The sequence below is a fragment of the Muntiacus reevesi genome, chromosome 8, assembly GCF_963930625.1.
Source record: "Muntiacus reevesi chromosome 8, mMunRee1.1, whole genome shotgun sequence".
NCBI classification, from domain to species: domain Eukaryota; kingdom Metazoa; phylum Chordata; class Mammalia; order Artiodactyla; family Cervidae; genus Muntiacus; species Muntiacus reevesi.
This window is the reverse complement of record NC_089256.1, coordinates 2,781,173-3,069,530: the sequence shown is the minus strand read 5'-3', so window position 1 is coordinate 3,069,530 and position 288,358 is coordinate 2,781,173. Positions and strand designations below refer to the sequence as shown.

At 37.8% G+C, this 288,358-nt stretch overlaps 2 protein-coding genes across 7 annotated transcripts; both read right to left on the bottom strand.

Annotated features, from left to right (window-relative positions):
- Positions 1 to 54,114: 54,114 nt before the first annotated feature.
- On the bottom strand, positions 54,115 to 176,217 carry PLOD2 (procollagen-lysine,2-oxoglutarate 5-dioxygenase 2). 2 transcript variants are annotated; one of them, XM_065942303.1, is made up of 20 exons: positions 175,821 to 176,213; positions 123,864 to 123,955; positions 120,614 to 120,750; positions 107,890 to 108,053; positions 103,842 to 103,954; positions 92,825 to 92,888; positions 91,502 to 91,599; positions 78,311 to 78,412; positions 74,924 to 75,049; positions 72,700 to 72,821; positions 69,385 to 69,489; positions 66,926 to 67,051; positions 64,399 to 64,540; positions 63,192 to 63,254; positions 62,078 to 62,191; positions 58,404 to 58,469; positions 57,278 to 57,382; positions 55,959 to 56,105; positions 55,724 to 55,849; positions 54,115 to 55,551 (listed from the first exon to the last, which is right to left on the bottom strand). In XM_065942303.1, the coding sequence occupies exons 1-20, from the start codon at positions 175,933 to 175,935 to the stop codon at positions 55,396 to 55,398; spliced, it is 2,283 nt and encodes a 760-aa protein (XP_065798375.1). In that variant the 5' UTR covers positions 175,936 to 176,213; the 3' UTR covers positions 54,115 to 55,395. The 2 variants fall into 2 exon arrangements, with proteins under 2 accessions (XP_065798375.1, XP_065798376.1); XM_065942304.1 differs by lacking the exon at positions 63,192 to 63,254 and having other exon boundaries at positions 175,821 to 176,217.
- A 40,909-nt stretch (positions 176,218 to 217,126) lies between these two features.
- Positions 217,127 to 260,670, bottom strand: PLSCR4 (phospholipid scramblase 4). 5 transcript variants are annotated; one of them, XM_065942502.1, is made up of 10 exons: positions 260,426 to 260,670; positions 242,383 to 242,501; positions 239,746 to 239,773; positions 239,164 to 239,271; positions 233,053 to 233,288; positions 228,961 to 229,003; positions 227,840 to 228,066; positions 225,047 to 225,208; positions 221,736 to 221,894; positions 217,127 to 219,242 (listed from the first exon to the last, which is right to left on the bottom strand). In XM_065942502.1, exons 3-10 carry the CDS (start codon positions 239,750 to 239,752, stop codon positions 219,186 to 219,188), a joined length of 999 nt encoding a protein of 332 aa, XP_065798574.1. In that variant the 5' UTR covers positions 239,753 to 239,773; positions 242,383 to 242,501; positions 260,426 to 260,670; the 3' UTR covers positions 217,127 to 219,185. The 5 variants fall into 5 exon arrangements, with proteins under 5 accessions (XP_065798574.1, XP_065798573.1, XP_065798576.1 ...); XM_065942501.1 differs by lacking the exon at positions 242,383 to 242,501 and having other exon boundaries at positions 260,426 to 260,668; XM_065942504.1 differs by lacking the exons at positions 242,383 to 242,501; positions 260,426 to 260,670 and adding an exon at positions 260,044 to 260,399.
- Positions 260,671 to 288,358: the final 27,688 nt, after the last annotated feature.

The window sequence follows — 288,358 nt, the reverse complement described above, 5'->3', positions numbered from 1 at the left end:
TCAAATTGCCAACATTTGCTGGATCACCAAAAAAGCAAGAGTTTCAGAAAAACATCAATTTCTGCTTTATTGACTATGCCAAAGCCTTTGACTGTGTGCATCACAATAAACTGTGGAAAATTCTGAAGGAGATGGGAATACCAGACCACCTGACTTGCCTCTTGAGAAATCTGTATGCAGGTCAGGAAGTAACCGTTAGAACCGGACATGGAACAACAGATTGGTTCCAAACAGGAAAAGGAGTATGTCCAGGCTGTATATTGTCACCCTGCTTATTTAACTTATATGCAGAGTACATCATGAGAAATGCTGGGCTGGATGATGCACAAGCTGGAATCAAGATTGCCAGGAGAAATATAAATAACCTTATATATGCAGATGACACCACCCTTATGGCAGAAAGCAAAGAAGAACTAAAGGGCCTCTTGATGAAAGTGAAAGAGGAGAGTGAAAAAGTTGGCTTAAACCTCAACATTCAGAAAACTAAGGTCATGGCATGTGGTCCCATCACTTCATAGGAAATAGATGGGGAAACAGTGGAAACAGTGTCAGACTTTATTTTTCTGGGCTCCAAAATCACTGCAGATGGTGATTGCAGCCATGAAATTAAAAGACGCTTGCTCTTTGGAAGAAAAGCTATGACCAACCTAGACAGCATATTGAAAAGCAGAGACATCACTTTGTCAACAAAGGTCCGTCTAGTCAAGGCTATGGTTTTTCCAGTTGTCATGTATGGATGTGAGAGTTGGAGTATAAGAACCGCTGAGTGCCAAAGAATTGATGCTTTTGAACTGTGGTGTTGGAGAAGACTCTTGAGAGTCCCTTGGATGACAAAGAGATCCAACAAGTCCTTTCTAAAGGAAATCAGTCCTGAATATTCTTTGGAAGGATTGATGTTTAAACTGAAACTCAAATATTTTGGCCACCTTATGCAAAGAGCTGACTCATTTGAAAAGACCCTAATGCTGGGAAATATTGAAAGAGAAGGTGATGACAGAGGAGGAGATGGTTGGATGGCATCTCGGGCTCAATGGACATGAGTTTGAGTAAGCTCCAGTAGTTGATGCTGAACAGGGAGCCCTGGCGTGCTGCAGTCCGTGGGTTTGCAAAGAGTTGGACATGACTGAGCGACTGGACTGAAACATACTAATGAGATTAATGCCAGTACAGCACACCAATGTTATAAGAAATTAAAATTATGAATTTTAAAAATTACAATGTACTTTTACTTACTCTATTTTACTCAAGTACTGTCTACACAATATATTTATTTATATATGTGTGTTTGTGTGTATTATATATATATATTTGTCTGCCTCAGGTCTTAGTTACAGCACATAGGTTATTTCTTTGTGGTGCACGGGCTTCTCTCTAGTTATGTCCGCAGGCTCCAGAGTGTGTGGGCTCTGTAGTTTGAAGCATGCAGGCTCTCTGGTTGAGGTACCCAGTCTCATAGGTGTGGCACACATGCTTAGTTGCTGCTCGGCATATGGGATCATAGTTCCCTGACCAGGGATCTAACCCACATTCCCTGCATTGGAAGTCAGATTCTCAACCACTGAACCACTAGGGAAGTCCTGATACTTTCTATTTATCACTTTCCTTTGCCTAACCATTAGAAAATACAAGGGGATAAGCTGTATACTAGTCACAAAATTTGGCTTCTAAAAAGATGTTGTGTTAGGTGGTTTCTGATAAACTAAAACTTATTCATTTACTAATGACAGCCAAAAAAAAAAAAATTAACACTATTTAACTTGTAAAAGTGTTAGTCCTTCAGTCTGTCAGATTCTTTGTGACCCCACAGACTCCTCTGGGCTAACTCCTCTGTCCAAGGAATTCTCCAGGCAAGAATACTAGAGTGGGTTGCCATTCCCTTCTCCAGGGGATCTTCCTGACCCAGGGATCAAACCCCAGTCTCCTGAATTGCAGGAAGATTCTTTACTGTCTGAGCCGCCAGGGAAGCCCAACTTGTATTGATACAAATTTTAATTAAAAATTAACCTGGAATCTATAGAAGCTATTCTGAATGTCCACAGGGGATAATGACATACTCCCTAGCTCTTTTCAAGATGGAAAATGGAAATAAAGATCCTCAAGAATATCCACTGATTATAATTGAGTATCATGAAAAAAACATAAAGGAGGCACAGACACAGAAACTCAATATGCAGATGTCTTATGCTCCTTCACTTGGGGACAGAATCAAAAGCCATTTCTCCAACAAGTCCAACAGAAAATAATTGACCTCATACAAATAAAATGTAACAAAAAAACTGATTGTACACCCTGTGCCCATATCTTATTTCTAATACAATTTTCCAATTTCTTCTTGGAGACACAACAAAGTGAGTTCACAGAATCCTGAAGTCCCAGAAATAAGAAAGTACACAAAAGACAAAACAATGGTGGCAATATATCCAAAGAACACAGATACCAAATGGTCAAAATTGGAACAAATAGAACAACAATAACAAATAACATAATATTGCATTGTAGCTCAAAGTATAAAATATTAATAAATATCCAGGAGTCCATATGAGATAAATGATTGAATACATAAAATCTCCCCTACAGAAAAATTTCTAATTATGTAGATATTTAACCTCCAGGAGGTAAAGTTCCATTCCTCACCCTTTAATTTTCACAATGCTTAGGGATCTGTTTCTAAATAGCAGAGTTTGGAAAGCAGAGTGGGGCAACATGTTATTTCATAGTGGGGAAGCCTGCTTTTTTCTCAGATGATCAAGGTCAACATCACTGGCGACAGTTCATGTGGATAAAATGTACTCTTAATATATAATGTTGAGAGTGACACTTCACCTCCCCCAAAACCATAACCCACCTAACCTGAAAAAACTATCAGACAAACCCAAATATCAGACATTCTACAAAACACCTGACCAGTACCCCTCAAAACTGTCAAGGTCATAAAAAGCAAAGAAAGTCTGAGAAATCTGCCACAACCCAGAGGAACCTAAAGAAACATAAGGACAAATGTAATTTGCTCTTCTGGGAATGGACAAAGAACATTAGAGAAAACTAATAAAATCCAAATAAAATATGGAATTTAATTTTTAATAATATACCATTATTTATTCATCTGCAATAGTAATATATTAACAATAGGGAAAACTGTATATGGTGTATGTGGGAACTCTCTACATCATCTTTGAAACTTTCCAGGAAATTAAAAACTATTTTAAAATAAACATTAGTTTAGATATAAAAGTAGATTATAGCCATTTAAAAAATATCCTTATCTTTTAATTATGAGATAGCTGAGCCAATATTCAGTCTTTCATTTTCTAAATTTCCTCCTAGAAACTTTTCCTGGCTAGCTATCTCAGAGGACAACTGCATTAACCCAAAGATTTCCTCATGAAGAAGGTATATGAGCTTCACTCTGGTGAAATTTTCTGCTGTTCACAATGATATCAGTAGCTGTTTCAATTAGCCTTGAAAAGTCACTGAATTTCTGAGTTATTAGAAATTAGACTAAAATTAGTAAAATTACAACAGATAAAATTATGTTTTATTACTCTCGCTCCTTCCATAGGGCTGATCCATTCAGCTTTGAGTGGTTCTGGATTCAATCACATCTGAACAAGAAATGTATTGATTTCTTTCTAGAGGAAAGAGCTTCAGTCGATGTCTCTGGGAATAAATTACATGATGGAACTGATTCCACTCAAAGTCATTATTAACTGATTTGTATAAACATCTATGCAGTGTGGAGGCCAGAAGAGGAAATTATTTTATGTTATGTAGTGAAGATTTTACACATATCTCTTCATCTCTAGTTGTTCTCATGTAACCAAATTCAAATTTCAATCTAATAACCTTAAAATGAAGTTCTCATAATCTTTCATTTTTCTTCTGTCTTCTTTCTCTCTCTCTGCTTCTCCTAAATTTTGATCCATTTCCCCCATATTTCTCCATGCCTTACAAAGATACCTGAGGATGGGAGTTTTTTAAGGAAGTCTGTGTGCCCACTGCTGGGTGGGATGGGATGGTAGATGAAAATTAACCTTTCAGCCCAATGAGATGCAGGACAAGCTCAGTGACAGCACTACCTCCCCTATGTGTTCACACAGCTGCAGAGTCATTAAAATGACCTATAGGCTTTATGTGGCACATATTCAATTAAAATTCTTTATTAATGGGGTGAGGATGAACAGGAAATGGGGAAATTACTGAACAAATTGCTACAATCCATCCCATTCTCCTTCCCTTTTCCTTCACTGATTAGTTTCTTTCTTTTTTCTTTCTTTCTTTTCTCATTTTCTTCCTGTAAAATCTATATCCTTTACTTTTTGTTTTAATCTGCATTTATTTTTGTTTTCATTATCATGCATGCATGTGCACACACACGCATACACACATACACAAGGGTGCACCAATGTTGACCCTCCCTGAAGGGTTTCTTTGCCATGAGAAACTACTCTTTGCAATTTCTTGAAATTCAATACTAGTTTTTATAGAGAGTTCTAAATTTCATAGAATGGATAAAAGTATGCCCTATTTGGGGTAAACATTCAGTATTTGACTAGAATTTCACAAGAATTACTGTTATGTAAGTTATGGTGCTCCTTACTTCTAGATAAGAACTAGATAAGAACTTTTTTAAATTAAAAAAGTCAAATAGATCTCTCTGCATATATGCTGATGAAAATCATTTAGAAACTTGCATGGGGTTTAAATTTTTATATTATCTTAAATGGGAAGTCAGAGATCTTTCTTAAAGTAAATAACTAGAGAGAAAAATACACCTACTGATAAAGTTGAAGTGAATTATCCAGACAGTAGTTCAGACCCAAACTATTCTTCCTCAGTGTAAACAGACAGAATAAATCTCCCAAAGATATTACTCAGAGCTAAACTATGGACCAAAGATGTGTGCCAGTGGTTTCTGCATTTGACTGCATACATACCTGCCTTTTAACATTGAGTAATTATTTTTTTGGTCATCCATTATTTATTTTTACAAATGCATCACTTTCACATATCAGTGCTATTGGATCAGATGTAACAAAAGACACAGAAAATTATCAAGGCACAATTTCCACCCTCTGGGGAATTGTAATCCATTTATCATATTATTAAAATATATATATAAAAAAAAGCTTGTCATCATGAATGTTAAGACATGCAGGTAGATTGAAAAAGTCAGTCTTACAGTGGCGTTCCTCTTTGGCACTTACCTACCCACGTCCACCCACACCTACCCAGAGGCACCATAATAAACAAAGGATACTGAGGAAATATTTTAAATATTGCCTAACATTCATATATTCTCCCTTTACTCTGAAACACCACATGCATCACTACTTCTAATCTTTGATCCACTCTGAGGTTTTTTAAATTAGTTAATTTATTTTCGGCTGCATCAGGTCTTGGTCCTCTGGGCATGTGGTCTCCAGAGCATGTGGGCTCTGTAACTGTGGCACTCATGCACTCTACTTGTGATATGCAGGGTTGGCATGGGAGATCTTAGTTCCCCCTCCAGGGATCAAACCACATTCCCTGCATTGGAAGGCGGATTCTTTACCTCGGGGCCATCAGACCAGACCCCATCCATTCTGCTTTTTACCTTGAAGTAGTGATGAGGAGCTAGTCCCCTAAAGTGTACCTGGCTCTGTCTCTTGGGAAGCCCTGTGACCTTGAACACCTAAAATGTGCTCAATCTATAGCTCAGTTTCCTTATCCAGTAAGTGATGCTAATAATAGAACTTATAGCATTGTTGTGAGGGGTAAATAAATTAATAACAGTATTTGGATAACAGCCTTTGGCACACAGTAAGCTTTTCTAAAATGGTGGCTTTTATTGTTACTTATCCAGTAGTTTGCTACTTCCTTGGACTCAGGAACGAACCCACAGACAAGATGCACCATGCTTCTGCACGGAAATGGAGAGGTAGGTTATCAACAATCAGACTGCTATCACAATGCCCTGGTAAATGGGACATAGAGATACTTAGAGACGACAAGTTGCTTTTTCAATCTAGGAGAGTATGATAAGTTTTCAAAGCCACAAAATTTGTCATTTTCTCACACAAACAATTCCCTTGTGGCTCATCTGGTAAAGAATCTGCCTGCAAAGCAGGAAACCTCAGTTTAATCTCTGGGTTAGGAAGATCCCCTGGAGAAGGGAAAGGCTACCCACTCCAGTGTTCTGGCCTGGAGAATTCCATGAACTGTACAGCCCATGGGGTCTCAAAGAGTCTAACATGACTGAGTGACTTTCACTTTCACTTTTCACACAAACACATAATTACACTTAAATTCTACATACAATACTTGCTTTAAAAATTCAGAATAGACTTGCTTTTATACAGGTTGAAATGGTAGTGTGTGATATTGATTTATGGCTCTTTTTCGGAAAATAATTCTGATACATGACCAAATTTTATAGCTTAAAATTTGGCTGAAATTTAATTTCCTTTTCTTTGTAACTCACTTTAAACATTACATTTGGTTAATTGTTTGCTCCTAGAACTTTATGGTGGCATTTAAAGGGAACCTCAAATTCTGACCCAAAGAAAGATGTCAAAGCAGTTTAGAAATTTGATCTATAAGAATTCTTTTCTCTTCAAGCAGAGCTATCATCAAAAGACCATTAACAAAAATAGTTTTTTAAAAAAAATTCTGTTTGTAAATAATTTAAGCATTTCTAATAACTAAAATAAAGAAAAGCTACACAAGGAGAACACAATCTTCTCCAAAGAGACAGCCATGGTTTGGCTTTGAGTGACAAGAATAATTTACATCAATTTACAAATTAAATATCAGTATGACAAACATGAAACCAGCCAGTATTCAATGTGGGAATATTATTAAATAACTATCATCTTGTAGTATGTTTAAATCAGTTAATTTGTTTCAGTTCATTAATTTTTAAATTAATCCATTCTATATGTTCTTTTGCAAAAAAAAAAAAAAAAAAAAACTGCAAGGATTTTCCTGTAGCTCAACATTGCCCTCCTATGGACTAAAAACCATAAAATAGTATTTCAAATGTGTGTAAAATAAATAAGAAAGTTATACTCCAATGGGACAAGTTTTAAAATAAGCAGTGGACTCTCAGAATTCTGAATAGCAGCACACACAAGTCTCCCTAACATGACCTTATTCTGTTGGAACTTCTCACATGAATCAGTGCTGTGCTGAAGAGAGTTCCTAGATTTAGATCACTCTTTGGTCTTGTGGGTGGGCAACAAGTCCAGACAAATGAATAACGTGAAAAGTCAGTTACTTATTTTACTGAGCCTGGCCAATACTTATAAAAGGCTTTTGTAAAAAATTTTGGAAAATTTTGTAAAAATTTACATACTTTGTGGGTTTCTGGGAGGTATGGAGAGCTTAAAAATAAAGGAAACTTTCCATTAGTTAGGAGAAAGATAAAGTGCTTGTGTATTTTACATTTGAAGCTGCCAGATAGAAATAAGCCTGATTCTGCTAGGAATTCAGCTGGACTCTGGACTTAGCTTGCGTAAGTAAAAGTCAAACAGTTGGGCAGGATAGAAATAACTGTTGAGTCATAGGATGGGATCAAGCTGGATCAGGCAAAAAGAAAATGGGAGGAGGTTGGGAAGATTATTCTTTTTTTTTTTAAATAAAAACCTTTGGAGAATTTCACTCTTCTTTTTTGAAATGACAATATTAAAATTATCTGTGTGTATACACAGATGATGGTCAAAAAGAGTAAATGGCTCAGTAGCAGTCACTTTCATACAATGTGCATGCAAATAATATTATTTAATCATTGTGAAATAATTATGAGTAAGTTGAGGGTAGATTGTTTTAAACTCTATAAGCCTCAATTTCCTCATTTGTAAAATAGTGCTGTTGTTCCTATTTTGCAAGTTCAAGAATATAGATAAGAAATACAGTGATTAAAGTCCCTTACTTAACAAATATTTTGGTACAGAGAGGAAGCTTTATGAAAGGTGACTGATTTATAAATAATAACTATAATTATCACTTTAGATCTTTGAATCTGTCATATCCTTTCACACATATTGTTAAATTTCATCATATTAAATATAGTACCATTATTAGAGTTACTGCTCAGTGTCATGGCTTCCCTAGAGCTTTTTAGAGTAGAGAACAAAAAGACCAGTCTAGTTGGAGAAATTTTCAGAAACTCAATGAGAACAAGCAACAAATTCATCATTTCAAGACACACTCACAGGAGCATAAAATTTCACTGAGTCTTTATTGTAAAAACACCTAGCCATGATTGAACATTTCAATTGCCCTGGACTTGAGTCCCTTCTAATCAACATAAATAAAATCTTGCATTTCAAAAAAAAGTGGTGGGAGTCATTTGTAAGAAAAGCTGGAGAAATGAGCACAAGACCTTCATCTCTAGGTCAAAGTCTTCGTCCTTGAGAGTTTTTTCTAAAAATTTTATCTTTTTTCTGTGGGTTCTGGGTGTGCCTCAGAACCTGGGTGTGCCTCACTCTACATAGCCTTGTGCATGTGTGTGTGCTAAATCGCTTCAGTCACGTCCAACTCTATGCGGCACTATGGACTATATAGCCTGCCCAGTTCCTCTGTCCGTGGGATTCTCCAGGCAAGAATACTGGAGTGGGTTGCCATGCCCTCCTCTGGGGGATCCTCCCAACTCAGGGACCAAACCTGTTTCTCTTACATTTCCTGCACTGGCAGGATGGTTCTTTATCACTACCACCACCTGGGAAACCCTGTGCATAGCTTTCTTTGGGTTTAACTAGTGCCGATCAACTTGGCCTCAAAGATACCATGTATGCCAATTTTGTCCTCTTCAATATCCAACTTGTTTCAGTAAGCCAAACATGACCTGCAAGAAAAGATGGGGAAGGTAAAGATTCCAATATTTTAATTATGTTTCAGTCACAGAGAGGAGCCAAGCAAGTCTTCGGAGGTAACAGAGAATGTTACCTACAACACTCACTTAAGAAATGGAGCTGTAGGATTTCCCTGGTGGTCCAGTGGTTAGGAATATGCCTGCCACTGGAAACAAGATGGCAGAGGAATAGATACACATGGAGTATATCTCTTTTCATGGATACATTAGGAATACAACTTCAGACACAGAAGCGCTTGCAGAGCATCAGCTGAGAGTGGGCAGAAGGACCTGACCACCAGAAGAGAATATATAGAACCATGCAAAACTCAGTAGGATGAAGGAACTAGGGGGGGAAACAGGAGGATTAGTAGGTCTGGGCCTGCCCTTGTTGGGTGGGGGAACTGAAGCAGGGGTCTGATCCACACATTGGGGCAACTGTCTGGGTCCGAAGAGAAACATTTGAGGCTGAGTGAAGCAGCTGATCTGTGACAGCCTAAATGGAATGAGAATCAGACAGTCCTTGTCATATCCAGGGACAGGGGCGCAGGTCCCCTAAATGGCACAGCAGCTGGGAGCTGGAATGTAGGGACTGTGGAGCAATCCCAGGGCGAGGGATGCTGTTGACTGCTGGGAGACAGACCAAAGGTATGTGAGGGAGGAGAATGTGGAGGGAAATGCCTGTGGAGGAAAGCCAGGCAGTCACGGAAGCAAGGCAATACTGCTGAGTTATGCCTAGGGGGTGGAGCCATCACCATAGCTGTCTCTTCCCACATGTCAGCACAGGCAGCAGAGAGAGCCTGGCCCATGAAGCGCCTGATGAGTGGATCAACAGAGTCGTACCCTACCCAGGGTGCTCCTTTAGGTGCCTTACAAATGGAACAACAGAGTAGGACCCTAGCCAGGGGGGCCAATTTATGTGCCTGATGCACCAAACAACAGAGAAGGACCTAAGAAAGGAGCCCTCTAAGTGTCTGAACAGGTGGAGCAATGGAGAAAGACTAGCCAAAGAGGCCTTCTGATCACCACCTGCCAGAGGCTGGGACAAAAAGACTCTGATAGGGCCATAATTTCTGTAGCTGAGACAGTCCATGTCCCTGCACACTTGATGCCACCAGGGTCCCTGCAACTCAAGCAGCTGCACTACCTCCATCTTCAACCCTCACTGAGGCAGAGCTTCCACAGGCATAAAAAAAATCTTGAGTCTATACCAGGGGGTCGCTTCACTTGTGTCCAGCTCTTTGCAGTCCTGTGGACTGTGGCCTGCCAGGCTTCTCTGTTCGGGGGGTCCTCCAGGCATGAATGCTGGAGCAGGTTGCCATACCCTTTCAGAACACTATACTTCCTGCTTCCCTAATTTCCAACTCCCCTGAGTACCTGGTGCTGCTAGGGCCCCTGCGACCCAAGCAGCTGCACCACCTCCATACCTGTCCCTCACAGGGGCAAGCCCAAGTCCTCCAGAACAGTCTCAGGAGCAAACCCCAGTGGACCACTCACATGCAGAGGTAGAAATAAAGCCACATTTGAAACCCAGGGGCAGTGTGGCTAAGGAAGAGGACCCAAAACCTTCCCACTGGCTGTAAAAGCTGCAGATTAAATCCACACAATCAACTAGGCAGACTCTGTGTCTATGGATGGAGAGGGCAATGGCAGCCCACTCCAGTACTCTTGCCTTGTAAATCCCATGGACGGAGGAGCCTGGTAGGCTGTAGTCCATGCGGTCACACAGAGTTGGACATGACTGAAGCAACTTAGCAGCAACAGCAGCAATAGTGTCTACGGAATAGATAAAAGGACAGTGAGAGTTCCCACAAAAGAAAATACAATAGTTCTGACAGTTGCAAACATTGGAGGCAAGAAAACACAAGAGGAGGAACAGATTAGAGTCTCAGCTGTCCTCACAGCATGTCCAGAGACCAGCACAGTATTGGAAGTCATCCTCGGTAGGCAAGGTGGACTGTGCCTGCCTTTAAGGGCAAGGGTGCTGACAGCAGAGACTCAAGAAAAACATTTATTATTCTTAATATTTTTACTTGCTCTGAAATTTCTTTTGGAATTATTTTCCTTCCCCCCAACCCCCATTGTGGTTGTCAATTTTATTAGCATGATAAAATCTATTTCAACTTTTGAATTTTTTTTCAATCACATTTTTTATTTATGCTATAAACTTCTGTGTTTATGTTGGCCTTTTGTAGTTCTGTAGGGTTTTCCTTTTTTTCTCTTTCTTTAATTTAAATTTTTAAATTTTTTAAACTTACTATTTTTTTCTACATTTTTCCTTTGTTTTCCTTTTACTACTATTCTACTCCCCTTGCAATTAATCTTTAGTATATATAAATCTTCTTTATTTACCTCTATTTAACTTTGCATTTCTATTCTTTCTTTCTTTTCTTTAATTTTCTCACCATACTTGCTAGTTGTGTTTTCATTGCTTTATTTTTGTTTCAGTTTTGTTTTTTAATTTGTGCTTTGGTTAGTTTGGTTCTTAACAGGAGGATATCATTTTTGGTTTCCTTTGTTGGCCAGGTCAATCTATTGGACTTTATTTTTGTAGGACAGTTTTGATTTTGCTTATGGGTGTACATATGTGTGTGTATATTCCATAATTTTAATTATTATTTGCCTGATTTTGTAATTGCCATTTGTCTGGGGTTAGTCTTTGGTTTCTTGTTTTGGGTATGTGTTTTAATCCCATTTAATGCCATAACAAACCACCTGTGGAATCTCTGTTCCTGGCCAGAGATCAAGCCCTGAACCTTTGGAGTGGGAGCACTAACTCCAAGACCCTACACTACTAGAGAACTCCTAACCCTAGGCAGTATCAAATAGTGAGAACTCTCACAAAAGCAACCACTTGAATACAAGGCCCAGCATCACACAACTACCAGTAGCACCCTGTGTAGGACGCCTCGTCCAAACAATAAACAAGACAAAATTAGAAACCAAATCATCAGCAGACAGGATTACTGCCTCACTCAGCCCTATCCATCAAAGGAAAAATCAAAAAACAACTCACCTCCTCCCACTAGAATGCAAGCAAAAATTACATACTACACAAAGCTTATACAAACCACTGGACCAAACTTACAAAGGCAGAAATCAAAGAAAGAAAGAATTCAACCTTAAAGCCTTGGAAAAGGAGACCTCAAACACAGTAAGTTAAAAAAAAATAAAATGAAATGGCAGGGAAATACCACACAAATGAAGGAACAAACTAGAAACACACAAGTCTAAATAAATGAAGAGGAAATAGACACATTACCTGAAAAAGAATTCAGAATAATGAGATTAAGGATGATTGAAAATCTTGAAAATAAAATGGAGAAAATGTAATAATCAATTAACAAAGATCTAGAAGAATTAAAGAATAAACATACAGAGACAAACAGCATAAGTACTGAAATTGAAATACTCTAGAAGGAATCAATAGCAGAATATCTGAAGCAGAAGAATGGATAAGTGAACTGGAAGAAAAAATGGTGGAAATAACTGCTGAAGAGCAGAATAAAGTAAAAAGAATGAAAAGAACTGAGGATAGACTCTGAGACCTCTGAGACAATACTAAATGCAGCAATATTTGAATTATAGGGGTCCCAGAAGAAGAGGAGAAAAAGAAAGGATATGAGAAAAATTTTTAAGAGGTTACAGTTGAAAAGTTCCCCAACATGGGAGAGGAAATAGTCAACAAAGTCCAAGAAGTGCAAAGAGTCCTATACAAACCAAAGGAGAAACATGTCAAGACACATACTAATCAAACTAATAAAGACTAAACACAAAGAATATTAAAAGCAACAAGTAACATACAAGGGAAACCCCATACATTTAACAACTGATCTTTAAGTAGAAACTCTGCAGGCCAGAAGGGAATGGCGGGATATATTTAAAGAACTGAAGTGGAAATATCTACAACCAAGATTACTATATCTGGAAAAGATCTCATTCAAAATTGATGGAGAAATAAAAAGCTTTTCAGACAAGCAAAAGTTAAGAGAATTCAGGACCTCCAAACCAGCTTTACAACAAATGTTATAGAGACTTACATAGTCAAGAAATACAAGAAAAATATCTGCAAAAACAAACCTCAAGCAATTAAGAAAATAGCAATGGGAACATATGTATCAATAATTATCTTAAATGTAAACAGATTAAACACTCTAACCAAAAGACACAGATTGGCTGATGTTTTTGTCACAGATTGACAAGAACAAGATCCATATACATGCTGTCTACAAGAAACCCACTTCAGACCTAAAGAAATATATAGACTGAAAGTGAGAGGGTGGAAAAATATATTCCATGCATATGGAAAGCAAAAGAAAGTCTGAGTAACAATACTCATATCAGACAAAATAGACATTAAAATAAAGACTATTACAAGAGATAAGGAAGGACACTACATAATGATCAAGGGATCAACCCAAAAGAAAGACATAACAAGTATAAATATCTATGTGCCCAACATAGGAGCACCTCAATACATAAGACTAATACTAACAGACATAAAAGGAGAAATTGACAGTAACACATTGATAGTAGGAGACTTTAACATCCATTTACACCAGTGGTCAGATCATCAAAACAGAAAATTAATAAGGAAACAGAAGGCTTAAATGATACATTAGATGAAATAGATCTTATTGATATCTTCAGGGCATTCCATCCAAATGCAGAAGAGTACACCTTCTTCTCAAGTGCATGTGGATCATTCTCCAAGATAGACCACATCCTGGGTCACAAATCAAACATAGTAGATTTTTTAAAATTGAATCATATCAAGCATCTTTTCTGATCACAATTCTATGAGACTAGATATCAATTTTGGGGGGGGAGGGGCTCCAAAATCACTGCAGACGATGATTGCAACCATGAAATTAAAAGACGGTTACTCCTTGGAAGAAAAGTTATGACCAACTTGGATAGCATATTTAAAAGCAGAGACATTGCTTTGCCGACAAACGTCCATCTAGTCAAGGCTATGGTTTTTCCAGTGGTCATATATGGATGTGAGAGTTGGACGGTGAAGAAAGCTGAGCACCGAAGAATTGATGCTTTTGAACTGTGGTGTTGGAGAAGACTTTTGAGAGTCCCTTGGACTGCAAGGAGCTCTAACCAGCCCATCCTAAAGGAGATCAGTCCTAGGTGTTCATTGGAAGAACTGATGCTGAAGCTGAAACTCCAATACTTTGGCCACCTCATGCGAAGAGTTGACTCATTGGAAAAGACCCTAATGCTGGAAAGGATTGGGGGCAGGAGGAGAAGGGGATGACAGAGGATGAGATGACTTGATGGCATCACTGACTCGATGGACATGGGTCTGGGTTGACTCTAGGAGTTGGTGATGGACAGGGAAGCCTGGCGTGCTGTGTTCATGGGGTCGCAAAGAGTCGGACATGACTGAGCAACTGAACTGAACTGAACTGAGATATCAATTACAAGATAAAACTGTAAAAAACTGAAACACATGGGGATTAAACAATACTTTTCTAAATAATGAACAGATTAGTGAATAACTCAAAAGGGAAATTTAAAAATTCCCAGAAACAAATTACAATGAAAACATGACAACTGAAAACTGCAGGATGCAGCAAAAGCAGTACTGAGGAAGTTTATAACAATACAATCCTACCTCAAGAAACAAGAAAAGCATCAAATAGACAACCTAACTTTACACCTAAAACAACTGGGAAAAGAAGAAGAACAACAACAAAAAGCCCCAAAATTAGCAGAAGGAAAGAAATCACAAAGATCAGAGCAGAAATAAATGAAAAAGATGAAAAAAAAAATAGTAAAGATTAATAAAAGTCAAAGCTGGCTATTTGAGAAGAAAAAAAAATTGACAAAACTTTAGCCAGATTCATCAAGAAAAAAAGAAGAAGCATTTCAACAAAATTAGAATGAAAAATGGAGAGGTTACAACAGACAATGCAGAAATACAAAGGATTATAAGAAACTGTTATGAGCAACTATATGGCAATAAAATGGATAACCTGGAAGAAATGGACAGATTCTCAGAAAAGTTCAATCTTCCAAGACTGAACTAGGAAGAAATAGAAATTATGAACAATCCAATTACAAGCACTGAAATCGAAATTGAGATTAACCCCCCCCCCCCGCCTCCGCGGGGGGGGGGGGGGCGGGGCGGGGAACCCAGAACCAGATGGCTTCACAGGTGAATTCTATCAAACATTAGAGAAGAACTAATATCTATCCTTCTAAAACTCTTTCAAAAAATTTCAGAGGAAGAAACACTTCCAAACTCATTCAATGAGGCTACCATCACCGCGATACCAAAACCAGACAAAGACAACACGTAAAAAGAAAACTACAGCCCAATATCACTGATGAACATAGATGCAAAGATCCTCAACCAAATTCTAGCAAACAGAATTCAGCAACACATCAAAAAGCTCATACACCATGATCAAGTTGGGTTTATTCCAGAAATGCAAGTATTTTAAATATATGCAAATCAATTGGTGTGATACACCATATTAACAAATTGAAAGATAATCTCAGTAGATGCAGAAAATAGCCCTTGAGAAAAGTTAGCAGCCATTTATGATAAAAAAAACTCTTCAAAAATGGGCATAGAAGGAACCTATCTCAACACAGTAAAGGACATATATGATAAGCCCACAGCAAACATTATTCTCAATGATGTAAAACTGAAAGCATTTCCCCTAAGATCAGGAACAAGACATGGGTGTCCAATTTCACCACTATTATTCAACATAGTTTTGGAAGTCCTAGCTACAGCAACCAGAGAAAAAATGAAATAAAAGGAACCCAGATTGGAAAAGAAGTAAAGTTCTCTCTGTTTGCAAATGACAAGGTACTATTCATGGAAAACCCTAAAGACATTATCAGAAAATTCCTAGAGATAATGAGTGAATTTAGTAAAGTTACAGATACAAAATCAAAACACAGGAATCACTTACATTTCTATATACTAACAATGAAAAATCAGAAAGAGAAATAATAGAATCAATCCCATTCACAATTGCAACAAAAATAATAAAATATATGAGAATAAACTTACCTAAGGAGGCAAAAGAACTGTACACAGAAAATTGTAATACACTGATGAAAGAAATAAAAAAGATGACATAAACAGATGGAGAGATATTTCATGTTCCTGAGTAGAAAGGATCAATATTGTGAAAATGACAATACTATCAAATGCAATCTACAGATTCAATGCGATCCCTGTCAAATTAGCAACGGCATTTTTCACAGAACTAGAACAAAAAAATTCACAATTCATGTGGAAAAACAAAAGACCCCGAATAGCCAAAGCAGTCTTGAGAAAGAAGAATAGGGCTGGAGGAGTCAAACTTCCTGACTTCAGATTATACTACAAAGCTACAGTCATCAAGACAGTATGGTGCTGGCACAAAAACAGAAATACAGACCAATGGAACAAGATAGAAGCCCGGAAATCAACCCACACACTTATGGATTTCTTATTTTTTACAAAGTAGGCAAGAATATACAACGGGGCAAAGATAGTCTTCTCAATAAGTGGTGCTGGGAAAACGGTATGGTTACATGTAAAAGAATGAAATTAAAACTCTTCCTAACACCACACACAAAGATAAACTCAAAATGGATTAAAGACCTAAATATAAGACCAGAAACTATTAAACTCAGAGGAAAACACAGGCAGAACACTCGATGACATAAATCAAAGCAAGATCCTCTATGACCCACCTCCTAGAGTAATAAAATAAAAACAAAAGTAAACAAGTGGCACCTGATTTATCTTTCCACAGTAAAGGAAACTAGAAACAAGGTGAAAAGACAATGCTCAGAATGGGAGAAAATAATCACAAATGAAACAACTGACAAAGGATTAATTTCTAAAATATACAAGAAAAATAAATAAATAAAATAAAATATACAAGGAGCTCATACAACTCAATACCAGAAAAACAAACAACCCAATCAAAAAGTGGGGAAAAGATCTAAAGAGACACTTCTCCAAAGAAGACATACAGATGGCTAACAAGCACATAAAAAGATGCTCAACATTGCTCATTATCAGAGAAATGCAAAGCAAAACTACAATGAGCTATCACCTCACACTGGTCAGAATGGTTATCATCAAAAAGTCTACAAACAATAAATTCTGGAGAGGGTATGGAGAAAAGGGAACCCTCTTGCACTGTTGGTGAGAATAGAAGTTGGTACAGCCACTATGGAAGATGATATGGAGATTCCTTAAAAAAAAAACTAGGAATAAAAACATATATGACCCAGCAATCCCACTCTTAGGAATATACACTGAGGAAACCAAAATTGAAAAAGATACATGTACCCCAATGTTCATTGCAGCACTATTTACAATAGCTAGAATACAGAGTGAAAGTCACTCAGTTGTGTCTGTCTCTTTGTAAACCCATGGACTACATAGTCCATGGAATTTTCCAGGCCAGAATACTGAAGTGGATAGCCTTTCCCTTCTCCAGGGGATCTTCCCAACCCAGGGATCAAACCCAGGTCTCCTGCATTGCAGGCAGATTCTTTACCAGTTGAGCCACCAGGGAAGCCCATCTGTCCATCAACAGATGAATGGATAAAGAAATTGTGGTACATATGCACAATGGAATATTACTTAGCCATAAAAAGGAACACATTTGAGTCAGTGCTAATGAGGTGGATGAACCTAGAGCCTATTATATAGAGTGAAGTAAGTCAGAAAGAGAAAGATAAATAACATATACTAATGTGTATATATGGATTCTAGAAAGATGATACTGACAAGTTTATTTGCAACTGATGGACAAACAGACTTATGGACACGGGGAGAGTGGAGGAGAGGGTGAGCTGTATGGAGAGAGTAACATGGAAGCTTACATTACCATATGTAAAATAGCCAAAGAGAATTTGCTATATGTCTCAGAGAACTCAAACAGGGGCCCTGTATCAATCTAGAGGGTTAGAATGGGGAGGGAGATGGGAGGGAGTTTCAAGAGGGAGGGGACATATGTACACCTATGGCTGATTCATGTTGATGTTTGAGATAAAACAACAAAATTCTGTAAAGCAATTATCCTTCAATTAAAAAATAAATAAATTTAAAATAAAAAAGAATCTGCCTGCCATTGCAAGAGACACGGGTTCAATCTCTGGTCTGGCAAGATCCCACTTACCATGGGGCAACTAAGCCCATGGGCCACAGCTACTGAAACCAGCACACCCTATAACCTATGCCCTGCAACAAGAGAAGCCACAGCAATAAGAAGCCTGTGAACAACTAAAGAGTAGTCCCTGCTCACCGCAAGCAGAGAAAGCCTGTAACAAAGACCCAGCACACTCAAAAATAAATAAATAAATAAATATTAATAAACAATTTTTTTCAAAAAGAATGAGAGGGTCTTTTCAAAATGAAAGAACTAGAACTATGAAAAATAACTGTTATCTTGCCATTTTGACGTCATCTACTGTCTTCCGCCTCAAAGGACACCAATTTTAAGAGTCATAGATGAGAGTCCCTTTGTGGAAGCCCAGGAGTACAGCAGAGAAGTTTGAGCATACTACTGGGGCAAAAAATAGATGAAATTCATTGAAGAGGGTATGAGGAACTGTTTCACTATACCCACCATCCTCTCCCCCAAGGTAGCACAACTTAATGCTCAGTGTGGTATGGTGTCTCAGTCCTACCTGACTCTTGTGACCCCATGGACTGCAGCCAGTCAGGTTCCTCTGTCCATGAGATTTCCCAAGCAAGAATACTGGAGTGGGTTGCCATTTCCTCAGAATATGATGTATCCCATGGGGCAAAGTGAGAGTGTATGCCCAGCTCCCCTAGTTGTGTAGGAGGCTGCCTAAGAGAACCACTTCTTTCTCCTCCCACCCAGAATACTGAGGAGTGCTGAACAACTCGGGGGTCAGGCTGGGATAATAGCAGTCAGGGATCTCTGAGAATATCAAATCAGACCCTACTATACTACTGCTTTCCAGACTCCTTCAGAAAGGCTTCCAACTTATTCATGTTGTTGTACAGCAGAAATATACAACATTGTAAAGCAATTACCCTTCAATTACAATTTTTTTTTTTTTTTTTGCATTTAAAAAAACAAAATCTTTCCATCTATGAGCCACTGGGATTGCCCTGGAGGAAGAACCCCTCAACTAGCCTAGGGTTACCTTTAATATTCTGTGCACCTGTCATAACAACCCCATACCACAGATAAATTCAAAATATTAGTGGGTAGTATTAATATTAACCACCTAAAAGGACACTACCTAAGAAAACAGAAAGGGACCTAAGCCAAACCATGAAGAAATTTGAAATAATGACCTTGTTTTAAATTAATTCTAAGGCACCGTTCTAAGTCCTTTCATATGAACTGACACATTTAATCACTGTAGCAAGCCTATAAAATAGGAGTACATTGTTTACTCATATTTTACAAGCTTGGAACCTGAGACTCACAAAGGATAATTTCCTTATTCAAGATTACACATGTAGTAAGTGAATGTACTCACACTGAAACCAAAGATGAAGCCAATATTCAAATCAAAAGTGTCGAGTTCCAGAATTAAAGGTCTTACCACTACATGATATTGACTTTCTAAGGTATTATTACTTTTCGTGCATATTTTTTCTCTAAAATACATTGCAAATCAAAGATGTATTTGTACTAGATTTATTAAACATGTCTCCCTCTACAAGGTGGGCTTCCCCTGGAGAAGGGAATGGCTATCCATTCCAGTATTCTGACCTGGAGAACTCCATGGATAATATAGTCCACGGGGTCGCCAAGAGTTCACACGACTGAGCCACTTTCATTTTCATTTTCCCTCTACAAGGTAAAGCTATGAGCTTGCATAATTAGACTTGCACCTTATTAAGAAATGAGGCAGTGAAAAATTGTGTCTTCTTCTGCAAGGGGAGAGGAGCTGGTGAAAAGTTGCTTTTCTTGTGATGAGTAGAATTTTGATGAGAGCAACATGGAAGGACGGATCATGAGTGATCACACTAGGTTTGCTTTTGCTATGGATGGCATTACATAATCCCTGATTAGATACTGTTCAGAGACCCAAATCTACCCTGCTATCTCTTTGAGACATGAAAAGGTAACCCTGTGTCCCTAAGCCATGGTCAGGAAGGGGGAACCCCTAACAGCAGCTACAGAAATCAATACTTGTCCCAAGCAAAGAATGCTTGCACTCTAAAATTAACCTATGCTACAATAAATTTATGAAAATGAGAAAATCATAGTTAATGACACTTTCTCCTTTGTTTACAATGTCCAAGTAAGTAAAGGAAATCTTTTCCTTTAGTAAGTCCTTGATATAAAAGCAATTTACTTAGCTGGTCCATTTGTTCGAATCAGTTTACATAAGCTGCTGGAAAATTGGTCTGGAAAGAGTGCTGGAACAGCCCCTTAAAGAGAATCTCCCTAACGAATTACTAGAGATCTTAAGCAGAATGGGACGTGTCAGAAGTCTGACTAGTTGTGGGTTTCCCAAGTGGTGCTAGTGGTAAATGACCTGCCTACCAATGCAGGATACATAAGAGACACCAGTTAGATCCCTGGGTCTGCAAGAATCTCTGGAGGAGGAAATGGTAATGCACTCCACTATTCTTACCTGGAAAACCCCATGGATAGAAGAGTCTGGCAAGCTACAGTCCACAGGCTCACAAAGAGTCAGAAACAACTGAAGCAACTTAGTACACACGCAGAAGACTAGTTAATTTTAGAACTAAATTTTCACAAGGAAAAAAATGCAAGTCCAGTTATAGCATATAGAATTGAGAATAAAATGAGAATCAAGTTGATAACCCCCAGAATTAGTAAGCATTAGAAAACAGCAAAGCATTGGAAGATATGTAATTCCTTTTATGAAGGAACTCCAAACTCTATCAGAAAATTAATAAATTTTAATGTAAAGTTGTTATTTAAGACAATTATTGATGTCAGAACAATAATGAGGATTTATCAACAGTAATCAAGAATTTTATTCAGGAAGAATGCACATCGGCAGGGAGGGAAATAAGGCAGTAAATTAGAAATAAGAGCAAAATTCAGGTCCTGTTAGCTCTGAAGAAGACACATCTATTTCAAAGATCAGCAAAGGACTGAATGCTAAATGGGAGGAAGAATTGCTGGCAGCTGGATATCACAAGTTAAGAACTGCATATTATAAAAAGAAACACTGAAAGAAGTCACTTATTTCAGAAGGAGAAATGGACTTTTTTTTTTTTTTTTTTTTTTTTTTTACAGTGCTTCAAATTATCACTATTCAGGACTTCACTGGTAGTCCAGTTGTTGAGAATTGCCTACCAATGCAGGGGACCAATGCTTCAATTCCTGCTCTGGGAAGATTTCACATGTTGTGGGGCAACTAAGCCCGTGCTACATAACTGCTGAGTTCACACGTTCTAGAGCTCTGCTTCACAACAAGTTACCACACTACAACTAGAGAGTAGCCCCCACTTACTGCAATTAGACAAAGACTGTGTGTAGCAATGAAGACCAAAAATAAATAAATAAATACAGCCAAAATGAATAAATTAAATGCTAAATTATGATTCAGAAGCAAGCAAGAGAAAAATAAAAAAGTCAATTAGAAGATGTGAGCCTCAGGCACATTTACTGAACTAGACATTCCCACTATATTCATGGCCCTAAATGCTAATCTTGTGTCCATAGACAAAAACATCATGGCCATGCAGATTCCTTCTAAAAGGTGTATTTGCAAAACATTAACAAAAACTTCCCACCTTCAAAAATTGATGGGACATGGAGATAAGAATAAGGAAAAAAAAATACTGACTTTTTCATTTTAAATAATTTCCCTAAAGGATAAGATCATTTTTGGAGTTGAGCTGCAGTTGGTTAACCACTCAAGCCATGGCACTGCGAGTTTTAAAGCTGCACACTTTAGAGTTCAGAAATAAGAATCCATTGTAAAGGAGGGAAAGAGGCTGATTTTCTTTTAAGTACATCATCTGGTTTTGAGGATATGATGTTTAAATGGAAAGTCAGTGTCTTCAAAGGAAGATGTGGAAAGATGCATGGTACAGAGAGTATGCCACCCACGAGGAAAACCAGGAGAAGAAAGCATGTGTGGTTGTGTTAAATAAGTCTAGTCTTGTACTAAGGTTTTCCAGCTTATTTGCCAGGTTGCTGAAATGGCAATACAAAGACATAATTATTGGTTTGCCCAGTGAGAATTATAGACATCCTGAGATGAAAGGAAAGCATCACAGAGATCACAAGCCTAGACGCCTTAGGTCACAAACCAAAGTCCTTGCTGAGGTCAGGGACATGAGTGGATAAAGAGAGCCCAGTGGGGACTGTGGCCATCAGGTATGTGTGCACCTCTTGTGAAACAGCAGGACGCCACTTAGTTCTGGCTGCTTCTCCCACACGCAGACCTAGCCTCTGTATTGCCAGGTCTTCTAATTTCTGAGAAATGGGAAACACAGAGTTACATGTAAAAAAAAAAAAAAAAAAAAGCCTAGTTCTAACTTCTAAGAAACAGGAAAGACAGAGCCATAGGTAAAATAACCTAGTTTGGTTTGGTTTTGTCATTTTATTTATTTATTGCATTCATCTCATGCACTAGTAAAGTAATGCTCTAAATTCTCCAAGCCAGGCTTCAGCAATATGTGAACCGTGAACTTCCAGATGTACAAGCAGGTTTTAGAAAAGGCAGAGAAAACAGAGATCAAATTGCCAACATCTGCTGGATCATCATAAAAGCAAGGGAGTTCCAGAAAAACATCTATTTCTGTTTTATTGACTATGCCAAAGCTTTTTACTGTGTGGATCACAATAAACTGTGGAAAATTCTGAAGGAGATAGGAATACCAGACCACCTGACCTGCTTCTTGAGAAACCTGTATGCAGGTCAGGAAGCAACAGTTAGAACTGGACATGGAACAACAGACTGGTTCCAAATAGGTAAAGGAGTATGTCAAGGCTGTATATTGTTACCCTGCTTATTTAACTTATATGCAGAGTACATCACGAGAAATGCTAGGCTGGAGGATGCACAAGCTGGAATCAAGATTGCTGGGGAAAATATCAATAACCTCAGAAATGCAGATGATACTACCCTTATGGCAGAAAACAAAGAACTAAAGGGCCTCTTGATGAAAGTGAAAGAGGAGAGTGAAAAAGTTGGCTTAAAGCTCAATATTCAGAAAACTAAGGTCATGGCATCTGTTCCCATCACTTCATAGGAAATAGATGGGGGAACAGTGGAAGCAGTGGCTGACTTTATTTTTTTGGTCTCCAAAATCACTGCAGATGGTGACTGCAGGCATGAAATTAAAAGACACTTACTTCTTGGAAGAAAAGCTATGACCAACCTAGACAGCATATTAAAAAGCAAAGACATTACTTTGTCAACAAAGGTCCATCTAGTCAAGGCTATAGTTTTTCCAGTGGTCATGTATGGATGTGAATTACACTATAAAGAAAGCTGAGCACTGCAGAATTGATGCTTTTGAAATATGGTGTTGGAGAGGACTCTTGAGAGTCCCTTGGACTGCAAGGAGATCCAACCAGTCCATCCTAAAGAAGATCAGTCCTGGGTGTTAATTGGAAGGACTGATGCTGAAGCTGAAACTCCAATACTTTGGCCACCTGATGCGTAGAGTTGACTCATTGGAAAAGACCCTGATGCTGGGAGGGATTGGGGGCAGGAGGAGAAGGGGATGACAGAGGATGAGATGATTGGATGGCATCATCAACTCAATGGACATGAGTTTGGGTAAACTCCGGGAGTTGATGATGTACAGGGAGGCCTGGTGTGCTGCGGTCCATGGGGTCACAAAGAGTCGGACACAACTGAGTGACTGAACTGAACTGAATGGAATAGACAAATTTTAGCGCAATTTCAGGTTCATGGAACAACTGAACAGAAGGTGCTGAGATGTCCCATAAACCTTGCCCCTACACATATATAGACTCAAAGGTCTGATTCCTAAGGTCATCTTATAACTAGTGTGTCAAATGGCTTCTCAATTCCAAATGCCCCTCAACAATTTTTTTTAAATGCATAAACTTTAGATTTTTTAGAATAATTTTAGATTCACAGCAAAACTGAGCAGAGACTGAGGAAAATAGTCTCTGTTTTCATTCTGTCTCCACACACACACATAGCCGCCTCCTGATCAATATTGCCCACTGGAGTGGTGCACCTGTTATCACTGATAAACCTACATCAACCCATCATTATTCTAGAGTTTACATTGACGTTCACTCTTAGTATTGTACATTCTATGTGTTGGGACAGATGTATGACATACCATTTAAGCACAGAGTCTTTTCTTTCATTTTGACACGAGTATTTTCACTTACCTAAAAGTCCTCTGTGCTTCACCTATTCAGCCATCCCTCCCCACAACCCCAGGCAATCACCAATATTTTTACTATCTCCATACATAGTTTTACTTTTCCAGAATGTAATATAGTTAGAAGCATATAGTACATAGTCTTTGAAGATTGACTTCTTTCACTAGTAATATGCATTTAAGTTTCCTCTGTGTCTTTTCATAGTTTGACAGCTCATTTATTCTTTACCATTGAATAACATTCCTTTTTCTGGATGGATCACAGTTTATTTATCAATTCACCCACTAAAGGACATGTTGGTTGTTTCCAAGTTTTGACAATTATGAATAATGCTCCTATAAACATCTATGTGCAGGTTTTTGTGTAGACATAAGCTTTCAATTCATTTGAGTAAATACCAAAGAATATGATTGCTGGATTATATGGTAAGAGTGTGTTTAGTTTGTAAGAAACCGCCAAACTGTTTCCAAAGAGACTGTCCCATTTTGCATTCCCACCAGCAATGAATTAGTGTCCCTACTGTTCTGTCTCCTCTTGAGCATTTGGTGTTGTCAGTATTCCAGATTTTGGCCATTCTAGTGGCTGTGTAGAGGTATCTTGGTGTTATAAGGAGTTTTAAAATGTCCAAGGCTCTTTGGTTAAAAGATCAAAATGTTTATATTGCTTAAACCTCTGGAATAATTTAATTAAGACAAGAAAAGGAAAAAGAAAGGAAGGAGGGGAGAAAAGAAGGAAGGGAGGGAGAGAGGAAGGAAGGAAAAGAGGGAGGAGAGAAGGGAGGGAGGGAGGAGGGAGGGGAGGAAGGAAGGGGAGGGAAAGAGAAGAGGAGGGAGGGAGAGAGGGATAGATGAAAGGATAGAGAGAAGATAGGAAGGAGAAGAGGAAAAAGAAAGAAGGAGAGTGAGAGCTATCTGAATCAAATAAACCACATCTATGGGCTACCAGAGCTCTAATTCTTCTCAACATGTCAGAGATAAGACGCTTGGCCAGGAAAAGGGAAGAGCCTGGTGAAGATCAGGTAGTTAATTTATTGATAGAGCAGTGATCATGTTAGGATGCAGGCTTCCTTTTTCCCACCTCAGTGCTTGCCTGGCTTGTGCAGTCAGATATTTTCAGTAAGTCACATTGAAATTCTTACTTTGGCAGCACGCATGCTTTTGTGCTTTGCTCTCCTTAGCAGCTTGGTTGAAAAGTCTCCAGATAAACTCCAGTTCCACAGCCAACATTGCTCTGGTCCATCAAGTAAATCCTCTCAATCTGAGAGGCAAGTTGGAAAGAGGGTTAAACACTGATGCTTTATTGAGGTTCCAAGAGTCGGAGTCAATGCAGCTGAAATTTTCACTTCATGCTGGGTCTAATGTTTTGGAATCTATGTCTTTTCTTTCTGTTTAATATTTCCAAAGTGTTGGTGCTGAGCTGACTATAAAAGCTGCTCCAGGAATAAGATTTAACAAAGATCTTAGGTTTTTTCAAAGTGCTCTGACAAATACAGGAAACTTAGAGTCAAATATTCTCTGAAAGAAGCAAAATTCTAAGGAATCAGAGGCATAAAAATGCTTAATCAAATGAAAATTATATAAAAATTTAATCTGGATGGGGAACACATGTAAATCCATGGCTGATTCATGTCAATGTATGGCCAAAACCACTACAATACTGTAAAGTAATTAGCCTCCAACTAATAAAAATAAATGAAAAAAATTTAAAAATTTAAAAAAATAAAATTAAAAAAAAATTTAAGGGGCAGAAGGGTGATAAAATAAATGAGAGGGGAAAAAAGTCATATACCCAGTATAAATAAGAATTTAACACTATTAAAGAGAGATACTATGGCATTAAATTATAAACAGTTCAAATGTTGTTTTTATTTTTAAGGAAAGAGATCCCTCAATACAACTTCAATCATACACAGAAAAAATAATTTTTAAGGCAGTATTTGAAAAGTAATTACACAAAAATAAGTGGGAAAAAGTCTACAATTTGTAGTCTCTTCAAACTATAATCACCCAGTGCCACGTGTCTAATTTTTACTCTATAATTTGTTCCTACTTGGTTCGGTGGATTTCTAAAGATTTTCAAACAATCATGATTATTTTTAAAAATCATGAGTACCATGAATTATAAATACTTATATTATGTCTGCTTTTATTTTATAAAGCTATTAACTATTTTAATACATGAGAGAGTTGGGGAGGGCTCTGTTTTGTAGTACTGGAAGACACTTGGTTACCGATGGAAGTCCTGAGCAATATTTTCCACTTGGGAGCTGATGTGGTTTTTGTCATTAGCCATCTCGTTCAAAAACTGGAGATTCTGATAAGAGCAAATTCAGAGCTTTGCATAAACGAAAATTTCTTTCATGTGTTTTCAAACAACAGAATTTAATCAAACATGGTTCATATGCTTTGTACTTTTTTAAACCAAATCTTCAGCATTGTCTGTTGTAATTGACAGCTTTAGTCAAAAAGATCAATGCTTTGGGTTGGGGAAGACATATGTGTAGCATTTACTATCAAAATTGAGGGAGAGAGAAAGATAAAGATCAAAGTAATTTGAGTTTGAATTATTTTTCAGTTGTCTGTAATTATAAAAAAAATAAGTCTGTGCTTATATGTTTCAGTGTTTAAATACAGACACAGGTTTCCAATAATCAAATTCATTTTTGAAATGTCATTACTACAGAAGAGAAAATAAATGAATTTATTTCAGACTTCAGGATACCGGCTTCCCTGATAGCTCAGTTGGTAAAGAATCTGCCTGCAGTGCAGGAGACCCTGGTTCAATCACTGGGTTGGGAAGATCCCCTGGAGAAGGGAAAGGTTACCTACTCCAGTATTCTGGCCTGGAGAATTCCATGGACTATATAGGACATGGGGTCACAAAGAATCGGACACAATTGAACGACCTGTGCTTTCACATTTCTCTAGCAATGTCTTTTTCTTTTCTTTCTTTTCCTATCGAGGTGGCCCAAGGTCAACCTGTGTGGAACGGATGGAATTTCCTTTTTTTTTTTTTTCATTTATTTTTATTAGTTGGAGGCCAATTACTCTACAACATTGTAGTGGGTTTTGTCATACATTGACATGAATCAGCCATGGAATTACATGTATTCCCCATCCCGATCCCCCCTCCCACCTCCCTCTCCACCCGATTCCTCTGGGTCTTCCCAGCCCAACAGGCCCGAGCACTTGTCTCGTGCATCCAACCTGGGCTGGTGATCTGTTTCACCCTAGATAATATACATGTTTCAAAGCTGTTCTCTCGAAACATCCCACCCTCAGCTTCTCCCACAGAGTCCAAAAGTCTGTTCTATATATCTGTGTCTCTTTTTCTGTTTTGCATATAGGGTTATCATTACCATCTTTCTAAATTCCATATATATGCTTTAGTATGCTGTAATGTTCTTTATCTTTCTGGCTTATTTCACTCTGTATAATGGGCTCCAGTTTCATCCATCTCATTAGAACTGATTCAAATGAATTCTTTTTAACGGCTGAGTAATATTCCATGGTGTATATGTACCACAGCTTCCTTATCCATTCATCTGCTGATGGGCATCTAGGTTGCTTCCATGTCCTGGCTGCTATAAACAGTGCTGCGATGAACATTGGGGTGCACGTGTCTCTTTCAGACCTGGTTTCCTCGGTGTGTATGCCCAGGAGTGGGATTGCTAGGTCATATGGCAGTTCTATTTCCAGTTTTTAAAGAAATCTCCACACTGTTCTCCATAGTGGCTGTATTAGTTTGCACTCCCACCAACAGTGTAAGAGGGTTCCCTTTTCTCCACATCCTCTCCAGCATTTATTGCTGGTAGACTTTTGGATAGCAGCCATTCTGACTGGCGTGAAATAGTACCTCATTGTGGTTTTGATTTGCATTTCTCTGATAATGAGTGATGTTGGGCATCTTGTCATGTGTTTGTTAGCCATCTGTATGTCTTCTCTGGAGAAATGTCTGTTTAGTTCTTTGGCGCATCTTTTGATTGGGTCATTTATTTTTCTGGAATTGAGCTGTAGGAGTTGCTTGTATATTTTTGAGATTAATCCTTTGTCTGTTGCTTCATTTGCTATTATTTTCTCCCATTCTGAGAGCTGTATTTTCACCTTGCTTATAGTTTCCTTTGTTGTGCAAAAGCTTTTAAGTTTCATTAGGTCCCATTTGTTTATTAAGATAATTTCCAATGATGAAACTTTAATGGTCCATCATTAAAAAATTTGCCTCTTGACCATCCCACAATTTCTTAGCTTCTGTCATTAGCTCTGAACCCATGGAGACTGCTTTATTGTATGTTCTAATAATCTTTCCTGGTGATTGGGTGGTGGTGAGGCATGTCTCATCTAACCCCCAGGGTGGTTGTTGTTGTTTAGTCACTCAGTCACGTCTGACTCTTTGTGACCCCATAGACTGCAACACACCAGGATTCGGTGTTCTTCAGCATCTACCAGGGTGGTAACATCACCTTTATACTGAAGATTCCCACATTCACCTTTTTTAGAGAAAGCCCTTCTCTGAAACTTAGGCTTATACATCTAACTGCTTTAAAGACACCTCAAATTCAATATATCCAAATAAGCTCACTACCTCCCCCTGAATACAAACATGCTTTTGTTTTTTTGATAATACTACTGAGAACAATTATCCACTAAATTGCTCAAGACATAAATCTGGTTTCGAGGATGGGCTCCAATCTCTCTTCTTCTCCTTCTATCCTATCAATTATGCATTTATGTTTTATTCATCATCCCTAGGTGATATAGTTTCTCAAATTTTCTCCATTCTCACATTAAAAGACACCATGATATGCTTCTAGGATCACTGCCATATCCTCTTACTTGGATCTGCTACTCCATTTTTTTAAACTCCCCTACAAATAATTCATTTCTGCAAGCAGATTGACCTTTAAATCATGTAATACTGACCATGCTCGCTTGCTAAAACATGTCAGTAGTTCCCCATGTTCTTATGTAAACTCCAAAACCTACAGGGCTTACATGGCCAATGTGACTGTCCCTACCATCTATCTCAAGGATACAAGGCCATGGACAAATGTTTGAAGAAAACAATGCAGTAGTTTTTTCACTTAGAATCACTGTCTCAATTACAAATTTATTTCAACTAATAAACCTTGGTGAATTTTGATTAAACTATTATATTGCTTTAATGAGATTTTACTGTGTACATCTTAGCTATACTCTGACAGGTCCAGGGATTATTGCAACTGTACATGACTTCACAAAGACCATGGCACAATTCCTCTTTCAGGAACAGAGGTCCCCAAAGGAGAAAGTGATAGCACATGCTATTACTAAACATGAGAAGTTTAGTATTAAAGTATACTTTAATATACTGTTTCCATTAGTAGGCTGCTTTCATTAGTATTTTTCCATTAGATACTTCCATTAGTATCTTTTTAATTTATTTATGGTTGTGCTGGGTCTTTGCTGTTGCACAGGCTTTTCTCTAGTTGTGTAGAGCAGGGGCTACTCTGTAGATGCAGTGCACAAGCCTCTTTCTCATTGTGGTGGCTTCTATTGTTGCAGAGCACAGGTTCTAGGGTGCACAAACTTAAGCAGTTTTGACTCCCAGGCTCTAGAGCACAGGCTCAATAGTTGTGGTGTACAGACTTAGCTGCACACCGGCATGTGGGATCTTCCCGGATTAGGGATCAAACCCATGTCTTCTGCATTGGCAGGCAGATTCTTATCCACTGAGCCACTAGGGAGGCCCCCATTAGTATTTTTATTCTTTACTTTATCTCATACTCCTCTTCCTTTTTTCAGAAGCTGATAGAAGATAATTAGAACCACTCAATTGCCTTCTATGTAAAAACAAAAAACAAAAAAACCTCACACACACACACACAAAGTAACCTCCCCCTGTGTCTTAGTCCATTTGGCTGCTATAACAAAACATTATTGACTGAGTGACTTATAAACAACAAAAAATTTATTTCTCACAGTTCTGGAGGCTGCAAAGTCCAAGATCAGAGTACCAACAGATTTGGCTAGCTTTCTGATGCAAGCACTTTCTAAAACAGCTTGTGTCTCTGATCATAGATGATTAGCTTCTGAAAAATAGTTCCAAATTAAAACTGAGATTTGTTAAAATAGATATAAAGAGGTTTTGTAGGAAAAAATGCCATATTGATTATCCAAAGAAAATACTATCTTTTCTTGTGTACTTTAATCCTGAAAGTCTAAAACTCCATATATTTTGTCCCATAATGAATGGAGACATAACTTTATTGGAATCCAAGAATCTCCATAATCTTTAGAAATTCCTTTTTTTTTTCCAAAACAAAAATTATTTCTATCCAGTGGCCAGTAGTCTAGGGGTAATGTGGTGATACACCCAGGGAAGTTTGAGAAATTGAATATTTCCATTCTCTAGTGGAATGGAGATATAGTAGATGGAGGCGAGAAATTTTCATAGCTTTTGGGCAGCCAAAGTTGACTTCTGCCCATAAATTGACATTCTAAATGACTTGATGAAACAAATAAGGCACCCAGACTTACTATCTAAAAACGAAATTCTTCTGCACAAATATGGAGTGTGTTAGCCTTTTGTACTGCAGCTTTTCATGAGTTTTAACCCTTGCTTTTAAAAAAAAAAAAAGCAGATGAACTATGTAAATTGCTTAAATAAAAGTAAACCAGTGTTTACACTTGGAGTGCTTTAAGTTAGTGTCCATAAAATGTTTTTTCTTTAGAGAGTACAGTTGACCTCTCAACAACACAAGCCAGATGGTGGTCAGATGCCAGATATATCCAGACTTGACCCCAAATATAACTTTGCTGTTTCTGTGGCTAAACTCGAATTACTGCTTTCTATGCTTTATTTAACCTAGGCTTTAAGTTTGCAAGTAATGGTAATCTGTGCTCTCAAACTGCATGAATGGGAGTCCCCAGGACTGTCTGCGTGGCACAGACTATAAGCACATGGGGCTGATAAGTTCCCAGTGGACAAATAGTGGTGAACTACAGCCTTAATTGGAATTGTATTATAATGTGATAAAACATATAATGATTTATTTCAAAAATTGATTCTTGATCAAAGTTCAGGACACCTGTGAATGTAAATCCCTCTATTTATGATCTTTTAGGAAATGGCAATCCACTTGAGTATTCTTGTCTGGGGAATTCCATGGACAGAGGATCCTGGCAGGCTACAACCTATGGGGTCGCAAAGAGTTGGCTGCAACTGAGCTACTAACACTTTCACTTTAAAAGTCCATATGCAGGTAGATTGACAATTCAATTACCCACTCTAGAATTATTTTTCTTAGTAATGAATTTGAGATCCTAAACTGATTTATAAATCAACATCCAAAAAAAAAAAAAAAAAGGAAAGTTAACATCCATATGTTACCTTCAAGATATCAAATTCCTCATTGTCTATAGTGATATTGTCTTTCTTTTCTCTTTTAATGAATATGGCTTCTCCTTGGACTTTTTAAATATAAACTTATTTACAGAAAAATGTAAAACAGAAATAGAAAATTTTGCAAAATAATATAGAAAATATAAAAATGTAAAATTTTGAATTATGTCCATTTTGACCATTACAGATAGGAAACAATTAGTATTTGTCAAACAAAGACAATGAGGTTACATACATAAAGCTTGTTATTGTATTATATTCCTAAATTCTAAAAATTATTGTTAACTGAGAGAGGTGGGAGATGTAAAAACATCGTTATAATTCAGTAACACTCTTCTAAAGAACTGGGTTTTATCTCAGTACAAGTACACAAATACACAATTATAAGAAATAATACAAGTGCACAGCCTGGATTTTCATCCTAATACCAGATTCTAAGAGTATTTTCGAACTACTCTTACACTAATAGGCTACGGTTTGAAAAATGAAGCCATAGAACACTATTACTTGAATGAAATTTCAGAAAAATATCCAAACATATAATACTTGGCTTTACATCTGTGTGTTTCTTTAAAGCTTCATATTTTCCCCTCAAAATCTCTCTCAACCAGATGTCTATTTGTGAACAAGGCTCTCAGCTTAACAGGTGTCTTATTGTTGTTCAGTCATTAAGTGATTTATTGTTGTTCAGTCGCTAAGTCATATCGGACTTTTTGTGACCCCATGGGTTGCAGAATGCCAGGCTGCCCTGTCCTTCACTCTCTCCCAGAGTATGCTCAACTCATGCCCACTTAGTTAGTGATGCCATCAAACTATCTCATCCTCTTTTTCCCCCTTCTCCTGCCACACTAAATCTTTCCCAACATCAGAGTCTTTTCCAATAAGTCGGCTCTTCGCATCAGGTGGCTAAAGTATTGGAGCTTCAGTTTCAGCATCAGTCCTTCCAAAGAATATTCAGAGTTCATTTCCTTTAGAATTGACTGGTTTGATCTCCTTGCTGTCCAATGGACTCTCAAGAATCTCCTCCAGCACCACAATTCAAAAGCATCTCAGCCTTCTTTGTGATCCAACTCTTACATCAGTACATAACTACTGGAAAAACCATAGCTTTGACTAGACAGACCTTTTTCCAGAGAGTGATGTCTCTGCTTTTTATTATGCTATCTAGTTTTCTCACAGCTTTTCTTCCAAGGTGCAAGTGTCTTTTGATTTCATGGCTGCAGTCACAATCTGCAGTGATTGTGGAGCCCAAGAAAATAAAGTCTGTCACTGCTTCCACTTTTCCCCCATCTATTTGCCATGAAGTGATGGGACCAGATGCCATCATCTTAGTTTTTTGAATGCTGAGTTTTAAGCCAGCTTTTTCACTCTCCTCTTTCACTTCCATCAGGAGGTTCTTTAGTTCCTCCTAGCTTTCTGCCATTAGAGTGGTATCATCTGCATAGCTGAGGTTGCTGATATTCCTCCGAGTAATCTCAATTCCAGCTTGTGAGTCATCCAGCGTAGCATTTCACATGATGTACTCTACATATCAGTTAAACAAGCAGGGTGACAATATACAGTCTTGACATATTCCTTTCCTAATTTGGAATCAGTCTGTTGTTCCATGTCCAGTTATTATTGTTGCTTTTTGACCTACATACAGGTTTCTCAGGAGGTAGGTAAGGTGGTCTGGTATTCCCATCTCTTTAAGAATTTTCCACAGTTTGTTATGATCCATGTAGTCAATGAAGCAGAAGTTTTTCTCAAATTCCCTTGCTTTCTCTATGAGCCAACAGATGTTCATAATATGATCTCTGGTTCCTGTTTTTTGTAAATCCAGCTTGTACATCTGGAAGTTCTCACTTCACATACTGTTATATACAAGCTTGAAGGATTTGGGGCATTACCTTGCTAGCATGTGAAATGAATGCAATTGTATGGTAGTTTGAATATTCTTTGCCTTGCCCTTCTTTGGGACTGAAATGAAAAGTGACTATTTCCAATCCTGTGGCCACTGCTGAAGTTTTCAAATTTGCTGACATAGTGAGTGCAGCACTTCAACAGCATCATCTTTTAGGATTTTAGATAATCAGCTTGAGTTTCATTACCTTCACTAGCTTTGTTTGCAGTAATGCTTCGTTAAGGGCCACATGACTTCACACTCCAATATCTCTAGCTGTAGGTGAGTGATCACACCACCGTGGTTATCCAGGTCATTAAGACCTTTTTTGTAGAGTTCCTCTGTGTAATCTTGTCACCTCTTCTTGTTTTCCAGGCAATAACTCCCTAGGCAATAATACTGGAGTGGGTTGCCATTCCCTTCACCAAGGGATCTTTCTGACTCAGGGATTGAACCTGGGTCTCCCTCATTGCAGAAAATTTCTTTACAGCCTGAACCACCAGGGAAGCCCATAACAGATGATTAAAAGGGGTTATAAAGGTTTTGCTAAAGTTTACAACACTCCTATTCATTTTAAAGATTCCAGAGAAGAGTTTTCTAGAATGCGCTTACAATATATAGTTCTGCATTTATTTATATTTAAGAGACCCTTAGCAAAGAAAGGGCTTCCCTGGTGGCTCAGCTGGTAAAGAATCCAGCTACAATGTGGGAGACCTGGGTTTGATGCCTGGGTATTCTGTATTCTGGCCTAGAGAATTCCATGGACTGTATAGTCCATGGAGTCACAAAGAGTCAGACATGACTGAATGACTTTCACTTCACTTCACTTCACTTAGCAAAAAAAACAGCTCACAAAGGAGTACCTAAATCTATTCCTTTAGCTCTTGGGAGTTCAAAATGTACATTAACCTCTCAGAGGCTTCAAGAAGTCCTGCCATGGGGAAACTGGTTTGGCTTTAACATGGAAATCTCATATTTTCAAACATCAATACTTATTAATGTGGCACTGTATATTGGGGGAATTGCCAGGAACAATAAAGTTGAAGTGCTTTTAAACTTCAAAACTTTAAAAATTGTTTTTAAACTATGTAGCAATATTCAAAGCTCATTATATCACCATGATCACAATCATAAAGTACTTTCCAGTTTACAAAGCACTTTCATAAGCACCATCTCATTTTATTCCTATAAATATGTTAGGAACTAGAAAAAGCAATTATTATTAACACTCACTTTGAAGATGAAGCAACTAAAGTTTACAAAACTTAAGTGAGGGTTCAAGTTCCTGTGAAGATGAATAAGCAGTTCCACTCTGCCTCTCCAACTGAACACTACAAAAAGCCCTTGGCAGAATGTGTGGAGTGACCACACAAGAACTCTAAGTAAATTGTAGCAGGTGGCTTGGGAAGAAAAGCAGAACACAATGTACGAGCAATCAGTGGAAAGTTTCCTTGTTCTATTCTTTTTTTCTTGCATATTTCCTTGTATTTGAGTCAGTAGGAATTCCAGTGTACCAGGTATGGAGAAAGAGCATTTCAAGAGAAATTCATCTTCTTTTGTTCTTAGGGTTGGGAAGTGTAGACTCTAGAAGACAGAGAAAGTGGGGGAAATTCCCTAAAGTTTCCCTATTTCTCTCTCAGCTTTGCTGGAAGCTTCCAGCAAGCCCCACTCCTGAAGATTCAACCCTGTGGTAGTGATGGCAGTGGCAGCTAGGTGGGTACCTGAAGAGAGGAGAATCCTGCTCTCCAACCAGAGAAACCATGTGGTCCAAAGATCATGAAGGAAAATCTCCATTTATTGTCTCTGTTCTCCCACCACTTGCATCTAGAAGCAGAAGCAAGCTCAGGACCCACATGCAGGTCAAAAAGACCAATAGAGGACCAAAAAGGAGAGATTTTGGGAGGGAGATTGGCTGGGGAATCACTATAGAGAAGACAGAGCTCAATAAAAGGACCTCAAAACATTTTATTTGAATCCTTTGACTTATCCCTGAACCGAGCAATATATAGGACCCTAAACAGTAAACCAGTAGCTTTGAGAATGGAAATATGAGGTAGACTACCCTCAGACTTCAGATTGGCCCCCAGGAGGCACACATGCAGTAGAGAACTGAATAGCATTGCAAAGATTTTGAGAAGTATACTGACATTTGAATCGCGGTCCACATAAGTCATATTAGAAATTGCAGCCAGCACGTAACTAAGCTAACTGCTTGCTAAAACAAAACAGTGACAACAACAAAAAAGCATTCTCCATAGGATCTAATCAAGACCCAGAGGCTTATAGCCTAATATCAAAATATTCAGCATTCAGTCCCAAATTTTTCAATACATAAAAAAATCAGAAGTGTCTGACAAATTACCAAGGGAAAGGAAATCAACAGACATTAACCTAATATGAATAAGATGTTGAATTAGCTGGCAAAGACTTTAGAGAAGCTATTATGAAATGCTCAAAGAAGTAACAACAAACATTCCTAAAACAAATGCAAAGACAAATTTCATCAGAGAAATAGAAGCTATAAAAAATAGCCAAATGGAAATTTTCAAACTGAAAAATACAGTCACCAAATAAAAGAAAATTTACTAGATGAGCTCAAAAGTAGAATGAAGACAAGAGAAAGAGTTAATGAACTTGGATGTAGATCAGTAAAAATTATTTAATTTGATAGTTGGAAAATTGAAAGGAATTGAAAGAGAAAATGAACAGAGTATGAAGAACATGAAGAAAATATCAGAAAGCCTAACACTTGTGTTTTGGGGGTTTCAGAAAGAAAAGAGAAAAAATTATTGCACAGAAAACATATATATTTTAAGAAATAATGCCTGAAAACTTTTCAAATTTGCTAAAGGTATAAACTTGCAGATTCAAGAAGTTCAGCAAATCCCTAATGCATAAACTCAAAGAATTCTATGTTGACACATATCACAATCAAAGTGATGAAATCAGAGATAAGGAAAATAAAGCTTCACATATAGGAAAATAACTATTCAAATGACTAGATTTATCATCAAAAAGAAGGCAGGGGAACAAAAATTATAGTGCTTATAGTGCTATTGCACTATAAGAAAATAACTTTCAACCTGCAATTCAGCAAAAATTACTTAAATTCACAATTTAAAAGGAAATAAGTATATTCTCAAATGATTAAAAACTAAGAGAATTTATCACCAGAAAACTGACTATACAAGTATTGTAAGAGAGTATTACAAGTATTGTAAAACTTTTCAGGTGAAAGGGAAAAGATACTAGAGAGAAATATGGACTTTTGGGAATAAAAGAAGAGCAACACAAATAGTAAACATTGAATAAATAAACAGAGTATTTTTCCTTGAAGTTATTTAAAATTGTTCTTTAAGTTTTTAAATGGTTGAAAGTAATTATTCAGTGAACATAGACTTAATAAATATCACAACTAAATTATAAAGGAAGATGCAGTGGTAAGGTTTCTACAGTTGACTAGAAATGGTAAAATATTCATTCTAAGTAGACTATGAAAACTTAAGTATGCATATTTACTACTTAGAGTAACCATTAGAAAAATATACAAAAAGACATATTTAAATCAATTTATAAAATTAAAGGTAATAGTTACAATATTCAAATAACCCCAAAGAAGGCACAGGCAGTGGAATGAAAAATAGAGGAGACAAAAGAAAACAAAAAATAGAATGGTAGACCTCTCTAAACATATCAATATTTAATTTAAAGACAAATGATTTACACTCACTAGTTAAAAAACAGATCTGTTAGATTGGGAAGAGGGTAACAAATATATATGGTCTATAAGAATTCCACTTTAAATATAATGCTATTGGTAGATTAGAAAGGAAAAGGATGGTAGTAATATAATCACTAGGCAGAGGAAAACTAGAATATAGTATTATCAGACAAAATAAACCTCAGAGCCAAGAAACTTAGCAGAAATATAGAGGGGTATTGCTAATGATAAAAGAGTCAATATGTTAATAAGACATAACAATGCTAAATATATAACTAATAACAGAGTTTCAAAATACTTAAAGCAAAAATGGGTAGACATGACAAGAAAGACATACCAATTCTTATTAAATTTCAGCACTACTTTCTCAGGAATCCTAAGGATACAGAAGAACAGAACAACCCATCAGACAAATGGACAAATTGACATTTATGGAACAGGTCACTCAACAACAGCAGAATACTCATTCTTTTCATGTGCACATAGAACATTCACCTTGATAGACCACATCATGAATCATAGTAGAAACATTAACTAGTTTAAAGGAATGGTAGTTATACAATCATGTTCTCTGATCATAAATTTATCATATATTTATCATATGATTCAGAAATCACACTCAGCTATTTATTCTAAAAAGATATAAACTTATGGTTATACAAAATATGTACATGAATGCTTATAGACATTTTATTCATAATCACCTAACACTAAAACTAACTTAAATGTCCTTCAATAAGCCAATGGATTTAAAAGTAATCATTCTTCTATTAATGGGTTACTATTGCAAATATTATTAACTACTATTAGTATACTACTGCATACAATAAAAAGGAACATGCAACACTACTGATGAATCTCAGAGACATTATGCTGAGTGAAAGAAGTCAATGGCCAAAGGTTACGTGTTATATGAGTTCAGAAATATGAAAACCTAAAAAAAAGCAAATGTATTTGGAAGAAGAATAGATTAGTTGATGCCAGCAATCCAGAATAAGGGGAGGTTTTAACTATTATATACTGAAAATCAAGATCAAGTGAGCTTTTGTCCTCCTGCTCCACGGGAGGTTTCTGTCCTCCCTGAGCTCACCTTAGGACACCTGCGTTACCACTGACAGGTGTACCGCCCCAGCCAAATTCCCCACCTGGCACTGTCCCCACAGTGGGTTGCTCCATAAGCAAGACTCTCAGGGCTCAACACCCACCTCACAGGGTCAGTGAAAACATGATCTTAGAGAGATGGGAATATCAGACCATCTTACCTGCCTCCTGATAAACCTGTATGCAGGTCAAGAAGCAACAGTTAAAACTGGACAAGGAACAATGGGCTGGTTCCAAACTGGGAAAGGCGTACATCAAGACTGTATATTGTCACCATGCTTATTTAGCTTATATGCATGAGAAATGCCATCCTGGGTGAAGCACAAGCTAAAATCAAGATTGCTGGGAGAAATATTAATAATCTCAGAGATGGAGATGACACCACCCTTATGGCAGAAAGTGAAGAGAAACTAAATCACCACTTGATGGAAGTGAAAGAAGAGAATGAAAAAGCTGGCTTAAAACTCAATATTCAAAAAACTAAGATCATGGCATCCAGTCCCATCAATTCATGGCAAATAGATAGGGAAACAATGGAAACAGTGACAGTCTTTATTTTCTTGAGCTCCTAAATCACTGAAGATAGTGAATGCAGCCATGAAATTAAAAGGCACTTACTCCTTGGAAGAAAAGCTATGACCAACCTAGACAGCATATTAAAAAGCAGAGGCATTACTTTGCTGACAAAGTTTGTCTAATCAAAGCTATGGTTTTTCCAGTAGTCACGTATGAATGTGAGAGTTGGACCATAAAGAAAGCTGAGTGTCAAAGAATTGATGCTTTTGAATTGTGGTGTTGGAGAAGACTCTTGAGAGGCCCTTGGATTACAAGGAGATCCAACCAGTCAATCCTATAGGAAATCAGCCTTGAATATTCATTGGAAGGATTGATGCTAAAGCTGAAGCTCCAAAATTTTGGCCACCTGATGTGAAGAGCTGACTCACTGGAAAAGACCCTGATGCTGGGAAAGATTAAAGGCAGGAGGAGTAGGGGATAAAGAGAATGAGCAGGTTGGATGGCATTACCAACTCAATGGACATGAGTTTGAGCAAGCTGCAGAAGTTGGTGATGGACAGGGAAGCCTGGTATTCTGCAGTTCATGGGATCACAAAGAGTCGGACATGACTGAGTGACTGAACTGATCTGAACTGAACAATTACAAAGGTTTTAACTATTACAAAAGAGTTTAACTAATACAAACGAGTAAAAGAAAAACATTGATGTAATGCTCTATTCCATATCCTGATTATGGTGATTGTTACAAGAATTTATACCATTGTTAAATCTTACAGAACTGGACATCAAGAAAAAGGAAATTTTAAAAATAACCTTAAGTGACTTGCTGGAGATTATGTGGCAGTTATGTGATGAATCAGAAGAAAAGGCAGATTAGGTACGTTTGCCTTGGGCCTTCAAATATTTATTGAAAGAAATGAAATGTGAAATGAAATGAAAAGTGAAGCAACAACTACTTGCATAGGTCACAATAGTTATTTGGTAATACTGTTGACCCTTGAACAACACTGGTGTGAACTCCATGGGTTCACTTATTCATGGATATTTTTTCAATAGGTACTAGAGTAGAACTCAATCGGTGGTTGGTTGAACCCGTGGATGTAGAATAGATGATAAACAGTGAGGCCTAGTAGTCTCACCCAGCATATTTTCCCAATGACAAAGTTGGAAGGGAAAGTGGAAACATAAAAGGACTCTTGGAACTGGCACATCACCACTTCCATATTATTCTTTTGCTAAAGAAAGTCATATTGCTTTACCTAAACTGAAGGATAAAGAAATATACTTGGAACCTTTAGGAAGTGAAATATGGCAGAGAGTGTAGAAGCAGGAAGGATAGCTGAAAGGAATGAAGTGTTATCTAAAACACTAAAAATTATTATCACAATTTTAAAAATTAATGTATAGTTGACACCTTGAACAAAGCAGGAATTAGGGGCACCAACCTCATGAGGTCAAAAATGCTAGTAAGACTTTTTTTTCCCCTTCATTTATTTTTATTAGTTGGACTCTAATTACTTGACAATATTGTAGTGGTTTTTGCCATACATTGGCATGAATCAGCCATGGATTTATATGTGTTCCGCATCCCGATCCCCCCTTCCACCAAACTCCCCATCCCATCCCTCTGGGTCTTCCCAGTGCACCAGCCCTGAGCACTTGTCTCATGCCTCCAACCTGGGCTGGTGATCTGTTTCACCCTTGATAGTATACTTGTTTCAATGCTATTCTTTCAGAACATCCTACCCTCACCTTCTCCCACAGAGTCTAAAAGTCTGTTCTATACATCTGTGTCTCTTTTTCTGTTTTGCACATAGGGGTATCATTACTATCTTTTTAAATTCCATATATATATGTTAGTATACTGTATTGGTCTTTATCTTTCTGGCTTACTTCACTCTGTATAATAGGCTCCAGTTTCATCCATCTCATTAGAACTGACTCAAATGAATTCTTTTTAATGGCTGAGTAATAATCCATTATGTACATGCACCATAGCTTCCTTATCCATTCGTCTGCTGATGGGCATCTAGGTTGCTTCTATGTCCTGGCAATTATAAACAGTACTGCAATGAACACTGGGGTGGACGTGTCTCTTTCAGATCTGGTTTCCTCAGTGTGTATGCCCAGAAGTGGGATTGCTAGGTCATATGGCAGTTATATTTCCAGTTTTTTAAAGAAATCTCCACACTGTTCTCCATAATGGCTGTACTAGTTTGCATTCCCACCAACAGTGTAAGAGGGTTCCCTTGTCTCTACACCCTCTCCAGCATTTATTGCTTGTAGACTTTTGGATAGCAGCCATCCTGACAGGCATGTAATGGTACCTCATTGTGGTTTTGATTTGCATTTCTCTGATAATGAGTGATGTGGAGCATCTTTTCATGTATTTGTTAGCCATGTGTACGTCTTCTTTGGAGAAATGTCTGTTTAGTTCTTTGGCCCATTTTTTGATTGGGTCATTTATTTTTCTGGAATTGAGCTGCAGGAGTTGCTTGTATATTTTTGAGATTAATCCTTTGTCTGTTGCTTCTTTTGCTATTATTTTCTCCCACTCTGAGAACTGTCTTTTCACCTTGTTTATAGTTTCCTTTGTTGTGCAAAAGCTTTAAGTTTAATTAGGTCCCATTTGTTTATTCTTGCTTTTATTTCCAATATTCTGGGAGGTGGCTCATAAAGGATCCTACTGTGACTTATGTCAAAGAGTGTTTTGCCTATGTTCTCCTCTAGGAGTTTTATAGTTTCTGGTCTTACATTTAGATCTTTAATCCATTTTGAGTTTATTTTTGTGTATGGTGTTAGAAAGTGTTCTAGTTTTATTCTTTTACAAGTATTTGACCAGTTTTCCCAGCACCACTTGTTAAAGAGGTTGTCTTTTTTCCATTGTATATCCTTGCCTCCTTTGTCGAAGATAAGGTGTCCATAGGTACGTGGATTTATCTCTGGGTTTTCTATTCTGTTCCATTGATCTATATTTCTGTCTTTGTGCCAATACCATACTGTCTTGATGACTGTGGCTTTCTAGTAGAGCCTGAAGTCAGGCAGGTTGATTCCTCCAGTTCCATTCTTCTTTCTCAAGATTGCTTTGGCTATTCGAGGTTTTTTGTTTTTCCATACAAATTGTGAAATTATTTGTTCTAGTTCTGTGAAAAATACCGTTGGTAGCTTGATAGGGATTGCATTGAATCTATAGATTGCTTTGGGTAGTATAGTCATTTTGACAATATTGATTCTTCCAATCCATGAACACGGTATATTTCTCCATCTTTGATTTTTGTGTCCACTCTTTTGTGTGTGACATCTTTGTGTCCTCTTTGATTTCTTTCATCCGTGTTTTATAGTTTTCTATATATAGGTCTTTCATTTCTTTAGGTAGATATATTTCTAAGTATTTTATTCTTTTTGTTGCAATGGTGAATGGTATTGTTTCCTTAATTTCTCTTTCTGTTTTCTTATTGTTAGTGTATAGGAATACAATGGATTTCTGTGTTAATTTTATATCCTGCAGCCAACCTGAATCCTAACCTGCATGCCAGGTAGGAGAGGAAGATTTGATCCCTAGGTTGGGAAGATCCCCAGGTTGGGAAGATCCCCTTGAGAAGGAAATATCAACCCATTCCAGTATTTTTGCCTGGGAAAAATCCCATGTACAGAGGAGCCTGAAGGGTTACAGTCCATGGGGTCACAGAGAGTCAGACATGACTGAACAGAAGGCATAGCATGGAAAGCTAACCCGTGGCTGATTCATTTCAATGTATGGCAAAAATCACCACAATATTGTAAAGTAATTAGTCTCTGATTATAATAAATAAATTAATTAAAAGAAAAGACTGAATCTCTAGGTGAAGATCTAATACATACAGAAATAGAAAAGCATTTAAGTACCTGGGGAGTGAAAAATGCCTTTGTAGCAATATAAACAGAACTTGGTATCAATAATCTATTCTTTCTTCTTTTGTCTTGGCTATAAAAACTGCATAGTAAGTTTTATGAGCAATTGCAATAAACTTCTCAGCACGTCCTCTAAATGTTTTCTCACCTCTTATACCTTCATTTTATTGGTATTGACATTATTCCTCTGGACTATCCTCAATTCATTTTAAGTGGGTGTGAAAGAGATTATGAACATCAGTGCATGATACCTTAGCTTAAGAACTAGTGCCTTCAAAACTGTACATCATGATTACTATCAACAATATACTCAATATTCCAAGAATAATGGGGATTGCTCCTGACCTTTTAAATAAAGGGCCAATAACATGGATTTTGCAAAACTGTAATTCACTACATTGCAACACTTGGGCAATCTTAACAACTTTGATTAAAAAAAAAAATCTTTGCCAAATGACCCAGAGATGCAAATTTAAATAACTGCAGTTGTTCATCTTAACTCTTACTCAACACTGATTAATTTCAGATGTGTCAGACTCAAAGGTTTCTACTGCCAAACTTTCTAAATATTCCTTTTAACAGCTGAAAGATATCAAAAGTTAAAGGAATTAAAAAGTAGTTTAATTTGGACATGCCTTAAAACCGAGCTAACTAGCATAGGATTAATGCTTGAAAACATTCTTATATCTCTTGATTACTGGCCTATGTCATTTGCCAAGAATGATCATACAAGTTTATTCATAGTATGGTGGTAGGAAGTTTCTACATAATGTAATTGTACAGCACATACATGATGACGTTATGTATAAACCCAACAATATAAGAAGTATTAAACTGAAATTAATCTTTATACTTTTTAAAATTCTTTTTTAAACTTTTCTAAACGTTTTATGAACAGTTTAATAATTTCAATGTTCAAGCTTTGTGGAAGATTGTTGAAGATTGACCTCACAAAATTGTACTTGGAAATTCTAGGACTCCTATGTTAAAGATGATTAGACTGATACAGAGCCAAAGTTTTGCACCCAAATAAAAAATTACATTTACATACAGGTTGAGAGAACCTTCATTTAAGATTAAAACCCATTAGTATATTTTCAAAATCACTGAAGCACTTAAAAAAAATACCTCTACTTGGACCTTACCCCTAGAGATTCTAGTTTCTTTGGTCTGAGTTAAGATATTAGTATCAGCAGTTTTTAGATGCTGACCCAGGTGATTTTAATGTGCAGCCTAAGTTGAAAAACACTAATCTTGTGTTTTCTTTTAAATCATTGTGGTATGACCCCCATCAAAGATGATAAAATCTTAAGCTTTCTATCTAGAAATACAGGGACCAGACCAAAGGGATAATCAAAATCAGGTTTCCACTGATATACTGTCAAATGTAATGTTGACAAAGGAAAGAGAAGAGAGTCATAGATGACAGATGCTGAGATGATTGTGAAAAACCTGAAATGCTTATCTTGGAAAGCATTTAGGAAAAGTACAATCTACTTGCACTGCCAACACATAGAAAGAACATTCAACTTAGTCTGTGTTCCTTTAGCAAGCAGAACAAGAGTAAATAGGAAGAAGTTATGAGGACAGTTGACAGCACAATAGAAGGAAAAGCATTTTGCCAATAAGATCTTTAGGCTTCCCAGATGGCTCAGTGGTAAAGAATCTGCCTGCCAATGCAGGAGATGCAGGTGCTATCCCTCAGTTGGGAAGATCTCCTGGAGGAGGAAATAGCAACCCACTCTAGTATTCCCACCTGGGAAATCCCATGGACATAGGGGCCTGGCAGGGTACAGTTCATGGGGTCTCAAAGAGTCGGACACAACTTAGCGACTACACAAGATCTTTTCAACCACGGATGAGCAATCTGCAAACCCTCAAGCAGAGGTCTAGTGATCTATCCTGAACATGGGAAGAAGGCTAGACTATGTGACCTTTTATTTCCCATTGTACAAATAACCTGAGATAACATCTTGAAGCTTCTTGAAGTTTCTCAAACTGATACTGTGCTTTTGAAAATGAAGAAACAAAAGACTGAGGGAACTCAGACTACTGTCTGGAATCAAAGCTGTCTATACTCGTGAGATGTCTCTTCTTTATATGGTTGCACCAAATCTAACTTGACCATCTTAGCATTGGTTGACTCTCTGAACCTAGTATGCCCTCAGGAGAAATTGGTAATTTTTGTCTTCCAATACAAAGGATTAGGTAAAAATGCAACATGTTAAGTGTGGAAAAGATAACAGGGGGTTGAAATGTAAGAGAAAACAGTTGTGATTACTGCTATTAAATATTTGAAAGAGAAGCCCATATTAAAAGGCATTCATTTTTTTCCACATCATTTTCAATGTGAAAATATACACTTTAAGGAGAAGTTACAAGAGACAGTTCAGCATCATTAAGAAAATTCTTTGCTGTGTCTGTGTCAAGATTCAGTAACTTGGCCATCAGTGGATCCCAATGCAAGTGTGGTAAATCATATCTATAAGTCTAAATCAAATCTGTAATATCAGATACAATGATATTATATTGTATCAAGTACAGGCATATAAGAGACATCTAGTAAACATTCACTAAATGAAGCTTTCAAGTACATTCTGGATGATCATCAACCAGGGAACTTGAAAGGGATTTGCTTAGGGTGATAACAGGAAAGAGACTGGACTACCTAGCTTTTAAGACCACTCCAATCTGGAGATTCTATTGTTTGTTGTTAAGAGCCCATCATAGACACCAAGTCATGTCCAACTCTGCAATGCCAGGGACTGCAGCATACCAGGATTCCCTGTTCCTCACCATCTCTGAGTGGCCATGATCATATTCTATTGTTAGATGATACAAATTAAATCCCTAAACCCTGAAATAACTCTAGGTTTTAATTATTTTAAAATCAATACATAACTAAATCTATCTTCTTCAAATATGTATGTTTTCCTTAAACATATGTTTGGTATATTAGGTAAAAATAAGCCATCTTGCAAGCCTTGAAAACTAAGTGGGCTTTTTTTTTTTTTTTTTTTAATTGAAGTATAGTTGATTTACATTCCTGTTATACAGCAAAGTGATTTGGTTATACATAAATGTATTTACACACATTTTAAAAAAATATTCTTTTCTATTATGGTTTATTATAGGATTTTTTTTTTAATTGCTTTCCAGTGTGGTTTGACATGTAAACCTTATTTCTTTCTCATACCTCTCTGTTGTGGACCTGACTGACACTTCTTAATGGAGACTCACTTTCAAATAGTGACTTGGGATCCAGACACCTTAGTATATATGCTTCAAGGGTCGCTATGATGGGCTCTTAAAGATTTGGGCCTTGGAAGTGATCCACATCACTTCTGCTCGTAGGCCAGTAGCCAAAAACAGTCATAAGACCCCACCTAACCATGAGTGGGTGGAAAATCTGGGAAGCACATGGATATTCAGGGAAAAGTAGGAGTAACCATCACAAATGTAAACCATCACTGAGGATTTATATTCTGAGCTAAGCATCTGAGCTCTCCAATTAATCATTCACATAGACAAGCTCTCATTCTGCACATCTTGTTCTGTCCTCATTTTAGACCTTAAAAAAAATAATGAAACACTGGAATAAATATTTGCAAGCAAGTCTGCTAAAGGATGAAACTGTTTGAAAAACAGTACATACAATCTGCTTCCCCCCAAAATATAATCTGAAATTTAAGACCAAAACAAATGTCCCAAATTAGAAGTTATAACCTTTGTAGTCAACAAAGTTAGATGGGGCTTAATGTCCATTTTTCATATCTTCCTTTTGAACTATAGTCATTATAACTGCACGATCTCATTGTTCTCTCCCACAGCTTTATCAATTTACACACTTGATTTCACTGTTTGTTGCCCTTTAGACATCTCAGATCTGCCAGATCCTTTACCAGTTTTAAACAGTTCAAAATATATACTCCATATTTGTATAAAAATACGTTTCTGCAAGTTGGTTTTATTCAAACTATTACTGATATGCTGTCAAGAAGCTTCCAAATTCTGTTTTTTTTTTTCTTTCTGACATTATCCACATTACAGCTCTTCCAAACAATTCAGTTTTTGAATAAATATATACAGGTTCATACTTTTGAAATTATGAAGTTTTAATTAATTCCATTATTGCTCACATTTCTAGCACAATACTGAATAGATGTTAAAATGGTGTTAAAATCAACAAGCCACACCCAGTGAGCAGTGCCGTCTGTAACTATGATAACAACACTAGCTTCAGTGGAAATACACCTCAGGACACACTCTCCTTTGGAAATCCACTGTTTTCACATATTTCTACTTTAGAACAATTTCTTAAAGTGTAATGATAAAATAGAGAGTTTTTAGTCACTATATCCTGGAGTAGGAAATGGCAACCCACTCGAGCATTTTTGCCTGGAAAATTCCAAGGACAGAGGAGACTGGTGGGCTATAGTCCAGGAGGTTGCAAAAGAGTTGGAAACAAGTGACTGAACACAAGCATGAGTCAGTATATAGATATAATGCTTTTGCATTTTACTAAAAACGGTTTCAAGATATATAAAACCATATTCATTCAATTCAAAATACTTACTGAAAGGCTAATACAACATACGGCCACCAAGCAGGTTACTCATAAACTGACCACTCCCTGTCTCCATCCTTTCGCCGGGATGTTGAGGACAACAGTGGTATGGGTTTCTTTTTACAACTTCTTAGTACTTTGTATATTACTCTATCCAACTTGGGGCCACCTACATATTCTTTTATTCAGGAACAGATTGTACAGTCTTTCTCAAGTCTTTACCTCCTATATCATATCCAAAGAACACATAGATTTATTTTTAAATTTGGGTCTGTTAAATTGAAAACTCCTATTTCCTTCAGGGATCATTTTGATTCAAATACAAAATCTCAGACATAAAACCAACTCCCAATACTCATTCACACATACAGGTACCTACTGTAGACCAGGCTACAAGCTAAGTTCTAAAACTGAAAAGACTGGATAAGGACCAGTCCCTTCTGTTAGAAGTTTATGACTGGGCTTTCCTGGTGGCTCAGTAGCAAAGAATCTGCCTTTCAAGGTAGGAAACACAGGTTCGATTCCTGGTCCAGGAAGATCCCACATGCCATGGAGCAGCTAAGCCCGTGCACCACAATTGTTGAGCCTTGCTTTACAGCCCAGGAGCTGAAACTGCTAAAGCCTGCATGCCCTACAGTCAGTGCTTAACAAAAAGAAAAGCAACCAAAATGAGAAGCCCACTCATTGCAATTAGAGAGTAGCCCCTGCTTGCTGCAACTAGAGAAAAGCCCATGCAGCAAAGAAGACCTAGCACAGCCAAACATAAATAAAATTATATTAAAAAAACAAAAGCTTATGGCCTTATTTTTTTTGAGTAAAATGAAATAAGTAATTCAGTTATGTTAAGTACTCAGGAAAACAGTTCCAATTAGAGAGGAAGTATAAGCGATTATCCCTGTTCAGTATCAATTGCTGTGTAGTAAACTATGCAGAACCTAGTGACTCAAAACAATGTTATCTTTGTCTCTTGTATCTTTGTCTCTTGTGGCTCTGTAGGTTAACTGGGTTCAGCTGGGTGGTTCTTGCTTGGGGACTCACATGTGGTTGCAGACACAAGTCAACTATGAGGGCAACAGTCATCTGAAGGTTCAATTGAGCTTGAGGTCCAAATAATTCACTCAGTGCCAAATGATGTAGGAATTGGGTTTTCAGTGTTGGAGTGCTTGTTGTGGCAAGGACTTTCCACAGAATGGCACCTGGATTTCCAATGGAGAGCCTAGGAATGAATGTTTCAAGAAATCAAAGCCATGGGGGCCTGCATGACTCAGCTTGGAAGTTATGCAGAGTAAGTTCTGCTGCACTCCATTGGTTGCAGACGGCCCACCCAGGATCAAGGTGAAAAGGAACCATGCAGAGGTTGAATCTTGGGATGAGTCACTGAGGACTGTCTTTGGAGACTCGATATCACAGACACCTAAATCATTTAGGTTTCAAAAATACACATACTTTTTTAAATTTCCTCTCCTCTTGGCTCACAGTAGACCAAAAGGAAGGCCCTCTCAGGACAATATGAGAGTCAATGAAGTCACTCTAGAGTTATATGAGCAGCACCTGACTTTAGTCAAGCATCCAGGGTGCAAGGCATATCAAAGGAGGGAAGGATGATCAAGAAAGGTGTGGGGGCAGCATCTGAATAAGTGAGAGCCTAAGCAAATTAGAACTACTGTAGTACACGTCCCTTCAACAACTTCAGCAGGAACAAATTTCCTTAATCCCCCAAAACCCAAAACAGAGATGATTTTCACAGTTTGTCTGAATCACCCAATCTTTGTGTCACAGAAAACCTGTCTTCAGTGCTGTATTTTACTAGCCCTGTGCTGGTCATGAGAGGGAGAAAATGTGATTTATCCTTTCCTGTCACAAAGGAACTTTTAAAATACATTTGGTTTTTATAATCAAACTCCTCCATTTTCTAATGTCATGGAAGTTATTTTGTCTACTCAAAACCAATTATTGTTTCAGTTGTAATTGAGTCTGATTATTTCTATACGGATGTTGTCAATGGCCCATATTACCCAGTGAACACAGATTAGCAGTTTCTAAGGTAGATAAAATATAGAAAACAATCCACTTCCTCAGTGCTAACTGGGAATATGCTAGCTATCTTTTATTTCAGAATAAGGTGTCTCAATTCCTCCTTTTAAAATATTGTATCTTCAAACTAAAAAAGGAATTCCTGAAAGAAATCATACAATTTATATCATTTTTATTTATATTAGCCTTCATGAAAAAATTTGAAAGCATGTTCAGTTCAGTTCAGTCGCTCAGTTGTGTCCGACTCTGCAACCCCATGAATCGCAGCACGCCAGGCTTCTCTGTCCATCACCAACTCCCGGAGTCCACACAAACCCATGTCCATTGTGTCGGTGATGCCATCCAACCATCTCATCCTCTGTCGTCCCCTTCTCCTCCTGCCCCCAATCCCTCCCAGTATCAGAGTCTTTTCCAATGAGTCAACTCTTTGCATGAGGTGGCCAAAGTATTGGAGTTTCAGCTTCAACATCAGTCCTTCCAATGAACACCCAGGACTGATCTCCTTTAGGATGGACTGGTTGGATCGCCTTGCAGTCCAAGGGACTCTCAAGAGCCTTCTCCAACATCACAGTTCAAAAGCATCAATTCTTCAGTGCTCAGCTTTCTTTACAGTCCAACTCTCACATCCATACATGACTACTGGAAAAACCACAGCCTTGATAGACGGAGCTTTGTTGACAAAATAATATCTTTGCTTTTTAATACGCTGTCTAGGTTGGTCATAACTTCCCATCCAAGGAGTAAACGTCTTTTAATTTCATGGCTGTAGTCACGATCTGCAGTGATTTTGGAGCCCAGAAAAATAAAGTCAGCCACTGTTTCCACTGTTTCCCCATCTATTTGCCATAAAGTGATGGGACCGGATGCCATGATCTTACTTTTATGAATACTGAGCTTTAAGCCAACGTTTTCACTCTCCTCTTTCACTTTCATCAAGAGGCTCTTTAGTTCTTCTTCACTTTCTGCCATAAGAGTGGTATCATCTGCATATCTGAGGTTATTGATATTTCTCCTGGCAATCTTGATTCCAGCTTGTGCTTCCTCCAGCCCAGCGTTTCTCATGATGTACTCCATATATAAGTTAATAATTATGAAAGAGATGGGAATACCAGACCACCTGACCTGCCTCTTGAGAAACCTGTATGCAGATCAGGAAGCAACAGTTAAAACTGGACATGGAACAACAGACTGGTTCCAAATAGGAAAAGGAGTACATCAAGACTGTACGTTGTCACCCTGCTTATTTAACTTATATGCCGAGTACATCATGAAAGCATGAACTTGAAAAAAATATGTAAAGCTTTTGCTTTTGGCTTATAGCTCAGACTCTATTAGTTTTCTATATTGGCCACAAGGTGGGGCTCTGATGTCATAATTTAGCATGATTTGTAAAATGTTTATCTATATAAATAGAACTGAAAATAATACAAAATTTAATAATCTCATTTTCAAAATATGCATTTTCAATTATCTAATCATTTATGCTCAGTAGAAGAAAGTTATGCTTTAATTTGTCCATTTCTCACCTGGAAGTTGTGCTGTGTGCTTAGCCACTCAGTCATGTCCAACTCTGCAACCCCATGGATTGTAGCTTGCCAAGCTCCTCTGTCCATGGTGATTCTCCAGGCAAGAATACTGGAGTGGGATGCCATGCTCTCCTCCAGGGGATCTCCCCAACCCAGGGATCGAACCCAGATCTCCAGCATTGAAGGTGGATTCTTTACTGTTTGAGCCTGCAGGGAAGCTCTGTCAAATATAAAATTCTCCTGAGTAGATGCAGAATTTTATATCATGATGTGATTTCCTTAAGGACTCTTTCTATCATCGCAGACTACGTTCCTAAAGGAAAAGTTACTCAACTTAAACCAGTGTTAAGAAAAATGTCTTTTAGAGCTATTTTTAAAAATTATTTTACGTTGTATTAGTTTCTGCTGAACAACAATGTGAATCAGCTATATGTATACATATATCCCTCCCTCTTTAGCCTCCCTCCCACCCCCTCAACACATCCCTAGAGGTTATCACAGAGCACCCAGCTGAGCTCCTTTCAATAAATAAATAAATTACTTTATAATTAAGCACAGAGAAGCTCACTACTTATTAAAATCTACATGATTTTTTTTTCTCCTCGACATCCCTTAATTCTCTTTTGCAATCTAATATTTACTTTGGGATGAAGATAATTTGAAAGGAACAACATTTTCCTTAAATTACTGATAGCATGCACCATGTTTTCCATTTATTTTGTTAAAACTGTTCTTTAAGTAACTTGTTAAATAGATAGAAATTCTTTTCTAATTTTCAAAATAGTTTAATTAATCAGATTTTTAAAACATTTTCAGTAAAGATAGAATAGCATGGTAAAAATAATCATTGTTGCTTGATTTACCAAAAAAATAAATACCACTTCCAAAACCAGCAAAAAACTTATTTTTCCAGATGAATATTTTCTAATTTATTTTATTCTATTAAGAATAAAACAAAAATATTAAAAACAATCTTTAAAATTAAAAAGAAAACTGCAGGACGAGTTAAAATTTATGAAGTCCACATATCTCTAGTATATATATCCATCTTTCCAAGTTTCTGATTCTCTGTACTAGAATAACTTAGCAATATAGTACTTTGCATTTTTAAAGCATGTTTGTGTGTACCGTTTTCTACTCTTTCATTACTTATTTCTTAGTGTATTTCTCTTTAAATGTAATCCAAAATTCATTGCTTTCATTGAAGAGCTTTATGTATTTCCCCCTGTTTCTCTCCAATGGCTTTTTATACAAAGACTCATACTAAAAGAAACCTGGAGCTTGCTATTCTGAAACATCACAGATAAACAATGTTGCTTAACAAAGTCTGCTTTCATGAAGTCTTAAAGACTTCAATTTTCCAAAACACCCAGTTTCTAGGTATTTACTGAAACTGACTCTTAACTGATAATTTTGTTTGACCTTCCTACAACTTGAAGGGATTTGTTGTATGGACACTTGATTCCAATGAATGGCAGGCCCCAAAACTGTCATACAAGATAGGCTTTAGGGCTTAGCAAGCAATGAAATTAAGAAAGATATTTGACAGACAGGAAAACAGGAATGAAGGAATATGCAAAGAGATTCTGTCATTAGCACGAATCATTCAATTTATATGTTAATTGTTTTCCATGTTTATTCTCTAGAAAGGTGCTTGATCTGTTAGGTAAGTTACCAATAAAGGTAAAGTGCTAGTATTTTTCAAAAATAAAGCAAAGGGAAGAAAATTAACATACTGGACTATTACTAAAGTATCCATACTCAGGGAAAATATTCACATTGAATCCTATGCACATTAAGAATTAGACAACATTAGCATTTAAAGCCCTTCAGTAATATATGTATACACACAAACACACACACACTCATATACATGTACCCACAGTCACCAATACTTACTATTGTCATTAATACACTTCCTTTACTCAAATTAAATTACAAATAGGATTGCTTCTTGCTACTGTTTTTATCTTTCTTTAAATTAAAAATTAGTACACAAATATATTTTCATAGTAAAAGATTTTAGTTCCTCAAAAAATTAAGAATTGCAATGATATGATCTTCCACTTCTGAGAATATATCCAAAGGAAACAAAATCATTACCCCTAAAAGTTGTTTGCACTCCCATGTTCACTGAAGCATTACTTACAGCAGCCAAGACATAGAAACAACCTAAAGTGTCTATTAATCGATGAATGGTTAAAGAAAATGGAAAATATGATGTGTATACACACACACACACACATTTGCAAGGGGAGGAATATAATTCAACCATGAAAAAGAAATATTGCCATTTGTGACCACATGGATGAGGCTCAAGAGCATTGTAGTAAGTGAAGTAAATCAGACAAAGACATATAAGTGTGTTCTCACTTGTATATGGAATTAAACAACAACAACAAAAAAACTGAACTCACAGAAAGAGAGAACAGATTATTGGTTGCAAAAGCTGAACATGTGTCAGCTTACAGCTTCCTCTATCCATCTAATCCTGCCTGTTTTCCATCTTCCAAATTTTTGATCTACTTATGGGGATTTGTCACACTTTCACTAATCATGACTTGTTCTTTTTAAGAGTACACTTCATATCATTTCAAGAAGTCTGGGATGAGGGGGAACATAGAAAATATGCTCAGTTGGTTGCCTTCATCCAATTTCTGGAAACATGGCATGAGATTAAAATAGTTACTATAAATCACCACCCACAACTGTAAAGAATTAGGATCTACTTATGTCTTTCATGTCAAGTGTACCACAAGGGCATTGGGCTGGCTTACACTAGTAGAACTATTTTTTATAACCAAAGTCTGTTCTGAATGGTTGGTATCCATGACATAGCAGTACATATTTAGAAGAGCATCCTTGAAGTACAATAGTATAATTCACAAATAATTAATAAAATGTCTTCTACCAAACTGATGGATAGTAGAAATTATTGGATATGAAGTGCCACTAAAGAGCAGAAACAAGGTAGAATTACAACTCTTTATCTCCTAAATCCATCTCTCAGTAATTATAACATCTTGTTCACCACATTTTTAGTGACTGGGTCAGTGCCTGGACCATAGTAGGGACTTGAGAAACACCACTGAATAAATACATACAGAATAAACAAATGTTTTGTCTATTTTCTCACTTGTGAAATAAATCAGATGAACTCCCTAGTCAGTCTGAAATGTAAGATACTACAATTCAATTGGAAATTCAATAAATAGTGTTCATTTAGTTTGGATATCAGTAAACATACCAAGCAAAATAAAATCACAGCTTATTCTATCTAGATATTCTTTCAGTTCACTCCACCATCATTCTCTTCTAAAAATAAATGACCAATAATAAAGAGAACAGAAACATTTTAAATTATTTTATTTTTCATAATTTTCTAACACACAGTGTTAGAAAAATGAAATTTGGCACCATGACTTAAAACTTTTTTTTCAAGTTTAACCTTTAAATTAAAAACAGTAGCTACAATGAGAATATTTAAACCTCACTCAGAATAATGGTGAAAAAATCAAGTCGCAAAATTGTTTGTGTTGGGAAATTTTTTGAAAGTGGGATAAAAGAAAAGTAATAAAAACAGTAAGAAGGATAAAATGGAGACTATGCTGTGAAGACAAAAAAGTGAATCACCCTCCTGAAAAAAAGAATTAGGAGGAAGACAGAAGGTAAAAGGGAAGAACAAAGGCTCATCAACTTTGTTTTCCTGATACAAAATTCAAGTACTTAGAGTTTTATTAAAAAAAAAAAAATCATGTGTTACGACTAAATCTCAATGAAATTTTCCTTTTCCTCATTTTCTAGAATTAAAAATGACCCTGTCTTGACTTAAGGGCACTTGATGATCTTAAGTTGATGCTTGATGTACTTTTGAAGAAATCAAAAGACTTGAAAGCTTTCCTAAATCTAACATCTACTTAATCTAATCCACCTTGGAAAATTTATCTGAAGGACCATAAAGCTTGATTTCTAAGGCAAATGTAAAAAACAATCTAACAATCTAAACAAAAATGTTTTCCACTGGATATGCACCTCAGTTGTATTTTCTGCTAAGTTTCTTGAGGAAAAACATTGCATTATATATTGTTCCTCATATTCCTTCAATAACCACCAAAAAACGTCCCAGTATAGGTGGTCAAAGAAAGTACTTATGCAATTAGTTGCATACAAATCCAGTTAGATCTCCAGTTTTCCTGCATTTCAAAACTTGAACTTTTCATTTATATCCATTTTGTCTACATGTTGATAAACAAAATTCTTCTCACTCTTTTAATAAGAAAATATTATTAGTCTCATTTGTCACTTGTACATCTGTACCTGAATCAACTAAAACACAAATTCGGAAAACTGTCATTATTCTCAGAGACAATAAGGCATAGAAATAAATAATTGCTTTTACATATTTTTTTCCTTTCTCTTCTTCAATCTGTGTTTTAAGGCTCAGAGCAGACATTTAGAAATATCAAACAATTTTTTTAGGAAAAGTTTTTCAAATGTTTGGCCTAAAGTGAAGTTGTTTTGTGGAAGTTATTTAAATATTCCTCTCATCTTCTCAAGGACAACTTCAAAGGCATGTTCATGCCAGTCATCCATTCCAAAAGAAAACTCAATTCAATGAAAAGAAAATAACTTAGGGATCTATAAATGACACAGCGATGTATCTTGTTCCGTTTTTAACAGGAAGTCCTTCATGCAGATGGGTGAGTCTCCCTGGATGCATGAAACTCCAGCCTTTCCTTGGTGACTCAATAGAGCAATTGTACCTTAGAAATTTGCATCCACCTCCCTAAAAGGATAGAGAAATAAATGTATCAACTTATTATATTTCAATTTTAATGAGTGATAAAATTCAAATGATGTTATCTAAACAGAATCTAAAAAAAAAAAAATAAGGCAAAGGCCATTTCATAATGACATATTTGTTTTGAAAAAATATAAAATAGAAAAACCATAATAACCTGAAAATCTTCTCCCACATTATTGAGTGCAATGTTGATGGTAAATGTAGAAGCATCATGATGAGGGCGAAGGGAGCGCTGTCTTTCAGGGGAGTATTTTACTACAAAATTCAAGAGTGCAAATCCCTAAAAAAAGCAAAGTAAACTAATGGATTCGCTTATCAATAAAAACATAAAATAGCACATTTGTGTAAAAACTGGTAGGAGTAGGTAGCAGTAGTGGGAGGATAACTACCTTAGTATAATAGCCTGCAAAGACTTTCAGTGTGACAGGCGCAATAAACTCCCGGATAAAATGAAGCCATACATTTTCCAGACCAATTTGCTTCATGTGGATATCATCGGTTGGGACATTTTCATAGCCACCAGATATACGGCTATCCTGGAAAGAGCATTCATGACATTATAAAGTGTGGTCCATGTGCAATTCACACTCACTTTGTCTTGGAATTTTTTTCAACCACAAGATCATAATAGACAATAAAAATAGCAGTTCAATTATGGTGTACCATCTGCTTTATTGCACAACTATCAAAATAACTTAGATAACATGGCTTTGCAAATGTATCAGTGATGAAGCAAAGTATTATAGAGTAAGTAGACTGCTTTCCTATTTATTTAACAGATATTTGAGGTCTAATGAGAAAATAAATACAATTGATCACCAAAGCCTTTTCATGTCCCCTTAAAAACGAGTTTTTTGACCCTTCAGGAAGTCTTAGCTGCTTGATGGGCATAGATTTTGTTTGTCTGCACCTTGGACTACTACCTGTCACTGAAAATAAACTTTTCCTGCCAATCTTCTCACTTCTATCTTGTGGCCCCCAAATTCCTTCCATGATTGCTTTTCATTTTCCTACAACCTGCCAACCTCAAGTTCTTCCTCATACTTCAAACTTCTGCCTTTCTGATCAGCTGACTAGGTGGGTATATATTTGAGCAGAGGCATTAATACTCCAGGGTATTCCACTAAAATTCCTTGGTACTATAAAGGACCTGGTATCTGTGGGTTCTCAGAGGAAAAGAAATACATTGAACCACCAACAGTAATGCCTCCTGTCAAGTCTTTGAATGTAAATGCAATACTGTATTACACCAAAGGCATTCAAACAGATTCCTCCTTCCTATGCTTACACACAAAAAAATAGCTTTGGCAGTCAACCAGATAAACTTTGTTTTGGTATTTTCACTATAGCCTACTGTGAAAACACAGAGAATTAAAAAAAAAAAAAAAATGGCCTTGGAGAAGAGCAATATCACACAATAAGCCTATATGACCTTACCATCCCCAGCCAGGGGACACAGACCCCGAAGGATCACCCAGTGTAATTGGAGATAAAATTGAGGCCCAGATAGATTAAGTGTTAAAAAATGATTGGCAGAATTAGATGAAAATCATAGTTCTCTTGACAGCCTTGGGTAGCCCCTTCATTGAGGTCTAGGACTCAGAGATGTAAGACAAAAAGTACAAACCTCCTTCACTTTCTCTAAATACCTATACTCCTCCTTGCCCTACATACACATTTTAGTTCTTAATGTAAAATGATAACTTACATGATGCTTCCCTCCAGACCACTGGCCATAATGCTCCATTTCTTCCACCAATTCATCACAGGCTTTTTCAGAAAATATAGGAAACCAAAAAACATCTGGACAAGGCTACGTATAAAACATGACACCACCATTAAGAGAGCAACATTTTGTGTCTTTTTACTAACAAATGGCATTTCAAAAGTAATATTCAGTATTTATCTCACTTAGATGCCTTTTTAAGAAGTTTGCCCAACAATAGTGACACTACTGTTACAAACAATAGATTTTTAAAAAACAATTTCTAAGACTTTTATCTTGCATTTTAACCTTTATGAAATCAAGACCTGTTCTTAGACTCATGGTTGGCTAGGCAGCCATTGTGATATAGTTGCTAATGACACAGGGAATGTACACCTGGTCAGATATTGATTTTGTTCTCAACATGTGTGCATGTATGCATCTGTATGTGTGCAAATGCATACATACATCTAGTTGGTGTTACATTTGTTGACCTGTTCTTTGATACACCTTTTTAAATGATACATTATGATTTGTCATTGAAATGAAATGTTATTATGCATACAGTGCCCTATGACATACAACACCTTTGCCTCAATAAGTCTAACATAGCTCTTTCAATGTGCGTCATAGTTTAATTGGCAGTAAGTTTTTTCCTTTCTCACAGTGAACAAAATAACAGCATCTCAGAATTAAACACCCTTTACATTCTCTGAAATAAGGTATTAGCAATAATTTGGAACATTAATCTAAAGCAGAGTTCATTTTGAAAGAAATCTCTTTGAGAAGTGATGTTTGGAGTCCAATTTCTTCAAAGATGAACTTTCACTGAAAGAGGCTTACACCAGAGATCTGTCAAAAATTTATTTCTGAAATGGTTATGACATTGGGAGTATGCTAAAAAAAACAGCATGACCTTAATATTACTGTTAATTTTCATTTTTCTACATGTTAAACTATCTGACCTTCAAGGCTGTAAAATTGGTAATTAAGTCACATGAACTTTACCTAAAGGACAGTTTCTCTACTTTCACAACACCTTCTGCTACAGAGTATTACGTTAATAATATTCCCTACTAGAAAGTATAACAAAAATGCTCTATATATCATAGTAATTTCTAATACAAACCTGTTCAACTATATTTTCAGTGAAAATCTTTGAGTAATCTCGGTTTATATACTTTTCCTTCCAGTCCTACGGGGGGGAAAAAAAAATCAATTGCTCAGATTAAAGCAAAAACCTTTCCATGAATACTTTAAAGGAAAATATAAAGTATATGCACTTTAGAAACTGCTCAAGCAATTTATAAATGACTATGTGTAGTAGCAAAATAGAAACTTTCAGAAACCAGAGTTTATGCTTTCTAAACTTTGCCTGATTTTTTTGTATGTTGAAAACATTCTGTGAAAATTTTTTATTTATGCAGTTTTATAACTCTATTTTAAATTCTGAGTAATCTTATAGTCTCTACATTTGTATGCTGTATTCTATGGATATACATGAGTTATGTGTGTTTAGTCCCTCAGTCATGTCCAACGGTAGCCCATCAGGCTCCTCTGTCCATGGGGATTCTCCAGGTGAGAATAATGGAGTGGGCTGCCATATCCTGCTCCAGGACAGTTATACATAGCTGTAGGCAAATATGTGTGCTTTAAAAGTGAAAGACAGGGAACATAACTCTAGCAACAAACGTTAGTAAAAATTAGCAAGTTAATCAACTTGGCCTTGCTTATATACTTTTATAGTGAATTACTCTAAAATAATTTTGATTTTTTAAAATATATTCATGTGTTTGTTAGCCAAAGAAGACATACAGATGGCTAACAAACACATGAAAAGATGCTCAACATCACTCATCATCAGAGAAATGCAAATCAAAACCACAATGAGGTACCATTACACGCCAGTCAGGATGGCTGCTATCCAAAAGTCTACAAGCAATAAATGCTGGAGAGGGTGTGGAGAAAAGGGAACCCTCTTACACTGTTGGTGGGAATGCAAACTAGTACAGCCACTATGGAAAACAGTGTGGAGATTTCTTAAAAAACTGGAAATAGAACTGCCATATGACCCAGCAATACCACTTCTGGGCATACACACTGAGGAATCCAGATCTGAAAGAGACACGTGCACCCCAATGTTCATCGCAGCACTGTTTATAATAGCCAGGACATGGAAGCAACCTAGATGCCCATCAGCAGATGAATGGATAAGGAAGCTGTGGTACATATACACCATGGAATATTACTCAGACGTTAAAAAGAATTCATTTGAATCAGTTCTAATGAGATGGATGAAACTGGAGCCCATTATACAGAGTGAAGTAAGTCAGAAAGATAAAGATCATTACAGTATACTAACACATATATACGGAATTTAGATAGATGGTGGCGATAACCCTATATGCAAAACAGAAAAAGAGACACAGAAATACAGAACAGACTTTTGAACTCTGGGGGAGAACGTGAGGGTGGGATGTTTTGAAAGAACAGCATGTATATTATCTATGGTGAAACGGACCACCAGCCCAGGTGGGATACATGAGTCAGGTGCTCGGGCCTGGTGCACTGGGAGGACCCTGAGGAGTCGGGTGGGGAGGGAGGTGGGAGGGGGGATCGGGATGGGGAATACATGTAACTATATGGCTGATTCATGTCAATGTATGACAAAACCCACTGAAATGTTGTAAAGTGATTGGCCTCCAACTAATAAAATAATATTAAAAAAAAAAAAAAAAATAAAATATATTCAAAATGTGTATTTTCACTTCAGCTTTAGATTAGTATCAAAGAATGTTCAATGGGGTTACTAACATTATCATAACTTTCAGTTAGCAGAAATTAAGGTTTAAGACCATGTATTGAAAAATAGATCTTCTTCATACTAACTCATGCACCTGAGTGTTCTCTTAACCTAATCACTGACACACCAACCTCACACTAAGATACAACAATTTTTGTCAATATCAACTAAGGAATCTTTTTCCTGGGTTAAGTGTTTTACTTAAAAACCCAATATTTAAAGGGTATATCTTAAAATAAGATTCAATATCCACAATGATCTTTTCTTAAATATATTTAGACTGTTTAACAAAATTCTTAGTGTTCTCTTTGTAAAGTACAAATAGTAAGCAAGTAGGGAAAAACTGAGGTAAGGACTCAAAATAATTTCAATCAAAATATGTTTCAAAAAATATTTGTCTGAAATATATCTTTTGAGGCCACATTTAAAAAGGGTCCTGATAATTTATTTGCCATTCTTAGTTTTACATTTCTCTGCTTATGTGCAACTCAGATATTTTTAGATCTGGAAGAACCAAAACTATCTTCAAATTCTTTAACAAAATTAATTTATATATAGTGTGTAAAGTATGTATAGTATGTATAAGGATCAAATTACTCATTATCCCCTTTAATATTTATTGGTTCTCTGATTCTAAAATATGGGGGAAATTAAAAGTAAATAATCATACATAACATTTCAGAATCTTTAAACGTTTTTAAGTATTCGTTTTGGGCATCATTATAGATTTTTTGAAGTTAAAGAAATAAGACCTTAAGATTTTACATTAAAGCATTATTATTAACTTTTTATTTTAGACTGTTTTCAAATATCATTGAACAAATTGACTTTATTAATTTCTTAGTAGTTCTGATAATGGGGTAATATTAAATACTTTGCTATGGGATATCCTTCATGAGACATATCAGTCAAGCTAATTTACCAAAACTAGAACAAAGCCATGGAAAGAAAACCATTTCCAATTTCTGATATATTCATTGCATACTCTCCAAAGATTTTAAATCGCACACAAATATCTACACTTCAGGATATAACTTGGGATTTTTTTTCAGGAAGCTAGTATTAGCCAAGAAATCAAATAGTTGTATCTCTCAAAATACCAAGCGTTCTAGTGCCAAAGTAAAATAGGTAATTCCATCCTCATCATTTTAAAAAAGAGCCCGTTTTCAATTCTACTCCTGTGAAAGATGGAGATACGCCACTAAAGTGAAACAGTACTTTTAAGACACACAAAAAAGTCAAAAGATATTCTTTTTCCAACAACAGAGTTTTAGAGACCATTAAGTCTACTATTCCCCAAAGTCAACACTTCTACAAAGTAAAAGACAATTCTCAACAGGTGGATTGAGTTTTCGTAATTTAAAACTTGACTAATAGCAAGGAAAAAAAACCCATAAATAGATTTTAGTGAGTATTTTCCCTTAAATAAATGTGCCATCTTGCCTAAAGAAAACCGATTAAGACAAAAATGAATTAATTCCTTCGTGATTCAAAAATTATAGAAAAGAAATAATTTTGGACATAGTCTCCTCAACTTAAGACTTTCTCTATATGCTGATTCCACTTTGCAGTTTTCTCTAGCTATCTTTAGAGTACATTCCCAGAATTTTTATTTAAAAACTATTTTAAAATGCATTTTCTCAAACTAACTCCTTGCATTTTATTTCTGAAAGTCAAAATGTAATATTGCCATACATGAGCTATTCATAAACACTTTCTTCTGAAATTCAGATTGAAAATTTATTGCTGTTTTGAAATACATATAACAGAAATATTAGGAGAAATCAAAGAAACTGATAATTCCATTATCCAAACTTAATATATCTTTAAAAAGAAAGTTCTTAGACAAGAAATACAATAAATTAGGCCTGTGATTACATAATTAAAAATACTTCTTTAAAGTCTCTTGCTGTATTTCTGTATTATTAACCTAACTGATTTATATCCATTTAGAGTTACAAAAAAAAAGTAATAAATGAAGCTGAGCATGAAATACATACCACAGGATTTTCAAAAATCTGCCAGAGGTCATTGTTAAAATGGGAAATATTGTAATTAGCAGTTGACAATAGTCTTCCAAATTCATGTCTATTAGAAATGTACATAAAAACACCCTATATACCAAAAAAATAATAGTATTAATAATATTGGAGGAAAATATAAGAAAATAAGTTTAACCACATGAAAAATTTTACAAAAGATATTAATTTCAACTTTTATCTCTTATTCAGGAACATGCATTTTTATTTTTCATATAAAACATGCATAATTTAAAATAAAAGTAGAATTTGATTAATTATGAATTCAGACACCACACAAAACTAATTGATAGCACTGACACTCAACTGAAGAAAAGAGGAGGAAGGACTGTTTTTGTCCCTTTCTCATTGGTCCTAGATGTAGACATCAGGGAAAAAGAATTCCTGTTTGAAAGCAGAAATATTTTTGAGACGCCAAAGTGCAATTAATTGTACCTCTTTTGGCTTCTTTTCCTTTCAAAGAAGATATCACATTTTTAAACAAAAATTCAAATGTCAATATTTTATCAGTCTATTTCATACTTTTATGTTCTGATGTTTAAAGATTGAACACAGAATTTACTCTTGTATTAAGAGGCAACTAAAGAAAATCAGTTTCTTGTCCTTGCCCCAAACCTAATAAATATGGCAAACACCATTAAGGTAAGGTTGTTTCTTTTTGTACCTGTTTTAATGATAAAAAGAGTTGGTTATTAATAAAAAGAAAATTAGTGAAGAGTAATCAAATTTCATTTTAATCAGGATGTACTTTATACATACTCCTACCTCTTCTCGCCTTAAAAAAAAACAAAAACAAAAACTAGAGAAACTAGTGAAAGTGATTTGTATTTAACTTTTCCATCTGTCACCCATAAAATGCAAATCAGTCTGAAGAACTAACAGCTGAATATCACACATGCCTATCCCCAACACACAAAACACACGCTCACATGTACAAATTCAGAACCAGTGAATACCAACAGTTCACACCAAGCTAAATGAAAAGAAGACTCTTAAAGAAACTTTACTTTTAGGCAATATACAGTATCTAGTATTTTAAATAAATAAACAAAAATAAAAGTAAATAAAATAACACCTTTGGGGGGCTGAGCATTTGGAATGTTTCCGGAGTAGGGGAGTCTTTTTCCCTTTGTAAAGTCTAAAATGAAGAGAAGGATTGGGTAAGTTGACCTGCACATCCACTCTCTCAGGTATTCTTAGGTAAATAAAAATAGCAGCCCCTGAGAAAAAGCTGACATTCTGAAATGTCCTTCACAGACAGCATGCAGGACAAGCAAAGCTTACAGTGCACATAAAGAAACAACTCCAGCCCTTTTTTTATTTTTCTGTTGGTCAAACATAAATCCAAGCTCATTCCTTAGTAAGAGTTTTCATTAGACACAAAATTAAGAAAAAGGAAAAAAAAAAAAAAGTGTAAGAGAGGCCATTCCAGGGTGCGCTGTTGAGTCAAATAGCCAAACATGAGCACAAATTACAATCACAAGTACTGAGTACATTCAATGTAACAATGGACAAAAGTTTGTAGGAAAAACAAACATATTTCAAGTAACACATGCCTTATTAAACTAGAAAAAAGTACTTGCCAACTTTCCTGATTTTTCCATAAACACATTTGCTTATACAAATTTGAATAAAATAACCCAATCACTTCTAAAACAGAAAACCATATAAGTATGTTTTAAGACACACTTATACACTTTGAAAACAGTTTTCTACAATCACTTCAAGTTTTATAATGAAAATATATTATAGACTAGCAATGTATGATTAATTTTTCACACAAACAGGCTACATATTTTAATTCTTCTCCCAGTTTAGTGGTAAGGGACCTATTTTTTGAAAGCATGGGATGAATAATGACAGAGAAATACTGGATACTGACTTTAGGACAAAAGTGTGTTTTTCTTAAATATGTAAATCATCATTTCACCCAGGCTTCATCTATTAAGTTTAATTAGGTCAGATTTTTCAGTATAGAATTTCAAATTAAAGACGAATTATTAAAAATGCAAAGTTGATTTGTAACCAGTCTATGCTTACAATTGAATATCTTATTGTTGCCTGTGAGTTAGCCTAAGCCAAACTTTTTTCCAGTTGTTTCTGCAGGTGTTGCACAGGCAAGTTATTCTCCATAATTGCTCCCAATATTTCAATACAGAACCAAAAAATTGGCTAGTACTTACAAATTAGAAAGAAAAGGTCATCAAAACAAATGACACATCAACCGGTAAAGCAAGCCATCTTATACAGACATTCAAGCAAGCCATCATCATATTCCCTACCATTTCTCTAGCATTTCGGCAAAGAGCCATATCAGGATCCAGTTTATCACGAACAAAATAGTTCCTTTCATTCATCTCTGATCGGAGGGTCTTTCCTTTAATTAAGTACACATTAGCCATGTATGGGACATTCCATATCCCTCTGAAAGTAAAGATAAGACATTCCAAAATACCACAAATACAAAATATTTAAAGTTTTATTTTTATGGTTTTAAAACAAATGCCTTGTATGTTTAAAATTTTGCATATATAAACTATGGAGTCAAGTTACACACAGATACAAACACATTTCATGATATCTGGCATATATACACACACATATACATGAGATTATTTGGTAAAAAATACATGAGTGAGTGAGTGAAAGTTGCTCAGTCGTGTCCAACTCTTTGTGACCCCATGGACAGTATAGTCCATTAAATTCTCCAGGCCAGAATACTGGAGTGGGTAGCCTTTCCCTTCTCCAGAGGATCTTCCCAACCCAGGGATCCTGCATTATAGGCAGATTCTTTACCAGCTGAGCCACAAGGGAAGTCCAAGAATACTGGAGTGGGTAGCCTATCCCTTCTCCAGAGGAATTTTCCCGATCCATATTATGAGCTAAATTAGTATCTCCCTACATAAACTTCATTTTAAAGTTGATGTGTTTGGCATTTTAGCTGTCATCCCTCACTTTGTTGACCAGTTAGAGTACAATATCCTGATGGGCATTTATGATTAAGCACTTCGATAGCAAAAACATCACATCCAGCTCACAGTGGCTTTGCAGAGCACTGAGCTTCCCTTCCCAAGTCTACACTCAGTGACTACATTGGAAGCTTGAAATCAGCCATAGTAGATGTATTCAGAAGACAAAGATGGGCAAAACTACAAACCAGGGCATCTTCTAGCCCCAAGAATCAGTTATTAGACATTTACCAGCGCACCACTGAACACAGCCTAAAATTCTCTTAAAATACAGTTTTTCGAAAGTCATTAAGCTATCTCAATTGTCTGTAGAAAAAAGAAGATATAAACATAGCTTGAAGTACACAAGTGATGGAAGACACTGTTTATTTCATCCCTCTTTCTTTCCCACACTTGTCTGCTTACTCTGAACATGACTCATTTCCTAAAAGCAATAAAACAGAAGTTTCACTTGAAGGGATATGTTTTGCTTTCACAGAACAGAAAGGGAAGATCCTGACCAAGAAAATGTAGTCAGAGACTGAAAGCAATATACATAGTATCATTTTGTCTTACTAGATGAGCTTCAAAGGAAATGTTCAATCAAAAATATATAGTGTGCCCACTGAATTCAGAAACTAATCACTGGTATGGTAAAGAGTACACTGTTTCACACACACACACACGTTGTAAGATGTCATTCTTTCATGCATCTCTTATACATAAGGTACATTCTTCTATTAACTAAATCAACAGCCTCTACTTTATTCTTTTCCTTTAGACAACAATGACAGGAAGTTGAACTAAAACAGCTTAAATGAAATATGAGTTCTCTATTTCCACTCTGTGAAGCCTTATTTCTGCCACACCCATGGACAACATCAGGCGTATAGTCTATACAAATCATCCCAGAAACTATTAAAGTATTTTGAAACAACAGAATATGATTGTAATAATATTTACTCAGTTATCATGCTTCTTAACTGCAGCTAACAAAAGACGTTATGACATTTATATCATTCAAATTAACTATTACAGGCCTATTGTAATTTTCACAAGAAAAATATCTCCACAACTCAACTGTTCAAAAACACTACGATTTTTTTTTTCTAAACATTAACCCTCTTTAATTGATCTGATGCATCTGAGAAATTAGGCAAAGCACTTAATGTCTCAGTCACTCTGGTTCAAGTCAGCTGTTTGAAAAAAAAGGATGACATTCTTCTATATTTTAACCTTAGCAAAAAGCTAATTCAACTGTGATCATCCTTTAGTTTAAAAAATATCAACTTCTGTGTCTGAAATAAGTATAAATAAAGCACATACTTTGTAGCAAGTATACTCTTTTCAAACTCTAGAAAATGGAAATTATATGGTGAAGAAACTTCTCTTTAAAGCAGAATACCAGCTATATCACACAGAAAATTCTTCAAAAGGAAATGATGGAAGGTTTAGTTGTTGGTGTTTTTGTTGACTCATTTATAAAGTTTATAAGCTATCAAACAACATTTATCCTGGCCACTAAATAAATTAGCTAAATAAAGTTCCCTTTCCAAACTTTAAAGAATATCCCTCTTCTAACAACCATAAGATATCTACCCATGGTAATCATACACTACCTTTTAGCATTTACCATAACTGAGAGTGTGTGCCTTTGAAGATTTATGGCAGTAAGAACAATTTTTAAAATATTAGTTTTATACTAGTATTGCAGGATCACAAGTGGTCTCCAAGGTCTTCAAATTTCCATTTAACATAAAGGAAAGAGATTAAAAAATGTTTGAAAACTCAACATAACATTACAAGACCATATCTTTACATAAAGATATTTCACATGAAAAGATCAAATCAAGTAACTTACACTCTATTCCCTTGAACAATATCCACATAATCTTCAGATCGAGCATAGTATCCATCAGGACTCAAGGCCCCCCAGAAGTTGGACCACAGTTTTCCATGACGAGTTACAAGAGGAGCAATGATCTTCCTAAGGAGAGAGAAACAAATTCAGATAATTATCCATTTTTTAACTGCCACAAAATTATGTGTTTGGGGCTTAACATGACACAGAAAACAATAAACCTTATTTAACACATATGCAGTTAGCCCAAAAAACTAAAATAAAATAGAAAGGAATTTCCTCCCTTCACTTATCCTTAAACAAGTACATTGCTGATTTTCAACCATGCTTGGTAAAAAGACTAATAAAAAAGAAAAAGTAATTGAAAATGTGAATGAAAGTATAAAAAAAAAACTTTTAAAAGGACCATACTTGCATCCAATAAAAGTGTAACTACCTTAATCATTTATTTTAAATATTTCAAAAATTATATTCAATGAAATCAAATACTTTCATTGTTATTAGGCAGACATAACAGTCCCTAGTGCATTAAGGTATCTCATAAATATTTGTTGAATAAAAAAATTTATGAATATGGGCTGAGATATCTGTAAATAGGCCAGTTTTCCTAAAGTTAAGTCCTGAATTACTTTAAAGTATGTTGCAATTTTTTTTTTTTTAACTTTTATAATGGGTTGTGCTAGCCCTGGCAACACTGAACATTTTTCTGGTTTTTGACTATTTTAGAAAACAAAATAGAATAGTGCTGTCTCACTATTTACCGGGAAAGGAGTCCCTTTGAGACAAGTACATGTTACAAATTCAAAACACGTCAGATTTCTTCTTAAGGAAATCTAATTTATAATGCATCAACATTTTTCAAATGAAGTAACAAATTCTGAAATTCCACTAGAATTAACTTAAAAATGATCTAAATTATAGTAGTGTGAGACAATTCTGAAGAAAATCTCACACAACTCCTTCAAGAGGGAGGTAATAGACCAACTATCTCCACAAAAAAACCATTTCACAACACTCCAATCTTGTGAAGACCACGTGTGCCCTTCTATTACCTATGGAAAAGTAATACATAGTCTACAAATACACTTCTTAAAACAATTTGTAGTTTATTTTTCCTGGTTCCTATTAGAATAAAATGTTAGCCAGATACATCTATAATCTGCTTTGTTAGAATACCCACAGCATTGGAAATAAAAACATAAATTAGAACTACATATTATGTTAATTTAAGGAATGATAATTCAAGACAACTAACAAGATCAAACACTTAATAGAAAGAAATCTTTTCATTATAATCTTAGTTGCCTGAAAGAGCTGGGCAAAGAGACAATGAAAGTGAAAATCCATCTGCTGTGTGCCTCAGTGTTTTTGAGTATGGAATTCTAAGATTAATACTGAGTAGCCTTAGATTTTGAATCCTCAAATTGACAAATTATACATAGGATGGGTTAAAAGAGGACAGCAGACATCTTACATGTTTTAATCTTCAAATTCAAAACAGCAATTTTAACATTTCATTGTTAACCATTCTATTTGTTAAGAGAAATAACTGTGTTAATATTTATGAACATACATAGATTAATACCTGGCACTTAATAAGCACTCATTAAAGCTGGGTTATTAGTGGAAATATTAATACTAGTAATACTATTACTGGGCTTCCCTGGTGATTCAGATGGTAAAGAATTCATCTGCAATGCAGGAGACCCAATTCGATTCTGGTCAGGAAGATTCTCTGGAGAAGAGAATAGCTACCCACTCCAGTATTCTTAGTTGGAGTATCCCATAGACAGAGGACTTGGCAGGCTGTACATAGTCCATGGGGCTCTGAAGAATCAGACATGACTGAGCAACTAACACCTTCACTTTTGTTTCACTTTCAATACTAGTGCTAGCAGTAAATTATTAAAATAAAGATTAAATCACTATAAGATGGTATAGATTGTGCCATTTTCTCACTTCAATTTGGCTAAATAAAAACAGGTACTGCCTAGTGATAATTAGTTCAGTACTAAATAAAATCACAAATCAGTCTGTGGAGTAATGTGCACCTCTGAAATTTCTTTCAAATTCTAAGAACTTCCAACTCTGCTTGTAGTAACTTTTTAGGTCAGAAGTTTTATGAAATTCTACTTTAAAAATATATTTAGAAAATAAAGCAATTCCAAATGTTACAGATAGATCACAATTTCATCTAGTTTAAAAAAATAGGCCAAATATAATTAATAAACATTACATTCGTGATTGTAACATACTGAATACATCTAAATTTTCATCAGGTTATTTTCTATTTGACTTCTCTAAAAAATACAAATTCTTAGAATTGAAAGCTGTAGAAAATAATCTCTTGTGAGTTTCCTCAATTTGCTAAACACAGATAAGTAATTATGGCATGTCCACATAAATGCAGAAAATAATTATAATTTTAAAATAAACTGACATTGAATCATATACAGTACCTGTTTTGTTCAATCAAAATTTTCAAAGTCCTTAGATTTGTCAAAACAACATCTGCATCCACACTAAAGTAATATTCACAGTTTTCATCCTGACGGCAAAAATCCCTTTGTTGAAAAACAAATAAAATAAGCATTAAGTAAACCAAATATTTGAAAATATTGGTTGAAAAATGTTAACATAAATCTCATGCAAAATAAGGTTTTTGTAAACTACTTATCTAATCAAAATAGTAAGACAATATCCAAAAGGGTAAATATTACTTTAAATTTCAAAATGGTCAGTTGATCAACACAGATGTTCATGGATAGAGCAATACTAAAAATTTTAGGGCAAGTGAAATATATTTTCAAGCCATGAAATACTTTAAACCATAAAGCATCAGGTCAAATGGGCAATTTATAATTCAGCATTTAGTCCTCTCTAAAAGGGAATCATACTTTATACTAATGTTTTTGTCAACAGAATTTTTTCACAAATCAAAGTATTTTCTACACACACCCACACACACACACACCCACAGAGCAAAATTCTGTACATCTACAATTTAGTTTAAGTGAAATATTGGAGCTACAGGTATATAATTCTTTAGGTATCAGTACTTTTTAAACTTGATTTACATGGAATTCTTTCTAACATAGTCACTGTCCTGCTTTTTATATGGGGACATGGATTATGATATATGCTTTTCCTGGTACAGTCTGGAGCATTATCATCAGGAACACAAAGGAATGAACTACTTGTGATACATGACAAGCTTCCAAATATTGTGGTTTCTGCATTTGGGGTTCTTTCTGAGCTCTCCTCCATCACTGCTGATCCAAATTATCACTTTCTGCTATTGACAATATTTATCTCCATAACACATTTGTTTCTAAGCAACTGTCAAACAGGATATGACAGGAAGATAGTTAAAATTGTGCAAAAAAGAAAAATTAGAGGAAATTATTTTAAAATACTCTATGTATGGTGACAGATGATAACTAGAGATTGTGGTGATTATTTCACAACATATGCAAATATTAAAGCATTATGTCACACACCTGAGACAAATATTATATGTGAATTATATCTCAATATAAAATAATAAACTAAAAATTTTTTTAAAAAGCAGCCCAGATTATCTTGGATAAAAATTGAAACATTTATACTACATGATTTCAAGATGAATATAAATTCTTGGTAATAAAGTGTGGCATTCATCTTAGAGCAACAAGATAGAATAGAGAGTTCCCAAGCACGCACAAATACTCAATCATCTAATTTAGGACCAAGGCCAACTCAATTAAGTAGGAAAAGAAAAGCCTTAAATTAAAAAGGAGTGGGGCTCTATAACAACCTAGTGAGGTGAGATGGGGAGAGAGATGGGAGGAAGGTTCAGAGGGAGGGCACTTATGTATATCTATGGCTGACTCATGTTGATATTTGGCAGAAAACAACAAAATTCTGTAAAGCAACGGATCCTTCAATTAAAAAATAAATAATTTTAAAAAGAGAAATAAAAGGAGTGTTGAAACAACTGGAATTTCATTTGCAAAGAATGAAATTTGACCCCCTACTTCACTCAAAACACAAAAATGTATTCAAGATGAATTGCAGGTTGAAACATCTAAGACATAAATGATAGAATGATAAAGCTTATGAAAGAAAAATTTCAAACAATGGATTCATGACATTAGAATAAGATTTCTTAAATAGAAAATAAATACCAAAGCATAAAAAATGAAACAGAATTTTATTAAGATTAAAATTTCTTCTCATTAAAAGGCAATACTTACAAAGCCAGAGTAAGATATCTTTCCATACCCAGTAGGGTGGCTAAAACAAAAAGATGGGCAATAAATGTTGACAAACATGTGGAGCAGCTGGAGCTATACCACCTTGCTGTTAAAAGTGTAAAATGTCCATCTATTTTGGACTATTCAGCAGTTTCTTAAAAAGTTAAACATAATCTATCCTGACCCTGTGCCCTAGTTAGTCCATTCCTTGGTATTTTCCAAATATATTCTAAAGGATATATGTACACACATGCACACACACACACACACATGCACACACACATAATGCATTGTATTCACACTTCTAATAAAGAATCTTCATTAGCAGTCTTATTCATAATGGCCTAAAGCTCTACATAACCCAATGCCTATCAACTGCAGAGAATATAAAGCACTTGTAATATATTCATATGGAAAAATACTAGTCAGCAATGAAAAGGAATGAACTGCTGATAATTGTAATGACATAAGCAAATTAGAGAACACTGTGCTGAGGCAAAGTCAGACACAACAGAGCACATACATAAGCTTTTAAATTAGAGAAAACAGGTTCTAAATGTGGACCCACGGTACTCGCCAATGATTAAGTTACAGAACTCTTAGTATTAACATCAGTTTGATTTTTCCAAGGTCTGTTTTCCTGCCAGTCCTTATACGCCCACAATAGGCACTGTCTGTCACTCGGAGCAGAGCCTCCATAGCACAATACAGGAATATCTCCTGCTAAGAAGGGACCATCTCTTACCTTTTAATTAGTAGCTCTCTAACCACTGATGGACATATTCAACAATCACTGAATAAATGATTGTCTTTACTGCAACCAAAATTTTATAAATAATCTGTCTGAAGTTATTAAAGGGGCTAGACAAAGGACCTTAAGTATTTATTTTATTTGGTTATAGTACTACTTAGATCATGCATGCTAAGTCGCTTCAGTCATGTCCAACTCTTTGCAACCCCATGAACTACAGCCCACCAGGCTTCTCCGTCCATGGGATTCTCCAGGCAAGAATACTGGAGTGGGCTGCCATTTCTTCCACCAGAAGATCTTCCCAACCCAGGGATCAAACCTGCATCTCCTGTGGCTCCTGCACTGTAGGCAGATTCTTTAGCACTGAGCTACTGGGGAAGCCCAGGAGGTAACTAAAATATCTGAAACATACATTTCTGTCTCGCAAAACCTTCAGCTAATACATATTTAAATCACTATTACATCAGTCACATGATTCATTTGTCTGAGGATTTAAATCATGAACTGAAGTTCAGTTAATAGTTTCATTAAATATATTGACTCTCAGCCATTAAAAGAAAATTGTAAATAATTTTCATTGCCCTTTAGACATAAATACACTCAAACATAGATATAGTTCTAAAGCAGAGGCTTGTTCATGTGTGGATACACACATGCACACATACACACACATGCACACATACACACACATGTGAACACACAGTTGAGATATCCAAGTTTAGAACATTAATTTTGAAGAAAAGTTTCCTTAGTAGATACTGGTTGAATTTATATTTGCTAAAACATACATTCCCATGTTTCTGGCTTCAGCTTGACTTAGGTTCTCTTCTGGTCCTACTATTTTTAGAGTAGTGATTTCTTGTTTAGCTTTATCAAAAAATACTTTGATGTCCTTTTCATGATAAACTTCCTGTAACATATTTTAAAAATTGAAAATTAGTTTCAGAAAAAAGAAGTGAGAGAAAAGACAACTGAAGTTTTCATATGGAAGGATGACTTCACATTCAAAATTGTGAACTCCACAATTCACATATTCACTCAATTACAGACAAAATGATAACTGTATTAAACACATTATATATTTAAATGCCATCTAAATATCACAGGGAGAACCTAAAATAAGATATTTAGAAATGTTTTAAAAGATACTTTAAAATTATTTTAATATCTACTTCTCGACAGATCCTTGCATTAATACTTAAACCCTAAGTGCTATAAAACATTTCTAACTTGAGAGGGAAAAAAGGCTTGTGGTAGAGAATCTTAGATATGTGTTATAAAATATCCATAAAAATATCTATTAAACCTAACTGATTAATCTGTTATGTTTTTTATAAAATAAATATTATAATGTTATTTTAATCAGAGAGAAATATTTATGGTCATATAAAGAGTCATTTTTTTACAAAAAGAAGGGAAAATTAATAAGATTTTATTGATAAAGAAATATGATGAGAAAATAATCAACATCAAAAATCATCAAACTAGTGTGATTCGACTGCTAAAATTTAGATAAGATTATCTCCATCATTAGAGAACTTCAGAGCTTTTTATTTATCAAATCTCACAAGTATTTTTGAAAGTTTTTCACAGCTCGTTAAAATGACATCATACAAAAGCTGCAGAGGTAATATTTTAAATAAAAGAAGATAAAAACTCCTGTTATCAAGGGGTTTTAGGTCCTATGAAAGGAGGAAAAGTTTAAGACACATTCCATGAAAAGAAAATACTTTAATATAAGTAATATATTACAATGCATTTTATAAAAAGCAAATGCTCAATGCATTCACCCTTTAAAACTTATTTGAGTTAGTTTTTTGCAGATATACTAAATAAAATAGTCTCTGGAAAAGGCGAGTGACTAGCTGATATGTATACCAGAAAGAAAGAACAATGTCAAACTAAAAGTATTAAGACAAAAGAGAGAAAAAAATATATAGTTCATGGCTACCGAGTTTCTTCAGATGATAATAAATGTCAACAGTTTCAACATGAAAGAGATAAGTAAATGGAAAAACATTGAGGAAAAATGTCTTTAAGTTTAGACTATATGTGGGAGTATTTGGGAGGATCTGAATATTTTTTGAAGGAAATGAAAGTATCAAAAGCCTTTGGGAAAGAGTATGCCATTGAGTGATTAATCAAAACAATACTGTATCTGGAACACATTTCAAGCTCTGATGTTTAGTATTATCACTGAGTGCATGCTGGGCTGCTTCAGTCATTCAACTCTGCGATCCCCTGGTCTGTAGCCTGCCAGGCTCCTCTGTCCATGGGATTCTCTAGACAAAAGTACTGGAGTGGGTTGCCATGCCCTTCTCCAGGAGATCTTCCTGACCCAAGGACTGAACCCGCATCTCTTGCAATACAGGCAGATTCTTCACCATCTGAGCCACCAGAGAAACCCAGATATTATCATTAGCTATGATTTTATGACCAGTTCTATAAAAGTAAGTACCAGAACGAACCCAAAGGCAAAGGACTACAGACTCTTTGACATCTCTTCACTATATACTAGGTTAAATTTATTAAAATGGCTGATAGTCAACCATTTTTGATCTACAAAAAACTGACAGCTTCATGTGGCTTATCTCAATACTATGATACTAGTTACTGTATTTGAAAATACTTAGGTGCTAAAGAGGCTAGTATGTAAGTAAGTGTTAGTCGCTCAGTCCTGCCCAACTCTTTGTGAACCTATGGACTGCAGCCCACCAGGCTCCTCTGTCCATGAGATTCTCCAGGCAAGGATACTGGAGTGGGTCACCATTTCCTTCTCCAGGGGATCTCCCCAACTTACAGATTGAACCCGAGTCTCCTGAACTGCAGGCAGATCTTTACTGATTGAGCTACAAGGGAAGCCCCCTAAAGAGGCAAAGCAGTAATGATTTCAAAACCCCCACATAATTTAACCCATATTTTAAAATTTTTTAGACATGAGCAAATAATAACAAATAGTTTCAACTAAGATCAAAGTTTTCACATAAAATAATTCATTTATCAAATACTTACTTTGTTATGAATAAAGAATTTAAGTGCTTCTTTTGGGTAATCCAGAGTCAACAATGTGTTCAGAAATCGAGGTAGGAAAGGGGTTGGTTGCTCAATAAAAACACCTATTGTTACATTTGGATAGACCTTTGTTTTATGTCAAACATAAAAACAAATTATCATTAGCATGGGTTTACTTTAAATTCTATTCAAGTATTAATCAACACAGCACAAAACATACTATAATATCAGTACAACATAACGTTGATTGCCCAGTGGCAATTCTCTAATACATTTTTGTGGACCCCATCAGTGATTTTTACTGAATAACATCTTGACATTATGATTCAAGTTGAAGAGGAAGCTCACTACTATATTTATTACAGGGACACTATAATTAAAGTTATTGCTTGCTCTACTATTTAATGTTCCCTTTAAAGTAGTCCTAAAAGAAACTTTCTTTAGATATGAATCTATTTTGACAGCTTCATCTCAGAAATCAAAATGCTAACTGTGCTTCCTTGTTTGTTTCTATTGCTTGGAAACTGAACGGTTAATCTGTGGCTCAAATAAAGTAATCATAGAGATTATTATGAGAAACCTCATTAAGTTTCATTACTAAAAGCATGAGACTTTATGTCTGAATCATTAATATCATTTTACTGATAGTTCTTTATTTTGCTTCATTATTATGTTATATATAAGGAAAGCTATTTTGCATCACTAATATATCTTATCTTGTATCAATTTTTATATATTTTCTTAATTTCTGTTTGGGTAAGTGTTAGAAGATGGCTTATCTGTCACTCATTTCATGAAAAATTCTGAAGTATCTATTATTAGTCAATCCTCGTGATCAGAAACATTTAGAAAATGGAGGGAAAGTTCCTGGCTTGGAAACTTACAAATGGTTGAGGAAGGCAGAAACATAAGCAAATAACCATGCAATAGTATGGTATTTTTATTGGAACTATATGAAAGATTTCTTTATAATACCTTTTTAAATTCATGTCTTGAAGCTTAACTTTAGATTTTTAAATCACAAATTATATACAGATGGGTGAAGGAGATCAAAAGGTAAAAAGAAAAGACAAATAAGAACATCACACTATTGATCAAGAAAAAATTTTAAATAGCAAAAAACTTCTAAAAATAAAGATTACAGATTTTTTAAAGTGCCATATATATTCAGCGCCAAATTAGGTACCTCTCCCCTATATTTTCACACATAATACCTCATGTATTCCTCTGTCATCTAGATGATAACCTAATATTTGTGTGGATTGAAGTACAACTCAAACACGGTTGTATATATCAATTCATTGGATGTATTCATTCAGTTACCCAAATATTTATTACTAAGTCAATAAACAAAGACAAACAACTAAAGAAAAAAAAATCTACCTTCTAGGAGTTCTCAATTTAATAGGGGAAATGAGTAAAAACTGGATGACAACTCTCCCTTATCAAATGAAGTGATGCATGTCATTTAAATTTCATAATAACCTTAGAAGTCATTTATTATCCCAAATTTACAATATGAGGAAAAGGAGATTTAGAGCAACTCAGAATACGTGAATTAGTAGGTAAAGAATTAAGCTTCAACACGCTGCATCTCCACTATCAATCTAAGCTCATTTTATACACTAATGATAACAACAGTACACCAATGATGATAATAGTTAAGTATTATTCAAAGCTTAGCATTTCATATATATAATTTATCATATAAAATATCACTGTATACATAAACATATATGTGTAATTTCTTTAAGCCTCCTACCAATCCTCTGAGACAACCATTATCATTTTTACATATAAAGAAACTTGCCTATGGCTCACATATTAGAATATGGTAGCCCTAGACCTTAACTACTCATATAATTTTAATATTTATATGCATAATTACTAAATAAATAAAATACATAAGAAATTTATTTTTATAATAAAATGGTTTTCCTTTCTAGCAGTCTGTAAGACAAAAACGGCTTGAGAATCAAGTTATTCCTATGTGCAAAAAAAAAAAAAGATAAAAAATTATAATATAAATATTTATCTGTCTTGGCACTAGAAAGTTTATGTTAACAGGAAACCAAACAGATAAAATATTGTAACTCTCCCTCCAGAAGACAGCACTCTTTTGAAAAAAAGATCAGGATGAATTTTTAAACATCTTCATGATGCAGCTTCATTCAGAAATTTTCTGGCTTTCTTTCCAGATAGGAAACATTCAGCTTGTTATTTCAGAGACTGGCCAAAAAAATCTTAGTTTAACGTAAAAGAGGGCCTTATTCAGATTCACCTAAACATGAACAAATTACTCTTTATCCTCCCTTTCAGACAGTGATAAAAACAGAAACTACTTAATTCAGGACATTTGGTACTTTACAGTGAGATTATTTTGAATTTGCTTGGGTCCAGAAGTCACCAGAACTATATTAAGGGGAATTTTATTTGCATCTACACTTATCTGGCATGCTGTAGATATTCAACAAAATTATGGTAAGTAAAGGAAACAATCAGTTTTAATGACAAAATTATCCTTAGAACCCATTGTTCATGCACGTAATAGACTTCCAAATTATAAGAGCCATTTTTTGGAAGAAAAATATTACTACAGGATATCCTAAAACTGCTCTGGTTGATGACAGAAGGATGCATAAAACATTTTATACATAAATAATAATTACTTCCAATGGCATGTTTATCTTCAAAGTATAAATGGCAAACTATAGCTATAATTCTGTGTGAAATCTGTGTATAAAGTAACACTATGCCTGGCATATAATATATATATGACATCTAGGCAAAATTGCACAGAGGTCAAAATTATAGGGTCTAGAACCAGATTGCCTAAATTCAAATCACACTTCCAATATTAACAAAAAAAAATTGCATGCCTTAGGTAAGTTACTTAATGTGGAGGTACCTCAGTTTTCTCATCTGTAAACCTCAGTCAAACCTATGGGATTTGTAAAATTAATATGATTACTATATATAAAATACTAAAACAGTCCTTAGTTATTTATTATTTTTAAATCATCAAATTTGAAAATCAAGCACAGATAAAATTAGTCAATAAAAATATGGAAACATTATAACCATTATTTTCCTCAATCCTTTGACCAAGTTAAAGACTAAAAACATGAATTCCCACTCATAGCAAGCTAGTAAATATTAACAACTAAGCCCCTTTTAGTAGGGTCAATTGGGGTCAATTATTATCTGGTTTTTCTAGAAATACACATATCCATCAATTTTCTGTCATCCTGCTTTAGATTTATAAATCTATCATCTACCAAATTATCAATACTATAAAATAATGTGTTGTTTTTATTTTACAAATCATTGCATTTCATGAAAATATACTTTTATTACTACATTTCATCCAGAGTCAATTCCACTCACATCTATTGCAGACAAGTCAATTGTATCCACTTCACAAAGAGTGCAGCCATTATCTTGTGTCCATGCATTAGGTACATAGTTTCCAAAATAATTCAGGAGGATCTGGAAAAGAAGGAAAACTGCACTATTAACAAAAGTAAGACTTTCCCATCAATGTACTTTCATTCTATAAACCTCTGACTTCAAAGCATGCTTTCTGCATTAGGTACATCCCCTTAATAATTCTATGAATATCTGTCACCTAGAGATACACAATGAACAAAGTTCTCTACAGACTGTGAATCATAAATGAAAGCAAACTTTGTCTAGAAATGCCAAAAAATGCATTATACATCATAAAAGTCACATTTCATTATATCAAAAATAAGAAGAGACACCATTAAAGAAATATGTCAAACAATTTAACACAGTTTTAATTGAGCTAACGAAGCTTATTAATCAAAACAAATAAAAGCAGTTATGTGAACAGTAATTTAGTAATAATATAAATATGCTTAAAGGTTCAGTCTAGACATGTACAGTGAGTGGGTTAGTGCCAGTGTGACCTCTTACCACCATCACCACACAAAATGTATATACTTTTATTATCAGAAGGCACTAAACTCTTCTGGGAAACTATGGTACTCACTATAACCCAGGCTTCTGGGCAGTGATTCTGGAATACTGACTTGAGGAAAAGAAAGCCTGTAGATTAAAATAGACCTAGAATAAGTTCTAATTAGAGCCACCCCACAAACCCTATCAATAATAAACTAGAGTGGGGAGGGGAGGTAGAACAAGACGGCAGAGTAGGGAGATCTTGGGCTCACCTCCCCCCACACATACACAAAAATTGCAACTACATAGAGAGAACCATCTCTGAGAATGACCATAAGACTAACAGAAAATATTTTCCATAACTGGAGATAAAAAGAAAAAGCAACAATGAGACAGGTAGGAGGAGCAGAGATGCAGTTTAGTCAGAACCCATGCCCACAGTGGAGCAATCCACAAGCAGGAAGGGCATCACAGTCCTAGGGGTCTTCTCCAAAGGGCCAAGGGCGCAAGCCCAACATTGGGCTCCCCATCTTAGAAGACCTGCACCAGGAAGATGAGCCGCCATAAAATCTGGGTTTAACACCAGAGGGGCTTACATGTGGCAGAGCCAGAAGCCTGTAGGAAACTGAGACTGCTCTTAGAGGGTGCAGGCACAGATTCACTCTTTCCAAATCCCAGTGCAGAGGCAGCAGTTAGAATAGTGCCTGGGTCATACAAGAAGGAAATTCATTTATTAATTTTAGGGCATGTACCTAAGAGGCGTGGATCTGTTGAAACTTCCTGAGTATAAAGGAGCTGTCAGATTGTGGCCAGGCCTTACAGCTGGCTGTACTGGGAACCAGCCCCATATACTAGTGCACCCAAAGCAATTGCAACTCAGTGATAACAGGAGTATGCACACAGCCCACACAGAGGACAATCCTGGAGTACCTGTCTCTGCTGGCCAGGAGGGGCCACACTACTGGGCCCCACAGGACACCTTCTATACAAAGTCACTCTTTAAAGACCAGGAGATAATAGGTGACCTACCTAATACATAGAAACAGAAAATTAGTTTATATGAGGAGACAAATATGTTCCAAACAAAAGAACAAGACAAAACTTCAGAAAAAGAATTAAATGAAATGGAGCTAAGTTAGAAACTTGAGGGAATCACAGGCAGATTAGATGATGCAGAGGAAAGGATCAGCAATATGGAAGAGAGGCTAATAGGAAATCACCCAATCAAAACAGCAAAATGAAAAAAGAATTTTAAAAAATGAGGAGAGTTTAAGGAGCCTCTGGGGCACAATAAGCATTCTAGCATTTGTATTATAGAGTTCCCAGAAGGAAAAGAAAGGGACAGAGATATTTCAAGAGATAACGGATGCAAATTCCCCTAAACTGGTGAAAGAAACACATTCAAGTCTAGGAATCCGAGAGAATTCCAAATAAAGTCAATCCAAAGGGACCTACACAAATACACTACCATCACAATGTCAGAAGTTAAAGATAAAGAGAGTATTATGGTCAACAAAAAACAAAACAAAACAAACGTGTCACATACAAAATAAACCCTGTGAGATTATCAGCTGATTTTTCAGCAGAAAATTTGTAGACCAAAAGGAATGGCATGACATATTCAAAGTACTCCAGTACTCTTGTCTGGAAAATCCCATGGATGGAGGAGCCTAGTAGGCTGCAGTCCATGGGGTCACAAAGAGTCAGACACGACTGAGCGACTTCACTTTCACTTTTCACTTTTATGCATTGGAGAAGGAAATGGCAACCCACTCCAGTGTTCTTGCCTGGAGAATCCCGGGGATGGGGTCGCACAGAGTCGGACACAACTGAAGTGACTTAGCAGTAGCAGTAGCATTCAAAGTATTGAAAGGAAAAACACAACCAAGAACCTCTATCTGGTGAAGTTAACATTCAGTATTGAAGAGATAAAGAGTTTACCAGAACAGCAAAAGGTAAAAGAGTCCATCACCACTAAGCCAAGCTTATAAGAAATGTTAAAGGGTCTTCCTTATAGAAAAGACAAGAACATAACCAGAAATATGAAAATTATAAAAGAGAAAAATACCACCAGTAAAGCCAAATATATAGTAAAGGTAATGGATCAGCCAACTATACAGCTAGTATGAAGGTTAAAATACAAAACTAGTAAAATCAAATATTATCTACAGTAATTATTTAACAATGTACAAAATAAAAAATGTAAAATGAGACACCAAAAACATAAAATGTGGCAGAGGGGAGTAAAAATGTAGTGTTTTTAGAATACAGCCAAATTTGAGCAATGGTCAACTTAAAATATACTGACATTTACTATATTAGAACTTCATGGTAACCATAAATCAAAAACATATAATAGATACACAAAAGATAAGGAGGAAGTAACACAAACATAACTCAGTAACCAATCATAAGGGACTAAGAGAAGAAAGGAACAGAGAAGAATACCAAAAATAACCAGAAAACAACTAACAACATTGTAATAAGTACATGTCTGTCAATAATTACTTTAAATGTAAATTGACTAAATGTTCAAATCCAGAAAATAGAGTGGCTGAATGGATTAAAAGAAAAACAAGCTCCATATACATGCTTCCATCAAAGTACTCACTTGACATCTAAAATCACACAAAAAGTGAAGGGATAAAACAGGGTATTCTCAAACATATAAAGAAGACTTAATATGTATTCATCTCAAACTATTTCAAAAACTAAAGGGGAAGGAAGGAAAGCTTTCAAACTCATTCTACATGGCCAGCATTACCCTGATATCAAAATCAAAGATACTATGAAAACAGAGAAAATAATAGATAATTATCCCTGATAAACATGAATACAAAAATCTTCAACAGAATATATATAAGCAAACAAAATTCAGCAACACATTAAAAGGATTATATATCATGATTCAGTAGGATTTACTCTAGGGACACAAGAATAGTTCAATATATTCAAATCACTCAATGTGAAACACCACATTAACAAAATAAAGGATAAAAATCATATAATCAGATGCAGTAAAACTTTTGACAAAATTCAATATCATTTTACAACAAAAACTCTCAACAAAGTGGTTACAAAGGAAACACACCTCAACCTAAAGGCCATATATGACAAACCCACAGTTCATGTCATATTCAGTGGTGAAAAGCTGAAAGCATTTCCTCTAAACTAGGAAGAAAACAAGGATCCCACTCTTCCCACTTTTATTCAACATGGTTTGGAAGCCCTTGCCAGAACAATTAGGCAAGAAAATGAGATAAAATTCATCTAAATTGAAACTGCCACTGTTTGCAGATGACATGTACCATATATAGAAAATTTTAAATACTCCACACAAAAAACTATTAGGTCTACCAAATGAATTCAGTAAAGTTACAAGATACAAACAAGACACAGAAATCTATTGCATTTCTATACACTAATAATAATTGACCAGAAATTTACAATTGCATAGGGAAGAATAAATTTCCTAGGAATAAATTTAATCAGGGAAATGAAAGATTTGTACTCTGGAAACTATAAAACATTGGGGAAAGAAACTGAGGAAGACACAATTAAATGAAGAGATAAACTGTGCTCACAGACTAAAAGAATTAATACTGTGAAAATATCCATACTACTCAGAGCAACTTCCAGATTCAATGCAATTCCTATTAAAATACCCATAGCATATTTCACACAACTAGAATAGTCCCAAAATTTATATGAAACAACAAAAGAAATCAAATAGCCAAAGCAATCTTGAGAAAGAAGAACAAAACTGGAAGTATTGTGCTTCCCGATTTCACACTATACTACAAAGGACAGTAATCAAAACAATATAGTATTGACATGAAAACAGACACATAGATAAAAGGAATAGAATAGACAGCCCAGAAATAAACCTACACTTATATGGTTAATGATCTATGACATAGAAGGCAAGGATATACAATGAGAAGAGACAGCCTCTTTAATAAATGGTGCTGGGAAAACTGGACGGCTACATTCAAAAGTACCAAAATGGACTACTTTCTCATACCATATATTATACAACAAGAAACTCAAAATAGATGAAGGAATTAAATCTAAGACCTGAAACCATAAAACTTGTAGAATAAAACATAGATAGTATGCTTTTTAACATTGGTTGTTAGCAGTGGTTTTTGGTTATGCTGGCTCAGGTAAGGAAAACAAAAGCAAAATAAACAAATGGGACTAAATCAAACTTAAAGTTTTTGCACATATAACAACTTCTGCACATGAAAATACCATCAACAAAACAAAAAGGCCACCCAGTGAATGGCAGAAGATATTTGCAAATGCTATGTCCAAAAAAGAGGTTAATATCCAAAATATACAAAGAACTCATACAATTTAATATTAAAAAAAGAAAGAAAAAAAGAAAAAGAAACAACAACCCAGTGAAAATACAGGCGGGGGATCTGAATAGATATTTCACCAAAGAAGACATACAAATGGCCATCAGACTGATGAAAAAATGCTCAACAAAATTAATCATCAGGTAAATGCAGCCAAAACCACAATGAGATACCTGTTAAAATAGCTACTATCAAAAAATACAAGTAACACGTGTTGGCAAGGATGTAGAAAAGCGGGAACCCTTATGCAATGCTGATGAGAATGCAAATTGATGCAGCCACTATGGAAAAGAGGATGAAGGTCCCTCAAAAAATGAAATACAGAACTAACATATGATGCACATATTCCATGTCTGGATATTTTTTCCAAGAAAACAAAAACACTAATTCAAAAAGATATATACACACCTATGTTCAGTGAAGCATTATTTACAATAGGTAGGATATGGACGCAACCCAAGTGTCCATCATTATATGAATGTATAAAGAAATTGTGAAATATATATACATATATATGTATGTATATATATATATATATATATAATGTAATATTACTCGGCCATAAAAGGAATGAAATTTTGCCATTTGCAACAACATGTATAAACCAAGAGGATTTTATTCCAAGTAAAATAAGTCAGACAATGAAAGGTTAATGCCATATGATTTCACATATATGTGGAATCTAAAAACAAATGAATAAACATAACTAGTCATGAACAATCATAGACACAAGAACAAACAGGTGGTTACCAGAGAGGATGAGAGTGGTGGGATGAGAAATTTAGATGAGGGAGATAAATAAGTACAAATTTCCAGGTACAAAATAAATGAGACGTGCATGAAATAAACAGTGTGAAGAATGTAGAAAATAATAATGTAATACCTTTTATGGTGATATAATGATAATTAGATTTATTATAGTGATCATTTTGTAAAGTACAGAAACATCGAATCACTATGTTGTACACCAAGAACTAACATAGTATTTTAGGCAATTATAATACTTCAAAAAGAAACAAACAAGCAAACAATCTCATAGAAAAAGAAATCAGATATATGGTTACCAGAGGCAAGAGGTGGACGAGCTGAACTTGGATGGTGATCAAAAGGTACACATTTCAGCTGTAAGTACTACAGATGTAATAAACATGATAAATACAATTAACACTGCTGTACGTTATACACGAAAGTTGTTAAGAAATAAATCCTGAGTTCTCATCACAAGAAATATTTTTTTCTTTTATTTTGTACTTATATGAGATGACAGATATTTACTAAACTTATACAGTGCTATGTGTCAATCATAAAACTGGAAGGAAAAAAAAAATAAAGCATGACACTGTTTCCCCACCTACCCCTTTCATATATCTCAGAGCATTTCCTTTGTGACTTATCCCCCCTTCTCCTTAATCATCTGTTGGCATTCATTTTATCTATAAAATCTTTATAGATAACTTATCTATAAAATTTATCTATAAAATCCTTCATTACGTTTTGGATTTAGGAGAAGGTGGAGGAAGATGGATGGAAGAGAGAGGTAAACACATTGAAAGATGCTCTGAGCCCTCAAAAAACTATCTTGAACATCCCCAGCATGTAAACATCTTAAGAAAAATTCTGCTGACCTTACTTAAAGAAATTACTAAACATTCTAACCTTCAATTTTAACTCCTAGAATGGTAGAAACAGCTAAAGGTTTTAAATTTTTCTTTATTATTTCTTGTCATAAACTATAATTATCTCACCTCAACACAGTGAAGCTAAAACAAATTAACTTTGGCTGTAATTTTATATTACTGATAAAACGAAGCACCTAAAATCCTCATTATGTTTGCATAATCATTAATTTTTCATGAAAAGATGAGATGAACTAAAAGAAAAAAATGTTCATATGTTAAATATGATAGTCAAAAATGCACAGAAGTATCAACTGAACTTTTCTAGCTTCCTAAGATCATGGCATCCAGTCCCATCACTTCATGGCAAATAGATGGGGAAATAGTAGAAACAGCGGCTGACTATTTTTCTGGGCTCCAAAATCACTGCAGATGGTGACTGCAGCCATGAAATTAAAAGATGCTTACTCCTTGGAAGGAAAGTTACGACCAACCTAGACAGCATATTAAAAAGCAGAGACATTACTTTGCCAACAAAGGTCCGTCTAGTCAAGGCTATGGTTTTTCCAGTGGTCATGTACAGATGTGAGAATTGGACCATAAAGAAAGTTGAGTGCCGAAGAATTGGTGCTTTTGAACTGTGGTGTTGGAGAAGACTCTTGAGAGTCCCTTGGACTGCAAGGAGATCCAACCAGTCCGTCCTAAAGGAGATCAGTCCTGGGTGTCCACTGGAAGGACTGATGTTGAAGCTGGAACTCCAATACTTTGGTCGCCTGATGCGAAGAGCTGACTCATTTGAAAAGACCCTGATGCTGGGAAAGATTGATGGCAGGAGGAGAAGGGGACAACAGAGGGTGAGACGGTTGGATGGCATCACCAAATCAGTGGACATGGGTTTGGGAGACTCTGGGAGTTGGTGATGGACAGGAAGGCCTGGCATACTGTGGTTTACGGAGTCACAAAGAGCTGGACACGATTGAGCAACTGAACTGAACTGAACTGAAGACCTTAAAAGAGATCTTATGGTATAGAATAGATAAAGAAGTTAATTCACTACTATTTTATCTGATTCCTTTCAAATATTTGGTATTCCATTCAAATATTTCTATTGCACTAATACTGAAGCAAAGGCTATTGAACCAAGTACAGTATAATTACAAAGAGAAAACCTCTGTTTTACATATATTATAGACAGTCACATTATTCTGTATAGCACAATTATAAGACATGGAAAAGTAACTCATTCACATCCCTCTTGTACTACATGAAAAGTCAGGAAACAAATTATGAGGCAGAAAATATGTAGTTATGACATTCATTAATGACATTTCAAGAATCGGTATAATGATCTGAATATGTTTCTATAATAAAAACAAAAATTATACTATTGTCAAACTATAAGTGCAAATGTTAATTATTCATGTCCTATATAACCTTATGATTTTGAATTAAAAAGAGATTCATGTTTAAATGGGTTCTCTATTAAGCATTATTTCTAAAAGGAATTTTTAAAAAGCTGGTGAGAAATACACAATTTTGTTTTAAATATCCTGGGAAATAATTTTTTTAGAAGAAAAAAAAAATCCCCCCATGGTTGGACATATCTAAAATTCCCACCTATATATAGACTGGCACCTTCCTCATCTCAGAAATCTCATACAAAATTAAATATTTATTTCATGAATTATTCATGAGTCTGTTAGGACCCCTAGGTGAATATGAAAATCAGTATCTTTTTTAAAAGTTTAGAGCATAAAAGACATTACATTTAGTTTTCAGAATTAAAACTTCATAACTTTTTTACTTTTTACGTCTTTTGGATTTTCAGAGATCACTAAGACTGGAAATCTCTCTCTTTTTGGATCTCTCATCACACAGGCAGAGGTTACTCATCACCCTCACCCTCTGTTTACATCTGTTTTCTTCATCAAAAGTCACAGACATTTGTGCTGGCAGCTCTGGAAAGTGCAGAAAGCTGTTTATGTAGTTAGGCTGTTCCAGGAAGTCCCCAGCTACTAGGTGGTAGGGCTTTCTTAATCCTGTTTTCACAATATCGAAACATTTCCAAGGGTGATGTCATGTCACTGGCAGAGAAACTTTTCCAACTGAATCTTTTCTTTTTCTTTCATTTTTTTTCAAGTCACCCAGGTATTCAAGGTCATAGTGACCCAAGCATTGAGGTTTATATGCACAAAATTAGAGTCCCTATTTTTATTGCAGATCATATTCATTTCTGAAATGACTTGTTTTCCTGTGCAGATTAGATGATCTGTTTTTCTTATGTCTAACTTCTGTTTGTATACAAATACTACCAATTTCATAATGATTTACCTTAAGAAGTACACTATCTGATATTTAAAAGAAAAAAGTTAGGAATTAAAATAAGCATCTTATGATGTGTTACTAACAGTAAATAAGTTTTAAGAATAAAAAGCAAAACTTCAAACCAGAAGTCATGGTTTCTATCTAAAAACTGATTTATATTAGATTATACCTAGACAAGTATGAAGACAATTATGTATAATAAATAAAAATCATATTTCAAATAAAATGTTAATTTAAAAGCAACAAAGTTGTTTATACATCATTATGAAAGCAAATGAAAAATATGAATGCTCAAAGGTACATATTGCAAGGACATAAAGACTGAAAGCAACTATGAATGAAAACAAAATGAGATGTAGTGGGATTATAAGTGATTTTTTAAATTATTTATAATTTAAAAGTTGTTCTTCCTAATAGAATGAAATTTCAAGAAAATAACTAAGAAATAAACTCATCTTTACATACTTTGGTCTCTAAACACATTATCAACAATTTATCATTTATACATTATGCACATTTTTAAATAAAAATGGTTTAAATATTAACATTCATGAGGTTATGGCTCAAAACCACTGACATTATAATCATTCCTTACTAAATAAAATAATAAATAAAGCTAACATACAAAATATATAAAAATCCTTTCATCTTTATGATGGTTAAATAAAAATGGTGTATCTAAAAAGATTAATCTGCTTTTTTTTTCTTCATTATCCTAGGTAAAATGTGATATTTTTTAACATATTACTAAATAAAGTGTTGGCATTCGTTGAATGCTCATTTATATAGTCCTTTCTCAAATTTTATACTATACCAAATATAATTTTACAATAAAAAAATTACTTCATTTTTGCTGCCAAATAGAATTATAAGGTCATGTCACAGAAAATATAATGGGATCATCATACTGCTTGAAACGCCAGAAACAGAGAGCCCAAACTAAAAATGTTGCTTTGAAGACTTAAAATTTCTTAGTACATACAGAACTTTCTAAATGACTAAGGACTAGAGTTAGTGTTCTTATGAGAAGTCTTTTAATCACTTTGTATAACTATCAGCATTACCCTGGAAATCTGGAAAAAACTGGTGAATACAAGGAAATCACTGAATACCAGGCCTCACTCAAAATAGCTAAATTTTTGGTACCAACCGCCGTCTTAAAGTTTGATTCAAGTATTACATTACCAAGGAGAAATAGCACACTATTTAGTTATAGATGTCTGGCTGTAGAAGTTCATTTATCTGTCTAGGGACAGTTACAGGGACCCACACATATTGCATGAATATTTTGCCCTGCCAGAAAAAATCCACTTCACTATTCCCAAGAATAATGCTACGTCATTGGACTATTTATAGACCTTGACATTCAATCACAATTTATTGAAAGACTAATATATGCTGCACATGTATTGAAGCCTGGCAAAACCAAAAGTGAACAGGATAGGTACGATTTCTACAATACCTAGGCTTACAGACCCAGTAAGAGACAAAAATTTAAAACAGGTCAATCCTATCCCTGTACAGTGTGTGGTATTATGTTCTGTGATAGACAAAGTTCCAGATATTATAAAAGCCTGTAGGAAACTTGAGGAGTAAAGACTGAGCTGACACCTAAAAGATGAATGGCTCAGCAGGTAAAGAATCCACCTGCAATGCAGGAGACACAGGAGACATGTATTCCATCACTGGGTCGGGAAGATCCCCTGGAAGAAGGCATGGCAACCCACTCCAGTATTCTTGCCTGGAGAGTCCCATGGACAGAGGAGCCTGGCCGGTTTCTGTCCAAAGGGTCACAAACGAGTCAGACACAACTGAGTGACTAAGCACACACAAAAGACGAATAGCACTTAATAAATGGGCACAGCAGATAGGAATTAGGGTCAGAGGATTCCAGAAGAGTGATGTGCATGTACAGAAGGCTTGCAGACAGAGGAAACATGAAATGTTTGCAAAGTTTAAATTAGCTCAGTATGACAGGAGTTGAGGGAGAGAATGAGAAAGAGAAATGGTGTATAGATATTATAGTATCAGGAGCAGGAGAGTAGATGGGATGGTAGACTGGGGACACCTAAATCAGAAGCAAACTTCAAAGGAAAAAAAAAGAGCTTTACAAACAAGTTGAGAATATGGAACTTCCTACCTAAGACTATAAAGGGCAGCATACAGGTTGAGTAATGTGACTGGGTTTTTGCTTCTGCAGAATACTCTAGGTCCAAGTTGCTAGCAGATGACTGTTATCAGTGAGAGGTTGCAGGTGGCCTGAACCAAAAAGTTGCTCCTGACTCTAAGAAAATTAGTCAAACCACCATGCACAGAGTTAGAAGGTATAGCTCTTGGATTGGATGGTCGGTTTAGTCGCTCAGTCATGTCCAACTCTTGCGACCCCACGGACTGTAGCCTGCCAGGCTCTTCTGTCCATAGGATTTCCCAGGCAAGAATACTGGAGTGGGTTGCCATTTACTTCTCCAGTGGGACTGCAAGAGAGAGGCATCTACAGCCAAAACAAACACCAGGTTGTGGCTGATCAACTGGATGGAAAAGTGAAAGAACTGAAGGTCTTGAGCTCCATGTCTTATTTGACATACAGATAAATCTAACAATTGGGCATTCAAACTCAGAGCTCAGGAAAGATAGAAGCTACAGCAAGGGTTTGAAAATAATCAGCACTGAGAGATTTGCTGATTTGGGAATGAAGCAGATTACCTAAGAATGCAGAGAAAAGAATGTCTCTGACAGATACCTATAGAATACTAAAACTAAATAAATTGTTTTAGAATAACTAAAACAGTATAGGAAGAGGACCATAGGACCCCTGAATTTCACTACACAAAGTGTTATGTTTTAAAAATTTATATTAAGGGACTTTCTCTGGTGGTCCAGTGGTTAAGAATCTGCCTGCCAATGCAGGGGACACAGGTTCAATCCCTGGTTTGGGAAGATCTCACATGCCACTGAGCAACTAAACCTCTGCACCACAAATACTGACCCTGGGCTCCAAAGCCTGAGAGCCACAATTACTGAGCCTCTGCACTGCAACTACTAAAGCCCACATGCCCAGAGTCTGTGCTCTGCAACAAGAAAAGCCACTGCAATGAGAAGCTCTAGCACCACAGCTAGAGAGCAGCCCTCACTCGCCACAGCTAGAGAAAGTGCACCCACAGCAATGAAAACCCAGCATAACCAAAAATAAGAAAATAAATTATATATATATAAGAAAAATAGAGAGACTAAAAAAGAATGAGGAATGGCCAGAAAGTTATTAGACAAACCAGCAGAGCATGATGGAAGCAAAGGGAAGTATTTAAAACTGAACCAAATGGGATGAACGTCATCAAATGTTATCTTTGGATGAAAGATAAATGAGAGCTCCTTAGTGTCTACTCCTCAACAAGGATATCACAACACAACAGTTTGGCAGGAGCCATTCCTGGGGGGTGGAAAGAGCAATAGTCTCTAAAGAGTGTGCCTGTGAGGGGAAGGAAAATGTCCTACATTGCTGGAAGCAATGTAGATTGAGAAGGATGTTACAGTTTGTGTAGGATAGGTTCATAGAATGACAAAGACTTAACGTCTTTAAAATGCTGATGAGAAGGAGAGACTAGAGCTGGGAAAACTGTTATCAGACAGATAAAGGAGTCCATAGCCAAGGTTCTGCAGGAGGGCTGGAATGTGATGAAAAGCAAGGTGGAAGGTAACTAGAGAAGGGTAATCTACTTTCTCCATTTCTATGGTAGAAAGGCTGCCAACGTGGGCTTTTCCTTGACTGTCTTCCCATGCATATAGCTTTTATTGGAATTCAGGCTTCTCAGTCTTCTGAAATAGCAGACTTCATCTTCCATCTCTCTTCCCACAATACAAATTTATCTAATAATCTCTTTTCTATGTACTTATGGGTAAGCTAAGCATTATCTTGGTATCCCAGAACATTGTTTTAAGCACAATATCACTAACCATATATGTGTATGCTTGTGTGTATATGTGTGTGCATATATATATGTATGTGTATGTATGTGTGTGCATATATATATGTATGTATGTATGTATATACAAAACAATTCATGAATAGACATTTTTCCAGTATGATTTATCAGAGGGTATTGAATACCCCTGTCTATACAGTAGAACCTTGTTATTTATCAAGCCTCTTACAGATATTAAAGGAGGAAGAGGGGGAGGAAAAGGTGGGAGAGAAGGAAATGGGGCGGGGAGCGGAAAGGAAGGGAAGGAGGGAGAGGGGAAGAAGGGGGAAAAGGGGAAGGAGGAGAAGAAGTCATTCTATCAATATATACTTCTCTGTAATCTATCCTCAAGAAATAAAGAAACAGAGAAAGGTCTCCACTGTGACTCACCTTGGTGGGCCCATTTCCATTAATCATCACTGGCAATGTTTCATAAAACACATTTTTAGCTCTGGCTTTTCCATTTTCAAATTTCAAAACAACTTCATCTGGATTTTAAAAAAGACAGATTTTAATCATTTAAACTGTGTATGTATGTGTTCACATACACATATACATGTACACATCTATCTATACATTTCAGTTTGTTAAAAATTTCTCATGCATACTATTCCATATGCCACACTTTGAGAAACTTTGCATGCTTCAAGTCAGCAGATATCCAAAATGAAGGACAACACTGACACAGATGCAGATTCTAAGCACCTAACTTTCTCAGTTTGCTGGCAAACTGAGCTAAGACACTGAGAGGTCTTGGTTGAAAGAAGGCTTCTTCTCAATACCGTCTCTATCTTTTGAAAGTGATGTAATCCCAAATGAATTAAATTATTGTCTCAATTTACTCATCTGTAAAATGGGATCCTTGCCTGCTTTTCTAGGTTATTATGAAGATAACAACAATATATGTCTAGCAAGTAGAAAACTGCCAGGCAAAAGCTAGGTTTCTAAAACTGGCCATCATTGATAATACTTCCAGTTCTTGAAAATCAGGCCTAATGCTAATTCCAGAATACATAAGTCAGCACGAGGAGCTGAAAGTAGGAGCAGAAACTTTTTTTTTATTTTCAAGCTCCTTTCCTCATATTTCCAGAGCACTCCGAACTAAATGCCTTCCACTCTAAGAATCTTTTTATTTATGAACTGCCTTAAAGAAGTATATCAAATTGCAATATATTTTTAATTTGTGAGGTATTAATGCATTAATGTATCAGTGTATTTTTTAATGTATCAATTAATCAAATTTAATGTATTCATGTATTTTTATCTCAATACATGTCTACCAGGAAAACATATACAGGCATGCACACACACATATACCACACTCCACAGTGTACATGTCTCATTACCAGTTACTTTTAACCTAGGTTAAAATAATTTAATACTGCTGAGTAATTCACAATATTAAAAGCTGATACTGAAAACTGTAATAACAAAGTGTAATTAATTTAAAACTATATCTAAAGTCCCCATAAATCACTAAAGTTTAAGTTACCTAAGGACTGAAGTTTATCTTTTTGTACTATTCTTAGGAAATGATTTCAACTGAATGCATTTATATCAAGCTCAGCTTAACTCCAATATTTTGCTTAACAGTTGCAATACCTACATGTCAGCCTTAGTCATAGCTACAAAATGAATATAAAAAATGATAAACAGTTGAAAACACTGGTGTTCATTTGCACACATGAGTAACCCACTATTTAGGAAGCATACCTACAGCTCCATTTAAGGTCTGGAAAATTTTACATTTGTGATCCAATGTGATGTTAATAGCTTCCTAAAAATAAGAATGAAAAAAAATATTTAAAATGCAAAAGAAACAGCAAACAACACTATCATGTTGATAAAGTTTGCTTTTTGGGGAAATAGAAAGATCTGAAACACAAATTATTCCAGTAAACTTCTTCAGAAAGACCCGTGTTATGTGTTATGTTAAGCTATTGAGGTTGGGTATTATTATTATGCAACCCAGCCTCATAATTATTATTATGCAGCATCATCTGTCTGACTGCTAAAACAGGTTTATAAGAAGAGAAGCAAAAGGCAAAGGAGAAAGGGAAAGATATACCCAACTGAATGCAGAGTTCCAGATAATAGCAAGGAGAGATAAGAAAGCCTTCTTAAGTAAACAATGCAAAGAAATAAGAAAACAATACAATAGGAAAGACTAGAGATCTCTTCAAGAAAACTGGAGAAACTAAGGCAACAGTTTATGCAAAGATGGACACAATAAAGGATAGAAATGTGCAGGACCTAACCAAAGCAGAAGATATTAAGAAGAAGTAGCAAGAATACACAGAAGAACTACACAAAAAATGTCTTAATGACATGGATAAAAATGATAGAATGATAGTGTGGTCACTCATCTAGAGCCAGACATCCTGGAATGTGAAATCAAGCAGGCCTTAGGAAGCATTACTATAAACAAAGCTAGTGGAGTTGATAGAATCACAGTTGAGCTATTTAAAATCCTAAAGGATGATTCTGTTAATGTGCTGCACTCAATATGTCTGCATATTTGGAAAACTCAGCAGTGACCACAGGACTAGAAAAGGTCAGTTTTCATTCCAATTCCAAAGACAGTCAATGCCAAAAAATGTTCAAACTACTGGAGAGTTGGGCTTATTTCACATGCTAGCAAGGTAATGATCAAAATCCTTCAAGCTAGGATTCAGTTATGTGAACCGAGAACTTCCAGATGCACAAGCTGGATTTAGAAAAGGCAGAGGAACCAGAAATCAAGTTGCCAACATCTGTTGGATCAAAGAAAAAGCAACGAGATTCCAAAAAAACATCTGCTTAATTGACTACACTAAAGCTTTTGACTGTTTGGATCACAACAAACTGTGAAATATTCTTAAAGACATGGAATACAAGACCACCTCACCTGTCTCCAAAGAAACCTGTATGCAGGTTAAAAAGCAACAGTTAGAACCGGACATGGAACAACAAACTGGTTCCAAATTGGGAAAGGAGGTCATCAAGGCTGTATATTATCACCCTGCTTATTTAACTTATATGTAGAACACATCAGGCAAAATGCCAGGCTAGATGAATCACAAACTGGAATCAAATTGCTGGGAGAAATATCAACAACCTCAGCCCCGCAGATGATACCAATCTAATGATAGAAAGTGAAGAGGAACTAAAGAGCTTCGTGATGAAGGTGAAAGAAGAAAGAGAAAAGGCTGGTTTAAATCTCAACATTTAAAAAACTAAGATCTTGACATTCGGTCCCATCAATTCATGGCAAACAGAAAGGGAAAAATTGGAAACAGTGGCAAATTTTATTTTCTTTGGCTCCAAAATCACTGCAGATGGTGACTGCATCCATGAAATTAAGACACTTGCTCCCTGGAAGACAAACTAATCATTAAACATTAATTTACTTTACAACCTTATTCTCAATGGATCAATTTTTCAGCTACATTGCTCTGAAATTATATTCTTAAAATTGTCTTTGTATGCTATTACAGATGCAATGTTTGTGTTCCCTGAAAATTCATATGTTCAAGACCCAAACTTCACTCTCTATCTCTTACCTCTCTCTCCACCACATGGAATGAAGCAAGAAGGTGGCTGCCATCTACAAGTCAAGAAGAGAGTTCTCCCCAGAATCCAACTATTCTGGCACCCTGATCTCAGACTTCTAGCCTCCAGAACTCTGAGAAAAGAATTTCTGTTATTTAAGCCACCCAGTCTATGATATTTTGTTATGGCAAACCAAGCAGACTAAAACACATGCTAACCACATTAAATCTTATGCCTAGAGAAAACATAAATAGGATTTACACAACTAAAAATACTACAGACCCAGCAGTGAGATTTTAGAGGAAGCATCCTAAAGCAAAAACAATTAAATGACACTCAGAACATTTTCACTGTGGAATTACACTCAGAAAGACAGGCATCAAGCTGCAAGGGCTAGCACTCACGCCAAGAGTAGGTTTCTCCTCTCGAATGAGAGGTCAAGGCCTCAGGCTGGTTGTGTCAGGCACATAAGAGACAGGAAAAAAAATAAATAAATAAAAAATAAGAATAAAGTTTCTTAAGAAGTATCTAATGAAAATATTTAGATAGTACTTATCAAAAATACAAAAGCAGACACAGTGCAAACTCACTCTAATATATACTTTAGGGGGAGGAGCAAGATGGTGGAGGAATAGGATGGGAAGACCACTTTCTCCCCTACAAATTCATCAAAAGAACATTTGAACGCTGAGCAAACGTCACAAAACAACTTCTGACCGCTAGCAGAAGACATCAGGCGTCCAGAAAAGCAGCCCATCATCTTGGAAAGGAGGTAAGACAAAATATAAAAGATAAAAGGAGAGACAAAAGAGCTAGGGACAGAGACCCGTCCTGGGAAGGGAGTCATAATAGAGGAAGTTTCCAAACACCAGGAAACCCTCTCACGGGCAGGTCTGGAGGAAGTTTTGAAATCTCGGAGGGCAACATAACTGGGAGGAAAAAGAAATAAAACCCACAGACTACATGCCTAAAAGCAACCCCCAGCAGAAAAGTACCCCAGACGCCCACATCCGCCACCAGCAAGTGGGGGCGGGACGGAGAGGAGCAGGAGGCATTGCTTAGGGTAGGACTGAGACCAAATGCCCTGAGGGCAATCGGAGGGAGCTAACTTGAGATAGCAACTTAAACTGTGGGATAGCAAGAGAGAGAAAGAGAAAATTAACCGGCCTGAACACACTGCCAGCCGTTCGCAGAACAAAGAGACTGAACAATTCCAGAGAAGAGCTAGCCAGCTGCGGACCGCCCATCCCTGCCGGAGGCAGGAGGCAGGGGGGAGGTGAAAGGGGCAAACTTGGCCCCAGATGGCACCCCCTACCAAACTGCAAACAGGCCTCCAGTTTCTAACCAAAGACTTCCTGAGATTCTGAATTGTCGACATCCGCCAGGAGGGTCACGGCTAGAGGCCAGCTCCCAAGAATAGACACAAGGCGCACACACCCGACTGTCACGCTCGGAAACTGAGGCTGGAACCGCGGAGGGGAGAAGGTGCACCGCACCCAGGGAGAGTGGGCCCGTCAAGCTCCTGGCGGCCTGAGCTGCTCCGGCCGGGCAAGGCACAAAACGCAGGCCCAACCGAGTCCGCACTTTTGTGGAATACCCGAAAACTGGAATCGCATGCAACGCAGGGCCCGCTCCATATATAGCAGCCTGAAGCCTGAGCAGTGTAGACGGGGTGTGAGTGCTCCCCACACAGGCCAGCGATATCTGTCTACAGCACGCCTCCCTCTCCGCAGCGCCACTGAACAAGCGAACCTAAACAAGAGACCACCTCCACCTGCCTGTGTCGGGGCAGAAATTAGACACTGAAGAGACCGGCAAACAGAAGCCAAATAAACAAAGGGAACTGCTTCAGAAGGGACCAGTGAAACAGATTAAAATCCCTGTAGATAACACCGACTACACTGGAAGGGGCCTACAGATATCGAGAAGTGTAAGTTGGAACGAGGAGCTATCTGAAACTGAACCAAACCCACACCGACCGCAACTGCTGCAGAGAAATTCCTAGATATATTTTTACTTTTTTTCTTTTTAATTAAATTTTTTTTTCTATTCTTTTCTTTTATTATTTTTTCTCTTTTATTTACTTTTAAAATTCGCTATTACTCCTCCATTACTCCTCAACTTTCATTTTCATTATCATATATATTTACTAATTTTTTAATTAAGAAAAAATTTTCTTTCCTAGTTTTATTGTTTTCTCTTATTTTCCTTTAAAGTCCTCTATTACTCCAATATTACTCCTTAATTTTCATTTTCATTTCACTATAACATTGCAAAAAAAAAAAAAAAGGAGAAGCCATATTTTTAAACTGAACTTCACATATATTTCTAAAATTCTTTGTGTTTTTCTTTTTGTTTTTAATATTGTATTTTTAAGAGTCTAACCTCTACCCTAGATTTTTAATCTTTGTTTTTCAGTATTTAATATCAATTTTGGACATTTAAGAATCCAATATCCAGTACCCATTTTTACTCAGGTGTGTGTTGAATACACTCTCCCACTTTTGACTCTCCATTTTCTACCTCAGAACACCTCTTTTTCCTCCCTTCCCCTTTTCTTCCCAATCCAATTCTGTGAATCTCTGTGGGTGTCTGGGCTACAGGGAACACTTTGGGAACAGAGAACTACGTAGATCTGTCTCTCTCCTCTTGAATCCCCCCTTTTCTCCTTCTGCTCATCTCTATCTCCCTCCTCCCTCTCCTCTTCTTCATGTAACTCTGTGAACCTCTCTGGGTGTCCCTCACAGTGGAGAAACTTTTCACCACTAAACCTAGAAGTTTTATTATCAGTGCTGTATAGTTGGCGAAGCCTTGAGGCTACTGGAAGAATAAAACTGAAATCCAGAGGCAGGAGACTTAAGCCCAAAACCTGAGAACACCAGAGAACTCCTGACTACAAGGAACATTAAGTAATAAGAGACCATCCAAAAGCCTCCACACCTACACTGAAACCAACCACCACCTAAGCGCCAATAAGTTCCAGAGCAAGACATACCACGCAAATTCTCCAGCAACAAAAGAACATAGCCCTGACCATCAACATAGGCTGCCCAAAGTCACACCAAACACATACACCCATCTCAAAACTCACTACTGGACACTCCATTACACTCCAGAGAGAAGAAATCCAGTTCCACGCACCAGAACAACGACGCAAGCTTCCCTAACCATGAAACCTTGACAAGCCAATCGTCCAACCCCACCCACTGGGAGAAACCTCCACATTAAAAAGGAACCACAGACTACCAGAATACAGAAAGGTCACCCCAAACACAGCAATCTAAACAAGATGAAAAGGCAGAGAAATACCCAACAGGTAAAGCAACATGAAAAATGCCCACCAAGTCAAACAAAAGAGGAGGAGATAGGGAATCTACCTGAAAAAGAATTTAGAATAATGATAATAAAAATGATCCAAAATCGTGAAAACAAAATGGAGTTACAGATAAATAGCCTGGAGACAAAGATTGAGAAGATACAAGAAATGTTTAACAAGGACCTAGAAGAAATAAAAAAGAGTCAATTAAAAATGAATAACACAATAAATGAGATCAAAAATACTCTGGAGGGAACCAACAGTAGAATAACAGAGGCAGAAGACAGAATAAGTGAGGTAGAAGATAAAATGGTGGAAATAAATGAAGCAGAGAGGAAGAAAGAAAAAGGAATCAAAAGAAATGAGGACAACCTCAGGGACCTCTGGAACAATGTGAAACGCCCCACATTTGAATCATAGGAGTCCCAGAAGAAGACGACAAAAAGAAAGGCCATGAGAAAATACTCAAGGAGATAAAAGCTGAAAACTTCCCTAAAATGGGAAAGGAAATAGTTACACAGATCCAAGAAACCCAGAGTGTCCCAAACAGGATAAACCCAAGGTGAAACACCCCAAGACACATATTAATCAAATTAACAAAGATCAAAGACAAGGAACAAATATTAAAAGCATCAAGGGACAAACAACAAATAACACACAAAGGGATCCCCATAAGGATAACAGCTGATCTTCAATAGAAACCCTTCAGGCCAGAAGGGAAAGGCAGGACATTCTTCAAGTAATGAAAGAGAATAACCTACAACCTAGATTACTGTACCCAGCAAGGATCTCATTCAGATATGAAGGAGAATTCAAAAGCTTTACAGACAAGCAAAAGCTGAGAGAATTCAGCACCACCAAACCAGCTCTTCAACAAATGCTAAAGGATCTTCTCTAGACAGGAAACACAGAAAGGTTGTATAAACGTAAACCCAAAACAACAAAGTAAATGGCAACGGGACCATACCTATCAATAATTACCTTAAATGTAAATGGGTTGAATGCCCCAACCAAAAGACAAAGACTGGATGAATGGATACAAATACAAGACTCCTCTATATGCTGTCTACAAGAGACCCACCTCAAAACAAGGGACACATACAGACTAAAAGTGAAGAGCTGGAAAAAAATATTTGATGCAAATGGAGACCAAAAGAAAGCAGGAGTCACAATACTCATATCAGATAAAATACACTTTCAAATGAAGGCTGTGAAAAGAGACAAAGAAGGACACTACATAATGATCAAAGGATGAATCCAAGAAGAAGATATAATAATTATAAATATATATGCACCCAACATAGGAGCACCACAATATGTAAGGCAAATGCTAATGAATATGAAAGAGGAAATTGATAGTAACACAATAATAGTGGGAGACTTTAATACTCCACTCACAACTATGGATAGATCAACTAAACAGAAAAAAAAGGGAAACACAAACTTCAAAAGACACAATGGACTAGCTAGACCTAATCGATATCTATAGGACATTTCACCCCAAAACAATCAATTTCACCTTTTTCTCAATTGCACATGGAACTTTCTCCAGAATAGATCACATCTTTGGCCATAAATCTAGCCTTGGTAAATTCAAAAAAACTGAAATCATTCCAGTCATCTTTTCTGATGACAATGCAGAAAGATTAGATCTCAATTGCAGGAAAAAAAATTATTTAAAATACAAACATATGGAAGCTAAATAACACACTTCTGAATAAACAGCAAATCATAGAAGAAATCAAAAAAGAAATCAAAATATTCATAGAAATGAATGAAAATGAAAACACAACAACCCAACCTATGGGACACTGTAAAAGCAGTGCTAAGGGGAAGGTTCATAGCATTACAGGCTTACCTTAAGAAACAAGAAAAAAGCCAAATAAATAACCTAACTCTACACCTAAATCAACTTGAGAAGGAAGAAATGAAGAACCCCAGGGTTAGCAGAAGGAAAGAAATTTTAAAAATTAGGGCAGAAATAAATGCAAAAGAAATTAAAGAGACCATAGCAAGAATCAACAAAGCTAAAAGCTGGTTTTTTGAAAAGATAAACAAAATTGACAAACCGTTAGCAAGACTCATTAAGAAACAAAGGGAGAAGAACCAAATGTACAAAATTAGAAATGAAAATGGAGAGATCACGACAGACAACATTGAAATACAAAGGATCATAAGAGACTACTAACAGCAGCTCTATGCCAACAAAATGCACAACTTAGAAGAAATGGACAAATTCTTAGAAAAGTATAACTTTCCAAAACTGAACCAGAAAGAAATGGAAGATCTTAACAGACCCATCACAAGCAAGGAAATCGAAACTGTAATCAGAAATCTTCCAGGAAACAAAAGTCCAGGACCAGACGGCTTCACAGCTGAATTCTACCAAAAATTTAGAGAAGAGCTAACACCTATCTTACTCAAAATCTTCCAGAAAATTGCTGAAAAAGGTAAACTTCCAAACTCATTCTATGCAGCCACCATCACCCTAATTCCAAAACCAAAGATGCCACAAAAAAAGAAAAGCACAGGCCAATATCACTGATGAACATAGATGCAAAAATCCTTAACAAAATTCTAGCAAACAGAATCCAACAACATATTAAAAAAATCATACACCATGACCAAGTGGACTTTATCCCAGTAATGCAAGGATTCTTTAATATCCACAAATCAATCAATGTAATATATCACATTAACAAATTGAAAGTTAAAAACCATATGATTATCTCAATAGATGCAGAAAAAGCCTTTGACAAAATTCAACACCCATTTATGATTAAAACTCTCCAGAAACCAGGAATAGAAGGAACATAGATCTATATAATAAAAGCTATATATGACAAACCCACAGCAAGCATTACCCTCAATGGTGAAAAATTGAAAGCATTTCCCCTGAAATCAGGAACAAGACAAGGGTGCCCACTCTCACCACTACTATTCAACATAGGTTTAGAAGTTTTGGCCACAGCAATCAGAGCAGAAAAAGAAGTAAAAGGAATCCAGATAGGAAAAGAAGTGAAATGTGAAATTCTTGCTGTTTGCAGATGACATGATCATCTACATAGAAAAACCTAAGACTCTACTAGAAAATTACTAGACCTAATCAACAAATATAGTAAAATTGCAGGATATAAAATTAACACACAGAAATCCCTTGCATTCCTATACACTAACAATGAGAAAACAGAAAGAGAAATTAAGGAAACAATACCATTCACCATTGCAACAAAAAGAATAAAATATTTAGGAGTATATCTACCTAAAGGAACAAAGACCAACATAGAAAACTATAAAACACTGATGAAAGAAATCAAAGAGGACACACACAGATGGAGAAATATACCATGTTCATGGATTGGAAGAATCAATATTGTCAAAATGGCTATACTATGCAAGGCAATCTATAGATTCAATGCAATCTCTATCAAGCTACCAACAGTATTTCTCACAGAACTAGAACAAATAATTTCACAATTTGTATGGAAATACAAAAAACCTCGAATAGCCAAAGCAATCTTGAGAAAGAAGAATTGAACTAGAGGAATCAACCTGCCTGACTTCAGGCTCTACTACAAAGCCACAGTCATCAAGACACTATGGTACGGGCACAAAGACAGAAATATACATCAATGGAACAGAATAGAAAGCCCAGAGATAAATCCACGAACCTATGGACACCTTATCTTTGACAAAGGAGGCAAGGATATACAATGGAAAAAAGACAACCTCTTTAAACAAGTGGTGCTGGGAAAACTGGTCAACCACTTGTAAAAGAATGAAACTAGAACACTTTCTAACATCATATATAAAAATAAACTCAAAATGTATTAAAGATCTAAATGTAAGACCAGAGACTATAAAACTCCTAGAGGAGAACATGGGCAAAACATTCTCCAACATAAATCACAGCAAGATTCTCTATGGCCCACCTCCCAGAATATTGGAAATAAAAGCAAAAATAAACAAATGGGACCTAATCAAATTAAAACCTTTTGCACAACAAAGGAAACTATAAACAAGGTGAAAAGACAGACCTCAGATTGGGAGAAAATAATAGCAAATGAAGAAACAGACAAAGGATTAATCTCAAAAATATACAAGCAACTCCTGCAGCTCAATCCCAGAAAAATAAATGACCCAATCAAAAAATGGGCCAAAGAACTAAACAGACATTTCTCCAAAGAAGATGTACACATGGCTAACAAACACATGAAAAGATGCTCCACATCACTCATTATCAGAGAAATGCAAATCAAAACCACAATGAGGTACCTTTACACACCAGTCAGGATGGCTGCTATTCAAAAGTCTACAAGCAATAAATACTGGAGAGGGTGTGGAGAAAAGGGAACCCTCTTACACTGTTGGTGGTACAGCCGCTATGGAGAACAGTGTGGAGATTTCTTTAAAAAACTGGAAATAAAACTGCCATATGGCCTAGCAATCCCACTCCTGGGCATACACACTGAGGAATCCAAATCTGAAAGAGACACGTGCACCCCAATGTTCATCGCAGCACTGTTTATAATAGCAAGGACATGGAAGCAACCTAGATGCCCATCAGCAGATGAATGGATAAGGAAGCTGTGGTACATATACACCATGGAATATTACTCAGCCATTAAAAAGAATGCCTTTGAATCAGTTCTAATGAAATGGATGAAACTGGAGCCCATCATACAGAGTGAAGTAAGCCAGAAAGATAAAGACCAATACAGTATACTAACACATATATATGGAATTTAGAAAGATGGTAACAATAACCCTATATGCAAAACAGAAAAAGAGACACAGATGTACTGAACAGACTTTTGGACTCTGTGGGAGAAGGCAAGGGTGGGATGTTTCGAGAGAACAGCTTTGAAACATGTATATTATCTAGGGTGAAACAGATCACCAGCCCAGGCTGGATGCATGAGACAAGTGTTCAGGCCTGGTGCACTGGGAAGACCCAGAGAAAGTGAGTGAAGAGGGAGGTGGGAGGGGGGATCGGGATGGGGAACACATGTAAATCCATGGCTGATTCATGTCAATGTATGACAAAAACCACTAAAATATTGTAAAGTAATTAGCCTCCAACTAATAAAAATAAATGGAAAAAAAATAAAATATACTTTACAAAAAAAAACAAATACTTGTTTCTTAATGACAGTACCCTGAAACACACAACTGAATAAATTTTAGAACTGTATTGATTATACAAAATAAACTTATGGAACATTAACTTATAGGTAATTATACTGAAAATAGTATCAAATTAAAGAACTTTGTTTTTACTTTTCTCCAAAGTTCCATTTAAATCAGTCTCAGGAATATTGTCCTTAGGGTTTAAGGAAAGGTGCTCTTGTTCCCAACCTTCTTCCCCTTAATAAGAGAATTCAGATTTTTAGTAGAACACATGTGCTTGAAATAAAGAAAAAAGTCCTCTGCATTTTGTGATATGGTGTTGTGTGTGGTTTAGTCGCTAAGTCATGTTCAACACTGGCGACCCCATGGACTGTAGCCCACTAGGCTCCTCTGTCCATGGCATTTCCCAGGCAAGAATAGTGGAGTGGGTTGCCAATTTTTTATCCAGGGATCTTCCTGACTCAGGGATCTAATCTCGGTTTCCTGCACTGCAGGCAGATTCTTTACTGACTGAACCACCAGGGAAACCCTTTCCATATTATGGGTAGCCAAAAAAATATGTTCTAATCAAAGAAAAATATAAGAAAGTATTTTGTGAGACTTCCTGATAGGCTCCTTAGAGTTGACACAATTGAGACGGCCCCTTATTTATTATTCTGCCTGTAAAATTGCCCAGAATATGGATGCAATGACTGGAGTGCCAGTAGCCACTTGAACCCAGATATTACATTGAAAGTGAGAGCTATTACCTACCCTCTTCAGTGGATCAATGTAAATTTTAGTGTAAAATAACTGATCATCATCATTATCCTGGAGATTCCACTGTTGAACTATACGGTTGATATAAGGAGCATAACCAATAAATCCTGCAATAGAAAAGAGAATGAATAGAGGATTTAGAATTCAAAGACCAAAACTCATGTCTGTGTTAATTTCATAGACCAGTTGCATAGATTTCTAAAGCTATTAGTCCTAATCCATAGTTTAGAATTTCACAGCTCACCATGAGAGAAATATGAGTTATTGAGTGTCCTTTGTTGCATATATAAATTCAAACAGAAAAAGCTTTTACTACCAAGTGCAAATAAAAGACTCTCTTTGAATAAACACATTCCCCAAATTAATTTTTTAATTTATTTATTTTTAATTAAAGGACAGCTGCTTTACAATATCGTATTGGTTTCTGCCATACATCAACATGAATCAGCCATAGGTACACATATGTCCCCTCCCTCTTGAACTTCCCTCCCACCTCCCACTCCATCCAGCCCCTCTAGGTTGTCACAGAGCCACAGTTTGAGTTCCCTGAGTGATACAGCAAATTCTCACTAGTTATCTATTTTACATATGGCAGTGTATATGTTTCCATGCTACTACAGCCTATCCACTCAACCCATCTCCCCAGATTAATTGATACAAGAGAGGGAACTAATATTTTCAAACACATGTCAGGGGAAAAAAAAAGTTACTACGAAAAAGTCAGAATCAGAAGAATTTTCTTTCTTCTGAAATGCTGTTCTTAGATTCTGTGTAAAAGATTCACTGTTTCTGGGGGGAAAAAAAAAACCTCTACTACAGTGGTTCTGATGTCAGTGCCAGAGATGTTAACGCAATCAAAAAAATGTTGGATTTGTCACTGACTGCAAACATCCCAAAGAAATTTTATATCTAGGACATTTTGGGAATTTTTCCTTCACTGAGCTAGTCATTACTATGTCTGCTAAACCATTTTCTGGCTAGGTTTTGTCATGGTCTGGAAAAAGGAAGTCTAAAATTGGATTTTTTACCTTGGCCTTAGAGCACAAGCATTAAATATGCCAACAGCAGTTGTCTATAAAAGACACAGACAACAGGATCATTTTTCCCTGTGTTTGAGTCTTCCTCTGAATTTCAGAAGTGCAGCCAAACTGCTATGTTTCATTGATATGCAATACTTTTTAACAAGGAGCAATTTCACTCCCGAGAATTGAAAAGAAATCTAACTTATTATCCTCAAAATTAAAATGTTCTCATAGCAATAAAAGAATTAAAAGAAATAGGCAGGAATATTAACTAGAGAAAACAAGACAAAATGAAAACATGACTAAATCAATCACTCGTGGCTCATTTTTTCCTCATTTTTGCCAAATTAGAAAAATCCTAAAACACTGAAAAATATATATTTTTTAACACTTAAATCTGTGATTAAAAAAACATGTCTAAGCAGCAACATATGACATTTTCCAATGGTTTATATTACTGCTTTTCAAAAATTATGTTTCCTTATCCTTTTTATAAATTACAAATGTCCTTAAAAATGAGAAGGAACTACTTTTATTTTCATGGCATGTGATATGTAGTTTATGGTTTACATTTTTCTATTAAACTGCCATACTATTTCAGAAGAGTAAAGTTTCTAATATTCCACCACTTTCCTCATAAGGAAACATGTTTACTCTCCATAATGATTTTTTTAACAATGAGGTACACACAAACAAAATTCATATCTCTTAAATAGCTCTATATATCATTCATAAATTTACATAAACTTTATTGAACATACTTAGATTTTCTAGCATTTCTTTAATTATTCTGACTACAGAAAGAATAAGGATGATGTTCTGATATCCCTGTCTGATCAGTTTTGGGCTTCCCTGGTAGCTCAAATGGTAAAGAATTTGCCTGCAAGGCAGGATACCTGGGTTCAATCCCTGAGTCAGGAAGATCCCCTGGAGCCGGTAATGGAAACCCACTCCAGTATTCTTGCCTGGGGAATCCCATGGTCAGAGGGGCCTGTGGGCCGCTGTCCGTGGGGGTCACACAGAGTCGGACATGATTGAAGCGACTTAGCACGCATGCATGCATTGGAGAAGGAAATGGCAGCCCACTGCAGTATCCTTGCCTGGAGAATCCCAGGGACAGGGGAGCCTGGTGCGCTGCCGTCTACAAGGTCGCACGGAGTCCGGCACGACTGAAGCGACTTAGCAGCAGCAGCAGCAGCAGAACATGATCACTTTCTCACTTATAAACACATTCTCCTTAATTAAACTTGCTCTCAAAGGCACTCGCTACTTTTGCTGTTTCCAAAGTACTGTGCCTCTGTTTGAAATTTAGATTTTCGAGTAAATATTTCACTATCTAGATTTTACATATATTATGTTTCACTAAGCATGTCATTTTTAGAAAAACTAATAAATACAAAGTAAAACTCATCCCAGAATTCCATAGCTAGGTGGCTTTTAATCTATCTAGGACTTAGGGTAAAAGATAAGCAATTTGTTACTGAGGGTCTGAGAGTTGGGGGCAAATGGAGCTCTCACTCTCATTTAAAATTGCGCAGACAGAGAAGTCAAAAGCAGACAGCCATCTTTACTGTAAATCTGAGAGGACAGTGTGAACAATAGGAGAAACCCTAGGTTCTGACTTGAATGTTGAAGTAAAACCCAAAGATGGTAGATAAGTTAGGAGAAAAAGAAAGTGGTTAAGAGATCCCCAAAACCGTGAACAAAAAATGTACTGAAGAGAAAAAAAGTGAGCTGAAACTTGGCAGTACACACTAAGATTTGAGGTTTCAGAAGAGCAAGTTTATATGGGCTGACGGAGTTCCAAAGAATCACCATGGAAATGGGTTTCTGAAAGAAAATGCAGGTGAGTAGAACTGTAACTAAGTTACTTGTCAAAAGTTTCATATACAAAAGTAACTGAGTGAAGTCTAGAACCCAGATGTACTATCTCAAACAGCACTTATTTGAACTGGCCTGAATACAATCGGTTATTTTATGTAATTTACAATTAAATCTGTTTTCCCAGTGTGGCTTGCAATTTCCACCCAACATTGTTTCTCTGGCAAGTTACCTGTCCTATATCCACGTTTTCTGGCCATATTTTCATATTAATCTCAGTCTAAAGAAATAAAATATGTCTAAAGTTAAACTTCATTTTATTTTTTGATTGGGAGGGGGAAACTTGATCATTTATTTCTTAATTCATAGTGGTATAGCTAAGGCAGGACTTTAAGTTCACCTAGGCACTCAATGTTGAATCTTTTTGACTAGGGATTTCAAGACAAATCATTTACTCCGATATATTTAAAATAAGAAAATAAAAGTGAAAGAAAGCCAAAATGTCAGTCGCTTAGTTGTGTCTGACTCTTTGCAACCCCATGGACTATAGCCCACCAGGCTCTTCTGTCCATGGAATACTCCAGGCAAGAATACTGGAGTGGGTTGCCATGCCCTTCTCCAGGGGATCTTCCTGACCCAGGGATCAAACCTGGATCTCCTGCATTGGCAGGCAGATTCTCTACTATCTGAGTCACCAGACCGTTTGTTTAAAATATAGATAAAGTTAATGCCTATTTGTTAAAGCTACTCAAGTGTAGCTTGCGCTTTTTCCTAAGTAAGGGAATTTACTAAGCCTGTTAACCTAGAGCCAGAAAATTCTTAATGAAATTATAGTCAGAAGACCAGAATCCCTGTAGTTTTTCCTTTAATAAATGAATGCCTATTGGAGAAGTCACTTAAATTAGGGAAATATGGTTTTCTCACTTATAATGTAGAAATAATAACATTTACACATAAATAACATTTACACTAGTAATAACCCATTACTAGTGTTTTTAGGAGCATCATATAATACATGAGAAAATGTTTTGTCAACTATAAAATGCACTGTGAATTTAAACAGATATAACTTTTCCATAGTAATAAGAAGATAATGGTTATTTAAAACATATCTATAGTTATATTTTTTTTAAAAGGTGGTCCCATCAATATTTTAATCCATGACTCGCATTATACTTTTCTTCCAGTATCTTACTCACCTCCTGAATTCAGGTAGCGTTTCCCAATGTGCACAATGGGATACTTGTCTGCTAGTCTTTTATCTGGCCACAGAATTCCATCAGCTGCAAAGACCACTTTGTGGTTTGACTTTTGAAACTTTTTTAGAACTTCTTCTGGACCACCAGCAAATATAACATTAAAGCTGTTTGATGAGGGGGGGAGAAAAGAAATTTTAAATTACAGTTGTCGAAATTTAGAGATATAAACCAAGAGATTATTATTCTCTAATAAAAATGAGAATTTAGAATCCAACATCAAATTAATTCCAACTATTTGCAGAGTAAACCAAACAAGTTTCCCTCAACTGAAATTATAAGGAATGTATTATTAGTGTTTAAGTTACATTGGCAATGAAGTCCAAATAAAAGACAGCTTTTTTAGTATTAGTCTTAATTTTTTCAATAATCATTTACTCTCCAAAGTCAAATTTCCAAAAGTTTTGAAAAGTTTAAAATCAGTAACTTGTTGTATGACATAGTAGATGTGCTATTACTGACAGAGGCTGCCATTGTAACTGCCTAATATTTCTTTTTAATTTGTACTCATCTATATAATAATTTTTGCAGATTTCACTACCTTTGACAAAATGTTTCTACCTACTAAATGTCATCAGTATAAATTTAAATTTGAATCACTATTTAGCCTGAAGTCCTAAAATAAATGCATACAGACGTGTATCTTTTTAAAGCCCAATATATTTTAAAATGTTAAAAATTAAATTTATAGTTTCATTGATTCTTCTGAAGACTGTATTACCCACAGTTCATCCATAGAATCACAATGACTTATAATATGAAATGCAACACACACTACCTGTTTCCTCTCTGCAATAAGTTCTCTATTTTTGCTACAATCACAAATTCTTCTGCATCTTTTTTACCATTAGAGTACCTCAAAACCAAAGATGATAATTTCATGACTTGACATCCCAGGTGGCAAGCAAGAAGAGTAAACAAATGCTCTTAAATTCAGCACCAGGCCTTCATAATAGCCAGTAGTTCAAATGCACTTCTGTGATACCTGGAGTGGTGCAGAGGCAGGAAGGGGATACCAGCAAGGAAGGATTGGGGAAGTTGTTGGGCTTTTGTTTTTGTTTTTTTTTTTTGGCTACACCATGCTGCATGCAGGCTCTTAGTTCCCCCACCAGGGACCAACCCCATGCCCACTGCAGTGGAAGTGCACAGTCTTAACCACTGGACCACTAAGGAAGCCCCTGCTATGATATTTGAATTGGGGAGTAAGGAGGCTGTTCCTCACACTTTGCCAGACTTGCTCTTGAGGAGTTTGTTAATATGCTAAGATAGTAGTATGTATCAGGCAACATTTATTAACTTTCTGTACATGAATTTGGGCTTCCCCGTATGGCTCAGCTGGTAAAGAATCTGTCTGCCAATGCAGGTGATGCAGGAAAACATGGGTTCAATCTCTGGGTCAGGAAGATTCCCTGAAGAAGGAAATGGCAATCCACTCATGTTCTTGCCTGGAAAATTCCATGGACAGAAGAGCCTAGCTGGCTACAATCCATGAGGTAGCAAAGAGTTGGACATGACTGAGCACACATGCCTATTCATGATTTATTTCATCAAAATAAAACACCATTTCTCATATCTATAGAAGCAAAAATCCAATGAAACCTTAAAAAATTACTTTAGCAAGAACACATGGGTGGAAGAGATGCTGACTCCCATCTACACTCCTGTGCCTTTATTTTAATCATGGAATTCCCGTATGTTAATTGGGCACATGGTTAAAGACTACTCTGAAGCCTGACCATTACATATGACCAAGTCTGTCTGGTGGAATGTGAGTGGAACTGGTGTGTTCCTAGGAACCTCCAAGTCCTAGGCTTTAAAAAAGGAAGCTGCCTACCCTCTGTTCCTCTTTCCCTTTCACGGTGAACCAGGCTTTACAAATAAAAATTACTTGACATACTCGCTCCCACCAGATAGTCTACTTCTGAATCTTTTTTTTTTTTTTAAAAGAAGATTGAAATGTTGCTAATGTGAAACTAAACTGAGCAATTATGCCTAGGCAATTTTTAAAACTTAGTAAAAGTAAAGTTGAATTCAGAGAGCTACACCATTTTTTTTCATTCTAAATTGTCCTAGAGAATTTCAATTTTATCATTGCTTTTTATGTTACAAAAAAACTTCAAAATTAAAACATATCTATCTATATATATACACATATGTGTGTGTGTATATATATATACACACACACAAACATATTTGACATATAATTTTTTCTTTCTTTTAGGATCAATGGGTAGAAAAATTTTAATACTGTTAATAATATAATCATAAAGTGATTCAGTTCACACAATCTGAAGTCTAACAGATGGGTTTCTAATTCTAATTCCAGCTCTATCACTTGCTATCTGAGTAACCATAGGAAAGCTAGTAACAAACTCTTTATGCTTCTGTTGCTTTAAGCATAAGATGATGGTGAAAGTAGTGCTTATATCTCATCAAGCTATTGTTACAAAAATTAAAAATTAACACCACAATAATCTTTCAAAAAAGTTAACAAAATTAACATTTTTGTTACTATAGGAAAGGAACCTGAAGAAATGAGAGGTAGGACAAAACTTACTTTTAAATTTATGCAAGCCTGTACTTTTAAATAATTTTATTTTCAGCCAAATACACATTTTAAGATAAATTTTAAATCAGAATAAATTTGTTCTGACTAAAACCTCAAGCCAACTCCCCTCCATGTTTATTTGAAAAACTAAATTAATCTGACTTCACAAAATATTTATATAAATATATCATTTCTCTTTTTCTTATAAATAAGTACAACTGATTTCATAAGTATGACCACTTCAGATTTCTGCCTTGTAGGATAACCCTATCTTTTCTAACAGGGTATTTTCCTCCAGACTACTAGTTGCTGATATAATTTTCTTTTTTAAATACTGAAGATTAGGAAATAAAACTAGCTTTATAAGACCAGTTACCAGGGTAACTAAGCCCTGAGAGGTAAGGCAAATAAAACAAACCCTCTGAGGTACGGGACCCCATAAATTGTCTGGAGAGATGGATAAAAAGAGCTCTTTATGTCAGAGAATCATATGATTGGAGACTTGGACCAAACTGATTCAGATATTTTGCAGGTAGCATCATGTATTCAAACTTTCCCGGTGGCTCAAAGGTAAAGAATCTGCCTGTTAAGGCAGGAAACACAGGTTTTATCCCTGGGTTGGCAAGATCCCCTGGAGGAGGCCACAGCAACCCACTTCAATATTCTTGCCTGGGAAATTCCATGGATGGAGGAGCCTGGCAGGCTACAGTCCATGGAGTCGCAAAAGAGTCAAACACAACTTAGAAACTAAACAACCAATAACATGTATTCGAAGTTATAAAGGTACAGTTGGCAAATGATTGCTTTGTCTTTGTAACACCAGCGAAGGACTTAATATGTTCACAGTATATCTCGAACTGTTAGCAAAAGTCAACAGCTTGAAAAGGAAGAGTTGTGGGCAACTTGTACTCTGATAATTTAACAATTTTATAAGCAGGTATTACCTTTATAACAAAAAGCAATTCCTATAGATCAAAATGTAAAAGGCAAAAATTCTCTTCACATAATTCAAGTAAGGATTTGACTTTGAATAAAAATTTAAGGTTGTTGAAACTTTCTCACTTCATTCTAGTAGCACTGCTATTTCTGTGTTGAAGTACTTTAAAAAAGTTTTTTTGAACGGATTTAAAACTTTTCAAAGGGCAAGAAAGTTTTTCTACTTAAAATGACGTTGGTCACATCAACTCAAAAGGTCAAACTTTTTGAAAAATGCCCAAAACAGTCATAAAAATAATGCTCATAGGAATTTGATACATTTAAATGTGAAGAATAAGATAAAACTTTCCACAGTTCACTGTGGCAAATATTCCTGGGTCCTGCAAAACCCATAAAGTTGTCACCTTATGTGGTCATACTGAGCCCTCTACCAGGCACGTCAGTGTTCTATCTCAGACAGGTCACTGAAACTTTTACAAGCATTTGTCCTGCATTCCCTGTTTCTGTGGCACCATCAACCATACAGTCACTCAAGTTGAAAATCCTTTATTCAGCCCTGCCTCTTCCCTTTCCATGGCCTCTCTCATCAAATCTTTCTCCATAACCCATTGATTCCATCTACTTAATCTATTTAGAATTTAAAGCCGCTCCACTGCCACTAGAAGACACTGGACTAGCCTAATTCAAAAATCGTATAAGCCTCCCCATCACCCATCCCCTCCAACAAGGACCATCTGACAAACTCTCCTGAAAGCCTTTCTGTGCCAGGCCCTTGACTGGATCAGTCCCTTGACTGGATCAGAACTATGGTCTAAAGTGGGACTTAGCAAATATTTACTATCTAGCCTTTTAGAGAAAATTCCTTAGGCTTTGAGGGCAATATGGTCTCTGCTGGATGACTCAACTCTGCCATTGTGGTACAACACAGCCATAGGCAATATGTAAATAATTGAACACACTTGTGCTACAACAAAAGTATTTACAGAAAAGAGCCTGGGCCAGATCACAGTTTACCAAACCCTGGCCTGTAAAATAAAATCTAAATGAATCAGACTCACATTAACTTTCCATTAAATAATCTGTTCTGAAGTCACACTGAATTATTTGATCTGTCTTCCATGCCTTTAATCATAATGTTTCATCAGCTTAGCACATCTTTTCCCAATCGGATCCAAACCACTCACCCTCATCCAAATCTCACCTCTTCTACAAACCTCTATGTGAGCAGCATAAATGGAAAAGATCATTTCCATCCTCTTAATCCCCACAACTCTTTTCCTCTCTTTTTCCACAGAATGTGTCATTTTCTATTCGTCATGGACAGGGAAGATTGGCGTGCTGCAGTCCATGGGGTCGCAAAGAGTTGGACACGACCGAGTGACTGAACTGAACTGAACTGAACTTCATGCTGGCAGTGACTATTTATACTAGACTACATTGTCTTCCTTCACGTGCCAAATACACGACTTTATTCATCTGTGTATTGTTCACCTAAGTCAGAGAGGAAAACAAGAGAAGTGTTTCCTAATCTTATTTATTTGTTCCTCCCCAACCCACACTTTATTCATCAGCACTGATATAAATTTAAGCCAAAAGTTATGATTACCTAAACTATTAGCAGCTGGTTTTTAAAACCTTAAAGTCTAATGAAGCATGCAAGAAGCAATACACCTGATAATTCTCTCTTTAATCATGTCTTCATCTTAAATACATATCTATATTTTTCAGAGAGAGTTGATGCTAAAAACACTATAGAACCACTCCCCCCTCATTTTCATAAAGCAGTTGAAAATGTCTACTCAGTTGAACTTGCAGAATAAATTACAAAATAATCACAAGAGAAATGATTAAATTTATCGTAGGGATTTTGAAGGAAGGGGAAGGAATAAACTCGGACAAAGTAGGGACTATTTTAAAAACAATTACTGGGAGGATTTTTTAAATGGTCCGTAATTTCATTTTCTGAATATAATATTCCTGCTGAGGCTGGGCTGAGGTAGGAGTCAAGTGAGGACACAGCCCAGGTGGAGAGTCATTTTCCCCAGGCAGTTTCCTGAGAGCAGCCAAGTCCTGGGGTAACTCCTAGCAGACAGGGCAGCCATGGAGACACCGTGGCAAGACCGCAAGCTGTTCAAGCTGCTAGCGATCGGTGTGACCACGAGTCGTCACCACTTGGTGCCTCTGCATCAGTCTCTTTACTTGTAAAATAAATGGTTAAACGAAAATCTCCCTCTAATTTTAGATGATAGTTAAATTTATCTCTGCAACACTAGAACTTTCAAATCTGATACCTATTTAGGGCACAGTAAGTATGGTAAAGAACCTGCCTACCAACGCAGGAGACGTGAGACTCGGGTTTGATCCCTAGATCAGGAAGATCCTCTTGAGGAAGGCATGGCATCTACTCCAGCATTCTTGCCTCTAGAATCCCATGAACAGAGTAGCCTGGCAGGCGGCAGTCCATAGCGTCACACAGAATCAGACACAACTGAAGTGACAGCACACACACACGTGCACACACAATGAAGTATTCGTTGAATCAGTGAAGAAAGCAAGAAGCTTTTTTTCAATCCCCAGCATTTATTATTATGTAGCTATAATAATATTATTATTATGTAGTATTATAATATAATATTACTACATATCATATATAATATACTATATACAATAATATATACATATTATTATGTAATGTTACATTATTATTATGTAATATTAGTATTATTATGTAGCTATGCCAGAAAACACATACAAAGCTGTGGATAGAAAAGCCTATTCAGAGGGCAAGATTTCTGTCCCAGTCAACCCCTGCCCCACCACCAATCTAGCCGTAGCAGCTAGGACCATATTTTACACAATCACAGATGCTTAATAATACATATTTACTCAAAAAAAAAAAAAAAAGATTCAAGGAGTAGGTAATCTGGTTTGTAGATAATCTAGTTTGGGGAAAATCTGATTTATGTCTACACACAAAAAGTAGACAAATTAGTACTATTTATCTAGCAATATATAAACAACCAATCCTTCTTTTGTATACAGTCTGGTTCTTCCTTATTCCAACATACCCACTAATATAGTCAGTAAACACTAATAAGAACATTTGAACAATTTTTTTAAAAAGTCATTCATTTCCCATGTAATTCCTAATCATATTTCACATCATGGATGAGCCTGAAGGCAATGCAATATGTTTAAGTGACAGCTAAAGGTTTTAACCTTTGCTTCAAAAACAAGGGAAAAAATTAAAAAGCCATGTAGAAACTGAAAACTCTGGTGTGTTTTGGCTTTCCTTCATACTAATATAATGAAATATTGTCCATTGCTAATGACTAGGTTCATTGTGTCTGCACACCTAAACTGTCCTCATTGCCAAGAAGTCTATCAAATAAATCTGCTATAATTAGTTAAAATTACAACCATCAATCTTAAAAAGCTTTGCTTTCAGAATAATCTTACTCTGTCTTCTGTATAACCTGTGTGTTAGTTAGCTGCTCAGTCGTGTTCAACTCTTTGCGACCCCATGGACAGCAGCCCACCAGGCTCCTCTGTCCATGGGGTTCTCCAGGCAAGAATACTGGAGTGGGTTGCCATTTCCCACTAAACTATTCCCAATAAACTATTTCCCAATAAACTATCTAAGGCAATATAAAATTTAGGCATATTGGGAATGTAGCTCAAATTATGAAAGATACAACATGGTTATTTCATAGAATAAAATAAGATAGGATCTGGTCACCTATAGAATTTTAATAAATACAAATTATATTTCTTATAACAATGACAAAATCATAAAAACTATGTTCACAAACAATTAGCAAAATGATCCAATAAAACACTCTTCCCCAATTTTCTAAAAGTAAATGATTCTGAAGAAATTATGCCAATGTTTGACCATGAAAATAAATTTTTCGTCTAAATTAGGTCAGTTCAGTTTTGTCTGCAGAACTAGTACAATATGAGATTCCTTCACAGTGGGATCTTTGTGAATCTCCTTTTCTATAGTGTTAAGTTCAGTACCTGGGTCAAAGTTTTTGCTCAAGACATGTATTCTGAATACCAAGTGAAAAATCTGCTCACTGATGTCACTTTTTCTAATATTTAATTAGAAGCTAAAAGAAACAAACATTGGTCAACACAGGAAAGATCAAAAGCAGCAGCAGCATTTACATAGTTTCTAACCAACAATCAATTTTTAAAATAATTTCTATCTTTGAGATTTAGAAAGTTTGGATGCTTTCCTGCCTTTATAAGTCATTTCATTTCTCCAAATGAATGAAAAAAAAATCTTTACAAATAATTTTAAAGCATCCATCATACTTCTGCCTCTTGAAAAATGCTTCTCCGTCTTTTAATGCAATTCTCTCTTACCTAGTATTTATTGATTCCTTGCTAAACATCCTGACAATATGCAAATCAGGTAACCTTCGGTTTTACTATCTGAAGCATAAAAACAGTTACAATTCAATATAAGTGAACAGAAGTTAGTAATGTATTATCAAAGTGAGAGAATAGTATATATGCTGTATATGCTAACAGCAAAGATTTCTGTGACTAAGCTTATCCCCATAGTCTCAGTGAGTGTTTACTGAGCCCCATAACAGAGTCATTTAGAAAACTACTATCAGGTTGGTGCAAATGTGACTGCAGTTTTTGCATTGTTGAGTTTGCTGTTTGATGGTGGAAAACATTCTAAATAAATGTGGCTATGTTATACATCATTTGAATGCACATTTCTAGCTTTAGTTGTTTTTTTTCAAGACTTATTACTTGCTACTTATTTTATATTTACTTTAGACTAGGGAAATGATGTTAGATGAAAAGCAAATTCAAGCAATTTTCTTATTTGAGTTTAAAATGGGTCATAAAGCATGGAGACAATTCACAACATAAACAATGCATTTAGCCCAGGAATGGCTAATGAGTGTACAGTGCAGTGGTGGTTCAAGAACTTTTGCGAAGGAGATGAGAGCTTCAAAGACAAGAGCTCAGTGGCCGGCCATTGGAAGATGACAATGATCAATTGAGAGAATCATTGAAGCTGATCCTCTTAAACTACACAGGAAGTTGCTGAAGAACTCAACATAGACCATTCTACAGTCGTTCAGCATTTGAAGCAAACTGGAAAGGTGAAAAGCTCAATAAGCAATTAAGTGAGTGCCTCATAAGCTGACTAAAAATAAAAAAAAAAAAATCAATGTTCTGAAGTGTTGCTTTCTCTTATTCCACAAAACAACAGCAAACCATTTCTTGATCAGATTGTGATGTGGGCTGAAATTTATATTTTGTGGTGGCACGAATGTAAATGTCATTAATCAGATGTGCTTTTTACAAAAAGAATCCTTTATGAAATATTTGAAATATATGAAATACTTGAAAGGTATATTTGGTGGTGGTTACTAGATTCACCAAAATGATTATTTCCTCTCTGAAAATATCTACCCCAAGATTTTGGTATATAGTAACTCCTTGGTTCATAGAAGTATTTGCTTAAAGATGGTTAACTTTATGACTTTGAGGTAAGATAAAGGAATTGACTTTGCAATTTATAAGCTCTTGATAAATAATGGTAGGAGTAAGGTACACTGAATTTTTAAAAAACTAGAATGGTAGTCACATGTTACAATATGTGTCCCCAAAATCTCTATGAGCCTACTTCAAAAGAGCTCATCATACTTTGTCCAGTCTGTTAAAGTCATCAGATCCATTATGTATACTGGTAGTTGTTCGAATCAAGAGGAGACTGTCAATTTCACAAAGCATCTTAACTGCAATAAAACACACACACAAGGCAGGTGAAGTAACTGGAAAAAAAGTTTGTGGCACTTTCTCATGTGAAGAGTTTCAGTGTTCATTTTAAGAATAATCCAAAGCCCTGTTAAATATTTATTTACTTATCTAAATCAAATATGGTAAATCTTAACTTAGTATATTTATGAACACGGTCTCTAACTTTAAATGTTCACCCAAAAGTCAGTTTAGAATACGTATTCCCATGGAAGTGATGTTATAAGATTGCTTTCAAATTAATTCACAAAAGTCTGTTGCAATGAACACTAGGGATCATTTTAAGATAGGGGAAATGTTCCAGAATTGAGCGGTGACAACAATTCCACGACTCTGTAAATTTAATAAAAATTTTGAGTTTTTCACTTAAAGTGAGCATATGTCAAGGTATATAAATCATATCTCAACAAAGCTATTTTCTTAAGGACTATTTAAACAATTAAGTACATAAATCTTGGGGTTTTTTTTTAATATAATAGTGACCTATACTTCCATAAATGGCAATTCCATCACTTCATGGCAAATAGATGGGGAAACAGTGGAAACAGTGGCAGACTTTATTTTTCTGGGCTCCAAACTCACTGCAGATGGTGATTGCAGCCATGAAATTAAAAGACGCTTACTCCTTGGAAGGAAAGTTATGACCAAACTAGACAGCATATTAAAAAGCAAAGACATTACTTTGCCAACAAAGGTCCATCTAGTCAAAGCTATAGCTTTTCCAGTGGTCATGTATGGATGTGAGAGTTGGACTATAAAGAAAGCTGAGTACTGAAGAATTGATACTTTTGAACCATGGTGTTGGAGAAGACTCTTGAGAATCCCTTGGACTGCAAGGAGATCCAACCAGTCCATCCTAAAGCAGATCAGTTCTGGGTGTTCACTGGAAGGACTGATGTTGAAGTTGAAACTCCAATACTTTGGCCACCTCATGCGAAGAGTTGACTATTGGAAAAGACCCTGATGCTGGGAAAGATTGAGGGCAGGAGGAGAAGGGGACGACAGAGGATGAGATGGTTGGATGGCATCACCAACTCAATGGACATAGGTTTGTGTGAACTCCGGGAATTGGTGATGGACAGGGAGGCTTGGTGTGCTGCGATTGATGGGGTCACAAAGAGTCGGACATGACTGAGTGACTGAACTGAACACTTCCATAAAGCTAATTAGTACAGTTAAATTGTCCCTAAAAACTCACATAGTAATTGGTTTGATTTACTAAAATGAATATATTCTGAACTGTAGCCTTAACTGGAGGTAAGGTTAATTAGGAGAGTAACAATTCTATTGCAAAATGGCTTTTCTATTTCAAATAATTTAGAGTCAAATTCATTTTTCCCTGATCTTGGATTACCCACAATTTCAACTGTACTGATCACTTGTCCACAATATTTTTTAAAGGGTATTGTCTTTTAGGAAAAATAAAATAAAAGAGCTCTAAAGTGGTACCAATTGTTCATCCTTCTTATCTTGGTTACTGTCTCATCATCCCTAGGTTTCTCCAGGAAGACAGATATGGTGAGTCATGAAAGAGAAAATGTTACCGCTGCTTCTTAGACTAGAGCTTGGGGAGATGGGCCTGTGTGATTTCAGTTAGCTGGCTCTTTTCACAGAGGCAGTTGTCAAGAAATTTTATCCTCAGTTCACTGATATATCCCAAACACAGTGCCTGGTACACACTGGACCTCCTTCCATTAAAATTCTATTGCTATCTTTGGGTCACACTGGGTCTTAAAGTATCAACTAAATAAATAAACGCAACCTCCAGTGGTCTTCAGATATCTCACAGTGACCCTTTTCTTATCAGAAACCAATTGGGCCCTTACTAAACCAGTTTCTTCCAAGCCTAAATCTTAAATGGGGGGGGGGGGGGGCTCCCTTAAATGGGAGGGGTATTCTGATAAAGGAGCAAAGGGTGAGGAAAAGTAATTCTTCCTAAAATGCAGAAAGAGATTCAGGAACCCAAAACGACTGCTGGCTCATATTTGGTAACTTTTACAAGGAGAATTGGCCTCCAAGTCAAAATCAAGAGACACATGTGGCAAGTTCAAGCTGACCAAAATGGCTGGTAATTTTAAACCAAACATACTCAATGTTTAATACAAACAGTTAATATGAACATCCTGTTCTATTTTCCTAAGAGTTTTATATACATATATATATATATATGTATATAAAATAGATTATATATATAATAGAGACTGTAGAAAATGTCTTGGTACACAAGCTAAACATCAATCTCATGTTGCAAGAATAAGTAACTCTAAGCAGAGCTTTATTTTTTCCTGGGAGACAACAGGGAAATTCTAAAGATGCAAATATATGAACCTTTCAAAGTTTGTAAGTATTGATGGCACCAGAACTCCAGTATGTCTATTTTCAATTCAAAATTTCTGCCTTTATTTAACAAATACATATAAAGCACTGTTCTTACTTTCATCCATAATAATTTGTAGTTTTGGACTTCAAATTGAGGGAGAGATATAAAAACTTCCCTAACTTAAAGAGGAAAATGCAAGGAGATTTAAAATGATAACCAATGACTAAAAAATAAAAAAGAATGTAGGGAAAATGGTAGAAAAAAAAGGTGTCTACCAATACTGCTTCATGACAACCTGACATTATTAAAAAAGAGAGAAGAAGATAAGGAAACACAGCAAACACTCCACATTTAGTAGAAGAAAAGATATTTACATATGAGAAAGATTTTTCTTTCTTATTAAACATGCTTTTTTAAAAATTGTTCACTTATAACTTACATGATTTATTTCCTCCTGGACAACCAGAATCCACTGAGCTACTGTCTCAATAGAAAGGGTCAATATGATCTTTATTCTATCTCAAATCAGGGTTAAGACATGAATTTCACAAAAATTTTAGCCTATGCCTTGTCTTCCCATTGGTATTTATGATAGCTCATCAAATTTGATCATATTGCTTAAATATGTCAGACCATGGTTTTATAATTATGAATAATATATAATTTTTAAAACAATGATTCATTGTGAATAAAATAATTCAATATATATTCTGTAAGTATGAATTTCAACTCTTTTAAAATAATTTAATACAGACTTAGAAAGCCACATATTCGGGACTTCACTGGCAGTCCAATGGTTAAGAATCCATTCTCCAATACAGGGGACATGGACTAGATCATTCATCAGAGGACTAAGAGCCCACATGCCCCGGGGCAAGTAAGCCCATGCACCACAAATAAAGAGAATCCCATGCACTGCAACGAAGAATCTGTGCGCTGCAACTAAGATCTAGCACAGCCAAATTTTTTTTTTTAATTAAAAAAAAAAAAAAAAAAAAAGGCGTCTTCCAAAAGGATGGCACCAACTGACAGAAAAAAAAAAAAAAAAAAAAAAAACTACAAGTTGTTTCTCTTACCATTCAGTAAACAAGACAACCAGATCCTCTTGATTGGCATAATGTTCCATGACTTCTTTCATCAATCTCACTTTTTGGCCTCCTCCAATAGTATTAATTCCATCACCACCTCTCCACTCTTCTCCTTGACCAAGGACCTGTAAATGAAATCAACATTTCGTCCCCGGGGCAAAATTCAGGTTATTAAGTGTCATAAACACTGGAAGTCACCAGCAGCTTGTACAATATAACATAGCACCACTCTTTAAATGCTACACTCATGATGCTAGACAGAAAAAAACTTGATGCCTAGGTCAGGTCATAATTCTTTAATGTTATCCACCCCATAAAATGCCATTCTCAATTTTAACATTTCAAAAGTAGACACTAATCCAAGGAAGTTGGGGATTGATGAGGGAAGCCACAGAAAGCATTTCTCATATCTTATTTCTCTTTATTCAGACTGAAATGAAAAGGAAAGAAAATGAAGAAACTTTCCAGATCACTTTTCAATCTGGCAAGAAATCTGTCTGATGAACAAGGGAGCCCTGGAAGCTCAGTGAATCCTGGATGGGGCCCTTGAGCTATTTCCCTGCTGACACCAAATTGGTTATCCCAGGAAACACTGAGGGCATCAGGTCAAATGCTATCATCCTTACCTTAAGAATCTTAAGCTCATGTTTCCCTCAAAAGTTTAACTATTTATCAGTGCAAGAAATCACCTAAGCACAATTACTCAGAGCTAAACCTGAGTCATCCTGGGTTCTGTTTGCCCAGCCTCAGCGGTTGCCTCCTGAACTGTGTGCCTGCTGACGCACCAGATTGTGAAGAAGCAGGAAACAAGCCTATGAGCCCCTCTGCCACAGACACACCTTGGACCTTTGTTTCATCAAAACAAACTCTGAAGTTCCTGAAACAAGGATCTGCTAACAGAGTGGTCCCCAACCATATTGGCACCTGAGGCCAATTTCGGGGAAAACAATTGCCCCATGCACCGGGGTTGGGGATCGTTTTTATACTGTGATATATAATACAATGTATAGTCTGTATTTACAGCCACTCCCCTCACTAGCATCATTTTCATAGCTCCACCTCAGATCATCAGGCTTTAGATTCTCATAAGAGCATGCAGCCGAGACCCTTCACATGTGCAGTTCAGAGTTCACGCTCTCCTGTAAGAATCTAATGCCTCTGCTGATGACAGGAGGTGGTGCTCAGGTAGTAACATGAGCAATGAACGGCTGAAAATACAGATGAAGCTTCACTGGCTCACCCGCGCTCACCTCCTGCTATGCAGACAGGTTCCTAACAGGCCATAGACTGGTACCAGCCTGTGGCCTGGGGGTTGGGGACCGCTGTACTAAAAGATTTGGGAATTCAGAGGGAATGAAATTAAGAATACAAAAGAAAAATATAAAATTAATTTAGAAAATAAATATTATTAATTCTAAATTTACTTACCATTGAGCCAAACACAAGCCTGGTTGGTAGAGCTTGTGGGACTCCCAGCCTCAGATCCCTACCAGCACTTCCTCACTACTTACATTGAAGGGAGAAAGAAACACTGGTGTGGGAATTTGGATTCATATTGGAGCTAGTCTATTAGAACATTAGTTCTTGACCTAAAAAGTGGCTTCTGCTGGCCCTAACATTTGTTATACTTCTGTTCCACAGCCCTTCTGGACTTCTCCAATACTACAGTAATACTGGGCCTAAATATCTGAGCACCTGCTCTTATGTGGTGCTGCGTTGATTAAGCTCTACTCTCTTATTTTCTTTCCACTCCATCAGTGTGACAGACTTTAGTATGCATCAGAATCACATAGAGGGTTTGTTAAAACAGACTGCTGGGCCCAGCTCCCAGTCTATGATTCAGAAGGTGGGGAGAAGCCTAAGAAGCCTCATTCCTGTTTCCCAGCTGAAGCTGATGTTGGTAGTCTGAGGTCCATACTTCAGAACCACATAATGGAAAGACAGCAGAAGGATCAAAAGTTCCAGAGTCAGAGAAAGGGTGCTGGGGTCCAAGATTTGACCCCTTAAAGTTACATGCCCTGGGGCAAATTTCCTCACTCATAAGCAAAGTAATACCCACCTTACATGGTTTATATAATGAATCAACAGCATGCCATGTATAAAGGTCCTAACGGTGACACATGAGAAATGCACCACACTCTCCCCACTCTGAACCCTTATGATGTCCTTCACTGGATTTCAGAATTATCTTACCGTAATTTTTCTCCATTTCCATGTAGGAAATACTACAGTATTTCCTCTGTACCCTAACAAACTTCTCTAATGTATTTCTCCTTTATCCTATATTAAACACCTAGATCTCTTTCTTTAGCAAAGTTAGCTTCTTTTAACAGTTGTTCTACATTAATATATGTACCTAGTCTTCCAGCAGTTATGTAGCAAATATTATTTTTTTTGTGCATTATATTCTAGAACAGCTCACTTTTTCCCTAAGCAAAAAGCAATCTCTCTCTCCTTGTTTTTTTTTAAGTTTTATTGTTTTGTTGTGTAAATGTATTAAATTCATTTGTTTCTTTTCCTACCTTGGGATATCTCCCTCTTCTCCTCTATATGTGGAAAAGACTTAGCTGATAGAACCTCATTTCTATTAAAAAATAAATAACTTTAAAAAAAACAAAGCAGGTCTTTCATCGCTCAGTTTACTAGTCCTACCAAATTTCCCAAGTTTCTTCTGACCATTTATCAATAAGATATTCTCCTAGAGATAAGTTATACAGCCCTTTTATAATGTTACTAAATTCCTCTAAAACAAACAAAAAACAAGAAAAGCACCTCCCAATAATGGAACAAAAAAAGTATCTGCTTCACAGTAATGTTTCCAATTCTCCTAAATGAATAAATACACCAAGGTAGACAAACCCACTACAAAAAAAAACTTCAAAGTGAAAAAATTACTATAAAATCTTAATTATGTTATACCCATATAAGACTCCGCAAAACAAATATATATGTGTGTGTGTATATATCCTTCTAAATGTCCTCCTGTTGTTTTATAGAACATGTTTATACAAAGCATTAGTGAATACTAGGAAATTATTGTCTGAGTGGCATAGTATTAACAAAGCCGAAACCTACCTAAAACAATCAAGTAAGTGTAAACTAACAACAATTATGTAATCAAATTTCATCTCCCTCCTGTGGATTATAGATCATGTTGCTGTTGTTATTGTTTTCATTATGAAAAATGTACTTCAGGCAAACAGTCTAAAATCTCCATGAATTAAAAGATATACCATACCTTCACAGTATAATTGAAGTATTTGGCAGATTGCATAAATCGATGGAATCCATCACTTTCTTTTGTTGCTACAGTTATGACCAATAATTTATCTGCAAAGACAGAGGGAATAACACAAGACAGTTTACTAAGAGTCTAACTACTCACACTTTACAGAGATCACTATAGTGATTAGAGACCCCATTAAACCCATGGGAATGTTCTGGTTTGTTAGTCTACATGAGGCTAAACAAAGAGCTGTTGAAAAACTAGGCAACTAAAATTGGTTCTATTACTACCAAATGACAGACTGTCAAATAATGAATTATTTTAATGGTAAGAAAGTATATTAATATTTACGACAAAGCATGCCCTCAATGGAGGATTTCAGCACTAACAGAAACACTTCCACAAAATTGCACAAGGTTTTATCTGTAAAGACAAACTCTCCTACATATTATCTAATCAACCAGCTTTATTGCCACCTATAAATCATCACTGATGAATACACACATCAATTAGGTTCAGAAGGACATTACATTCCTCAAAGCACACATACAAAACAAAAAGATCTGATCATGAGATTAATTCTAGCTTTTTCAAATAAACTATGACAAATTGGGAAAAAATACCTAGGAACAGAATCTTAGTATTTTTCCTATCAAAGAATGTTTGTAAACGTGAAGTCTATAAAATCCACATTTATATCACCTTCAGTGTTTTGGTTTTTCTTTAAAGAATAAAAGGAAAAAAATAAAGAAAGAAAGAATAAAAGGAACCGAAATCAACACTGCCCTAGCAAATACACAGCTTTGAGTCATCATTTTATAATGGATTATTATTTTCAATCTAACAAAACACCTCTTCTTAATAGAAGAAAATATATTTAAGGAGTCATCTCAAATTACCTATAGAAGCTATTAAGGAAAAATGCTTATCAGGAAAAGATATGTTGGACAAATGCAAAAAAGAAACAAATGCATCAGAAAACCCCAAAGGTGCTAGAGCATTTTCTTTTTTAAACCTTAAGGTATCGGAGGACCAGTGGACTAAGAAAGCAAAACCTTAGGGTATCAGAGGACCAGTGGGCTAAGAAAGCAAAATTAAGAAAACAAAATGTCTTTTCGACATTCTAAGCACTGAGTTATGTCATTTGACTCTCAATTATTGTTATCAATAAGAAAAAATTTACAGTGTTAAGTATCTCCTAAACAATAGACAACCATTGAAAATGAAATACATAGCATTAATATATTATAACAATTAAAAACTATTTCATGTGATCCAAGGTAATCATCAAATTTTGAAAATAAACAAAATATATATAAGTCCAACACACTTATTGAAATCAATTCAAGCAAGTCAACCAACAAAAAGGAAACATTACCATGAAGATAAATATTAACACTCATATATTTTTCTAGAAATGTGTATTTCTCACATAACTTTCACTATTATGAGAAACAGATATTCAAGCAAAAATAAAAGTCATTTTCAATAAAGCTGTCAGCACTTTTCCAATAAATGATTCTTTTTTAAAAAACAAAATTTCATTTGCAAAGTTTCAAACAGAGCTTAATCAATTAAGAAAACTTGACATATTATCATTCACAATAAATTTTGAATAAAAGAAGACTAGATTCTATTTCATAAGAGTAAAGGAAATACTTTTTAAGTACTCTTCGCTATCATAAAATGACTGTATTTGAAGACAGCTTTATTAGCTTTTTATACATAAATCATAGAGTATTAGCTATAAGTTTACAGATTTTGCCTAGATGTATCTTTATACTTATAATTTTCAGCACAAAATTAACAGCAAGGATTTCACCATCCTTAATAGGAAAGTAATGTTGGCCAGACCCTCAGGCAGACAGAAATATTACCTAATCTAATGACTCAGAAGGCAAAACTAAAAATACCTAGCCTGACTGTGTCTGGTAATCCTACGTCAAATAAAGACTCCTGTTGTTTCAGTATTACTGCTAATTACAAAAAAGCAAAACCAAGTTAATAAGTAATTTCATCAAAGAAAGTTCTCTTCAATAACATTACATACAAATGTTTGTTTCTTCTTACCTGCTATTAGTATTATAGCTGTGAGAAAAATAAATCTCACTAAACTAGGGGAAGTAAAAGAAGAGAGTGCTGACAAGTACCATTCACAAGTTCTTGCCAGCCAGTAGTTCAACAGTTCAACTTGCCCACTGTCTTATGACGTATTATTGTTAAAAACTTTAAGCTACATTTAACACATAATTCAGATCCCAGGAAAATTCATACCATAAGTTTACCAGAAGTATTAGGACAGAAGGCCACTGATCTCCAGAATCGATGTCAAAAGAGAAAAAGAGGAAAGGGAAACTAACATACCATATCCCACCAGAATTAAGAGACCAGGCAACCAAACATACACCACTGCCTTTATTAGGGTCCTGACATGGAAAGTCGACTGCCAATAAGGTATCTGTGAGAAAATTAGGGAAATTTGAACACCAACTTATATTTGTAAATATTAGGAAACTATTGCTCATTTTAGCATGCTAAAAATGGTACTGATATTTTTTAAAGGGTCTTGATAATTTAGAGACAAATATTCAAGTATTTATCCAATGAAAGGATATAGTGTTTGTGATCTGTTTTAAAATTCTTAGGGGTAGATAGGAGGCAATGGAGGAGGAAGATAAAAAATTAGACAAGATTGCCCACATATGATGATGCTTAAAACTGAATTCCATTTACATATGTTTGGAAATTCCTACAATTAAAAAGCATAATCCATAATATTCCAATCTGAAAAATACTCAATGTAAAACTTGTTTTAACAGTCTGAAAAGGAAAAATGGGATAGACAGAAAAAAATTTCTAAACAAAGAATATTATAATTTAAACAACTATAATTAGTACCTCACCCAATCCACCCACAATAACCAAAAGGATCAAGGGAGATGTTGAGAAAATGGGCTTGAAAAATGGGCACCCATCAACCACTAACGAAACCAGTCTAAGAATGTGGTAAAGAAAAGATAAGCCCAACTCTGGCCAAATATAGCCACGGCCTGACTCTTTTCAGAAAGTGGATTAATGCAGTTAGCACGAGCAAGAAACATGTAAGGCATCAATGGAGTGTGGTCGATGTGAACTGTTTATCAAATGAAAATCATATCAGAGCCCAAAAAAAAAAAAATCCTTCTATAATCATATATACAAAGTCCACCAAAATACCTAGCACTATAGTAAGGTTTAATAAATATTTTAGTGGCTTAATACTTAGCTCTCTAGAAAAATTTAGATGAATAACACAACTCCTCCAAAAATCAAGACAATTTATTTAGAAAGGCAAAAACAAACAAACACCACACTATGTTCTCACTTAATAAATTTACAACTCAGAGAAAAATGCATTGTTAGAGTCATGTTTTTCCTTAAGATGTTGATTTAATAACAGAATTTATCAATTTTTAGTGTTGACCTAAATTTTCTTTCCAAAAACAAATCGTAGCTTTAAAATAGAAAGTTTTTGGCTGATATGTTCTGTCTCCAAATGATTCTCCGATCAGCCCATAAATCCAGATGAAATTCATTGTCTTAATGACAGGCAGCACATTCAGTAACTCAGCACCAGCCCAGCTACCTTTGATCTTACTCAGAGGGATAAATTCCCTATCTTGCCAAGAAACTTTCTCTACACTCAGTCTTAATTTTAAATTTGCAAAAATCAAAAAAAGAAAAAAAATTCTACCCAAAAAGGAGCTCTGAGTACATTGCCCTTACTCTGCTATAACTCATTTTATGAAAGAAGTATCTTTCATCTTTAAAACTCGGTGGTGCTCAACTTTCAAGGAACACATTTTCTAGGAATGGTTACCATAAGAGCCAGCAAACTTTCACTGTAAAAGTCCAAATAGTAAATATTTTAGGCTTTGTAGTTTATATGTAATCTCTGTCACGATTCTCTTTTTTTCTTTCTTCTTTAAAACATTTCTAAAATTAAAAAAAAAAAAAATTTCTAGGTTTTCTGGCTGGCTGCATAAAAACAGTTATGGGCCGGATTTGGCCTAAACATTATAGTTTGCCACTGTGGTTGGCCATATGGGTCTGACAACAAACTATATGGGTTCCAGTCTCAGACCTACCACTTAATACTTGTTTGAAATGGGTCAGTTACTTAAACTCTGTGTCTCATGTTTCTCACTTATAATATAAATGGTAATAATAGCACCTGATAGGCTTGCTGTGATGGTTGATGAGTTAATGTATATAAAGTGTATGATACTACATATGTGTTAGACAGTGTCTTACTTTTTCTCCTCAAAAGATAAATGTGTAAGGGAGGTTGTAGTGGAAATGCAAATCTCAGTAAGTTACGTAACTCAATCTCCACCTCTATCAGTTATTTATTCAAGAGCTGAATCTCTGTTTTATCATTAATTAATTTTTAGTGGAGTACAGTTGCTTACAATGTGGTGTTACTTTCTGAAGTACAGCAAAGTGAATCAGATACATGCGTAGATAAATCCTTTCTTTTTAAAGTCACCACAGAGCACTGAGTAGAGCTCCCTGAGCTGCAGAGGAGATTCTCTGTTTTGTTCAGTAGCTCAGGCCTGTCAGGTTCTTTGAGCCCCAGGCTTCCCTTTTCTTCATCATCTCCTGGAGCTTGCTCTAACTCTTGCCCATCATCATTCAGTCAGTGATGCCATTCAACCATCTCTCCTCTGTTGTCCCCTTCTCCTCCTGCCTTAAATCATTTCCTGCATCAGGGTCTTTTCTAATGAGTCGGCTCTTCATAACAGGTGGCTAAAATATTGGAGCTTCAGCTTCAGCAGCAGTCCTTCAAATGAAGGTTCAGGGTTCATTTCCTTTAGGATTGACTGGTTTGAGCTCTTTGCTGTCCAAGGAACTCTCAAAAGTCTTCTCCAATACCACAGTTCAAAAGCATCAATTCTTCAGCACCCAGCCTTCTTTATGGTCCAACTCTCACATCCATACATGACTAGTGGAAAAATCATTGCTTTGACTATATGGACATAGGTCAGCAAAGTAATGTTTCTGCTTGCTTTTTAATAAACTGTCTAGGTTGGTCATAACTTTTCTTCCAGGCAGCAAGTGTCTTTTACTTTCAAGGCTGCAGTTACCATTCACAGTGATTTTGGAACCCAAGAAAATAGTCTGTCACTACTTCCATTGTTTCCCCATCTATTTGCCATGAAGTGATGGAACCGGATGCCATGATCTTAGCTTTTGGGATGTTGAGTTTTAAGCCAGCTTTTCACTCTCCTTTTGCACCTTCATCAAGAAGCTTAGTTCCTCTTTGCTTCTGTCATAAGGGTGGTATCATCTGTATATCTGAGGTTATTGATATTTCTCCCTGCAATCTTGATTCCAGGTTGTGCTTTATCCAGCCCAGCATTTTGCATGATGCACTCTGCATATAAGTTAAACATACAACTTGACAATATATAGCCTTGACATACTTCTTTTCCAATTTTGAACCAGTACATTGTTCCATGACCATTTCTAAGTACTGCTTCTTGACCTCCATATAGGTTTCTCAGGAAGCAGGTAAGGTGGTCTGGCATTCTCATCTCTTTAAGAATTTCCCACAGTTTGTTGTAATCCACATATTCAAAGGCTTTAGTGTAGTCAGTGAAGCAGAAGTAGATGTTTTCCTGGAATTCTTTTACATTTTCTATGATCCAACAGACCTTGGCAATTTGGTCTCTGGTTCCTCTGCCTTTTTTAAATCCAGTTTGTACATCTGGAAGTTCTCAGTTCATATACTGTTGAAGCGCATCTTGAAGGATTTTGAGCATTACCTTGCTAGCACATGAAATGAAGTGTAACTCTGCAGCAGTTTGAACATTCTTTGGCCTTGTTCTTCATTGGGACTGGAATAAAACTGACCTTTTCCAAGTCCTGTGGCCACTGCTGAGCTTTTCAAATTTGTTGGCATATTGAGTGTAGCACTTTCACAGCATCATCTTGTAGGAAATAGCTCAGCTAGAATTCCTTCACCTCCTCTAGATTGTCATTAGTTACCTATTTTTATACATAATCATGTATATATGTCAATCCCAATCTCTCAATTCACCCCACCACTCTATTTTCCCCCTTCTTGTTCATAAGTTCATTTCCTATGATTGTGTCTCTACTTCTGTTTAGCAAATAAGTTCATCTATACCATTTTTCTAGATTCCACATATACAATATTTGATTTCCTCTTTCTGACTTATTTCACTATGTATGACAGTCTCTAGGTCCATCCACATCCCTACAAATGTCTTTCAACTTTCAAGATTTCATAATACTGGTATAGCACTGTCCCTTTATCCATGGTTTCTGTCACCCATGGGTCAATCATGGTTTGAAAATATTAAATGGAAAATTCTCAAAATAAATAATTCATAAGTTGTTAAACTGTACACCATTCTGAGTAGAATTGACTAAAAACTCAGTTACAACCTGAAAGCAGAGAATTTGGTGGGAATGTTAAGGACTCCAGGCCTGGGAGACTGTAGCCCTGAGAGTATGCTCCAAGGAGGCAGGACAGGGAATCAGGCTATATACAAGTTTTCAGCAAAAGAGATAGACAGTCTGAACATCAAAGATTATTGTTAAATAAGGAAAATCAGATATCAAGCTAAGGTATCTAGCATTTCTCTGTGTATGGAAAGAGGCAAGTCTCTGGGCTCACTGAACTCATTCCTTTCCTATGCACCTCAGCGATCTAGGGCCAAATCTTGTTTCTTGATTGTTTATGTCCTTGATTCCTTATTCACCTTAAGGGGTGGCAGATATGGTGGATGGCGGCTTCTTGCACCGCCTCCCTCCAGCTTCTCATCAATTATCATGGGGTGTGGCAGCATCTGCAGGATCACATACATTGTATTCCCTTCAGGGAGCTCTCATTCACATTTGGAGGGCTGGAATCGCTGATAGCTGTGACATTTCTTGCTCATCAATATGGCAGAAAATATTTCACTTCACTGTAGCTTGGTAAAATCTCTTGGCATCCTGCTCTCTCCCACCCATGACCTGAATCATTGCCCTGTCCAGTGTATCTCATCAATAAGTCACTTAGTAATTGTCTCAGCTATCAGATCCACTGTCACAGCATCACAGTGCTTGTCTTCAAGTCACCCTTATTTGACTTGTGCTTTGGGGCCATAAGTCACTCTCATGGCCCCAAAGCACAAGACTAGTAATGTTGGCAATTCAAATACACCAAAGAGAGCCATAAAGTGCTTCCTTTAAATGAAAAGGTGAAAGTTCTGACTTAATAAGGAAAAAAAGCTGAGATTTCTAAGATTTACACTAAGAACAAATCCTCTATCTGTGAAATTGTGAAGAAAGATAAAGAAATGCATGCTAGATTAACTTTCTCACTTCAAACTAACTGTAAAAGACACAGCCATAGTGCATGGTTAAGTCCTTAGTTAATATAGAAAAGGCATTAAGTTTATAAGATATTTTGAAAGATCACATTCACAAAACCTTTATTATATTGCTATAACTATTCTATTAATGATTGTTGTTAACCTCTTACTGTGCCTAACCTATAAATTAAACTTCATTATAGATACATAATATGTATAGGAAAAAACAGTACATATAGGGTTTGGGAATATCCACAGTTTCAGGCATCCACTAGGGGTCTTGGAATGCATCCCTTACAGATAAGAGCTGGGGGTGGATGGCAACTAAAATGGTGGAAAAAATCTATGTAAAAGCAGTTCAAGTGGAAGCTGTTTATTAAAGTAATATAGAAAGTGTACATACATCTTCTCAAGTCTTTGCATTTCTCTCCATCTCCAAGCAAGTTTACTCAAGTTATGACTAGTCCATTTCCACAATACACTCCTAAATCCCACTACACCCACTCCAATCATATCTCTACAATGCAGACTTATCTTTCAGAATCCTTAGATATCTAACCACATCACTCCACTGCTAAACATCCTTAAATTACTTTCCATTGCTCTTAGAATGGTGACCAAGCTCCATTACCTCAAAGTTGTTCTTGACTACCTCTCCCCTCTTTGATCTTATTCTCCATTTTGCTCTTTCTCCTCCAACTGCAGACCTTCTTTTCCATTCTCCAACAATGGCCTGCTCCCTCCTCCCACCCTGAAGATAATTGCGGATGCAAAGGCTTTATCTAATGTCTCCTCTGATCTCTTTAAGTAGCCACTGCCTATTCAACTCATTGAGATTCTTATACACACACACACACACACACACACACACACACACATATGCCATTTTCTCAGGGGAATCTTCTCTGACCTACTCAAGCAGGTCAATACCCATTATACATTCCTACTGCATTCTCTACCTCTCTTTTGGAGCACTTTATGACAAACTATAATTATATATTAATTACCTCAGTTATTATTCGAGATTAGAATCTCTTTCCCCAACTAGACTGTTAATTCCAAAAAGGCAGGATGTTTTTTGCTCAGCCCTATACCTCCAGGGCCTATCATAGTGTTTAGCATGCAATCGATTCTTAATAAACATTTTGTTGAATGAGCAGATACAGGAACAATGGATGTTATGTTTTATCTGTGCTTGTGTGCATGGTAGGTCCCTTCAGTCATGTCTGACTGTTTTCAACTCTATGGAGTGTAGCCTGCCAGGCTCCTCTGTCCATGAAACTCTCTAGGCAAGAATACTAGAGTGGTTTGCCATTTCCTTCTCCAGGGGGATCTTCCCGACCCAGGGATTGAACCTGTGTCTCCCACAGTGCAGGCAGATTCTTTGGATGTACAAAATAATTTGTTCCCAGAAAAATCCCTGTGTAGTTTGCATTATCATATCCAATTCACAGATGGAAAAACTAAGGTTAAATAGTTTAACTTAGCCAAAGTCACCCAAGTTACCAGCATAGCAGAAAGTGGAATTTCAGTTATTCCCCACAGTCCATTTCTTTCCAGTGTTTCATGCGCCTCACTTGGTGGTGAGAGGTCAAGAGACTGGAAGCAAAATTTGTTTTATTACATGTACAAAAGAGATAACACAGCAAGCCTAAGACTTCAATCTTACTTTGCAGGATTGATACCCAACTGGCATCTGGAAACCTGACTTTGGAGACGATTTCCATCATTCCCAGATAAGAGCAGCTCCTTGTATCTGAATTGTACAAACAAGGTATTTATGCTGAACACTAGCTTTCCTTCTAGGAGTTTGGAATTCTGGTACAGAAGTTGCCTCTGTGACCAGCCCTGAATAAAAACCTAAGTCTCTAACAAGTCTCTAACAAGTGTTTCTGATAAATAACATTTCACATGTGTGATCACAACTAGTTGCTGGTGACTCCCCTGAGAAAAGACTCTTGGAAGCTGTGTCTGGTTTCCCTGGACTTTGCCTATGTGCCTTTTCCCTTTGCTGACTTTGCTTGGTATTCTTTCAATGTTAACAGTCATAGCTATCAATATGACGATATGCTGAATCATCTGAGTCCTCCTACTGAATTGGGGAGCCTGGGAATTGTCTTGGGGAGAGCTTACCCATTATGCTTCTAGCTACAGGCAGCAAGTCTTCATCTGAAAAAGGCACTAAGGGCCTAACTGATTATATATCTGATACCTGACTCTTAGATTCTGGGTTCAGAGGCCACGCTAGAGAGATACAGAAAAGATTCCAAATAGACTCCATAAGTAAATATTTCATAGATAAGATGATCACACTCTGCTTCTCTACTGGTTGAGAATCATTTCATTTTTTTAATTTATTTTTTAATTGAAGTATAATTGCGTTACAGAATTTGTTGCTTTCTGTCAAACATCAACATAGGTATACATATGAGAATCATTTCATTTTAACATAACAAACTGTGATCCCAGAGTTTAGTCTAGCAAAATCCACTTTTTTTTATAGGGAAGGAAACCAAGACCTGAAGAGAAAATCAAACTTCCCCAAGAACCTGCAACTGGTGGTAACCAGGAATTGATGATTCTTAATTACTAAAAAAAGTGGCTTTTCTAGGTCTCATTACACAATTTTGTCACTTTTTTTAAGCACTGAGTCACTTAAACACTGTGACACACTGAAGTCATGGAGTCTAGGTGGCAAGAAAACACACTTTATTTTGTGGAACTGTTGAAAGAAATTCAAGAGACCAAAATTCCTCAAGAGCAATTCACTCCACAATTTCGAGGAAAGAAACCTAAAAAGGATATGTCAAAGAGACATCAGAGAATTCCTTAGTATTTCTGTAGGGAAAAGGGGAGTGAAGAAAGGCTTAAAGAAAAAAATAACTTCCAAGCATTAATGCTACATAGGGAACATCTTCACACATGTTAGTATTTAGATGGATGCCTAAGTTCCACAGCTCACTCTGGACAACGTTCTCAGTCACAAAGTCATGCCCAACTCTTTTCAACCCCATAGACTGCAGACTGCCAGGCTCCTCTTTCCAAGGAATATTCCAGGCAAGAATACTGGAGCCATTTCCTACTCCATTTCCTACTTCCCGACCCAGGGATTGAACCTGCATCTCATGTATTGGCAGGCAGATTCTTTACCACTGAGTCACATATGAAGCCCTACTCTGGACAACACACAGGCATAAAACAAATGAGATGAGCTGGGGGGTGGTGGGGGAAGGGAAGCATGTAGGGAAACCAACCATTCCAGTATGTTCAGGACTAAAAAGTTTCCCAGAATACAGGGCTTTCAGTTTTAACACTTGAAAAGTCCAGGATGAGTTGGTCACCCTAGCAGTATGGGTAGTCGACTACAGAGGGTGAGTATTGCTAGTTTGTGTAACAGACTGGATGGCAAATGGTCCAGGAGAACATTAAGTTAGGATAAACTCTTCTGGAACCAGAAGGTCAACACCATATATCCAGTGAAACAGGATCAGATTAAGACCTCCAGAGGCCCTCGGCACCAGAAGATCAAAGTGCACTAAGACAACCTCCACTCCTCAGAAGTACCTTTTCTCAGTTCATAGCCAGTGTCTTTTCTCCATGTCCTCACAAGAGGAGGGGCCTAGGGACCCTCTGGGGTCCTTCTCTCTTTTTAAATATTTATTTATTTGGCTTCACCCAGGTCTTAGTTACGGCATGCAAACTCTTAGTTGCAGAATGTGGGATCTAGTTTCCTGACCAAAGATTGAACCTGAGCCCTCTGTATTGGGAGACTGGAGTCTCAGCCACTGGACCAGCAGGGAAGTCCCTATGGAGTGTCTCTTTCATAAGAAAACTAACCCCATTCATGACGGCTCTACCCTCATGACCGAAGTCTTTCCCAAAGTCCTTGGATAGTGAAGGTGAGAATTTCAGCATATGAATTTGAGGGGGACACAAATGTCCAGCCACCGTAGTAACATACGTGCTGACTAGTAAACATGCCTATTTGATGAAACGCGTTCATCTATGAGAACTGTGTTATATAAGGCAAATAAGAATAAACTTTGATCTCTGGATATCAGCTTAAGTAGACCTAATGAATATCTTTCTCACACATAGGATCAAACATCTCATACTATACGTGCCTTCATAATTTAACATGGTGAAAGAGGCTGGGGTATCTTCAGAACCTATTTTATAAAAACCCTAATCAAAGTCATTGTGACTCTAACCTTATGACATAAGCACCTTCCAAAGGTCCCACCTTTGTGGATTAGGATTTCAACATACAAATTTTGGGTGGACACAAACATTCAGGTCATATTAAATATGAAGTACAATTAAAAGTACCCAGAATGTATGTAGTAGCCTGGATGGGAGGGGAGTTTGTGGGAGAATGGTTACATGTATATGTATGGCTGAGTTCCTTCGCTGTTTCACCTGATACTATCACAACACAGTTAATAGGCTATACTCCAATAAAAATTTAAAAGTTTGCTTTAAAAAGAAGTCCAGAATGAATGGACTGTCTTGAAAAAGCAGTTTGCTATCTTTACAAGTATTTATAAAACTAATACAGAATCATATTCCAGAATTTATGACTTGGAGACTAAATTGATCTCTTCAAAAGTTAGGAAATGCATACCTTGGATGTAATTTTAATGTCAAAGGAAAAAGGATCAGCCCTGTCACAAACAGAGCAGCCCCAATCTGTTGAATTCCAAAGGTTTAAAGGTTACAGCAACCTCTAAAATAGAAAGACACTGGTAATGAGAATGAACGTCCTTTGAGTGCAGTGGTGTAACCCATCTGCTGGCCAAATGCTTCAGCAGAGACTATGAACTGCCTGCCAGAAATCTGGTCTCAAGGTTGTGTAGTCTGTTCAACTAGATTATTGCATTTGATTTACAATCTGATCTATTGCTCTTTATTCCATGTTTTGCATAGGCACTAAAAATATTTCCTAGACTCATAACCAAAGGGTATCAATAATAAAGTTAATTACCAGAATGAAACAGCAGGGACTGAGATAATAAAATCCTGCTAATTCACCTACAATTGAAAAAAAAAACAAAAACAAAACAGTTGTCCAAGGTCAGAGGCCACTCTGAGATGCACTTGTGGCCCATCTGAGACAAAGTTGTAAGGGTGAGGTGCTAAGCCAAGATGAACCCTACTTCCCTATAATGGAAAAAAAAAAAAATCTTTTTAAAGAATCTTGCCTAACTTAAAGGAATGAAAATAAATCAATCTGGGATGCAAAATTAAAAGCAGACCTGATAAAGTGTGGCAGGACTGAAAAGGAAACAAAAGGCCCAATTTTCATTCATCACCCTCAAGTACACTGAAACATTTGCTTCTCTCATTCCACGTTGCCATGAGCACATTATAATTACATATTTTTAAAGAGGGCATTTCCCATTGTACCCACATAGCGTAAAATGAACACAATCTGTACAGCAGCACCTCCTCACCTGCCTTGAGAGTTTTATGGCATCTAATATATTTTGGCAGTTCAGAATAATACCCCACAACTTGCTAGTTCCTCACACTGGCTAACAAGTTGAAGTTTCCATATAAGAGATTACTAAGAGGACGAACCTGGTTCACAGAGGATAAGAATCCACCAGCCAAAGCAGGGGACACAGGCTCAATCCCTGGTCCAAGAAGATTCCACATGCCACGGAGCAACTAAGCCCTGTGTCACAATGACTGAGCCCACCAGCTGCAACTGCTGAAGCCTGCAGGCCTGGAGCCCAGGCTCCACAAGGGAAGCCACCACAGTGAGGTGCTCATACACTGTAAGCGTAACTCCCACTCGCTGCAACTAGAGAAAGGCTGCACAAAGCAATGAAGACCCAGCGCAACCAAAAAGAAATAAATAATAAAATCAGAGCTTAAAAAATAAACTAACTTTAAAAGACAGATTACTAGGAAACTGAATTGGCCCATTACACACAAGAAGCAGTTCTAAGAAGGAAGCTCATAGTGATAAATGCCAACCTCAAGAATCAAGCAAAGTTTCAAATAATAACCGAACTTTACAACTCAAAGAACCAGAAGTAGAGAACAAATGAAGCTCCAAGTTAGTAGAAAGACTTCTGAATGGTACATTTCCATTTTTGTCTCAAGGTATATTTTCTCTCTCTTTTGATTTCTTCTTAGACTCATTGCTTGTTCAATAACATGTTGCTTAATCTCTACATACTTGTGAATTTTCCATTTTTCTTCATGTAATTAATTTCTACCTTAATACCATTGTGGTTGAAAAATATGTTTGATATGATTTGAATACTCTTAAATGTATTATTGCATTGGTAATGCCATTCAGTCATCTCATCCTCTGACACCTTCTTCTCCTTCTGCAATGATGCAATAAATAGGAACTTGGGCAAACTCCGGGAGGTGAGAGGGAAGGACGGGCTGGCATGTTGCAGTCCATGTGGTTGCAAACAGTCAGGCACGACTGGGCAACTGAACAACAACAAATGAATTAAGATTTGTCTTGTGACCTTACACATGACCTGTCCTGGAAAATGCCCCATATGTACTTCATAAGAATGCACATTCTGTTGCTTTTAGATGGAATTTTCTGTAAATATCTGATCTAACATGTAATTTAAGGCCGATGTTTCCTTATTGATTTTTCAGTCTAGATGATCTAACCATTGATTAAACAGGGTATTAAAGTCTCCTACTCTTATTATATTACTGTTTATTTCTCCCTTTGTGTCCATCAATATTTGCTTCACATATTTAGATGCTCCTATATTGAGTGCATCATTAAGAAAAAAGCTAGTGGAGGTGATGGAATTCCAGTTGAGCTATTTCAAATCCTAAAGGATGATGCTGTGAAAGTGCTGCACACAACATGCCAGCAATTTTGGAAAACGTCAGCAGTGGCCACAGGACTCGAAAAGGTCAGTTATCTTTTTTATTTTTTTTTCAGTTTATTTTATTTATTTATTTTTTTTTTAATTTTTCAGTGGGTTTTCTCATACATTAATATGAATCAGCCATAGAGTTACACGTATTCCCCATCTCGGTCCCCCATCCAACCTCCCTCTCCACCCGATTCCCCTGGGTCATCCCAGACCACCAGGCCCGAGCACTTCCAATCCCAAAGAAAGGCAATCCCAAAGAATGCTCAAACTACCGCACAATTGCACTCATCTCACACGCTAGTAAAGAAATGCTCAAAATTCTCCAAGCCAGGCTTCAGCAATACGTGAACCATGAACTTCCAGATGTTCAAGCTGGTTTTAGAAAAGGCAGAGGAACCAGAGATCAAATTGCCAACATTCGCTGGATCATTGAAAAAGCAAGAGAGTTCCAGAAAAAAACGTATATTTCTGCTTTATTGACTATGTTAAAGTCTTTGACTGTGTGGATCACCACAAACTGTGGAAAATTCTGAAAGAGATGGGAACACCAGACCATCTGACCTGCCTCTTAAGAAACCTATATGCAGGTCAGGAAGCAACAGTTAGAGCTAAACATGGAACAACAGACTAGTTCCAAACAGTAAAAGGAGTACGTCAAAGCTGTATATTGTCACCCTGCTTATTTAACTTATATGCAGAGGACATCATGAGAAATGCTGGGCTGGAGGAAGCACAAGTTGGAATCAAGATTGCCATGAGAAATATCAATAATCTCAGATATGCAGATGACACCACCCTTATGGCAGAAAGTGAAGAGGAACTAAAAAGCCTCTTAATAAAAGTGAAAGAGGAGAGTGAAAAAGCTGGCTTAAAGCTCGACATTCAGAAAACTAAGATCATGGCATCTGGTCCCATCACTTCAAGGCAAATAGATGGGGAAACAGTGGAAACAGTGGCAGACTTTATTTTGGGGGGCTCCAAAATCACTGCAGATGGTGATTGCAGCCATGAAATTAAAAGACGCTTACTCCTTGGAAGGAAAGTCATGACCAACCTAGACAGCATATTAAAAAGCAGAGACATTACTTTGCCAACAAAGGTTCTCTAATCAAGGCTATGGTTTTTCCAGTGGTCATGTATGAATGTGAGAGTCGGACTGTGAAAAAAGCTGAGCGCCGAAGAATTGATGCTTTTGAACTGTGGTGTTGGAGAAGACTCTTGAGAGTCCCTTGGACTGCAAGGAGATCCAGTCAGTCCATCCTAAAGCAGATCAGTCCTGGGTGTTCCTTGGAAGGACTGATGCTGAAGCTGAAACTCCAGTACTTTGGCCACCTCTTGCGAAGAGTTGACTCATTGAAAAAGACCCTGATGCTGGGAGGGATTGGTGGCAGGAGGAGAAGGGAACAACAGAGGATAAGATGGCTGGATGGCATCACCGACTCAATGGACATGTGTTTGAGCAAACTCTGGGAGTTGGTGATGGACAGGGAGGCCTGGCATCCTGTGATTCATGGGGTCGCAAAGAGTCATACACGACTGAGCGACTGAACTGAACTGAACTGATATTGAGTGCGTAAATAATTACAAATGATGTATCTTCTTGTGACTACCCCCTTTTTCATTATGTAGAATCTTTTTTGTCTTTGTCTTTGTGTTAAAGTCTGCATTGTCTAATGTAAGTACAGCTACTCGTTTTTCCTTGGGTTTCCTTTTACATGGAATATGTTTTCTATCCCTTTACTTTTGGTGTGTGTGTTTCCTTATATCTACGGGAGGCTCTTGCAGGCAACATGCAGGTAATTCTTAGTCTTTTTGGTTAAACTATTCGGCCACTTTGCATATTTAGATTGGAGAATTTAATCCACTTACATTCAAATAATTGTTGATAGACATGTGCTTACTGCCATTTTGTTGTTTTCTTGCTATTTTTGCAATTTTTTTTTTCATCATTTTAAAAACCTTTACATATCTTTGATATATTTTCAAATGGAATCCAGCAGCAGAGTGTTCAATCATATGAATGAACCATAATGTGATTACCACCATACTAATGGCAGATATTAAATTATTTCCATTCTAATACTGTACTTAAAAGCTGCAATTGATAATGATGTACATAAGTAATTTCATACATGTAAGATTGTATCTGTAGAATAAATTTAAAAAAATAATTTCTGGGTCAAAAATTTCCTCCCATTTCAGTCCAGTTCAGTCGCTCAGTCATGTACAACTCTTTGCATCCCCATGAACCGCAGCACACCAGGCCTCCCTGTCCATCACCAACTCCTGGAGTCCACCCAAACCCATGTCCATTTGAGTTGATAATGCCATCCAACCAACTCAGCCTCTGTCGTCCTCTTCTCCTCCTGCCCCCAATCTTTCCCAGCATCAGGGTCTTTTCAAATGAGTCAGCTCTTTGCATCAGGTGGCCAAAGTATTGGAGTTTCAGCTTCAGCATCAGTCCTTCCAATGAACACCCAGGACTCCTCCCATTTACTATTTATCATTTGACCTTTGTTTTGACTCTGACTTCTGCCAGGCAAAATCTCTCCTCCTACAACATTGTTTTTATCAGCCAATAACTCTTACATTCCGAGGTTTGTATTATATTTTAGAAAGTCTTTCCACATATTATAATTACAAAATAATTTTTCATATGTTCCTCCACTTTTTATAGTATCACTTTTTCATATTTATTTCTTTCATCATATGGTTGAAGTTAAACCTAACCACACGATGAAATCTGTTGAGGTTTTCTCTAATATTATTCCAAACAAGGAATTCTGTGGGTTCCATTCTGAATTATTAAAACCTATGTCAAATCAATATATTAATGTTTTAAAGAAAAATATTTTTATGTCAACTATGATTGCAAGGGGATTTGTGATTTTTTAAAGATAGTTAAAAAAAAAAAAAAAAAAGAATGCCTCAAAGTATACAAATACTGGAAAACACCAAAAGTAGCAAGAACATAATTCTGTCCCGTAATTTGTTTTTTCTAAGTAAAATTCACTTTATAACAATTGGCTATAAAGCCCCACATAAAAGGTTCTCTATGTGATTTCATCTGCCACACTGACAACAACTCACCTAAGATGGAATTATCTCTGACCCAATCAGCTCCCTGTTGTCTATGTGTCTGATATTTCCTCCTTCTTATTTCTTCTTTCAATTTTGAAGAGTAACTTCCTTGAATTCTAAACTAGGTCACATGTTAAAAGACATACATGGATGATTCTCATTGACAAGTCACTGTGGAACAAGTCTGTGGATGATATACCTCAGGACCTTGAGATGGCTAACCTCCCAGAACAGCCTCAAGTCAAATCCAAACCCCTGCACCCCATTCAGATCTAGGCTAACTCCATGGGGTGGGGATGGTGTTTTGTGGATAAGTGTGCACCTCAACATGGGACTTAGAATGTTTGAAGGACAGCAACAGAGGAAATCTACCTAATTGACCTTTTACCATTTTATATCATTCAAAACAATATATTAATAAAACCTTGACCATGTTAACTGTTCTGAGTTAGCGCCCATTATAATGTGTTTGTAGGTCCATTTTAACAGGAAGCCAAAGGTCTTTCTGAACATGTGTTTATATTATCCTGGTGCTTGAAGTACAGTTTAATTCCAGTTGGAAATTAAGGGGAAAAAAATTAAAAGATTGGTATCATATAGTGAACACACTTACGTGATTAAAATAAGCCCTCATAAAGAGTAAGTTGGGATTCCCAGGTAGCAATAGTGGTAAGAAACCACCTGCCAATGCAGGAGATGTAAGAGACTTGGGTTCAATCCCTGGGCCAGGATCATGCCCTGGAGGAGGCATACTCAAGAATACTCAAGTATTCTTGCCTGGAGAATCCCCATAGACAGAGGAGCCTGGTGGCTTCAGTCCATGGGGTTGCAAAGAGTTAGACATGATCAAAGCGTTTAACACACAGAATACACAAAGAGCAATTATTTTTAAGTGTTTGATTTCAGTCTATTATCATTTGGGCAATAAAGAGACAGAAAGTGTATGATGTATATCACCTGTCTTCAAGCAAAATATTTAATTTTATATGTTGACACAATTTGTTGACTTTAATGTTTCTATGATAATCAGCCCCCCCCCCCCCAGGCCTCTAAACATCACCCCTGAGGCCATTTAACCTTGCTCCAAGTGTTCACACCAACCTAGTCTCTGTCCTCAGGTTCCTGCATTCCAAGCTCTTCTGCAGAGACATGTTCCTTTCCTTGGTTATTGAGTTTTCTGTTCACTTTTCCCACCAGTGCTCAGATACCTATCATAGCATATTATTTCAAAAGATGACTTGAGTCTGGTTTTGTATCTTCTTCCTCAATTTTAGCTCTTGTCAAAATATTCCAGGCTCAGAGCTGGTACCCCAAGTGTTTACTATCCAGGAAAGGCCATGTGCCACCTTGGTCTTAAGAGTGGCTTACCATTCTCAAGATTTGCCCAAAGCTAATGCTACAACTTCCAAGTTCTCTGCTAACCTTCTACTGTTCAAAATTAACTCCACAAGAAGAAAATCTGAATCATGGACTTAAGCATTCATTAACAGATGTCCATTTCCCTGGCTCACCTTTATCCTGTAGACATATTTCCCAGTTTCTATGTTTCAGAGAAAATGTTTTGTTTACTCATTCTTAGAACATTCTACCTCTGGCCTTCTACACCTACTTTAGTTTCCTTCCATCTCTGGGGATTGCTAAACTCTGAAGATTTAACTGGTAAGAATCCAGACACTCCCAGTCCAGTTCTTGTCCAGTTGTTCTCAAGCATCAGCTTGTATCAGAAATACACAAAGCCTTATTAAAATATAAATTTCTGTACCATATCCCAAGAATTTTTGGTTTGTTATATCTTAAGAGAGACTTGGAAATAATTTCTGTGCACCAGGCATCAGCACCAGGAGATGCTGATAATGCTGAACAGGGATCACATTATAAGACTTATATTCTAGGTATGCCAGTAAATGCATACATATTGAGCTCTCTCTAGATAACAGCCCAATGAAATAAAATAATGAAGAAAGAAGTCAAGAGTAGCTGCGGGTAGTGCCACTAAACAAAAAAATTTCAGGTGGGCCTCAAAGATGGGATAAGATGAGATACTCAAAAATGAGCAGGAAATAATAGTGTTTTCAGTATCCAGAATGACAGGAAATGGTTAAATTGCAAATCACAACTTAGCAGTGAAAGAGACCAACTGTCAGCCAAGACTAGCAGACCACAGAGGCCATGGCCAGGGGCACTGAGCTGTAAGAGACAGGAATGTCCGTGAAGAGTCTGACAGAGAATTAACAGTGTTAAAGTGCCATAATTTCATCACTCCTTCAATAAATATTATTGTTTATATGACAGACACTCTTCAGGGTTTGAAGATTCCAGAGTGGACACAAGAGACAAAAAGTAAATCTTTGCCATCATGGAGTTTACATTCTAATGCAGAAGAGCAAAAACCAAAACAAAAAATAATTTCTTCTAATTTACAGGGCTAAAGACAGGCTTAAATTGCTGGCATTTGGAATAGCATAGTCAAGTTTCATCAAGAAAGTGGTGTGAGGTGGAAGGAGAAGTTAAACCTGCAGATATCAGGGTGGATGCTTTCCAATAAGAGGAAAGAACAAATACGAAGAATCTGAATGAGCCAGTTTCAGGTCTCATATGCCCTTCGGGGGAAGGGGGCAGGGAGTACACTACAGAACACAGAGGAAACTAAGCAAGGGAGAAAATGAGATGTGTATAGAAATCAGAGTGGTTAGGCTGTGCAGGGCCCAGAAGGGCATTTCAAAGATGCTGACTTCAACTCCAAATGCAAGGGGAAGCCACTAGAGGATTTTGAGTAAAACGACAACACAGCAATTGCTAATATATCAATACTATTACTATTACAGCTACCACTGCTGCTACTGTTGCTACTAGTAAATAGTGTCAATCATGTTCAGTTCAGTGCAGTTCAGTGCAGTCACTCAGTCATGTCCGACAATTTGCAACCCCATGAATCGCAGCACTCCAGGCCTCCCTGTCCATCACAAACTCCCGGAGTTTACTCAAACTCATGCCCATTGAGTCGGTGATGCCATTCAGCCATCTCATCCTCTGCCGTCCCCTTCTCCTCCTGCCTCCAGTCCCTCCCAGCATCAGGGTCTTTTCCAATGAGTCAACTCTTCGCATTGGGTGGCCAAAGTACTTAAGTTTCAGCTTCAGCATCAGTCCTTCCAATGAACACCCAGGACTGATCTCCTTTAGGATGGACTGGTTGGATCTCCATACAGTCCAAGAGACTCTCAAGAGTCTTCTCCAACACCACAGTTCAAAAGCATCAATTCTTCGGCGCTCAGCTTTTTTCACAGTCCGACTCTCACATCCATACATGACCACTGGAGAAACCATAGCCTTGATTAGAGAACCTTTGTTGGCAAAGTAATGTCTCTGCTTTTTAATATGCTGTCTAGGTTGGTCATGACTTTCCTTCCAAGGAGTAAGCGTCTTTTAATTTCATGGCTGCAATCACCATCTGCAGTGATTTTGGAGCCCCCCAAAATAAAGTCTGACACTGTTTCCACTGTTTCCCCATCTATTTGCCTTGAAGTGATGGGACCAGGTCCCATGATCTTAGTTTTCTGAATGTTGAGTTTTAAACCAACTTTGTCACTCTCCTCTTTCACTTTCATCAAGAGGCTCTTTAGTTCTTCACTTTCTGCCATAACGTTGGTGTCATCTGCACATCTGAGGTTATTGATACTTCTACCAGCAATCTTGATTCCAGCTTGTGCTTTATCCAGCCCAGCATTTCTCAAGATGTCCTCTGCATATAAGTTAAATAAGCAGGGTGACAATATACAGCCTTGACGTACTCCTTTCCTGAATTGGAACCAGTCTGTTGTTCCATGTCCAGTTCTAACTGTTGCTTCCTGACCTGCATACAGGTTTCTCAAGAGGCAGGTCAGGTGGTCTGGTATGCCCATCTCTTTCAGAATTTTCCACAGTTTGTGGTGATCCACACAGTCAAAGGCTTTGGCATAGTCAATAAAGCAGAAATAGATGTTTTTTTCTGGAACTCTCTTGCTTTTCTGATGATCCAACAGATGCTGGCAATTTGATCTCTGGTTCCTCTGCCTTTTCTAAAACCAGCTTGAACATCTGGAAGTTCATGGTTCACATACTGTTGAAGCCTGGCTTGGAGAATTTTGAGCATTACTTTACTAGCGTGTGAGATGAGTGCAACTGTATGGTAGTTTGAGGATTCTTTGGCATTGCCTTTCTTTGGCAATGTCTATCATGTAGATACTACTAACACTTTTAATCATATACTAAGTTAGTTCAATTTTATATTTAAATATGTTGCCCCAAACGAAACACAGGATATATGGCAAGACCACTACGTGAACCCAGACAGCCTGGCTCCAGGGTCTGTGCCCATAACTACTATACCATACTGTGCTCCATAACCAGACTGAGGCTTAGCAGGCTCATTCTGGTTGCTATGACTGGAAGAAGCCAAGAGTAAAGTTAGGAAGCCTGACTGGGACAGAATTACAATAGTCTAGGCCATGGTGACATGCACCAAGGAGTAGTTTTAAAAGAAGATATAAAGTGAGCTATCTGGATATGTTTTGAGAGCAGATTAAACAAGATTGACTGACATTAAATGTGGGGTTTGAAAGACAGTAGTGAAGGACTCTAGATTGTTTAAGAAGATTAACCTTAAATGATTCGTCTGCTGCTTGGGTAAAATGGTAAGTGTTTAAATCAAAGGCAATTACTGTGACCTTCCAAGTGGTAAAAAATCTAAATGCCACAATTCCTGTCCTGAAGCGGAGACAAGTCCCTCTAACTTCTCTTTAGACAAGTCCCTGCAACTTGTCTTTTGGTGATACTTGTTTGTCCCTGAAGGAGTTATGGACTCCAACCAACAGATAACCTAAATGTAGATCAAGTGTTTTATTTTAACACATAAAACAAGAGGATGGTTGAGCTCATTCTAAAATGTAAAACTTTTCTGTATCCATAATAGTTACTTAGATCTTCACTGGTTTGAGAAATCAACATGGAGAGGTTTTCTCTCTTTAAATCTATTTTTGTAGAATATGCAAGCCATACTTGCACATTCCTGTATAAATGCCATCACTTTAAGTCATTAGTAAGAAATGTGTTACAAAGATTAGAACATGTACACAGAAAAGCAACTGGAGAGAAGAAATATCAGCTGCTGGCAAAGAGCCCTGTTAGAGGAAGGTCATTGTGAAAACGCTGACCCTCCCTGCCCTCTCTTTCCCCATCTCCTGAACAATCACAGTCAATTAATACCTCACCCACTGGTTCCTCAAATAGAACAAAACACAGGAAGGCATGAAGTAGTCATTAAAAAAATACATATTTAAAGCAGATATTTATAAAATAGCTCCCTTTTGAATGTAACCTAATCTCACCAGTAGAAATCCCCAGGCAGTGGGGGAGGATTTGCTCCTATATACCGGGTCAGAATGTATCTTACTGAGTCAGCAGCTCATTCAGGGACCCTGTGCAGATGCCCTAGTTAGAAAACCTGGCCAGTATCAAATGGGGCCAGCTGCTGCAAGGACTCAAAAATCTAAGCTCTCAAGAAGCCTCTACACACCAGAATCAAAGAAGACATTCCCACTGCTACAGGGGTCCTGGCATGACTCATCAGAGAGCTGGTCCCCAGTAAAGTCTTATTTCACTGCACCTGGAAGCAAGGATAAAGCATTCAGTATTTCTTAGCATTTGGGCACCTCTCCAACACTCCTCACTTCCTATTAATTCCAAATTCTCAAAGTAGAAGAAAACTCACAATAATGCCCTAAACAGTATATTGCTAAATATGCACATATACATCAAATAACACTATATGTATGTTTTCAGAAATAAACACTATAGTTTAAAATGAGAATAGAGAAGATTTATTAAATTCACAAATTACTCTCTGTCTGCATTTTTGGTCATTGAGAATTCCAATTATTTAAGTTGTGCAGTCTTTGATCTTTCTCTAAACACTCTTTAATAGAAATCATTGTATAAAATACTATAATTAAGCAAAGAATGCTAAACAAATATAACCTCTTCCTGATGCTTTGTGATCATTTCTTACTGTACATTCCAGTGATACAGTAACTCCCCAAAACACATCTCATTCTACACAGCCATTTATCACCATTCCTAGTGGGCCCAGACAGTATTTTTCACATCTTGTTGCTGACCTTTAATTTTACAGTCTCTATTTTGATATCTAGGTATCAAAATGTCTGCTTCCATCAGTAACATGGCACATTTCCTGAGTTACTGCCTCCTTCGGATTTTTATACTGTATTATGTATGCTGAGGTAGAAAACTCATTTGTCCATAATGTTTATTAAATAAAGCCAGCAAATAGTTTTCCTATCTTTAATCATAAGTAACATAAAGAAACAGCTGGAGGTTTAGATTAATCATGGCCAAAAAATAAAAGCATGCAGTTAATTACCTGTGTTAAAAGTAAAATTGCTACACTTTTAAGTGTTCACCAATAATAAAATGATCACTACCACACAAAGTCTTTAGCGATGTATCTTGTAGCCTACTTGAACTATAAATGCTACCCAGATGCAGTTTACAAAATAAAATCTAACATTAAGGAGGTCCTACTTCATATTGAAAGTTATGTTATGTTGACCTAAAACATTCTCAGGCTGAAGCAGTGAAAAATATCTCAGGCTTCCTTGGTTATTTGCTGAAAACCTGTATTGCTTTGATAGTTATTCAAGTGGTGTGGGAAAAATTTTAAACTCCTCTGGACAAGAAAATGCACATACATGCACTCACACAACCTACCTACAAACTCTTCTGCCAAAATAAAAAGAGTAGTATTTGACAAGAAGCGAACGCTCTAGACAAAACCTCCATACTCTTCATCCTTTGTACGATATAATCTTGGACCCTGCATGTATAAAGAGTTCAGAATTCTTCTCAAACCAATTCATCAGGCAGAATTTCTGAGTTCTTTTTTCTCCTTTCAGAGAGGGAGATCACCGTGGTCAGAGAAAGACTCTTGTGCATCAAAGGAGCACCACAGAGGCAAGGGGATCAGGAAATTTCAGCCTGGGATAGGAAAAAGGAGCCCCTAGTCTCAGGAGTTTATATTCCTCAACTTCAGATTTAAGGCTTGACTCCACTCCACCTTTGAGCTCTGTAAATAATACTCATTGAACTTTATCTTCATTCTCTCACCAACTAGTCACTGACTGTTCTCTGTGAAACAGGCACTGTGTTAAACATTAGAGATACCAATGGCTAAAAAACGGGAAAAAAAAAAAAAAAAACACGAGTATAATGTAAATTGCAGGAGCATATGTAGACCCAACGCCTAGTTGTCAATAGCAGTTCAGTTCAGTTCAGTTCAGTCGCTCAGTCATGTACGACTATTTGCGACCCCATGGACTGCAGCACGCCAGGTTTCTCTGTCCATCACCAACTCCTGGAGTTTACTCAAACTCATGTCCATTGAGCCGGTGATGCCATCCAGCCATCTCATCCTCTGTTATCCCCTTCTCCTCCCACCTTCAATCTTTCGCAACATCAGGGTTTTTCAAATGAGTCAGTTCTTGGCATCAGGTGGCCAAAGTATTGGAGTTTCAGCTTCAGCATCAGTCCTACCAATGAATATTCAGGACTGATTTCCTTTAGGATGGACTTGTTGGGTCTCCTTGCAATTCAAGTGACTCTCAAGAGTCTTCTCCAACACCACAGTTCAAAAGCATCAATTCTTTGGCGCTCAACTCTCTTTACAGTCCAACTCTCACATTCATATATGACTACTGGAAAAACTATAGCTTTGACTAGACGGATCTTTGTTGCCAAAGTAATATCCCTGCTTTCTAATACGCTATCTAATTTGGTCATAACTTTTCTTCCAAGGAGCAAGCATCTTTTAACTTCATGGCTGCAATCACCATCTGCAGTGATTTTGGAACCCATAAAAATAAATTCTGTCACCATTTTCATTGTTTCTCCATCTATTTGCCATGAACTGATGTGACCAGTTGCCATGATCTTAGTTTTCTGAATGTTGAGTTTTAAGCCAACTTTTTCACTCTCTTCTTTCACTTTCATCAACAGGCTCTTCAATAAATAGTTTTGGAAGTTATCAATCACTGTCTTCACAAAAATGGTATAGATGACCTTATTTTTAAAGCAGAAATATAGACACGGATGTAGAAAACAAATGTATAGAAAGAAACCAAGGAGGGGTTGGGGGAGGATTAACTGGGAGACTCGGATTGACATGTGTATATGTATGACATATTTATATGTATAAAATAGATAGCTAATGAGAACCTACTGTATAGCACAGGGAACTGAACTCAGTGCTGAACTCTGTGGTGACCTAAATGGGAAGGAAATCCAAAAACGAGAGGATATGTGTATACATATACATATAGCTGAGTCACTTTGCTGTATAAGTGGAAACTAACACAACATTGTACAGCAACTATACTCCCATAAAAATTAATTTAAAAAATCACTGTCTTCGTGGAACTTACAATATAAGGCTGGGTGGGGTGGGGTGGCAGATAGCAAGCAACTAATTGCATAAATAAGTATAAGTGGAAATTGTGGTAAATGTTAAGAATGAATTCAAACAAGAAGGAGGTGAGAGATTTTAACAGGAGTTGTTTTAAACTGGAAGGTTAGGGAAGAATTCTGAGGAACTACATTAAAACCGAGACCTGAAGGGAAAGATGATTTCAGGTGAAGAAATGTGCTGTTTATATAAAGGGGTGGAATTCAATATAATCCAGCAGTAGTAAAATCTCAGGCGCCATCTCTGTCATTTGTTCTGAGTATTCTCACTTCTGCCCCTAGAGAGTTAGAGGATTGGTAACAATGTCCCTTACTGAGTCATTGACTCAGTTTCTGTCAGAAAAGCAATTACTGAGTTACAATTTAACACCATTCCTTCCTTCCTTTTCAAAAAGAGGAAGGAAATATTTAGCCCTTTGAAACTAAGTCTAAATAAACTACAAATTAAGTTACCATCTATAGTTATTTAGCATTCTTCATTAAAGGAAACTTTTAAAACAGATTTGTGTTACCTACATCAGTATGTGTACAGTGTTGGGTTTCCACCCCCCCGCCCCCAGTAAACAGACAACCAGGTAATCCAACAAGTGTTTAAGTTTGATTCAATCAGCAGAAAGGTTTAGTGCCACATTCACTGTCCCTCTCTAGCTGTACCAAAGCCTCCTTCTCATGCTTCCCTCTTCTATTTTTTTTCCTCCCTTTGCATATTCATTTTCAGTCTCTTTTTCCCACTGTTTCTTCCTCCATCTGCTTCTGAAAGCCAGGAGTGGCACATATCAGAATCAGGAGGGACACTTCTCCAGCTGCATGGTAGCTATGTTTTTATTATAAAGGATTATCAGTGAAAATCCTACAAAACCCAAACCTCTCATTTCACAAGATTAACTTTCCCACTGAACTAAATGGAAAACAAGGGGAAAGGGGAGAAGTTTCCAGTCACATATATCTCCCAGTGCTTGTCTTTAAATGCAATTTAAGCATAAAAAATAATAAAGAATGCAAAATTCACAATAAAGCCTTCTGATTAACAGACTGCATCAAATTATGAGAGAAGGGCATGATCAGCACATTCTGATCTCCTGTCAAGTCAAGCGCACTGATGCCTAGAGAAAACCCCAGCCAACGAGGGATGGTACAGGAGCATTGAGCCCACAGTCATGAACCTGTATTCCCCCATCCTATCTCCTCCTATCTTACTTGCTCTGGTTACATGACAAGTCCTGTAAACTTAAAAATCTGCTTCAAGCTGCTCTGTAATTTTTCAGCACTTTAACTACCATTTTGCAGATTGCTGGCTTCCAAACTCACAGCTTACTGAATCACAGCAGCTGCTCTGGCCTTCTTCCTGGAGTTTCACACTCTGACTTCCCTTGCACAACTTCTGTTGTGGGGGCCTGTTTCTCAGAACTCACATTCTACTGAAAAAACACCTCAGTACCAACATTAGAGGCACACACACACCACAAAAGGACTATAAGTTTTAATAACAGTGATTATTCAAATAACTGTAAAATAGTCACCAAAATCCTTCATTAGGAAGTTTTGATCCACATAAACAAAAGGGAGATTATAAAGAATGGCCAGCAGTTATTCCTAATTAATGTAGGTTTTGGCAAGTTGACTCATTGGAAAAGATCCTGATGCTAGGAAAGACTGAAGGCAGGAAGAGAAAGGGACAACAGAGGATGAGATGGTTGGATGGCAATCACTGACTCAATGGACATGAGTTTAAGTAAACTCTGGGAGTTGGTGATGGACAGGAAGACCTGATGTGCTGCAGTCCATGGGTTCACAGAGTTGGACACGACTGAGCAACTGAACTGAACTTGACAACTCTAAACTTTTTTTTTCTTTTTGGCCTTGGACACAGCTTGTGGGGATCTTAGTTCTCAGACCAGGAATGGAACCTGTGCCCCCTGCAATGGAAGCATAGAGTCCTAATCCCTGGACCACCAGATATTTCCCAAATTTAAATGTTTAACATGTAAAGTATTAATTCCTAAGTTCCTCTCACATTCCACCCCAATCAATCTGCAAGTTCTACTAGCAAGACAGAATCCAGCCTCACAAGTCCACCTTCTCTGCCTGGACAGCATCATCTCCTCCCTGGACACTCGGCCTCCTAAGGGATCTCCCCACATTTACATGTGCCCACTTCGATCTTCTCTACAGGGCCACCAGAGTCTACATGTCCCCTGCAGGCCCCTGAGTATAGCTGAGCAGTTGTACTACATCCAGCCACCTAGCAGAGAAGCCAGTGGGAGAATGGATGGGGGTGAAACTCAGCCCTCTCCATTCACAGGTGGCAGTTTATTCTAATCCATGTAGATCTTGTTTCTTTTTGTCTCAAAACTGTGCAGTAGTTTCCTTCTTGTTCTCCATCAAACCCAAGCTCCATACCATAGTGAGAGGGTAACAGGCAGGAAGGCCAGGTCTCCAAATGGAGGAAATAGGCTGCAAGTGTCAGACATTTTTATCTCTCTTAAGCAGCAGGAGGAAACAAACTAGGGATATTTTTTCCCCTTCTCTATACAAATTTAAAAGGAGGTTTCTCTTAAAATACTGTGTTACCATGACACCTGGTTTCACCTGAAGCTAACTATTCTCAAACCTTGAGTTAACCAATACATTTTTCTTATGGAAATGTTTGTCTTAAGCTATGTTAATGTACTATACTTTTACCCCAGACTTTGTCATGAAGTCGGTTCCGCCAAATGGCTCAGAACCTACTTGACAAACCAGTATGTTATACTCAGATATTGTTCCCCTAATCTATGTAAATGAAACTATTTGTATGGTAATCTGCCCTTCTACAAGATTCAAGTCAATCGTTTTATGGCCTGGGATGAATCATCTGGTGCCAAGATTATCCCAAAATGCATCTAATGGATGAGGGGCCTGGTGCCATTCTGAGCTTTAAGACATTCCTTTCTTTTCATTAACAGACTGCTAGGGACTATATAACATCCAGCTGAAGACTAGCAGGGGGGTACTCTTTCTGCCCCCTTCTGATGCCTATGTCAGAAGCTTTCTCTATCTCCTTTATACTTTAATAAAACTTTATTACACAAAAGCTCTGAGTGATCCAGCCTCGTCTCTGGCCCCAGATTGAATTTGGCTCCTCTGGAGGCCAAGAATCCTGGCGTCTTATCTTTCAGCAACAACCTTTCAATAGTCCCCAGGTGGCGTGGTCCTGTCATTCCGATCGCCTCTTGGAGGGCCTGGCCCTCCCTGCCCCACTGCAGGTACAGAGAAATGTGCTGTCCCAGGGACACACCAAACACATTCTACACTCAAGACACCTGCTCTAGTCATTCCTACTGCCTCTGACGCTCACCACAGCCGCTGCTGCTTACTCACTAAGTCATGTCTGACGATCTGTGACCCTACAGACGGTAGCCCACCAGGCTCCTCTGTCCATGGGATTCTCCAGGCGAGAACACTGGAGTGGGTTGCCATTTCCTCCTCCAGGGAATCTTCCCGACCCAGGGACTGAACTGGCATCTCCTGTGTCTCCTGCATTGGCTGGCAGGTTCTTCACCACCGAGCCACCTGGGAAGCTGATAATGCTCACTCCTCCCAACAAAACCCCTTCCTTCAGGTCTGGGCTCAAATGTAACCACTAGGAAAAACCTTCTCTGGAAGAAGCACCTAACATAGCATTTCCAATCTCAGCACACTTGTCACTAATCTCATTTTACTTTCTTCTTAGTACCTGTATCCACTGGATACATCTATTTATTGTCCTTTCTCACTCCACTAAGATGTATACTTCATTGATATGAATATGCTGCTCACAGAAGAAATAACAGTGCCTAAAAAAATGAAAGATTTTGGCAAGGAAAGAAATAACTGAACATAAATTTAAGAAATTTAAAAAGGAAGATAAAGAAAGGCACACTTTATTTTCCCCTATAAACTAGAAGAGATTCTTTAAAAAGTAAAGCTGCAGAATTTCATACTGCAGATCATCTGGGACCCTGTCAGGGAAGATGCAAATCCATACAACCTTCTGGAAAGTGACTCAAGGATACAGAACAAGAGATATAAGAACCCATATCCTTTGATTTCAATACTTTGTTTCTTGGACCTATCCTGTAAAATAGACACCAAAACTCATTATTGAGAACATCCCTATGATATTATTTCTGTTAGTACAAAACAGCAAACTATATATCCAGTATTGTTACATATTGGATATTGTTGTCATTGTTGTTCAGTCACCTAGGCATGTCTGACCCTGCCATCCCATGGACTGCAGCATACCAGGTTTCCCTGTTCTTCACCATCTCCTGGAATTTGCTCAAACTCATGTCCATTGAATCAGTGATGCCATCCTACCATCTTATTTTCTGTCGTCCCACTTCTCCTCCTGCCTTCAATCTTTCCCAGCATCAGAGTCTTTTCCAATGAATTGGTTCTTCCCATCAGGTAGCCAGAGTACTGGAGCTTCAGCATCAGTCCTTCCAATGAATAATTAGGGTTGATTTTCTTTAGAATTGACTGGTTTGCAGTCCAAGAGATTCTTGAAGAGTCTTCTCCAACCACAGTTTGAGAAGAGTCTTCTCCAACCACAGTTTGAAAGCATTTTATAAAGAAAACATATGAGGATACATGTACAGGAAAAGGTACTATCAAAATATTTTACATCCTTTAGTAATGATAGTGGGATTATGAACAAATTGAATATTTTTAAATGTTTTCATTTTCATTGGAACCAAAAATGCAATTTTTAAATGAAGTTATACCATTTTCATGAAGTTTGTTATAGCCAAGTACTTACTGATTCCTCCTGGTGCTTCACCATTTCTTACAAGAGCTCTGTCATTTCTTATTAAAACTTTCAGAATGATTTACAGATAAAAACATTATTAGAGAAGGCTAAACTGACAGCATACTGTGCATACATTATAGTATTGGGCACAAGTCATCAAAATAAACCCAGTTTCACTATGGGTTTATTTTTATCTTCATCAAAATTCAAGCAAAAAGTTTTGAAGTGTTTCATTTAAACATACACCCAACCAAAAAGCTAAACTTGCCACGGTAGCATATTAAACCTACATACGTGATTATTAACCAAACCCATCCATTTCCAATCTAGTTCTGTTTGTTTCTTCATTTTAACCCTTAAGAGTATGTACACATGATTGTCACAGTGATACAAAACAAGTGTAATTTTAAAATAGATGCCATTTATTGTCACAAATGACAAGCAAGTTATCACAAGTGATAAGCAAAACAAATATAATTTAAAAATAAATAAATGTCATAGGCAGTTGGAAAGAACTTAGAAAAGTCGAGTAAAATGAAACACATATCCATGTCCCAAGTCTAAGAAATTTTGAGGAAAACTAACTTCTAATTTTAATGTAAGACAATCTTCTGTAGATTTGCTCAGCAGAACTTTCAGCCACAAGGCTATTTATAGCTTCTGCTCTGAGCAGAGAAACTACAAATGTAAAAAAGCGTTAGATGAAAACCAAGCTTTCAATAAAAATCACTAAAAATAAACGTATAATTATGAAGCATAGTTATGGTGATTCACAAAGGTTTTGGGGGTTTGTTTGTTTGTACTTTTGCTTTCATGAATACTTAACAAGTGGTGTCAAATAAAATCCTTCCCTCCTAAATGAGCTAGAGTTTTTCCATTATCTCTTGACCTTTGCAAATTCCAAAAGCCTTGAGTAAGTCCCAGTTGTTTCATCTCATAAAAGACACTTTAGCCAGCTAAATACTTACTGAAATTAACAGGGTGTTGTATAAGATGAAAGGACTAGAAAATAAAAATAAATAGCTGGAAGTGAAACAAACACTGTAAAATGGTAATTAGAGATAGCTACACTGCATTGTCCCCACATAAGCTAGGAACCACTCGGCTGGCCTAAAAATGGAGGGCAAGGGGAGGTGAATTCTTATTACTTACTTACCTTTATTTTATGGCTTTATTTCATTTTTCCATGACTGTCTTCAGTAATTATTGAAATTTAGGAAAGTAATAATCTTCAAACTTTATAAGAGAGCCCTTCTTAAGAAGCTGAGCCTGTGTTTCACGTAATGCTGAGCCCACATTTGCATTCCTATTATCAAAAAGACATAGATTTCTAAAACTTTTGAATGCTTTCTCAAGCTTCAGGGAGAACAATTACTGAGGTAAGTTATGGAAAAAATAACTATTAAAGCTACATTTCCCCAACTCCTTTGGAGCTAAGCTTCTAGATGAAAATCATGCCCCTCTTTTCAGACACCTTACTATGAAATTTGGAAGAGAGATGGGCTTCCCACCATTTCTGGCCATTTCTATTGATAAACACAGTCAGGAAGACATGGGGTCACCCTCCCTCAGTGTTCCAGTCTTCCACTTTGTGGAGCAAGAGCAGGAGGGAGACACACAGATAGGTATGCAGCAGAGGCAACGGTTGAATTCTGCTTTCTAGAGTCTAGTCACCAGCTTCCAGTGCACAAGTCAGCGGAGGCAGCCTCCTGATCCCAGGATGCCACTTAGAGCCACATACTTATGCCTCAGTAGTCCTAATGGAGGCCTTCTGGTTCCCCCAGTTGGAAATGAGATACTAACCTCTTAGCTTGATCAGCTCTCTGCTGTTCCAGGAGTCAAGGCTGGAGACTCAGCCTTTTCAGCAGTTGTGTAACCCCATAATTTCTTCTGTCAAATCACCTCCTGCTCAATACATCTAGATTGGCCTCTCTCCTGAACAGAGCACTGGCAAACAGAGGTGCCCACTTGCCTCATCAGCTGTGACTGATGCGGCATGTGTTGTCTGACTACCCTTCTGTAAGGTCTAAAGGCAAAGAAACTTCCATAGGCTTCAAGGTCTGAGGCACAGCAATTCACAGATGTGGTACCAACAATAAGAGATACTGTCTCTGTACTCTTGCAGTTTAAAATCTAGCTGAGAATATGAAGTCAGTTCACATGAAGAGGCTGATAATAACATACTAAATCTCCAATTAAGTAACAGATAATAAGCTAGCAAATAATATTGCAGGAGCCCAGCACAGACAGGGGAACAAGAAACTAGGAGACACCTTGTATAGAGCATCTAATTCCCCCAGATGCAGCTTCTTGAATTGGAGAAACAGAAACAGTAACGAGAGAAAGTGTTAAAATGGGTCATTTTTAAGAAAGTCTCCCATTCTGGACTTCCTTGGTAGCCCAGTGGTTAAGAATCTGCCTGCCAGTGCAGTGGACATGGGTTCGATTCCTGGTGCGGGAAGATTCCACATGCCCTGGGCAACTAAGCCCGTGCACCACAACTACTGAACCCAGCACTCAGAGCCTGTGCTCTGCAACAACAGAAGCCACCACAATGAGAAGACCTCACACCACAACTAGAGAAAGCCCAGATGCAGCAATGGAGACTCGGTGCAGCCATAAATAAACACATTAAAAAAATTTAAGTTCCCAGCTCTAAATGCAAACTAGTACAGACACTATGAAGAACAATATAGAGATTCCTCAAAGAACCGGAAACAGAACCGCCATACGACCCAGCAATCCTACAGCTGGGCATACACACCAAGGAAATCAGAATTGAAGACACAAGTACCCCAGTGTTCATTGCAGCACTGTTTACAATAGCTAGGACACGGAAGCAACCTAGATGTCAATCAGCAGACGAACGGATAAGGAAGTTGTGGTACAGACACACAATGGAATATTGTGCGCTAAGTCACTTCAGTCGAATCCGACTCTTCCTGACCCTTTGGACTGCAGGCTCCTCTATCCATGGGGTTCTCCAGGTGAGGATACTGGAGTGGGTTGCCATTTTATTGCTCAGTTATAAAAAGACCGCATTTGAGTCAGTTCTAATAAGGTGGATGAAACTGGAGCCTATTATACAGAGTGAAGTAAATCCAAAAAAGAAACACCAAAACAGTATATTAATGTATATGTATGGAATTTATAAAGAGGTTAACAACGACCCTATATGCAAGGCAGCAAAAGAGACACACACGTAAGAAACAGACTTTTGAACTATATGGGAGGTGAGGGTGGGAAGATTTGAGAGGATAGCATTGAAACATGTATATTACCACATATAAAACAGATGACCAGTGCAAGTTTGATGCATGAAGCAGGGCACTCGAAGCCAATGCTCTGGGACAACTCACAGGGATGGAGTAAGGAGGGAAGTGGGGGGGGGGGTTCAGGATGGTAGGACACATGTGTACCTATGGCTGATTCATATCGATGTATGGCAAAAACCACTACAATATTGCAAAGCAATTATCTTCCAATTAAAGTAAATTATTTTTCTAAAAAGTTCCCAGTTCTAATAAGATAATTTTTGGAGAATAACATGGAAAACTGTCATCAAAAACATGAAGGGACAAAACCAAAGACTTGAAAATATTATGTAGAGGGCACTTTGCTTGTGGTCTAGTAGCTAAGAATCCAGGCTTCCACTGCAGAAACATAGGTTTGATCCCCAGTTGGGGAACTAAGATCCCACATGTCTGTGGTATGGCAAAAAAAAAATACAACATTTAAAATTGAAAAAAAAAAAAATGGTAATTTGGATTTTGACAGTGGGAAGAAACTGGAAAAATAGAAATGACTTTAAAAAAAATAAAATCATGGTATCTTGCCTAGATTAAGGAGTCTAAGTATGCATTATCAAGTGAAAATTGAGAAATAACGATAAGCACATTTGGAAACAGGGACAGCACAGGAAGTTTCTAAAAAAGGCAGTAAAATTGGAAATGTGCCATTAGACTAGAGCAGAGTTTCTCAGCCTTGGCTTTACTGACATTTGGGGCGAAGTAATTCTCTTGAATTCCCTGAAAAAGGGAATACTCCAGTATTCCTGCCTGGAGAATCCCACAAACAGCAGTCTGGCAGGCTACAGTCCCTGGGGTTGCAAAGAGTCGAACATGAATGAGTGCCTAAGTACACACAATTGTCTTCTGCTGTTCATTGCCAGATGTTTTAGCAGCATCCCTGGTCTCTACCCACAGGATGCCAGTAGCACCCATCCCTCAACACAATCAAAAATGTCTCTAGACATTACCAAACATTATATGGAGGGGGGAAAAAATCCCCAGTTGAAAGCTACAAGCCTTAAGAAAAATTAGTATGGAGCAAATTAAGAGCTTCACTGGTGACTCAAACAGTAAAGAATCTGCCAACATAGGAGACCCAGGTTCGATTCCTGAGTCAGGAAGATCCCCTGGAGAAGGAAATGGCAATCCACTCCAGTATTCATGCCTGGAGAATCCCATGCACAGAGGAGCCTGGTGGGTTACAGTCCATGGGGTTGCAAAGAGTCAGACATGACTTAGCAACTAAGCAACAATTTAACAATTTAAGAAGCAAGTATAACTATCTCATTCTGTGGTGTTACCTAGACCTGGAGCTGTGACACACAATAAATGGAGAAGAGGCCAGGGCAGGTGGGGTGGGTGGGAGGGGCAGGAACAGGGGGCAGTGGGGAAGCTATGTGAACAGGAGTACACAAGTACCGTCTTCAGGGGGAGCCCCTCAGCACCAGTCAACTATCATCATCTGCCCTGTGGGAGGGCAAATCCAAGATCTCCTAGTCTCCTCCCTGCCCCACCCATCCCAAGAGAAAGAAGTTTCAGACTTTTAAGTAAATTTTCCTGATTTTAAAAACACAGGATTTAGTTCAAGTTTTCTGAAAAACAGTAGGCAGGCTGAATTTTGCCTTCAAGCTGCCAGAGTCCAGATCTGCAGTCTGGACTACAGACCAAAATGACGATAGCTTGAAGGGGTGTTTAGGAGAAATTGATGGATCCTGACCAAATAAACCAACTGTTAAAAACCAGTTTGGAGAACAGGGAGCAAAAGTGAACTTGAATAAGTATTAGACAATATGATGGAATGACTGTTGGGTGTGATAATAGCCTTAAGACTATGTCTAAAAAAAGAAAAGCCTTATCTCTTTGAGATATTCAAATATATACATATATGCTTTCCACTACAGATGAAACAGACAAACAAAAACAGAAAGAGAAAAAATAGTGGTTAAAATTCAACATATCTGAATATCAAAGGAAAAAAGAGAAATGAGGAAAAGTGACTTCAAAATTCTGAAATCAAGTAAATAATCAAAGAACATCACCGAAGAAACTATACTGCTAAACTTATTTATTTTCTTTGGGTTCCCCTGGAAAAAGTTGTCTTTATAGTTTAACTTGTTAAAACTTATTTTCTAGTATTCACTGACAGCCTACACTTTCCTCTCCATTATCAATCAGAACACAAGAATTCGTTTCATGCATCATATGCTCCACTTTAAATAATATTAATGGGAATTGCACTCTTTAAAATAATACATTTAGCTAGTAGCGCTGTTGAGCAATTTCTGTTTGCAGACTCTGTGCTAAGCCTTTCACTGGTGTTAGCATATTTAATCCTCAAGTCAAATGCAGAAGGCAGTTACCATTTTAAACTATGATTTAAAGAGGTTAAGTAACTTCTTTCCAGGACAATCAGCAAATAAGTGGCAGACATGGACTTTAAATACAGATTGATACCAAAACCCATCTCCTTAGCATTATCCTATACTGTCTTCCAGACAGAATCTTTCATAATTAGCATATAATCAGTTGTGAATATCTGGCCTTAAAATAAATCATTTTCCCAGTAAGTCAGGTAAGCTCTGACTTGCCTTCAACTTCCATTTGGAGGTGTCTAGCCCCTTCCTGAATGGTGAACCCTCTCTGGCTGTATTCAGAAAGCAAACCTCCCTTCTATAATGCCTTTGCAATTGACCCATTGTTTGAAGAGCAAACTAGTATCTTCCTCAAGCTCTTAATAATATATTCAGGTTGAAAGTGGGATCAGAACAGCTTTCCAGATAATTCAAAGCACAATGGACTTGCACCTCAGTTTATCAGAAACTCAAGAAATGTGAAGCAATTTCTTCCACCATGGAACACACCCATGGATGGCAACACAGAGTCACAGTGTCTAGGTGTCTGAACCTCTGCCAATCACCACAGCAACCAGCTAATTCCTTGTGGTCAAATGTAAAGCAAATCCAGTACTGCACATTGTCAGTTTGCACAACCCACCAGGATCCATGCACACAAAACTGCAGCGTCAGAGTCACATAGAGCAACAATGGCTGGGATGTACAACATGCTATGCCATCACTTAGCATAATCCAGGTAAACAAATGCCTCATATGAAACTATTCAAACCTATATTTCCATTTAGGGCATGTCCAGTTTTACATAAGCAAATTTCCCCTCTGACAGCATTTGAAGCAGTGGCACTTTCAGGTATTTCTGAATTAAGTGCCTGAACCCATTAGAATCACATATTGTATAATTTTCTAACAGAACCGCAAGCAATTTCACGTTCTCTTCTCCACTTCACCTCCACCTCCTGTCACACAGTAAGACTCCTCTTCACACAATAAGACTCATTTTTCACAAGGATTTTCTACAATTCAGATATGCTCTAAACTCATTCAAACATGCACCATTCTGATACCTAAGAAAAAGTCATACCTTTCATCAGTGAAGAACTTAAATTCAATTTTAGAAAAGGAGATATAACTGTCCATTGTGAGCATTTCTTAGGTTTACATATATGGCTTAAAATAAGCTTCTTAGTTTATCTTTTGGGGGCTTCTCAGTGGTAAAGAACCCACCTGCCAATGTAGGAGATGTAAGAGATGAGGTGTCAATCTCTGGGTTGGGAGGATCCCCTGGAGGAGGGCATGGCAAAAATAAGCTTAGTTTATCTTTTACCTCAACCTAAAAAAACCTTTCTTACCGACTCAGCCATAAACTGTAACCCGCCATAGTGCTGTTGTCACTGGTGTAATAGAGTCATTCAGGAACTTGCTATGGAGAAGAAAGACTGGGCTATTTAGGATTATATACCCTGCAGAAAAATTTCATGCTCACACTTGAGAGACATGAATACATCAACTATTTTATAATAATACAAAGGTTAATTATTTTAATGAAACAGACTTTTGTTCAACCTTACCTACTCTACAGGAGAAACATCTGCTAAACAGATAAACATACCTGTTTATTTGCTAAATAACAGTTAGTCTCCAAAAACAACATCCAGATTAAATCTTTCTGTAATTTTTTTTTACAGTCTTACATTTGAAAAGGTAACAACTGTATGTTTTCAAAACTAAGCCACCCTCTTTCCCATCCAATTGTTTTCTTTGAACTGCTTCCTTCAATTTACATAAAATCCATCTACAGCTGTAGGAAAAATAGCCAGAAAAAGAGAAGAAGCAAAGGACACCACCACCTCCTCCAAGGTCTGGGTCCAAGACTGCATCCATTCCAGGGGTGCAAACAGATTACTGTGACATTGATTGAACAATACATCAAAGAAAAGTCCAGATCAAATGGCATTCCAAATTTCTACTCCATTCTCAAGGCTTAATAATTACCTCAGGATTTCCCTGGAGGCTCAGTGGTGAAGAGTCCACCAACCAAAGCAGGGGGCAAGGGTTCAACCCCTGATCTGGGAAGATCCCATATGCCACAGAGCAACTAAGCCCATGTGCCACAAGTACTGAGCCCACATGCCACAACTACTAAAACTCATGGCCCAGAGCCCATGCTCTGCAACAAGAGAAGCCACCACCTTGAGAAATCCACATACTGCAACTAGAGAGTAGGACTTGCTCACTGCAACTAGAGAAAACCCTGCACAACAACAAAGACCCAGCACAGCCAAGAAATAAAATGATATTTATTAACAAAAAGCAGTTATTTCTGTGAGTAGCAAACACTATGCATACACAACACAATGCTTACAAAAGCTTTTCTCCCATGAGCTGATTTTCTTTTATTTACCTTGCTTCTAGTTTACTACATGCAATCATATTTTCAAGATATTTAATGCCTCAAAAAAGTAGATCTAGGTGATTTGATAAGTGTTTTAGAACAATTTGGAGAAGCACTTCCAATTCTTAAACAGCACATTTCAATTAAAAAAAAAAAAAATTCAACTTCAAAGGAGTTACCAGCCTCATTTTTGTAAATCAACAAAAATGGACTTAGGACTGAAACAGAGAAATATAGTTATTTTTTAAAACAGTTGTTTGTGCTCACTCATGTCCAACTCTTTGCCACTCCATGGACCATGGAATTTCCCAGGCAAGAATACTGGGGTGGGTTGCCATTTCCTCCTGCAGGGTATCTTCCCAACCCAGGAATGAAACTCATATCTCCTGCATCTCCTGCATTGGCAGGCGGATTCTTTATCACTGAGCCACCTGTGAAGCCGTTGAAAACAGTTTATAGTATTTAAATGTACTGTAGGATATATGATTCTCCTCAGAAGATGGAAAACAGCTTCATATAAACACCAGATTGTTTCCTCCTCTCACACTGAAACACTTGGAATATTTTTAAATGTAAATTTAATTCTAGTTATTCTTGGCCTTACTTACTTACCTCTAACTCAAAAGTTATTTAGAAAAAAAACAATATCAAAGCCTAAATCCAGCTTCTGACAGAATAATTAAAATCTGAAAATACAAACAACTTTGTATCTATGCTTTCTTTGGCCTAACAAAATTATTGATAGTTTCCTTGATGCCTCTTTCTGATTCCTGAGGCACTTTGTCTCCACTACACATCCTGACATTTAGAATTTCAGAAACATCAAAGAAGAGAACTAGAGAGCATACATTACAAAGAAGTCTGGAGAAGAAAGGTAACTGGCTATTAGTGAGTGAAAGGGTTGGAACTTAGATGTAGGTTTCCTGATGCCCAGGTGTCTATGGTCTTCCCAACAGGCCACTTCATCATAAGTGCCCTTTTAATTTGTTCAGTTTTAATACATATTATTTTTCATGTAAGCAGCTTAGAATTTCAATGTGGAACCACACTGAGCCTGATGAGCTTTTTGTTTTTCATGGTTTTCTACTTTTTCTCCACATAAGGCAGCTCAGAACACAGACTAGACATTCAATTAATACTCATTGAATTAAATTTTCAAATATTAATTGTCACCCACACAGACCCTTTCTCCCACATCACCTGGGTGTCCTGGAATTCAATTCGATTTACCCAGAATTAGCACAGACCCAACAGGTTAAGGACTCAGTCCCATAAGTATTCCCATTTCAGATACCATCACAAGCAGAAGGATCTCAGGTTATCCACAACTTCTGCCTGACTTTGCTACAAATCAGAGGTTCCCAAGACTCCTCTCCATGGGCTCAGTAATTTGCTAGCAGATTCAGAGAACCAAGGAAAATAGTTGACTTACTACTGCCCATTTATTACAGAAGATATGTGTTAAAGGATACAAAGGAATAGCAAGATGAAGAAATACATAGGGAGAGGTCTACAGGGTCCCAAGGGTGAGAGCTTCTGTCCCCATGGTGTCAACTTTACACCACCTTCCTGGTTTGTAGATTCAGAAGCACTCCAAGTGCTGTACTTTGGGGATCTCCATAGAGGCATTCTGCAGAAGTGCACCGGCTGCGACGGACCGCGCAGAAGCATGACCGTGAAGTGCTACCCCTTGTCCAAGGTCAGGGGTGGTGACAGAGAGTACCAGGCTGCGACGTTGCAGGAGAGGTCGAGAGGAGCTACCCCACGTCCAAGGTCAGGGGTGGCGCCAAGATGAGCTACCCCACTTCCAAGGTCAGAATTCCCCAGGTCGGTAGGTGCCCAATGTGCTACTGGAGAAATAACTCCAGAAAGAATGAAGGGATGGAGCCAAAGCAAAAACAATACACAGTTGTGGATGGGACTGGTGATAGAAGCAAGGTCGGATGCTTTAAAGAGCAATATTGCATAGGAACTTGGAATGTTAGGTCCATGAATCAAGGCAAATTGGAAGTGGTCAAACAGGAGATGACAAGAGTGAATGTTGACATCCTAGGAATCAGTAGACTAAAATGGACAGGAATGGGTGAATTTAACTCAGATGACCATTATATCTTCTGCTGTGGGCAGGAATCCCTTAGAAAAAATGGAGTAGCCATCATGGTCAACAAAAGAGTCTTAAATGCAGTACTTGGATGCAGTCTCAGAAATGACAGAATGATCTCTGTCTGTATCCAAGGCAAACCATTCAATATCACGGTAATCCAAGCCTATGCCCCAACCAGTCATGATGAAGAAACTGAAGTTGAATGGTTCTATGAAGACCTACAAGACCTTTTAGAACACACAAAAGAGATGTCCTTTTCATTATAGGGGACTGGAATGCAAAAGTAGGAAGTCAAGAAACACCTGGAGTTAACAGGCAAATTTGCCCTTGGAGTACAGAATGAAGCAGGGCAAAGGCTAATACAGTTTTGCCAAGAGAATGCACTGGTCATAGCAAACACCCTCCTCCAACAACACAAGAGAAGACTCTACACATGGACATCACCAGATGGTCAACACCGAAATCAGGTTGATTATATTCTTTGCAGCCAAAGATGGAGAAGCTCTATACAGTCAACAAAAACAGAGACCGGGAGCTGACTGTGGCTCAAATCATGAACTCCTTATTGCCAAATTCAGACTTAAACTGAAGAAAGTAGGGAAAACCACTAGACCATTCAGGTATGACCTAAATCAAATCCCTTATGACTATACAGTGGAAGTGAGAAATAGATTTAAGGGACTAGATCTGATAGACAGAGTGCCTGATGAACTATGGACTGAGGTTCATGACACTGTACAGAGACAGGGATTAAGACCATCCCCATGGAAAAGAAATGCAAAAAGGCAAAATGGCTGTCTGAGGAGGCCTTACAAATAGCTGTGAAAAGAAGCGAAGCAAAAAGCAAAGGAGAAAAGGAAAGATATTTCCATTTGAATGCAGAGTTCCAAAGAATAGCAAGAAGAGATAAGAAAGCCTTCCTCGGGGATCAGTGCAAAGAAATAGAGTAAAACAACACAATGGGAAAGACTAGAGATCTCTTCAAGAAAATTAAAGATATCAAAGGAACATTTCATGCAAAAATGGATTCAATAAAGGACAGAAATGGTATGGACGTAACAGAAGCAGAAGATATTAAGAACAGATGGCAAGAATACACAGAAGAACTGTACAAAAAAAGATCTTCATGACCCAGATAATCACGATGGTGTGATCACTCAACCAGAGCCAGACATCCTGGAATGTGAAGTCAAGTAGGCCTTAGGAAGCATCACTTTGAACAAAGCTAGTGGAGGTGATGGAATTCCAGTTGAGTTATTTCAAATCCTGAAAGATAATGCTATGAAAGTGCTGCACTCAATATGCCAGCAAGTTTGGAAAACTCAGCAGTGGCCATAGGACTGCAAAAGGTCAGTTTTCATTCCAATCCCAAAGAAAGGCAATCCCAAAGAATGCTCAAACTACCACACAATTGCACTCATCTCACACGCTAGTAAAGTAATGCTCAAAATTCTCCAAGCCAGGCTTCAGCAATATGTAAACCGTGAAATTCCAGTTGTTCAAGTTGGTTTTAGAAAAGGCAGAGGAACCAGAGATCAAATTGCCAACATTCACTGGATCATAGAAAAAGCAAGAGAGTTCCAGAAAAACATCTATTTCTGCTTTTTTGACTATGCCAAAGCCTCTGACTGTGTGGATCACAATAAACTGAGGAAAACTCTGAAAGAGATGGGCATACCAGACCATCTGACCTGCCTCTTGAGAAACCTATATGCAGATCAGGAAGCAACAGTTTGAACTGGACATGGAACAACAGACTGGTTCCAAATAGGAAAAGGAGTATGTCAAGGCTGTATATTGTCACCTGCTTATTTAACTTATATGCAGAGTACATCAGGAGAAACGCTGGGCTGGAAGAAGCACAAGCTGAAATCAAGATTGCTGGGAGAAATATCAATAATCTCAAATATGCAGATGACACCACCCTTATGGCAGAAAGTGAAGAGGAACTAAAAAGCCTCTTGATAAAAGTGAAAGAGGAGAGTGAAAAAGTCAGCTTAAAGATCCATATTCAGAAAACTAAGATCATGGCATCTGGTCCCATCACTTCATGGGAAATAGATGGGGAAACAGTGGAAACAGTGGCTGACTTTATTTTGGGGGGCTCCAAAATCACTGCAGATGGTGACTGCAGCCATGAAATTAAAAGACACTTACTCCTTGGAAGGAAAGTTATGACCAACCTAGACAGCATATTAAAAAGCAGAGACATTACTTTGACAACAAAGGTTCATCTAGTCAAGGCTGTGGTTTCTCCAGTGGTCATGTATGGATGTGAGAGTTGGACTGTAAAGAAAGCTGAGCACCGAAGAATTGATGCTTTTGAACTGTGATGTTGGAGAAGGCTCTTGAGAGTCCCTTGGACTGCAGGGAGATCCAACCAGTCCATCCTAAAGGACATCAGTCCTGGGTGTTCATTGGAAGGACTGATGTTGAAGCTGAAACTCCAGTACTTTGGCCACCTGATGTGAAGAGTTGACTCATTGGAAAAGACTCATTGGAAAAGAGGGATTGGGGGAGGAGGAGAAGAGGATGACAGAGGATGAGATGGCTGGATGGCATCACTGATTTGATGAACACGGGTTTGAGTAAACTCTGGGAGTTGGTGATGGGCTGGTAGGCCTGGCGTGCTGTGATTCATGGGGTTGCAAAGAGTCAGACACAACTGAGCGACTGAACTGAACTGATAGAGACTTCATCCCATAGGCAAGGTCAATTATTAACTGGTTTTCAAAACCCTCTCTCTCTCCAGAATATGGAGGGGTAGGGCTGAAAATTCCAAGCTTCTAATGATAGTTTGGTCTTTCTAGTGACCAGCCCTATTCATGAGCCCACCAGGAGTTATCTCATTAGAACAAAAGATGCTCCTATCACCCAGGAAATTCTAAGAGATACAGGAACTCTGTGTAAGACACTCTTATCACTCAGGAAATTACAAGGGTTTTTAGGAGTTTTATGTCAGAAACCAGGCTCAAAGACCAAATATTAGCAGGAACTGGGGAGTAGAGACCAAACTAAATGTATATTTTTTATTATCTTACAACGCAGTAATATTTTAGCCACCTGATGCAAAGAACCAACTCATTGGAAAAGACCCTGGTGCTAGGAAAAATTGAGGGCAGGAGGAGAAGAGGGTGAAAGAGGTGAGATGATTGGATGGCATCACCAACTCAATGAACATGAGTTTGAGCAAACTCCAGGAGATAATGAAGGACAGGAAAGCCTGGGAGCTGCAGTGGATGGGGTCACAAAGAGTTGGATACAATTTAGCAACTGAACAACAATAACATTTAACTAATTATGGACTTGGTGGATTCCAAGCCTGGAAAAGAAAGATCTGTCTGGGTAAAATAAAATGGTGAGAATAACTGAGAATTGGGATGGAAGAGTGGAGAAAGGAAAGCTGAGCAAAGACACATAATCTATAAATCCCTAAGGATGTGCCAGGTATGCAAGCCTTTAACTAAAGTCAGAATAGGGCAAGAACTGTGAGTCTCTACTTTGTGTGTTCGTTGCTTTGCTTTTGGTGGTTTTCCAGTTTGGGGTTTTGTTTTGTTTTGCTCTTGGTTACCTAGTAATGTCACTGTTTAAAAAATTCCAACCTCGTTTAAACTAAGAAGAAAAGGAGAATTGTCCCTCTCTAGACATGACCGACAGGAATTTCAGAGGCTCTAGATGAGCAAGGCACTCTGGTCACAGTTGTGGTAGCGCAGGAGAGCGGGGGAGCGGGGAGCCTTGGAAGACAAGGGGCCTCAGAGCTGGCTTAGGCAGGACTGGAAAATCCCATCAGAGGGCTGGTTTACCATCTGCAGAGCAGCACTGTAGGACCTCCCCAGGGAACTGAATTAGGGAGGTCATTTGAATCTTTCTGCCTGCAAACTGTTAGCCAGGTAACTTAAAAAAAAAAAAAAGAAATTAATTCTATTCATATATTTGCTTTTTTTCTTTGGCAAGCTAAAATAGCCACTGGTGTTTAGTATACTCCTGGACCCAGGAAGAAAGGATTAAATGTTTAAAGAATCAGTTTGAGAGTGCATTTTAAAAATCTAAAAATAAATGGCTTCCTTCCTGGCACATTATTGACCAGGGGATTGAAGCAGGAATCAATGCCTGTGGCCAGCAATTTGTTATGTAAGTGAATATTGAAAAGTTTACAGTCAATAACACTTGGGTAACAAAAGACATATTAATAAGTCTCTGGTTAATAATATGCTAGCCACATATGTGGCGCCTATAAGTAATTAGCAACTTAGGCTCTGTAAAGGTTGTACCTTCAAACCAGTAAAACAGACTCGTCTATGACAGAGCCTCACTGATGGGACACTGGCTCTATGTTGGGGATCTGTGTCACCGGAACTAAGATGCAGAGTTTCTAGGGCTTTTTCTGAACAATGTCCCAGAATCAGGAATTCAAGGCTGCCAGGATTCCACGTATTTCTTCCACTTGCTGCTGTGCCCGCAGAGTGAAGCTGCATGGCATGATACATATTCAGTGTCCCCTTAGTGCCCCAGAATATCTGGGTCTGACCGGGGCTGGTGATGAGAGCAATGAAAACTGTGTATGCTTGCAAGTTCCTTCCTGCCATAAGAATCTTTACCATATAACGTTCACATCATTAGAAAAGTAGAACCACCGCACTTTTATCAGAGGAAAATCCTCTCTCTCTCTCCGTGGAAGAAATGTTGAAATAGATTAGCAGTAACTAGAAAAATAAACAGAATTCCTTTTAAAAATTTAAGTACGTAACCCTAAAGTAAATGAGTAGATGATCGTTTAATGTAGTAACACCAGGACGTCTATGCATTCAAAATAATAAAAGTAATATTAAAATCAACATAACAAATGAGTTTTAATTATAACTGTATCCCATTTTATAAATTCGATCATGTTTGCTAGAAGAAGCACTTTTCCTGACCATTTAGCCCCCTCATTTTAGCTGTATGTCCTTGAAAATTCTTATTTGTATTAAAAGTTTTATAAAATGTATTAACAATAATAAGCATGAAATTACAATGTGTTTTCTTCTATTTCTAGTGAAGATTTTGATTATAAGGTAAAGATTGTCTATTCACCATTCATTCAAAATTTTCTCTTTAACTAAATAAAATGTACTTCCAACCCTATACAAACGAAATTTTAAACCAAATTTTTTTGTAACAGAATATAAAGAGTAAACAAAGTATATGTCCACACTAACAAATTAAGCATCTTTGCAAATAATCACATCTTTAAGAAATAAATTTAAGGCAGGAAATATATTCATATTTCAATCAGGATAAAAAATGGTTGTTATTTTCCAAACACTGCTACAATATACTACTAACATAACCAAGGCCTGAAAAATACTTATCAATCCATCTAGTAATTAAATATGTAAACGCACTCACCTGAATTAGTTTTTTTAAGAGATTTATATTTAAAAACTAAATCAAAATCATTAACAGATGTTGATTTGCCTCTTTCAACACACAGAAGCAAACATGAAATGGAAATTTTTCCCCCAAGTATAAAATAACATAGCTCCAGTCTTGGAATTTTGTTTTAAATAAAGTTATCCTGAATGGGAAACATTAAAACTAATTTAAGGTTTCTGTAATTTTATTTTATCATAATCAGTATTTTTTAAAGGAGCACTCTTGTGACACGGTTAAGAGGGTAGTAATAAACTCAGCAGCACCATGATCAAACACAGGTTGCAACATAATAGACTGTAAGGTAGTAAGGAGCAAATCAACTATGTTTCAGTTTTTAAAAAAACAGTAAGTAGCATAATGACAACAAATCATAATACACTATTTATAATTCTATTCCTCTGCATAACTATTTCTTGGCTAATTAAAATCTCAATTGTTGTGAAAATTAGATCTGTTATTTAAGTTTAGTTTAGTGAGGCAAACACTGCAGCAAATGCAAAGAAGTAAAATGTAAAAGGATATATCAATCATTTTAAAAGCAGCAATTTCAGTTTAGCCTAAGTTTTACAGCAATGGTTGAAGAATACTCATTGATAAATGTGCTAAATATTTCCTCCAAGGAATGAAGCCACAAATTAATATCCAAGTTTCCAGACCAAATATCTAGAACACACAAAAGCTCTGAAGAAGAAATATGCATCTCCTTTCCAATGGACAACAGTGTTTTATTCATTTTGTATCGTAAGCACACTATTTACACCAAAGTACATGTCTAGTTAGCATTGAACACCAGGTTTAAAAAGATGTAACAGAGAAGCTCTCTGTTTGAATTCAAAATGCCACAGAAATCACTGGCGAAGTCTAAAATGAAAAACAGCCCTCTCAAATGCCGGAGCCAGCTGCTACTGTCCACAATCCGACTCTTTCCAAGGGGAACAGCAGATCTGCAGGAGACATGGCTTAAGTCGGAACATCGTTTCCTGAAAGTGGGCAAAGGGTTTCTGTACAGGCCTGAGGAAATAATTTCGAATGTGCAGGCCATACAGCCTCTGTGACAATCACCACTCCACTCTGCCTTGTAGTACCAGGCCAGGCACAGATGATACGTTAATGAATGAATGTGGCTATGAGCCAATAAATCTTTATGGACCCTGAATACTGGACTTCATATAACTTTTACATGTCATGATATGTTATTTTTCTTTTGATATTTTTCAGCTTTTTAAAAATATGAAATCCATCAATAGCTCACTAGCCATACAAAAAAGCAAGTAGCTGTTTATAGTTCACTGGATTTGGCCCATGGGCTGTAGTTTGCTACAAGTATCAGCAAAGGGTTTTCTTTAGGCTCTGTCTGTCCCTTTCCCCTCCACTTACACAAACCTACAAATTAGTGCTCTTTAGCAAAGTGGCCCTTTTGCTTCTTTCAGATCTCTGATGCCCAGTTTCTATATTTTTCCCATAGGTCCCAAAAGTCCAACAGAACAATGGTCAGAAAAGACATGGAGTGTGGCCTGAAGAAAGGGTAGAAGCCCTCTTCTTTTGCTTTCAGCTATCTGATCTTCTATAAATGACACACCATCCAAACATCCATTTCACTGTCTATAAGAGGATCATGGTATCCAGCCACGTGAAAGAATTTTTGAAGCTGTGATTTTACATTGAGAAAGGTAGGTAGAGCAGAAAATGCCACATGTGGAGGAGAGTTGCCAAAAACTTGTTCAGAAACAAGACCTAGCTTGATGTTTCATGGGTAGGTTCCTTGATCATGATGGTGTGTGGGTCCCAGGGAGAGAAAGTGAGTTTAGTTAAAACCCCAGGGAAAGAAACAGCTAGCAATCCCACTGACTGCATGCCACTTTTCATAATTCTTCAAGGTGACCTGAAACATATCAAACATTAACAGAGAATCTTCTTTGTGTTAAAAGAACAGGAAAGGTAGTATGAGGAGCATAAAAAGGAAAAAGACTCAACCCGCAGGCCAAAGAATGTATCATTTATTAAACATAAACATCTATCTTACAAAGCAGATATGGTTTGTATAAATCAACAGCATTAAGAAGTTAGAAAAAGAGCCAAAAAAAGAAAAGATAGTAGGGGGAAGAATTTCTTAGGAGCTAGATTTAAATAAAAAACAGAATTCCAAGGAGAACAGACACAAATTTGAGAGACATGTACACGTACATCTAGGGTTATAGGATATGTTGATTCTCAATTTCACCAGATATTACTAATTTTTCTCCAAAGTGTTGTGCTTCCATTGACAGTTTGAAACTTCATCCTCACAAAGTTGGTGTGATCAGAATTTATTTTTTAGATGCTTTAGTCAATGTGATGGGTAGAAAAGGATATCTTAAATTTCATTTTCATCTCTGGTCCTCTCATTCTCCCGAATTGTTTCATATGTCTATTTTTATATGAACACAAGGCACAGGCTGGTCAGTCTATATGGCTGGAACCCAGGACACAGAAAGTACACAGAGGACAAGCCTCCCTCTCTTCTTCTGGAGGTTTCTCCAGGACCTTGGTCTTTTCCTCTCCACCCCGTAAATTGCCAGTTTACATCAGCAGACAGGGACAACCTTCCCTTTCCTCCATGAATGTGCCAGGGTAAATTAAAGAGTTTATAAATGAACATGCTTGAAAAATACTGGTCTTGACAGAAACATCTGAAACCACTTCCTCCATTTTTCCCTAAGACGTGGTTTCTGCCCAATTTAGACCATGGATGGTCAAGGTACCTTAGAAAACACACAAAATGTTGATCCAGGTCTGGAGACTTGATTAGAAATCCTTGGCAGCAATACATTCACTGTTTTCTTTCTCTCACTGAGAAGGCAGAAAGGTGCAGGAAACATAAATTAGGGAATGAACTTGATTTGCTGACACTCATTAGGAGGGTTTTGCCTCGAAAGCTCCCATGGAAATAAAATTTTAAGGCAAAATTCCTATAAATGATTCTAGGAGAAAATGATTCTTTTTAACCAAATCCTCTTCAGAGTCTTTCCATGTTGAGAATAAAGTGGCAATCAAACAGGAATGAATGCAGTACATAGCAGAACTCTCAGTCAAGAGAACAAAAAGCAGTATTTTCAACTTCAGTTAACACACAGCATCAAAGCTAGGAAAAACTACAGTCCAAAAACTGATTAATGTGATTCGAACAGTACATTCTCTACTACAGTGGAAAAACTGAAAATCACTATAAATATTTGTTTCCAAAAGAAAGCGTTAGTCGCTCAGTCATGTCCAACTCTTTGCGACCCCATGGACTGTAGCCCACTAGGCTCCTCCGTTCATGGGATTCTCCAGGCAAGAATACTGGAGTGGGGTGCCATTCCCTTCACCAGGTGATCTTCCTGACCCAGGGATTGAACCCAGATCTCCTGAACTTCAGGCAGATTCTCTACCGTCTGAGCCATCAAGGAAGTTTAGAGTGGCTAACATCATCCTAGTAATACTATAATACAACATGGCCTCAAATACAAATGGATTTGTCTAATCCAATGGTTCCCAATCCTGGGCAAATGTGTCCCTTGGAAGACATATGATTATTTTCCATTTTGAGACATATATCATATTCACACCTGAAGAAGGGTGCTCCTGGTATCCAATAGGTGGAGACAAAGGATGCTACTAAACATTGTAAAATGTAATAGTTATCTGGTTCAAAATGTAAATAAGGCCACAAAACCCTGGTCTAATCTATTTCTTCATGGCTAGCTGGGATATATTGGCAAAAATAGGGGGTTAGAGATGATAGTATTCCTTAAACACCTCCTATTGAGTAAGCTAGACAACACAGAGTTCTGAAGTATGCTTGATACTGACATAAAGTTTTCAATTAAACAATTTTCAGTTGTAATATATTAGAAAGAAAATGGAACACAATCCATGATTCTCCCTATGTTATCAAGCACTGTACCATCTATATATATATATATTAGCTTATCACATCTACTTATACAACAGTTCATAATCAAACTGGCAACTAGGGGCTCCACCTATTACAAGTCAATATATTTCTGAATTTATGTGATTCTGAATTTCCCATGCCCATTCACCAAAACCAGTCTTCAGATTTCAGCAGTGGGATTTATGTGGTCACTTTCTGAAAAAAAAGCATTCATATCTGAAATTTCCTTCTCTGAAGTCACAATCCATTCAAACTTTACAGTCCACCTCCACGAAACTTAAAAGTCAAATTAGGAAAGGAAGATGATTTTGAATGTAAACCTAAACGCAACCACAAAGAGATGTCTTCTACAAAAAGTAAGGAGTGCTGAGAATGAAGTGAAATAAAATATGCAAAGGCTGAAGAGGTCCCTCTAAAAGCAGCAAAACCCTTAGAGGTTATTTTATTTCCTAGTAAGTTTCCTTGGGTGTTTCAGCAAAGAGTCATTTTCCTGGGAATTATTCTCTGTCTCCAAGTTTGCTGAAGGCATTTTCTTGTCTAGATGTTACACTAAAAGATAATTTTAAAGTAATGAAAAAATTTTAGTTCAAATTTAAAGGAACCACAAAGGGTTGAGAAACTCACTTTGAAGCCATCACATATACCTGAGAAAAATAAAAGTATCCTGTAACTGACAAAAATCTATCTGAATGCTGAAGTTTCTCAAGCTAACAAAGCATGTACTGTTTGTTGTTTGGCAGGAATGTAGAAAGATGGGTAACGTACTCCACTGCAGTTTTCTGAAACACTTACAGATGAAGACAAATGTATTGCTTACATAGACTGATTAGGTTTTACACCAAATGTCAACTTCGGAATGTAGACCTAAAATAGAAATTTCTGTCCTTGTGCTTAAGTAAAATTCAAACAGAAAGAGCCCTATTTACTCACCTACCCCCAAAAGACAAAATGATCTTAATTAAAAAAAAAAAAAAAGCAATACAGAAGGACATTTAAATGCAAGATCTAATTTCAGAGAGCATTGAGCTAGTGTACAAAAGTGGAAAAGCCCAAGGATATCGCATGTGCAGTAAGTGGATGCAAAGTATGTTTCCACGAACATGTGGTGAGGTCCTCTTTAATCTTGCTAAATGTTAAAAAGTTGTGTCTTAGATGACCTTGACTCAACTATGGACTGCAGTTACAACTTCTGAAAACAAGGAACAGCATCAGGCTTAGGGAGAGTGTGCCTAAAGGCAAGAGAAGCGTTCCCTCCAAATCCCCTAGGAGGAAAGCTGCCTCCCGGAGGGAGGTATTGGGTAGCCAAGCCATCTTACTGAAAACAACCAAGGTTTGTGAGCGTTGTTTTTGGCAGGTGGTAGGTGTTACCGGCAGCTTCCTGGGGCGCTGGAAGGAATGTGTCAGCATCAATCAGAAAGTACACTGAGCCCCGTGTTAAGGTCACAGAGGGAGTACCGCCTCGTCCAGTAAGGATAAATCCTGCCAACTCCAGCAAAAGAGGAGAAAGTAAAGTTGCAGGAAAGGTGTTGGAACCCTGGGACCTCCAAGTCCAAAATGAAACCCCCAACTTGTGTTGAAGAAAACTTGGTGCGCTCTCCGGTTCCGGAGGATTCCAACAGCCCATGAGGGCGGATGCTCGTACATTCCTCCCGGGACCAGCACCGCCGGAGCTCAGTTCTGGAGAAGACCTGGGCGGTGCTGGGAAGGAAGAACAGTCCGCCCCACCCACCTCCACGGTCCTGGGGGAAGGATAGACTCGCTAAATCAGCCTCCGCGGACCTGGGAGGGACGGGTCCCCCTCCACCTCCTCACCTGGCGGGCCCCAAACGAAGGGCCAGCGGATGAATGAACCGCCCATCCGGCCCAGCCTCGCGGGACAGGGCGGCCCGCGGGAGCGCTCACCTGTGGGGATGCTGGAGGGCTTCTCGGAGTCTGCACCCAGGCAGGGATTCCAGGGCTGGAGGACCAGCGCCGCCAGGAGCAGCAGCAGCTGCGTCTTCACAGAGCACCACCCCATCTTCGGCCCCCCGAGGGCCCGCGCTGGCTCCGGCACCCCAGCCGCCCGCAGCGGCGCACTTCTCGCGAGAGCGGAGACCCCTGGTCCGCCCCGGGTCGAGGACAGCAGGCGGGAGCGGGCGGGCAGAATGTGCGCGGGGGACCGGCGGCCAGCAACGCGAGCGGGGCGGAGAGCGGCGCGGGAAACCCGGCGGTTTGGGAAGCACAGGGCGGCGGGCGCCCCGGGCGCCGCGGGCGCCTTATAGCCTCCCCGAGGGGGAGGCGACGGGGCGGGCTGCACCCCGGCTATTGGCCGCCGGCTGACCCGCCGCGCCGCTGCGTGCACTGGTCGCTTCGGCTCGCCTGCCCCAGCCCCACGTCTGGGATTGTTTGCTCCACTCCGACCTATTTAAGGAGCCGTCTGCGGCTACGTGTGGAGGCTCACGCAGGGCTTCTGGATGGAACCAGGAAGCTTGTCGTTCGGTTTGGGAGTGGGCCCGAGGCGGCGGGGAGGAGACGCCCGCAGTCTGGCCGGCGGGCGGCGCTCCCCGCTCCCTACTCTGAGTTCCCCCAGAGACCCGAGCTTCCCGGTAGCCTCAGAGGGTGCGAATCTGTTCTCCTCTGGATTTAGATCCTACCCTCGGGTCAGAAGCGGCTACAAATCTCGGTAATCTTGGCTGAGTGGGGCCTCGCCAGGCCTTGAGCGCTGGAGATGTACACACCCACACTCTCACCCCACACCCCCGTTAACGCAGAGGCGAGTTTCTAAACCCTGTGAAAGAAAGGCCCTGTTTTTACTTTACTCTGTAAACCGAAAGTTTTTATTATCCATTGAACATTTCTTCTTCCTCTGCCCGCGCCAGGAGAGCCGTAGACTCTCTCCAGTAATGGCTTTTAAATTCTGCGGAATCAGAGTCCAGCATGTTTAACCTGGGGCTGTGCCTTACAAGATCCTCCTGCGGTCCACATGGAAAATTACTCCCAGAGATGTTGTCAGAGCCATCTCGCGGCTCCCTGGCGCGTCCTCCCTTGCTTCCAATTTTGACTCATGTCTGAGCGAATTCCGTTTAGTGTATTACTTCTCATCACTTTTCAGCTAGCCCAGTGTTTCATCTATTGGGATGAGCAGAGGCAAAAGCACAAATAAGGTAAAAGCCTGACAATTTACCTCATATATGTCATGACATAACCTACTTTATGGGAGAAAGGAATCAGCCCGGCTGTATGGCAATTTTCCATTTTCCTATAATAAGGGCGAGGGATGCGAGGGGGCTCGGGAGACTGATTTGAGCCAATACCCTTTCCAACTCCAAGCTTTTGAAGTTAAAACAAAATTACTGGGGGGGGGGAGGGGGCGGGCAATGTTTCCCTATGATCACGTTGTGTCTGAAATTAGCATGATATCTAGATGAGTACTTGATGTTCACATTAAAAACAGGTGGAAAACCAGCAAAGAAATGATGCCTGGGTGTGACACCTTAGAAAAAGAAGCTGTGTTAGATCCTGTGTCCAGATCTAAGAGCTGTTACTGTGTTTGTAACATTTGGTCTCGGTATTTTAAGAGGGAAATTAGAGAAAGTTCAGAGAAGAGTAACAAATAATTAAAGAAATGGAAAGTATGACCTGGAAGAATGAAATAAGATTTGTTTAGCCTGAAGAAGAAAGGCTAAAGAAGGAATTCCTTAATAACATCTTTCTGTGTCTGGCCAACGCTGCTCCATAAAACTAGGCAAAAACAAACAGCATCAGTCCTCTGAATATAAGGACTCTGCTGGAAACGACTGTTCTTTTGGTCAAATCTCAGTCTCCAGAATTGCAAACCTGTCTACTGCGCCTGAATTCTGCCAAACTCCTTGAACTTGATTCCTCACTTCCCTGGTTGTCGACTATCTTCAAGAATATGCAATGGTTAGAACCTAGCTTTCTGTCCTCTCAATCCCCTTCTTGCCTCCATGCATACCTTCAGCCTCTCCACATCACAAGGGGTTGTCTGTTTCAACTGTGAAGTCCACCAATAATTGCAGGTTACTATGACATTCCTCCTCTACTGAGAATCACAAGGTCAGGACTATACGACTTGTATAAAGTAAGTGTTTCTTTGGGCTTTTCAAAATAGCCAGACACATTTATCGCTGTCTGAGAGAGCCTCAATTCTGAAACCAAATCCTTCCTGCCTTCTTATATTTCCAGCTGTCTGCTGAACATTTCTACTTGGACATTCCACTGGCACAAACTCCAAATGTCTTTAACTCATGAAATCCAAATCCTATTCAATAGCTTCCTCATCTCTGTTAATGATACTGCTGCTTTTTAACTCACAAAGCCTCAGACATTTTCTACTTCTCTCCTCCCCGCACCTCCCTCCCCACAACACACAGAACTAGACTCCTAATCCTGTCATTTTTTCCCCTCATATTTTCTCTCCTCTGTTCCTTTCCATTGTTACTGCCACTTCGCTAAGGCACTCCTAACTGTGATAAACTGTTTCCTAACTGATCGCCCTCCCTCTAGATCCTTACTGCCCCAGATATCACAGTTAGATTCATCATATTCTGACATCCTTTTGCTTATTTTATCCCCAAACTCGAAGATTTCAGAAGAAATTTGGACGCAAGCCACGTCTCTTAACCTAGAATTCAAATTCCTTCACTATCAAACCTGATCACCTCTCCCTATAACCAATCTGGTTTGCTTTATTATCTCTCAAGGCAGATCAAAGTCTATCATTTCTATTCTCTAGAGTTTAGGAAGTAGTCACTGTCTTCCTCTTGGTTCTTCTAGAGGCAGACCCTGAGCCAAGTTTCAAGGACCAGCAGTTTGTTGGAAGTTTCAAGGAAAAGGGATAGTTGAAAGTGAAGTGACACTGGAAAGAGAACTAGCCAATAATAGGTACATTTTTAAATCTACCACAGTAAGTCACCACAATCCCACAGAACCAGTATAAAGTACACCCCACTGAAATATCCTAGTCAAGGGGCAGAGAATGGGAAAATATATATATATAAAAACATATGTTTATATATATAAACATATATATGACATATATATGTTTATATATATAAACATATGCTAATACTCATCAGTAGCTGACTAAGGGCTAGAAGCACTCATTCATTCTCAGACATCCCCAGCCAGCTATGCTCACAGGCACAGCCACTCCCCAAGAATGTGCAGATCTTGGCTGTGAGAATTGAGGTTGGCATGCTCAGAAATGGTAAGGAGAATTGAGGAGAAATGGAGAAGCAGTAATAGCAACAGCATCTGCTCAGCCACCATGCCTTTATTCATATTATCCCTCTGTTAAAAAACTCTTCTAAAATAGATGGCTAATAAGGATCTACTGTATAACATGTGTATATGTTAGTCGCTTCAGTTGTGTCCAACTCTTTGCGACCCCATGGACTGTAGCCCACCAGGATCCTTGGTACAGGTATACGGGATTCTCCAGGCAAGGATACTGGAGTGGATTGCTATGCCCTCTTCCAGAGGATCTTCCCAAGCCAGGGATCGAACTCAGATATCCTGCATTGCAGGCAGACTCTTTACTGTCTGAGCCACAAGGAAAGCCTACTGTATAACATAGGGAACTACAATGACCTATATGGGAAAAAAAATCTAAAAAAGAGTGGTTATACGATTCAGTGCACAGAAACTGACACAACATTGTAAATCAACTACGAAAGCGAAAAAGTGTTTGTCACTCAGCCCTATCCAACTCTTTATGACCCTATGGACTGCAGCCCACTAGTCTCCTCTGTCTGTGGATTTCTCCAGGCAAAAATACTGATGTGGGTAGCCATTCTCTTCTCCAGGAGATCTTCCTGACTCAGGGATCAAACCCAGATCCCCTACATTGCAGGCAGATTCTTTACAGTCTGGGCCAACAGGGAAGCCCATACTCCAACAAAAATTAATTAGGGGAAAAAAAAAGAGTGCTCTCAGGAGGAAAAAAAGGTTCTTCTCCACACCTCTCCTATCTTCTTTCATTGGGCTAACTTCTGTCAGGCTCGGGTGACGGCTCCTATGGAAAGCCCAACTTGAAGGCCTTGTCCTGTCTCAGGCTGGGTTAAGTATCCCTGCTCCACTCTTTTTTTTTTTTTTTAATCTGGTTATTTTTTAATTGAAGGTTAATTGCTTTATAGAATTTTGTTGGTTTCTGCTAAACATCAGCATGAATCAGCCACAGGTAAACATATGTCCCCTTCCTCTTGAAACTCCCTCCCTCTCCTTCCCCATTCCACCCCGATAGGTTGTCACAGAGTCCCTGTTTGAGTTCCCTGAGCCATACAGCAAATTCTCACTGGGTATCTATTTAACATATGGTATTTTAAGTTTCCATGTTGCTTTCTCCATACATTTCACTCTCTCTTTCCTCCCACTCACACTGTGTCCATAAGTCTGCTCTCTATGTCTGTGTCTCCATTGCTGCCCTGCAAATAATTTCATCACTACCATCTTTCTAGATTCCATATATATGTGTTAGTGTATGATATTTATCTTTCTCTTTCTGACTGACTTCACTCTTTATAATAGGCCCTAGGTTCATCCCCCGCATTAGAATTGATTCAAATGCATTATTTTTGTATGGCTGAGTAATATGCCATCATATATATTGAGCACAGCTTCTTTATCCATTCATCTATCAAGGGACACCTAGGTTGCTTCAATGTTCTAGATATTGTAAATAGTGCTGCAATGAATATTGGGGTATGTGCGTCTTTTTTCATTTTGATTTCTTCAGGGTATATGCCTAGTAGTAGGATTGCTGGCTCATATGGGGGTTTTATTCCTAGTTTTTAAAAACATCTCCATACTGTTTTCCATAATGGCTGTATCAATTTACATTCCCACCAACGGTGCAAGAGGGTTCCCTTTTATCCACACCCTCTCCAACATTTATTGTCTGTAGACTTTTTAAAAATTAATTTATTTATTTTAGCTGGAGGCTAATCACTTTACAGTACTGTAGTGGTTTTTGCCACACATTGACATGAATCAGCCATGGGTGTACATGTCTCCTCCACCCTGAAGCCCTCTCCCCACTCCCTCCCCATCCCATCCCTCAGGGTTGTCCCAGTGCACTGGCTTTCAGTGCCCTGTTTCATGCATCGAACTTGGACTGGTGATCTGTTTCACATATGGTAATATACATGTTTCAATACTATTCTCTCAAATTATCCCACCTTCACCATCTCCCATAGAGTCCAAAAGTCTGCTCTTCATATATGTGTCTTTTTTGCTGTCTCACATATAGGGTCATTGTTATGATCTTTCTAAATTACATATATATATATATGTGTTAATATAGTATATTGGTGTTTTTCTTTCTGACTTACTTCACTCTGTATAATGGGCTCCAGGTTCATCCACCTCATTAGAACTGAGTCACATGTACTCTTTTTAATAGCTGAGTAATATTCCATTGTGTATATGTACCACAGTTTTCTTATCCATTCGTCTGTTAATAGGCATCTAGGTTGCTTCCATGTCCTGGCTATTATAAACAGTGCTGCGATGAACATTGGGGTGCACGTGTCTCTTTCAGATCTGGTTTCCTCAGTGTGTATGCCCAGGAGTGGGATTGCTGGGTCATATGACAGTTCTATTTCCAGTTTTTTAAAGAATCTCCACACTGTTCTCCATAGTGGCTGTACTAGTTTGCATTCCCACCAACAGTGTAAGAGAGTTCCATTTTCTCCACACCCTTTCCAGCATTTATTGTTTGTAGACTTTTGGATAGCAGCCATTCTGACCGGTGTGAGATGGTACCTCATTGTGATTTTGATCTGCATTTCTCTGATAATGAGTGATATTGAGCATCTTTTCATGTGTTTGTTAGCCATCTGAATGTCTTCTTTGGAGAAATGTCTGTTTAGTTCTTTGGCCATATTTTGATTGGGTCATTTATTTTTCTGATATTGAGCTGCATGAGTTGCTTGTATATTTTTGAGATTAATTCTTTGTCAGTTGTTTCATTTGCTATTATTTTCTCCCATTATGAAAGTTGTCTTTTCACCTTGCTTATAGTTTCCTTCACTGTGCAAAAGCTTTTAAGTTTAATTATGTCCCATTTGTTTGTTTTTGCTATTATTCCCAATATTCTGGGAGGTGGGTCATAGAGGATCCTGCTGTGATTTATGTCAGAGAGTGTTTTGCCTATGTTTTCCTCTAGGAGTTTTATAGTTTTGGGTCTTACATTTAGGTCTTTAATCCATTTTGAGTTTATTTTTGTGTATGGTGTTAGAAAGTGTTCTAGTTTCATTCTTTCACAGGTGGTTGACCAGTTTTCCCAGCAGCACTGGTTAAAGAGATTGTCTTTTCTCCATTGTATGTTTTTGCCTCTTTGTTGAAGATAAGTTGTCCATAGGTGTGTGGATTTATCTCTGGGGTTTCTATTCTGTTCCACTGATCTATATTTCTGTCTTTGTGCCAGTGCCATACTGTCTTGATGACTATAGCTTTATAGTATCTTGATGACTGTTTGTAGGCTTTTTGATGATGTATGTTTTCTAACTCTTTAACCAAGTCTGTCTCATAAGACAATTTGTTTATTGAGAATAGGATCTAATTTTTCTTCATTACTGTGCTTAGTACTGGCACACAGTAGCATGTATTCATTCATTCATCTGTTCATTCAAAACATACCCACTGTGTGCTTACTATGTTTAGGCACTGTTCTACATGCTGGTAAGACAGATATATCAGTGAAAAAACAAATAAATGTCTGTCAATGATGTAGTTTTTACCCTCATGTAAAGAAAGAGATAATAAACACATAATAGGGAAGAGTGTAAAAAGAAAATAAATAAGGAAAGGTAACTAAGAGGAACCAAGAAGGAGAAGGTAGACTGAAACTTTGAGGAGATGAGTCTTGGGGAGGCCTTGCTAAGATGATGTTTGAGCAAAGATTTGAAAATGGTAAGGGAGAGGTAGTCATGCTGTGTGAGGGAGCTATGTCTGGGAAGAAAAACAGGAACTGCAAAGACCCTGGGGCTAGAACATATCAGAAGTGTTGGAAGGGGGCAAGAGGAATTGAGCAGGAGTTCAGTAACTGTGAGTACGAATAGTAAGAGATGAAACCTGAAAGGGGTAACAAGCAATGAGTAGGACAGACAGATAATCAGTGTGACTCTGTAGAGCCTAGTATCAACTTTGGCCTTGAGAATGTTATGATGAGTGAAATAAGCCAGTCACAGAAGGGTAAATACTATATGATTCCACTTGTATCTAAAATAGTCAAAATCATAGAAGCAAAGAAGAGAATGGTGGTTGCCAGAGGCCGAGTCAAGACAGGAAGGCAGAACTACTGACAACAAGGGAGAAATTTCTGTTTTGCAAGACAAGTTCTAAAGATCTGCTGTACAGCATTGTTTCTGTAGATAATACTACTCTGTTGTATACTCAAAAATCTGTTAAGAGGGTAGATTTCACGTTTCATGTTCTTACCACAATTAGAAGAGAGAGAGAGCATGTGCCACTTGGATGGCTACAAGCAGAGCAGTGACAAGACTGGATGTAAGTTTTGAAAGGGATTGCAGACACTGAGTGAAACTAAACTAAGGGAGATGGGTGGGAAAATAAGTCACCAAGTGTGAAGGTCAGTTTAGATTCTAATGCAATAGTCAAGCAGATGATGCTGGTTTCAACTGGGTTGGTAACAGTAAAAGAAAGTTAGTTTCAAAATCAATTTTTGATTGTAGAGTCAACAAAATTTAGTGGTTTGAATGTGGGTATAAGAGTGGGAAAAAGTAAGTCAAAGATATTTATTCAATGAATATTTGTTGAATGAATGAAAAGTAAAGTCTTGGAAACACGTATAATAGCCTTGGGAGTTGAAAGGAAGGGAGGGGTTAAATGAAATAGAGGAGGAGGAAAAACAACCAGACAGCCAAGAAACTGAAAAGACAGACTCCTTAGGGGGTGGAGGAGGAGAGGAGTCTGCAAAAGGAAACTGATAAAAGTCAGAGAAACAGGAAAACATCTACATAAAAGAGACTTGGAAAAGGGAGGAGGAAACCTGAGAAAAGGTCATTGATTTTTAGCACTGGGAATATGAGTTTAATATCACACTTTAGATGAGGGCAGGAAAGACTGTAAGAAACAAATAAAATGAGGGTTTGGAGGACCCTGTGAAATAAAGCTTTCATTCTTTCATTCTGTGGCTCTTCAACTAAATCAGAGCTTTCCTGCCCATGTCAGGAGTCTGCCTTTCTAATTGTAGAGGGAGTAAGTTACCACCAGTCTGAAGGTCCTGTCTATATATGGTGGGTCCAGCTTGTGACTCAAGCTATTTTCTTTTCAAAATCTTCAGGCTGCAACTTGTGGGGAACAATTTCCAAAGTGACTTTTCAAGAGCTGGAAATCCAAACAAAACCCATATGAGAAAAGAAAGTGAGTTGCTTAACATATGGTAAGCAAAATAGATTTCTTCATCCAACAAAAACAATTATGTATCACAGGGGAAATGTGCCTGGGTTATCTTCTGAAGGTTTTTACTTCTTTGGCTTCAAAAACCCTTTATTTATGAATCCTGGTTCTCATTCAGCACTTCTAGACAAAGTACCATTTAAAAAAAAAAAAAAAAACCTTCATTATATGTTTTACTCATCTGAGCATGATTATATAGAATCTTCTCTTGGCAGCTATGACTTGTGAAATCCTTGTACCTAGCAGAATGATGTCAGATGTAAAACTAAATGCAGCCAGATTAAAAGCTGGGAGCGCAGGCCAGGACAGTAAAGCGAGCCAGAGAGTATGCAAGTATTCCAAAGATGATCCTGGCAGATGTTTTGTGACTAGTCGCACTGATTGGGACAGAGCTCTCTAGGCCATGAGTCACCCTCCAAAGTCAGGAGCAGAAGTCTGTGGCTTCTGCATTCAGCCTTCCAAACATATTTTACCAGTTTTAAGCTATGACATAGAGAATTCCAGAATGACATTAATTATGATTAACCACAACATAGTGTCAAAAATTTCTCTTCAACAATTTCTCATGATTTCTCATGTTCCCTCATTCTCCTGCTTCTCAGGACAATTTCACCCTTTTCTCTGGATTCATCTCTGTCCAGAGTAGATTTGCCCTAAAGCCAATAAAGTTTAGGTGTCAATGTTCCTCAGTTGCAAAGGGCTCTGTGAGTAATAGGAGTGGCTGGGGATTGTACAGTGTCTGAGGTTGGGAAGAAAGCCAGTTTATCAGGAATAATTACTAAGAAAACATTTCTCAGAAACTATCCAAGGAGATCTTAGGAGGCTCAAGCCCTAAGAATCCAGTAAGTTGTTAGGTTGTTAGGTTTTCTTTTCTTATTCTAAATAAGTATTTACTTGTTTATCTTATTTTATACTTGTAACTCTAGTGTCTTTTTTTAATGATTCCTAAAATGATATAAACCTTAGGCATCATTAAACCTTAACTCACTCCTTTTCCTATCCTTTGAATGTAACCCCAATCCTTTCCATAAGCATTGACACTATAATGAGTCTAGTCAAAAATCAGCAATTTCTGGGCTCAGCACCAAAATGAATCTTCCTTAGTCAACTCTGAACCTACATGCTGCTCAGTTTCTTATAATGGTATTATTACTTTAGAGGCTTCCCAGGCAGCACAAAGCTAGTTGAGGTGATGGAATTCCAACTGAGCTATTTCAGATACTAAAAGATGATGCTATTAAAGTGCTGTATTCAACCTATCAGCAAATTTGGAAAACTCAACAGTGGCCACAGGACTGGAAAAGGTCAGTTTTCATTCCAACCCCAAAGAAAGGGGGTTGCAAAGAAAGTTTAAACTACCAGGCAATTGTGTTCATTTCACATGCTAGCAACATAATGCTCAAAATCTTTCAAGCTAGATTTCAACAATGTATGAACTGAGAACTTCCAGATGTACAAGCTGGATTTAGAAAAGGCAAAGGAACCAAAGATCAAATTGCCAACAATCATTGGATAATAGAGAAAGCAAGGGAATTCTACTTCTGCTTCATTGACTACATGAAAGCCTTTGCCTATGTGGATCACAAACTGTGGAAAATTCTTAAAGAAATGGAAATACCAGACCACCCTACCTGTCTCCAGAGAAACCTGCATGCTGGTCAAGAAACAATAGTTGAAACCAGATGTGGAACAACAGTTTGGTTCCAAATTAGAAAAGGAGTACATCAAGGCTATATATTGTCCCCTTGCTTATTTAACTTACATTCAGAATATATCACGTGAAATGCCAGGGTGAATGAAACAAACACTAGAATCAAGATTGCCAGGAGAAATACCAATAACCTTGGATATGCAGATGACACCACCCTGATGGCAGAAAGCGAAGAACTAAAGAGCCTCTTCATGAGCGTGAAAGAGTACAGTGAAACTCAACATTCAAAAACCAAGGTTATAGCATCTGGTCCATCACTTCATGGCAAATAGATGGGGAAACAATGGAAACAGTGACAGACTTTATTTTCTTGGACTCCAAAATCACTGTGGATAGCGAAGAAATTTAAAAATATTTGCTCCTTGGAAGAAAATCTATGACAAACCTAGACAGCATATTAAAAAGCAGAGACATCACTCTGCTGACAAAGGTCCATATAGTCAAAGCTATGGTTTTTTTTTTTTTTTTCCACTAGTCATGTACAGATGTGACAGTTGGATCATAAAGAAGGCTGAGTGCTGAAGAACTGCTTTGAATTATGGTGTTGGAGAAGACTCTTGAGATTCCACTGGACAGCAAGGAGATCAAACCAGTCAATCCTGAAGGAAATCAACCCTGTCAATCCCAAAGAAAATCAACCCTGAATATTCAGTGGAAGGACTGCTGCTGAAGCTGAAGCTCCAATACTTTGGCCACCTGATACAAAGAACTGACTCATTGGAAAAGACCCTGATGCTGTTTAAAGATTGAAGGCAAGAGGAGAAGGAGGTGACAAAAGATGAGATCCTTGGATAGCATCACTGATTCAATGGACATGAGTTTGAGCAAACTCTGGGAGATAGTGAAGAACAGGGAAACCTGGAATACTGCCGTTCATGGGTTCGCAAAGAGTCAGCCATGACTTAGTGACTGAAAAACAGCAGGTGGCGCAGTAGTAAAGAATCCACCTGCCAATTCAGGAGACACAAGAGATGTGGTTTCAATTCCTGAGTCAGGAAGATCCCCTGGAGAAGGAAATGGCAACCTGCTCCAATGTTCCTGCCTGAAAAATTCCATGGACAGAGGAGTCTGGCACTCTACAGTCCATTGTTAATGTTATTCCTCTGTGTCTGAGCGCTTCCTTACACACCTTAGCTCAAACATCTTAGTCATTATCTTGGTTCCCTGTCTGATAGCCTTCTTCATCTTAGAAAGAGATTTTTCCTTGTAGTCTCATATATCTCCAGAGAACAGAGTTCTGTAGCTTCTTTCCCAACCTCTGAACCTTCTCAAGGCCTCTAGCTGGCATTATATTAGCACTCACTGTTGTTTACTTCTTTATGTGCCCTGACCTACCACAGCTAGTCTGCTGTGATCATCTCTGTTGTGGAAGAGCTGTTTTTGATAGACTGGAACTAGCATACATTGATTACAAGGTTTTAATTCAACAGAATACTGAGTTAAATAACTGAATTATAATGTCATTTGGTGCGATCTCCAAGAATGCTAATTTGAAATGAAGCAGAGCCTAACTAAGAAAATAAACAGATTCATCACACAATAAAACAGATGTAACTCTAATATTAGAGGTCATAAAAAGAAAAGAGAGCAAATAGAAAATTATAAAGCTTTTGTTTTAGAGAAATGGATATTATTTAGAAGCAGGTCATGAAGTGCTAGTACTATTTTTAATCTATCATTCCTGAAATTTGAATTTTTTGACATACACTAAGGAAATATTTTTGCAACAAAACTAACAGGAAAGAAAATTTACTGTAAAGGTTGTAGCAGTAGGGAAGAACACACCATGCCCAGTCTGAAAGAAGCACCAAGAATTATAAGTATTGTCTTCTTTGAGCATTTTCCATTACAGGTTTCCAAAAGGGATGGTTTGCATCAAATATAATTTTCTGTACTATAGACACAGATCACAATTCACAGAGCCTCTTCATACTTTTTGAAGTTAGCCATAATGATCATGTAGCCCATTTGCTGACTTCTTCTGAGCCTCTTTGAATCTCATGTGAAATGCTCAGTGAGCTCCTTGCAGGGAGCCATTTGGTGACCGCCCTCTAATTTATGTTTTACTTCAATCACAGTGTTTTTCTTAATTGCCGCTCTAGTGTTACTTTTTTTTTTCTCAGTGGTTAATATGACTCTTAAAAATCACAATTTAGAAATAACTAACACCAATTTTAGCCCAAAGTGAAAACACTATTTAGGTGCAAAGGATTGTGGGTAATTTCTACATTGTAGGTATAGACTATAAAAGGCAAATAATCATTTAAGAACACATTTTTCAATAAGAACTGAATTTTTTCTTTAACAATTTAAAAATCTCTGAAATTGAGAAATATTATATCAATTACTCTGTTTCCATTTTAATTCTTCAGTTATTCGATAATTGCCTAAATCAAAAGAAGTAAACGTCACTAGTATCTACACAGAAAAATTGCCCCAAATTCATCACAAAGGAGAAAATCCTATTTTCTCTTTATTCCACCCGTGATTTCCTTAAAGCCAGTTCATAGTTGTTCAGCTATTCATTCAACAAATAATTACCGTGCAGGCACAATGTCTTTAGGATTCCAAGATGAATCAGACACTTCTCTCACTTTGAATATCTTCATGCATGCGTAAATCACTGTGTTAAGTAGTAAAGTAAATCGTATTATATGTTTCTGTGGTCTAAAATATGTCTAAATTAAAATTTAATAAAGGAAAAATTAACATTCTGATTTTTTGGATATTACATTACTTTGTATATCTTAACTTCCCAGATCAAACAATTTTTAAATTCTCTAGAGATAATATATTTTTGTCATTTTAAACCTGTTTGCTAGTCAGGAAGCAACAGAACTGGACATGGAACAACAGACTGGTTCCAAATAGGAAAAGGAGTACCTCAAGGCCGTATATTGTCACCCTGCTTATTTAACTTATATGCAGAGGACATCATCAGAAACGCTGAGCTGGAGGAAGCACAAGTTGGAATCAAGATTGCCGGTAGATGTATCAATAACCTCAGCTATGCAGATGACACCACCCTTATGGCAGAAAATGAAAAACTAAAGAGCCTCTTGATGAAAGTGAAAGAGGAGAGTGAAAAAGTTGACTTAAAGCTCAACATTCAGAAAACTAAGATCATGGCATCCGGTCATATCACTTCATGGCAAATAGATGGGGAAAGAGTGGAAACAGTGTTAGATTTTATTTTGGGGGGCTCCAAAATCACTGCAGATGGTGACTATAGCCATGAAATTAAAAGACGCTTACTCCTTGGAAGGAAAGTTATGATGAACCTAGATAGCATATTAAAAAGCAGAGACTTTACTTTGTCAACAAAGGTCTGTCTAGTCAAGGCTATGGTTTTTCCAATGGTCATGTATGGATATGAGAGTTGGACTATAAAGAAGGATGAGCACTGAAGAATTGATGCTTTTGAACTGTGGTGTTGGAGAAGACTCTTGAGAGTCCCTTGGACTGCATGGAGATCCAACCAGTCTATCCTAAAGGAGATCAGTCCTGGGTGTTCATTGGAAGGACTGATGTTGAACCTGAAACTCCAATACTTTGGTCACCTGATGCAAAGGGTTGACTCATTGGAAAAGACCCTGATGCTGGGAGGGATTGGGGGCAGGAGGAGAAGGGGACAACAGAGGATGAGATGGTTGGGTGGCATCACCGACTCAATGGACATGGGTTTGGGTGTACTCCGGGAGTTGGTGATGGACAGGGAGGCCTGGCATGCTGTGGTTCATGGGGTGACAAAGAGTTGGACATGACTGTGTGACTGAACTGAACTGAAGAATAAAGTGTGTTGATTTTGGTAGATAGCCAAATAACAGAAGTACAAAATATTATGTGTTTTCATGCTTCTTTTGACCACATCAATTCACAATATCAGTCTTCTTGGAAAGTATACTGTAGACCAAGGAAATCATTGGTTTTTGATCATTCAGTTACCAAAAAAGAAAAAGTTACCAAAAATGCCATTTTTTATTGCAAAAATAAAGCAATGAAAATTGTTAGGGTTTTAATGTTGTCTTCTCTGTTGACTAGGAGGGCATGTCATCTAACTTTTGTAGGCCCTAATTGCTTTCTCTGTCACAAAATTTTCATTTTTTAAAGTATATCTTGAAGATACTGATGATATGGCATTATGTTTATCTCAGCTCTTTGACTCAAGCAAACCTGGTTTCCAATCCTACTTCTGCAACTTAGCACCTATGAAAACTTGACTCAGTTTTTTAATCTTGGGTTGGCTAAATTAAAGAGAATTTACTTTCAAATATCAAAAAGGTATCCAGAAGTAATGAGATCCCTGGGCACAGCATGTTAGGCCTCTGGCCCTTTTTTTTTTCTGATGTTCTTGACATGCTCACTTTGATTCTTGGGCTAGTAGTAAGACATATGCAGGAGTTCTGGGGACTACATTGACAGGAAGATATCCAGAAAAAGAAAGGAAGCAGTTTTTTCACATCTTTGTCCAAAAGCTGCTTGCCTCACCCAACAACAACAAAAAGTATCAGAAGACTTCCCCTGGTGTCTTTGGTGAGAAGCAGGTCACAAGGTCATCCTTAAACCAATCATGTTGGTGGAAAGAGATTGTTTAGTTAGTGGGGATCTTTTTGAAGAAAGATTGGTTTCCTGAGTCACTTGAAGAGAGTTTGTTTTGGAAACTTAAACAAAGTTGAGGCTCCGTGTAACTGTTGACAGCCGATATATCTCATTATGTGTTTGTTGACTGACTACAAAGGAAGTTGAGGATTTGGTACTCATCACACACACACACACACACACACACACACACACACACTTCTTCAAACCGTCCAAAGTATGTCCGTTTTAGTTTGAATAATACCTAAGATTTTAGTGTGAATAATATCTAAGATTTGCAAGATTATAGTCATGTAAATATCATTTACTTTTTTTAAAAATATCATTTACTTTTAAGCTAGATAATTTACTTTGGTTTAATTTTCTTTTTTATATACTTTCTGCTTTTCCTGTAATTAATAATTATTTACATTTTTAAAAATTTAGCTATCTTCTTTTCAGCGTTGTATTTTCTATCATTTTCATTAGATCTGGGTCCCTGAGTCTGTGCCTCTCTGTTTTATATTCTGCAGAGAATAAATCTCCATCCTCTGGGAGGGTAAGGAAGGGGAAATCAAGGGAGGGTAGGTTTCAGGCCACACCAGGTAGGATAGGGGATCTACATAGACCTTCCTCTACAGACTTTAAACCAATCTTTTTGTTTATAACTCTACAACTCAAACTCATAGTCCAAAGTGTTTGATAGTTCCAAATTATGAGCCTTTGGCTAGTAAGAACTGTTTTGTTTCTTGTTGAAATCCCTGTTCTGCAGGCAATCAGGTTTCAGCTTCTTCCTCCCTGCTAATACAGTTATCAGGTATTATCCTTATTATCTATTTATATCACCTTTTGGGTTTACCCATTTGGATTTTATTCCTTTACTTACATTTTAGTGAGATTTCTGGAGAAAACAGACATGAACGCATGTATTTAATCTGCTACATTTAACCAGATTTCTGTTTCTTAACTACATTGAGACTCAACTTCCCCATCAATAAAATGGGAATATTAATACTGTGGTACCTAGCTCATGGTGTGCTTGATGGATTAAAGGGGTAAAATGTGAAAAGTTTCAGTACATTTCTTGACACATAGAAAGCAGAAAATGTTTATTATTATAAGGTTATACAAGAAATATGCATACAACACTTGCATATAATAAATAACACATAAGAAAATGTATTTCCCTCAGCCTTACCCAGCAAATAATTATCTGTGTTGGTCATAAATAATTATATTTCTATTATCATTTCCTAAGGAAAAACTAGTGATTTTAATAAAATAATTTGAGAGGGGCAGAGAGCAGACTTGAAAATGAATTTATAAGTGTATCTAATAATTCTGATTCTGAGACTTTGGTTTATCAAAAACTGAGGGACTACCCTAATCTTGCCCGATAGAAAAAAATCATCTCTAAAGGATGTATAAGTTCCAAGAGATCAACATATTATTAAAGGTATGTTCTTATTAAAGCATATGATCAAGGTGAATGTAGTCACTAAAGGATGAATTTAGTCGTGTCTGGACATTCCATTGAAAAAGGGAAGCAGTTCATCATCTTATCACTAAAGGGTTTCCCTGATCCTGGCAGCTGCAGCTGCTCCCTCCCTCTCTGCCCTGCATTGTATTTCATCTGCATCTCTTCATCACCTTTCCTATCTCAGAGTTCACATACTTCTTCACACATGGGTTATATCCTCCTTTGGCACAGAGCCAGACCTGATTCATGTTTGTATTTCGCACAACCCTGCCATAAAGCCCTGAAAATTCCTGGCGTGCCATAAATATCTGATGAATGAATGAGCACTTTTACTTCTCCCCCACTTTCTGTCACATGTAAAAACCCAATTCATTTTTAAACCAAGGTTTCACTAATTCATACATTTTTACTTTAGTAAAACAGGATTTTGACTTTTTATACATGATTTTAACCACCACGTCCTGGAGTGGGTTGCCATCCCTTCTCCAGGGAATGTTCCTAATCCAGGGATGGAACCCAGGTCTCCTGCATTGCAGGCTTTACCACCTTTGAAGGCTTCTGAGCCACCTGTGAAGCCCACCCCTTCCCCATGCCAGATGTAATGAATAGCTTAATTGAACTTCTCTGTTTTTAATTGCTCTCTTTTGCATCTTTATATATGAATCTCCGTTTCTCCAGTAATTTTTGGTGCAGACCCTAAGAAACTGGTGTCAAGCCTGTCACCATCTATCATTTTGGGAAGATTAACTATTGGTCTTTGTACTTTTTCTGTCCTGTGAGGGGTATTTGGTTGAGCCATACTTTTTTTTTCAGTCAAATTCTAAACTTTCATTGTTGTTTAGTATCTCAGTTGTGTCCAACTCTTTGTGACCTCAAGGACTGCATCTCACCAGGCTTCTCTGTCCACCATCTCCCAGAGTTTGCTCAAACTCAAGTCCATTGAGTCAGTGATGCCATCCAACAACCTCATCCTCTGTTGTCCTCTTCTCCTCCTGTCTTCAATCTGCCCCAACATCAGGGTCTTTTCTAATGAGTTGGCTCTTCACATCAGGTGGCCAAAGTATTGGAGCTTCAGCTTCACCATCAGTCCTTTCAGTGAATATTCAAGGGTTGATTTCCTTTAGGATTTGCTGATTTGATCTCCTAGCTGTCCAAGGGACTCTCAGGAGTCTTCTCCAACACCAGAGTTCAAAAGTATCATTTCTTCAGCTCTCAGCCTTCTTTATAGTCCAACTCCCACATCCATACATGACTACTGGAAAAACCATAGCTTTGACTAGATGAACTTCTGTTGGGAAAGTAATGTCTCCGCATTTTAATATGCTGTCTAAGTTGGTCATGACTTTTTGTCCAAGGAGCAAGTGTCTTTAAATTTCATGGCTGTAGTCACCATCTGCAGTGATTTTGGAGCACAAGAAAGTAAAGTCTGTCACTAATTCCACTGTTTCCCCATCTATTTGCCATGAATTGATGGGACTGAATGCCATGATCTTAGCTTTTTGAATGTTGAGTTTTAAGCCAGCTTTTTAATTCTCTCTTTCACCTTCATCAACAGGCTCTTTAGCTCCTCTTCACTTTCTGCCATTAGGGTGGTGTCATCTGCATATCTGAGGTTATTGATATTTCTCTAGGCAATCTTGATTCCAGCTTGTGCTTTATCCAGCTTGGCATTTCTCATGATGTACTCTGCATATAAGTTAAATAAGCACGGTGACAATATACAGCCTTGAAGTACTGCTTTCCCAATTTGGAACCAGCCTGCTGTTCCATTTCCAGTTGCTTCTTGACCACATACCTGTTTCTCAGGAGGCAGGTAAGGTGGTCTGATATTCTTATCTCTTTAAGAATTTTACACAGTTTGTTGTGATCCACACAGACAAATGCTTTAGTGTAGTCAATGAAGCAAAAGTAGATGCTTTTCTGGAATTCTCTTGCTTTTTCTATGATCCAACTGATGTTGTCAGTTTGACCTCTGGTTCCTCTGCCTTTTCTTTTTTTTTTTTTTTTCTCCTTTTTTTTTTTTTTAATTTTTCAGTGGGTTTTGTCATACATTGATGTGAATCAGCCATTCCTCTGCCTTTTCGAAATCCAAGTTTAACATCTGGAAGTTCTTGGTTCACATACTGTTGACACCCAGCTTGGAGAATTTTGAGCATTATTTTGCTACCATGTGAAATGAGTGCAATTGTGCAGTAATTTGAACATTTTTTGGCATTGCCTTTCTTTGGGATTGGAATGAAAACTGACCTTCTAAACTTTTATTATATACCAAAAATAATGTTAGTTTACAGTATTATATTTCTACTTACAGTGACTTATTGTGAAACTTAGAATTTATCACAAAACTGGCACTTAAAAATTGAAAACACAAAGCAAGTGTGCTATTTTATCAGGATTGAAACAATATGTTAATGAGAATGGGAAATGTTTTATTTGTTTTTGGCTATGTCGGGTCTTAGTTGTGGCCCTAGCATGTGGCTTCTCTGGCTGTGGAGCAACAGGCTTGGTCATTCGTGGCATGAGGGATATTAGTTCCCCAACCAGGAGTTGAACCCATGTTTCTTGCATTGGGAGGCAGAGTCTTAACTACCAAACCAACAGGGAAATTACAAAAATATTTTCTATAGAAGTGTGTCCCCCATTTGGTAATCCAAGTCAATGGAAAAACAAGAGACAACTTATGGGCAACTTCACAAAACTCTACCTGGTTCACAAAACTTCTTTCTGATGTCAGTAATACACATGCCAGTACTTCGTAAAATCTGTTCATCTTGACTGTGTTTTATTAATAACTTTCCTGATGTCATGATGATTTCCTTAGACCTTCATTTTCATATTAACTGTTTACCATATAATATTGCTGTTTCTCCACAGTATAGAATTAAGGAATTTTTTACAGACAAAAGTTGTATATGTTTTGAGGGACTAAATATGTAAAGTTTAGGACTTGTGGACACAAGATGGGGAAAGACTGAGTGGGATGAATTGGGTACGTAGCATTGACATATATACATAATCATGTGTAAAATAGATAGCTAGTGGGAAGCTGCTTTATAGCATAAGGAGGTAAACCTGCTGCTCTGTGACAAACTAGAGTGATGGGACTGGCAGGGGGAGGTTTCAGGAGGGAGGGAGTATCTGTAAACATAGAGCTGACTCAACTTGTATAGCAGAAAGTAACACAACATTGTAAAGCAATTATAATCCAGTTTTTAAAAAGGTGTGTTAAGTTTAATTTGGGGCCATGGAAATTTTGGTTTCCCTGGTGGCTCAGATGGTAAAGAATCCACCTGCAATGCAGGAGACACAGGTTCAATCCCAGGGTCAGGAAGGCCCCCTGGAGAGAGGAATGGCAACCCACTCTAATATTCTTGCCTGGAGAATTCCATGGATAGAGGAGCCTGGCTAGCTATGGTCCATGGGATCACAAAGGATCAGACATGACTGAGTAACTAACATGGGAATTTATTTAATCATGTGCTTGCTTTTTTATTGTATAGGTAAGTAGGTCTTGGTGTGCCTCTAACAATCATTATACATACAATATAATTTGCTACATTCATGGGGCTAGAAATTTCAAGAAATAAGTACAACGTGTTGGATGAAATTTGAAAGAATAGAAAATATTTTAAGGAGGAATTTTTGAATTAGCTTTCTTTCTCGTATTGTAAAATGTTTCCCATGTGCCTGCCTTCAAAACATGAGGGTCAGGACCTCCTGTATGCCTCCTGTGTGATCCTTATCAGTACATGATGGCAGTCAGAGTTATGCTGGAGAAAGCGTTTTAAAATCTGGTTATCCACAGAAAAGGAATCACAGTGTGTGTTCTTTGTATCTGGCTTCTTTCACTCTACATAGTATTTTTGAGATTCATTCATGTGGCTGCCTGTATTAGTTGCTACTTTTTGTGTTTCTGGCTGTAGAAATCAAAACAGTAGCTGTTGCTGGGGTCGGAGGCTTGTCTCTGTTCAGTCGTTCAGTTGTGTCCAACTCTCTATAGCCCCATAGACACCAGGCTTCCCTGTCCTTCACCATCTCCCTGAGTTTGCTCAAACTCAGGTCCATTGAGTCAGTTATGCCATTTAACCATCTCATCCTCTGTCATCCCCTTCTCCGCCTGCCTACTATCTTTCCCAGCATCAAGGTCTTTCCTCATGTGTCTGCTCCTCATATCAGGTGGCCAAAATATTGGAGCTTCAGCTTCAGCATCAGTTTTTCCAATGAATAATCAGATTTGATTTCCTTTAGGATTCACTGGTTTGGCATCCTTGCTGTCCAAGGGACTCTCAAGAGTTTTCTCCAGCACCACAGTTTGAAAGCATCAATTCTTTGGCACTCAGCTCTCACATCCATACGTGACTACTAGAAAAACCATAGCTTTGACTTTATGGAACTTTGTTGGCTAAGTGAGGGGTAAGAGGAGAATCAACTGAAAAGCAAGATGACAGAGTTTTCCATATGGTGGAAATGTTCTGTTTCTTAAACTGTTTACATAGATTGTTTATTGGATTCCATGTAATATTTGTGCATTTGACAATATGTAGGTATATTAATAGGCTTCTCAGTTTGTGATAGTGGTAAAGACCTGCCTACCGGTGCAGGAGACATAAGAGACATGGGTTTTATTCCTGGATTGGAACAATTCCTTGAAGAAGGGCATGGCAGCCCACTCCAGTATTCTTTCTTGGAGAAGCCCATGGACGGAAGAGCCTGGCGGGCTACAGTTCATAGGGTTGCACAGAGTCAGACACAACTGAAATGACTAAGCATGCATGCAATTATATTACTATTTCAATACAACTTAAATTTGATCTAAAGGAATGAGGTGATCATGAGAGAAATGTTTTAAAGAAGTTTTTGAAGATGACGTGTGCTTGTTTTCTCTGTCAATAGAAACATATCTGTTCCAACTAAAATACGCTGGTTTTATTAATACTTCCCCCTGAAGAAGTAAAGTGTACTAATGGTATTTTAAATCAGTAGATGTGGTTCAGAGGGTCTAGATAAGAACATCTTTCATGAAAATTATTTTGATGCTTTATTAACTGACAAATATTTTAATTCATTTGTGAAGTTTTGAACTTGGTGGACATCCAGAGTGATGGGGCTAGAGTGTGTTGAACTCAACAGAAATATCCCAAGGTCCTCCTGGAACTTCCAATCTATCAGAGAGGACCGAGGTGGAAAAAGAAATTACAGGCATGATTAAAGTGAAAGTGTTAGTCTCTCAGTCATGTCGTTTGTAGTTTTGCTACATGGGTTGTAGTTTGCTAGGCTCCACTGTCCATGGAATCCTCAGGCAAGAATATTGGAGTGGGAAGCCATCCCCTTCTCCAGGGTATCCTCCCAACCCTGGGATCAAACCTGGGTCTCCTGCACTGTAGGCAGATTCTTTACCATCTGAGTCACCAGGGAAGCCCATGCTGAGGGTCATGAAAAAGGGAAGCACAAAGTGCTTGGAATTGAGTGACCATGGGAAGCTAATGTAGCCAGGCAAGACTTCAATGAGAAAATGTTTAAACAAAGACCTAAACAGTGAGTGGAATTTCACTAGATGAAAAAGGAGCTGAGGAAAGTCTACTCTGAGGATTTGAGGATCACAAGCAGGAGAGCCAACACAAATTGCTGACCAGTAATGAGTAAAGAGTGTGTGAGAGGAAATGGACTAGAGAAGGAAAATGGAATTGCGGAGAGGAGATCTTACTGTCAGAGGACACAGCACAAAGCTTCAAAGGGTAACATGAAGATTTAGACTTTGACCCTTGATCACAAGCAAGACAATCCAAGTTGATACGGTGCTTTTCTCATCAATTGTTGCTGAGACCATCATATGTCTGTCTATAAGAGAAATCTCGGGACTTCCCTGGTGATCCAGCTGCTCTTCCACTGCAGGAGACATCAGTTTCTATCCCTGTTCTGGGAACCAAGATCCTGCATGCTGCATGGTGAAGTAAACAATAAATAAATAAATGAAAGCTCTATGTGAGATTTTTTTTTTTTTTAAGCAATCTGTGTGGCTTTTTGATGCATTACTTGAAGAAAGGTTTTGTCCCCTGACAGAGTGAAGGTGTTGCGATTGAACATGAGACACAGATTTTATATTTCCCTGGATCATCACAAGGAATGATACAATGCTCAGTAGATACAATTTGACATCACTGATAGTGTCACTAGTCTCTTGTGCAGTTCAGCAATAAAACATGTAGCCCCTCTTAAAGGGAAGTAGCTGATTGTAAAATGTAAGATGATTCCATAATAATGTACAAGGTCACATTTTGTGCCTTGAGATCTTCTGCTTCTCCACTAACTTGTCCCCCAAAATTACCTTCTCTCACTGCCCAGTCCATTGATACATGGCAGGCCCAGAGTTACATCAAAGCCTTCCATCTGCCTTGCAACCTCTAACTCCAAACCAACTTCCCCCATGAAAACATTTTTCATCATTCTGAAATATGAATAAGCTGATATAGCATTTTTAAATACTTTCAGAGACTTGCTTGAAAAACAGACATGTCATCTTGGATTGTGACAGAAACAGGGTAGAACCCACCACATAGTTTTAAAATTACATCAATGGAGTTCTGTTTTAAGGAACTTTAGATGCTAATTCCAGGAAGAGATTTTTGATCAAGTGTGAATTTTCAACCTTATGAATAGTATAACTCTTGCTCTACCCTTTTAAACTACCAACTAAATTTGAAATAACCACATTGCTTTTAATCTATGGTAGGACATGCAAGAAGACTACGAATAGTGACTTTCCCAAAAGGAAAAAGAAAAATTGATGAAGGTTTTCCATAGGAAGTTTCAGGAATTCAAAACTTTATCTTTAATCATTTGCCAACATAAGACTACATGCTCCCAGGGAATTTTCTCGTTCATTCTCATAATGGTTTGTAGTGTTCTATAATTTTTTCCTTAAGATTCAACTTGCAATTGGAACCTCAAAAGAATCCTTTGTCTTCTGCTTAACAGAAAAGTGGAAGTCACCAATTTAAAGGTTTTTGAGCTACCTTCTCTTTCTCCCTATTCCCGTTGCCCCAAAGATGGACCTTCATTCATTGCCATCACTGATCCTCCCAGGAAGGAACCTCCACCTGTGTTCTGGGATGAGTCACTTAAACTCACATACTGCACCCCATCAAAGGCCTTCTCTCCCATACCTGCAACCTCTCTTTGCACTTTCCTAAAGCACTTTTATACACTGCAAATTCCATTATAATAAAATCAAAAGGCCCACATCTTTGATACCATCCACCCAATGTCTGGACCAGAGATTATCAATTTTTTTAAAAAATTATTTTAGGAACATCTTGCACCCTTAAAAATTATTAAATATCTGGAAGGACTGAAAGTTTGTCTCCCCAAAATTAATTTATCTATATACCAAAACCTTAACCACCCATGTGATAGGATTTGGTGATGGTGTCTTTGGTAGGTAATTAGATTTAGATGAAGTCATGAGGATGGAATCTCCATGATAGTATTAGTGTCCTTTTGTTTTTTATTTACTTTAATTTATTTGTTGGCTGCACTGGGTTTTCATTGCTGTACCTGGGCTTTCTCTAGTTGTGGTACACGAGCTTCTCATTGCAGTGGTTTCTCTTGACATGGAGCTTGGGGATTCATTAGTTGTGGCATGCAGATTAGTTGCCTCAAGGCATGTAGGATATTCTGGGACTAGGGATCGAACCCATGTGCCCTGCATTAGCAGGTGGACTCCCAACCATTGGACCACCAAGAAAGTCTGATTGCGTATTTGCATGCTCAGTCATGCCTGACTCTTTTTGACCCTATAGACTGTAGCCCTCCAGGCTCCTCTGTCCATGGGATTCTCCAGGCAAGAATACTGGAGTGAAAGGAAGATTTTAAAATATTTAAATATTATTAAAATATTTCATTTACAAAAATAAAAAGAACACTGGAGTGGGTTGCCATGCCCTCCTCCAGGGGATCTTCCACGATCCAGGGATTGAACCCCTGTCTCCTGTGTCTCCTGCTTTGGCAGGTGGATTCTTCCACCTGGAAGCCCAGGGAAGTCCGATTAATGCCCATTTAAAAAGACCTCTCTTATCCTCTGCCATGTGAAGATAGAGGAAAAAGGTAACCAGTTGCAAATCGGGTAGAGGTGCTTACCAAACATGGATTCTCTTGACACATTGATCTTGGATTAACCCTTCAAAACTAAAGAATAAATATTTATTATATAAGTCCCTCAGTCCAAGATATTTTGTTGTAGCAGCCCAAATTGCCTAAGGCAGCTCCCAAAGACCTTTTGATTCTTTATTCACTGATGTTTACCACATGCAAAATTAAATCAGACTTTTTAATAATATTTATTTGTTCATTTTACAGTACCAGTGAAAAACTTATTATATGTAACACCAATATCATATTTTATGAAAAAAAAACCCTATATTTTCCATAGCAAAAATTTTAGTAGGAAGAATGGTAAGTGTTTTTAATATGTGACTTAATAGAAAACAGCTAGGTTCTCATAACTTTTTCTACATTCAACTTGTAGTAATGTTTTTGCTTTTTGGTTGAATTATATGGAGGATATCTAGTCTCACACAAATCTATAGTCTAAAAAGACATGATTATTGTAATTGACTTTTCATATTCCTCTTTGATGCCACATCAAAATTTGAAAAGTAGGAGTTTCTGAAAAATTAGTTGCAAAGTGAAATCTGAAACCATATCTGTGGCCTTTTGGCACCCATTAAATTAAAATCCACTTGTCTATTTTCACTGTGAGTGGGTCTTTGATCCATACATGATACTATAACATTGTACATTGGAAATTTGAAATACATTGGTCATTTGAGTTATGCAGCTGTTTCCAATATATAGTGGAAAACCCCACAGCATACTCTTTAGATAATGAGTGAAACATTTAGTATTATTATGAAATAGTTTTGGCTATTTGTCATATGTATAGTCTTGTGGTTAAAATGGTAGGATATCATATCAGATTCTTGGATATGACTATCACCCCTGCCACCCTGGGAAAACCTGTACATACATTTATTATGGGAATAATAAAAATAACTTCATCACTAAGACTGCTGTTAATGTTGAAATAGCATAATACATGGAGCATACTGACACTGTAAATAACCAAGGATGATCATTCTTTTCACATTCTTTTAGTTTCTAAATTTCTCCTGTGTTTTCTTTACATTTTATGTATTTATTTATTTTATTTTTGGCTGTGCTGGGTCTTCACTGCTGCCCAGGCTTCTCTCTGGTTGAGATGAGCAGGGGTTACTATTTGTTGAAGTGTACAGGCTTCTCAAAGTGGTAAATTCTCTTGCTGCCAAGTGTGGGCTCTAGGCATGCAGACTTCAGTAGTTGGGACACACGGGTTTAGTTGCTCCACAGGGTGTGGAATCCTGCTGGACCAGGGATCAAACCTGCATCCCCTACACTGGCAGGTGGATTCTCATCCATTGTGTCACCAGGGAAGGCCTTCTGCATTTTCAATTTCTATTCTTGGTCTTTACTTTTACCTCATCTCCTCTTCTGATCTCTGACATTACAGGTATATGTGATCTTAGGTAAAACCTGGAGAAAATTTTTGAAGATGAAAATCTTCAGCTAAATCAAAAATGGAAGACCAAGAGGCAAGAGAATGCATGCTTTTTAGGAAATGAGATTTATAGAACTTGGAAAGTGAAGAAAACAAGTCTTAAACTTCCAAGGATGCAAAAGTTTCACTGAGAAAGGAATGACTTATTAAGGAAAATATATAACATATTCTGAGGCATCTCTAGCTTTTCCTAGGGTGTCCTTGGGTATCTGTGTAATAGGAAGCAGAGTTTCTCATTCAGGCTCCTTGGTTTGATGAATCACTTGGGAAAAGCATTATATCAACCTGAGGAAAATGCTTGTGCTTGGCTCCTGAGCCATAAAAAACAAACAAAAAAACCTGATTTCAGCTCTTTGTCAGAAATCTGACTCAAATTGGGTTCAAGTTTCCTGTTATAGCTGCTATTGCTGTGTAACAGATCACCCTCAAATTTGGCAGGGCACTTTAAAACAGCCATTTCATTAAACTCAAAAACTCTCCTGTCAAGAATTCAGACAGGGCACAGTATAAACAGCTCGACTCTGCTTCTCCATGTCTGGAGCCCAGCTGGAAAGATTTGAAGACTGGGAGGAACCCTACAGAGCTGGAATCAGATAAGGGCTCATTTACCCTCATTGCTGGGCTTAGCACCTATGCATGGTGTTTCCACGGGTCTGAGGCTCTCACAACATGGCAGGCTCAAGGTGGTCAGGCCTGGCACAGGGACTCGGGGCAAAGATTTCAGAAAACAAGTTAGAAGTTGCAATGCCTTTCAGGGCACAGTTTCACAAATCACGCAGCATCACTCCCACCACATTGGATTGGTTGAAACAGTCCATCACAAGACTGCCTGTATTCTAGTGGAGAGGACATAGACCCTACCACTCATCAGGTTTAGTGCAAAAGAACTTTGTGACAATGTTTTAAAACTGCCTGAGTTCCAGACAATGGAAATTATTCTCTGGAGTGTAAGGTAAACAACAGTCGAACCCTGTGAACTTGGACCCGGGGATGAAGAATAAACAAGAGATGCAACAAAAGGCTTCAGGCCCCAGGGAGTAAGATGGAGAGTTGGACAGCTGGGGACCTGGCTGGACTGGGCTGTAGAAGGATTAGGGTTCTCTGGTAGCCGAGCTGGGTTTGAAGAGATCGAACGAGAAAGTTTGGCAAGGAAAATGTAAAAATAAAGTAGAAACAAAATAAAATCCCTCATAATTCAATCACTCAGAAGTGACCAGAGTTTACATTCTGATGTGTTTGTTTTAGCATTGTGTCTGCATGTATGTGAGTGAGAATGTTTATGAGTTTGTATATGTGCTCATACCTATGTGTGTGGGAGCATGCATGTCAACCAAGCTTATATGATATGATATGATCATATCATATCAGTTTTGTGTCTTGTCTTTAACCCAAGAGTCAGTTTACTTCTCACTGGCATCTCTCTCTGAACAAATTTATATTTTAGCTAAATTAGCTAAGTTAATCTTGATAGAGTTCTCTTGTGCCCAAGTTTCTGTTTCTGTGCCCAGAGTCAATAGCCTGCTAAGTTATTATTGTTAAGTGGTTTAGTCACTAAGTCATGACTGACTCTTGCAATCCCATGGACAGAGGAGCCTGGCGGGCTACAGTCCATGGGATTCTCCAGGCAAGAATACTGGAGTGGGTTGCCATTTCTTTCTCCAGGGGATCTTCCCAACCCAGGAATTGAACCCAGGTCTCCTGCATTATAGGAGGATTCTTTACCAACTGAGCTACAAGGGAAGCCCATTAGTTGTTACGTATTTACCAATTTGAATAAGTCTTCCCAACATAGAAATGAACAAAGTCACTAATTATGCCTGTCCATGAACTTTAGGCTCAAATACAAACACTTTACCAGACTCTGCCATCTGTAATTGATGTGCCATTCCTGATACAACCACAAAGAAGACAAGAAAAGTTGCAAACATCACTCCTCCCTTCCAGAAACTATTGACATTGCCCCAGGTTCACTGTTTCACCGCCTAAAAGGTCTCCTTATTTTCCCCTTGTAACAAATGTCCAAAACAATATAGTAAACTCTTATCTCCTCAATCAGTAGTTTCATCTACCAGCAACCCATTGTTCTGAGATGAAAAAGAGTCCAACGAACATCTCCTAAGCTCTTGTGCCTACTTCTGAGACATCTGTTCGATTCCTAATCCCAGTCATCAGAGAGAGTCTAGGCAGAAAGGATTTCTGCAGAGCAAATTGGTAAGGAGAAAATTATCCTGAGACTTGTATCACAGGAGAAAAGCTATAGTCAGAAGTTAAATACAGTAAGCACCCTCTGTATGAATGAGTTTTGTTCCGAGAGTATGTTTGTAAGTCCAATTTGTTTTTAAGTTCAATGAAGTTAGCCTAGGTACCCAACTAACACAATTGGCTATATTGTCATAGTATACTGCAATAGTTTTATAATAAATAAAAAACAAACATGAACAATAAAGAAAACATTTTTATTTCTATAGTATAGTCCCATGAAAAGTATAGTAATACCTCATAACAGCTGGCATACAGGGGCTGACATCGAGTGAACAGGCAAGAAGAGTTATTGATTGGAGGAGGGAGAGGAGATGGAAAATGGTAGGGCTGAAGCATCGTCAGCAATAGGAGTGGAGGGCAAGCTCCAATTTCACTCATGCCTGATGTTGATGACACAGGTTCTGGTTCCTTGCTGGAAAGAGACACATGTTCACATCCTTGAGAGTTCACAACTTGAAGATTCATACATAGAGGACTTACTGTATCTCTTGCCAAAAGGTTTAAAAGAATGTAAGAGCAGAGACTGGTTGAATATGTATAGCTGACTCTTGAGAAACACTGATGTGAACTGCATGGATCCACTCTGTGCTGTATGTACTGTGCTGCGCCTAGTCGCTCGGTCATGTCCGACTCTCTGCAACCTCAAGGACTGCAGCCCTCCAGGCGCCTTTGTCCATGGGGATTCTCCAGGCAAGAATACTGAAGTGGGTTGCCGTGCCCTCCTCCAGGGGATCTTCCCAATCCAGGGATTGAACCCAGGTCTCCTGCATTTTAGTCAGATTCTTTACTGTCTGAGCCACCAGGGAAGCCACTCTACATGAGTTTTTTCTTTTTATTTTCCACTAAATAATGTGCTACAGTACTACACTGTCTGGTTGGTTGAATCTAAAAGATGTGGAACTCAGGCTAAGGAGGGTCCACTGTAAAGTTATACTTGGATTTTCCACTCTGTGCAGGGTTGGTGTCTCAACATTATGCACTGATCAACTGTATACACTTGATCTTAGCCAAAAGGCCGAGAAGCGATTGATCAACTGTATAATGCATTTTTTAACAAAAAAATTTTATATGGCTAATCAATATTTCCAATGAGTAGTGTGTCTCATTCAAAGGAGCCAGCATGGCTATACGATTATTCTAATGATGCTGTGCTAATTCATATCCTTTTAAATTCCTCTTTTGAAATGATCTTCACAGAGGCTAATGTATTATTTTGTCTATGTTCACTGGCATTTATTCAACATTCATTAGTCTCTGCTTCTGTTGGTCACCGTTGTAGGCAGTAAGGTTATAGTGATAAACATGACATATAAAATCCCTGCCTGCTCAGTAATTATAAACAAACAAATATTTTTGATGGTACTAGGTACTGACAATGAGAGGGTGATTTGGGAATATTTTAGATAGGGGGGTTAGAGGGTGTCTTTCTGAGGAAGTAAACTGTGAAGAGAAAGGGAAAATAAACTTAACATCTTGGAAGAATGGCCCAGAGAGGAAACACAGTTTGTTTTAACTTATGGATAAATGGAAAGTTACTGCAAGGTTTTCAGAAGGCAGTTTCTTAATTTGTATAATCTTTAAGAGAAGATTTGAGATAAGTGAGTGAGTGTCATGAGTAGATTTGAGATAAGTGAGTAAATGTCATGAGTGATTCAGTGGAATCATAGAGTTTATGGTACAAACTGAGTTTTGTGGTTTGGGAAGTCATTTTTAAAAGATGATTTTCAAAACCGTGTTAGTGACCAAGGCCACAGAAGTTTCTCCACCCCAGCCTCACTCTCTGTGAGATACATTGTATAAATACAGTGGAAGTAGATGTACACCACTGTTAAAGAGATATATAAACATATAATATTTAATGTGGGCAGACATGCTTGTAAAGAATTTAGTGTAAGGAAGTGAACATATACATTATATGTAACTAGATAATATGGTTACTTTCATTGCTTTTCTTTTCTTTTGGGAAGGGTTTGAAAATGCCCTAGGCTTCCCTGGTGGCTCAGTGGTAAAGAATTCACTTGCTAACTTACCAAGGCAGGAGACACAGGTTCAGTCCCTGGGTGGGGAATATACCCTGAAGAAGGAAATGGCAACTTATTCCAGTATCCTTGCCTGGAAATCCCCAAGAACAGAGGAGCCTAGCTGGCTATAGTCCATTGGGTCGCAAAGTCAGACACAACTTAGAGACTAAACAACAACAAATATGCCCTTCAATTTTATTTTTTTAGTCTTCGTGACAACTGCTACAGTATACTTGCCTCCAGAGCTTATCCAAATGATCACATATTCCAATTTAAAGGAGCCAAATGTAATGCAGTTTCCTTGGACTCTAAAAACAGAAGTGACTCTGGTTCATTAGGGAGACTTAAACTAGCCAATCTATAAACATAGAGCGACATGGCATCCATATGCATTTTTTTCCATTTCATAGACTTTACCACTCAGACTTCGGGGATCTTCCCGTAAGCTTGTGACTCATCCTTGGTTCAGATGACTTAATGCTTCCATCTAACCAAGGGAAGGGAATATGATCATGTAACAAATCCACGATCCCCAGTTAGGATGCCAGGAACCTCTAAAGAAATGAATCTTGTGGCTTGGCACTTGTTATCTTTCCTTTTTTCTTTAAAAAAAATCAGTGCTTACAATTGGCCTACTAACTAGCATTTCTTTCATCCCTTAAGCATATTTCTGGACCAGTTTGCTTTGCTATCTCAAAACAGACTACAAAAGAAAGTGGCTAAGATTCCTTGTATACATACAACAAAGCAAGCCATATTACTGTTTCCTCTTATCTTGTACTTAGTAAAAATGCTGATGCTTGAAATAGTTCAGTCTTCTGCACATAAATCATCTTATTGAAATTCTCATATTAACAATGCTATCAAAACAAGTCAGGAATTGTGGTTTTAATTTTACAGAAGTGGAAATGGAAGAGTACAGGACTTTTATTTCTAGCTGAGGGTCACTTATTAGTAGGTTAGCAAGGTACTCAGAGTGAAATCTGGATCCCCCAAAATCTAGTATATTCTTCTGATACAGCACATGTCTCTACAGAAAACACCTAATACGTACCTTATACAAGCTTCCCCACTCCTAACTGAATATTAGATGCTCTTTGCAATTTAAGCATTCCTGTTTTCTTATTGTGTATTTTTTATCTATACAGGTAATTTGTGTGGTTAATGAAAAATTCTAGATGATGAAATTGACAAGCTGACAGAGACAATAGCATGTCTTTCTCTTCAATAGACCATTGACTGAAGGTGAGTCTGTGACCTTCATTTGAAACTGATGCTGGAAGAAGCATTTAGGAGGTAAATTTACCCAGATTCCTAGTTGAACACTGATAGGCTCTGTCTCCTGTAGCTGATATTTCCACATGAATTTTAAAAGCAGGATAATACCTAAAGAAAGACTTCTAATGGTTCTGCACACACACATGCACACACACACACACACACATACACACACACACACACACACACACACAGGCCAACCCATCAGTGATTTTTCTTGGTTTAGTACCTATTCTGTGTGGTTCAGCAAAAAATAAGCAACATCTCAAAGTAGGTTGATTTAGTTGGCTGGAAGGAGGATAGATTGAGGGTGGGGTGGGAGTGACAGGAGCAGAGTTTGGGAAGTAACAGGCTTATTTATTGAATTGGGTGGAGAATCCAGCATAGAAACTGAGCCAGTTATTATAAAACCTAGGACTTTGGGGTCAGAGGGATGAATGAAGAAGACTTTTCGGTTGTTTTACTGGACATTAGTAATGTGATCTCTCTTTGCTTCCTCCTCAAGAATTCTACCTTCTTAAAGCTCCTTTACATACAAAGGTTTACATTACCATTCTGTGAGCTTTGGAATAGTATCTGCTTTGTTTGTAGGCTTGCCAGATTTCACAAGTGAAAATACAAAAGTCCCAGTTAAATGCAAGTGTCCTATAAACACTGAATAATATTGTGTTTGTGAGTCTCAAATATTGCATGGAATAATCTTTTACTAAAAATTGATATTTGCAATTTGAATTTAACTAAGGAGTATCATGTATTTTATCTAGCAACCCTATTCATTTAGCTAGGACATGGAAACAGTTAAACAAGCAAATTGGAGGGGAGTTTCCTGGAGGCTTGGAGGCAGTAACAGCTGTTGCCAAGCTTGGCTGCACACATAAGAATCACCCAAGGAACTCCAGATTCTGGTGCAGTTGTTCTGAGATTCAGCGGGCACAGGATTTTTTTTTAAAGCATTCCAGGTGACACTGGAACAACAAGGAGCTAATGACTGATGTCCAGTGAGTCTCATCCTGTACTGTACAACACAGAAATCTAAGGGATTTGTTGAAAACATTCATGCCCAGATCCTACCCCGGAGCAATTAAATCACTGTCTAAGGGGACAGCCTCAGCCCATTGCAGTTAAGGAAAACCTCCCAGTAAGTTTCAATGCTCCTTCAGAATTAGGGAGCCAAAAATATGGCATCCTAGAGACAGCCAGCTCTAGGAAACTGTTTATCCTTCATTTTTAAAATTATGTAAAGTTATAATAATGATTTATTATAATAAATCCAAGCAATAAAAGAGCATCTAAAATAAATATGAGGGGCTCTGGTGGTCCCAATACAGGGAGCCCAGGTTCAATCCCTGGTCAGGGAACTAAATCCCACACGCCACAGTTAAGACCTGGCACAGACAAATAAACTAAAAGTAATAATAATAGTAAAAATAAAGATGAACTTTCCCAATTCTAATTCCCAGAGGTAAAAACTATTAAAACCTTGATCTGTTTTCCCAGCCGCAAGGAAGGAGGAAGCAACCAGAGGCAAGTGATATGTGTCTTTCATCTCCTAAAGAAGTGGCCAGACTTCACATGTAATGGACCAGAGCTTTGTCACATCACCACATTAAGAAAATACTAAGGTTATTCAAGCCTTCGCTGTGAATCAGTGAAATCAGAAGGGAAGAAGGTGAGAAGAGATGTGAAGGACAGAACACCCTCTACTCCAGTCTCCCATGCGACGGTGCTGGCACTGAAGAAAGCTCCTGGCCACTCTCTGCCCCCTCATTCACTGGCCTCACGGGGCGGAACGATTTACCCGCTGGTGAGTCTGAACGAAGGAACCGGACATAAGCAGTTGCTTGTTTTTGCCTCTCTTTGGGGAGGCAGCATGTCTGACGGGAGCACACATTTTTAGCTCTTCTAGGAGGTAAGGTTTGTAGGTCAAGTTTCCGCCGGGAGCCTCCTCTTCACCAGCTCTGCCTGGGGCGGGGAGCCGAACTGACTGCAGTGCCTACGTATTCAGTCCTGTCCCACTGTTTGTGACCACATGGTCTGTAGCCTGGCAGGCTCCTCTGTCCACGGGATTTCTCAGGCAAGAATGTTGGAGTGGGTTGCCATTTCCTTCTCCAGGGGATTTTCCTGACCCAGGAATCAAACCTGCGTCTCCTGCATTGGCAGGCGGATTCTTTACCACTGAGCCACCTGGGAAGCCCCAGCTGATTCTACACCACTCTGAACCTGTTGTTGCCAGAGAACCCCACATATCCTTAAAACGGCCTTGTCAGGATAAAAAGAACTTCTGCTTCCCTCCTTTGTCTCCCTCACCGTGAATTTCATTCACAAGATAAATGTTTCAAAACGTCAGCAATGTAAATATAGTTTCTCTTTGAAAGTCATAGAGCTATCAGTGAAGACAAGAGCATAAGCTCTCCCTCATTTCCATGTCCAGGCAAGTCCTGTGGCGGTGTCTCAAACAAGTGCCATGAACATGTTGTAAACAGCAATATACAGAGCCATATGGAGAGAGATATACAAACACAGAAAACACAGAGAAAAATAAAAAATGGTCTAACTAGTAAAAAAAAAAAAAATAATGACAACTTAAGGGGGTAAAATAGTGGCTGAGCATTTCCAGGAATAATCCTCTTTGCTGTCACTCCAACCTCCAGATCCCTGAATGAAATATGCTGACATCCCCAGCCACGTCATCTGTTCCATGTCATCTGCTGGGCCAGCAGACAGATCAGGACACATCTGGGCAAGAGTTGTATTCAATTGCCCATATGTCTGCATTTCCTTTACCCTACTCAGGATAAGGGTGAGATTGTCTTTGCCTAACTGATGTTCCACTTTGAACCCAAAATTGTATTTCATCAAAGCAGGAAAACTTTTCAAATAATGGATAGACTTTTACCAAAAAAAAGACATATTTTAATAAGGAAATTAAACTCAGATCTGAGTGGTGACTATAGAAGATATCATAGTATCAGTGGATAAATGAATAAATAAGTAAACCTCTATGTTACTCATGACATAAACATTTTAAATGTTTTTAAAAGTTGTTGGTTTTGTAACATTGTAATTTAGTTTCTCCTTTGTAGTTAGATGACCTGTATGAAATTAGTATGGTGCAATGAAGTGCTGTAGACTCAGTAAGCCTGTGCTTAAAAATGATTTAGAACATTAGAAAATCTTTAAGCTGGGTTTTGGTTTTTTATTGCTTAAGAGTACAGTGCTATGAAAAACATTGCATTAAAATGTTTTCAATCACTGCTAAATTTCTGGTGTGGTAGAAGGAAATTGGAGTAAAGAATGGAGATCCGGGAACTCCCTAGGGATTCTGTGATTAGAATCCAGTGTTTTCATTGCTGTGACCCTGGGATCAATCCCTAGTTGGGAAACTAAGATTTCACAAGCCTTGTGGTACAGCAAAAAAGTGAGAGAGACAGGGAAAGAATGGAGATAGTTTTTACTTCTGGTTTTAGAATTAATGCAAATTGCTGGTGTAACTTTGACTACATGACCGTGGCTTTTCTCAATTTCTTTGCTTATATATTAGAATATACGGCAGATAGTCCTTAATGCTCTTCTAACTCTAAAGTCCTCAGATTCTAAAAGTTACAGATTAGTACCGATATATTATCGGATGAAAAAATGAGCAGAGTTTACTAAAGAAATCCATGAGCTGGTGCTGCCCCCTATAGTGGACTGAAAAAGGTGTGCTGTAAAACTAGATAAATACGTTTTATTATTCTAACTGCATTTCTCTGGCACCCTCTATGTATTGACTGCTGCAAAACCAAGGTTTTCTTTCTTTCTTTTTTTTTTTTTGTAAACTATTTTCTAACTCTGTTTTATGTTATAAGAAAAATTAAAACTTAAATCATATTTAATGCTTGTTAGCTAAGACAATTTGAGCAACATGTTTTCTTAAAACTGTTCAAGGAAAAAAGAATGTTCTTGCTGCTGCTGCTGCTAAGCCACTTCAGTCGTGTCCGACTCTGTGCGACCCCTTAGATGGCAGCCCACCAGGCTCCCCCGTCCCGGGGATTCTCCAGGCAAGAACAATGGAGTGGGTTGCCATTCCTTCTCCAATGCATGAAAGTGAAAAGTGAAAGTGAAATCGCTCAGTCATGTCTGACTCTCAGGAACTCCATGGACTGCAGCCTACCAGGCTCCTCCATCCATGGGATTTTCCAGGTAAGAGTACTGGAGTGGGTTACCATTGCCTTCTCCAAATGTTCTTGAAATCTCCCCAAGTAAATTTATCTGAGCCTGAATTACAGAAGAACTGGCACCATTTTATTATTTTTGCATTTAAATATCATACTTTTATTGTACCTGGTTTTTAAAACATTTTAATTGAAATAGTTGACTCACAATTTCTGTGTTAGTTTCAGGTGTACAGCAAAGTGATTCAGTTACATATATTTATATAAATATATGTGTATATATAATCTATCTAACCATATAAATACTTTTTAGTTTTTTTTTCCCATTAGAGCCGGCACCATTTTAAATGAATCATTCATTACCTAATCAAAGTATCAGGAACACTAAACAAATTTAGTGCTGCTGGAGAGGCAGTGGGGTGTTAGGACTCTCTCCAGGGAAATAGGTGATAGTGGATTTCATACTCCCCCTCTACCCTGACAGCACAGCAGGGCATATGTGAATGTGACACCCTCTTGCTGCCTCACTAAAGCTGGTGTGGTTGAGAAGCTGAAGTGCCGCTGCTCCCTGGCTTGGACCAGTGGTCCCATGAGCCTGGGTCGTCACATCATTCTCCCACTCTTTTGCTAAAGCCTGCGGTCACACACACAAAAGCCTCTCTCTTGCTTCATGACTGAAGCTGGCAGGCAGGCACAATCAAGGTGTTTTTTCCACTGCCTTGCTGGCAGTGTGATGTTACTCTGAAAGTAAAGCAACTGAACAAAAATAAAAATAGTGGTACTACATCAGAGCTTCTGCATAGCAAAGGAAACCATCAACAAGATGAAGGGACAGCCTACTGAATGCGAGAAAATCTTTGGAAAGCATGTATCTAAGATACAAAAAGAATTCATAAAACTCAATAGCAAAAAGCCAGACTATGGACAGAGAATATGAATAGATATTTTTCCAAAGAAGATATGCAGATAGTCAACAGGCACATGAAAAAATATTCAGCATCACTAATCATCAGGAAATGTGAATCAAAACCACAATGAGACATCACCTCACATCTGTCAGAATGGTGATCAATAAAAAGACAAAAAATAACAGTGTTGGAGAGGACATGGAAGAAAGGGATCCCTTGCGTACAGTTGATGGGAATGTAAATTGGTGCAGTCCCTATGGAAAATATTGTGGAAGTTCCTCAGAAAAGTAAAAATAGAACTAACATACAACCCAGCAATTCTACTTCTTGGTATTTACCCAATAAAAACAAAAACATTAATTCAAAAAAGGCACATGCGCCCCCATGCTCATTGCAGCATTGTTTTCAATAAATAGTCAAGACCAATGGAAACAACCTAAGCATCTCTATCTTCATATAGGTATATATCTCTATCTACATATCCACACATACACAATGGAATACTACTCAGCCATAAACAGAATGAAATCTTGGCATTTATGAAAATATGGATGGACCTTAGATAATTATGCTACAGAAATTAGTCAGACAGAGAAAGATAACTACTGAATGATTTCCTTTATATGTGGAATCTAAAAAACAAATCACATTGCTGACAAAAGTCTGTCTAGTCAAAGCTATGGTTTTTCCAGAAGTCATGTATGGATGTGAGAGTTGGACCATAAAGAAGGCTGAGCACCGAAGAACTGATGTTTTTGAGTTGTGGTTCTGGAGACTTGAGAGTCCCTTGGAATGCAAGGAGGTCAAACGAGTCAATCCTAAAGGAAATCAGTCCTGAATATTCATTGAAAGGACTGATGCTGAAGCTGAAGCTCCAGTACTTCAGCCACCTGATGCAAAGAACTGACTAAATGGAAAAGACCCTGATGCTGGTAAATATTGAAGGCAAAAGGAGATGGGAGTGGCATAGGATGTGATGGTTAGATAGCATCACCAACTCAATGGACATGAATTTGAGTGAACTCTGGGAGATAGTGAAGGACAGGGGAGACAGGTGTGCTGCAGTCCACGGGGTTGCAAAGAGTCGGACACAACTTAGGACTGAAAAACAAAAAACAAAACAAAAATCATAGGTACGGAGAACAGAATTGTGGTTTCCAGAGGGGAGAGGAAAGTAGTGGGCAAAATAGGTGAGGGGTGTCAAGATGCACAAACTTCCACTTATGAAATAAATAAGTAATGGGCATATAATGTGCAGCACGGTAACTACAGTCTGTAACACTCTACTGCAGGGCATCCCTGAAAGTTGCCGAGGGAATAAATCTTAAAAGTTAATTTTGTATGATGACAGATAGAAACTACAAGCATACCTCATTTTACTTCATTATGCTTTGCAGATACTACTTTTTTTTTTTAATTGCAGGTTTATGGCAACTTTGTATAGATGGGGAAACAGTGGAAACAGTGGCAGACTTTATTTTTTGAGGCTCCAAAATCACTGCAGATGGTGATTGCAGCCATAAAATTAAAAGATGCTTACTCCTTGCAGGGAAAGTTATGACTAACCTAGACAGCATATTAAAAAGCAGAGACAATACTTTGCCAACAAAATTCCATCTAGTCAAGGCTATGGTTTTTCCAGTGGTCATGTATGGATGTGAGAGTTGGACTGTGAAGAAAGCTGAGCACCAAAAAATTGATGATTTTGAACTGTGGTTTTGGAGAAGACTCTTAAGAGTCGCTTGGACTGCAAGGAGATCCAACCAGTCCATCCTAAAGGAGATCAGTCCTGGGTGTTCATTGTTAGGACTGATTTTGAAGCTGAAACTCCAATACTTTGACCACCTGATGTGAAGAGCTGACTCAATGGAAAAGACCCTGATGCTGGGGAAGATTGAGGGCAGGAGGAGAAGGGGAGGACAGAGGATGAGATGGTTGGATGGCATCACCGACTCAATGGACATGGGTTTGGGTGGACTCCGGGAGTTGGTGATGGACAGGGAGGCCTGGCATGCTGCGGTTCATGGGGTCCCAAAGAGTCAGACACAACAGTGACTGAATAGAACTGATAACAAATACTGGACTTCCCTGGTGGTTCAGTGGTAAAGAATCTGCCTGCCAACACAGAAGATGTTGGTTCAATCCCTGGGTCAGAAAGATGCTCTAGAGAAGGAAATGGCAACCCTCTCTAGTATTCTTGCTTGGGAAATTCCATGCACAGAGGGGTCTGGCAGGCCCCATGGAGAAAAGACTTGGACACAACTTAGTGACTAAAGAACAACACCATAACAATTGCAAAATATATCCACTGACTTTATTGTCATTCAACAGGCAGAGATGAACGTCTACTGAATGGGTTCCTACCAGGTGCTATTACGTGTAATCATGTAGTACACTATGTTGCCTCACTCTGACTACATTTGGAATGTGTTATTTTGTTTTCCTCTCTTCTGGGTTTGTTTTACAATTTAGGAGACCTCGAGGCTAATGAGAAATGCACTGTGATGGTCAACCAACTTAAGGTAATAGATCCATTTTAAATAGTAGATATTTCTAGCCAAAAATCTGAACTTGGTGTTCATTTATTAAATCCAGGCCTATAGCTTTCCCAAACTTTCATCTTTCAATATAAATTACATTAAACCTTGCATACTGGGAGGAGAAAGGTCTGAAAAGTAGCCAGCAGTCCCATCAGAGGCAGGATGCCATTCCCTGGAATCACTGCTTACTCTATACTTGAGCTTAATTTAGCATCTAGTTGGTTGGAAAATTCAACTAGTAAATTAGTCCAGTAGCCATATTTTTGGTAACATTTCTGGGAAATCTGTAATGAAGGAAAAAATGTCTTAAATGACAGTTACAATTTCTAGCAGATTGTCTACATGATATACTGGCATTGAAATCATAACGTAAAATTTAAATGTGTCTTAAATAAGCAGAATTGAAATAAGTACTCATAAATAGCTTGGTTATATCTAGAAAGCTAGTTACTCCTATGAAGTCTGAAGCCTTATCTGAGTATTATTCAACTCAAATGTGGATGAGATGCAAGGTATGATCCAACCTGAGGCAAACTGCTCTCCAGCTGTTAACCTGTGAAATCAAACAACGTATGCTTCCAAAATACAATGGTAGGGCAGGCATAGGATAAATATTTCCAATCCCAAATGGTAGAACAGAGAATAATAAAGGAGGACAGGTCCCAAGTACATCCAAGATAGAAGAGCACAAACAACATTAAACCTTAAGGCTCAGGAATAATCTCCTTTGACTCAATGCTCTGTCTTCTAGACCCATTGGGATGGCAGTATCACCCCTGTGCTCCACAGGAAGGCCTGTAGTCACTCCCTGCCTGGGTTCCATGGTTCTCTGGGTCTGGGGTCCTTGGTCCATGACTCTTCCAGATGGCCCCATCCTCTGAAATCTAGGTGGAGGCAGCCATGCCTCTCTCTCCCCCTCTGCCAGGCTTGTGCCAGTGAAGACAGGTCAAATGGTCATCACCAAAGTTTGCTGTCTGTGCTCTCTGGAAGGGAAACCCCTGAGACTTGTGCTGCACTGCGGGCTAGTGAGCTGGCCAAAAAGTTCTTTGATTTTCCATGGTATAAGAAAACTCAAACGAACTTTTTGGCCAACCCAACACCAGAGCGTGTCTTCGGTGTCGGGGTGTGGCACCAGACTACAGAGACCAGAGCCCTACCTGTAGGCAGCACCCAATAGCTGGTACCAAGGTCCCAAAGGCGCTGGTGGGTCCTTCTTTGAACCACTCTGCTCCCCAGGCCCTTGCACTCAAGGACTGTGATGGGAGTGGCAGCTCAGTTCTGGGAGTGGCAGCTTGGTTCTCTCTGAATTCCTTTGGGGGATCATTCTTCATTGTCTTGGAGAGTAGTACCTGGCTTCCAATCAGATCCATACTAACCTCCTTCTCAGTCACTTGGCCCCACCCTCAGTGGTCTCATTTTTTGCAAGATGGATAGGCTGAGGATTTTCCTAATCTTAAATTCTGCTTCCTTGTGGCTTAACAATCTCATCTTTAAGTCCAGTCTCTCAGTTTGAATTTTACTGTCAGCAGTCAGGAAGAGCCAAGTTGCAGTTCAACATTTTGCTTAGAAATTGTTTCAGCTCGGTATTCTGTTTCACCACTTGCAAGTTCTACCTTTCACCAAAGACTAAACAGAAACACAATTCACCAAAGTTTTGTTTGTTTGTTTGCTACTTTACAATAAGGATTGAATCTCTTACAGTTTTCAATAATCAGTTCCTCATTTCCATCTCGGTCTTTATTGTCCATATTTCTACCAACATCCTATTCATGGTTAGATAGGTATTCTCTAAGAAGATTAAGGTGTTTTCTACAGTGTTCCTCTTTCTGAGCTCTCATCAGAATCGTCTTTAAAATTCTGTTCATGGCAACCTATGTTTTTTTCACTATGCACTTCAAAATTCTAGCCTCTATTCCTCACTCAGTACCACATTTTTACATATTTATTATGCACCACTGTCACTTCTCAGTACCAATTTTTTTCTTAGTCTGTTTGGGCTGCTATTACATAAATGCTGTAGACTGAGTGGCTTAAACAATGCATTGATTTCTGATGGCTTTGAAGGGTGGGATGTTCAAGATCAAGGTTGGCAGATTATAAGGGCACTAATCCCATTCATGAGGGCTTCACCTGCATGACCTTTCACCTCCTGAAGCCTCCACTCCAAACACCATCACACTTGGATAACCCATAAATTTTGTTGAGGGAGGATACAAACAGTCTACTGCAAAGACTCAATCACAAGTCAAAAATAAAACAGTATTTCACTATAAACCATATTATATTTATTTAGAAGCCAAAAACAATATGATGAAACATGAAAACACACACATTTCAGAAAACAGCTTGTTGTGTTCATCAGTCTGATCAATGTTGCACAATGAAATATTGTGTATTTTTATATATTTCTTATTTTTATATAAGAAATATAAAAGTTATAATATAAACTGTAGTATAAAAACATAAGAAACAATATTATTTTAAAGAAGGAAACTGTAAGAGACGTGTTACTACTGCAAAAACTTTAAATAGAAATTTTAAATGCCATGCTAAAACTAATTTTTTCCTAGTATTATGCATCAGGCCTTAGAGTGTAGGGATGTAGCAAATAAAAATGAAAAGTTTATATAGTAAACTTTCTGAATACTATTGTCTCACTTGTTATATCAAATGTCATACATCATTATAAGAAATAATATATCCATCTATTTAAGACTGCAAGTACCTTTCCAAATAAAATTATTATCTTAGAAAGCAACAGATTTCACTTTTTTTTTTTTAGAAAGCTAACAGTAGCATATAAAAATGAACATTGCAAGAAACTGGGTAAAACAACATTTATCATGAAAACATGAATATAATTTAAAAATGAGGCATCTTTCTTTCACTTCAATACAAACTTCAATAGGAAATTCAATGGGCAAAGGCTTTCATCTCATACTTAAGCACATTCAGTCTTGCTTCTTTTAATAAGCAGCAGCAGAACACATTCCATTCTATATACTTGTTGTGTTGAAAGAACACAGTTCATGTCCAAATAGGAAACTAAAGTGCAGTAGAGGCAAGCTGATTTATCAGAGTGTTCACTAAGTGTGCTTTTAGCTAATACAAATAAGTATAATTTTTGCATTTACTATGTTAGTCTAAATAACCTTTACTGATAAGCTATAGATCCCAGAGAAGTAGCATATTTGCTCTTTTATCATTTTCTTTTCCTAGATACAGATTTATATATCATTTAAATAAAAAACAGCAAAGTAATATTACACAGTATCTGCTTTTGCAGTTTTTGCATTTACAAAATGCTACACAGAATGTCACATTTCAAAATTTAAAAGTGAAACTCCAACTCTTGCAATTTGAACAGCCTGGTTTGAATCAGGGATCTTCTTTTAAGAGAAAAAAAAAATCATCTCTTCTGTGTCATATCAAATGAGATACAAAGGTTTAACAGGCAGTCCTAGAGATTTGATCAAACCTATTTTATATGTAAGTCATCTATAGCCAAGAGAGGTTAAATGTTTCAAATGAAAGCTTCTCATAAGGGCACTGATGTCTCTAAATTGCTCAGAGATCCAGATTGGTCATGGCCCTGGTCACCTCTTTTCCTGACTACCTGACCCTATCTTCATAGGGAGACAGCTCCTGATTATGTATGCTAGTAAATGAAGCATGGGAAATATAACTTTATGATATAAAAAAAATGTTTTATTTTGTAATAAAATAAAAATTTCCAGGGAAATTTTCATAAGTTTGCAAAACAAATTTCTGATACATTTGCACAAGTAAAATTTTTCTTGTGCAATAAAACATAATATTTCTATCTGCCTTCCTTTTTGTTATTAAAAATGAAGTGTATCATTCTTTTCACCAGGAATCAAACTTGTCTTCAGCAACTGGACATGATGGAGAGGAAAGGGTTAGAGATAGTCTATATGACTCTATCTCAACAAAGATTGCTCTTAAAAGACTATCATTTTACTATCAATTAGTGTAAGAGCTTTGGGATTCATTTTCTCTTATCTCATGTTTAAAGTGTTTGAAAGTTCGCCATATATATATATATATTCACTTGGTTAATGAGTCATAGTTTTTTCATGGCAAACTCCATGTCTACCAAGTAGAGAGATAAGCAACTGAAACACGTTTAGATGTGTTCTTCAACTTACACACTCAGCCTACCTGTCAATGCTAACATTCAACAACATTAATCTTCAAGAGCAGATAAATATATTTGTGAATAGTTGAGGGCTGACTATGAGCCCAGGCAACTTTTCTAAATTTTTCTTTAATTAATCACCATTGCTGATGTGTGGTTCCATCAATCATGATGAATGTTTGAACGTTGTGGTGGAGAGCTTTCAAAATACATGAAGTCCTGAAATTAGAAAAATAATTATATGTGTAATAAATATCAAATTAGATAGATACATAATTATATAAATAAAACAGTGCATAAGTAATTAAGTGCAATGCATAAAATGTTACTCTTTATAACTTAACAGGTAATCTTCTCATTCCAGGTAAGAAAAAATCATGAAATCTTTAGTGAAATCTTCATGAAGAGAACCTAATAAGAAGAACAGCAATTGCAAATTTGAAACTGTGGAAAGTAAATAAACTTTCCACTTGGGGTACCAATTAACTAAATTTTCATTGTTGAAATGAGGAAAAATTTGATAATCTATATTAAACATGTTTTTTTTCCATTTATTTTTATTAGTTGGAGACTAATTACTTTACAATATTGTAGTGGTTTTTGCCATACATTGATATGACTCAGCCATGGATTTACATGTATTCCCCATCCTGATCCCCCCACCCCCCGCCTCTCCACCCAGTCCCTCTGGGTCTTCCCAGTGCACCAGCCCTGAGCACTTGTCTCATGGATCCAACCTAGGCTGGTGATCTTTTTCACCCTAAATAACACACATGTTTTGATGCTGTTCTCTCAAAACATCCCACCCTCGCCTTCTCCCACAGAGTGCAAAAGTCTGTTCTGTACATCTGTGTCTCTTTTTCTGTTTTGCATACAGGGTTATCGTTACCATCTTTCTAAATTCCATATATATGCGTTAGTATACTGTATTGGTCTTTATCTTTCTGGCTTACTTCACTCTGTATAATGGGCTCCAGTTTCATCCATCTCATTAGAACTGATTCAAGTGAATTCTTTTTAACGGCTGAGTAATATTCCATTGTGTATATGTACCACAGCTTCCTTATCCATTCATCTGCTGATGGGCATCTAGGTTGCTTCCATGTCCTGGCTATTGTAAACAGTTCTGCGATAAACATTGAGGTGCACGTGTCTCATTCAGATCTGGTTTCCTTGGTGTGTATGCCCAGAAGTGGGATTGCTGGGTCATATGGCAGTTCTATTTCCAGTTTTTTAAGAAATCTCCACACTGTTCTCCATAGCGGCTGTACTAGTTTGCATTCCCACCAACAATGTAAGAGGGTTCTCTTTTCTCCACACCCTCTCCAGCATTTATTGCTTGTAGACTTTTGGATAGCAGCCATCCTGACTGGCGTGTAATGGTACCTCATGGTGGTTTTGATTTGCATTTCTCTGATAATGAGTGATGTATAGATCAATGGAACAGAATAGAAAGCCCAGAGATAAATCCACAAACCTACGGACACCTTATCTTCGACAAAGGAGGCAAGAATATACAATGGAAAAAAGATAACCTCTTTAACAAGTGGTGCTGGGAAAACTGGTCAACCACTTGTAAAAGAATGAAACTAGAACACTTTCTAACACCATACACAAAAATAAACTCAAAATGGATTAAAGATCTAAATGTAAGACCAGAAACTATAAAACTCCTAGAGGAGAACATAGGAAAAACACTCTCTGACATAAATCACAGCAGGATCCTCTATGACCCACCTCCCAGAATATTGGAAATAAAAGCAAAAATAAACAAATGGGACCTAATTAAACTTAAAAGCTTTTGCACAACAAAGGAAACTATAAGCAAGGTGAAAAGACAGCCCTCAGAATGGGAGAAAATAATAGCAAATGAAGCAACAGACAAAGGATTAATCTCAAAAATATACAAGCAACTCCTGCAGCTCAATTCCAAAAAAATAAATTACCCAATCAAAAAATGGGCCAAAAAACTAAACAGACATTTCTCCAAAGAAGACACACAGATGGCTAACAAACACATGAAAAGATGTTCAACATCACTCATTATCAGAGAAATGCAAATTAAACATGTTTTAAAAAGGATTAAACAAGTTAAATATATCAATTGCAATATGTTAAATAGATATTTTAAGGTAAATGCTACCAATTTTATTTCTATGCTTTACTTAATAATATTAGCCATTAATCAGATAGAAATACAGCAAAGGAATTGTACCTAATAAATATAGGATGGCACAACACCAAGGAGTATATTGACAAAGAGGTAATAGGTGAAGACAAAGAACATAAGCTTTAGACTTATTTCACTAAGAAATCAAAAGACAGGCATCTTTAAGTAGTGAGAATAATAAGTAACATGTAGTGATGATAATCACATTGAGTGGATGCTTAGTATCTTTCAAGCATGGTCCTGGCTCCTTTACTAATATAATAGCTAATATTTATAACCCTGCAATATATACATATATATGTGTGTGTGTGTGTGTGTGTGTGTGTGTATACACATACATATTCCATTTCCATTTTACAAATGAGGAAACTGAGGCTTGCAAGTGTTAAACACTTTGCAAGACATATAACTCACAAAGAGTCGGACACGACTTAGCGACTGAACAAGATATAATCAGTAAGTGGCAGAGTCAGTTTCAAACCTTATTGCCTTTCGTCATAAAGAATAATTCTCTCAGAATAACTCAACAGCAAAAGACTTACAATGAGGAAGCAAGCTCCAAAAATCATGGCTTTCATGGTCACATCCAGGTCTAATGGGAAGTGAATTTCAAAGTGGTCAGCATCGCTCATTGCTGATAACACACCATTCCACTTCCGAGTGATACTGCCAATAATGGAAACACCATCCAGGGACAGGATCTAGAAAGACAAGAATATGACTTCAGGATGATTAAAAGGTGTTAAAACATATGCTTTATTCTCCTGTTTATAAGCAGTTCACCCTGAGGTCGCTTTCACTACTTTTCAGTACAAGCATAGGGCAGGAAATGAATATAGTAACAATAAAATTTCAAATAGGGAATTATGGCCAGGAAGAGTTAAGTGCCCTGGAACTGGTTAACAACCGAGCAGGGGAATATCTTACAATTCTTAGGCCTCATGTTCTTTCTTCATCCTCCACTGAGTTATTAGGAAAGCCTTTCAGTGGAGGTATGATTTAAACTGATTTTGAAATTCTTTCCCTAAAGTAAAGGGTGGGAATTACAGATTGGGAGGGAGTCTCTCCACTGGAGGGAAACAAGCTAACAAAAGTAAGATGGTCTGTACTTCACAAAATCCATGTAATCATTCAGACTTCTATGGGTCCTGGGCTCCTCTTCTTTTTCTTTTTTCTAGTATTTATTTATTTGGGACTTCCCTGGTGGCTCAGATGGCAAAGAATCTCCCCACCTTGCAGGAGACCCAGGTTTGATCCCTGGGTAAGGAAGAGCCCCTGGAGGAGGGAATGGCAATTCACTCCAGCATTCTTGCTTACAGAATTCCTTGAACAGAAGATCCTGGCGGGCCACAATCCAAGGTGTTCTGCTTTATTGCACTTTATAGAATCCATGTAATCACTCAGGCTTCTGTGGGCGCTGTGTTCTTTCAAATATTTATTTACTTGTTTAGCTGCATCGGGTCTTAGCTGTGGCATACGGGACCTTTTGTTGCGGCGCACGGACTCTAGTTGTAGCCCACGGGCTCAGCAGTTGTGGAGCAAGGGCTTAGTTGCTCTGTAGTATGTGGGATCTTAGTTCCCCGACCAGGGATCAAACTCTAATCCCCTGCATGGCAAGGCAGATTCTTAACCACTGGACCACCAGGAAAGTCCTAGTCCTGTCTCAGAATCTCAAAGGGCTTCAGCTTCTAAAAGGGAGATTCTGGCACCTGTCACAAGGAAAATACACAAATATCGCTTTTTGTTAATTCAGTTCAGTTCAGTCGCTCAGTCGTGTCCAACTCTTTGCAACCCCATGAATCGCATCACGCCAGGCCTCCTTGTCCATCACAAACTCCCGGAGTTTACTCAAACTCATGACCATCAGTGATGCCATCCAGCCATCTCATCCTCTGTCGTCCCCTTCTCCTCCTGCCCCAAGTCCCTCCCAGTAGCAGGGTCTTTTCCAATGAGTCAACTCTTCACATCAGGTGGCCAAAGTACTGGATTTTCAGCTTCAACATCAGTCCTTCCAATGAACACCCAGGACTTATCTCCTTCAGGATGGACTGGTTGGATCTCCTTGCAGTCCAAGGGACTCTCTAGAGTCTTCTCCAACACCATAGTTCAAAAGCATCAATTTTTCAGTGCTCAGCTTTCTTCACAGTCCAACTCTCACATTCATACATGACCACTGGAGAAACCATAGCCTTGACCAGATGGACCTTTGCTGGCAAAGGAATGTCTCTGCTTTTTAATATGCTATCTAGGGTGGTCATAATTTTCCTTGCAAGGAGTAAGCGTCTTTTAATTTCATGGCTACAGTCACCATCTGCAGTGATTTTGGAGCCCCAAAAAATAAAGTCTGACACTGTTTCCACTGTCTCCCCATCTATTTCCCATGAGGTGATGGGACCAGATGCCATGATCTTAGTTTTCTGAAAAAGCCAACTTTTTCACTCTCCTCTTTCACTTTCATCAAGAGACTTTTTAGTTCCTCTTCACTTTCTGCCAGAAGGGTGGTGTCATCTGCATATCTGAGGTTATTGATATTTCTCCCAGCAATCTTGATTCCAGCTTGTGCTTCTTCCAGCCCAGCATTTCTCATGATGTACTCTGCATATATGTTAAATAAGCAGGGTGACAATATACAGCCTTGATGTACTCCTTTTCCTACTTGGAACCAGTCTGTTGTTCCATGTCCAGTTCTAACTGTTGCTTCCTGACCTGCATACAGGTATCTCAAGAGGCAGGTCAGGTGGTCTGGTATTCCCATCTCTTTCAGAATTTTCCACAGTTTATTGTGATCCACACAGTCGAAGGCTTTGGTGTAGTCAATAAAGCAGAAATAGATGTTTTTCTGGAGCTCTCTTGCTTTTTCGATGATTCAGCGGATATTGGCAATTTGATCTCTGGTTCCTCTGCCTTTTCTAAAACCAGCTTGAACATCTGAAAGTTCTCAGTTCACATATTGCTAAAGCCTGGATTGGAGAATTTTGAGCAATTTTGGTAATTAGAATGATCCAAACATCCTGCCCTCAAAATCTGGCTTATCTTCATTTTCTACCTATCTACAATGGTCTTTTAATAAATAAGTAATGGCTGACAATACACTTATGTAAAACAAGAACTAAGGAAAGTTTATTGGGTGTCATAGAAAATATATGAATGAGCAATTTTAGATTATGAGTCTTGTTGAATTCCAAAGCATTAGGAAGAATGCTTTAAAGAGCCCAGGAATCTCCTTTGTCAGAACAGGAATCTCCTTTGTCAGAACTGTAGGGTACTAAGATATCATTCGACTCCCTTAGGGCTCAGCTGGTAAAGAATCTACCTGCAATGCAGGAGACTTGGGTTCAATTTCTGGCTTGGGAAGATCCCCTGGAGAAGGGAAAGGCTACCCACTCCAATACTCTGGCCTGGAGAATTCCAAGTTATGAGCACTGTATTCAGGATGGAGCAGGCTTCTATCTTCCACAACCTCAGGGATGCTCTATTTGTTCTGTGATATGTGGGGCCTCTTCATTACTCAGGACCTATATTCTGATTGGAAATCCTTGGTAAAATGGTTAGTGAAAAACATCCAAGAATAAAATGAATGCATTAGGTCAGCCTATTTACTCTCAGGTTTAATATTTTAAATGGTTTCTTCTTATTTTCATCCAATACGGAAATCATAAAAAATACTTGTGGAAAGCATTAAGCAATCCCCTAAAAATAATTTGAAAACTTCTTGATGTCAACCTGTTAGTTAACTCTTTCCTCACATTATTCATTCACACACATAAAAAAATCATCTAAAGCCAGATCATTCTGGGGCCTGTTAGTACTTTGGGAAAAAAAAAATTGTAGAAACATGTTTATATTTGTTTACCTCAAAAACAGAATCTGAACCACAGCCATAGGTGGAACATGGCCCAAGTACTCCCATCATATCTTCTTTCTTCTCATTTTGGAGGCTGTACACTGCCCTGCACAGGTTCCAGTGTTCGGCTACAAAGCCAATGGTGATGCCAGGAGGACACTGCACCTCCAGCTGCCAAATGAAGCAGGGACAGAGGTGGGTGAAGATGCCATACTTATACACCCACACACACACACACACACACACACACACACACACACACACACTAGATGTGTTCTTAATTTTCTCCAGAACTAGGGAAACTGTCATTGGTGTGGAGTATTCCATTTTCCCTGGGCTATATCTTAGGGTAGTATGTCAGAGAACAGCCTTGAGAGATGAGGCCATGTTCCCTTCAGGACAAAATTACTGCTAGTTATAAAATGGTCAGTTCTCTAGGCTGTGTGTCCCTCAGCTGTATATGGAGCATCTACGTGGGATCCTCTGAGTCATCTCTGTAGAATGTGGGGAGGAGGCAACCTATGCACATGTGCTGGAGGTCATGCTGCTTGGTGACGGTGGCTTGGTTGCTAGGTCCTATGCGACTCTCTGCAACCCTATGCACAATAGCCTGCCAGACTCCTCTGGCTGTGGGGTTTTCCAGACAAAAATACTGGGTTGGGTTGCTGATCCTTCCTGGGGATCTTCCCAACCCAGGGATCAACCATGCATTTCCTGCATTGGCAGGTGGATTCTTTGCCATCTGAGGCACCAGAGAAGTCCCTCATGCTCTTACTGGGCTGTAATAAAGTTCTTTGTCCCTGACCTAGGGGTCCATGTCTTGTGGCGCAATCCACAAAAAAGTAACATGCTAGCTTCTCAGATTGACAACTCAGACATGACAATTATAATAGAAAACTTAAGGGAAAGAGGCATTCTGAAAATTAAATGCTGTGAAGACAACAGAATGTGCATACAAGTATCAGATGAGGTGGAGATTCATCTCAAATATTACAGTTGTTACAAAGACAATAGTGACAGAGGAGTAAGCTATCTGACAATTGCTAATATTCACTGAGCACTACACTATTTGCCAGGCACTGTGCTAACATAGGACTTCCCCGTGGCTCAGCGGTAAAGACTCCACCTGCAATGCATGAGCTGCAGAAGACACAGGTTCAATCCCTGGGTCAAGAATATCCCCCTGAGGAGAGCATGGTAACCCACTCCAGTATTCTTGCCTGGAGAATCCCATGGACAGAGGAGCCTGGCAGGCTACAGTCCAGGGGGTTGCAAAGAGTCGGACACAACTGAAGTGACTAAGCCCACACATACGTGGTAACACAGCTGACATTTATTTACTACATGATCCTCAAAATAATCATCCTATGAGATAGTACTATTAATATATCCATTTTATAGGTGAATAAATCAAGACTATAAATAATAAATAAATAAATAAAGACTATAAATAATAAATCAAGGGCTATAAGTTAATTCTATTGCAAAGGCTGGTACTTAACATATAATTAAAATCTCAATAAATCTAAGGGATATTGTTCTGCCCAGGTCATGTATTAAGAACACTGAGGCTCAAACAGGCTAAATCAGGCATCCCCAATCCCCAAACCATGGACTGGTACCAGTCTGTTGCCTGTTAGGAATGGGCCACATGGCAGGAAGTGAGTGGCAGGCATATCTGTATTTACAGCTGCTTGCTTCCCATCACTTGCATTACTGCCAGAGCTCTGCCTCCTGTCAGATCAGTGGTGGCACCAGATTCTCAGAGAAGCATGAACCCTACTGTGAATTGCACACGCGAGGGAACTAAGGTTATAAACTCCTTATGAGAATTATCTCCAAACCATCCCCTTGCCCTAGGTTATGGAAAAACTCTCTTCCATGAAACTGGTCCCTGGTGCCAAAATGTTTGGGGACCACTGGGTTAAGTAAATTGCCCAGTTTTAAGTCAGTGGCATATCTGAAATTCAAATTCTCTTGGATAACTCTCTAAAACTGCTTTTCTTTTCCTTGCAGCAAACAATTTTCCAAGGGTAGTGTGGATTATAGAAGAACAACCAAAGTGTAACTTGACACATTTGGTTTCTAGTTCCACCATCTTCCAAATGTAACACCATCCTCCAAAAAAATTTTTTTGTAACACCACCAAAAAAATTCTTTTTTTGAGTCACCCTTTCTTTATCTGTAACAAGGTGTAGATATAATGGGTAGAGTAAAAGTATCTGAAGTTCCTTCTGATTTTAAAAGTGTGTCTATATTTAGTGTGTACTTATTTAGGGATATATAGGAACATTTAGATAAATGAGTTGTAGGTAATGTCTTTCCGATTGCCAATGCAGGAAGGAGATGTAAGAGAGGAGGGTTTGAGCCCTGGGTTAAGAAGTTCCCCTGGAGGAGGGCATGGAAACCCACTCCAGGATTATAGCCTGGAGAATCCCATGGATAGAGGAGCCTGCCAGGCTATAGTCCATGGAATTGCTAATTTCTAGTTCAATAGATACAGCTGATAGAATTTCAAACACTGACTGCATGCGTGCTGTCACTTCAGTAGTAAATAACCTTAATTTGTACTTGATCTCCCTAATTAGCACCCAAAGACATGAACCCACTAGAAAACTGCCTTGGTGACTCTCCATAGGTAGGATTATTTGGCATTTGACTCCCTTTCTCCCCACTAGCTTCCATTCTGCTTTGCTATGAAAGTCCCCTCCTGAGTGGCTTTGGAAGGAACATAACTGCGTGGTGAAGAATTGAATCAGGAAAAAACAATGGATGAAACCTCTGTCTCATCTGTCCTCTTACCTCTTGCCTGGTGGAGGGGCAACAGAAGCAGCAGCAGGTGCACCTGAAAGGTCTTTGCATTGTCATGACTTCCCGGCCCATACAGTCAGTGACCCGGAGCACGAAGGGCCTCAATGTCCGGTAAGCATTCCTGGTGTAGTCATCTGTGTCTTCAGTCACAAAGTAAACCATCTGGCCCATGTTGTTTTTAATATCATATCTATTATTAGTTTCAAAACCTGTTACCACTAAAAATAAAATGAGAGAGATTTCTTATTTTAGAAGCAGTGAAAATGGGCCCCACGAAGTCTTTCTGTAGTATTTGACAGGGGTCTAAAACAAAACAGCTTTTTAAAAAATTCCTAATGAAAAATATGCAATGATTAGAATGCCAATAATATTCATCTGTCCTAAAAGTATATAAGTTATTTTGAAAATTTATAACATTTCTTTTAAGAAGTTCAGTGTAAACTTTTCCACATAGAAACAAACACTGGAAATGATATACCTGTAGTATTTGAATTCAGAAAACTTTAATTATAAAACTATTTAAATGAAATTATCCACTGGACCATAAATGAATGAATCAGCTCATGAAATATGCTGAGATGATTAGGGTCATCACTAGTTGTAAATAAGAAAATCAACCAAGACAAGTTAAAGGCTCCAGGTAGTGGTCAAGTGAATGAAATGAATCTCGTACAGTGAGGGTCAGGAAATTTGGGAGAACAGGCATTGTGTTTACCTTGATTTCTTCTTACTTCCATAGCATGGACTTAGAACTCAGCAGACGGAGACTATTTCCAGCTCCTCCACTGATTAGCTGACTAGGGTGCCCTTGGCTAACTCAACTAATCTCTTGGCTTCTTCTTTCCTTGTCCATGAAAAGTGAATACGGAGGAGTTAAGATGGATAAAGGATAGGAGATTTGACCAAATAAAATATGTCCTTTTGAAGTCTTAGGTATGATGTGTAAATAGACAAAATTATACAAGTTACTTTCTTGAAGATAGGGCAATAGAAAATAGTCTTTTCTCTTTAAAACACTAAAAAATGATCAACATAAATAAGGAACTAGAAGTTGGATAATGCAAATTTTCACCTGATTCAAATATTACTGGACACTACAAAATCATACATACTTTCCAGGGGTTCAAAATGTTGAAGAACGTGTATGTTGTCCAACTGTTGGGATAGAAAAAAGCAATTAATTAGGAGAGAGAAATAACAGACATAAATTAAACCCATATTAGAAAAAAAAAAAAAACTAATGAGCTAGAGGCTAAAACATATCAATGGATACAAAAACACCTTTTTAAAACTGAATGGAATCAAAAACATATGAAGTGAAATTAGCCTATCGGCACTTGACCAGTCCATCCTAAAGGAGATCAGTCCTGAGTGTTCACTGGAAGGACTGATGTTGAAGCTGAAGCTCCAATACTTTGGCTGCCTGATGTGAAGAGCTGACTCATTTGAGAAGACCCTGATGCTGGGAAAGATTGAGGGCAGGAGGAGAAGGGGACGACAGAGGATAAGATGGTTGGATGGCATCACCGACTCAATGGACATGGGTTTGGGTGGACTCCAGGAGTTGGTGATGGACAGGGAGACCTGGCGTGCTGCGGTTCATGGTGTCACAAAGAGTCGGACACGACTGAGCGACTGAACTGAACTGACCTGACCTGATCAGGTGGTTATTAACAGAGCTATCCAGAAAGAACACTTTCCTTCAGTTCCACCAAAAAATATTGAAACATTTGTTTAAAATATTATAAAATCATTTTCTTGCTCCAGTAACAGCATCTAGAACAAGCTGTGTTGACATCAATTGCTCCTAGCATCCATCATGTCACCTACAGACTGGAGATGTCAGAAAGTTCAGGACAGTTTAACATAGACCAGCCATAGAGAAGCCAATTTTCTCACTGACTTAGAGAGTGTGAAGTAGGCAGGGTGGATCTTCCACAGGAATGTCCAGTCTTCACAGGCACCTCTGAAAGAGGTTAATACACCAACTTCCATTCACTTGAGCTGCTGCTTCCCTAGTGCCTACTTTAACAGGGGAGGACCCAAAGAGCTGGAAGTATGTGATTAGGAATAGGGCAAAGGAGAGGAAACGTTTAGGGATTTGATCCCTTGAAAATGGAGTTTAGGCATGCCATCGGATCAACTTCTTCCTTAACTTAGGGGTCACTGTAAAGATAAACAGTTTGACTAGCCCATCATCTGTTATACTTAAGAATATTCTAGCAGAAAAGAAAGCCCCTTAAAGACAGACTAATCATACCTCTGTAATTTTAGATAACTTAGATAATTTTTGTTGCTGTTCAGTTGCTAAGTTGTGTCCAACTCTGCGACCCAACGGACTGAAGCATGCTAGGCTTCCCTGTCCTGCACTATCTCCCAGAGTTTGCTCAAATTCAGGTCCGTTGAATCAGTGATGCCATCAAACCATCTCATCCTCTGCCGCCCCCACTTAGATCATCAGATCATTCCTAATCCTTGAGTCCCAAAACATTGCCTGAAATGCCATATTTCACCAACCACTTGTTGAATACTCTAATTAATGAACACCACATTAATGTGGTAATAAGCAAAATTTAAAATAATGTAAACAGACATGAAAGTTTTGTGGCATGATCAACTATAGGAGGGCATAGAGAGGATACAATCTTTATTTGACTAAATTACTTTCTTTATAAAAACTCAATCAGGTTAGAGTCTAAACATGCCTTATAAAATTATCAAAGGCAGCCACTCAGGGTTGCTTTACAATCCCTTTGAAAAAATCTAGGGGCTTTCTAATACCTATAACTAAAGTGTAAAAGTATTCACTGCTTGGTAAGAGCTTCCACTGCTGAGAAAATATGCTAAAGAAATGATGCCGATTAATGTGAATGGAGTTTATCGAGTAAGATGCTATAGTTTTAAGAAGCAGTACTAACCAAGTGTGAAGTCACTGGCCAATCCAGTGTCTAGAAATAATGTAAACCTGATACCCTGGATGTTAAAGTGTCAGGACAGTCCTGATAATGATTCATGTAATTAGCACATGAGATAGCAAAACACTAGGATAGGGACTTCCCTGGAGGTCCAGTGGTTAAGACTCCAAGCTTCCATTGCAGGGGGCATGGGTTCAGTCCCTGGTCAGGAAATGAAGATCCCACATGCCTTCAAGTGGTGCAAAGAAAAAATAAAAAAGAGAGAGAGAAAGAAAACTATATAAAAGAAAATGTCTGGATGCTTGGCGCTTTGTCTTCCATGCATATACATAAGGTGTTTCAAGTAATAATATCTGCACAGGTTATCATCCACTGGGTGGGTCCTTGTGCCAGAAATATCAGGCATATTATAAACTTTATCTCATTAAAAATTCTCCTAACAGCCCAATTGGGTAGGTATCATTAGTAGTATTTTATAGATGATGAAATTCAAGCACCAAGAGGTTAGAAAAGTTACTAAAGGTAGAACGAGGAGAGCACAGAGCTAGAATAAAAAGCCAGGTTTGTCTGGCTGTAAACCTGTTTTGTTTCTTTTACATTTTTTTAAACTAAAAACACTCCTAAAAGGGAAAACAGTATGCATAAGATATGTTCATTTAACTTCATTCAAAATAATAGAAGAAATTAAGAAAATTTTAAAATATTTGAATGAACAATATTAAAGGTATACATTTTTTTTAAAAATGACATCAGATATTGGATTTCTAAGAAAATTTTCTGTTTTTAGAAAATATGAAAGTTTATGAAAAAATAAACTTTTTAAACTTGATTAACTTATAAGCATTTTATAAGCTTCCAAAATAATACAGGGGTTATTCTAGCACTTTACCTGAAGGCTCTGTATTTCATCAATATTTTGTCAAACAATAATTTAATAAAGTTTTTGGTTTATGTAAAATCCAAATTTTCCTGATCTAGTGGTTTTATTTTCAAGATCAACACTATAACTTTGTAACAGTGGTTTTCAGGGCACAGGATTAACAGTCAGTATTGCCATTTCCTTCTCCAATGTGTGAAAGTGAAAAGTGAAAGTGAAGTCGCTCAGTCGTGTCTGACTCTTAGTGACCCCATGGACCAGGGCTCCTACCAGGCAGCCTACCAGGCTCCTCCATCCATGGGATTTTCCAGGCAAGAGTCCTGGAGTGGGGTGTCATTGCCTCCTCCGATATAAAGTCAAAGAGAAACATGTCAATGCCAAGGAACATTTGGTTGACTATGTGGGGAGACAAGTATTAAATGAGCAAGTCCCTTGCTTTTAAGATTTTTAAACACTTGCTTTTTCTAAATGTGAACATAATTTAGTAGTTTCTAAGGTATTTACAATACTAGGTTTATCTTATTTTCTTTAAGCAACATTCTTGTTTCTGACATGGTTTTAAAACAATACCATTCAGTACACAAACATGTTGGCATATTGCTCCAGTTTCTGAAATAGCTGTCCTGATCCTAAAATGTCCATATACATGAACATTAGGGAGTCTCTATGTTGTGAGAAGTGGTTCTCTGGAACTTGGCCTGAAACAATATCCTTGTTGTTGTTGTTGCTGTTGTTTAGTTGCTAACTTGTGTCTGACTCCTTGAGACCCCATGGACTGCGGTATGCCAAGCTCGCCTGTCCTCCACTGTGTCTCAGAGTTCGCTTAAATTCATGTCCATTGAGTTGGTGATGCTATATAGCCATCTCATCCTCTGCCATCCCCTTCTCCTTTTGCCTTCATCTTTCCCAGCATGTGGGCAATATTCTTGGATGGCTTCTATTTTTATTTACATTGTATGTTTTGGGAGGCAGCAGGACTGGCTGATGAAAATTATGGGTAGTGAAAAAAAGCAAAGGTACTGAGTGATTCACTCACTGTCCTCTGTTCTTTGTAACATTGCTTTTCTTGTTGTTCACCCTTTACTTCTAAACAAATGACAACCTAATCAACATTTTCATAGACTTTCTACTATCCCTATTGCTATTTTTTAAACTGCTTTCAACAGGACATTGTGAATGTCTTAAAATTCAGCATACACCCTTCTGGAGAGTCATATTTGTACCACCAAAAAAATCCCTATCTTCTTTTTTCCCCATTCCCATTCCTGAAATTATCATCACCATCCCTATAGTCACACAAATTAAACATCTGTCATCACTGACCCATTACCTTTATGTACTCTATCCAGTCTCTTCTTCTTGGATCCCCAGTCATCCTTTCTAAGAAAATAATTTGGATTTGTGTGGAGTACCTGGGCAAGGCATTCCAGACCCGGAGGACAGTGTGGAATGGGAGTCGGCATTGGCATCCATATTACTGGAGCAGAAAGTTGTGGTGCAGGATATTTTCCAGGTTGGTACTGGATGGGGCAGATACTTCTAGTCTGCATGTACAAGGGGAAGGTACTGGGCTGATGTGGACCGTAGTATCCCATAGGCAAGCCTCCTGGGTAGCCTGCAGGTGGAGGGAAAGCTGGTCCAGTGGGCCCTGCATTCAAAAACAAACGGAAGAATTATACATTATGAATGCTACAATATGTGGTGGTGTCAGCATGACTTTTTACATGGAAATGATATGGATCACACAACCTCCACTTAAAAATAACAAGGTGTTCCATTTTATGAGTATATGGAATGTACCGAAATGCACTAAGGGGATTTATCCTTAACTCATTTAATACTTTTAAATCTTATGAAGTAATTAGTCCCATTTCATAGGCATAGAAGTAAGGTTGAAATATCAAGTTAAATGCCTTTATGCATTAGTTTCCTTCTTTGGAGATGATAATATTCCTACTTCACTGGGAGGTAGGAAGATTAGTGCAAGGCCTAGCATACAGTTAGAATGGCAAATTTTTTGCTACTGTGTTTATTGCTACTATTGTTTAAGGTCTTCTCTGGTAGCTCAGATGGTAAAGAATATGCCTGCAATGGGGGAGACCTGGGTTCAATCCCTGGGTTGGGAGGATCCCCTGGAGGAGGGCATGGCAGTCCACTACAGTATTCTTGCCTGGAGAATCCCCATGGACAAAGGAGCCTGGTGGGCTGTAGTCCATGGGGTTGCAAAGAGTCACACAACTGAGCAACTAAGCAAACACACATATTGTTTAAGGACAGAAAGATGGTAAGGTCTACTTAACTTCAAAGGGGTTCTTTTAAAGACTACTGTCTAACTCCAGAATAGTTCATCACCCCCTAAAAAATCCTATACCAATTACCAATCATTCCCCACCTTTCTCCCAGGACCTAGAAACTACTACCTCCACAGATTTGCCTAAACTGGGCATTTCATATAAATAAAATCATGTAACACATAGCCTTTGTACCTGGTTGCATTTCGTGGCATATTTTTGTTTCATCAATGTTGTAGCATGTATTAATACTTCATTAATAAAAATAAGATGAAAACTATTACTAGAGGTAAAGGATATTTTATAATAACAGAAGTGGCACTCTGTCAAGAAGACTTAACAATTATATATACCTAAAAACAGAGTTTCAAAATATATCAAGAAAAAACTGACAAATATAAAGTGAAATAGGCAATTCAGCAAACAACAATTAGAGATTGCAATATCCCATTCACAATAATGGGTAGAATACATGAGCAGAAGACCAAAAAGGAAACAGAAGTGTGAACAATACTACAAATGAAACTAGACATAACAGAATGTATAGAACACTTCACCCAACAATAAACTCTATAACATTCTTCTCAAATGCACACAGAACCTTCTCAAAGACAGACCTACTGGCTGAGCCATAAAACAAGTCTCAATAAATTTAAGACATATGAAACCTAAACAAAATATATTCTATTACAATGGAGTAAAACCAGATATCAATAATAACAGAAGGAAATTTGGGAAATCACAAATATGAGGAAATAAAATAATGTACTCCTAAATTATCAAAGAGATAAAAAAAAATCATGAGGGAAATTAGAAAATACTTTGAGATGAATAAAACAAAAACATAATATACCAAAACTTATGGGATGTAGTTGAAACAGTGCTTAGAGGGCAATTTATAGCTATAAACACCTACATTAAAAAAGAAATATCTTAGACTTCCCTGGTGGTCCAGTGGTTAAGAGGAGAAATGGGTCTGTTTTCTGCTCCAGGAAGATTCCACATGACTTGGGGTGATTAAGTTCACGGGCCACAATCACTGAAGCCTGCAGGCCATAAAGCCTGTGCTCTGCATCAAAAGAAGCTACCACAATGAGACACCCACACATCACAAAAAAGAATAGCCCCTGCTTGCTGCAACTAGAGAAAGCCCATGGAGAGCAACAAAGACCCTTGCAGCCAAAAAGAAAGAAAGAGACATCTCAAACCAGTAACCCAACTTTCCACCTTAGAAATAAACCAAACTCAAAGCCACCAGGAGGAAATGATAAAGATTGAAATAGAAGAGAGTGAAATGAAAAAATAAAGATAGACAAAATCAACAAAACCAAAAGTAGGTTCTTTTAAAAGATCAACAAACTGAGAAATATTAAGCCACACTGACCAAGGGAAAAAATAGACTTCAATTACTAAAGTGAGGAATGAAAATGGAGCCATTACTAAAGCCTTACAGAAACTAAAATATACCATAAGGAAATACGACCTTATGTATGCAAAAGCAGAATACTGCCCATGATTTCTGCACACAGCACAGCTAAGGGGGTGGGCAGACCACCTAAGCTATGCTTCCTGTCCGACCCACTGATTCACCCCTTCCCTCACTCCATTTAAGGAACCACCTCACCTACTTGGCACCTGTTACTTGTTCTCACTCCCTCTTGCTGTAGCATGAGCCTCAGTAAGCCCTGTTTGAATTTCTCGTCTGGCGTCTTTTCAATTTCTATTGATTAAATAGTCTGAGGACCTAGGTCTATAACACTCACATTGGTAGACGCATGGTGGATGAAGGGATTAAAGAGGAGGGGCAAGGAACTGAGGCAGAGGAGATACCCTATGATGTAAGTGCTGACACATGAGACCCAGTTAGCACCTTCATGACTGGGAAAGGTTTTAAGACTAACAGGCACAAAATGAGCAGCTGCACAGGGAAAGCTCAGTACCACATGGGTAAAGGCCATGTGTGAAGATTTAGCAAACAAAGCAGGAAGGAAGGTGGGAGGAAGGGATGATGATGAAAGACCTCTCCTCTGTGCAAAGGACTTTATGCTGATAACATGCAAACTGGAGTGACCAGTTTTACATTTAGAGCCTTTATGAATAGGAAGGTTGGATGAGGCAGGAGGTGCCTGAAAGAGTCTAGATGGGAGGTAAGGAAATTTAATTACGATGAAAGGAGTAGAAAGTGGAAAAACAATGATCGACATTAAAGAGACCTATTGTCTTGGTAACATGATATGAGGAAAGGGTCTCAAGTTTCTGACTGCAGGAATCTAGTGTAGAGAAAGAATAGGGGGTATGTGTTTAGGAACAAGATGCCAAAGATGTATTGAGGATCACTGAGTTTGAGATCCCAGGTCACTAAGGGCAAGTGGTCTACAGGTGGGTAGAAATGTAAGTTTAGAGCAGGGGAGACTGATTTGGGTGGGAGCTGAAAGATTCCTAGGGCTTCCCTAGTGGCTCAGTGGTAAAGAATCCGCCAGCAATGCAGGAGACAAGGGTTCAATCCCTGGGCTGGGAAGATTCCCTGAAAAAGGATATGGCAACCCACTCCAGTATTCTTGGATAGAAAATCCCATGGACAGAGGAGCCTGGTAGGCTACAGAGTCACAAGAGTCAGACACAATTCAGCAACTAAACAACAACAAAGGGATTCATAAGTGGTTAAAAGCAAATGAAACCATGGGATATTCCCAAGATTACTAATGAGAGTGGAAAAAGACAGGTAAACGGAAGAGATGAGAGAGGGGACAGGCTGGTGCAGCCGGGGGCTGGACAGGGAATCAGACCAAGGACCTCTGGGAACACCAGTTTTTAAGTGTAGTTTACACAGAGCTCTTGATAGAGACAGACTCAGGAGAGACTAAAGGAAAATAATAGCAACTAGAAACAATGTCAAATTAGAGCTAAGTGAGAAAAAAGAGCTAATGTCTTTAGAAAAAATGGAGAAAATTCAGTTTGTTGTAAAGAATGTATTGGGTTGGCCAAAAAGTTCATTTAGTTAGGGAATATATTGGGCAATAAAGTTCTTGGTGAAATGAAAAATATGCCTTTTATTTGTACTTAAAACTGAATGAATTTTTTGGCTAACAAAATACTTTTAATTTCTTTAAGAATTGTGTTCAAGAGTAGCCAAACTGGAGTAGATATTGGATATCTCTCTCCTCTTTAGAACTATTATTAAAAAGCGTCATACAAACTATCTCAAAAATACTAATTGTTATATCGGTTTAACGAGTTGATGATTAATTGCTGTGGTATTAACCATGTAATCTTAGGATAAAAGTATCTCATGGAACAAAATCTGAAGATCAACATATTAGCAAGAAAATTACTATTTAGATTATGGTGCTATTCAGTATAGAGACTATATTTCTAAAAAAATTATATAAAAATGTATATAATCAAATGATTTATGTTATAAGAATGCATTATTCTGAGATGTTAAGAGAAGAGCATAATACGTGAGGGAAATGGTATATGTTTTAAACTCCCTTTTAAGCTTTAAAACTGCTCTTAAAAGTTCTGATTGTTCTGCAAGAAAACACAACACAATAAAACATGTTTAACTTTGTATAACTTTGTTATGGCGCATTGTCCTACCACTACTAGTGTGAGAAATACGGCTTTATGGAATTTGTATCTTCTTAGTCATTTTGACTATTACTATCCTTTTTTACTTTAAAAATACATGCCATTTTCTCTTCCAATAGACTATACATAACAAAGGTTTCTTTATTAACTATTCTTTTAAATATATTTGGGTCAAAATTATTTTCAGTGGGAATAAATATCCAGTAATATAATGCAAATATAATTGAACCTTAAGAAATTCATTAAAGTTAAGTATTTCAAGTATAGTATTTCCAGTTCCTTAATGTGAATTAAAGGGACACAATTTGCATCAGTATAGGTAAGTATATCGTTCAGCCACTAGATGGTGATCACAGTAAATTTTTGTTGGCGGTTTTCATATATGAAAATTCATTAGCTCTTCATCATAATATTTTTCAACTTACCTACTCGTTTAATTTGAAGACTGTATCCTGCTCTCTTGCTAATTTTTTGATACAGAAGGGAACAGACACCTTCCCAGATGAACAGAACGTGATTTATAGCCAACACTTACTTCTTAGAAATGGTATAGTTTCTGTTCTAGTATAACCTAGGTACTTGGATATAGAGTGACTGGTGAATATAAGATAGATTATGTAGATAATTTGATAGCCACCAAAGTAAAATACAGTAAAGATACAGTGAAATTATGACCCAGGGTTGTCAAAAATTTGAATTTAGCAGGCATTAAGCAGTAATGAGCATACAGGGGCTGTGTGCTCAGATTCACATAACACACATACACATGAGGGAAAGAGGAAAAGGAAGCCCTAACTTCAGAAAGCAATGCAAAGACAAAGGCTATCTGAGCTCCATGGATCGCATGTCTGGAGCCAAGAGAACACCCTTGACAGTATTCTGTGGATACCGGGGTTTCTTCTGCTCTTCCACAGCCTAACACTTGTTTCTATCTCAAAACACATACTTAAATATATATTTAAAGAAATAGCACTACACTTTATCATTTTCTAAATCATTAAAATGTATATGAATATAATCCTGATTAAAACTATTTCCTCAGTCAAAAGACTATTTAATTTTTAAAAAGTTACATACTGCCCACATACTTATGAGCATCCATTTTGCTGAGTCCCTGAATACAGTATGAGTTTTCAGACTTACAAAAATATTTGCAGAACAACAAGCTCGTTAATCAGAACTTGAAGCCATTTGCCTCCACTATTCTGCACTTCTCCCGGCCTTTGTGCCATTAATGCCTCAGACCAGACCATCATGACCATGAGCTTCAGGACACAGTGTTCTTTCCTTTGATTGAGAAATTTCTCATTGTGCCAGTAAAACTTGATTTCCTCAGTGCTTCCCTCCAATCCCCCATAGAAGTAGTTACTGCTTTTGTGCACTTACAACATTCATTTCATTCTTAAGCAAAAAGAATGCCATCAATGTTTGTGCAATTTCCTTCCTTAGTTGCCTATAAATCCTATGAAAACAGGAACATGATTCTAATTAACATCTAGTAAACTACTTGGCCCTCTGTAGGCATTAAATATTTATTTACTGAATCATTCAATTAATTAATTAGTTAATTTTAAAAGCAATCTTAACTATGAGGATGGTTTTCTGAAGACGGGAAAGATTCTTTCCGAATTTTTAACCTACCTGGTACAAAACTGGAACTGTACTCAGGAGGGGCACCAGGCCTTGGATCAGGTGACTTTATTTGATTCTCTGTTTCATCTGCAGGTTTCTCAGGGGTTGTGGGGAGATCTTAGGGATGAGAAAGGTGGTTAGGGTTAGATTACAGAATATATTCATTTTTTCTGTTGGTATGCATCAATGAATATGACCAATATTAAATACACTCATTTCTTATAAAAAGCAACTCAGTATGTATATTAGATATCAACCTATCAATATATTTTTAACTATTACCTCTCTTTGCAGACTTACTTTCCCACCTGCATTTTTCCTTTACCTAATTTTCCCCCACATACAATCAGAAATTTTTTTCATTACCTATATGCCACTCTAAATCCCTTTTAATCCTTTTCTGTCAAAGATAAATAAGAATGTTCATATATATAAATGAATAAATAAATGTATATATGTATATATATTCTTCAAATATTAAACACGAATAAGTAACTTCAAAAGGAAATAGAATCCAATTTTTTAAGGAAAGGAATCACACAATTCACAATTGAAAATACAGCATATTGAAATGTATTCACAAAAACTTACCTGACATTTTGAAGAATTCCAATTAAACCTGAAAACAAAACAAAAAAAACCCCAATTTTTACCTTATATATTTACATAGTTACTATTATTAATTAGTGATACAAGTAAGAAGCTCTGTGATTCTCTTAGTTTCTAGTTACCTTTCATTCATTCCTTCATTAATTCAACAAATATTTCCCTAGCACCTATTTTCTACATGGTATTAAAAATACAGCAGTAAACCAGATGGGCACTCTGCTAGAAATTATATTCCAGTGGGGTGGAACATGTCAACAAATATTTAAGATTAAATTTAGATAGTACGGTTATGAAGAAAACAAAGTTAAAGTAAGGAAAACATGGATGGGGAGCTCCCGGAGGGTCAGGGAAAGCCTCTCTCAGGAGGTGACCTTTCAGCTAGCTGAACTATGGGGAAGAGGTCCAGAGAGACAAGAAAGTTAAATGGGAAGGCCCTGAGATAACAGTAAGCTTGTGATACTCAAGGGAGAGAAAGAGTTCAGGTGTGACAGGAATTCAGGGAAAGAAGAGAACCAAGGTCAGAGGTGGAGACAGAGGTCTGATCATACCTAAAACTCATGGTAAAATGTTTGGAATCTGTTGTAATTGCAGTGGGGGAGTCTTCAGGAGACTTTAATCAGTGGAGTGATCAGATTGATTTAAACTTTATCTTGAGGGTGCAGGAGTGGAAGCAGTGGAGTAGGGATGGCAGCAGTAATCCATGTGAGAACTGATGCTGGTTTAGACTGGAGGTGACACAGAGAGGGTCAGATGTGGTCAGACGCATAAAAAGATTTGGGAGCAGAAGCTACAGGAGTTGGTGATGGACTCAGTAAAGAGAGGAGTCGAGGATGAGTCTCACTTTCTAACCCAGGGTATCTAAGTTGATGGTGATGCCAGTAACTCAACTAGAGAGGAAGATGGTGGGAAAACTGGGAACTGGGGAAGGTAGGAATCAAAAGTTTAAATCAAGACATGTTATGTTTAAGATGAGGCTAAAAGAAGATATGTCAAACATTTAAACAAAAACTATATTAAAAAGCATTATGAGAATAATTCAAAGAAGTAAAAATGTTGAGATGATATTTGAAACAAGAGGTGGGTTAGGAGAGAGATTCCATTAATTAAATCAAGGGGAAAAGATTATTATTAGAGAAAGGAATTTCAATATTTCAGGTTTCTTAGTTCTATGTGATGACAAATAAAGAGAGAACATCATCAAAAGCTATACTGACTGCTTACCAAATGTCAGGAAAAGGCAGAGGACTTTTCATGTATTATCTCCAATTTGCACAGCAAAGGAAACTATAAACAAAATGAAAGGACAACCCACAAAATGGGAGAAAATATTTGCAAACAATGCAACCAATAAGAGGTTAATCTTCAAAATTTACAAATAGCTTGCGCAGCTCAATATTGAAAAAACAAACAACCCAGTCAAAAGTTGGGCAGAAGATGTAAACAGCCTTTCTCCACAGAAGACATACAAATGGCCAACAGGCACATGAAAAGATGCTCAACATCTCTAATTATTAGAGAAATGCAAATCAAAACTATAATGAGGTCTCACCTCACACCAGTCAGAATGGCCATCATCAAAAAATCAACAAACAACAAATGCTGAAGAGGATGTATAGAAAAGGGAGCCCTCCAACGCAGTTGGTGGATATGTAAATTGGTGCAGCCACTATAGAGAAAAGTCTAGAGGTTCCTTAAAAAACAAAAAATAGGGCTACTATATGATCCAGCAATTCCACTCCTAAGCATATAGCTGGAGAAAAACATGCTACAAAAAGATACATGCACCCCAATGTTAACTGTAGCACAGTTTACAATAGACAAGACATGTAAGAAGTCTAAATGTCCATCAGCAGAGGAATGAATAAAGAAGATGTGGTGTATATATACACACAATGGAGTATTATTCAGTCATCAAAAAGAATGACATAATGCCCTTTGCAGCAACACAGACGGATCTGGAGATTATCATACTAAATGAAGTAAAGCAAGCAGAGAAAGACAAATATTACATGATAGCACTTTTATGTCAACTCTAAAAATATGATATAACAAACACGTACAAAACAGAGCCACAGAATTAGACAACAGACTTATGGTAACCAGAGGGGAAAGGTTGGGGGAGGAATAGACTGGGCATTTGGGATTGACATGTACACACTGCTATATTTAAAATAGCTAATCAACAAAGACCTACTGTTGGGTAGGCACAGAGAACTCTGTTTTTTTCTGTAGTATCATAAATGAGAAAAGAATTTGAAAAAGAATAGATACAGGTACATGTGTAACTTAATCACTCTGCTCTACAGCTGAAACTAACACAACATTGTTGATCAACTATATTCCAATATATAAGAAGAATTGAAAACAAAAAATAAATAAAACAGTATAATAGTGGAAGAAACAAACAAAAACCATCTAACACGTAAATGGAAAATGTTGCTAAACTTAAGTACTTTGAAGTAATTTCCATGTTCTTTCCAATGAATCATCTTGCTTATCAGAGTACAGAATGTGGTCATTTGTGTTGTTCAAGTAGAGCAGAAAGTTACCGATACAGAATAGATATGTCACAGAAGCACTGGAACACTATATGAGTGAGTAGTCAATATGGATACTGACCTGACCCAGTGAATGTCACCACTGCATAAGGCAGTATGTAGAGTCTAGGCTCTTGCCAAGCCTGGCCCACCAGTCTTGGCCCAGTTCCTCTCCTTCTCTGGAGCTGGAGTTAATTGTGTCTTAAAAGTAAAAGTGCAAGTGTTAGTCACTCAGTAGTGTCTGACTCTTGATGACCTCATGGACTGTAGCTGGCCAGGCTCTTTTGTCCATGGAACTCTCCAGGCATGAATACTGGAGTAGGCAGCCATTCCCTTCTCCACAGGATCTTCCCAACGCAGGGAGTGAACCCATGTCTCCTGCATTGCAGGTGGGTCCTTTACTGTCTGAGCCACTAGGGAAGCCGTGAAATGAAAGATGTTTGCTCCTTGGAAGAAAAGCTATGACAAACCTAGACACAGTACTAAAAAGCAGAGACATCATTTTGCCGACAAGGGCCCATCTAGTCAAAGCTATTTTTCCAGTAGTCACATACAGATGTGAGAGTTGAGCCATAAAGAAGGCTGAGTGCCAAAGAATTGATGCTTTTGAAATGTGGCACTGGAGAAGAGTCTTCAGAATCCCTTGGAGTGCAAGGAGAGATAAAACCAGTCAATCCTAAAGGCAATCAACACTGAATATTCATTGGAAGGGCTGAAGCTGAAGTTTCAATACTTTAGACACCTGATGAGAAAAGTCAACTCATTGGAAAAGACTATGATGCTGGGAAAGATTGATGGCAGGAGAAGGGGGCAACAGAGGATGAGATGGTTGGATGGCATCACTGACTCAATGGACGTGAATCTGAGCAAACTCCAGGATATAGTGAGGGACAGGGAAGCCTGGCATGCTGCAGTTCATGGGGTCACAAAGAGTTGGACAAGAGTTAGTGACTGAACAACAACAAAAGTAAAAACTTTCCTGGTACACACTGCAAATACAGACTCAACTACAGGCCAATCAAGAATTCTAGGAACTGGTCCTATTCCTTTAATGATGGTAATATCTGGTGTTTAGGAAAATGCCCATACCTTTCTAGAACCTTAAATTCTGGACATTCCTAGGATTGTACCCTCAAGTGATTGCACAAGCACACACAGGTATACATGAGAATGTTCTTGACATACTATATATCAAAAGAAACTGAAAACATTCCCAATTGCCATCAGTTGTACACTGGATAAATAAAATCTGGTATATTCATAAAGTATAACAGTATACTGTAGAGAAAACAAAGTACAGTTATACTCATCATGTGTGCGTGCACACTCAGCCACTAAGTCACGTCCAACTGTTTTCAACCCCTTTAACTGTAGCCCACCAGGCTCCTCTGTCCATGAGAGGAGGAGTATTTTTGTCTCCAGGCAAAAATACTGGACTGGATTGCCATTTCCTCCTCCAGGGGATTTTCCTGACCCAGGGATCTAACCTGCATCTCCTGCATTGACAGGTGGACTCTTTACAACTGAGCCAACTGGGAAGTCCTGCCATGCCCATCAATACTGATATATCTCAAAATTACAACACAAAAAAAAACAAAATAAATCATAGGAGAACACATATGAGTCCATTTAAGAATATTCAAAAGCAGGAAAATAAACAAAAACTTTTTTCTGATACATGTATGGGAGAAAACTTAAGAAAAGTTAGGGGATTATTAACACAAAATGCAGGAAAATGGTTACATATGGAGAAGTGATGTAGGACAAGTGTTCAGCTCTGATCCTCAAGGGGCCTGAACTTCCTGCTAATGTTCTAGTTCTAACAGGGTGGTATGAACAGGGGTGATGGGTTATAACTAGTTTTAAAAGATATATGTATGTTTAAATTTGCATATTTGTATGTATGACATTATTCACAATAAAAAGGACTTCTTTTTTATTGTGACGAACCATGTGACAGGTATATGTTGAGTGTAAGTTTCTAACTAAACGTACATTGTTCCTTTCTATATTAAGCCTGGGGATTGCTGTCAAAGATATGTGACAGAAAGTAACTAGAACAGATTTTTGAGTGCCTTAGTGAAAAGGGGCTAAATTATCTAGAAATCTATCCAACTGCCTATTCACCCATCCATCCATCCATCCATCCATCCATCTATCCATCCATCCGTCTATAGTGACAAACAGTACATAGCATAGTACAAAATGACAAATGTTAACAACTGCTAAAGCTAAGTGAAGATAGAAATTTGAATAATTTTATTACAAAAAGAATTTAAAGGATGGAAATTCCCTGGTGGTCCAGTGGTTAGGACTTCATGCTTTCATGGCCAAGCATGTGGACAGGGAAGGAAGATCCCATAAGTGGAGTGGTACAGCCAAAATAAACAAAATAAAAACATCTTTGTGAAAAAGAAAAAAAAAACTCGAAGGAAAAATTACGCAATTCTGGATGCCAAAAGCAAGGTAGAACCTCTGGGGTGCGGGCCTGGAAAACTGTACTTTTAACACAAGGCAAGGAGATCCAACCAGTCCATCCTAAAGGACATCTGTCCTGGGTGTTCATTGGAAGGACTGATGCTGAAGCTGAAACTCCAATACTTTGGCCACCTCATGAGAAGAGCTGACTCATTGGAAAAGACCCTGATGGTGGGAGGGATTGGGGGCAGAAGGAGAAGGGGATGACAGAGGATGAGATGGCTGGATGGCATCACTGACTCGATGGACATGAGTTTGAGTAAACTCTGGGAGTTGGTGATGGACAGGGAGGCCTAGTATGCTGCAATTCATGGGGTCATAAACAGTCGGACACGACTGAACGACTGAACTGAACTGAACTGAACTGAGCACAAGGCAGGTGAAACCTTTGACCAGGCCTGTTCGAGTTGTTACAGTGTAAAGAAAAATAACAGTTTTCAACCACACCAGGCAGAAATTAGCATTCAAATGTGATTTGAGTGATTGAAAATCAGCTTGAAAAAATAAACAAATTTCGGAAAAATTTTAAATCTATAAAAATGTTTTTTAAAGTAATGGATGTCAATTAATTTAAAGTAAAGTACACCTACACATTGCCTCACAAGCTGCAGGTACTCATGGAATTCACCTCCTCCCTTCTTTGAGCCACTAGTTTCTTTTTTCACCACTCTAAATTCTCTCCCCTTTCATGTAAACTTTACAATATGGTTTTTATCAAGAATGTTCTATAAAGCAGGATAATGTTCAACTGGTACAATCACAAATGTTGCTAACTTAATCTTCTCTTAAAATTCACTAAATTGTTTCAGATTTCTCACTCAGCAAGGCGAAAAAGTGCCAAAAGTTGAAGAAAGGCTGACTTTTGGCTTTCTATCAAGTGGAAATCAGAAAACTGAGCTGTGTCTCTGTAATAGGCTAGCATTACACGGTCCACAGATCTCTTAATTGTAGGGGCCTTGGCATTTTCAAGGCTGAGGTTACTTACAGGTTAATTGAAGCCAAGTGAAATGTAATTAAGAGGGAAAAGAGACACGGACATAGTAGGATGAGGTTGGGGAAGCTGGTGTGCAGCTGTGTAAGGCAGCCCTGATATCTTAAATGGCCTCTCCCAGCAAGGAGCACTTTCCTGAATACTGCTCGCTGTGACAAACACTGCAGCTGTTTTATATGCTCACTCTGCAATTTCACCTTTGTAAACAGTGACACACTGGCAAAGTTCAACAAAACCACAAGCCCTACAGCCACACCAGGGATATCTGAAACTTCAGTCATAAAACTAACAAATGAGCAGCAGCTCTTCACAGCTGAATATTTACCAGAATCGCTTCCCAGGTGGCACAGGGATAAAGAATCCACCTGCCAAATGCAAGATACGCGGGTTTGATCCCTGGGGCGGGAAGATCCCTTGGAAGAGGAAATGGCAACCCACTCCAGTATTCTTGCCTGGAGAATCTCAGGGGGAGAAGAGCCTGGCGAGCTACTATTTATGGAGTCTCAGAGAAGGACATGATTGAGCAACTAAACAACAATTTACTATAATCTGTCCTAGTCTCTCGGAGAAGGGAATAGCACCCCACTCCAGTACTCTTGCCTGGAAAATCCCATGGATGGAGGAGCCTGATAGGCTGCAGTCCATGGGGTCGCTAAGAGTTGGACACGACTGAGCGACTTCACTTTCACTTTTCACTTTCATGCATTGGAGAAGGACATGGCAACCCACTTCAGTGCTCTTGGCTGGAGAATCCCAGGGACGGGGGAGCCTGGTGGGCTGTCATCTATGGGGCTGCACAGAGTCGGACACGACTGATGCAACTTAGCAGCAGCAGCAGCAGTCCTAATCTCTTGGCAAGAGAGACTCTGGGCACATGAGAATCTTGCAGTTCTTTAGGCACTAGGCTTGGAAACCTGCATATGAAATCTAAAACCTTGGGCTCTGCCTGCCTCCAGTGCCTTCCACTGTGAGAAGAGAGAAAAGGAAGCAAGAGGGCCCTGTCTATACAATTTCTGAGTAGTCTGAAATTTCTGTCTATTCAGTTTCTGAGTAGCAGCAGGAAATACAGCTAGTTTTTGCAAAGTCCTAGTCCGTCTATCACAGTCCCTTTGTTGTTTAGTCACGCAGTTGTGTCTAACTCTGTGATCTCAGGGACTGTAGCCTGTCAGGCTCCTCTGCCCATGGGATTTCCCAGGCAAGAATACTGGAGTGTGTTGCCATTTCCTTCTCTAAGGGATCGTCCCTACCCAGGCATCGAACCTGCATCTCCTGCATAGGCAGGTGGGTTCTTTACCACTAAGCTACCTAGGAAGCCACCACAGTCCCCTGGTTGGGTTTAACATATAACCTTTGGGGGTGATATCCTTTGCAGACAGGATAGGATTCTTGGAGGAAGGTAGCTGGTAAACTGTGTATGCCAGCACACGTCACACAGTATGGACAGTGGTTCAGACAAATCAATCCCAGACAGACAGACAGCTCTGTGACCTTGAGTGACCTTTCTGTTCCTCAGTCCTGTGTGTCATAGACATGATGACAGTTGGATCCACCTTACAAACTGTTGTGAAGACTAACTAAGGTTACATTCGGGTAGCATTTAACACAGTGCCTGGCACAGAGCAAATCCTGGACAAGTATGCACTTCACTAGGTAAAATTAACTAACTGGTAAAGAGACCAAGAAAATATGTCTGTATTAAAATGTAGTTTAAAAAATGCTGTCTGTCATTCAGTCATTTATCATGTATTACTCAGCATCCATGTGTAAGACTTTATACTGGGTTTTAGGCTGACACCAAAAATTCCCATCTCCTACCATCAGAGATTAGGGTTTTAAGATAGGCTGGAAACTGGAACCCTCATCTCCTTGAGCAACAGAATGCAAACAAAGTATAAGGGACTGAAAATAACTACAGGCCTGCAGAGTGGGGCAGTTATGAACAGTAAGATACAGAAGACCACAAACCATTTCTGAAGTGCCTAGAGCAAAAGAAGAGTACTGTGCATGGTCCGTGCACACAGCACCATGGAAGGGGTGGGCATGCCACCTAAGCTATGCCCCCTCTCCACTCACTGATCTGCCCCCGTCCTCAGCCCATTTAGGAAAGCAGCCCGCCCCCTCCTTGGGGAACTAGCAAGGCCACCTGCATTTTGTTCTCGCTCCCACATGCTGCAGCATGAACCCCAATAAAACCTTGCCTGAACTTCCTGTCTGTCTGTTATCAATTTGTTAAACAATTTGTTATCAACTTATTAAACAGTTCAAGAGGTTAACTGGGCCAGTAGCTGTTTTACCGGATATGATTTCATGAGCATTGCTTGTAAGCAGTTTCAAATTGGAAAGAACTAGGGGAAAGAAAGTGGAGGTACTGCTGGAGAGCGTTTTTGTATTTGCCACTAAAGTAACGACTAATGAGTAAAGCACAGCTTGGGTGTCTGCAGGGTTTGCTTCCAGTTCAGGGCAGTGCCATTAATTATGCTACGTTATTAAGATAAATGGACTTATTTAGTAATACACTTTAAAAAGAGCAGAAAATTAAAACCATATTGAAGATATGACATCTTTGTCACTTATTTCAGAAATACTGTGGATATGTTTAAATGCTAGGTACCAATGACTGTAGCTTAATTTGTTCAAACTATTCCATGTTTATTGTTTAGACTTTTTTTGGTATTATGATCAATGCTATAAAATTTCTATTTACATAAATATTTGTACATTATCTCTGCCCATTCCCTAACACTAAAACAATATAAGAAGGATTCATGTTCTATAGGTGAAGGTTTATTTACAGTTTAGGGAATATTTTGTTATTTTCTAACAAGTATTCTTCAGTTTAAACATAAATCATATCTAAGGGACCATCTCAATATTAAATACTATCTTCCTTTAAACTTTGCCCATATACTATGGAAAATTTTCTTTTGTATTACCATCCCAGTGAATAGAATACTTAATTCCTTAAATATTAAAAATAATAATGTGCTCCTCTGAAAGAGAAAGTTTAACTGATATGATGGCTTAATAGATTTTAAAGAACCACTAATGCAAAAGTATTACAAAATAGTAGGTACTCAGAAACTTTTCATTTCAGTTCAGTTCAGTTGCTCAGTCGTGTCCGACTCTTTGCAACCCCATGAATCGCAGCACGCCAGGCCTCCCTGTCCATCACAAACTCCCGGAGTTTACTCAAACACGTGTCCATCGAGTTGATGATGCCATCCAGCCATCTCATCCTCTGTGGTCCCCTTCTCCTCCTGCCCCCAATCCCTCCCAGCATCAGGGTCTTTTCCAACGAGTCAACTCTTCGCATGAGGTGGCCAAAGTATTGGAGCTTCAGCTTCAGCATCAGTCCTTCCAATGAACACCCAGGACTGATCTCCTTTAGGATGGACTGGTTGGATCTCCTTGCAGTCCAACGGACTCTCAAGAGTCTTCTCCAACACCATGATTCAAAAGCATCAACTCCTTGGTACTCAGCTTTCTTCGCAGTCCAGCTCTCACATCCATACATGACCACTGGAAAAACTATAGCCTTGACTAGATGGACCTTTGTTAGCCAAGTAATGTCTCTGCTTTTCAATATACTGTCTAGGTTGGTCATAACTTTCCTTCCAAGGAGTAAGCATCTTTTAATTTCATGGATGCAATCACCATCTGCAGTGATTTTGGAGTCCCCCAAAATAAAGTCTGACACTGTTTCAACTGTTTCCCTATCTATTTGCCATGAAGTGATGCGACCAGATGCCATGATCTTAGTTTTCTGAATGTTTAACTTATATTCAAAAGAATTGTTGATGCTTCCTTTTATAAGTGACCCTTTAAATATCTATTGCTCCTGAGCCACTGGGTAAGACCCCACATCTTATTAAACTTGTTAATTTATTCAAAGAAAGCAAAATAAAGACAAGTGTAAATTTGATGGCTGCCTAGTGAAACAGCCCCCGTATTGGAGGTTTAAAAGCAACAGATGCATTGTCTCTGATTTAGCTTGCCTGTGGATTCTGGATTGAATATTGTAATAGCTGGTTAACTACTTTTTTGAAAGAAAGAAAATCTAAACATACATGTTTAGGGGTAGCCTCCTTGAAATCACTGCTGAAAACAAACAGTTCAAGTCATATTTGACAGAGGCATCCAGAAATATGGCCTCTGATCCACCCCAAATTGTATACATTTAGGGTTTAACTAGATTCTTGCAGTAAATTCATTAGATGTATTATGTGTTCTTTTGCTTTCTCTTTTTTTTACATTTCTTAACTTTATATAGATGGATGAAAAGGACTGGAGGTCCAAAAACTGATTATTATTTTTGTAGCCAATATATTAAATCAGATCACCCATTATTGTTGATCCCTTTCTATCTTTAACTTGTATTTAAAAAAATAATTTAAAAACATCTTTGTCAGAAGTTTACAAATATTATTTTCATAGAAAGCTTTATAGAAGAGATACTAAAATAGAGGTGAAAACCTGAGGCACAGAGAAGTTATTAAAAAGGCTCTTCAGGCTTCCCTGGGGGCTCGGTGGTAAAGAACCCACCTGCCGATCCAGGAGACACGAGTTCAATCCCAGGTCCAGGAAGATCTGACATGCCACAGAGCAACTAAGCGCATGTGATACAACCTCTGAGCCTGTTCTCTAGAGCCCAGGAGGCAAAACTGAAGAGCCTGCATGCTGCAACTACTGAAGCCGGAGAGCCCTAAAGCTCATGGGCCCGTGCTCCAAAACAGAAGTCACTACAATGAAAAGTCCATGGACCATAGCAAGAGTAGTCTCACTCCCTGAAACTAAAGAAGAGCCACGAAGCAACGAAGACCCAGCACAGCCAAAAATAAATAAACTTTTTTTTCTTTTAAAGGGGTATTCTGCATGTCCTTTCACTTTCTTTCTTTGTGTCTTCCCTGGTGGCTCAGTCTGTAAAAAGTCTGCCTCCAACTCCAGCGACCTGGGTTCAATGCCTGGGTCAGGAAGATCCCCTGGAGAGAAAATGGCAACCCACTCCAGTATTCTTGCCTGGAGAGTTCCATGGACAGAGGAGTCTGGTAGGCTACAGTCCATGGGGTCACAAAGAGTTGGACACAATTGAGTGACTAACACTTTCACTTTTCTCCAACACTGTATAGTTACTAAGAAGTTCAGGCAGAATCAGACTGGCGATCCAGTTCCCCTGAGGCTAGACCATGTTACAATTTTGCCGGAGCTTTTCTTTTACCCAGTGCAGCTGCCTGCCTTTCCTGCACACCAAAACTCTTCAATATTTATTTTTGAGGTGGGACAGAGCTGAAAGTAGAACAATACCGCTGACTGAACAACGAGGACTCAAGGTGCTGACCCCTCAGCAGTCCAAAACCCACCTATAAGCTTCTGGTTGGTCCTTTTGTCCCTGGTTCACTTTTGTCCTCAGATTCAATTAACTTCCAATCATGCAGTTCTATAGCTCTTATTTAGTGAAAAAATTCTGCTTGTAAATGGATCCTCGATGTTCAAACCTGTGTTGTTTAAGGGTCAACTGTATGTACTATTCGATGAGCTTTTTGTTTCTGTGAGGCACAGCATCCTGGTGACAGACAATAAAATCATAAAGCAGAAACAACTAATTCAGATACGCTACTCTTCTGAATATAAAATTCATTTTAATTGGGTGAGTCTGGCTTTTGAAATGTTTTGACAGTAATGGTGATACATTTATATTAATCTATCCCTTTTGGCTCAGCAAAAGTTTTATGGATTATAGAGACTAATTCATATGTAACGTTACCATGGATAATAAAAATGTTTGCTGTAAATTTTAAACTGAGTCAGTTTATGTACTTTAGTAAATGGAATGAGTTAGGTGAAGAATTCATTTTACAAAAAAATTCTGCAGCAAAATTTCTTGCCATATAAATAGAGCTCAGGAAGAAGATGAGCTTCCCAGCTGGTGCAGGGGTAAAGAATCCGCTTTCCAAGCTGGAGATGCAGGTTCCATTCCTGGGTTGGGGATATTCCCTGGAGAAAGGAATGGCTACCTGCTCCAGTATTCTGCCAGGGAAATCCCATGGATAGAGGAGCCTGGCGAGCTACAGTCCATGGTGTCAAAAGGAGTCGAACACAACTGAGCAAAGACAGATTCTGGATCATGAAGGACTACAGGATATATGCACTTTACACACCAGTTTCTCTGGAAAAAAAAAAAGGAGGGGTTGCATATTCTAAAATTTCCTTTCTTTAAAAGCTTTTTGATTGTTAGTTGACTCACATGGAGATAGTTCCCCTAAATTTTAAAATTTTTGTCACTTTTGTACTGTCTATAGTATTATATTTTTGTGCTCATCATAAAAATTACAAATGTAATTCTCTTGACCACATACTATTTCTACAACTTCGTATGTAGTGATAACTACATTAAATTATTTATATAAATTTAATATGTATTTTATATACCAAACACATGACATATAAACTGTTTACCTGTTATACACATATTTATATATGTAAATATGTTCCCCAGGGAAGCCTAGGTAAACAAGTCATATTTCTAAATTCTCAAGCAGATAACTATTTTTACAATTCAATTTAGAAGTACCTTGTAAGTGTGCTTAAGTCGCTCAGTCATGTCTGACTCTTTGCAACCCCATGGACTGTAGCCTGCTGGGCTCCTTTGTTCATGGGGATTCTCCAGGCAAGATGACTGGGGTGGGTAGCCATTCCCTTTTCCAGGGGATCTTCCCAACCCAGGGATTGAACCCAGGTCTCCTGCATTGCAGGTGGAGTCTTTTACCAACTGAGCCAGCAGGGAAGCAAAAATATCTTGAATGAGGCCAAATAGAAAATCGGATTTTTAAGTGAAAAATTTTAACATTTTTTAGAGAATATTTAAAGCAGTTTTTAAGCAGTAATATGCTATTGAGAGCTAATTAATTCCCCAACTGAACTGATACAATATACATAAAATAGTATCATTGGGTCTCAGTTTTAGATAACAACTACTAATTATCTATGAGATTTTAGGAACTTTGCATACATTGCTTGAGATGGATAGTAATTTTCATTACATAGGTAAGGAAACAGAAGCCCATGAGTTTAAATAATCTAATTAAGGTCACAGTTCTATAAACTGGGCAAGGGGTTGTTCAAAACCATCATCAGAGGCCAGGTTAGTATTCTAAATGGACTGAAAATTACTTTCTGCAACTCACTGCTCTCTCTAGCTCCCCCCACTACTATTACTGTACCCTCCTTTTATCCTCTAAAATGAAAACAGCCTCCTCTACTGAGCTCTCTTTCAACTTCCCTTTTGTAAGGTTTTTGAAGTATGTGTATAATTAGGAGAGAAATGGTCCATGAATCCAGAGGAAAAAAATTCTTCAGAGGTCACATGTTCCAGTTTTGGGTCAGATTCAGTAAACATATACCACCGAATGCACTTAATCTAGACAAAATGATTGGGCATTCAAGGGTCCTGAAAATTAAACAGGAGCAAGAGCCTGGGTGAAGAAGAGCATAATGGGAAACGCTCTCCAACCAGAATCAGTTCCCTAATTTTTCTCTGGTATTCCTGATAAAACACTATTCTAATGTAGCCGGACACACAGTAGCAGTTGGCAAGTGGACAGAGTCCAGAGAAGTCCTGCCGTCTTGGCTAAAGCAGAGGGAAAGAGGAATTCCTACAGATCAGTAAGAGCTGCAGAATGCCCCAATATTTTCTCGTTTTCTCTATTCCCTCGTGTTGGGGGTGAAGATTCAGTTTTTAAGTAAAGGAATTAAATATCATTTCTACTGTGCATATTTAATTATTCAAGTACAGAAACATATATTTATGTACCTATTATAAAGAATTAAGAAAATGATGCCCTGAAACAGGGACATGATCAACCGTGCAGGTGTTTTACTTCTTTTCCATTGGGAAAACTTCTTTCAACACCTTTATAAGTACATAAATTTCCAACATTAAAATAACTCAAAAACAACTGAGACATTAAATTTGAAATTAAAATTAACACCTCCTGTAGACAAACTTAAAGAGGATATTTTGTGTAGATTTTTAAATTGGATCAAGTTGTTAAAGATATCTTTAAATGAATAAATATTTTTAGATAATGACATTAAATCAAGTGTCTTTTTAAAAATTTTTGTTACAGTACTATTCAAGGGTACTTAGCAGAAATTTTCCGAAGGATTAAGAGGCTATGCAGTATTTCTACAAGGATTTTCCAAACATTAACTCATCATTTGATGTTACTACTTTCAAAATGAATGTAGATATATCTTTGTCTTAAACACTCCACTCTTATCAAAAATATTTAAGAAAGTCAAATTTGCTACATATATTATCCAAATAATATAACTCAGTTTGTTCTCAGGAGTGCAAAATTACAAAATTTTCATCATGTTGAAACTGAAGAAAAACTATGCAAATATTTCATAGAACTTGTGACATACAGAACATACCCAGACAAGAATGTAAGTATACCTGTATAATTAATTTCCAAAGTTTCTTCTTGCACAAAAGTCCTGCACCTCAGCAATCAAATATGATGATTTTCAAGGATGAGGTGGATAATTACATAAAAGAAGTTTGGAACTGTTAAAAATATGACTTAGGATGAGCTGATGCTGTTGGTTCACTCTGAGAATCACTAATTTTAGAAGACTTTTTCACAAAGCTTATGAGGTTTGAAACCATTTTCCAAGTGGTTTTTACATATCCTTCACTGCCCCCTCTCCCACTGACACCCTCAAATTTGACCCCCTCAAATTCATATCTATATGTGTCTATCCCTCACTCAAAAATACCCCTCTTCTAAAAGAATTATTACCTTAATAAATTCGATTAAACCTTCAGTTTACTAGTATACCTATTTTTTCCCCTCAAACTTCATTTGTAAACCCAAGTAAATTTCCTCTAAAGGTAAAGAGAAATCCAAAATATTGTTGGAGGAGTTTAAGTGATACATTCTCATTCTCACAAAAGTAGTACAGAATGAAACAGTAGTAATTCTAAACTACATAAATATCTAGCACAATAGCTAAGAAGACACATTATACTGAAACATAAATTATAAAGTCACATTTCTTTAAAAAATATGGTCAGAAATAATTTGCAAAATAATCAAAATGCTTATAATAATCTGCATAATTATAACATGGATAGCTTTGTCTTAAAAATGTATTAAAGATCTAGAGACACTAAAATACAAATCATATTTCCTTTACAATTTTTTCTATAAGAAATGTATAACAGAATTTACAATCTGAAATGAAAACAAATAAAGAGAAACAGAACTGACAATCTACTCTCCTAAAGTGATTTTAACTAAAAAGAACTCAGGTTCACCAAAGATGAAAAGTTTACACACACTTTCAAGCACAATACTCTTTATAGATTTGAAACCAAAGTCTTGGCTCCTGTGGTGTACTGCGGTGATTAGTTTTATAAGTGTCTTGATTACAAGGGGACTGGATAGTTGAGTGGGTTCAAAATGAATAAAGTCCAGTGATTGTGAACAATTCAGTCATTCTTATTTCACGCTTGGGCAACTTAATAGGTTGCTGTTCCATGCACTGGAATGAAGAAACTATCTTACTCAAAAAGTAATTACAGAGGCCTGAACTAACAAGAAAAACTTAGGTCTGTTATCTTGGAATAAAACACACAATTTAAGTGTCCCAGAGATACATGGAATCTAGAACATGGAATAAATATTTAATTATATATTTGCATGAAATCAGTCATACAATAGTAAACAGTTATTTTCATTATGAATAAATGAAAATGTTGGCAAAATCTGATCAATGTATATTAAGTTTTTATATTTTATATATTTTTCTTATTTTAGTCTCATCATGGTTCCTTCCAAACAAAAGTCTATGACAGGATATTTCCTTCATTTTAGGAAGAAGTTGGTTATGTGGCTTTATTTTAAAACAAAAGAATTTGATTAAACAAGAGCAAACTGATAGTCACAGTTGATACATAACTTTTACCAAACAGTTTAACTTTTTAAAAGAGAATATCAAGCTTCTTTATTTTAATTTTCAGAGGGGCATGTTACTCTGTTACTTGGAATATAAGAAATAGCAGAAGAGTAACATAATCATGATGCTTTAGGAAACATGACCATGCCAACCATGATATCTGAAAGATTACCAGAAAATATATTATTTTGTCATTTTTCGGTTAGTCTTCTAGTGTCAAAAACTGTAACAAGACAGGAAGACCTATGATAAAATCATACTAAGAAATCTTACATGTACAAAAATAGCCATTTAAAAATATTATCAGCAAAAGTACATATACTCTTATCACAAAAAGGATCCCTCCTACCTATACCCTACTTCTCTTTGCATTTTGTGTCTTCCAAGAGGTTTTCTAAGCAAACACAAATGTGTGTGTGTGTGTGTGTGTTAGTCGCTCAATTGTGTCCAACTCTTTGAGACTCCATAGACTGTAGCTTACCAGGCTCCTCTGTTCATGGAATTCTTCAGGCAAGAATGGAGTAGGTTGCCATTCTCTTGTCAAGGGGATCTTCCTGACCCAGGGATTGAACCTGAGTCTCCTGGCAGATTTTCTACCATCTGATACCTTCTAATACAAATGGTAGTGTCCTATATACTGGTTTTTATTTTGCTTTTTCATTTATTAAAATATCTTGATGTTGATTATACTTCAGTTCATATAACCTTATTTTTTTAATGACTACACCACAGTTCAACAGGCTATTTGATGAAAATTTAAACTGTTCCCAATTGTATGCCAATTACAAACAATGCTGAAATAAATTTATATATACTTCTCTGTGTATTTGTGTATTAAATCCTTGGAAGCACAATTGCCTGTATAAAGTTTTGAGCATTTTTATTTTAATATTACTATAAAACTCTTCTCCATGAATCTGAATCAGCTCACAAACCAGACCCAGACAAAACTGTGTTACATTCCTAACACTATGTTTTATCAAAAGTTTTGCACTGCAAACTGAAAGGTGAAATATTTCAGGTTTATTTTCCATATCTTGAGCAGTTTTTATTATATATTTAAAGTCACTTTCAGTTACATTTCTGTGAACTGCCTGTTTATCATGTGCCCATTGTACTGTTTGCTAGTTTTTATAAATTATTTTCATGTTATTTATCTGAATAATATTAAAACTTTAAGAACATTTTCTTGAATTTGTTATTAATTTTTACTACATCTTTGCCATACATTCTTTTGACTAAAAAGTCAAAAAGAATTAGACTACTACAAAAATATAGTCTAATTTTAAATACTTTTCTTTTTAAAGGACAGTGTCTCTTTCTTCCTGAAAAATGAGTACTATAAAAGTGATATTAGGACAATGCTACTTTAATAATAAGAGGTATGAAAATTAAAATGTTTTCTGTTTATAAAAACATTAACAGGATGTGAAATTGCTCAGGCAAAACTTTTCAACTTTTCAATTGTGTGCCTATAGGAAATCATAGCAATCAATACTAAGGAACCAGATAAAGGAAGGGATTTTCAAAGAAAGAACCTGAAAGAGAACATTCAAAGAGAAAGCAAACTGAGCGAGCAAAATGAAAAGCTTTGTGATAGAAAATATATTTCTTCTACACTGAGTGACAACTAACATATCCATCAAGATCCTTACTATTATTTTATTTTTCCTATTATAATAACATTACTTTTCACTTATAAACATGCATATATTACGGAACTATGTAGCAGAACATGAATATACATAATAATATACTCATCCTCAGAGCTATCGCAGGTTCAATTCCAGACCATGATAAAGCACACACATATATAATAAACATACAGATGTACACAAACATTTACACATACTGTGTTTCAACTTGTTTCTTTGTTTCTGTTTGCATTACAATTTATAATATACTTTGGACATATTTTCACTTTAGAACACTTAGAACTAACAAATGTTTTAAACTATTATTATCCACTGTAGATGTACAATACATTATATAACCAAATTCCAATCAATGGTTACAAAACTATGTGCAAATTTTCTATTAAAAACAATCCTACTGTGACCACCTTTGACACACATATTTATTTATTTATTTATATATTTATTTGCACACTTAGGAGCATGATGAATTTCAGTAAGTGAATGAGTATTTGAAAATTTTGTTATCACCATAAAAAAGTTTTGTCAATACATTTCCACTAAGAGTATATTTCTCTCATTACATTATTAGAGAATTATCACACTTTCAAAATCTGCGAAAGAGGCAAAGTCTATTTTACTTTGCATTTTCCTGATAGTTAACATGGCTGAGGGTCTTTCTACCACTTGTCATTTGTGTTTCTCTTACTTTGAATTGACACTTTTTATTCTCAGACGGTAAAGAATCTGCCTGCAATGTGGGAAACCTGTGTTCCATCCCTGGATCAGTAAGATCCTCTGGAGAAGGGCATGGCAACCAAATCCAGTATTCTTGCCTGGAGAATTCCACGGACAGAGGAGCCTGGTAGGCTACAGTCAGTGGGGTTGCAAAGAGTCGGACATCACTGAGCAAGTAACACTTTCCATTCTCAAATTGGATTGTTTAATCCTCAATCCTTAAAGAGAGTTCTAGGCACATTAGAAAATTAGCTCTCCTTCTATTAACAGTTGCCATTTGTATGTTTTTTTCTTTTTCTTGCAAATGTTAAGAATCGTGTCCCTACATGGGTTTTAGGTTTTTCTATCAGTCTCAAAAAAGCTTTTCCACATGCCACACTCACACTCATTCAGTTTTTCTGTTTCATATATTTAAGACTTAAATTGTTTAAATCATCTACATTTCATTGGTATGTTAAAAGTGAGGCAAAGTTCAAGCTTTATTATTAGGTTACCCAAATAAATACCTAATTGTCCTATATGATCAATTAAATGTTATTTCTTCTCCATTCCCTGACTTTAAAAGTATTCTTATCAAATGTAAGCTTTCCTTTTACTCTTATATGTCTCTTCAGTTTCCTTGTTTGGTAGATCTATTCCCTATTCTACAGCCTTTAAATCATTATGGCTTTATAATACCTTTTATTTTATAGTAAAAATCCCCATATATATATATATATACACTTTCCTTTGAATTGAAATTTTCCTGGCATGTAGTTGCTTTTCCACTTGAGCTGAACAGTTGATTTGAAATCAGCCTTCCCCCCGAAAAACTGGTTATGATGTTGTTTAATTTATATGTTCTTTCAGAGAAATTATATCTTTAGAACAATGTATTTTACTGTATTTTCAACCTATACATTCTCACATATAGCATATTTTCATCTATGTCTCTAGAGCTTTATGTCTCTTTATAAATACATTTTCCAAGTTATTTCATGCCAATTAAATGGCTTATTTTGTCTTAATCTATATTCTATTTTAGATATATAATATCCATTGAAAATTTAAAATTGTGGTCAGATGCAATTAGACACTTCATTAAATTCTCTCTTTTTTATGAGATTTTAGGTTGTTTTCAAGGTACACAAATGCATTATGTGTAAAAAGGGCTAATTTTGTGTCTTCTTTTCTAATCAGAATGTTAATGTGTCCTCCTGCCTACCTCATTGGCCTACACAACAACGTCACAGGATATGATGATGACTATTTGCTTTTCCGGGTTTCCTGGAAATGATGCTAGTGTTCCAAGTTTTCCCGTGACAGGTTTATTGAGATAGATAGATGGAGGTTATCCTTCTGCTAATGTAGTCACACCCAATAAAAAATACTAAAGCTTTACCCTTTTAAGAAGGTGGGAAGGCCTTACTGCATAGTATCTTCATCTTTGTACTAGTTTCAATGGATACCTACTAAACATGCAACAAAAAAGTAAAAACTAAATTGTATCCTCAGAGAAGATAAGACCAGAAAAACAAATGAAAGGAAACTCTTCAGTCTTGAAATATAAACGTTTTATTCTATAGAAACAAAGCAACTACTCCCCGAAACTCTGCAAGCCCCCTCCCCCAGGTTTGAAGTGAAGTTGCTCAGTTGTCTGACTCTGTGTGACCCCATAGACGGCAGCCCACCAGGCTCCCCCGTCCCTGGGATTCTCCAGGCAAGAACACCGGAGTGGGTTGCCATTTCCTTCTCCAATACATGCATGCATGCTAAGTCTCTTCAGTCGTGTCCGACTCTGTGTGGCCCCATAGACGGCAGCCCACCAGGCTCCTCCATCCACAGGATTCTCCGGGCAAGAATACTGGAGTGGGTTGCCATTTCCTTCTCCACCAGCTTACCTGAATGTAAAAGTGATGGGTTCTGCCAGAAAAGCACGTCCAGAAGTGACTGCAAAACCTACCTGCGAGTCGACCTGACCCGGGTCCCCAGCGCTGTGCCGAGACCCCAGGAGAGCCCAGTATCGCGCGGGAAAGGGGCGCAGCGAGTTCGCGCAACACAGCCGGTCTCCGGGGGCCGCTTCCGCGCAGGAGGGGCGGTCTCCCCAACAGAGCCTCTGTCCCAAGGCCACGGCCGCCGACTTCAGACCCGGGGGGAACACCGATCCCCCCACCCCCAGCGCCGGAGACGGCTCCCTCTGGACGCCCCCAAACTTCGGGAACCTCCTGAGGATGCGGCGCGGAGCGCGTCGAGCCCAGGACTGCGCGCGCCCTCGAGTCCGCCGGCCTCGAACCTCTGTTCTCGGCTCCCGCGACCCAGCTCTCCGCCCGCCCGGTCCCACTCACCGCGCCGCCAGCTGTCCGCTCGGCTTCCGGGACGCCAGGCCCGGGGTCTGATTTTATCCGCGCAGGAAGACAAAGGGGCGGGGCGGCGAAAAACAAAGGAAGAGAAGGATTTTGAAACGAAAACCCGCAGAGTCCCGCCGGGGAGGGGCGCGGGCCAGGGGCGGGGGCCGGGCAGGGTCCCTCCCCGGTGCCGTCCTCTCCCCGCCCCGCCCCTGCGCTGGGAGCTCCGCGGTCGGGGTCAGCGGTTCCTGGAGGCGCGGCCGCGGCTTGGAGCCTGCTAGCAAGCAAAACACCAGGCGCAGGAAATGAGGAAGAATTAGTTGTCACAGCTCTCCTGTGAGGTTAGGAAAGGGATAAGAGCAAGTCGACGGCGGCCTGTAATCAGAGAGGCACTTTCTAGAACCAGTGAGGCAGGGCTTCCAGGCAGAGATTTCAGAGTCCAGGACGGAAAAGAAGAAACCAGTCTTCCCTAAGAGCCCTGTGAATTTGCATCTGTTCCCCCCGCCCCCCCCCCCAGGCCTTTGGCTTGGAGACTTGGCTTTGGCGACGCAGTGCTGACTGGAAACACTGGGGCGCCGGGCCCAGGCATTTGTTTTCCTTTCCACAGGGTTGGAGTAGGCCAGTTTGATGTTGGAGGGAGCGAGCAAGGGGTGCCAGGAGAGAGAGATGGAGGAGCTGAGTTGCCTATGTTTTCTGAGAGAAAAATGGCATTTGTTAATTACTTTTGTTAGGCACAAGTATTGTTTTCAAACTGCAGAGGTTCAGGTCTGTGGCCCAAGGGGAAGAAAACAACCTACTGACAGAAACTGGGGGTCCCTGACACTGTAAAGAAACAGAACTGGACAAAAGTAAGTTAGATTAAATTCTAAAGAGAGCTTGGCAGTGCTCCTACTATGGGAAAAGTTTAGTTAGGGGAAAGCACATGGGAGTGGAGTACTGGAATTTTCCACTTTTCTTTTAAGTATGCTATCTGCAATCATGCTTGTGAAATAGATTTTTAAAATTCGTATTGTATCTCTCAGTAGTAATAACATGGGACATTAGCCACATACTGAAATACTGTTAGATTGAAAGCATAAAACGGAGTGGTGCCAAAAACTACAGCTAAATATAATGCTACTTGTTAGTTTTGTTTTTAATTCATGAGAGTGATTCAGAAACGGAGTTTATTAATGCAAACACCCATGATGGTCATATGAACGAGCCCCAGTAATTCAAGAGTGAAACGTGTCTCGTGGAACATACTGCTTTGGGGAGGGATAAAGAAACAATTGAAAGTAAGTCATATGCCCCAAATCCCAAATTTTGAGAGGAAGAGTAATGATGAAACCTATGTCTTTCTGAAATTCCTTATCTGGTGCTGATACAACTCAAATCCTTCGGGGGATGAAAAATTTTCACTTCAGTCGCTCGGTTGCTTTCTATTCCTTGTAACCCCATGAACTGCAGCACACCAGGCTTTGCTGTCCATCAGTAACTCCCAGAGCTTGCTCAAATTCATGTCCATCAAGTCGGAGTTGCCATCCAACCATCTCATTCTCTGTTGTTCCCTTCCCCTCCTGCCTTCAATCTTTCCCAGTATCAGGGTCTTTTCAAATGAGTCAGTTCTTCTCACCAGGTAGTGAAAATATTGGAGCTTCAGCTTCAGCATCAGTCCTTCCAATGAATATTCAGGACTGATTTCCTTTAGGATTGACCAGTTTGATCTCCTTGCAGCCCAAGGGACTCTCAAGAGTCTTCTCCAACACCACAGTTCAAAAGCATCAATTCTTTGGTGCTCAGCTTTCTTTATGGTCCAACTCTCACATCCACACATGACTACTAGAAAATCCATAGTTTTGACTAGATGCACCTTTGTCAGTAAAGTAATGTCTCTGCTTTTTAATATGCTGTCTAGGTTGACCATAGTTTTTCTTCCAAGAAGCAAGTATCTTTTAATTTCATGGCTGCAATCACCATCTGCAGTGATTTTGGAGCCCAAGAAAATAAAGTCTCTCACTGTTTCCATTGTTTCCCCATCTGTTTGGCATGAAGTGATGGGACGGGATGCCATGATCTTAGTTTTTTGAATGTTGAGTTTTAAGCCAACTTTTTAATTCTCCTCTGTCACCCTCATCAAGAGGCTCTTTAGCTCCTCTTCACTTTCTACCATAAGGGTGGTGTCATCTGCGTATCTGAGGTTATAGACATTTCACCTGGTAATCTTGATTCCAGCTTGTGTTTCATCCAGCCCGGCATTTTGCATGATGTTCACTGCATATCAATTAAATAAGCAAGGTGACAATATACAGCCTTGTCATACTCCTTTCCCAATTTGGAACCAGCCCGTTGTTCCATCTCTGGTTCTAACTGTAGCTTCTTGACCTGCATACAGATTTCTCAGGAGGCAGGTAAGGTGGTCTGGTATTCCCATCTCTTTAAGAATTTTCCACAGTTTATTGTGATTCACACAGTCAAAAGCTTTAGTGTAGTCCTAAATCCTACTTTCAGTGCTCCTTAGCTACATCCCTTTGTATTATTTTTTTATTACATTACCACAGTCTGTTTAGACTTAAAATTTAACTAAAATTAAGAAGTTTGCAAAGCACTTTTCAGTGCCTCAATCCTATATGTCATTGCTATAGTGTTTTACATGCACACAAATTATAAACTATGGAATTTAATGTTATATTTTTCTAAGGCAACCAGTTGTCATTTATAATTATTAACAGGTGAAAATAGTTTTCACATTTATTCACAAATATGTAATAATGTGCTCTTCATTTTTTTTTTATAGATAAGGAGTTTTGTCTGTTTTTACTTCCCTTCAAGCTATGGAATTTCCTTTAGTATTCCTTGCATTCTTGTATTCAGTATATCTTTCCCTTTTCCCCTTGACTTTTGCTTCTGTTCTTTCCTCAGCTATTTGTAAAACCTCCTCAGACAACCACTGAGGTTGCCTTCTTGCAGTTCTTTTTTTGGAATGATTTTGGTCACTATCTCCGTATAATGTTACAAACCTCCCTCCATAGTTCTTTAGGCACTCTGTCTACCAGATCTAATCCCTTGAATCTATTCATCACTTTCCCTGTATTTCTAAATAAGAGATTTGATTTATGTCATAGCTGAATGGCCTACTGGTTTTCCCTGCTTTCTTCAATTTAAGCTTGAATTTTGCAAGAAGGAGCTCATGATCTGAGCCGTAGGCTGCTTCTGGTCTTGTTTTTGCTGACTGTATAGAGCTTCTCCATCTTTAGTTGCAAAGAATATAATCAATTTGATTTTGTCATCGACCATCTGGTGATGTCTGTGAAGAATTGTCTCTTGTGTTGTTAGAAAAGGGTGTTTGTTATGACTAGTGTGTTCTTTTGACAAAATTCTGTTAGGTTTTGCACTGCTTCATTTTGTACTCCATGGCCAAACTTGCCTGTTACTCCAGTTATCTCCTGACTTCCTACTTCTTCATTGCAATCCCCTATGATGAAAAGGACATCTTCTTTTAGTATTAGTTCTAGAAGGTCTTGTAGGTCTTCACAGAGCAATTTGACTTCAGCTTCTTTGTCATTTGTGGTTGGCACATAGACTTGGATTACTGTGATGTTGAATGGCTTGCCTTGGAAACAAACCAAGATCATTCTGTCATTTTTGAGATTATACCCAAGTACTGCATTTTGGACTCTTGTTGCCTATGGGGGATACTCCATTTCTTCTAAGGGATTCCTGCCCATGGTAGTAGATATAATGGTCATCTGACTTAAATTTGCCCCTTCCTGTTCATTTTAACTCGCTAATCCCTAAGATGTTGATGTTCACTCTTGCCATCTCCTGCTTGATCACTTTCAATTTATCTTAATTCATGAACCTAACATTTCAGGTTCCTATGCAATATTGTTCTTTACAGCATCGGACTTTACTGTCACCACCAGACACATCCACAACTGAGCATTTCCACTTTGGCCCAGCCTCTTCATTCTGGAGCTATTAGTAATTGTCCTCTGCTCTTCCCTAGTAACATATTGAACATCTTCCGACCTGGAGGGCTCATATTCTGGTGACATATCTTTTTGACTGTTCATGGGGTTTTCATGGCAAGAATACTGGAGTGGTTTGCCATTCCCTCCTCCAGTGGACTATATTTTGTCAGAACTCTTCACTATGACCTGTACATCTTGGGTGGCTCTGCATGTCATGGCTCATAGCTTCATTGAGTTATGCAAGCCCCTTCGCCACAAGGCTGTGATCCATGAAGGGGAATTTTGGTTTGCATATATTTAAAAGGCTTCCCAGGTTGTTGCTAGTGGTAAAGAACCTGCCTGCCAATACAGGAGATGTAAGAGATGCAGATTCAATCCCTGGGTTGGGAAGATCCCCTGGAGGAGGGCATGGCAACCGACTCCAGTATTCATGGCTGGAGAACGCTATGGACAGAAGAGCCTGGCAGGCTACAGTCCATTGGGTCATAAAGAGTTGGACACAGCAGAAGCAACTTAGCATGCACACAGGTATATTTAATATAATTGCTAATTCTTATATCTTATCAAATGTTTCTTAGTAAAGAAAATAGCTGGGCACAACTCACATGGTGGAATTAAAAAGAATTAATGAATGTTCTCATTTAAGCTTTTTTTAAAAACAGTACTTAATGATCACACAGTTCTTTATAAATTACTTATGAAACACTTCGTCTTTAACCTTTATCAAGCCCAAACTAAACATGAGAAAACTTAAACTGAGAGACTTAACTAATACATTTATAAGTTTGCTCTATGTTGTTGAATGACTTTATGAATATTTTTGCAGGGATTTAATCCAGATATTTTGATTTTAAGTCCACTGCCCTTTTTATTATATCAATTGATATCTATTAAAATAAAACCCTAATTGGTAAGCTGCTAGCATTTATGCAAAATAAATAAAAATCTAAATGGCTGAGTAGACTCCATGCTCAGTATGATTTAGCCATCTCATGTTCTTGATGTAAATTCAGTCTCCATTAGGACATATCCAGTGTCCAAGCAAGGAAGGGGCACCTAGTTTTACTATAATCTGCAATGCTCAGAATGTGTTTGAAGTATCACTTAGTTCCTGGGACCTCATCTCAAATAGGTTTGTGGAACTTGAAGTATTTTAAAGAGTCATCTTAGAGTTTGTCTGGATATATGACTTTGAAAAGCAGAGGATGTTTAGTCCAGAAGAAAGATTTGGGAATAAGGAAAAGATACCCAGTTATCTTAAAGTATTTGAACTATGTGGAAGTAATTTTGCATCTCAGTGTGTTAGAGCTGAAAATAAGGACTGGAATTTTCAGGGGAGGATGACATATTTTCGGGCACCTTCTAATTCTTACTACACTCCAGATGCTTCAAAGAGCACCTGTCAAATACTTTGTACAGAAGATTCCATACCTGCATCCAGCCCCAAGCAGTTTAACTTGAGACGAGAATAGAGAGACTCATCTCTTATGTGAGACTTTATATTAGATCCAATACTTTGATCATGGAAAGAGTTTGCCTACAAATACTGATAAGATGATGATAGTGTTAATGTTGATGTGATGACAGTAAATTATACCAATCATGTGTTTTCATATTTGAAAAATTGAGTGCACTACAGTCATTCTCTTGTTCTTTATCACTCTTTTCAAAGTAATATCCTTTGGCATTCAGGAGACAAACAGGAAAGCTGATTTTTAGTTAATGCCCTCAACTTAGGAGCCACATCTTTAAGAGACAGAGTACCCTGGAGCTAAAAATTTAATTCTTGGCCTGCAGTATCCTGACAGAGGTTAGAGCAGACAGCCTTTCCTGAGCAAATCTTTCTGTTGAAAGCTGTATGGTGCTCACTGAAATTGAGTTGTTTTGTCCTTGCAGTATCATTTTTAATAGCAAGGCAGTATAAAGATCCAAGTATTCATCAACACAGAAATGTAGAAACAAATTTTGGTTTATCTACAAAATACGACAGTCATTATAAAAGTGTACTGACTTAGAAACTGCCTACTATAAATATATATTTAAAAAAATAGCAAATTACCGAATGGTCTCATGAAAAAATAGGAAGCAAATAAACAAGCACCCCCTCTCCCTAAGAAAACAAAAAATCATCTCCTAAATTACACACACACACACGTATATTTGAATAAACATAGAGAAAATTTGGAAGTATATGATTACGTACTGGGGGGATAGGATTGGAGGGTGGAAGAAACTTCATCTTTATATACTTTTGTTAAAGTTTATTTTAACAAGCATTTTTTTTTGCTTTTACATGTAGTAATATTTTTTTAAAAGCTGGCACCAAGGTTATGGAAAATAAACATGACAATTACTTTTTAGTAAACAGTTGTTATTTGCAAAAAGAGCTCCCTGACCTGAGCAATGTCAGAGCTCCAGTTAGCAAGAGCACTGCAGACACAGATGAACACCACTGATTCCTTTTTCTGTGTGAGTTCAGCCAGCGAATGAGGTGCCATGAATCCTCTGAGTGGAGAAGTGGCGTCATCCAAGCCCTCCTGACCTTCAAAGTTAAGAGGGGAACTGGCACATTCCTCTGGATCTCATGGCAGTTCCAGACTGAAATACAACCTTCTGGCCCCCATTTCAGTGAACTGTGGAATCCCTCATAAATAACACTCCTTATTTTATAATCTATAACTTTTAGGTGGTGAGGGGTATAATTTTCTGGTTTACTGCCTGACCTGAACTAATTATAGAATGGCTCCATTTTATTTTTTTTAAGCTTTTCATTTTGTACTGGGTATAGCCAATTAACAATGTTATGATAGTTTCAGGTGAACAGGGAAGGGAGTCAGCCATATATATACATGTATCCATTCTACCCCAAACTCTCCTCCCCTACAGGCTGCCATATAACACTGAGTAGAGTTCCCTTTCCTATATAGTAGGAACTTGTTAGTTATCATTTTAAATATAGCAGTGTATACATGTCCATCCCAGATTCCCTATCACTTCCCTCCATCCCTACCCTCAGCAACCATAAGTTCATTTTCTAAGTCTGTTTTGTAAGTTCATTTGTATCATTTCTTTTTAGATTCCACATATAAGTATTTCATATGACATTTCTCCTTCTCTGTCAGACTTACTTCACCCACTATGACAACCTCTAGGTCTATCTATGTGGCTGCAAATGGCATTATTTCATTCTTGCTAATGGTTGAGTAATATTCCATTGTATATATGTACCACATCTTCTTTATCCATTCTTCTGTTAATGGAAAATTATGTTACTTCCTGGTCTTGCCTATCATAAACAATGCTGCAATGAACATTAGGCTGCATGTATTCTTTCAGATTGTGTTTTTCTCCAAATATATGCTCAGGAGTGGGATTGCAGGGTCATATGGTAGCTCTATGTTTAGTTTCTAAGGAAACTCCAAACTGTTCTCCTTAGTGACCGTACCAATTTACATTCCCACCAGCAGTGTAAGGTTTCCCTTCTCTCCACACCCTCTCTAGCATTTATTGTTTGTGGATTTTTTTTGATGATACCCATTTGGACAGGTTTGAGGTGATATTTCATTGTAGTTTTCATTTGCATTTCCCAATAATTAACAATGTTGAACATCTTTTCATGTGCCTCTTGGCCATGTGTATATAGAATGACTCCAATCTAAACTCAAGGTCTCATTTACATCCTGAAGCCCCAACCCTTAAAAAGGAAAGGCACAAGCAGAGAGAGGGAGAAGCCTTGGAAAGCAGCCAGGATGGTGTGGAGTCTGGGGCACTTGGTTATTGCTTTTCCTATCAGTCCCATGTTATAAGGGTTGTATCAGAAGTATAGAAGTCCTTTGCTTTGAACCTAACAGCATCCCAGGTTTGCAAAGCTCTTCTGCCACAATATCTCAACTGTCTCCCACAATAAGCCTGGGGTCTAGAAGAGCTATATCAACTGTAGTTTACTGATGAGGAAACCAAGATTTAGAGGAATAAAAGCAACGACCCTAAAGTCACTCAGCAATTTGGCCACAAAGTTCATAACAGAATCACATCTCTTTTTTCTGCTATCTCCTATAGCCAGAGCCTCATTTTTATCTTTGCTTCAGTTTCCAAGGTAGATTTTGTTTGATAAAAGGGATCTGCTGCTTTAAAAGCTGTGAAAGCTGATGACCCAGAATAATGTTTCCAAATCCCCAACTGATATTAACATTCGTCATTCAGGAATGACAGGTTTGAATTTCCAGGAATTCTCAGAAATTCTTGAAATCAAAAATTATTCCACATTTTCATAACACTGTATTTACATGCTTTCAAATAATGTGACCATAATAATAGTGAATAATTTTCTGTGGTGGTATGATGTTACAATTTTCAGCTGTTTTCAGTTAAAAAAATGTGTTTTTATAGTCGGTTTTTATTATGAACCAATATATCATGACAGGATTATTTTAGTAACAGGTAAAAATGATCTCTATTTGATATAGATACCAGATATAGAAAACACTTAGAAGAAGAGAACATTAAAGCAAAATAAATGCCAAATGAAATCACTTAAAATTTGAAAAAGAATGGCACAATTTTTTTGGCATATGAAAGTTATTATTTTTTAATGAAGTTTAAAAACACAAAGTGTTAATTGTTCCATCTGATAGTCTTGATCTTTGTTTTGTGACAAATATTCCAAACAGAAAAATTTCTTTCATTTTGTATTGATGGTTGAATGAAAGATAAAAGTGTGCCCCTCATATCTTCAAGTGTTAGAGTACTTGCTTCACAGAAGCTCCTGTCCTTGGAAACAAGATTTTTTTTTTGTTTGTTTGTTTGTTTTTAGCTGCAATGGGTCTTAGTTGAAGTACACAGAATCTTCTATTTTCGCTGAGGCATGCATAATCTTTTAGCTGCGGCATATGGGATCTAGTTCCCTGACCAGGGATTGATATTAGACCCCCTGCATTGGCAGTATGGAGTCTTAGCCACTGGACCACCAGAGAAGTCCAAACAAGTTTTGGACTACTCTCGTTTTGCTGTCTTAACAGGTCAACTAGAATTGAGTTTTGTAATATAGCTTTATATCTTTGCAAGTATTCTATATCATTTAGATTTGGGTACTTCCACCTTTTTGGGTGGTTTTATAAACAGCAAGTAGATGTTAGGTTCCCTGGACTTGCAGTCAGACAAGACCAGCTCTGCTACTTGATGTATATGTGCTCCTATATATGTGTTCCTCTGGAGTAATGAAATATTAATAAAGCTTACCATTCAAAGTTGTCTGAAGGATTTAACATAATATACAGTAAATAATAAGTGCTGAAAATTTGTTGTTTTGATTATATTCATACTCATTTCAGGAAAGTATGTTTCCATAGTCTTGGATAGCTCTGTGAAGAATCCAATGACAGCTTTGTGTTATATAGCTTTTTCGGATTGTTGGTTTGTCAGTTGTCTATAGTAATGTATTGTTCTTTGAAAAATATCATCAGTTACACAAAATCCATTGTAAACTGTCATATTAATTTTTGTAATAAATGCTATATATTGGGATGTAGAAATAGCTTCATTTTAATTTCTTTTATTATTTTCTTTGTGATATAGGAAAGTGAGAATGAAAAGATACTGTGGAATTTGGTCAAGAAAATTTTAGTTTTAGCTTGTGGAACAAGAATTCTGTGAAGTTGATGACAGGAAGATAGCTCACTATCCTCCACCATCAACTCCCATGTGTCTGTTTCTCCTGAGTCAAATAGATGCCGATGCCTGCAGGTGTCTGTGTGTAGGTGAGGTCACTGTGTTTCATGGTAGCCATGGTGTGGACAACTGATGCAGAACCATGAACTCTTGGACCGGATTAATCCCTGGAAGCCAGAGTTCACATAGAAAAGTCAAGAAGAAACTGAACAGATCTTTCCTGCTCTGTGCAGAGGGAGTTAGTAGTACACTGAGTCATCAAGAGTTTTTCTCCAGGTACCTCATTAAAGAACTATTGACTTGCTTGGTTTTATTCTATCAGTCTTTGCACAGTCAAAGCCAGTGACCTACATGATCTGGCAGCTTGAACATCACCTCGCATTGCTCTCTCACTCTTACTTTACAGCAGTCAATGGCATCAATCTGATTCTTGAATATCAGAGTCATACTCCTACCTTAGGTTCTTGGTAACAGTTGTACCCTCTGTCTTTTTCAAGTACTATGTAATATACTCATTTAAAATTTTTATATCTATGAATGCATTTATTACATTTATTTTTTGCCTCTCTCAAGCAATGTCATCTCCATCAGTCCTTGAAAAGTCAAGAGTTATAAAAAATACTATGCACAATGGAGACAATTTTGGAATTTAGGGATATATTTAACAAAAAAATTAATAGGACCTTTATGAAGAAGACTGAAATTTTAATGAATGTTGTAAAATATAGGAAATAGAAGCAATGATTTTGGATGAGAAGAATCAATATTTTTAAAAAATCAATACATTAAAATTGATATGTTAACAATTCACAACAATTTCCAACTTTTAAAGAACTGGCTAAAATGATCTTTTAATATACAAAGGAAAACATAAATGTTCATGAATAGACAAGGAAAATACTGGAAATGTAGTTCAGTGTATAATTCACAGTAACAGGGCCATTGAATATGTTTTCTAGTGAATCAATATGAAAAATGATTTTGCCAACTATGTGCATTAGCTTTCAAATCTGATTTGTCAGCAACTCAACTATAAATACTCACAAACATATTTGTGGAAGGAAATGACAACCCATTCCAGTATTTCTTGCCTGAAAAATTCCTTGGGCACAGGGGCCTGGTGGGCTACAGTCCAAAGGGTCACAAAGAGTCAGACATGACTGAGTGACTAAGCACACACGTACAAACATACTACAATTATTAAAAGTTTTGCTAATCTATTTCTATTCTTGCTTAATCCTCATAGTATATTGCCTCCTACCATAATTATACTGTGGTGACTTTTAAATCTTAGGGACACAGACTACCAGAAATGGATTTATTTATAGATTCTAAAAGCAAATAGTAAAAAATTTTTTAAAATAAGTCTATTAATTTCTAATGAATATATAGAATTAGTTTGCTTTCAATGTTTGTATATATTTTTTCTGATGTTACCTGTGAGTCTAGTGCCTTCTGAGTTAATGCAACAAGAAAGAAACTCTGTCCATTCCCCTCCCATTGAATTTAGTCAGATATTTCTCTTCAACTTCTCTCACCCACTGATTCTTGCTATGTTCACAATATTAAAAGCAGCATTCTTAATATTTTTCTTGTTGTAAAAATGATCCATATTTATTATGAAGATTCAACCAATACAGAATAGAAGAAACATATACTCAAACACACACACACACACACACACACACACACACACACACAAGTGCAGGATAGAAGAGAAAGTTAAATTCACTCTTAATTTTAAGACTGTACTTACTAAATACAAAGCAAACAATTCCAGACTGGAAATAAGTGAAATTTAGGTGTTGCAGACTGTCTAGCCAAATCCATCTTAACTAACCAACCTGTGTAAGTACACTGTGCCAACCTCTGTACCTTTCTGGATTGATAACATGTATCAGGAACCATCTGTCTTCCTCCTATCTCCTTTTCTTCAGTCCTGGCAATTCATCTAAATTTTCCACTCCTATCCCTTTGAAATGTCTGCCTCCTATCTCTTCAATTTCTTCCTCCCTTCTTTCCTTTCTTTGCCTTAGCCAAAATTTAGGCTTATCCCTCCCATCCAAAAATAATCTGTTGTCACTCCTTTTCCCTGTATCCACCATAGAGTCTCTTCTCATGTCTTAACTAAAAAGCATTTCTGCTGTCTTATTTTCCACTTATTTCTCAATTACTTGCAATCTGCCTTGCTTTGCCAACTTTCTATGGAAATGATTCATAGTTTATCAATGACCTCTGTATTTCCAAATTCACTGAAAATGATTGTCTTTATTTACTGATCCTCTTTGGCTCTCTGTTGCCTGACATCACATCATTCTGGTTCATACACTTTTGCAGTTGTCTCTTTTACATTTCTCACACAACACTTAAATGCCCATGTTCCATAGCAGCAATTTATTTGTTAAAATGAGATGGATAATCTCATCTTTGAAAGTATTTTCAATGATTACCCACATATACAATAATTCCCCAAACTCTAGTTCCTATAGAGATCTCTGACCTCAGCTACAGATTCACAAACTTGGTTAGCTATTGGATGTTTCCATTTGGGTATGACAGTGGCATCCCAAATTCAACAGATTTAAAACAAAACTGATTTTACCTTAGGCACCTTCTTGTATGTTCACTGTCTTAACTGGTAGAACCATAATCCACTTAGTTAAAAACCAGGAGTTTTTCTCAAAATTTCTCTATCTTTCAGGTTCAGATCAAGATGGCAGAGTAAGAAGACATGGAACTCAACTCCCCCATGAACACATCAAAGATACATCTACATGATGAATAATTGTTACTGAAAACAGGTAGAAGGACTTCTGTATGACCAAAATGGTAAGAAATAAGCACATATAATTGAGTAGAAAGGGGAGGAAAGGGATTGAGTTGGGACCTGTACCCCTAGGAGGGTATCAGAGGGAAAAAGGATTTCACCTGGGCAATACCTGCCCTGAAGAGTGAGCAGGTTGAGCCACAGGTTGAGACCTCTAGTCCTAGGAACCTCCACAGGGGAGACAAGCCTCCTTGGCTGGTTGGAAGACACCTAGACAAACAAAAGGGCTGTGGGAAGCTTGGATTCCATTCATGAGGAATCTGCACATGCTGGCTGGCCCACGAGGCTGGACAGAGAGAGGTCTGTTCTAGTGGCCACCGGGTTTTCCACAGCTATGCTCTGCATCCTCCAGCCCAGGCCGGGTGAATGCTGAGGCCCTACTCACTCATGTCATGCTATGGCACTGGATCTAGGATGCTCACAGCCCAGTAAAAGACATGACCATGGGATGCAGAGGTGACCCAGTCCCAGGACAGAGACTGTTTTGGGTAGGGGTCACTATTGCTCGTGTTTACTCAAGGAGTGCCTCAGAAGCAGCCCAGATCTGTGACGGGGCTGCTCCACAGTAGCTCACCTTGCACACATGCAGGGAATCGAACGAGGCCTCACCTGTCCTACAGAGCAGTTCCATGACAGGGCAGGGATGGCAGAGGCTGCAGCATCACAGTCTGTGAGGGACAAAGGGAACTTGCATCCAGAGATGCACGGGTTCTTGCGCACTCCTGCACAGCTCCTGAGCAGAGACGTGGGTTCCCGCACAGACAGAGCATAGGTACTCTGTCTGCACATGGGCCCCACTTGCTTCAGCACTCCCCATCTCCAGCACAAGGGTCCTGGTATGAGAAGAAGGAAGAATACACCTTTAAAGGGAACAGAGAAGCCTGGGCCCAATCCACAGGGCTTCTGCTCTAGCAACTTGGGATCAGACCCTGCCCCTAATAAGGTAGTGATGACCACTGAGCAGATGGAAAGATGTGCCTCACACCACGTAACAGCTCTAGTCTCTTCATCTCCACCTCCACATCCCAGCAAGGTGACAGCTGCCAACACAGAGAGTCCCAAATAAGATGAACCCAGACAGACCCACATTAAGACTTATCATAATAAAAATAGCGGAAGTTAAAGAATTCTAGACACAGTAACACACAAAAAAAGAGTCGTGTACAAGGGAATCCCCATAAGCTATTAGCTGATTTCTCTGCAGAAACTTGGCAGACAAGAAAGGAATAGCGTGATATATTCAGAGTGCTGAAAGGGAAAAACGTGCAACCTAGGATACTCTACTCCGCAAGATTATCACTCAGAATAGGGGACATACAGAACTTCTCAGACAAAAACAAGGATTCATCAATACTAAACATACCCTAAAGGAAATGTTAAAAGGTCTTTTCTATGTGGAAAAGAAGGAAGAATCTATAGAAAAGGGAAAATCCCACTAGGAAAGGCAAATAAATAGAGATGATAAGATCAGTCACTTAAAGGAGCCAGTATGAAGATTAAAAGACAACAAAAAAAGTAAAAATAGCTATAACTAAAATAAACAGTTAAAGGATAAAAATAAAGATATAAAATATGTCATCAAAAACACAGAATGTCAGAGAGCAGAGGAAAGAAATGGAGATCATTCAGGATTGTTTGAACTTAAATGACTACCAGCTTAAAATAAGTATATATAGGTAAACATTTATGAACCCCAAGATAAACACAAATAAAAAACCTACAACAGATATACAAGAACTAAAAAAGAAGGAGCAAAATCATATGACTAAAACCTGTCAGCCACAAGGGAAGAAACAGAAAGAATAAATATAGAAGAACTACAAAACAACTGGAAAGCAAGTAAGAAAATGGCATTAATATACATACCTATCTATAGTTACTTTAAATGTCAGTGATTAAATGATCCCATAAAAACACATAGGGTTGCAGATTGAATGACAAATGGCATGGTGCTGGCACAAAAACAGATATATAGATCAATGGAAAAGAACAGACAGCCCAGAAATAAACTCATGTGCCCTCTAGACAATAAAGCAACAACAAATGAGACAAGAATAAACAATGGAGATAAGACAGTCTAACAAGTGGCATTGGCAAAATTGGACAGCTATACATAAAACAATAAGATTAGAACATTTTCTCACACCATATACAAATATAAACTCCAAATGGATTAAAGAGTAAATGTAAGACCTGAAACCAGAAAAATCCTAAAAGAGATGCAAGCAAAACACTCATTGACATAAATTATAGCAACATTTTTTGAATCTGTCTCCTAAGGCAAAAGAAATACAAGCAAAAATAAATAAATGGGACCTAATGAAACTTAAATGACTTTGCACAGTAAAGGAAACCAATGACAAAATGAATGACAAAATGACAGCTTCCAGAATGGGAAAATTATTGCAAATGATATGACCAACAAGAGGATAATATCCAAAATGCATGAATAGACAACTCAATAAGAAAAAACAACCCATCACAAAAGGGGCAAAAGTTCTGAATAGACTTATTTCTAAAAAAGACATACAAATGATTAACAGGCACATGAAGTAATTGTTAGAGAAATGAAGTCAAAACAATGAGATACCATCTCACACCTGTCAGAATGGCTGTCATCAAAAAGTCTACAAATAACAAATGTTGGCAAGAACGTGGAGAAAGGGGAACCCTTGTATATTGTTGGTGGGAATGTAAATTGCTGCAGTCAATATGGAAAACAGTATGGAGGTTTTTAAAAAAAAACAAAAATAGAACTACCATATGATCCAACAATTCCACTCCTTGGTATATAACCAGAAAAAAATGCAAAAACACTAATTCAAAGGATTCATGCACCCCAATGTTCATTATAGCACTATTTACAATAACTGAGATATGGAAGCAACCCAAGTGTCCATCCACAGACAAATGAATTAAGATGTGGTACATAAGTACATGGTTGTTGTGATGTGTGCACTCACCTTTATCTGACTCTTTGCAACCCCATGGACTGTAGACTGCCAGGCTCCTTTGTCCATGGGATTTCCCAGGCACGAATACTAGAGTGGGTTGCCATTTCCTTCTTCAAGGGATCTTTCCAACCCAGGGACTGAACCTGCATCTCCTGCATCTGCTGAATTGGCAGGCAGATTCTTAACCACGGAGCCACCAGGGAAGCCCATATGTGTGTATGTCTCTGTGTGTATAAAATATAATGTTACTCAGACATAAAAAGAATGAAATTCTGCCACTTTGCAGCAATGTGGACAGACCTAGAGAATATTATGTTTAATAAAATGTCAGACAGAGAATGATAGATACTCTATGATAACACTTACATATGGAACTTGAAAAATAATACAAGGAATATGTATAGAAAAACAGAAACAGAGTCATCAATAAGAAAACAAACTTGTGGTTACCAGTAGGGAGAGGGAATGGGGAAGGGGAAATGAGATTTAGGTATGAGATTAAGAGATACACAGTACTATGTATAAAATAGATAAGCAACAAAGATATATTGTATAGCACAGAAAATTATAACCATTATAACAGCTTTTAATGATGCATAATCTGTTAAAATACTAAAGGTCAGCCTCTTAGAATGCATACATGGCTCCCCTGCCTCTTTCACCCTCGCTCCCATCACTTCCCAACAATATGTTCATCGTAATACAGTTGCTAGCAAACTCCCTTTCACTACGCTATCTGTATTTTCTGCTCCTTGTTTAATTTCATCCCTTTGTTCTGGGATTTTTTCCTGCTTCCATCTGCCATATCTGCCTTTTACCTGGTTTGTTGTTGCTTAGTTGGTATGTCTGGGTCTTTTGCAACCCCATGCCAAGCTCCTCTGTCCATGGGATTCTCCAGGCAAGAATACTGGAGTGGGTAGCCATTCCCTTCTCTAGGAAATCTGCCCCATCCAGGAGATGAGCCTGGGTCTCCTGCATTGCGGGCAGATTCTTGACTGTATGGGCCACCGGGGAAGCCCACAGCTCCTATGTAGTGCTTGGCTCAGGTCTTACTCCCAAAGTCCTTGTAAGTTTTCTTGCTATTCTTTCTTCACCCCATTGTGTTAAATTTTCTTTCTATGGATTTTTCAATGCCTCTCTCTGTCATCATCCTCATACAGTATGTTACAGTTAGCTTTGTAGGTTCACATATTGTCTTCCAACAGATTCAAAGCCCAATGGAGGCGAGGACTGAGTACAAGTTGGCACCTATGTAAGCCCAGTTCTTAGCACAGTGGTTGCATGTGATTGGATTCAATACATACTTGGAAAAATAAAATCTCTATTGAATTTATTACACTACTGCATTTGTTTTATGTTTTGGTTTTTTGGCTGTGAGGCATGTGGGATCTTAGCTCCCCAGCCAGGTATCGAACCTGCATCCTCTGCACTGAAAGGCAAAGACCACCACCAGACCGCCAGGGAGGTCCCAATACATACTTTTAATGGACAAATGCATTACATCTTTTACTAGAACTCTTGAATAATCACTTACTGAGTGCCAACTAAATGGAAAAGAGCACAAACGTATCCAAGGACATATTGTTTATTCTGTTTTTCTGATTTTCACCTCATCTTAATTATATTAAGGGTTCAAGAACATTTGAAAATGCACCTTGAAAACTAATTAACAGTACACTGAATACATATTTGTTAAATGTTTCAAAGTCAGTTGGTGGTGTAATTTTTTCTCCAATTCTTTGGTGCACATCCAAAGAGGAGGTTAGAATCACTGTTTTATTTAATCATGTTTACATGTTCCCATTCCTTTACTCTGCAGAGGTTTTCAACAAACTTTGAATGCTCTTGGACACAGGAACAAATAGTGATAGATACCATCTACCACAAAATTAGCCATAAGCTAAACATGATCTAATAATACCCATTATATGTTTATTTTAATATTTGTTTGTGCTCTGCTAGACCTAAGCCAAATCTGAAATTATTGGCTTCAGTACCTTGTGACATGGCTCAGCTTTATACTGGTAAGAAAAAATAAAAATCAATGGAGACATTCATCAACTACAACACATATGTGTTTAAAAATAATTGTAGAACAAGGACATATTTTAGATTATTTTAAGAAAGCATTTTATATTAATCATATCATTAAATTCATAAAATATGATTTTAATATTTATTTGATATTCTTAATAACTCTGAATACCACACAGGAGAAAATGAACTCTTACTTTCAAACCAGAGGGTGATAGCATCCTGCTTTTCAGATGAAGAGGTTTCCCTGGTGGTTCAGATGGTAAAGAATCTTCCTTCAATGCAGGACACCTGGTTCTGATCCCTGGGTTGGGAAGGTCGAGAGTAACACACACTTTGCAGATAAAGAAAATTAGTGTACATTATCCTCTGCTGCTCTGTTAGATCTGTGATGTTAGACCTGTGACTGCTAGAAGCCCTGGCTGGAGATGCCATTTCACCTTCAGTTCCATGTATACACATTTTGTGTTAACATCTAAGGACCTTAGGATTACCAGGTACACATTCTTTCTTCTTGTGTGTGTGCTGAGTCGCCCAGTCATGTCCTACTCTTTTGGGACCCCATGGACTATAGCCTCCCAGCATCCTCTGTCCGTGAGATTTCCCAAACGATAATACTGGAGTGAGTTGACATTTCTTTCTTCAGGGGATCTTCCTAATACAAGTATCGAACCCATGTCTCCTGCATTGGTAGGTGGATTCTTTACCACTGAGCCCTGGGAAGCCTCTTTCTTCTTGAATTTTTATCTATTTTAATCATATATTAAAAAAACAGATTTATTTATATATAGTTCATGCACCGTAACATTTACCCTTTCAAAATGTACTCATTAGTGTTTTGTATATTCAGAGAATTGTGCAACATCACTATCAAGCAATAATAATGAGCCCAAAACACACAACAGTCTGGCTGTCATCCCAGACCATCTTTATACTCTTATGTTCCTGGCCTGCTAACTCTTAAATTCCATCTCCATCTGTTTTCTGACTTTGATCTTTTTTTCATTTAATGTTTACTTCTATCCTGGAGATTTGGCATTTCTATTTTGTCTCTAATTTCTGACAGTCTTCAAGAACTTTGGTGTACAATTGCTCACCAACTCTGGGGGTGCTTCTGCCTATGCACAGTTATAGCCCACATCAACCCTCCAGTCAGTGAACTATTTCCTGTAAGAGGGTCATGCAAACATTTTGCTTCCAATTTTTGTTTCTTGGGACTCAGCCTTCAATGAAGCTCTAACAATGTGGATGAGCCAAGAATCTCTTGATATATTGAACTGATGGCTTGTGGAACAAGCAGTGAAGGAAGGTAGACGTCTTGTTTAGGAGAAACTTAAGGCTTGCCCCCAGGAATTGGTAATTGCTTCTAGGACAGGTACATGAAGATATGAGGTATACTCAAGGGAAATGCAGATGAGTTACCTATGACTCCTGTGTCCGGATCATACCTGAAGGCTTTGCATACTGGTGATGCTCAGCACAGAATGAACCATCTCAGTGCTCATATTGGGAATGGGGAATATGTGAAGGAGCACTTATGGCTATCACTTTGATAAGAACATTGCTGGTACTGAAAGGACAGGGACCAGAGAGATTGGACTTCCTACACTGCATAGGGCAGCTCTGCACAAAGAGTATTTGTTGGTGTCCTGCATGATTTTGAATGCCTAAGAGGGGACATGACAAAATAGGTGTCATCAAGTGTTTAATGAGTCTGATATATTGAGGACTATTGACTCATCCCATGGCTTCCCTAGCGGCTCAGTGGTAAAGAACCTGCCTGCCAATGCAGGAGTCTTGGGTTTAATCCCTGAGTTGGGAAGATCCCCTGGAGATGGAAATGGCAACCCACTCCAGTACTCTTGCCTGGAAAGTCTCATGGACAGAGGAGTCTGGTGGGCTACAGTCTGTGGGGTCGCAAAGGAGTTGGACCTGACTCAGTGACTAAACAACAACAACAACTTATCCCTACAGCCCTCTACATGTCTACTGCCCTTGCCCTTACACTCTGCCCTAACCAGGGATGTGGCCCACAAACCCTGCTTTGTCCTTCTGGGGCCACCCTGAACACAGAGCTAACCTTTGACAGGGAGACCTTTCTTTCCCCTTTTCCTCAGAATAAGCTGGTTATGAGGCTCAGGACGAGCTGTGGTTGGACAGCTTAGACATTGGGAAAGGGCTGCAGAGACAGCAGGTGTGTTTAAGTACAGCTGGAGGATCAAAGGGTGGAATCTGGATTCAGATTGTCTAGATTTGAACTCCAACTTTGCAACTTACTATCAGTGAGACCTTGAGGAAAATGCCACTGCCTCCATTTCTCCCTCCGTAAAATTGGGGTAGTATTGGTCCCTGCCCTAGAGATTTGTTGTAGGATTAAATGTGTCAATAAATATAAAGTTCTTGTGAGAGGGTCCGGTATAGAGTAAGTGATATGTTAGCTATAAATATTAAGAAGCCTACATCACTGATGATTTATGCTGGAAAAGGAAGGTCAAGTGCCCCATCAATCAAGATATATAACCTTGGGCTTCCCTGATGACTCAGTGGGAAAAGAATCCACCTGCCAAAGCAGAAGACACAGATTTGATCCAGGATCTGGGAAGACCCCACATGCTGCAGAGCAACTAATCTTGTGCACCACAACTACTGAGCCTGTGCTCCAGAACCCAGGAGCCAGAACTACTGAGCCCATGTGCAACAATTACTGAAGTTTTTGTGCCCTAGAACCCTTACTCCACAGCAAGAGAAGCCACCATAATTAGAAACCCACACACCACGAGAGAGTAGTCCCCACTCTCTCAACCAGAAGAAGTCCACACAGCAATGAAGACCCAGCACAGCCAAAAATAAAATAAATAAATAAAATTATTTTTAAAAAAGGTATGTGACCTTGAGCATTTCACTTTATCCACGTGACTTTTCATTTCTCATTGGTAAAATAGATGAATATTTGTCCTGCCCCTATTTGTCCCATGATGACTTAAAGGTTATCTTCCAAAGGCTTAGGGCACACAGAAACAAGCATCACATAATGCAGGCAGGAATTCACAGGCCAGTGTCAGCAGGACCATGTGTCAGTCCCCTGCTTTTACAGTTTCCTGGAGAGGTGTTTTTGGGACATAGGGCTGGGTGCTGGCAGAGGTACTTTGCCTCCTGCTGTTTTCTCTTTTTAATGGCGAGTGCATAACAGTGATTTGCCTCTGGGAAATAGATACTTTGAGCCTTGGTGCCAGGTTTTTAATGATGTACTGGAAAAAGCCAGCTCTCTAGCACGTGCAGACCATGAAGGAAGTTGCCAGGTCACCCACAGAGAGAGGTCCACAGTCAAGAACTGACACTCCTGTTTTTCAGTACAAGAGTAAAAGGTAAAATGTAAGTAAACAGACTTTTAGAATTGTTAAGCACTATGTAAATTAATCTACTTATGAATACTAAAAAGTAATGGCAACAGAGTACAATGAAGAACACTATATGTATTGAATGGAATATATAGTACACATGATATTATGTCCTTTTTTACATCTTAACTGTCTAATCCTCTTTATTATGCTATAAATTTTTTTACTTTGGCTGTGATGGGTCATCATTGTTTTGCCCGGGCTTTCTCTAATTGCACTGCATGGGGGCTACTCTTTGTTGCAGTATGTAGGCTTCTCATTGTGGTGTCTCCTCTTGTTGCAGAGCACAGGCTCTAGGCACACAGGCTTCAGTAGTTGTAGCACGTGGGCTCAGGAGTTGTGACTTGCAGGCCCTAGAGTATGGGTTCAGTAGTTGTGGTGCTTAGTGGCTCCACAGCACATGGAATCTTTCTGGACCAGGGATCAGAACCCTGTCTCCTGCATTGGCAGGCTGATTCCTATCCATTGCACCACCGGAAAAGTCCTGGTAGTATGTTCTTAATCCTAAATATATAACTGCTTTTAACAAGCATTTTTGATTTTAAAATGATCTTTACTTATGATTGGTAGCTCATAACTGGGATGAAGAACCCCTAAAGTTGCAGGGGAGAAAAACAAAAGATTGTTTAATTAATATAGTTCTTGTTCCAACATTAATAGCAAGGTTTTAAAGTCACAGATTCTCAGATTCTCATAGTATTTATAATGCACTCAGTCATTTCTATATTCACTGGACTAAAATCTATGTGTGCAATTCATATGTGATGCTGAAATTTGACATGGAAGTTTAATTTGCATGACCACACTTCAAAAAGGAAGCCAAATATAACTTGCCCCCAATCCGATAGGTGATGTGTGACAGAGTGCAGGACTCAGATCTGCATTTGCTACCTTGTAAACCAGTGATTTCTAGTACTGGACAGAAATGGAAACCATTTAACTTACTTGCTTCAATATGTAAAGTGATGCTGCCAGGGCTGGCCTCAAGGGCCTCAGTCAGTTGCATGGAACACCACATGTAGTTCAATGCCCTCTTAAAATTCTGCATTTTTTAGCAAGAGGGTCAGCATTTTTAGTTTGTCTACGGTTCAGCATTATGTTGCTGGTCCTGCTTCTAGAAAAGTTCTGGACAGCTGTTTATACCATCTTCATGGTTGTAATGAGTGTGAAAAAGCCTGGACTATTTAGTAAAATTGTTTCTGAACATCTTTGGAACTGAGCCATTTCTTTACATTATTGGGAAAACAGCTTCACCTTTCAGATATCAGTTTCCTCTCTTGTGAGAATGGCACTCATTTACTCTAAATGTGCTCACTTGTTGTTAAAGTGCCTTCTACCCATGCTAATGCTTCTGAAGTCCTCCAGAGAAAGATACCTTGAAGATTCTTTCTACAGTTACCTAGAATGCCCTTATTTTGCCTTGAGCAACCCTCTTGGCAAACCATAGGACTTGGGACAAATGTGACTTCCTCTAGTTTCTTGAAGGAATATATGACTCTTCTCAGCAGTTATTTTAAAAATACAGTGGCTGAGGGGAAGGGAGAGAGAGAGAAATTATAAAACTATCTATGGACTTCAAAATCACTGCAGATGGTGACTGCAGCCATAAGATTAAAAGATACTTGCTCCTTAGAAGAAAAGTTATAACAAACCTAGGCAATGCATTAAAAAGCAGAGACATTACTTTGCTGACAAAGGTCTGTCTAGTCAAAGCTATGGTTTTTCCAGTAGTCATGTATAGATGTGAGAGCTGGACCATAAAGAAGGCTGAGCACTGAAGAACTGATGCTTTTGAACTGTGGTGTTGGAGAAGACTCTTGAGAGTCCCTTGGACTGCAAGGAGACCAAACCAGTCAATCCTAAAGGAAATCAGTCCTGAATATTCATTGGAAGGACTGATACTGAAGCTGAAACTCCAATACTTTGGCCACTTGATGCATACAGCTGATTCATTAGAAAAGAGCCTGATGCTGGAAAAGATAGAAGGCTGGAGAAGAAGGGGACAACAGAGGATGAGAATGTTGGATGATATCACTGACTCAATAGACATGAATCTGAGCAAGCTCCAGGAGATAGTGAAGGACAGGGATGACTGGCATGCTTCGGTCCATAGGGTTGCATAGTAGGACATGACTGAGTGACTGAACAACAACAAGATTTTGTCTCCTACCTAGAAAGAATACACTTATCTCTCAGTGTGTTCCTATGGTACCCTATATAAACCTCTTTAATTGCCCTTATCACCTGGTTGTAAAGGTTTAAATGTGGTTCTCCTCTACTAGGATACTTGAGTAGTGGAATATTGCCTTATCTTTAGAGCATCAGTATTTAGGAAAATTTTGATAAAATTTGGTGAAATGAAATAAAATGAATTGCTAAACTTAGTCTACATTCAGTGACTTGAATGGTTATATAGATCAATTAAAATTGTGCACTTTTCGGGTGAGTTATGTGAAACTTCCCTAAACTCAAAACTTAATGAATCCCCAAAATGAACGTGTAAGTGCTTCATTACTATCATAGCACTTACATGAGAAATCAAAAAAAAAAAAAAAAAAAAAAGATACAAAGGAACAGTTTACAAAACAGAAACAGACTCGCAGACTTAGAGAAGGAACTTATGGATACTGGGGTTGGGAGGAAAGGGTGACGGGGAGGGATAGATTGGGAGTTTAGGATTGACATGTGTACTCTGCTATATTTAAAACAACCAACAAGGACCTACTGTATAGCACAGGGAACTCTACTCAATACTCTGTAATAACCAAGTGGGAAAAGAATTTGAAAAAAAGAATAGATATTAATACACACATATATACAACTGAATCACTTTGCTCTGCACTTAAAACTAACACAACAATACTCCGATAAAAAATAAAGAAATTAGAAATCATAAGTGAAATAAAATCTTATAGGAATTCTTTCATTGATGAAACAGTTTGTTCTCTGTAACTGTGAGTTTCTGTTTTGTTATATTCATTAATTTTTTTAGGTTCAAAGTATAAGCTAAAGTACAGTATTTGTCTTTCTCTGTCTGACTTACTTCACTAAGTATGAAACCTTCCAGATGTATCTATGTTGTTGCAAATAGCAAAACTTCATTCCTTTCATGATTGAGTAATATTATACACACACACACACACACTACATCTTCTTTATCCATTTCTCTATTGATGGACACTTAGATTGCTTCCATATCTTGGCAATTGTAAATAATGCTTCTATGAACAATTGTGTTACTGTTTTTGTTTCTTTAAATGTAATATCCAAGAGTGAGATTGGTGGATGATATGGTAGTCATAGTTTTAATTTTTTCAGGAATCTCCATACTGTTTTTCATAGTGACTTTACCAATTTAAATTCGCACCAATAAGGCACAAGGCTACCTTTTCTCCACATCCTTGCCAATACATATTATTTGTAGAATTTTGATGATAGCCACTCTGAAAGGTGTGAGGTGATATCTCACTGTGGTTTTGACTTACATTCCTCTGATGATTAATGATGCTGAGTAGCTTTTCATGTACCTGTTGGCTATCTGTATTTTTGGAAAAATGTCTCTGTTAGGTCCTTCTGCTCAGTTTCAATAAGATTGTTTGTTTGCTTTTGATATTGTGTTGTATGAGCTTTTTATAGATTTTGAATATTAACCCCCTATCAAACATATCATTTGTAAATATTTCCTCCCATCCAGAGTGTTGTCTTTTCATTTTGTTGATGGTTTCCTTTGATGTGAAAAAGCTTTTAAATTCGATTGGGTCCCATTTGTTAATTTTTACTTTTTATTTCCTTGCCTGAAGATATAGATCCCACCCCCCCCCAAAAAAAGTGCTGCTATAGTTTCTGTCATAGAGAGTACTGCCTATGTTTTCTTCTTTGAGTTTTATGATTTTTGGTTTCACATTTATGTCTTTAATCCATTTTGAGTTTATGTTTGTATATATTGTAAGAAAATGTACTGATTTTATTCTTTTATATGTAACTGTCCAGTCTTCCTAACACTGCTTATTGAGGAGACTGTCTTTTCACCATTGAATATTTTTGCCTCCTTTGTCATATATTAATTGGCCATATGGGCTTAGGTTTATTTCTGTTCCCTCTGGTCTTTTCTATTGATTCATACGTCTGCTTTTCTGCCAGCAACATGCTGTTTTAATTACTATCACTTTGCATTATAGTTAGAAGTCAGGATACTGTTCATACTGTTCATGGGGTTCTCAAGGCAGGAATACTGAAGTGGTTTGCCATTCCCTTCTCCTGTGGACCACATTTTGTCAGAACTCTCCACCATGACCCATCTGTCTTGGGTGGCCCTACATGGCATGGATCATAGTTTCATTGAGTCAGACAAGGCTGTGGTTCATGTGATAATTTTGATTAGTTTCTGTGATTATGGTTTTCATTCTGTCTGCCCTCTGAGGGATAAGGATAAGAGGCTTATGGAAGATCCCTGATGGGAGATACTGACTGTGGAGGAAACCAGATGTTCTGATGGGCGGTACCATGCTCAGTAAATCTTTAATCCAGTTTTCTGTTGATGGGTAGGGCTGTGTTTCCTCCTGTTGTTTGACCTGAGACCAAACTATGGTGGAGGTAATGAAGATAATGGCGACCTCCTTCAAAAGGTCCCATACACCCACTGCTACACTCAGTGCCCCCAACCCTGCAGCCCTGCCAACACATGCCTCCACTGGAAACTCCTGGACACTCACAGGCAAGTCTGGGTCATTCTCTTGTGGGGTCACTGCTCCTTCTTCCTGGGTTCTGGTGCACACAAGGTTTTGTTTGTTTCACTAGTCCTGTGTAAGTTCTGGTGGCTCTATGGTGGAGTTAATGGTGACTTCCTCCAAAAGGGCTTATACAACACTCAGGTCTGCTGCATCCAGAGCCCCTGGCCCTGCGGCAGGCCACTGCTGACCCGTACCTCCATAGGAGACACTCAAACACTCAAAGACAGGTCTGGCTCAGTCTCTGTGGGGACTCTTGGTGTGCACAAGGTTTTGTTTGAGCCCTCCAAGTATCTCTGGTGAGTATGGGATTTGATTCTAAACATGATTTCGCCCCTCCTACTGTCTTTCCAGGGGTTCTCCTTTGCCTTTGGATGTGGGGTATCATTTTTTGGTGGGATACAACATTCTCAAGACCATCCTCAAGAAAAAGAAAGGCAAAATGGTTGTCTGAGCAGGCCTTACAAACAGGTGAGAAAAGAAGAGACTCTAAAGGCAATGGAGAAAAGGAAAAATATACCCATCTGAATGCAGAGTTCCAAAAAATAACAAGGAGAAATAAGAAAGCCTTCCTCAGTGGTCAATGCAAAGAAATAGAGGAAAACAATAAAATGGGAAAGACTAGAGCTCTCTTCAGGAAAATTAGAGATACCAAGGGAAGATTTCATGCAAAGATGGGCACAATAAAGGACAGAAATGGTATGGACCTGCAGAAGATATTAAGAAGAGGTGGCAAGAATACACAGAAGAATTATACAAAAAAGATATGACCCAGATAACCATGATGGTGTGATCACTCACCTAGAGCCAGACATCCTGGAATGTGAAGTCAAGTGGGCCTTAGTAAGCATCACTATGAACAAAGCTAGTGGAGGTGATGGAATTCCAGTTGAGCTATTTAAAATCCTAAAAGATGATGCTGTGAAATGGCTGAACTCAGTATACCAGCAAATTTGGAAAACTCAGCAGTGGCCACAGGACTGGAAAAGGTCAGTTTTCATTCCAGTCCCAAAGAAAGGCAATGCCAAAGAATGCTTAAACTACTGCACAATTGCACTCATCTGATACACTAGTAAAATAATGCTCAAAACTCTCCAAGCCAGACTACAGCAATACATGAACTGTGAACTTCCAGATGTTCAAACTGGTTTTACAAAGGCAGAGGAACCAGAGTTCAAATTGCTAACATCTGCTGGATCATCGAAAAGCAAAAGAGTTCCAGAAAAATGTCTATTTCTGCTTTATTGACTCTGCCAAAGCCTTTGACTGTGTGGATCACAATAAACTGTGGAAAATTCTGAAGGAGATGGGAATACCAGACCACCTGACCTGCCTATTGAGAAATCTGTATTCAGGTCAGGAAGCAACAGTTAGAACTGGACATGGAACAACAGACTGGTTCCAAATCGGGAAAGGAGTACATCAAGGCGTATATTGTCACCTTGCTTATTTAACTTATATGCAGAGTGTATCATGTGAAATTCCAGGCCGGTGAAGCACAAGCTGGAATCAAGAATGCTAGGAGAAATATCAATAACCTCAGATAAGAACTAAAAAGCCTCTTGATGAAAGTGAAAGAGGAGAGTGAAAAAGTTGGCTTAAAGCTTAACATTCAGAAAATTAAGATCATGGCATCCGGTCCCATCACTTCATGGCAAATAAATGGGGAAACATTGGAAACAGTGAGAGACTTTATTTATTTGGGCTCCAAAATCACTGCAGATGGTGACTGCAGCCATGAATTTAAAAGATGCTTGCTCCTTGGAGGAAAAGTTATGACCAGCCTAGACAGCATAATAAAAAGCAGAGACATTACATTGCCGAAAAAGTTCTGTCTAGTCAAGGCTATGGTTTTTCCAGTAGTCATGTATGGATGTGAGAGTTGGACTATAAACAAAACTGAGTACCAAAGAATTGATGCTTTTGAACTGTGATGTTGGAGAAGATTTTTGAGAGTCCCTTGGACTGCAAGGAGATCAAACTAGTCAATCCTAAAGGAAATCAGTCCTGAATGTTCATTGGAAGGACTAATACTGAAGGTGAAGCTCCAATACTTTGGCCACCTGATGCGTTGGAAAAGACCCTGATACTGGGAAAGAATGAAGGCAAGAGGAGAAGGGGATGACAGAGGATAAGATGGTTGGATGGCATCACCGACTTGATGGACATGAGTTTGAGCAAGCTTTGGGAGTTGGTGATGGACAGTGATGACTTGTGTGCTGCAGTTCATGGGGTCACAAAGAGTCAGACATGACCGAACTACTGATCTGAACTAGATGTCAGGAAGCTTGATATTTCTGGCTTTTGTTTTTTTTCCCTAGAGATTGATTTGGCTATTCAGAGTTGTGATCACATAAAAATTTTAGGATTATT

Coding starts and splice junctions, on each gene's coding strand:
- PLOD2 (XM_065942303.1), bottom strand. CDS start 175,935: ATGGGGTGGTGCTCTGTGAAGACGCAGCTGCTGCTGCTCCTGGCGGCG. Junction 92,889..103,841: donor ACATTGATCCACTGAAGAGG/GTAGGTAATAGC, acceptor TCTTATTTTTAG/GAAGCTATTAACATCACATT. Junction 78,413..91,501: donor ATGGAAATGGGCCCACCAAG/GTGAGTCACAGT, acceptor CTTCTTTTCCAG/ATCCTCCTGAATTATTTTGG.
- PLSCR4 (XM_065942502.1), bottom strand. Junction 233,289..239,163: donor CAGTTCCAGTTTTGTACCAG/GTAGGTTAAAAA, acceptor TTTTGAATGCAG/GGCCCACTGGACCAGCTTTC. Junction 229,004..233,052: donor GTCTGGAATGCCTTGCCCAG/GTACTCCACACA, acceptor CTATCCCAACAG/TTGGACAACATACACGTTCT.